This window comes from Schistocerca serialis, chromosome 3 (assembly GCF_023864345.2).
Source record: "Schistocerca serialis cubense isolate TAMUIC-IGC-003099 chromosome 3, iqSchSeri2.2, whole genome shotgun sequence".
Taxonomy (NCBI): domain Eukaryota; kingdom Metazoa; phylum Arthropoda; class Insecta; order Orthoptera; family Acrididae; genus Schistocerca; species Schistocerca serialis.
This window is the reverse complement of record NC_064640.1, coordinates 1,059,541,311-1,059,829,668: the sequence shown is the minus strand read 5'-3', so window position 1 is coordinate 1,059,829,668 and position 288,358 is coordinate 1,059,541,311.

Genomic DNA, 288,358 nt, shown 5'->3' with positions numbered 1-288,358 from the left:
CAAAGGTTTTGGAAAATGAATCTGTATATCACAATCTTCAAAATAGTGCATGGCATCTTCTCTCGCATTTGTGGAACATCATTACTGTGTATTTAAGTTTTTAGTGAGTGTATTTCTTTTACGTGGTTAATTTCTTGGAAAATGTACTTCTGTGTGTTTTCTTCATAATTGCTAGGAAATCGTATCATATTGCTCAAAAGTGTAAGTCTGGGTGGGTGGGTTTAGTGATATCCCTGAACAAAGATGTAAACAACCATGCATGAGCAATGCCTATTACACAGACTGGGTCCGACAGCCGATCAGTTCTAGTCATTCCACCAGGAAGGAGGGACATGCTCGTGTTGTCTGTTGGTCGCTTCCACATTGTTACTTTGTGCCAGGCGTCTCAGAATGAACCGAAGCAATGTTGTTTGGACATGGAGAGAGACAGGAACTGTCGATGACATGCCTCTATCAGGCTGCCCAAGGGCAGAGGATGACCGCTACCTACGGATTATGGCTCGGAGGAACCCTGACAGCAACGCCATGTTGAATAATGCTTTTTGTTCAGCCACAGGACATCGTGTTAAGACTCAAACTGTGCCCAATAGGCTGCATGATGCGCAACGTCGCTCCCAAAGTCCATGGCTAGGTCCATCTATGCAACCACGACACCATGCAGTGCGGTACAGATGGGTCCAACAGCATGCAGATTGGACTGCTCAGGATTGGCATCACGTTCTCTTCACTGATGAATGTCCCATATGCCTTGAGACAATCGTCGGAGATGTGTTTGGAGGCAACCCGGTCATGCTGAACGCCTTAGACGCACCGTGAAGGGAGTGCAGCAAGGTGTAGGCTCCCTGCCGTTTTGGGGTGGCGTTATGTTGGGCCAACGTACGCCTCTGGTGGTCATGGAAGGCACTGTAATGACAGTACGAAATATGAATGCCATCCTCCGACCGATAGTGCAACCATATTGTTGTGGATTGGCCAGAGCTCCAACCCACAATGAGAGGAGACCGAAAGGCACGCGTTTAAGCTCACGCAGGCTGGCGTGAGGTCTGGAACAGGTCAAGTAATGGATACTAGCAAATGAAGTACGTAGCTTCTGGAATACTTAACTTTAATCCAAAATTGGTGAACATCGGTTTGACGGTACATGCATCACAAGATAAATAGCAAATGATAATGGCGCCTTGCTAGGTCGTAGCTAATGACGTAGCTGAAGGCTATGCTAATTATCGTCTCGGCAAATGAGAGCGTAATTTGTCAGTGAACCATCGCTAGCAAAGTCGGCTGTACAACTGGGACGAGTGCTAGGAAGTCTCTCTAGACCTGCCGTGTGGCGGCGCTCGGTCTGCAATCACTGACAGTGGCGACACGCGGGTCCGACGTATACTAACGGACCGCGGCCGATTTAAAGGCTACCACCTAGCAAGTGTGGTGTCTTGCGGTGACACCACACATATCTGCAGCATACTGCCAAGGAGTTAGTCTTCATGGACGACAATTCGCCCCCCCCCCCCCCATCCTTCACGTCTTGTGAATGACATCCTTCAGGATAACGACATCGCTCGACTAGAGTAGCAGCATGTTATCCAGAAATATACTCTATTTAACATGGGTGGGATAGATTGAAAAGGGCTGTTTATGGACGACGTGACCCACCAACCACTCTGAGGGATCTACGACAAATCGCCATTGAGGAATGGGACAATTTGGACCAACAGCGCTCTGATGAACTTAGGGATAGTATGCCACGACGAATGCAGGCATGAATCAGTGCAAGATGACGTGCTACTAGATATTAGAGGTACCAGTGTGTACAGCAATCTGAAGGTCTCGCTGTATGGTGGTACAACATGCTACGTGTAGTTTTCATGAGCAATATAGGGGAGGGGGGGATGATGTTTATGTTGATCTCTCTTCCAATTTTCCGTACATGTTCCAGAACTCTAATAAACAAGAACTACATACACACATTAAAAAAAGATTTGCATCACCTTGGTTCCCAAACAAGTTTTCAATTTTTGGTCTCCCGCCCCTCCACTGAGGCTTGGGGTTCTTTCATGAGTTCATGCATGGGTTACACAGGACCCAGAGTTATTTCAGCACTTTTTTCCTTACCACTCTGCATTTCCTTACCCATTATCCTCCTTTCCTCTCTGTCGTAACTCCTTCCCCTCTGCCCCCTCTTTCCCCTCTTGGTTTTTGTACCTACGGTATGTTGACCTGGCCAGCCATCTGGTTTTCTGTATTCCTTCCAGTTTTGTTGTCATTGCTTGTTCTTTTTGATCCGTCTTTGTTTAGTGTTTCTGGTCCCTCTTTGGAGTTTGACCTCTACTTATAAATTTTCTCTCTGTAGTGTGAGATGAACAATTTGGGGAATAACTATCTCCTAGTACCTATGGCGTTGATACCTCTCCCCCTTCCTTCCCTGGGGTAACTCCACATGGCACTCTCTCCTTCAACTCTCCCATTGGGCTTCTTCCACCCTCTGCCATTTCGTATTGGCCATACTAGGCTGACCAGTAGTTTTTAACCCAGCAGTGAGCGCCGCGCCCAATCCCCCTCACCTTGTAGTTGTGTTGTTCTTTAATCAGCACCCTCCTCCAAAACCGCCGGTTTTTTGTTGAATTTAGTCTAACGAGGTGGGCGTTCTTGATCATATTGCATAATTTTGCATGGAGTAACCGATGATGGACAGTATCATACGCTGCTGTGAGATCCATGAAGACTACGCCCGTTACTCGACGGGTTTCAAAGCCATCCTCTATAAACTGAGTGAAATTAAAAAGTTGCCCTGTGCAGCTTCTGTTTGGTCGAAATCCTCCTTGTTCGGGTATGCGAAGAGGGTCTATTACTGGTAGGATTCTATTCAGAATCATACGTTCGAACAGTTCAGTTCATAAAAGTGACTCAAAAGGCTAACTGATATGAAATTCTTGGGACGATTTGCTTCCTTTCCAGGTTTCAGAAGAGCTATCACCCTGCTCTTTCGCCAGATCTTTGGTATTTGGCACTGGTTCATGCGGTTGTTGAAAAGTTGGAGGATCCACTTTCTTGTTTCTGGGCCGAAATTCTTGATTTGCTCCATACGGATGTCATCTAGACCGGATGCTTTTCCAGTTTTGCTCTCCTTAATACCTTTGTTTAATTCAGATATCTAGAATGGGAGAGTCAGATCCCTCGTTTGTTCTTGGGCCTCTTGCTGTACTTTCAGAACTTTGATTCTGTGGCTTCCTTTCCCATTCATGATCAGTTGGTGTGCTATCTGATCTGCAGTAATGTTGCAGTGTGCTATGGACCTGGTTGAGTCATTATTGAGGTGTGTCAGTCTCGACGCTTTATGACTGTTTCTGATGAGATCAAGTTCTTCCATCGTTTAAACCCAATAATTCCTCTTGGATTCTTTCAGAGATGCAATAAGTTTATTCCCAGCCGATAGCGTTGTCTCGTCGAATGGATCTTCTTCGAATAGTATCTTATACTCTGTAAATTGAGCACTGAGTTCAGAAGTTAGACCAGGAATGTATGATGTTCGACAACCCCGAGGAATTGCAATTCTGGAGCACCTCTTTACAGCCCTCACAAAAATGTCATGAGTCAGGTGAAGGTTCAATATTGGGAACTGCAGCGTCCAGCGTTTCTGTAAACTTCGGCCAGTTGGCTTTCCTGAAGTGAGACCACAGACAGTTCCGTTCAGGTGGTGGTTTAACTGCTGCGTAGATTTCGCACATGATCGGTCTGTGCTGTGTATTTGGAATAGGGTTGCAGACAGTTTTTATGCACTGTTGTGAGATGTTATCGCTGCAAAATATCAGATCGGGGTGGTATCCGCTTTTCCATCTGCCACTGATGAAAAATGCAGGTTGCTTAGGATTATGTATAAGGCTCAAATGGTTGCCTTCCGCCCATTCTTGTAATGCTGTACCATCATCATCATCATCATCATCATCATAGCCCTACGTGGTGCTGTAACAGCTGAAGTCACCAGTCACTATTTGCGTGTGTTGACTATAAAAGCTATGAGATAGATTGATTTTGAGATCAACGTCCGGTGGTTTGTATACAGATGTGACTGTACAGCCTTTGATTTCCAAAGTTAAGATTTCAATATCATTTGCTTCAGTAAAGGCTGATGATATTATCTGTGTATCTGGTTGGACAAATATAGCACTTCCGTATTTTGGGTGGGGTCTTTCCGTAGCCAGTCGCATTCCGTTTATTTTTGGTCTGCGCATTTCACAGCTTCTGTGGGTCTCCTGTATGCAGAGTACACCGCACTTGGTTTGTCTGCACAGCTCTTGTAACAGTTCTTCTTTTGGTGGTGATATACCTTCTATATTCATCGATATGATGGTCAACTGTGGTCCTAAAAAGGACCAAGATGATGATTCTGGTGTGAAAGGATCAGCCGCCAGAGAAACCTGACGCCCAGGGTACGCCCGATTGCAAGTCTTACCTTAGTCGGAAATCATTGCAATCTTCGTGGAGGAAGCTGTGTCCAGCACGAAGGAATGCTGTAACACAGTGGTACTGAGCGCCATTCAAATTAATGGTGCATGATGACAAATAGTGAAATCCAAAAATTTCAGTCAATTGTCACCTCCATGGCAAACAGGGCTTGCTAAGAAAATTAACAGTTAAGATAAAATCTGCATGTACCTGTTAACACAATATTATAAGGACCTGGGTTGACACACAGTTGGGGATGGGAAAATGTGAAGTACAGCGTTTAGGGCACGTTGTTCCTCTGTGCACTAATCAAGTAGCATTACGAAGTCAGATTTATTAGATTTAAGTATTACAATCGAATAATCTCATTTGCAGCTGCGTTGAGAACACTGGATTGGACATCCGTCGCAGAAAGCAGTGACTTGTCCTCAACAGATACTGGAAGTCATTGTCTCCATTGCCGCTGCTTATGTAGCAGTGCATCCCTGTGCAGGACAGTCGGTGGGAGCTCTAACTGCCTCTTACTAGGGCGCTCTAGTGGACATCGAAGGGTGTCTGCCTGAGTGAACTCGAGCAGCTCTGCGTGGAATGTGTCTGCTCACAAATGCAAGTCAGGAACAGCAGACTTGAGCGTGCCTCCTGGATATTCCAAAAGGTTGCCGTTTCACCAAACAACTTCAGTTCGGCCCTTGGAAAGCTGGAGGTAGATTTCTAAATTTTGCGTTTCCCGTGATATCTCCAGGTGGGAGAACAATATTTCACATTTGAATCATATCCATGAACGTAAAGCAATTCTACGTCCAGTTCACAAAACTGAACTGGCAACCGCTCTTCGGTAAGATTGTTCCGTATGAAAACTACTACTGATCAGAACATATGCTGATTCCAGGTAATCGTCCAACAGGAACCATAAAATGGCAAGTGATCTGCTAGCATCCAGTATACTGGTTAATGTTCCTCACAGATACACCAACCTATTTCAGCCCCTGAAGTTTCCTTGGACTGACAAAGAACTGGAATACTATTCAACACTGGATAGTAGTTTAGACTCTAGCCTCTATATGGACACACACTAATTTCCACAGCACTAAAGCTACCCATTAAACTACTGTATTCACTAGCAGTAAAGTTCTCATGTTAACTTAATCAAACTTTTAATTTCAACTCCACTGTGCCCAGAACAAACGGGCACTCATGGCCTGACGTGTGTTTGATGGCATGACAAAAGTCAAACTGCTGTGAAGACCTTATTAAATTTCGTGATCCTTTAAATTTGAAGAAATGAGTAGACAACCGCATTTTTTAAACTGATCATTGTATGTTATGTCAGTGAATTTCTCAGCAGCTAGCTGTGGATCAGTGTAGACTGTTTGCTGCTTATGTTGCTGCATGATTGTATGTTCACTGCATTTGTCATCTGGATATTTCCAGTTTACGGTACGTCAGTTTGACAGCGGTCACCTGTTCTGCTCTGAAGTCGCTTCTGTAGCCTACTGACCAGCGGTTGCACCACCTTGCAGACCAGCGACTCTTTTGTGACTGTGCCAATGGCCTTCCTGAGGCCTCAACAGATCGAAATCATCCTCCCCACATCGTGCAGAAATGTATCTCCCACCCATTCTCTCAAGTCATCTGCCATTTCCCAGTGCACAATGTCCAGTCACAGAGGAGTGTCCCCCTCACAACTACATACCACATGAGATGGAAGCAACATGATGATGTATTATGCTGAAGTTTCGACTACTTCTCATTATGCCTGAAAATGTGAAATATTTCCCACGTCTTCAACAGCAGCATTCCACTTGACACCTGACCTAAGCAGTATCGGTATCCTTCCCTATTTGAACACAACACCTTACTCCTTGCTGCACATCACGTATCAGTAGAACATACGTAGATGTGAGATCTGTCCCATGTGTCCTACCACTGTCACCTATTTTTGTCTCATCGTCGGTATCTCCTGCAGTGTCTGAGGCAGGGCCACCTGTGTACGTGGCCACACAGTCCACTGACTCGGCTCCAACCACTGTGCCACACCCCCCAGTGGGGCTCGCCACATTTTGGTGGGTTCGTGCTCGGCTACCGTGGAGCCCCATCCTTTGCAGCATCTTTTCCCTTCTGTGCTGCATGTATATCCTCTCGCTATTCTTTTTCCCCTCCCTAAGGGAACATGTCTGTGGTATTATTGGGAATGTTCCGCATTATCTGTGGCTGACATAAGAACAGTCTCACCAATGTTTTTTCCTTTCTTTGTTTACCTTCTCCTCTCGTTCACCGCTTAGGTGTTCGAGGGTCCTCATTTTCTTCTTCCTCCCTGTGCACTATCGAGGGCTGGCCCACGCGTCTGACTGGGTAACGCGTAATTTTCAGCCCCAGGTCGGCAGGTAGAGTTGGCACGTACCCCCACGGTACAGGCCAGGCCCAGAGAGGGATGATTGCCTGAGCTGCAACCTTCCCAAATTACCGATTGATTCCTCTGTCAGGTGTTCGGGAGGTGTGAACAGTCACCTAGAGCAGGTGCGCCCACTTGTGAAGGAGTGTGCCATCGGAGATGCTGGCAATCGTGGGGGATTTTCTCGCCGTGAACAAATCGTCTTTACAGCGACGTCTATGAAACGTAAACGATATGAGGCTAACGATTCAAAGTCCCTTCCAGCTGCACCACGGTTCCTCGTGGTCTCACATACTGAAGACAGTCCTTCGCCGTGGTAATTCCGTTTATTATTCAGAAAGGTGTTAATGCAATTTTGAGCCCTGAGAAATCCTGCTGTCGTTCACAGAATGGCACGTTGCTTTTGGAGGCTGCTTCTGATTCTCAAGCGCAACAACCGCTTACCACCTCACTTCTCCACGGCTACCCTGTTTGTGTCGAGGCCCTTGGATCTCTGAATTATTCCCGTGGCGTTAATTACACTAGGCTGCTTGACGGTTTAACTGAGGCTGAAATCCAATCTGATCTCTGATCAGTATGTCGTTTCCATCCATCGGGTTATAAAAATGGTAGATTCCGCCCTAATGCCCACCCGCACTATTTTTCTCACCTGCTTCTGTCCAAGATCAAAGCAGGCTATGAAATTATAACAGTCAGACTGTACATTTCGAACCTGATGTGCTGCTACCAGTGTCGTCGTTTCAATCACACTAGAACGTAATGTCGACACCCAGCCAAATGTGTAATCTGTTGTAGGGATGTGCACGAGGGCAATTGTCTTCCTCCTCCTCTCCGCTGTATCAGTGCAATGGCGGCCATGCCGCCGCCTCTCGGTATTTTCCTGTGTTCCTTGATGCGTGGGCTGCCCGAGAGATCTGGGTAAGAGAAAAAGTACCTTGCCCAGTCACTCGCAAGTTATTGGCTAGTCGCAAATACTGTGTTCTCCCGTCTAGTACCTATAGTTATGTTCTTAGTATGTCTAGATTCAGGAAGGACATGCCCACACAGACATGCGACCTCAAATTACGCTCTGAGGTTGTGAAATAGCCCAGCGTCACGGTAGCATCGCCATCCCCCTGTCCAGATGTGCAACAAGACATCAAACTCTCACCTCAAGGGGCGAAGCCACCAGCTACACAACCGGTAGGCCAGAAAGAGCAGGAGTAGTACTCCCATAGAGACTTCCTACATACCTCCAGCCAAACAACGCCCAACTGTTCGTCTGCTAATCAGAATGGCTCGAAGTAGTCCACCAAAGGCAAACGATCTCCTCCACCAACTCGGCGATCCTCTTCGAAAGTATTGCTATGTGACACCTTAGCCCAGCTGGCCTGAGTGTTGCCAGTGCACACCACCAACTGTTTTTCGGCCGTGACTCCTGTAGGGCCGTGACTCCTGCAGGGCCGTGACTCCTGCAGGGTCGTGACTCCTGCAGGGCCGTGACTCCTGCAGGGCCGTGACTCCTGCAGGGCCGTAACTCCTGCAGGGCCGTGACTCCTGTAGGGCCGTAACTCCTGTAGGGCCGTGACTCCTGCAGGGCCGTGACTCCTGCAGGGCCATGACTCCTGCAGCGCCGTGACTCCTGCAGGGCCGTGACTCCTGCAGGGCCGTGACTCCTGCAGGGCCGTGACTCCTGCAGGGCCGTGACTCCTGCAGGGCCGTGACTCCTGCAGGGCCGTGACTCCTGCAGGGCCGTGACTCCTGCAGGGCCGTGACTCCTGCAGGGCCGTGACTCCTGCAGGGCCTTGACCCCTGTAGGGCCGTGACTCCTGCAAGGCCGTGACTCCTGCAGGGCCGTGACTCCTGCAGGGCCGTGACTCCTGTAGGGCCGTGACTCCTTGAGGGCCGTGACTCCTGCAGGGCCGTGACACCTGCAGGGCCGTGACTCCTGCAGGGCCGTGACTCCTGCAGGGCCGTGACTCCTGCAGGGCCGTGACTCCTGCAGGGCCGTGACTCCTGTAGGGCCGTGACTCCTGCAGGGCCGTGACTCCTGCAGGGCCGTGACTACTGCAGGGCCGTGACTCCTGCAGGGCCGTGACTCCTGCAGGGCCGTGACTCCTGCAGGGCCGTGACTCCTGCAGGGCCGTGACTCCTGCAGGGCCGTGACTCCTGCAGGGCCGTGACTCCTGTAGGGCCGTGACTCCTGCAGGGCCGTGACTCCTGCAGGGCCGTGACTACTGCAGGGCCGTGACTCCTGCAGGGCCGTGACTCCTGCAGGGCCGTGACTACTGCAGGGCCGTGACTCCTGCAGGGCCGTGACTACTGCAGGGCCGTGACTCCTGCAGGGCCGTGACTCCTGCAGGGCCGTGACTCCTGCAGGGCCGTGACTCCTGCAGGGCCGTGACTCCTGCAGGGCCGTGACTCCTGCAGGGCCGTGACTCCTGTAGGGCCGTGACTCCTGGAGGGCCGTGACTCCTGCAGGGCCGTGACTCCTGCAGGGCCGTGACACCTGCAGGGCCGTGACTCCTGCAGGGCCGTGACTCCTGCAGGGCCGTGACTCCTGCAGGGCCGTGACTCCTGCAGGGCCGTGACTCCTGCAGGGCCGTGACTACTGCAGGGCCGTGACTCCTGCAGGGCCGTGACTCCTGTAGGGCCGTGACTCCTGCAGGGCCGTGACTCCTGCAGGGCCGTGACTCCTGCAGGGCCGTGACACCTGCAGGGCCGTGACTCCTGCAGGGCCGTGACTCCTGCAGGGCCGTGACTACTGCAGGGCCGTGACTCCTGCAGGGCCGTGACTACTGCAGGGCCGTGACTCCTGCAGGGCCGTGACTCCTGCAGGGCCGTGACTCCTGCAGGGCCGTGACTCCTGCAGGGCCGTGACTCCTGCAGGGCCGTGACTCCTGCAGGGCCGTGACTCCTGCAGGGCCGTGACTCCTGCAGGGCCGTGACTCCTGTAGGGCCGTGACTCCTGGAGGGCCGTGACTCCTGCAGGGCCGTGACTCCTGCAGGGCCGTGACACCTGCATGGCCGTGACTCCTGCAGGGCCGTGACTCCTGCAAGGCCGTGACTCCTGTAGGGCCGTGACTCCTGCAGGGCCGTGACTCCTGCAGGGCCGTGACTACTGCAGGGCCGTGACTCCTGCAGGGCCGTGACTCCTGCAGGGCCGTGACTCCTGCAGGGCCGTGACTCCTGCAGGGCCGTGACTCCTGCAGGGCCGTGACTCCTGTAGGGCCGTTACTCCTGGAGGGCCGTGACTCCTGCAGGGCCGTGACTCCTGCAGGGCCGTGACACCTGCAGGGCCGTGACTCCTGCAGGGCCGTGACTCCTGCAGGGCCGTGACTCCTGCAGGGCCGTGACTCCTGTAGGGCCGTGACTCCTGGAGGGCCGTGACTCCTGCAGGGCCGTGACTCCTGCAGGGCCGTGACTCCTGCAGGGCCGTGACTCCTGCAGGGCCGTGACTCCTGCAGGGCCGTGACTCCTGCAGGGCCGTGACTCCTGCAGGGCCATGACTCCTGTAGGGCCGTGACTCCTGTAGGGCCGTGACTCCTGCAGGGCCGTGACTCCTGCAGGGCCGTGACACCTGCAGGGCCGTGACTCCTGCAGGGCCGTGACTCCTGCAGGGCCGTGACATCAATTGGAGGCATTTTTCAGAAAATGGCAGAGAAATTTGGGCTGACTAGTGCCACTGTCAGCTGGGATACAACATTCTGTCGTTAGCGTTTTCCATGGTGTAACGGTGAGTTGGACATAAGGTCTGACAATTATGTCTAAAATTGCCTACTTTGCGTGAGAGAGTTGGACTCTGCACTGTCAGCAGCTTGTGATACCGTGCCCAGTCACGTCGAAACCCGTACAGCATGCTGCAAAACTTGCAACCAGCGTCAAAGGAAGTCCTCCGAAGTGGTCTAATTTGATAAGGCAGACAAGCAACTTTCCCAGTAAATGGGAGAAGGGAATTTTGGTACCTCTTCCCAAACCGGGAAGTACCAAACGTTTCCCAGTGGTTACTGGAGCGTCGCCTTAACGAGCTGTATAGGCAAGACCTTGGAGCGAATGGTTAACGGTGCTCTGGTCTGGGTGTTAGATAAAAGGCAGCTCGTAAGTCGCTCTCAGTGTCGATTCAGGAGATAGCTATCCACTGTCGGCAACGAGACCCTGCAAGAGGCCGCTATACAGCAGGGTTTCATGTGCAAATAGCCTCATTCTTTATCAGTAAGATATACGACACGACTTGGAGACACCATATTGTAAGGCAGCCCCACCAATGGGGCTTCTGTGGTGGTCTCCCTTTCTTTATGTGGTCATTTTTATTAAAGCACTTTTTTTTCAGTTCCAAGTCTGTGACATGTTGTCGAATAGTTTCGAGCCGGAGGATGTCGCCCAAGGCAGTGTTGAACATTGCTACTATCTTCGCCATATCCATAAACAGTATCATATGTATGGTAAGGAGTGCCTTACAATGTTCGTTATTTATGAATGATTTTGCAGTGTTCTGTTCCACCTTCGGTATTGCAACAGCAACTCGTCAGTTGCAAGTGAAAGTAGAGAGGCTTAGGATTAGGAGCGGGCTGCAAACACCGCCATTACGTTTTCTGCAGAGAATTGTGTGTGTGTGTGGGGGGGGTGGGGGGGGGGGTTCATGTCGTATTTTTAATTTAATTGAACTCCATATGTGGAACACCATTCTCGCTTTTAAAGCCCGTGCAGTTTCTATGCCTCATTTTCGACTCCACACTATTGTGGTTACCACACCTGAAGGCAAGTTCCCAGAAGACACTAAACATTTTAAAGTTTCTTAGCCACAGGTTTTGGGGAGCGTGTGAGATGTTACATGCAGGCCTGACTTGACTCTCGGTGCACGGTTTACAGGTCAGCGAGGCGTTTGTACCTGAAAATCGGTGACAATCTCCACCATGAGGGGTTCTGGCTGGCTAGGGGCAGTTACAGGAGAAGAACCACACCCATTCTGTGCTGATGAGATGCTGGGGAACTACCATTTACCATCTGGTGGCAACTTCTCGCACTGCTTTAGCAGTGAGGGTTCCTTGCTACACTCGCTTCCCATGCATTCTGTACCAATACTGGCTGGCTATGAAACGCCTCCTTACTAATAGTCTGTGGGCAGCGAGGCCATTTGGGATCTGTGCAAAATGTTTGTTGCAGTCTCTCGGTGTGGGGTTCGTATGGACTCAGATCTGTGGTTTAACTGACTCCCACCCTGGTTACTGCATGGGCTCTGTCATCGAACAGCGTATTAAAACACAAGCTGAAATTAATCTCTCCTGTACTGCACTAAATCTGAAATTACTCATTTTAAATGAGCACTCCAACTATGGGGCTGCATGCACGGATGGGCCTGAACAGAGGGACTCTTTGTTCCTCCGTTTTCCCACAGTTTGGAGACAACCGAATTTAGAGGTCAGACTTCACTGTATTCGATGGCAAATTTCCATGATCCTTAGGGCCTTGGAGGAGACGAGATGTGCCATGCCTGCTAAATTCCTCATGTGTTTCAACCCTCCCCCTCCCCCTGAGTAGCCTTCAGTCTCTACAATGCCTGTATCCAACTGATAATGCAGTCCATGATGGCCAGAAAGCCTTCCTCTGGCCACAAAGCCTGGAAAAGGAAGCGACACTCTGCTGGGCGCCAGGGCACACGGTTAATGTGGGGAACGAAAGAGTGGTTGTAGCAGCCGAGTAGGAGTCGTGTTGTAGTCCTTGGTTAGTTTCGTGTGCCATTCCCCTTGCATGCTATTGTCTCACTGCTGAGGTGAAGAGTCGTGCATCGACGGAAAGAGGAGTGGTAGGAACTGACAGCTGACAAGCTTCTCATAGTGAAGACCACTATGTGGGCACAGTGTACCACCTTCCATCCACATAGGCGGGACGCGGTTCTCCTTACTTGTCGGAGGGTCCTCTCGCCTGAGCAAGAAATCATGCGACAGAGCGGTGCCCTGTGTGTAGACATGAGCTGCTTGTGGCATACAGATCACGGTGCACCACATTTTATTAGACTGTGTTTTACTTTCAGAGGAGAGGGCAGCAGCGGATTTCCTGACAGACGTGCCCTCTATTTCGAGCAACATGCAAACGAATGTGGCAAGAGCTTTAAGGTTCAGAGATCTGTTCGACTTGTCTCCAAAAGATTTAGGGAGTTGTTCTTAACGTGTTATCTGGGCGATTGCCTTACCCACGGTTTTTGTAAGTGGTTAGCCAGACGCATTCCTCGTACCTTTCTTTCAGCTCCTGTAGTTTTACTTCTGTTCCCAGGTGTAGCACCTTTCACCTGCTCTGTTGTATGAAAGGCCTGTGAGATCGAGTGGTTGTGTGTGTCAACGTGAGGTGGGAGTGAGTGAATGGGTGTCATTTTATAATATTTCCTCATGTCTCCCCTCCCCTCCTTCCCCCCCCCCCCTCCCACACACACACACACACACACACACACACACACAGTTAAAGAGAAACAAGGCTATGGATTCCCATAAGGGTTTGGATAAAGTCTCTTACCACAGACACAGGCGTGGTGGTCCAAATCCACCAAAACACTTCGATTTTTCGTTACTTTGCTATGAGAACTGTCATCCTACAGGAAGAACCAATTTGTTGTTTTCTTCATCAGAATGGCTTGGAAATAACTTCGTTGCTCATAGGTTGGTTCCACCTCTTAAGCCTCGAAATACCATTTGTTATAACTGAAGTATCCGTTTAATCAAAGCGTCCGTGTAACTTCACAGAGCCATTCCTAGCGTGCACTGCCCCTCATAAGCGATCTCCCTGAGAGCCTCTCGAGGTTTGTCGTGTTGAGGAGCTGCACGCCGTTTACATACAGACAATTAACGATATGTGTCTGTGTGTTCGGCCAATCCGTTCTGTGTACGATATTTTGGCGACCGACCAGATAATTCTCTTAGGGTTGAGTCTGGGTGGCGAGGACATGAGACGACTAAACTTGTGGCACTAAGAGGGGACGATCATGTCGGTCGTCGAAATACTGTGCACGAATTGGAAATGACTCATCTGAACATGCGGAAGTGCACTGTCGATGGCTTGTGTGGAGGAAACCTGACAAATCGAGCAGAGGACAAATTCACATAAATGGATGACAATGGAAGGCTCGAAACATATGCTGTTTACATCTTTGTTTACTGTAAAGGGGCAGATTTGTGGACTGGAGTAAGCAAGGCTCGCTAGTGTGTAAGCAAGCTGCAAACGTCTGCGCAATCCAAAAATACATTTACGGTGTTTATTCGGAGACTTGACAAGAAAACAAGAGGATGAAAATTTAAGTGCTTGGTTATTTATAGTGAGGCAGTTCTTGGTCCAGAGCGGGAGTCCTATCCATAGTTCCCTTATGTCATGTTCGCCATCCGTCTCAGATTTTTGATTCAGATGGGAACCTTCCCTTGTAAGCTTGCCCGGTAGTGTGTGGTGATAAACACTTCTAAGATTTGCTAATCCATTCAGAGAATGACTTCGTATGACTGACGTCAATTAAGTTTTCACACGCAGCCTCAGTTTTGTACATAATCTCACGTGTGGCGAAAGGAACGAGTAGGCTACAGGATTCTACAAACATTAGTAACACTTAACGAAGGTCCGAGGATGTGCAATAGGTTCCTAGGTATGAGAGTGGCACGAAGGCTTCGTAAGTAAGAGAGACCATTACATTGTTCTTGACGCCGAGTGTTCATCAGAGACAAGGTTAATGTCAGCAGTGCCCCAGGAAAGTAAGATATGGCTGCTGCTGTTGTCTACACACATACACAAATGATATGGCGAACAGGGAGCAGCAATCTGCTGTTCGCTGCTGATGCTTTGGAGTATGGGAGGGTGTTGAGGATGACTGTATGATGATAGATGACTTGGCCAAAATTTCTAGTTGGTATGACGTATGGCAGCTCGTTCTAAAGTAGGAAAGTGTACGTTAATGCAGATGAGTATGAAAAAAAAACTCATAATGTTAAGATATAGTGTGAGTAGTGCTCTGCTTCACACAGTCACGTCATTTAAACATCTCTGCATAACGTTGCAAAGGTACGTGAAATGGAATGAGCACGTGAGGATTGTGGCAGGGAAAGCGAATGGTCAACTTCGGTTTATTGGGAAAATTTTTGGGAAAGTGTGGTTCATCTGTAAATGAGACGACATATAGGGCACTGATGCAACCCGCTCTTGATTACTGTTACTGTCTGCGATCTGCGCCAGGTCATATTAAAGGAAGATATCAAAGCAGTTCAGAAGCGGTTTACTCTTTCGTTGCTGGTAGGTTCGAACAACGCAAGAAAGATTCTTTGGGAACTCCAACAGGAATCACTGGAAAGAAGGCTATGTTCTTTTCGAGGAACTCATGAGAAAAGTTAGCTTCAAATTCCATTTCCCTGACTGCAGAAAGCTTCTAGTCCTGCCAAATATACATGTTGCGTAAGAATCATGTAGTTAAAACACGTGAAATTTGGTCTCATATGCCAGCAAATTGTCGTTTTCACCTCCCTCTCTTTGCAAGTGAAACAGCCTGGAAATGACAAGAAGTGATACAGGGTACCCTCCGCCACGCACTGTACAGTGGCTTGCGGTGTATGTACGTGTGTGTATGTAGTTTGTCGGTAAGGAGGCTATTTATTGCCTTGACAGAAAAAGTGTATTTTCTATTGGAAAACGTAATGTACTTTGTGGATAGCCCTCCTACAATTGGTGCATTTATTTTTTTATATAAAGTATTGGAATTTTTTATTATATACAGACGAAAGCCACACTTAAATTCTGCTTTTCTACATAGCTGCCATTTAAATTAAGGCACTTTCGCAGCGATGGACGAGCGTGGAAATTCCTTCGTCGTAAAATTCGGCCGCCTGCGCCTTCAACCACGTGGTTACCTCTTCTTGAAGCTGTGCGTCGTCATCAAAACGCTGCATAGCCAACCACTTCTTCATTGCTGGGAATAAGTGGAAGTCGCTCGGTGCCAGGTCGGGACTGTACGGCGGATGAGGAAACAACTCCCACTTGAAAGATTCGAGAACTTCACGACTGGCATTTGCCGTGTGGGCCCGGGCGTTGTCGTGAATCAGCAAGATCTTTGAGCCCAACTTTCCCCTGCGCTTGTTTTGTATTGCTCTTTTGAGGTTGTGCAGAGTTTGGCGATATCTTTGAGAGTTTTTTGTGGATTTCCTGGAATGAGGCACTACAATAATCACACCTTTTCTGTCCAAAAAGACAGTCGCCATCACAGATTTTGTTCTTAAAGACTGGTCAACTTTTTCTTTCAGGGGCTGAAACATAATCATGTCTTGCAGGGATGCATCTAGTTGTAATGCCACCAGTGCATGCACAATTGCCTTGTTAAGCAGTGCATGAAATGCACTTGCACATGCACTTGTCATTGATGGGAGTGCTAAGTTTCTTTCCATGTGTTGATGCAAGAGATTGAGGCAAACCATACTAAAGGCCACATTAAAATAAGTGCTAGTCACTAGAAGATGAGCATGTACATTGTGAGCTGCACGTTATTTAACTAAGCAAATTGTAATACTTAGCAGTGCCCTGTAATTCCTCATTATTTACCACAAGAATCAAAATGTCATAAAAACGCCTGAACTGCATTACGTCATGATTAAATGGTGGCAGTTTAGTGATAGGCAACTTGATGGTTTCATTAGATGGTGGATCTGACTTCAGTACATCAAAAGTACCTTGTCACATGCATTTGCACAACACACTGCAGTCTCGGGCAACTGAGACCACTCTCATACCATTACATCCCACCCTGGATTTTCATTGAATGTAGATCTCTAGTAAGACCCCAATGATTCATTGCAATAATAAGAATTATGAAGAAATCCTCAGCAAAAGAAACATATTGTGCTCTGCCTAATTATTGTTTTTGAGACAGCTGACACCTGTGAACACCTCATTAGCAGGTTAAAATGGAGAGACCCATAATATAAACCTTGGAAACAGAACATATCTTTTGGCAGTTTGTTTAGCTTTTGCTAAATGAATAATTTTTAAATAACATTCAAAACAATAAATTAACTAGCTTGCAGGACATGGTTGAGAATGTTTATTTCACTGATATTGCCACAAAGTTGGCACAACTTGTGAATTACATAAAGGATTTCTTGGTAAACACTAAAATATATTTAGTGTGGACAAGGTGGATTGCCACTTGACCCTTTTTCAGAGACAAAAAGATTTCAGACTATTGCTGGTGAGAATGTAACAGTAGTCGAACGTGGAGATGCTGTAATTGCAAGTATGCCACCCATAATTCTGTTCATAGGAAAGCTGTGTGAAAAAAAAACATTAAAAGTTCCATGATGACACCTGTTTCAAAATAACAGAAAAAACTCTATGACAGCCATTATCCTTGCAAAACCGTCCTCATTCTTGATGGAGCTAAATCACATCTGGATGCCTAGTATTGTTGCTGCTGATTAAGAAAACAAAATATTCTATTGCCTATAAAGCAATTAAATATGAATGTATGCCAATTGATAAATGTGTTTTCAAAACATCTGAATATTCTGGGACGTTGCTGACCTAATTCCTGGACATCTGGAAAAATTAAGAGTTACAGATGTGATTTTGTAAGTGCCTGGCTGAGAGAAACAACACAAATGAGGCTCACTGCTGTTTCAAAGAAACAGGAATTTTTCCTTCCAATTTTCAAGCGATTCATAAGTCTAGATTTGCACCTTCAGTTTTTACTGAGCATCCTATTGAAACAGATTTCAGCCATGATGCATCAAACTGATGATGTGATGATTCAGCAGTTGACAGTTCTTTCTAAGGTATTGATCTGATGTAGGGGGTACTGATTAGCATCACGCAGGGAGCACTACGAAAGTAATAGTAGTAGTAGTAGTAGTAGTAGTAGTAGTGTGGTATTCTGCATTACAACAGCTCTTGTCATGGATTAAGCCTCTTCCACTTTTGTCTGTCCATAGCCAGTCTTTTCATTTCTGAATATTTGCCTCCTTTGATATTGTCCAGCATTTGATATCTTTTCCTTTCCCCTTGTTCCCTCCACCATTCCCTCTATTCCTTCCTTCAATAAACAGTCCCTCCTCAAACAATGTCCAATCCAGTTCAGTTTTCTCTTTCAGCTGACTGAGCATGTTTCTTTCTTCTCCAACTCTCCTCAATACTTCTTCATTCCTTACTCGGTCTTCCCAGTTCACTTTTTCCTTTCTTCTCCATATCCACATCTCTAGTGCCTCCAATGTTCTTTCATCTTCCTTCCTCAATGTCCAGGTCTTTGCAGCATATAGTTCAATGCTCCAGATGTGACATTTGTCGAGTCTTTCCCTCAGATCTTTGTTTAGTAGTCCACAAATTAATTTGTTTCCTCTTGAATCCTTCTCTTGCCATTGCAATTTTTTTCCTAATTTCTGTTGAGCAGTACATATCATCCATTATTTCAGTTTCCAAGTAACTGAAGTTATTTACTTGCTCTGTTTCCTCTCCCCCTATTTTCATATGGCGTTTTGTCCCCTATTCACCAATTACCATGCTTCTTGTTTTCTTCTTGTTAATCCTCATTGATATTCCTCTAATTTTGTGTTTCGATTATACAAAATTTGCTCCATCTCTCTTGCACTCTCTGCCATCACAACCATGTCGTCCTCAAATCTTATACACTCCACTCTCCGACCCCCTATATAAACTCCTCCCCTTCAATCAAAACTTTCACTAATAATTTCCTTCAGATATATACTGAACGGTTGTTGTGATAAACAACCACCTAGCCTTACACCTCTTCCTAGTTCAATTTCTTGATTCATCACACCTACTTTTACTCTTGCTCTCTGGTTCAAATATAGATTTTAATTAGCCATCTATCCATCTAGTCAGCTCCATGTTTCCTTAGGATTTCCATCAGTTTGTCCCATCTGACAGTGTCAAAAGGCTTCTCAACATCAATGAACACAACATACTCCTTCCTTTTCTTCTCCATGTACCTTTCCCCTATCACCCTCAGTAGCCCAATGGCATCTGTAGTCCCCACTCCTCACCTGAAACCAAATTGTTCATCTCCTACTACACAATTCAGCAGTCCACATAGCCTTGTGTTGAGCGTCCTCAGCAAGCCGTCAGCTACATGTGATATCAGGCACATTGTTCTATGTTCCTCACTATTTGCTGTACTTTTTTTTCTACAGGTATTAAGATTTCTTTCTGTAAAGGCCATTGGCTATTTTCCTGTTATGAATATTTGAATACACAATTCAATCAACTCCCTTTTCCCTTCTTTCTCCAATGACTATAGATTCTTTAATCTCACTAGTTAGTATTGCATTTCCTTTGCCATCATCTGCAAATTTATCTTCTTCTATCCCAAGGTCTTCAGTTGGTCAGCTGTTTACAGCGTATAGCCATTATATATATTCTTCCCATCTTATTTCTTGGGGTTCTCACCATTTTACCAGCTGCTGCCTCTGCTTCATTTAGTCCATTGTTTCTTTTTTCCCTGAATGCCAAATCGATTGCTTCTTTGTACATGAAATCATTTTAGTTCTTTCTCTAATTTCACTATCTTGTCACACTCTCCTGTCAGCCATTTGTCCTTTGCTTTTTCTGTCCCCCTTCTTAATTTATTATTTAACCTCCTGTAGTTGTGCTTCCCTCCTTCTGTGTTTACAGTTTTCCATTTTCTGCGATCATCGATCTTGGTTATCATTCTTGGTGTTACCCATTCTTTTTATTTTCCTCTCCTTGACTCACAGCGTTTCCTTAGCTGCATTTTTGATGGCATTTTTAAAATGATCCTGCCTTCCTTCTGTGCATTCCATTTCCTGACCCTTCATTATGATTTCACAATATGCATTCTCTAATTTTTCACAATTGCCTTTGTCTTTGTTCCTCAAAGTTAATGTGCTCTCTCTTCTGTCCTTCCCAGGTTCTTTTCAATTAAAGTAGAACCTCAGCTACTACTAATATATGATCTGAATAAATATCTCCTCCTGGATAGGTTTTGACACTCCTTAGGCAATTTTGGTATCTTTGTTGCATCATTATGTAATCAATTTGATATCATTTGTTGTCAAATCGAGATATCTAAGTATACTGCCATCTTTTGTGGTTACCAAATAGAGTATTTCCAACTACCGTGAAATTTTCATTGCAGTATTCCAAAAATCTTTGCCCCCTCTCATTTCTTTCACCCAGTCCAAATTTTTCCAGAGCTTCTCCTTCTGGTCCTTCACCAACTACTGCATTCCAATCACTCATTATAACAATACATGCTCTCTCTCTCTCTCTCTCTCTCTCTCTCTCTCTCTCTCTCTCTCTCTCTCTCTCTCTGCTAAGCCTTCTATCATCTCAACGTTCTTCTACCTCTTCATCTGAATGATTACTTGTTGGCATATAGTCCTGGGTGATAACTGTTTCTTTTTCTCTTTCAGTCTCATCATTATTCTTACACTAACATATTCAACCTTGATAACCTTGTCCTCCAGTCCTTCACCTGTCAAAATATCAACCTGATTCATTCCATTTTTATCTTCACTGAATAGTACAATCAGAAGTCATCACTTTCTAGTTTCCCATAACCACTACATCTCAACTCACACATTCAGAGTATATCCAATTCGTTTATTGTCATTTCACATTTGGCGTGTTCTAATTTCCCTTCCTGGAGAAGGGTTAAAACATTCCAACTACAAATCCCAAATAAGTCTTCCTTCTTTTCCTTCCTTCCTTTTTCCATTTGCCCTAATCTCTGGACGACTCATTGTATTTGCCTCCTGGAGAACTGATTGAGGGAAAGCTTTACCTCTGGAATATTGTACAAAGAGGTCCATCCCATGAACATCTAGGGAAGTAATTCCAGTAGTGGTTTCCCATTGCCTTCCACTGTCCTCCACATCCTGTCAGCTTGCTGACCCAGTTTACCCCTGCAGTTGGATACCCAATCCTCCACTGGGTTGCTCAGCTTAACAGGGCCACTACATGTAGGTAGGGTTGTGGAGAATTGAGGCGAGAGAGGCTAAGAGAACACTTGTTCAGTTCTTGTATTTGCATCTCAACCCCATTTTCAGCCAGAGTCAGAAGATTGTAGCAGTGATACCCCCAGGCAATCTGCCAGGCCTACCAAAGAATGACGTAAGTGTCCACAGTGTCTAGTACACATACTAGAGCATTGCATCGTATTTTATCTACTCCACAACCATAGCTAAAAATGAAAAAAACCACTTCAGTGCACGGCTCAAAATACAGAGGACAAAAGTTATTTTGAAGTCTTGGTTAGTAGAAAAAGGAACATCAGCAAACTCATATGGTTTGCAGCAGTATCCAAAATACGTGCCAAGCACAGAAACAAAACACCTCGACTTTGAGAGAACCTGCTTGGAAAACCAACCAGGACCTAATGGTACTTAAGTGAGAGGAGTAGGAAATTTCAAGATTTATTGCTTTATGTTCTGAAGATACAGCAAGTTCATTTGTCCTGATAATGAAAATGACCTGTAAAATGAAGATGAACATTGCATTATCAAATTAATGTGGAACCTTCATGTTTTTTGGTTGCACCATTATTTTCCTCTGTAAATTCTAACCGAATTTAGTATTCATTAAGTAAGGGCCACGTGATGAATAACTTATTTACGCCAGAAAAGACGATGAAGTTCATAATTCACCTTTTCTTCCCATTAAAGAGAGAGAGAGAAATTGACATGCTAGTACCATAGGAGGATTGCCATGAATTTCTAAATTAAAGGGTCAGAATGTACTGGCCTCTAAGTTCCTTACTTTATAATGTCAACTGTTACAGAAGGAGTGATGACTAACTGAAAACCTCAGCTGCCGACAGGTGGTGTTGAAATACCTCTATGTGGACAGCTGAAAATGTGTGCCCCAACCGGGACTCGAACCCGGGATCTCCTGCTTATATGGTAGACGCTCTATCCATCTGAGCCACCTAAGACACAGATGAATAGCGCGACTGCAGGGACTTATGCAATGCACGCTTCCCGTGACACATTCCCAACTGTCCATAATTCTACATATGTATTGTACCTTATAGACATTTGCCCAACCACTCCTAACTCGCGCATGCTTTGGCGATTCCCGTAAGAGTTTGGGCAACCTGTGCGAATTCGCGCAGACGAAGGTCAACGGCTGGGTAGCCTTTAACGATATATACGAAGACAGTAACTTGTTCTCGAAAGTACAGTTACTGTTGATGACCGTGCAGCTTTTCCCTGGTTCGAGTCCCGGTCGGGGGCACACATTTTCAGCTGTCCACATCGAGGTATTTCAACAACACCTGTCGGCAGCTGATGTTTTCGGTTAGTCATTTATTCCAGGGAAAAGCTGCGCAGTCATCAACAGCAACTGTTCTTTCGAGAACAAGTTACTGTCTTCGTATATATAGTTACAGAAGGGATAGATTGCTGCTCATTGTACACGTGACAAGGCTTACTACATGAATGTTGCACAACATGGAGATAAACATAACATGCCCAATTTCAATGGTTGCTTCACAACCCAGGCAATCTGTGTTGTCCCATACACTACCAGCTTTTCTGAACTCTGAAGACTGAAGTTATCCTTAAAATACAGTCTCTGCTCCTGAAACCATCCCTGCCTCAACCTACATTAACCTACCGTCCCCCTTATACCACCAAACAGCTTCCTCCCAAGCCACATCCCCACTGTGCACAGTTCTCTGCAAGTGCACCAACCAGTCTCCTCTCCTCTCCTCTCCTCTCCTCTCCTCTCCTCTCCTCTCCTCTCCTCTCCTCTCCTCTCCTCTCCTCTCCTCTCCTCTCCTCTCCTCTCCTCTCAGTTTTTTTCCCTCCTTCCTTCCCACCCACCCTATTCTACACCAGATAGCTGAGTGTGTGAGGACTAGAGGTGGCAGATGAGGCTAAGTTGCACTGTTTTCTCCTCTTCAACCTGTGCCAGGCTGTCCCTCTACCTGCCCTGCTCCACCATGGATTGTTAGTTCTGTTTAATATGTTTGTCTGGCCTGAGCAGCCAGAGATATTGTGTGGTGGTGATGTAGCTTCTTTTTCAGTAATTGTAGTGGCAAGTGCCTGTAACACTAGTTTGTTCTTGTAACATCTTTGAATGTGGCCTTGATGTGCTGGTACCACGAACATCTGAAACCATGGGTAAACTACAGCCATTCCTTTTTCTTGTTGCTGTGTAGCTCTGCTGTGTGACTTTACCCATCAACCCCCAATTAATTTTTAGCCAATATATTCTGTATTTTTTGGGCATCTGTGTCCTCGCAAAAAGGCACCAGTAACACTTCTTATCATGATGACCTCACTGTTGGGCACCCAAGAGATTCGCACACACATGAGGGGGCAGGCGTAAGTGTAAACTCAGGAGTGTTTCTTGAGTCACTCGGCAGCAATTCTGGATGTGTGGAGTGCCGCATTTACCTGCTGGAATTGCTCAAGTCTGTTGGAATGCACAATGGACCTGATTGGATGCAAGTGATCGGCCAGGATTCTTTAGTACATGTCACCTGTCGATCGTATCTAGACATATTAGAGGTGTCCGTCCCTTGTAGCTGAGTGGTCAGTTCGACAGACGATCGTACCTAACGACCCAGGTTCGATTCCTGGCTGTGTCGGGGATTTTCTCTGCTCAGGGACTGGATGTTATGTTCATAATTTCATCCCCATTAACACGCAAGACACCAAAGTGGTGTCGACTCGCAAGACTTGCATCAGGCTGTGTACTTGATGGGAGGCCACAGGTAGGTGGCATTTCCATATCAGGGGTCCAATATCACTCAAATTGCACATGCACCACACCATTACAGAGCTTCCACCTCCTGTCATATGGCGTCTATGGATTTCAGTGCGGCACATGGCACGTACTCAGCCATCGACTTTTGATCTGCAATCCTAGCCTATTACCGTCTGTCCAATAAACCGTGCATGACGACTTGTGCAGCAGTGACCACTTTCCAATCTTTCTGTCACTGCCACAGCGTCACCCTTCAGGGCGACCCTGCAGATGAGCTATGAATAAGGCTGACTGACTTGTTCACGTCTGTCACCACTATTGAGCCTCTTTTCAATGACATTTGTGTGATGGTTCACTTTGTCACCACCAGCATCGTTACTGCCGCCAAATCTCCCATTCCCTGTTCTTCTGGGTACCCTCAGCGGAGGACTGTGCCTTGGTGGTCGCCCGACATTGCTGAGGTGATTAAAGATCGCAGGTGGGCACGCCAGTGTCACAAGCGTCATCCCTCATTCGAACACCTCATCGCCTTTTAACGGCTCCGTGCGAGAGCCCACCGCCTTATTCGGCAATGCAAGTAGGAGTGCTGGGAAAGGTATGTCTCCACCATTAGCCTCCATACCTCTCCATCGGAGTTTTGGGCCTGTATTTGGTGACTGGCTATCGGACCCCTGTCAGCGTACCTGTGCTTTAACGGAATGGAGCAGTCTGTTCTGACTCAGTCATAACTGCAAACCGCTTAGCGGAGCATTTTCCTCGGAGTTCTGCTTCTGCAAATTACCCACTGGCCTTCCACTCCCTCAAAAAGCGGTTGGAACGTCGGAGCCTTTCATTTGACACGCGCCACCCTGAATCGTACAATGTTCCACTCAGTGAATGGAAATTCCAAAGTATCCTAACCGCTTACCCTGATATGGCTCCTGGGCCAGATCGCATCTGCTGTCGGATGCTCAAACACCTCTCGGTGGACTGCCAGCGACGCCTCCGAGACCTTTTCTACCGTATCTGGTTTGAGGGTGAGTTCCCGTCGCAATGGCGGGAAAGTGTCGTAATCCTCGTTTTGAGACCAGACAAAAACCCACTGGAGGTGGATAGATTCCGCCCCAGTAGCCTCATTAACATTCTCTGCAAGTTGCTCGAACGCATGGTGAGCTGGAGGCTGAGTTGGGTACTTTAGTCTCGGGGCCTTCTGGCCCCGTGTCAGGGTGGGTTCTGTAAGGGCCACACTGCCGCCGATTTCACGCCTGTCGGAACCTGCTGGAGCCGAGTTAAATATGCCTTCAAATTAGGTGGCAAGAGTATTTTTGTAGTGAAAGGGATTTTCTTGACTTTTTCGTTAAGGGAGGAGATAGTAACCATCCGAGGGCATAACATGAGAAGACTAAATACATGACGAGTGACTAGCCAAATAATTTCTGAATAGTTTTGTTTGTGAAATCAGCTGAGTCCGTTTACGTGTAGCAACAACACGTGTAGTTTTGTCGGTAGTTTCGTCCAACACGACAAAAAGTGTCAAAAGTAGTGGTTAATAAATACCAGCTGAGATGGACACACCCCTGGGGTTGGGGTTTGCAGTACGCAGAACCCAATTTTAGTCGTACGATGCAAAATGCTCTCACGGCCCTCCGCTAGAGTATATCTTTCGTTGGGACTGCTAATTAATTTCTTCTTAAAAAGTTAACACAAAGACGTAACTCGCCACTAGTAACAATATTGCACAGGAATGCTCAGTGAGCTAACGATATTCGAGGAAAAATGCAACAACAGTTACCCCTCCGATTTTTGTTACTTTGAATTAGAGCATGCGGTACTCTACTCCGAGCTCCTGAACTTTGCTTATTCAATGCAAATATCGCTCAACACTTGGTCACAAGTAGTCACGTATCAGTTATGTTCCTGAATGTTGAAAATCATTCGTGCCAGAACGACTCTTTTGTTAAGGAGAAAATGCTTTTTTGATGTACTTTGTACAAAAGCACTCGCCCCGTTCATACAATACAAGTTTAGGCTGCCTCCGCCGTCTTCTGTTGTACCCAATGTGAGTAATGTGTTGCCAACGTTAGACCTTTTTGCGCATGAGACTATTTTACAAGCTTTAACAACATGGAGTTTGTGTTGTAGGAAGGTTCTAGTGAAATATAAATACATGAAATTAATCATTCAGATTAAATGGGACACCCTCACCGAAAAGCAGAAGCGTCGACTTGTCGACAAGCGCACACGAAAGGGGCAAAGCTTGCTAGCTTCAGGACTTTATCGTTTGACGAGCTAGAGCAATACAAGTAAAACAGTAAATAAAATCCGAAAGCTCGCAACTTTTCGGCCTTTAGTGTGTGCCTAGCAACAAGTAAACACTTTCGCTTTTCGGGGAGTGGTCTTCTTTAATCCTAAAGTATTTACATTCGTGAGTTGTAACTACGCAAACTCCAACACGCAACTGGACGACGAATACTCGAACTCTAAATAAGGAGGTGACAGTTGCTAAACACACTCCTCGGAAGGTGAATGACGTCAGCGGCGAGCTGCAGTTGCAGGGCCGCTGCCACAAGCTGTCTCGCCGAACTATTTCTGCACGAATTCGCTGGAAGGTGAAGCGACAGGCGGAAGTATGGAATGGAGTGAACTCCAATAAAATCCAGATTCCGCTCCCATCGCCGGTAGGAAAAAAGTGGTAAGCGTCGCGAAATGTGAGTTTGTTTTTATTTCTAAACCATTTCCATGTTTCGACACTTCCTACTTTTTTTAAACAGGTGGGGACCGAGTCGGCAGGAGGCCTGGCCACAGTGTCCCCTTTGCCTGACAGAATAAGGGAGAGGCACAGGAATGAAACTTTCTAGGTTTATTTAATTTATTTTAATTATACCCCAGAAAAAGGTCAGATACGATAAATAAAGACATTTAGGGCCGAAGTGACCTTGTCACTCTACTGGGTTCATCTAACCACTTGGTCGGTCGTGCAGCATGTTGCCTAGGAAGTACGCAAAGAACATTATGCAGGTAGAGTGTGTCGGGTGATGTCATGTTGTCCTAGTACACAGGGCCTGGAACTACTGCCCAATGTCGCGGTAATAGAAATATCGAGCAGAAACAGATTTTGCTAACTGCGTTTGTCATTTATCCTCTGTGCCCCTTTTACTTTCCCGAAACTCTCAAGGCCTGCAGGAGACCTTACCCGTGTTTCTGTCTGTTTCCACGTGAGTGATGAACGCACAAAGTCGTTAAAACAGTTTGAGGCGTTTGTTCAAGTAGCACCTCACAAACCGTCGCATCCTGTGTTTGCACCGGGCACTATCTCGTGTACTGAAAAGACTATCTTGAAGCATTGTTTCACGTTTGTGCACCCAGCAGAGATATTTGCAGGTTCGGAAATAATACATCAAAAGCTACATAACCCTTGGAACCGCTCGTACTTCTGATTTCGAGATTGTCTTGCCAGTATTTAACAACAGACTTAAGCAAATGTCGAGTGAAAACTCGACCGGATACGTCAGTTAATAAAGAAACTATGTGAAACAACAGAAACCGTTGCAGACTTACGTGAAACATGGACATGTCACTAAGTAGGAGAAAGGGGATTTTAGTTTAAGGATCCCCGACACTTTCAACCGTTAGAAACCATGTATTTCGGCGCTCAAGTGGCTACATCACTGCTTAAATTGAAACTTCCTGAATGTGGCTCACAGATATTCGAATTAAGATGTCTCTTTCTACAACGAGGCCACAGTTCAGATCTGTTACCGTCTTCCTCTCCCTAAAACTGTCGTGAAGAATGTAGGTTTGGTACCTCCGAAAGTAAGAGATATTCAAATAGTAGGACCTTGGGTATCCACGCTGCCCAATGTAGCTGGAGAGAATGAAATCTAACATACATCGAATGGTGATTATTAGAGAACGCAGAGGTTGAAGCACAAAGTAATTCAGTGTAACACCTGGGTTGTGTGTGTAACGGAGTACTCTGATGGAAAGATACTTCCATCCTTGGCACAATTCGTAGTCTGTTTTGTGTCTGCCACATTAAAGTACTGGCGTAGAGCGAATGTTGTCTACCACTAACAGAATGAAAACTAAACAAAGAAGTAGACAGGGCGCTACATTGTGGCTTCCTACATACGAAAAGGATTATGGCACAAGATGACTGCTGTTCATTTCTGATGAATAGGTCCGTAACAGATAGCATGTATCATAGGGAGGACATTAGTGACGCAACGTTGTGCGCGCGGCAGGTCACTAACGTACACTAGCGGGTGTACAAGAGCAACCTACAATTTTACGTTGTTAGATTTGCATATTCTAGCGAAATATTGCACATTGAAATGTTGTGATGGATCAAAGGTGGCGGTTGGGGAGGGGTGTCGCAGGAGGCAATATGTGCCGGGTACTGGGGACATCGAAAGACAAGCTCTTGCTCTGTGGATGAACTGTGGTCAAGAGTTTCGCTTTATTTTCACTGATAAGGGCGAAGGAGGGCCATGGTTCATTTCTGTTGCAGTGACATTCGAAACCTTATTTTCTCTTTACCGGTTCGCATTTACTTCCTTCACAACGGGGTCGGCAACACTACCCAATCAAACCGGGGACTAAGCGTCCCTAGAGCGCTGAACATGCTCCTTTCACTCGTTCACTGTGTGTCTAGCGGAAGTGGGCGACAGAGTTTTAATAGTTGTTTCGTAAAGGAGGGAGGAGGAAAAGGGTTTAACGTCTCGTCGGCATAGAGATCATTAGAGTCGGAATACAAGCACGGATTGTGTCAAGAATGGTGAACGAAATCGGCTGTGCCCTTTCAAAAGAACCGTCCCAGCATTTCCGTGGAGCGATTTAAGGAAATCATGGGAAACCTGAAACTGGATGGCCGGACGCGGCTTTGAACCGTTGTTCTCCTGAATGGAAGAAGAGTGCTGACCACAGCGCCACCTCGCTCGTTTTAGTACTTTCGTAAATTACGTAACAACTTGTTTGGACAACTGTGTGAACCTTGTTTGCATAACGCAGCTTGTTTGGACATGGAAGTATCGAGGTGAGCAGTAATATTATGCTGATGTTAATCATTGCCCTCTTAACCCGAATAATGCAATGATATGAAAACGTCACAATCTTGAGTAGCTAGTGTTCGTTCGTAGTTGAGCACAGAATTCAGCTCAGAATTATGTTGCCCACGAATGCAATCTGATACTCCCCTCCACCACATACACCAACAGCAACATTAGCGCCTCGCTAAACCAATTTTCTTTGAATAAATTAGTGTTTCAAATCACGAAACCTAAATTTTATTGTATTTCATTTTTGTAAATGCTTTATTAAAGTAATAACTACCAGCATCATGTCACCTGGGAGTATTTGGAAAAAGTAAGCGTTGGAATTATTCAGTATTAGAATCATGCTGTATTTATGGTAAGTAATGATAATCTCCCAGAAATATTTCGTGACATTCGTTAGCACCTTTTTGTTTTCTACCCATCAAAAAATTTCATCTTAAGCCTGAGCGGGTAATTGCAACTAGGTATGGGACGTCTTTACTACAACGTAGTTCTAGTATTGTCGTCCGTGATAGGAAATATTATGGCTTTGACAGTGACTAAATGATTCGGATTTTGTTAAGCCTTTCAAGCGCAAACAATGAATCAGTGCTAAACGTCAGTGAAAATTCTGTAATGCCTCTCCCGCGACCGCTCCTCCCGCTTGCGGACGCGTATCGTATTGCGGGGTAACGCAGCAGCTGTTCACAACGTACCAGACTGCTGTAGGGCAAGACGAGACGAACGATTCGATAGAAGACTTCTGGTGCACGTAGCACGTGAATTGCCTCATTACCGGTAAATTTTAGGTATTTCAACCTGTTCCATTTTTCAGTAGGGCGCGGATATAAACATGTGGCTTTGCAACCGGTCAATTCGTTACCAAAACCTGTATTTGCCTTTCACATTCGTTGACTTCGACAACTCTCAACCAAAGTGTGACCTTCGAACCTAACATTGAGCTCGGGATCTGCAACGGATCAATCTGTTACCACACACAACCAAGATAGGGGGAGAGGGGTGTGGCGGCAATGCCACGCTTTATCCTCAGTCAGATCGATCTACACGAAACACCAAAGCTACAGGGCCTCCGTGTCATGCGAGATCTTCAGTATTCTCTAGCTCTCTTCGCGCAGACTGAAACAAAATGAGAGCATTTTTGTAGCGCATTTAATGCGGTCCAATTTTTTAATGGTATGCATTTGTGCTTGTGGTCTCTTCTCGACTTGGTACAGAAAAGCGTACAAAAGTGGTCTCCAACTACACTTCCTCACACTCGATCCGCACCCACCCCTTTCCCTCCTGTCAGAATTATGTTGCTCATGGCACTCCCTTTTACCACTGCTCAAAAACTACACTCCCGGAAATGGAAAAAAGAACACATTGACACCGGTGTGTCAGACCCACCATACTTGCTCCGGACACTGCGAGAGGGCTGTACAAGCAATGATCACACGCACGGCACAGCGGACACACCAGGAACCGCGGTGTTGGCCATCGAATGGCGCTAGCTGCGCAGCGTTTGTGCACCGCCGCCGTCAGTGTCAGCCAGTTTTCCATGGCATACGGTGCTCCATCGCAATCTTTAACACTGGTAGCATGCCGCGACAGCGTGGACGTGAACCGTATGTGCAGTTGACGGACTTTGAGCGAGGGCGTATAGTGGGCATGCGGGAGGCCGGGTGGACGTACCGCCGAATTGCTCAACACGTGGGGCGTGAGGTATCCACTGTACGTCGATGTTGTCGCCAGTGGTCGGCGGAAGGTGCACGTGCCCGTCGACCTGGGACCGGACCGCAGCGACGCACGGATGCACGCCAAGACCGTAGGATCCTACACAGTGCCGTAGGGGACCGCACCGCCACTTCCCAGCAAATTAGGGACACTATTGCTCCTGGGGTATCGGCGAGGACCTTTCGCAACCGTCTCCATGAAGCTGGGCTACGGTCCCGCACACCGTTAGGCCGTCTTCCGCTCACGCCCCAACATCGTGCAGCCCGCCTCCAGTGGTGTCGCGACAGGCGTGAATGGAGGGACGAATGGAGACGTGTCGTCTTCAGCGATGAGAGTCGCTTCTGCCTTGGTGCCAATGATGGTCGTATGCGTGTTTGGCGCCGTGCAGGTGAGCGCCACAATCAGGACTGCATACGACCGAGGCACACAGGGCCAACACCCGGCATCATGGTGTGGGGAGCGATCTCCTACACTGGCCGTACACCACTGGTGATCGTCGAGGGGACACTGAATAGTACACGGTACATCCAAACCGTCATCGAACCCATCGTTCTACCATTCCTAGACCGGCAAGGGAACTTGCTGTTCCAACAGGACAATGCACGTCCGCATGTATCCCGTGCCACCCAACGTGCTCTAGAAGGTGTAAGTCAACTACCCTGGCCAGCAAGATCTCTGGATCTGTCCCCCATTGAGCATGTTTGGGACTGGATGAAGCGTCGTCTCACGCGGTCTGCACGTCCAGCACGAACGCTGGTTCAACTGAGGCGCCAGGTGGAAATGGCATGGCAAGCCGTTCCACAGGACTACATCCAGCATCTCTACGATCGTCTCCATGGGAGAATAGCAGCCTGCATTGCTGCGAAAGGTGGATATACGCTGTACTAGTGCCGACATTGTGCATGCTCTGTTGCCTGTGTCTATGTGCCTGTGGTTCTGTCAGTGTGATCATGTGATGTATCTGACCCCAGGAATGTGTCAATAAAGTTTCCCCTTCCTGGGACAATGAATTCACGGTGTTCTTATTTCAATTTCCAGGAGTGTAGCTCTGAGCACTATGGGACTCAACTTCCGAGGTCATCAGTCCCCTAGACTTCGGTTAGGTTTAAGTAGTTCTAAGGACATCACAGACATCCGTGCCCGAGGCAAGATTCGAACCTGCGGCCATAGCGGTCGCGCGGGTCCAGACTGCTCAAAAATTGAGACTACACGAATTATTTCAATATTCGACAGGCTTCATGGGCTATTTATTATCATTAGTTTACGAACTTCATGTAATCACTTCTACTAAATTTACAAACGCTTATAGAATTTGTCGGTGGTGTTATGAAATCCAATTGTTCAGTAATAACTCAATATGGCGACTAGTAACAGTGGTTGTACAAGGAGTGTCATAATTTATTGTTACGTAAAGGGTCTTTTACTCTGTCTGGTCGATATTTCTTGATTCTTTCCGATGTTTCCTTTCTTCTTACGACGTGACTCTTCCTGTAGTTCTTCCAATGATCTTCGTTTGCGGTCTGGTTTACCTGTGTTCCAATGTTTTTAATTATTCTCTATAATTTGGATTTCTTATGTCTTCCTTAATTTCTGTGACGTATTTAATGTTGACTTACTATTACACAACATTTCCTATTACTTTTGTACTAAATCTATTCTCTGGTGTTCCCATGAGATGTCCAAAAAACGATACGCGATTCTTCCTGATGGTGATCGTTTTTAGTTCTGTTCTCTTGTATATTGTTTACTGTGGAGCTGTTCTCCACTGATTTCATGTATAGTCTATGTATATTCTCCAATGCCCATTTACCTCATACTGTTTGTCTCCTAATAATTCTTTCTGTTTTTGGTCCATTTCTGGTGCAGTAGTTCTGAAGATTTTTCAGCTGCGTATGTTATTTCAGGTTGTGCAAGTGTTTCATAGTTTTTTAATTTAGCATCTATAATACGGTTTTTGTTCAATAATGTAGTTTTCTTTCTTCTATTGTATTTTGCCATTTTCGGTTCTCATTTAGATTGTTAGTTACGATTTCTCCTAAATATTCAAATTTATCAACAGTTTTGGGTAAAAGTTGCGTATTGGACACCCCGCCCCCCCCCCCCCCAATCCGTTTTTCAATATGGCACAGATGTAGACAGTAGAAAATATGGTTGTGGTAACAAATGACGTTATAAGGTCCAGAGCCAACTAATTAAAGTAGACTGAGTGCAGTGCTACGGATCTTTGTCGCCACGGCCACAATTTCAAATGGGTGGACGGGGAGGGGGGGGGGGGGGCGGGGGGAGGTGCCCAATACGTAACTAACTCAGTTTCGATTCCCTGTTATATTTTAATTTTATTTGGAAGTCAGGTTGGACATCCTAATCTTGTTTTTCAAATGATATTTTAAGGCCAACTTGCTGTGCTGTTTCTTGTAGCGATTAAACATGTATGATGTTTTGAGTATTGTTGGCCAGGTGGGAAACAGCATCAGCAGATCCCAAGCAGTTGAAACTTCATTTATCGCACATCCTATTCTTATTTTCGTTTGATTATCTTCGTACCATTCGATCATTACATATTCCAGTGCACAGTTGAAGAGTAATTGTGATAGGCTGTCACTTTGCCTGAAGCCAATTTTTATGTGGAATGCTTCAGATGTCACTCCTGTAAACTACTTTCGATGTGGTGTTGGGGAGAGTAAGTTACGTTAGCGTCATTAAGCTGGACACTTTTCCAAATGTCATGCATTAGTTGAGTGATCAGCTAATATAAACAATACTTATATACAGTAGTGATACACAATACATTCGTCTTTGTATGTTACACATTGCAGTCGAGGGCCTTCAGCGTAGAATTCACTTGGTGGCAACACTTATTTACTTGGAAAGCTAATTTTTAAAGTATGTGGCAGCTTGTTGAACCACATACCTATTAAAATATGGACCACTGTTATATTTAGTTTTGTCCTCTGCATGATCTTGTTACCCTCACTTCTAGTGTCATAGTTGAGTGTATCACACTTGCTAGCTTTGTTTTTACTGTTCACAAAAAACTGTAGTAAGTTCATACAAATAAGGAATATATTGTTAAGTATTTGTCAGACGAGGCCTCTCCGGACCTTAGCCTGTGCATTAACCTCATTGCCCTTATCTACAATACGAATACTGTATTCAGATGTAGGCCTGCCACGCGGCCGCACACTTCGGTACCGTGATTAACAAATTATCCCGCGGTTAAGGCTTGAGCTGGAACTGTTTTTGGCACTTCGCTTATCAGGTGGAACCTACTGCTTATTTTCTCGCACACCGAATAGATGTGGCTTACGTGACGAAGATTTTTGTCCAGAGGGACCTTCACCGACGAGTCAAGCAGTATATTGCCCCCTCCTACGTACATCTCGCGAAGAGACCATGAAGATAAAATCAGAGAGATGAGAGCCCACACAGAGGCCTCCCGCAATCCTCCTTTCCACGAACAATGCGAGACTGGAATAGAAGGGAGAACAGATAACGTACCGTCCGCCACACACCGTCAAGTGGCTTGCGCAGTATGGAAGTAGAAAACTGGCGTTTTTCATTCTGGAATTCACCGTATGGTAACTACTTTATTATCTGCCGATCAACAAAAAGAATTGAATAATGGGTACAATCAGAATATGATTGATTATATGTTCAGTAAGGAAACTTCCCAGAACTGTTCGACGTTGAGCAGCAACCTCTCACTGATAGCAAAGAAGCTAAAAAATTTATTTCTATTCCTTTCTTGAGCAACATCGTATAGGATAAAACTTCTAATGAAAAAATATAACTAACGTCTCCTTCTCTACAGATAATAGTTTAAAGAGAAATCTTGTACATTCAGTTGAGATCGCCGGCGATTGGTTTTTCAATTCAGGGGTTTACAAACTAACCTGTAAGAACTGTTCATATTATATTGGTCAAACAGCCAGAGCTGTGAAAACAAGATATAAAGAAGACCTATTAGGTAAAAAAGGAGCGAATATACACAATTCTTTTGCTGGGCACCACCTGATAGCCAGTCATACGCCAAAACATTTAGAAGACACTTATCCTACACAGAGAAGACAAAGAGCGTAGATTAGATCTGTAGGAAGAGTTACAAATTTTCAAACATCTTGAGCTCAAGGACGGTAATCTACTGAATGACCAGTTGAACCTAGCTTGTAGACAATTTTTCGAAGGCTTTAAACCTGTACTGTTTACGGTATAACAATGCTGGTAACCTTAGTGGTTTATTTCCTCAGGAAGCTATGGTGCACCTTCAGTGGTTTAAGCTCACTACCCCTTACGTAATGGTGGTTTTGTCACGATGTATGTTTGCTACTACATCGGCCCTTATGTGATTTTGCCTGGCTCTAAAATTGTTTTTCCTGTGAATGTGTATTAACAGGATCTTTTACCAGTGTTCGTATTTCTTGACAAGATCCATTGTCAATTTTAAAGTTCTGACATGTATACAGTTTGTGGGTTTCACTAATATAGTAATGTAAAATTTTTTACATTTCGGCTGTATATGCCACTGCACGTAAGTTACTCTGCGTAAGCGCCACCTGCCTTTTGATGTATAACTATTATTTGTACCAATGCTCCCATACTGTTATAACGCGAGTATTAATTTCCTCCCTTTTTTTTAATTGTTACTCTACCTATGGACGTTATTGATACAGATAATTTACAAGTTGCCTTTGTACGCCAATTGGCACCTGTTTCTCGGCACGAAGCCACCTGCCCTGTTTTGAGAGTAACTACGCTCGCCGATTACACTAAGTCGATTGTGAGCCCTGCAAGATCCATGAGCTATTTTATATTGACGTGACAAACCCTAATTCTAGGGCTATATTTTGTTTTTGACACATGGACCTATGCCGACAATTGTAAAAACGGCTATGGCACATTAGTCCTTACTGGTGTAAAATTCTAAGTACCAATCGTCGTCATAATTCTGTAATGCAAGAGTTCTCTAATATGTCTTATAAGCCAAGAATAAATTTTAATTTTCATACTTTTCTAATGTAAGCTATGATGTTCATTGCCCTTAGGTTACCTTATGAAGAAGACAAATTTATATTTATCGAAACCTCGGTCAAGAATTTCTTTATCCATTGCAACTGGTCGACTGTTTATGATTTTATTACGTGAAACCGTTGCTGTTGTACATCTATGTCTAAAATATAGAAGTATGTTACCTATTTCTACCTACGTAAAATCACATTTTATCTCCATGAGAGCAAGTAGTTTTAATGTTAGTAAGCGATTTACTGACTTTAGGATTTAGGCCTCAATGTAGGAAAATACGTGATTTCTTCTGTCACTCCAGTTTCAAATAACTATATAGTCAGCTTTGCTGGTAAAATAAAAGGGTGGTGTCTTCAGCATAGCTTACCAGAGAAGTGGAAGAACTGTTACATTACTGTATTAGTAGTAGTAGTAGTAGTAGTAGTAGTAGTAGTTCAGTGTACTGCTGGCTAAGTATGTTAACTGTGACTGCGTAGGCAAGTGCTTGATGTTCTATGCCTTAAATTTCATGAGCTATCCACGGCTCACTAGATCGGAGGCTTTGGAAAGATTTAATACTATGCCAGTTCTCATTCCTTTATCTAGAAGAGTGCACAGTCTTTTCTAAAGCCATGCAGCATTCATTTATGAAGTCAAATGAGCGGAAAGCCCATAAAGAGTAACCATTTGAAAAACCATGCTAAAGCTAGGAAACAATGTTACTTAGCTGTAGTTTGAAGCCTCTATTGTAGGTTACTTCGCTTCTTAGCACTGTTTTAACTGTGTTTTTAGACTACAAAGACGTTTCCCTTATTACTACAGATTAAGGCAAGTTGTGGTTCCTTCTATACACTTTCTTCAGGGATCGACATAACAGCTGAGTATTTGTTCTTTAATGTTAGGATTACCTTGCTTGTTTTGTTTCCCTTAACCTCTTCAGGTTGAAACTTCACGGTTTTGAGTTGGTATCTCATGGTAGATACCCATAACAATATTCTATTTTCTGCTCGTGATACGAAATTCTTATAAAATAGAATACATACTGCTTTTGATATTTTTACGATATTACCGTACTGTACTACGCATAATGGCTTGCTGACTCCAGGTGCCTCAATCAGTTTCCACAAGGCTTTGCTTACGTTATTAGACTGCAATATTTCGGCACTTAATGTTTTCCAAGGTTAGAAAGTTCTGCTTTAAGCGTTTTGTTCTGTTACACTTTTATTAGAAAATATGCATTCTTGTTTTGTACAGGACACACAGGTCATGCATATTCTTCCTATGTTTAACAAGGTTGGCTGGAAATCTCAGTTTTGTCATTCCTTCTACTCCGTGTGTGTTGGCTATCATCATTTCTGTAATGGGTGATCAGAAGTCTTCGTCATGCCGGTAGAATGGCTAATGCTGATCCCGTTTATCTGACGCTTCCGCGTGGGATACTGTATCCAATCCCTCCTAGCTACCTTATTTTTAAAGAAATTTGATCTTGCTGTTATTCAAAGCTCGTTTCTTTTCAACACTTTGTTGTTTTGTAAGAACTGTTATTTATTGTGTGTGTTGTGGAAGGTAGTTTGAGTAATGGGAAGTCCACGTTACTTAAGCTGTGTCACCAGCAATTTTGAGAATTGTTGCGGGATGTATCCAGGTAGATCTAGAATCTGAGACCCTGGTGTCAAAGGAAAGTATATTTTTACGATTGTGTGATCTTAACATAGCTGAGTTTCATGATAGCTAATTTGCTGAAGCTGACATCAATGTTAGTCTCAAAGTACATTGTCATTGGAACCCGTCTGCTTAATTTCGTCACAAACTGTAGACTCTTCACAAGGTCGGTCTTGCCACAGAATCGGTGGTTTCATGCCAAAGGGACGGGTACTAAAAAATCTTAAAACGCTGGTTTCAGATTAAAATGACTGGTCTTAGTCGCTATGCCAGGCAAAAGCACATTAAAATCCGTTAGCTCGCATTTCAAATAAAATTGCTCATGACAGTATCAACGTTTGACAGTTAAATGACCCGTTTCAGCGAATTTAAGTGCACGAGTGTTTTGCCAGAGATATAAGAAGCTTAAAAGAAACACTTGGTCAATGGCTCATTACTACGTATGCCTGAAGTAAGGCAGAAAATCTAATGAATAAACGTTTACGAGAGAGATGCGAAACTTAAAGACAAAATACTGTCTTTGACTACAGATGGAGGTACGTCCACGTTGTAAAGAAAATTCTGACACGTCTGCAAATTCTGTACTGCATGTGGCAGAAAGATTCATAAATTGCGTCTTATTGTTAGGAGAATCTGAAGCGCGAGTCAACGGATTTTTCTGCGTTTTATGGTGGAACAGCGACAAAGACCCGTGCAAGGGTTGCAATTCATCACTTCACATACAGAGTTGTCATGTGAAAGGTGTAGCATCATTTGACGGTGATACCAAATTTAATTCATATTTTTACATTTCATGTGGAGTGTGCTATCTAGTGATTTATCTGTAGGTTGTGCCAGTTACCACCGCTTTCGTAAGTGACTTCTTGAAGCGGCTGCAACTTTAGTCATGTGACAACCAGGTAGCTTGAATATGAACAATGTCACAAAATTAGCTAATAGCTAAACATGAAGTAAAGTGTTAGTTTCAAAATTAAAAATCGCGTGCGCAGGTCAATGACTTCCCTCAAGAAACTGACATGTTTGGAAGTACTGAGGACAAACATTCAGTAGATTGCCTAAGAATCACGTAAAATTTTTTTATTACGCTATATAGTACGCGGGTAAGTTATGTTATTACGTTACAATTATGTTTTGCTTTAGTTTGCGGTTCTGTTATTGATTCTGCAGAAGGAAGGAAATGAAGCTCAGGGGTAGCTGAAGATGAATTATTTTCCGCAGGGTATTTCAGAGGCAGGTGCACAGTTCGTGAATTATTCGATTCAATTTTAAGAGTATTTAAACTACACTGAAAGCAGGCACGGGATTGGTAGTAATTACGTTTACCCTCATTTTGCTCTCATCTTGAGATTGATGAATTGGGTAATATAAGAAACCGAGAAAGTAGGTACAGACAAGACGAAAATCGCAAGAGTATTTGGCCTTATTTCAGTCTCCCGAAAGCCATTGTTCCCAGAAATCTTGCAGCTCTTGGCTCGCTGGCAATCCGGTTCACTTTCAATAGCTGTAGTCCCTAAACAAGCCCATCTTTTCACGATAATGGCGCGTTTTTATAGTTTCCCTCGTTGCAGTGGAAAATCAATTTTCTTTATTACATCCATCACGGTTGAGATTTGGCACGAGATCCCTGTTTATGGAATCCTCAGTCACGCATCCCATTACTCATGCAAGAGGACACGTTTTGTACCAGTAAGAAGTTATGGACTGCACACACAGTAGTGTTTGATACTGTGTCTGGGTTAAAGTACAATGGCTTTCTAAATACCCTAAAACTGATAACTAAAATGCCGAAATTGGTTTCAGTAGAGCCGGCGGTTAAAAACACGCTCTGGTGCCGGCTGACGTCTAATGGGGCCTGGATTTAGCAAGACTGACTGAATTGCTGACTTGACTATAATTTATGGAACTGGAGTACTCCTACCATGAAGTGGTGAGGCGTTCGACAGGAGAATACTTCCCTGTTCTAGCTTCTTAAAGCACTGTTAGAAACTACATCAGTCATATTTATCCATTGCAACCATAGTCAACGCAAATATATAGTTTGCATCTGCCATTTCCAAAAGAACAGTTCTATGCCGCCGTTTAAATTTATATAAAGGCTCGCACTATTCGTCGAGCTTGTTATCACGTGCTTTCCATGTAGCGCGTCGAGACGATGAGGGGGAAATTTCAGCTTCTCTCGCAATCTGCTGTCGCAATGACAAGGCTACCGCCCTGGCTCACCACAGATTTCGTTCACATACATGATGTGTGCAAAACTTGGCCAGAAATTAAAGTGACTGAAGTGGGAACTCCACATCACCAGACGTTCAGAAAAACAGTATTTTGTTGCGGGTCGGACGATGCATGTAGTGCAGAACGGTAATCAGAGGGTCGTGGGGTTGAGTTCGTAAGTGCAACAATTTTTTTTTCAAATTTGACGTCACTTGCGCTGCATATAAACCGAAGTATAGGTCAATGTATTTTATTTGTTAATATTAATGTTTTCATAAAAGGTGTGTAAAGGGAAAGCAGAGGACAATGTGGCACTGCGAACAAATTTCCAGGAAAGGATTATAAGGCGTACACGAGACCTTAGCATATAAAACTGAATACTTCATTGCTGTACGGTTAGTGATTTACACTTCTGTAGTGATACTGATCGTAAAAACAAGGTAGCACTAATTCTCTAACTTGCACGCGTTATGAACGCGTCATTTTACTGCATAAGGTTACTTTAAAGTTTCTATGGCGAAGCAAACTTTGTGTACATTCACGAAAGGCTCTCTCACCGCACAGTTTGGCGTGTAACGCATTATTTCGCCAAATAGTATAGCTGGTGATGCACAGAGATGCATTCTTCCCGGATTGTGATTCAGTTTTGTGACTCTGTAAGGTAAGAACAGTTTCGTAGCTTTTTGATCAAATTCTTTACCTTGCAATAAAAATAGACGTCAAGGAGTTGCAAAAGCGAAGTGCATATTATTTTTTTCTAAACGCTTCGCCTTTTCAATTCAGGCCAAGCACTACATGCACCATAAATTTGGACGAAATCAGTGATGAGTAGGCGCGGTATCTTTGTGGCCAGTCTTCTGCGCTTTGTTGGATATGTAACAAACCACCATTCTCGATAAGAAAGAGCTGTCAGTAAGATTTGACTATTTGCAGAAATTCTATGTAGTTTAACTGCGTTTTCAGCAATATGTTATTTATGTGCGATGCCGGAATTTCTTTGTATTTTGAGCACAGCTGAAAAAATAATGAATACATGCTACACGACAAAGCAAATATAGAACAGTACCTTCCAAAAATGTCAAAGTTACCGACGTTGGAATTAATTATAAATAATGAGCTTTATTTCTTTTCCTGTCAGACTTTGCTTAGATGCTTACATTCCTACATGCAGATACTTAGCTTTCAGAGCACCGTAGCAGCTTCTTTAATGATCTTGCCGATTGTGTAAACAGGGTCGAGAAAGGGATCCTGTAGGCTGCCGCACGAATCACATAAAAAACGCTAATTGTTATTGGAACGCAGTATATTTAAATGAACGTTTTTTGTTAAATAAAATATTTTAAGGTAAGGTTGTCCCAGCTTTTGCAGTGAAGCGGAAGGCAACAATCACTGTGGTGCAATCTGACTGCTCGTCTCACTTTTGTCTCGTTATGGACGGAGTCTAGAAGAAACCCCACCTCGCCGCTCGTCAATCGGAGAAATGTCCCGGCTTCGTGCTCATCCTCAATCCGTAGTTCCCGAACTGTATGGGCTGCGGCCTGTCCTGTTCATCCAGTTTCACTCACCATCTTTCACGCGTACCGTGATGAGAAATATGAATCATCTATGTACACGTTGGTATCATTTCTAACTCTGACTAAAAAATATATGTATACGTATTCAGTAAATTAACACAGGTCAGGAAACGTTTTGCATCACCCCAGTTCCCAGAAGTCCTTAAGATAGACGTTGACTATGGATACTGTATCACAGACACAGTCTGTTGACTGTTCAGTGGCGTTATTAAACCAGCCCAAAGACGTAAACAACCGTTCAGGAGCAGCGCCTATTAGTGGAGGGGGTCGGACAGTGCATCACTTCCGGTCATTCCACCAGGAAGGAGCTAGAGGGCTAGAGGGCTAGAGTTTTCTGTAGTTCAACCATGCCTACACGGTCAATACTGCGGTTCGATCGTGTCCGCATTGTTACTTTGTGTCAGGAAGGGCTCTCAACAACGGAAGTTTCAGGGCTTCTGAGTGAACCGAAGTGTGGTTCGGACATTGAGGAGATACAGACAACTGCCGATGGCACGCATCGCTCAGGCCGCCCAAGGGCTACAACTGCGGAACCCTGACAGCAACGCCATCATGTTGAATAATGCTTTTCGTGCAGCCATAGGACGTCGTGTTTCCAAGAATATTTTGCCCAATAGGCTGAATGAGGCACAACTTCGCCCCCGACGTCCACGACGAGGTCTATCTTCACAACCACGACACCTTGCAGTGCGGTACAGATGGGCCCAACAACATGCCGAATGGACCGCTCAGGATTGGCATCACGTTCTCTTCACTGATTAGTGTCTCATGTGCCTTGAACCGAACAGTCGTTGAGGTGTTTGGAGGCAACCCGGTCAGGCTGAACGCCTTGGACACGCTGTCCAGACGAGTGCAGCAAGATGGAGGTTCCCGGCTGTTTTGAGATGGCATATGTGGCCGACGTACTCCGCTGGTGGTGAAGGATGTCGCCGCAACGGCTGTACGATACGTGAATGCCGTTCCCCGACCGATAGTGCAACCATATCGGCAGCATATTGCCGAGGCGTTAGTCTTCATGGGGGACTATTCGCGCCCCCATCGCGCCCGTCTTGTGAATGGCTTCCTTCAGGATAACGTCTAAGGAGTAGCCACCATATTTTCCTGACACGAACCCTATCGAATATGCCTGAGATACATTGAAAAGGGCTGTTTATGGACCACGTGACCCACCAACCACTGAGGGATCTACGCCGAATCGCCGTTGAGTGGAACTATCTGGACCAACAGTGGCTTTATGAACTTGTGACTAGTATGCGACGATGAATACAGGCATCCATCAATGCAAGAGGACGTGCAACTGGGTGTTAGAGGTACCGGTGTGTACAGAAATCTGGACCATCGTCTCTTAAGGTCTCGCTGTATGGTGCTACAATATGCAATAATTTGTTTTCATGAGCAAAAGAAAGGGCGGAATTGATGTTTATGTTTATCACTTTCAATTTTCTGTACAGGTACCGGAACTCTCGGATCCGAGGTGAAGCAGAACTTTGACGTGTGCATTTCTCTTGTGCGCAAATAATTTCGCAACGTCGTCGTTGATTTTGTACTTGCCGTTTAGTGGCTGTTACATCCAGTTTCTTGTAACATTTGCCGATTTCTGTGAATGAGCTCGAAGTTGCGGACGTGTGACTGTCGTGATGCGCTGTATCGGGATAATCCCTGGGCAGCGTGTGGTATTCAAAGGACGTTTAAATGGTATTGTGTGTCGGAAATCTTGTTTCCTTTAGGAGTGCAGCAGTGTGGATGCAACGCGCGGCAGTTTTTCGGTATGGCTCCGCAACATTGCTGCCTGAGGGCGATGATGCAGGCCGTTTCCAAGGTGTTACCGCTATCACCCAACAACGGTGGAGAATACCTGTTGTGGCCGGACACACGGAGACAGCGCTGCTATGCCAAGACAGGTAATCGGATCGCTGACACAGGTAGTATCTCGCGTCCGGTAGAAAAAATTGCGCATGTTCTAGACAATTTGTTTACGTACAAGAACGTAGAGGGGAGGGGGGCAAACGAGAGAGATCCACGAATTTCGTAAATGTGGTAAGTACCTTTTTTTGGGGGGGGGGGTTTAAGGCGCGAAACACCTGAAGTCATAAGCTCCCAGTAGAGAACCATAGAATACTGGGACCGCGAGGATAAAAAAACCGCTGCGAGGTCCAATACAGGAAGGAAGAAAAAACAAATGTAAAACTTAAAGATGTTACAGAAGATTATGTAAAAGACGTCGACAAGACACTGGAGTCACCAGGTAAAGATCAGATATCTTTCGTCATAGTACTGCTTTTTTAAAAATCAAAACGGGAGCCACAGCTCGCACGTCATCCTCTAAAATGTCCGGCAAAGTGTGCGGCAGACCGACCCTGAGACGTAAGTGGTCAAAATAGGGGTAGAGGATCGGGAATGTCTGACTTAATGGCTGGCTACAGAAAGGACACTCGGGTGCAGGGTCGACACTCAGTGGCGGTGACTAAAGCGGCAGTGCCCTATTCGCAACCGAGCTAACATTACTTCTTCACGGCGAGACGGCCGGGAGGAAGTGGACCAGGCTGCTGGGAGAGGTTTCACTTCCGAGTTTGTTCCCACGAAGGGAGCACCAATGGTCATGCCAAAGCGACCGCGTAAGAGGCGGGCCGACCGAGATGGACTGCGGCCTCGGCAGCGTCATTCCTTGGCGCCCCAACATGGCCAGGAACCCAGAAGAACATCACTTGGGCTCCCCATCCGGGAACAAATGGAGGCAGTACTGGATCCGTAGAACGATGGGGTGGACCGGATCCAGACTGATGGGCACTGAGGGAGTTAGCAGATGATGCAGCGAGTGGGCTGGTGCCTATGGACGTAGTCAACAGCCTGATACAGGGCAAAAAGCTCTGCTGCACTGATCGAGAAGCCGTTAGTGAAACTGATCAGCCCCGATGGCAAAAGCACAGTCAACACTGTGGGCGCACTTGGAACCATCAGTGTACGTAAATATGCTATCGAAAGTTGTGAGCGAAGTTTGAGAAATTTGCAGCGACAGGTACAGAAAGTATTATACATAAAGACTGCAATCTGAGAAAGGACAGTCCCGCTTATACAATTGCTGCTGATCTGCAGCAGTGAGCCGTAACTATATTTTGCATAGGTTCTTTAGATTTCTGAACTATCTTTAAGCGTCTCCACCTGTTTCGTTCTTCGTATGCACCAGCTTGCCAATTATTCTTTTATTCCGGGGTTTTGATGAATTACATTCCATGTCCCACAAATCTTTTAGACGAATGGCATTTATGAAGTTCTAATTCGCCACTCTGCTTGTGAACCGCAACTAAGTATCTACATGAAGATTTAATTGGTATTTAAAATTAAATTAATGAATTGCGCAAGCCCTTGCACAAGCGTTGCAAACGTTTCTTACCTAGAGGTGTAATTTATCGTTGACTAGAGGTGTGTCAAACTTTTGTATGAATCGTGTGTAGCCAAGTAATGGAAGTGTTAGGCCCGTGAAAGCACATTGCCACTTCATAGCAATAGCACATTGCCACTTCATAGCAATAGCACATTGCCTTATCAGTGGATGTCGGTGAATCAAGTCTGTGAATAGAGCAGGAAGAATAGGAGGCCTACCTATTTTTTTTTTAATTTCTTGGCTTTTGGAACGTGCACATACAGCCAGACAAACACAGGAAATGTTATTACAGTTGGTTTCGACAGTTCATGTAAGACATTATTTGAATTTGTGTCCGGGTACCACGTAACAAAGGATTAACGAAGATCGGATTCGACATTGAACAAGATTTACGATCATTACAAGAAAACGAGTGAACAGGACGAAAATCGAACACAGGATTTCTACTGGTAACAGAACATAACTCTGGCAATATCCCAAATGTGTACCAACGACCGTCAGTCCACAATGACGACTAAATTAACAATGAAATTTTTTGTATGTTCTCTAACAATTGTTTCAAAAGCTTCGGATAGAGAATTGAATGTCTGTACGGGTCTGTAAGTTCCGTCTACAAAGAACAGAACAGAACAGCACAGCAGAAGAGTTCACAAAAACTGAAGTGTTGTATTACAGCCACACGCATAGATACACCAGTACACAGGCAAGTACACACAGAACGTATACAGCGACATAAATTTAGAGACTGAGCATTCCATATTCTGCAGAGTAGCAGATACAGTCAACTGAGCTTTGGTCGTCCTCTGGCATTGTAAGTACATTAAGCATTAATTTGCAACTGGGAGCTATATCCTTATGTTGGCACTGTTGTCTAATTCGTACGGCAGGTTGCATGTTGCTACAGCGTTCGATGTTAACGGACTTTGGAGGCTGACTGGGAACACATGACAAAGAGCCCAAAGATTACTGGTAAGGACGTTGATGTGATACATGCCCAGAGGACATCGTAGAAGTGAGTGGATGGATTACACTTCTCGAGTCAATACAAGTGTGTGTTGAACTTCCAATGGTTAATTTTCAGCCCTACTGTAGTGGTTTTGAAGCTCATTTATGTTTGTTATCATACCCTGGAACACACTGAACTGTTTAACTTATGTGTAGTGATCGCCTTTTATTTTGGATGTGTGCGACCATTCCTCTTACCAGTCCAAAGAGAACCGCTTCGTGAGCATCGGTATCGTATCTTTGATAGGGAGCTTATCATATATATACTAGCTCCATTAGCTGCATGCCTCGGTACTTCCTTTGCACGGCCGTCTACTTATTTAATTCCAGGTATCCAAGAGTGGCCTTTCATCGACACCCTCACGATGTTGCGACAGTTTTCTGCTCCCGAAACAACGTTTGCAACTGCTGCGACTGTGGGGTTGGTACGACAGTTATGATCGTTTCAAATCCGGGATGCAGGCTGCCTGCTGTCTACGTCTGTGTGGAAAGAACGGCTTCCAAAATGTTGGTAAGGAAGCTCCGGTGGGTTCTTTCTTACGTTTTTCGCCTAGGTTAGAAAATGAAGGCACTACCTACAGCTACCCAGTAACTTTATCTACAGATGGTGAATGTTGGTAAGGAAGCTTTCTGCAGTTCCTTTCATACGTTTTTCGACTAGCGTAGAAAATCAAGGTGGTATGTACAGCAACGCGTGAACTACTGGTGCTGTAGTGAATGGCATTGATGACCCTTTGCTAAGCTCCTCCATCCTACGTTTACCTTTGTGCAGGGAATGGATGTGCTAACCTTGGATGAGTTGCCACACGTTATTGAAGTGCTGTGGTTGTTTGTACAGTCTGCAACTTACTCGAATCCGGCAGTAATATCTCATTGTTGCACTACATAATGGATCTTCCTCCTCCGACATTACGTTTATAGACATAATCGATACCATGTATAATCTCGGATCTCTCACAGGTTAAAACTATCAGCTGTTTCATTACAAGAATTCATTTTATTGTGTGTATGATATATGTCAGGCTAAAATATATAAAAAAAATTGTGTCAATCCATTGGTAGTAGCAGTTAAAATGGCTCTTTTAGAAACTATTGTAAATTACAAAATTCGCATTTCTTGCACAATCTAACACTAATGATTGATGTCTGGATTAATTTATGGACTAATGATACTTTAGTGATGAATCATCTTTTGTTTTGCCAACTCTTCTACTTTGTAAAGTCTTTAGCATATTCTGGGTACCGCAGAGAATGTAAGGAGTGGTGGACATGTCTGATGGAAACGCATGTATTTTGTTGACCCTGTCAGCAACAATGTAATTATTGGTTTTTTGAACATTGAAGTATGTGTGATTTAGAAGAATGGTATAACATAAAAGGACGTTCACAGCAAAAGGAAACTTTTCAACAGTTTTCTTTTCACGAACCTAAGAAATCGAAATTTTCAGCTGCAATAAAGTAGTTGTAGACAAGACTAAGCTATCTACAACAACGAAATAATCAACGTAAGTAAAAAATTGCACTTCTGAAGTCTTACTCTCTCAGTTTTCCAAAATTGTGCGAAGAATGAAAACTTTAATGGTAGTGTGTGGGAGGGTGAGCTTACAACTACCAGTCGTATCGTAATCTTTCACATACGTGTTCTCCCTTGGAGCCTACGTTACAAGGACATCATGCTGTCAACGGACAGGTGTTACTGTAGAGTGATGCGTCTACAAGATTTTTCGTTGCTAGTTCAAGTATTAGTAACTAGATATCTTTCAGGCAGTTTGTTATTGGCTGCGTTTGGATCCAGCAAGTTGGCTTAGTTTTAGATAAAGCTGATAAAGCATTTTCCTTAGGTTTTGTACAGACAAATTCAGATCATGTTCATGTCAAGTTGTGACTGGATTTAAGAATGTAGCTGTGGAGAGGTTCGGCGCGAGCCATTTATCCAGAGGGGAGTCTGAGGGCCTGTTTGAAGTTCTCACTCAGTTCCCAGACTTTTTAGTGAATAAATCGTCCGTCACCAATAGCATACTTTACAAGAAAGGGCTGACCAATGATGTTCCAGTTAGGCAACCCCCGTATCTGCTTTCACTGTGCAAGGCAGGCCTTACGACAGATAGGGGACAAAGTGTTTGAGGAATGAGTCATTAGGCCATCTGCATCTCTTTCTGCCTCGTCCGTGTTTCTAGTCCTGAAAGGGTGGTGTGGGTACCGCCTGCTCGTTTTTTTATATGCTGTTGAATGTGAAGGTTATTTTGCAACCTGTTCCGTTACCGACTTACGCCATTGTATCACCAGATTTACGGAGACAATGATTTTTACGGTCTTCCATCTGGACCAGGCATTTTATCAGATTCTTCTCACTGAAAAATCTGAGCCAGTGATGGAGTGATGGAGTGATTGCCGTCTGCAGTGACTATTTTTTTAGGTTTAACAGAGTCCTATTGCGACTGCACACAGGTGGAGCCGTCGTTTCCCGATTATTGGATAATATCTCTCGAGATCTGAAATTAAGTCTATTTACGATTATCTGGACGATGGTGTCGTCTACTGCGCTCTCTTCGAACACCAATATCTGGAGTAGGTCTTACTTCGTTTACGTGATGGAGCCCTCACAATTAAGCTGTCTAAATTAAGTCTACCACATAAGGTAATCTCTTTCCTAGGTCATTTACTGTCAGCTGAAAGGTTCAAATTCGATCAAGGACAGTCTCCATCTCAGAACAAGAACATAATTGCTCGGTTTTATAGGCATGCCCAATTTTTCTTGAGGAAGTTCGTGGCCTATTTTGCTCAATTAGCCATTCCCTTGAACGACCTACGTAAGACAGATGCGGAGCTCAGGTGGGGAGAATCGCAACTGTCTGCCTATGATGCTGTGAAGACCGCTTTGGCTAACCCCATTTCTTACAGTGTGCTTTCCAGAAATCTTTCTTTGTGCAGACGAACGCATCTTATTCAGGTGCGACTGCTGTGCTTCCACGAGAAGAGTATGGATTGAGCGTAAATCCAAGAAAGACGAAGGTAGTCAGAAGTAATAGAAATGAGAACAGCGAGAAACTTAATATCAGGATCGATGGTTACGAAGTAGCTGAAGTTAAGGAATTATGCTACGTAGGCAGCACAGGAACGACTGTCGGACTGAGCAAGGACATCAAAAGCAGACTAGCACAGGCAAAAAGGCATTCCTGGCCAAGATAAATCTAATATCAAATATCGGCCTTAATTTGAAGAAGAAATTTCTGAGAATGTACGTCTGGAGTACAGCACTGTATGGTAGTGAAACATGGACTGGGCGGGAAACCGGAACGGAAGAGAATCTAAGCATTTGAGATGAACTACAGACGAATGTTGAAAATTAGGTTGACTGACAAGGTAAGGAATGAAGTCTCTGAGGAGTCGGAGAGGAAAGGAATATGTGGAAAACATTGATAAGGATAAGGGACAGGATGATAGGACATCTGGTAAGAGGGAATGACTTCCATGGTACTAGTGGTACTATAGCATAGAGGGCGAAAACTGTAGAGGAAGACAGAGATTGGAATACATGCAGCAAATAGTGAACGTGGGTTGCAAGTGCTGCTCTGGATGAAGAGGTTAGCACAGGACAGGAAATCGTGGCGGGCTGCATCAACCCAGTCAGGAGACTGATCAAACACCACCGCAAAAAAAAAAAAAAAAAAAAAAAAAAAAAGCGACGTCTGCTGGCCGTTCTCGCGGAGTGGCGAGGTGTGTCTCAGAGCTGTGGGCAGGTAGGAACGAACAGCAGTTAGCAGCAGACGTGTCTTCCCTACTACGAAGCCTGGACTGTCTTCAGCCCAAGTCTGCAGCGTGTAACAATGAGGACCGGAGTGGTTCTCCTGCAGGGCCGTGTATCGCCGCAACTGAGCTCTGGCCGTGCAGTGCGGCCTGGCCGCGCCTTCCCTGGGCAGCGGCTCCTGCGTTCTGCCGGACGGTGTTTTGTCACCTGGACAGTTGCTGAAGGTCTCTTCTTTCGCAAAGCGATCGTTGGTGTGTGCGACATGTTTCTGATACATTGTCCCGCGTTTTAAAATTTCTTTTTGCTTTTAGTTTACTTTGAGAAAATTTTCCTGTTCTCATTCAGGAAGTGTCAAAAGCATACAAACTGACTACTGTAAAACATGAGATTTTTTCCCCTGAGAGTAACTGACACTCCGTCTTTAAAATAATTGTGCCTAGTTAGACACACAGTCATGCAAAATAATATTAACTCTTTTATACCATATAAGAATTAGGCCTAATTGCCCCTAGGCAGAATAGAAATTGGAAGGAATTTGGCTTACGTATTTTCAAAATGTGTCCATAAGCTATAGGACAAAAGTGACCTCACGAATGACTGGGTTTAAAAATCTAACCCTAAATGAGCAGGGTAATCGCTTTCCAGCTACATCACTTTACTTTCAAAGACCCCGTAACATATCACGAATATGAAAGTTACACGTCACAATGCCCAACAACTTTGTGCAGTAACCACATCCCTCCGAGCTCGATACAGCAGCTAGAATGCGACACCAGCACAGAAGCTCAGAATTCCAGTTAATCACAAGCTGCGAGATGTACAGGCAGAACTGAAGTTAACGACCAAACCTGAACTAGACCTCAAACCGATTACCAGTAACTTTGATGGAATGCTCACTACATTGCAACTGTCTCAACTGCTAAGAATGATACACCTTTATTATTTACTGATAATGGTAACGGTGAGTTTCTTGCCGTAAGGAAATGTCAGTTCGATCAGTATTACAGACTTTGCACAAAAGCTCATTTAAAATTTACCTCGGGTAGCCTTCCGCATATTTTAGGGATGATACACATCAGGGAAAGGAGAATTTGAAGGTTTGTACAGAACGATTTGGAAGCTAAATATGGACGATCACTGAAAGTAAGGAAATACTGGAAATCGCAAAACATCTGAGATGGGGTGCTCAGATGACGAACCCACAGCAGGAAGTGTAAGAGCATTATCTGACGCGTGTTGATTACACAAGATGGCACTGTGGTCCCGGTGTCAGATACACCCCATTGTAGGAAGTGGCATTACAACCTCCTCTCAGGACAAGAGGTTGCTGCTTAGCTACGTCAACAACATTTGTGCTCAACTACACAGTTCGAGTTTTTTACTAGTTGAGAATGGTAAATTAGAGGATTGTTTTAATCCACCTACTGACAGACTTTCCATTCAATATAAATATTACTACAGACCTGGTCGATTGTGCATGAAGAATCTAGCTGCTTCCAAGAGCAACAAATTTGAGTTGCATTACTTCACGTAATTGACTTAATGTATACAATGCTATAATGATCTGCACATTACGAGGCATAATCTCATGTTTGAAGTTTAACAACAAAACTAAGCAAGTATTACAGTTACGTACTGTGTGACCTTAGGCAGCATAACTGACAGCACGGAAGTATCTTGACAATTCATCCAGTATGAGGATGCGAACAGCCAGTGATTTTCTTGCTTATGTACATAAAGTTCTTTTGGAAAGTTTATGAACGATTTGAAATTAAATTTGACATGCAATTATTATAACAGTAGCTAATTTATAAAGTAATCAGACGACTGAAGCTGTTCTGTACATGAGAGTTCGAGTCTTTAAGGCTCAGAGGTTTACTGGTACATTTAGAACGCCTGAATGTTCAGGCACAGCATTTTCTCAAATTAGAGATGTATGGAAAGATCACGTCGATATTTGGAATAGTCATGTTACTGCACTGGTAACAACGCATGCATAATATTAATTTACAATAAACTTCTTTGTTGTTAACAGAATTTCATGGAAATAACGTAACATCAGTGGCCGTCAACTTTCAGTACAGACAGGAAAAAATCCTTAATCATTCACAAGCTTCATTTTCTACTATCCACCCAATGTGTTTCGGAGCTATAGCTCCATCTCAACGACTATGGATACAACGGGCGTTTCATCTGCTTCGGTTTTTTAGCCTACCGACACATTTCTAGATAAACAACACCCTCAAACAGGATACTTCCAGTACACCACTTCTCTCCTCTTTCGACCATTCTAACTTATTACCTACGTCTGACGACAACTTTCGTCTTTTACAATGGTGAGAAACATTTGCACTTAAAAATTTAAACTATTTGAAGTGTTAATGACAGTACTATATTACTCACATTTTGCACATTTAATCATATTACAGTCATGTGATGTAATGCATTAACTTTGATTTTCATTTACATAATTGTAAAACTGAAGTAAAATGTATTACCAAGAGATCTGACAGCTAGTTTCAGTTTACATATATATTGAACATGAAATTTTATTTGCTATTTTATGTAACTTATTTGGGCACAGAAGCAGCAAACAACAGTATGAAGTACGTAAGATAGGGGAGGGGAGTGAGGGGGGGGGGGATGTCCCGAACTTCGGAGCCACTGGCCTTTAAACTATCACTGTCCTTCCAGAGCCAACTCTGGAATGTCTAGCTGAAAGGTTCGTAAATCGTTGGGAACGTATTTCCACTTTTGAGGTGCTGGCCAACAACTTGCATCGTTCACTGTATATCTCGTAAGCTGGGTGCTTTCAGGTCAGGCAGTAGTGACAGTGAAATGGCTGTAAGGACTGCATTCAGCGGAGGCCACGATCTTCTTCGCCAAGTGAACGACAGCAGGTGAAGTTCTGGCTTTACCTCTTCTCTTATTCTTGCTGACTGATCTGCGGAACGATCTTCTTCAATGACAAATTATCAAAATTCTTCCAGTTATAGCCACCAACACAGAAGTGATGAGAATCAGTGCAGACGTCCGTGAGGTCTGAGACACAGAACTTTGAATATGGTGAGATCTGGCGGGATGTGTACTACAGACTACTGTTTTGGGAGGAAGTACACCAGTATCTGATACAGCAATGCTCTACCACAGCGTTCTATCCCCGTCTTCACATCGTCTTTTCTTCGCAACTGGCAACCACAAAATTACTTTGCTTGTGAGCGGTCTACGGCATGGTACATAATATCACAGGAGTTTTGAAACATCAGTTTTCTCTGTCTCACTTTCATTTTTTCACTAGCCATCAAGGTCATTTCAGCGCTGTGGACCTTACCAGGATTGTCCCCGTAGTAATTGCAGGAACTTGGGATTGTGTGATTCCAATATGCTCCAATATTTCTACTGGTGGTCACACCTCCAAGATCAGCAACAATTAACATTTGACATGGTTTACATCCTGAGAAGCATCCTTCGTGATGTGTACGGCTTCTTTTTCGATCCCATTTACTTCATTACTGATGCAGAGTAACGTCTCCATCTGAGGTTCCCATTTTATTCACGAACTAGGGATGTTGTAATGACCATGCTGACATTGCTGTTTGCACATCTAGTATGGCTTGTTCCATCTCTTGGTCTTCACATCCAAAAATTATTTTCAGGCGTGGGACTATGAAGACTTTCACATGGATCGTTTATCAACTTGACCGCTTAACATCCAGCTTGGAGCGTCAGGCTCTCTCTGATGGGATCGCTCCCAGGAACGTTGGCTTCCCCCTCACCGTGTCTGAGGCCGCCGTCCCGCCGTCCTCCCTCCCCCACCCCCTTTTCCCCAATAGAAGGCAAAAATGAAAATGAAAGACACCCTCTGGCCTCGCAACCTAATACCATTGGGGCCGAAAAGACCATTTGCATGAAAGGAACGTTGATGTCCTAAGGTTGTCAATGTTTTTGAAGTAATAATTCTAGTCTGACTGCGCTTCTGTAATACTGCTTACAAAGGAATGGTGATTAATAGAAGGTAACTTAAAAGATGTATCTGCACACTGTATGTTGTAGAAGTTACTTATTTAACAATACTTATCTATTTGACATTGGATGTTTGTGATCGTTACACAACTAAAGCTAAATTGAGGTTACAGCTTCCCTAAAAATAAATTCTTGATTTACAATTTTCTTAATCGCAGTTATAGTTGAAATGAATATGCCAGTGGGTAGATCTGGTCATACAAAGGAAAGTAGTCGTGACTGTTCAATTGTAAACCAGTTTCTGTATCTACTATTTACCAATTCCAGTAAGCGGAGAATTTTTGTAATAGGCTTTATTAAAGTGCTTGTGAGAAATAACACTAATTTAAAAATCTCAGCAAGTTTTCACGTAATATTACAGTTCACTTTCAGAGACAGGAATTTCAATTGACTACTTGTAATACCAATTTCAGTTACGATGAACTCATTGATTGCAAATATTTCAGCGATTTCTGTGTGCTGAGGAACAATTTTTTTCCGCAGAACAAGTGCAATACTTCAAGCACACCACAAACTGTTTTTAAAAACTTTTCAAAATCTAGTACAACACTTTTGCAAGCTATTAAAATGTGAACATGAAAAATTATCGACTGTTACACTGTTTAATATATATCGTGACCGACGATAATATAAACACACAAAAATTCACATAAAGACAATGGTAACATAACATAGGTACCATTGATTACAATTAAGCAAACCATGGATTCTGTAACTAGCAGTTCGTTCCTCAAGTAGAAGAGGCAGGCTGGGAGAGGTTAAAAAGGAAGAGGAAGTGAAAGACTACAATGAGTGGGACCCATATGAGGCATTGGTGAGGTTACATAAAAATGGAAGGTTAGACAAAATTACTTTTATAGCCGTCTAGAAGCAGTAACGTGTTTTATCTTCAAACACCGACATTTGTATATACTGGCGATCAGTACGAAATCAATTGTTGGCTTCCAAAAGTCCATTACAATGCTGTCTTCTAATCATTTATTACTACTAGTTTCATTCACTGATCACACAGTACCATACAAACACCATAAGAGAAGGAAACCCAATATAACAATAGAAAGAATTAAAGATCCAATGGGATTACATTGTCACCTTCAGATACTTATAAAAAATATTTATGACATCAGATATCCTACATTTCTACATATAGGAAGAAAAACTGTCACAAAAATGTATATAAAAAATGTATATGAACATAAGTTTACAGTTCTGAAGTTATACATTGACTGTCAGGACAAACAGTCTACATGCACATAGCAATATGGAACAATTTCTGCCAAGTATTATGTCTTAAGATCGTATTACTGCATGAAAGTAAATTGATTACGTTCAATAAAAAGGATTATGAAACTAGATTTCACTTCACTGCTAAAGTGAACTGTATGTACAAAGTTCACATTCTTTATGAACATAGAAACCATGCACAAACCCAGAGGTAAGTAAATGGCACAAGAATCAAATGTCTTAATGGGCTTGATCATTAAATTGAACATACTAAAAGACAATACAATGAAGTCATGTTAAGGAATATAGTAATATTTTCTGTATCTAATATTTCTGAAGTATCTAAGATGGCTAAGATATTTCAATAAATGAGTATCAAGAAATTCAAGTATCTTAAGTATATGTATGCCAACTAATTGCAAGAAAACGTGAGAGCTTCCAGATGTAATCTTTGACCTATGAGAGTAGTATTCCACTTTAGACAATGAAGGGGGGGACGGGGAGGTCAATAGCAGTAGGCAACCAACACACAGGGTAATGCTGAGACTGCTTGTAATTATTGCTTATGCACAATGACTAAACGAACCTATCCGCAACTGAACAAAAACAGAACGAAACACTGAAGGCCAAAGAAACTGGTACACTTTCCTACTATCGAATAGGGCCCCTGCGAGCACGACAAAGTGCCGCAACAGGACGTGGCGTGGGCTCCACTAATGCCTGAAGTAGTGCTGGAAGGAAGTGACACCATAAATCCTGCAGGGCTGTCCATAAATCCGTGGTAGTACGAAAGGGCGGAGATCTCTTCTGAAAAGCACGTCGCAAGGCATCCCAGATGTGCTCAATAAGGTTCATGTCTGGGAAGTCTTGAGGCCAGCAGCAGTAAGAATTCTTAAGACTGTCCCTGGAGCCACTGTTGCCATTCTGGACGTATGGTTTGTTGTATTTTCCTAGTGGAATTGCTGAAGTCCGTCGGAATGCAAAAGGGACGTGAATGGATGCAGGCGATTATCAGGATGGCTACAAATGTGCCACTTTTCAATCGTATCTAGACGTATCAGAGGTGCCTCGTCACTACAGCTCCATATGCCCCATACCACCACAGAACCTCCACTAGCTGTAACTGTCCCCTGCTGTCGTGCAGGGTCCACGGATTCATGAGGTCGTCTACACACGTCCATCCGCTCTATGCAATTTGAAACGAGGCTCGTCCGACCAGACAACGTGTTTCTCGTCGAACGTCCAGTGTCCAGTGTCGGTTGTTGCGTTGAATTGTTCACACGCTGACACTATGGCCCAGCAGTGATATCTGCAGCAGTTTGCTGAAGGGTTGCATTTCTCTCACGTTGAACCATTTTCTTGCCATTGGTCCCGTTCTTTTAAGATCTTTTTCCGGCCGCATGATGTCAGAGATTTGATGTTTTACCGGATTGCTGATATTCAAGGTACACTCTTGAAAAATGGTCATACGTGAAAATCCGGACTTCATCGCTACCTCAGAGATGCTGTGTCCCATCGCTCGTGCGGCGACTGTAACACCAAGTTCAGACTCAAATCTTGATAACCTGCCATTGTAGCAGCACTGACCGATCCAACAGCCGTGCCAGGAACTTTTTGTTACACAGGCGTTGCCGACCGGAGCGCCGTATTCTGCCTGTTTACATCTCTGTATTTGAATAGGTACCACTTTCTTTGGCACTTCAGCTTATACAAAGTCAATAAATTTATGATTGAAATTCTGGAACACAGTGAGAAATGGGGAGTTCAAATGCACATTACTAGTAACATGCTTGTTTATCTACATATGCAGTTCAGATTACACCTAGAACACAATTACCATTATTATTATCATCAAACTGCTCACTAATGCACTTAACTAAAAACAATTACCTACTATGACAGTCCTGAGATGAGAGGATTGCTTAAAAACACAAGATTTATACAGCACATAATAAAATCGACAGATAAACTGCATAAAAACGAAAGCATTGTTATAGTAAATTTGTTGAGTTCGCCCTTACAAATTTCATATCCGTATGATGTAATTGAAAGATCAGCTATTTGGTAACAAGGACTGCTGCTAATATCTAATTTTATATAATCTACACATTGCTGAATTGCTCACTGAAAAAGTCACTGAATGTAATGAGGCGTTCGTCATCAGACACCTGTTTTAATTAAATCAATTACTCATGAAGTAGAGGAGTTACAGAACCAATATCGGTATACAATAGAAGCAGTGCAAAGCTGAAAAGGACATGTGGCAGGGAACTGCATGCAACTAGTAGACATAGTTATAAGCACAACTGGACGTAATATTCACATGTTTTAATGTTAACGGACATAAAATTGCTGATCTTTACGTGAGGATACAAATTTTTAATACCAGATTTCGTTACAAGCGTGGGTGTTGCGCCTGCAGCACCATAGTATGAAATTACGTACGACTTACAAAAAGCATTAAATCAAAGGAAATACAACGCAATGTACAAGAGCAGTAATAAATGTTTATGCAAATAAAGTGTTAAAAATTAGTAAAACATAGCATTATTGATATTGCTGACTACAGTTGTTTGACGCCAGATGACGTTGCACATGCAAGTATGACGCTACATAGTGAAAATTTTAATTGGTTGTTTGTACTAAAATAGCATGTAGGAAGCCGACAGCGGTCACAATCAAAATAAGCTTGGTTCTAAACCTAAAAAGCAAAACTTAATTCGAGCAGTACATTTCCTTGCCCGTTCGAAATTTCACACTTTGTGCCGACGTAAGTACAAAGTCCACCAGTTCTAAACTACGAAATGCGTATATTAGCGTTGTAATAGCTACATGCATTGTATAGTCTAAGTGGTTACAAGGAATTAAATATTTAGTTCTGACTTATTAGCATGAAAGGAAACGGTATAGTACACTGCCTGTTTAAAACGGAAAGTGGTAAATAACTATTTGCGCCAAACAGTGAGTGCATGAAGTAATTGCAGCACTGAATGAATAAATATGAACTGCCGACCTATTGGTACAACTCAACTAACAGCACAGTTCTCTGCCTGTTGGACGTGAAGCAGGGTACATAAGCGCTAAAGCAGCTACATACACCGAATGGCGTAAGTAGTTACAAAGATCTACATATTTAGTAGCGCCATCACATTAGCACAACGAAACTAAATATAAACCTGTTTATGACAATCAGTACAACCGTAATGAGCAAGTCTCGTTGCTCATCCGGGATAGTGAACAATTACCGTATAGCGTGTTTCACTTCATGTAGTTCTCATGGGAGAACTAGTCTTACATCAAGCATATGTTGAAAATATGAGACCAAATATAGAACATGAAAAACCTCAGTCATCAGAAGCATTGATAGCAATTAGAAATCTAATAGTAAACCTCTGATTCTTTATGCAATCGAACTCCCATGTTTTGAACTCACTTGTAAAGCAATCTGAAGTTTAAGCTGTTCTAGTGTGTTAAATATCTGACATTAGGAGTGTAAGCAAGAAAAAAATTGTAAAGAGTTTTTTTAATCATGCTTAGCAACGGCCAACTAACATTGAATATCCTCACTACGTAACACTGAGTAAGTCTGGCTAATTTGCGCGTCGTGAGCTATGCATCCTGGAGAAACATACATAGGTCGCAGGTTTCATACAATAAAACAAGTATAGTAGACAAAATATTAAGATTCTCCCTCTTAATGAGCAGATTATGAGTCATTTGGTTTCCAAACTTATTATCTTTTAAAACAGAATCTTTAAAATTTCAATGCTCCTAGAAGCCATTATACAGGCAAAATGCACCTGGCACTGCGTGTCAAGAACCGAGTTAATAGTGTAGTAATATCTATGTACTTTCTGTGCTGTATCCTTCAACGTCTTTGATTTATACCTATCTACCAGCAGTAGTGAATGGGGGCAGAGTGATATTTGCCTGTCTGACAGATGTTCTGTTGTAATACTGGTGTCATCCGTCAACAGTCAGTAACAACATTTTATAGACAGTTATTAATTGGTTAGCTGGTACCTCCCTTCCTGCGCGCCTAAGAAACTAATTTAACGCAATTTAGATCACGTAACAGAGCCAAAGAAATTCTCAGTGACAATAACGAGCACCATATTCCTGGGCTTTCACAGACTGAAAACTACATTGGGAACGTGCCAGTCTGAATACAAATTTGGCTCACCAGCTTTCGGATCCAGAATGCCCTCTCGTATTAGATACGAAACAGTCACAAAGGCTGATTTTTGGCTTCTGGGTACTCACTGTCACACGGAATTATCTTCTGAGGGAGTTTCTCTCTTGTTCAAAATATTGTCATTGCTTAGTAGAATGATCGGAGTCATATGTAGGTGTACTCCAAGAATGTCCTATCTCAAATTATTGAGCAAGCTGAGAAAATTTACCAGCGGTTCTCTAAACATTTTTTATCTCTTCTGTCGTCACGGTCACCATACTCTTTGCACGTGACTAGTTCCGTGTGACAAAATTAGAATGACTTAACGTAATCTGTCCCTGCTGTAGAGAGACGTTAAGTATGCTGCTGTAGAATTTTACAAACTTCTTCCCATTAGCCTGTAAAATGCATAATATCAATTCTGTTGAAGTCAAATGCACACCAGTTTCTCTTAAATGACTCATTCCATTCTTGTGAGCAACATTGGAGTAGACAGCTTACCGAAGGTAACCGTCAATTGCTAAACTGTTGAGCTGTATCTTTCTGTAAGTATTTCAGGGATCGATGTACCTTCACATCCGTAGGTGACAACCTATACGTGCCCTACAGATGCTGGGGTGCTGCTAAGAAAGCAACGGAACTGACTGCTAGAGAAACTTTTCAGATACATGAGAGGTAACCAACTTTGATTCCATAAGGAATCACTGTGCACAGTGACATATTAAGGGTAAGGACTCTGAAATCAGAACAGTAATGACTCAGCACATCAGAAGCTCTTTTCCAGGGTCAACCATCTGCAAAAGTGGGATTATATTAAAGTATGTCAATTGAACATTGAGAACATTACCAGAACCAAATGCCAAATCTTACAAGAGATACGTTTTAAACCCATCGTCTACATTCTTGTCCTAAATACTGGGATATGATATAGTCAGTGCAACGTATCACCATGTCTACGGAGCAGTCACGTGTCCCGAGTAAAACTGTGAATGCTCACTTGCTATCCGATTCCATAAACTATATTCGTGAACTCTGAATTGGAATTGGAGAAGTGACCATACATAATATCTACAAACCGCCAAGTTCTCCTTTGCCAATCCATGGTTCTTGAAACATACTGACATCCTGCACCAGATGCAATCGACACACACACTGACGTAAAAGAAACCCAAACACCAAAAACTACAGTAATGAAATTTCAGGAATACATTTGTCTAGGTGACGTATTTAAGTGACACTGCAGAATCACAGGTCAGCGCGAAATAAGCAATTGCAAATGTGAAATGCTGTTACATTAACAACCCGTGTAACTGCCAGAATATTGAATCTAAGTATGCAAACTTGCATGCATTGTGTTTCACACGTGTCTAATGCCAGTGTGTACGACGGAGTTCCACGCCTGTTGCACTTAGTCAGTACAGGGAAGATTAACGCTGGTTGTGGCTGACTAGTTGCCTTCGGATGATGTCCAGTATTTAATCAGCAGTAGACAGTTCTGGTGATTCCCAGGGCAAGGCGATGTATCTATACTCTAGAGCATGTTGGGTTACAACAGCGGCATATGGCCGAGCATTGTCCTGTCTGAAATCACCCTCTGTAATGCTGTTCGTGAATGGTATTCAACAGGTAGTCGTCCTGCTGTCATACCAAGTTTCCCCCTAGACGAAAACTGCAGGTTTGGGTCCAGTGTGTCTAGCGCACAGGCTGGTCGCCGGCCTTGAACTGACCTCTCAACCACGATGACCATCGCTGGCACCAGTGTAGAAACATTTCTTCAGGGAACGTAACTGACCCCCAGCCTGCCCTCCCATGAGCTCTCCCTTGACACCGCTGAAGTTGCAGACGGCGGTGGTTTGGTATGAGTGGAATACGCTACAGGGCGTCTGGCTCAGCTCAGCTCTTTAAGTAATCAATTTGGACCAGCTCCTCGTGTCAGTGTGGTGCCAACAGCTGCTCCAACTGCAGCTGCACATGCACTACCACGCAGCAAAGCTGTACGTCGAATCCGATGGTCTTTCTTCTCGGTAGCGCTACATGGTCGTCCGAAGCGTGGTCTTGTGACCTTAGATCCCATGACCACCTCTACCAGCAATCATGGACAGTGGTCGCATTCCTTTTAAGTTTTTCTGCAATGTCGCATAAGGAATATCCGTTTTCTTGTAACCCTACTACAGGTGTTCCCTCAACCTCAGTGCGTCTTTATCGCCTGAAAGGCATTCTCTACTAACGTCAGCGTATCACATCCAATCTCGTTACAGCGTCTATTTGAAGCAAACCTGATTTGTATCCTTACAGTGGAGCCACTAGTGGCTGTTACGCGAATGGAGCGATATCTGAACAGATATCTTTCAGATGTTGTAATACAATGGGCGAGTTGTGGCGCCCTGAAAATATTCGAAGTTCGGAGTTGGCTTGGCCGCATGGGCCACTCTGCAAGTAGAGGCTCGTCAGCAGCTGCGTGGTGCCCAACACTAGCCAGAGCAACAGTGCGGGGTCCGGGCCGACCGCGTGGCTGGGAATTCCACGTTGAAGCGGTGTCAAAGAATGGGCTTTGTGGCTATGCAGATTTGTATGCTGGGAGTGCCAAAGATGGTGGCCTTTGTGAAACCATAATGGCAGACATTTCACAGTTCATGTAGAAACTAATAGCCGGAGGTGCCTTAAAAAGAAACACGTACATTACCATTATTTTCACGACGATTCTGATGGTGTAATCGGATTTTCAATATCTTTATTACTTTAAAGTTCAGTATCTGACTGCAAATTATACAAGTAACAGCCAGCAACTAACTTCCAAAATCTAAACCGTTCATCCGATTTTTTCGATCGACATGTGTTCAGAAAGCTATTGTGTAAACCTAAATTGGTATCAATTACAGGCATGTAACATGAATAGTATAAGAATTATTGAGGTCAAAGCGGCCCCTTACTATTTATCGCGTTACACGATGATTGGTTTGCGCTGCGCTGAACTGCGCGGTTATCAGCGCCCATACAATTTCCCAACCTTTGCTCAGTCCGATCTCACCAATTTCATGGATGACGATGAAATGATGAGGACAACACAAACACCCAGTCATCTCGAGGCAGGTGAAAATCCCTGACCCTGCCGGGAATCTAAACAAGGACCCTGTGCTTGAGAAGTGAGAACGCGACCGCGAGGCCATGAGCTGCGGGCACGGTTACACGAAAAACCGGAAGCATCCTTGTAAATATATTTATCCATCTAGGTCTTTGTTTATATCCGATATATACTTTACATGAAGAAATTGATCAAAAATTTACTGTGTTTTAGAGAGCACAGACATTAGGCTACTGGCCTACTTTTGTTTCTATTCGTTTCATATGTGTTGTTTGATTTGTTTATCTATTTAATAATGTGTGTTGGAGTGTTTATGGTCGAGCCACAGGAATATTTATTTTTAAGGTATTTAAATGTAAATCCAGTATTTTGTAAGTGTTTCAATATGTTTGAGTATGCGTCGGCTTTGAGACATTGCGGAAGCGCTCTAGCCAATCACAGCGCTCGTTACTACGGTAGGCGACTACCGAGGTCAGTGGAGAGACTGTATGGGGTGGGGCAGGAGCATAGGGCCGCACAGGACACGGAGTGCTGGACAGGGGAGTGCTGGGAATACTTTGAGGGTGTTTAGCATTTTGCGAGTGGTCGCGGAAGATAAAAATATTTCGTAGAGCCAACTTGTGGACTTGAGATTTCCGTGGCTTCTGCAGTGAAGACGTAGTATGCGTTTAATAGTGAATATCTTGCAAGCTTTGTTCATAACTGATTACGTGAAGGAGGAATCTATTGTTTCCCTGTTATTCAACTAATATTTTATTTAATTGCTGGACCATCGACAACGAAAGCCGTTTTGCAGTAATAAATTGCATTCTTCAAGGTATTTCTGCTACCGTACTCATCATTTAAAGTCGTTAAAATAGTACCTACAGATTTTATTTAATTCCACTTTTCACTTTTAAATTTCTATGTTACACTAAAAATTCGGAATTGCCGTGTAATAGGAACCTTCGGCCATTCGATTCGTGTGTATTCATATTGTATACGGTAGACTCAGCAGTATTTGGCCTGTAACGCGGCAAGGAAACAAGCCAGAACTTAGCTACGTACCCTCAGACTCAGAGTTGAAATATTAAGGTCGAATTTTGTTTCTTTTGAAAGACCGCAATGTGGATACACGACTACGAGCTTTTGTTTATCTCTAACAGCCCTTGTTGCTGCCACTATTTTTCCTTTAGTGTAGAAAAACTCAATACGAGGAAATAGATGGAAATAACATCCATTTTACTTTCAATTCTGAATATTCCGATTCCTTCAGTTCAGCAGCTTGGAAAAATGATTTTTTGGCCAGACTTACGTTTTATCACTGCTGATGGAAAGAATAGCTTGGTCGCTGCAACTGAAAATATTTCAGATTTCCCACTTCATACTACCTCGCTTTAGAACAAATCAGCACAAGTATTTCATTTATTAGGTTGCTGTTTAAATTTGTAGCATTTTTGTGTAACTTTAACGAACACAACACACAATTTAGACATTCGTAATACATTATCCTTGGCTATTTAAATCTGTTTGCCAACGCTGGATGTAACTTTTCGATTCCGCAGCTGTACGAATAACGTGGTTTTGAGGCGATTAAGTCTCACGAAATGAAATTTCTTGGACGCAGTTTGATAGAGCGGAAAATCTGAACGATCTGCGATCAAGCAAATAGAGTGAGTGTTCAATGACTTCGCAGCGCAATTCCTGTATAGCGTTTTTTGTCAGTCTAACCATGTGGGCGGGCGTTATCATGGAGTATAATCACTTCAGGCAGTCTATGTTATCGTCGTCGTTGGATTGCGTCTCCACCACGTCTCAGTTTTTGCGAAATATCATGGTTGGTGAGACATCGGGGAAGCAATTCGTAGCACACCACATCGTCCCTGTTCTACCAGATGAATAAATTCTTTTTTGGAAGCGCGCAAGTCCTTGTAAGCGGAGTTGCTTCTTTGTTTGGGCTCAACCATTCACCTCTTTCTCATGTCAGCATGAAGAGACGATTTCCCGTGACCACTGACGATACAGGGTAGGAATCTTCGGTGTCTTTCACGAGCAAATTTATCATGAGCATACAGATGCATATATCCTTACACTGGATGCCCCAACAACAGTTTGTAAGAAATTTGTTTTACCTTGGGCCATACGAAAAACTCACTTTTCGAAACTATGTAGGAGGTCCTGATACGTGATTTGTCTTATGTTTTAGGGCGCAAAGGATAAGGTCATATGCTTCCTTGTCATAATCGTGGAACACTAACACGAAAAACAGTAAAAGTAGCTATACGTTCAGGTGTGTTTCTGAGTATGTTTTGTTGTATAAATCATTTTTGATCACATGTTCAAGGAGAGTGTACGTATTTATCTTGAAACAATGCACATGTACCTCTAACTCTAGGAATGGTTGGACAGCAGGGAAGAACATAACAGTAGTACGACGGATCCATGTAGAACGACTGCGTGTTGGTGAGGGAACCTGTGTTGTTAACTAATAGGGCATTCGCCTAGCTCTGAGCTGTAACGCAGAGTGCGCGCCATTTCCGATCTTGGTGGCAGATTAAAGCTGTTTCCCGTAATGGAACTCAAAACTAGAACCGTGCCTTTCTTAAGAACAGATCGTACTTATTCTGTTCTCTATTCACGACTCACAGCCCAGTCTTCCCTCACAGCTTTACTTTCGACAGTACTTCGGTCTACCTTCCCGACTTTACACGCTACAGACGTTCCCGTGCGTACATTTCTGGATTAACACCCATGACAAAAAGGGTATCACGGGGAAACCATTTCCAAAATTAATCTCCAGTGCAGGATGGACGTTTCATTGGTTAAGTCTTCATCTGGTTTAAAGCTCACGTTAGTGGTAAAATACGAGCATGTGAACGTTAACACTAATCCTAACCTATCCTTATCCCTCCTCCTAAGACGAACAATCGCTATGTTAGGTATTTACGATTACCATCAATCGCATGTGAAGAAATTTCTAATTACCGCAGGACGATTGGTTTAATTTTGAGCCACACTACACTGGTGAAGTGGGTTTAATTTTTCATTGATGTATACTTTTCTTTTACCTTAGAATTACTTTAAAAACAAACTCCTCATTGAAAAAATTGTGGACGATCGTTTCTTGTACATCCAATGTTAAGATTTGACGTTCTTTTCTCAGCGTATTGTGAATTTTAACTGTACGGTTATGCGGACTATTTCTGGGACTATAGCTGACGCGAAAGTTAAATCCTCAGTCGGCCTGCAGGTTTAGGGGACCGGACACAAGAACCTTTAGCATCGCAGCGCGTCAGCAATCGTTGGTTAATATATTAAAAAAGTTAATAGTTTTGAAGATACTGAAGGTTCTTAAATTCGTACCAGCCGAGGTGTCAGATGCAGCGAGTAGATGTTATTCTGAAAAGAGCAAAGGCAAGCATGGCTATTGATTTTATTAAACAGTGTAGAGTGCTCAACCTCTCCAAGTTTTATTGATGGTTTCATAGGTAAATCCTGCCGTAAAATGCCAGTCTTTAGAAAGAAACTGCGTTACCAAGTATTTAATGCTAAAATCTCCGATTTATATACCAAGGAAGATTTTGAATGAAAGAGCATATATGATGTATTTAGAAATTTCGAAGTACTATTCTGTTCGCTTTAACTTTCAAATAAATGCTTTTTGGTGTAGGGCAAATGAGTGGTTCGCTCTACAAAGAGAAGAGTTTGCCAGCAGACACGACAAAAAAAAATTGCTAACTTAGTTAAGAACGTGCTAACAAAATGACACTAATTTTACAGCTGAACCTAAAAAATTCTTGGACAGGGTCATTAAGAGAGAAATTCTATTTTCTGTCTAAGAGGAGTCTCTCCTCTCTAAAGGATTAAAATTTAATTTCGAGCCTAGCACAGCAAATCCGAAAGTTCGAGAAGACAATAGTTGACTCGAAAATCGGTCTAGATTATGCCAAAATGCCTAACGAGAAACAACCTCGATTGGCTTATGAGGCCTACAAAATTATGAGTAAGGCCGCACACCGTGCGCATAAAGAGGATAACACAAATAAGGTTTTAAGGAGTATTAACCGCAAACTAATACAAAAGGATACTGTTGTCACTAAAGCCGATAAGGGAAACTTCGTAGTTACATCCACAAAGCAAGAATACGTAGACAAGACCGAAGGTTTTTTCAATGACAACGGGATAGTTATGCTTAACAAAGATCCACTGTTACTCTCCAAAACGAAATTAGAACTGGGATCCAAAATACTAAAAATTTGATAGAGTTCCGAAAGAAGTGGCTGATAAACATGAATCCCAAGCCTCTAAATTGAGAAGCCAGTTTAAAGTTCATAAGTTAAATCAACCTATTCGCCCTGTCGTTGACAGTACGGGAAATTCCTATCATAAGCTGGCGAAATACTTGCCTACTAAGATTAAAGAAACTTTCGTTTTTAGTAAAAACTATTCCGTTAAAAATTCCATTCAGTTAGCTACCAGTTTACGCGAGGTATCTTGTTCTGAAGATTCTAAACTAGTACCGTTTGATGTAACAAGTTTGTACACTAATGTACCGGTCGACAATACACTACAAATACTAGGGTGCAATTTACGTCACCATAAAGTTTTGGATAAAGAGGTCAATGAGATGATGCTGCTACGGATCGTTTTAAATCACAACTACTTTACATTTAATGGGAGACTACTTACAACCAGCAGGTTTGGCTATGGGAAGCACCCTAGCTGGTATTTTATCAGAAATTTTTATGAACTACCAGTGATAGATTCTCAGGAGAATAAAATTTTACAAAAGATACGTTGACGACATTCTTTTAGTCACTGATGGTTCTCAAAATGATGTAGACCATATTTTTTCGATTTTCAATGAGCTTCACCACAATATCAGTTTTACAATTGATCAAGAATCCGATACTAGGCCCTTAAATTTTTTGGACCTCACTAACTGTGGTTGTCAACCGCATTGAATTTAATATTTTTCGGAAAACACGTTTTCCGACAATATTATACGTGCAGACTCGGCCCATCCGTACGCCCATAAGATGGCCTTTTTCATTCTAATATCCATCGAGTTACAGCTATCCCTGTTACACCAGATGCGGTAGAAACAGAACTGGTCACACTTGAGAATACTGCTATAAATAATGGCTATAGGCCTCAGTTCATAAGACAGATGTATAACAAGAAAATAAATAATAATAATAATAATATTACGTCTTCCAACCCAGGGGATGCGTTAGATGACAAACAGGTGGCAACGATATCTATCCCTTATATAGGCAATATAAGTTACAAATTGAGGCGTTTACTCCGAGCCCATAATTTCAGAGTCGCCTATTCTACTAATAATAGTTTACATAGGACTTCAATTCACTCCTTGCAGAGTAAGAGCGATAAACTTTCCCACGTTTAGTGAAAAAAATACGAGCTTACGGAATATCGGACCAGGTTTGTGATTGGATTCAGGATTTCCTAGAAGAAAGAACACAACATGTCATTCTTAACGGTTCAAAATCTGCAGATGTAGAGGTAATTTCGGGAGTACCGCAGGGAAGCGTGATAGGACCTTTATTGTTTACAATATACATAAATGACTTAGTTGACAACATCGGTAGCTCCGTGAGGCTATTTGCAGATGACACTGTTGTCTACAAGAAAGTAGCAACATCAGAAGACTCGTACGTACTCCAGGAGGACCTGCGGAGGATTAATGCATGGTGCGACAGCTGGCAGCTTTCCCTAAACGTAGATAAATGTAATATAATGCGCATACATAGGGGCAGAAATCCATTCCAGTACGATTATGCCATAGGTGGTAAATCATTGGAAGCGGTAACGACCGTAAAATACTTAGGAGTTACTATCCGGAGTGATCTGAAGTGGAATGATCACATAAAACAAATAGTGGGAAAAGCAGGCGCCAGGTTGAGATTCATAGGAAGAATTCTAAGAAAATGTGACTCATCGACGAAAGAAGTAGCTTACAAAACGCTTGTTCGTCCGATTCTTGAGTATTGCTCATCAGTATGGGACCCTTACCAGGTTGGATTAATAGAAGAGATAGACATGATCCAGCGAAAAGCAGCGCGATTCGTCATGGGGACATTTAGTCAGCACGAGAGCGTTACGGAGATGCTGAACAAGCTCCAGTGGCGGACACTTCAAGAAAGGCGTTACGCAATACGGAGAGGTTTATTATCGAAATTACGAGAGAGCACATTCCGGGAAGAGATGGGCAACATATTACTACCGCCCACATATATCTCGCGTAATGATCACAACGAAAAGATCCGAGAAATTAGAGCAAATACGGAGACTTACAAGCAGTCGTTCTTCCCACGCACAATTCGTGAATGGAACAGGGAAGGGGGGATCAGATAGTGGTACAATAAGTACCCTCCGGCACACACCGTAAGGTGGCTCGCGGAGTATAGATGTAGATGTAGATGTAGATCAGAAGTATATACAATTACGTGCGGGGATTGTCCAAAATTTTACATCGGGCAAACAGGGCGAGCTCTGGGTCTCGGGTATAAAGAGCATACTCCTACTAGAAGCGGTGACGGTACTAAGGGCTCTACTTATGCGGAACACCTTGTGCAAACGACTCATGCGCCGAGCCCACCAGTTACTTGATGCCGAAGTTAAGGGCTTAAAACTGGATGTTTTGGACGACATGCAGATCTTTAAGCATCTGTAACATGTTAAGGACAATATCCTCAATAACCAAAAAAAAATTCTATTTCTTAGTAGGAGTTGAAGGTTTCGCGCCTTTACTTTGTTCTTCATAGTTGTAAATCTGATCTGGGGATTATCATATAATTGGCGAGCGCGGTTGGTCAAGCTGATCATCTTTCATTTTATCCTCATTTTTCTTTAACGATGAAGCTGATTTTAGCCCGTTTAACACCTCACGTTTGATCCCTATGTCTTTATTACCACGTCTTTAGACAACGTCCCTCAGCCCCCCCCCCCCCCCCCCCCCCGCCCTCCACGCCAACTACTGGCTTTAGGTAGAGTTTTTAAGAGTTCCTCCTGTTGTCATAGGTAGCTTCATATCTAAATTTCTTTACTAGCATAAGCAATCGTGTGCTGTTATTTTTAGGTTTCATCTCCTATTTAGCTCGTCTCTTGTTCTATCCATTTAATTTTCTGATATACGTTGATCCACTGCTGGGAATATATGGGCTATTTAGCCCCGACCCATGTATAAACTTTCTCGTATTCGTATGCGCATGCACAGTCAAGTAACTTCCCTCGTCTTACGCATGTGCATACATAGCGGGTCAGGCTTGTGTGCGACCGTTTCTAGCTGCAGTTTATGGCGAGTCATGGCCCATCAAACAGAGGCCGGTGTGAGGTGGAGCGCACACCATTAAGTGGTTGGTGGGTTTTGGGGTTTGATGGAGGCTAAACATAGAGGTCATCAGTCCCCTGTTCCAAACAGACGTACTTGTAAAAGAACTATATAGTAAAAGCGTAACCTCTGCACACAGAGGGAGAGAACACCAAGGGGTACAGAGCTAAAATGAACACCGCAGTAACACAAAATAGAGGACACTTTAAAGGAGCAGAGCAAATAGTTGACTAGAGTAAAACAGACTAAGTGGTTGATGCATCAGGTAAAAGGTCAACCACTCAACTACAAACGAAGAACCTCCAGCTGGAAAGTGTTGATAGAGGTACCAACACAACTTGTTACCATAAAAGACACTATTTTGGTATCCACGTAACAATAAAAATTCTCTGAAATGGGTGTAGCCTGATAAACCATGCGAGAGCGCCCACACTAGAGCGAGTGATAAAACCCAACTGCACAGATAAAACGTAAAACTGAGTCAGCTATAGTGGCATCGTCACCTAGAATTAAAGGAAGTGCAGCTGGTAAATTAAAGGACTTATGCAAGGGGGCTAAATGGGGCAATCCATCAGAAGATGGACCACTGTCAGCCCCGCATCACAGCGACACTTGGGCGGGTTCTCACGACGAAGGAGATAGCTGTGGGTCAACTGCGTATGTCCAATTCAGAGATGGCAGAGAACTGAGTCCCTACGCGTGCTCCTGAAGGTTGAGTTCCATACGACCGTGGATTACGTGGCCATGCGGAGCTTATTTGGCGTGTTCAAGACAGGCCATCCAGAGCTCCAGACATCGCGGACCTTGCGATGTAGGGCTGACCGGAGGTCTGTTTCCACGAGACCAAGTTCCAGGAATGGTGAAGTGGTGGCCTGCTTGGCCAACAGATCGACACGTTCGTTTCCTGGAATGCCGATGTGGCCCGGGGTCCACACAAACGTCGCTGAACGACCACACTCGGCGAGAGCAAAAACAGCATCTGGAATACAGCGCACCAAAGGGTCCCGAGAAAACCACTGGTCGAGTGCTTGCAATCCACTCAGAGAGTCACTGCATTTGTCAAATGACTCCCCACAACAGGAGGAAAGGTGAGGCAGTGCACGATAAAGAGCAACCAGCTCCACAGTGAAAACACTGCTCCCACAAGGCAGGGAATGCTGCTCAACGTAGTCGCCATGCTTGAAAGCAAACCTAGTGCGTCCATCGACCACATAACCATCGGTGTAAACTACATCTGCATCGCGAAACGAGGCAAGAAGAGCCAGGAATTGTTTAAGACTGGGAGGTGGAATGGAGGACTGAGTGGCACGACAAATCCAAGCAAAGCTGCACGTGAGGGAGGGAACAAGTAGGGGTAGAAGAAGAGGGCCAGAAGGATAGAGGAAGGGGAAAGAACTAATGGCAAGAGAAGGGAACGAACGCGGACCGCGATCGGGAGACCCGACCTAGGCCGCCTCCGTCGTGGGGAGGAGGGTGCAGAAGATGGAAAAAGGAGCCTGCAGTTTGGGTGGTCGGGCGAGGCATGGATGCGGGAGACGTATGACGCAAGCAACTGTCGTCGGCGGAATCGTAGGGGAGGGATTCCAGCTTCTAAAAGAAGGCTAGTCACCGAACTAGTACGGAAGGCACCTGTCGCCATTCTGACGCTACAATGGAAAATTGGGTCGAGGATCTACAAAGTTGAAGGTGCTGCTGAGTGGTACACTACAGTTCCGTAGTCGAGACGGGACTGGACTACGGCCTTATAGAGCTTCAGGAGGGTTGTTCCTGCAGCCCCCAAACTGCGTGGCTGAGTCAGCGAATGCTATTGAGGTGCCGCCAGCACCATTGTTTAAGCTCGCGAAGATGAGGTGTCCAAGTGAGATGAGCATACAACAGCAAGCCAAGGAAGTGACACATCTCCTCAATACGAAGGAGTTCATTGGCAAGGTCGAGCTCTGGATTGAGGTGTACCATTCGACGACGACAGAAATGCTTCACTCGGGTCTAAGAGGCTGAGAACTGAAAACCATGGCTGGATGCCCAAAAATGTGCCTTACGGATACCTCCCTGCAGCCGCCGTTCAGCGACACTGATGGTTGGGGAACTGTAATTAAGACAAAAGTCATTGGCATATAGAGAGGACCAGACCGATGAGCCCACCGCAGCCGCAAGACCATTAATCGCCCCAAAAAAGAGGGGAACACTGAGAACTGAGCCCTCTGGGACATCGTTCTGAACATGAGCAGAGCTAAAACAAGTGCCAACTCTAGCCCGAAAGGAGCGATTGGAGGAAAAATTCCGTAGAAAAGCCCCATTAGTGCAGCGCATCAAGGATATGATGACACCAGGTGGTATCTTACACTTTCCGAAGATCAAAGAAAGCAGCAACTAGATGTTCTCGCCGAGTAAAAGCAGTGCGAACAGCCGACTCTAGTGAGACTAAATTGTCGATCGCTGAGCGGCCCTGACGGAAGCCCCCTGTTGCTGGGCTAGGAGGCCCCGAGCTTCGAGGATCCACATGACCTGCCGACTCCCCATCAGTTCCAGGATATTGCACATAACGTTGGTAAGGCTGATAGGGCGATAGCTATCAACCACCAGCGGATCTGCACCAGGTTTCAGCACTGAGATGGTAACGCTATCCTGCCAACGAGTTGGGAAAATGCCCTCCGTCCAGATGCAGTTAAACAGGGCGAGTAATTCACCCTGACAGTGCGCCGAGAGATGGAGAAGAAACTTGTTGTGAATTCGGTCTGGATCTGGAGAGGTATTGGGGGCAAGCTGTAAGGGCACTTTGGAACTCCCATTCACTAAATGGGGCATTGTATCGTTTCCAATGGCGCGTGCGAAACAACTGCGTACACTCAGCCTGCTCTTCAATGGCTCGGAATTCTGTGCTGTAGCCTGCTGTCGTGGAATTACGAGCGAAGAACTCTGCCAGAAGTTTGGCGATGGCGATTGGGTCAGTACAAAGTGTACGCCAATGAGAAAGGCAAGGGACAGACGCATGATGTGCCAAACCCGCGACCACACCTGAGATGGGTAGGTGTGAGAACCTATGGTGGCAACATATTGTTCCCAGCCGGCCTGCTTGTTCCGCCAGATTAACTTCCGAGCACAGGCCAGCAGCCGTTTAAAGGCAACCAGATTCTGTAGGGAAGGATGACGCCGGTGTCGTTGCAGGGCTCGCCGGCGGTCCCGAATAGCTCCTGCAATCTCTGGTGTCCACCAAGGGAATGACTTACGCCGTAGGGTACTTTAAGAGCAGGGGACAGTTGCCTCAGCAGCAGAAACAATGGCCATAGTGACCTTGTCCACTGCCAACTCAATGTCACCAGCTATCAGAGTAATGGCAATAGTAGCTGAGGTGCAGGCTGCCCAATCAGCTCCATGAAGGGATCAGCTCCATGAAGGGACCATCGTGGCAGCTCATCAGCGGGTTGGGATTGAAGAGAAACCAGGAAAGAAGTCGCTACCACAGAGGTCATCGTGGACCCTCCAACTGAGGTATGGAAGAAGACCTGGGCAACTAAGAGGTCAATGGCCGAGTATGTGCCACGAGTTAAGCTAAAATATGTGGTGCCACCGGTGTTAAGGAGGCAAATGTCCTGCTGTGCCAAGAGAGCCTCAACGTTCCTACCCTGGTCCGAGATATGGGCCCCACCCTGTAAAGGGTGGTGGGCATTAAAGTCCCCCAAGAGGAGGAGTGGCAGGGGGAGCTTGGCGAACAAGGCAGCTAGGGCGCTAGGGAGCCTTTAATCCTCCCTGGTGACGTATAATGAACATAATTTCCCCAGTTGTGCTGACCAGGTAGAATACCTTACAAATGTTATCTTTACTGCCACAGAACATTCCATTCGTAACACGTCACCTTTACTGTGCCATGTCCCAGTCCCTTCATGGATGAGATAGCACAATGCAGTTTGTATGCGGAAATGTGCTCTCCACATTTTTAACTGTCATCCTACTATGGCGAACTCTGTTGTAAATAGTTGTGTCTGCAGTGCCATCACATTTTTAGAGATAGCAAAGAAGCTAGCTGGACTTTATAATGTCCTTTAACGGTTCCACTCCCTCTTCCATCATGTGGGCAAACCTCAGATAGCTCTCTCGGACCAAGGTCCACTCCTCTGTTTACAGTCGGACCGTAGTAGATGGTATCATCATTGTGGACTCTCGCTATCTCCAGTACCTGGGGCCACTATTTTGCGCAGATTCCAAGCTACTCCCACTATCACTTCTATCAGAAACAAGTGGAGTAGGCCCTGGTGATTCCCTTCTCTCAGAATTGTGACTGCTATAATGCTGCTTTTATTTATGGAAAGGTAGATTATGCTCTCATCCTGGTTTTTCACATTGGGCCACATTAAGTTCACATTCAGATGTTGCAGAACCTTTCTTTTGTGGGCACTTTCTCCTTCATATGTACAATCGCATGTGGACAGATGGGACATTTACCAGACACTGACGTGAAGCCACTGTCATACCCATATGTAAGCCTGATAAGGAGAGAAACCTTCCTTCTAGCTATTTCCGTTTCTCTCTCTCTCACTAGCTGTGTTCACAAGGTGATGGAAAGTTTGTGCAGTGCAGTGGCATAAATCTAAGTGGGTTTAGACCATGCTGTTCTGCAGTTGACCATCTTGACTTCAATCCATTATGTAAACGATTTTTGTGGAAATGAAAGACTGTGGCGGTGTATTTTGATCTGGAGAAAACCAATGACACTTTCTGGGGGGCTGGTATCCTCTGTACTCGCTACACGTGGAGCTTCTGAGGCCGATTGCCCCGTTTCCTTCAAGAATTTCTTAAATACAGAGTTTTGAAGGTATGTGTGGGTTCTTCCCTGTCAGACAGCTTAATCCAGGAAAACGGTGTGCCTCAGAGTTCCGCCCTGAGCGTCATCTTTGTTATCGCCGTTAACCCTACTACGGCTTGTCTCCTGCTTTGCATCTGAACCTCTTTTTGTAAATGATTCTGCAACCTATTGCAGTTCTCCACAGATTTGTCTCTTTGATCAGCATCTTCAGCATTGTCTCAACTATCTTCACTCATGGAGCATTGACAATGGCTTTTGCTTTTCCACTGATAAAGCTGTATGAATTTCTGGCAGCTCATTGGGTCTCTTCCACAAACAGTCTTCACCTCTTTGGCCTGCTGCTCTTCAGTTTGCTGAAACTACAAAATTACTGGGGCTCATGCTTGACAAGACACTTTCTTAATCTTCCCAAGTGTCTTACTTCGCCGCATGCAGTACCTGGTCACTTAATGTCCTGTGTGTGCTCTGCGATACTTTGTAAGGAGTGGATCACACCCGCAGTATAGTTTCAGACGGACAAGGGATTGATACAAACAGATGAGAGTGGTGTTTTATTTATTCCTCCGCATCTCTCTCCGTTTTATGCCACCTAAATGCACTCCACTATCGTAGTACCTGTACCACTTGTGCATTTTACACTAGCCCAGTCTGTACAGAAGCGGTCAAACTACCCCTGTCATACTGATGTGATGCTCTCCTCAGCAGATGGACATGCCATCTCTCTGCAATGCTTGGACACCCATCCTGTGCCGCCTCCTTTGATGACTCCCTCGACTTCCAGTATGGGGTGTGTTATTCATCTGTTACTTCCTGGAGTTCACTTTACAGTTTCACTGTGTCACTATCTGCCACATTCCTAATGGGTGTGAACCCTTAACCACCTTGGTTTCGTGCGGCAGCCCATGTTCACCTTTGACTTAATTCACTTCCTAAGGATACTATAGATTCTATCTATCGCTGTAAATTTCTCGATCTTCACACCGAACTTAGCGACAGTAACTTTCTGTACACCGGTGGCTCTCACACTGGTGCCAATGACAAAAGCATACCCAACACCGTCATTAATGATTATTGGTATTGTACACTGCTTAGTATTTACAGCACTGCTCTGACCTGTATCAGACCGTGCGGTACATGTAGTGACACAGGCTTTCTAATTGACTCATCGAATCAGTGTCTTTCGAAGCCTCCCTGTGCTACACACCATCCATCCTTTAGTGAAATGTGTCAAAGAAAGCTCCTCTTCCTCACTCTCGATTGAGCCACTATGACGCTTGTGTGTCTCTCATCACATTTGTCTGATCTGAAACAATACTGCTTATGCTGCTGCTATTTTTGCAGTCCTACCACAGCCCACTATGTCTCCCATTGCTTCCAATCTCTGTGTTGCCCTCTGTCAGCAGATTGCATCCCTTTGGCAACACCACTGATCTTCCTTTCATGGGAATTAAGCCTCTCACAGCTGTTTGGCCAGCCTCCTCTCGACGCTTTCACCCTAGGTCGCATATTGGCCACTGTAATTTTAGCCATATCATATGTTAAGTGGTAATCCCTTACCATTTTGTGTTCATTGTCTTCATTTCCTGACCAAACGCCGATTTTTAACCAATTAGTCCAATTTATGTTCGCTAAAATGGCCAGTAACTCACATAGCATACGACCTGCAGATCGTCAACTGCGTTTCTCTTCTTACCCATCGTAGCAATATGGTGACGGACATTTAATCTTCAGTTCAGGACCTCCGTCCTCTGGAGTATTTTATGGAAGTTTCTAAGTGGGGAAGTCCTTATTTTTAGCCGTCTTTGTTTGTCAATTTGGCTTATTGTGTGGTCATTTTGAACTCCTTCGTCTTTCTGTTCTAAGTTTCTTACATGGGCATATATGACAGATTTTGTGCCACAGAACAAAACAATTAGTATTAAGAATATCTTTGGGAGATTTGCCAAAAACAATTCAAATTGAATTTGAAGAACTTTACAGATGTACAGCTCTTCACAACTTTTACTGGACTGCCTTTATGGCTACTGACAAGAAATGGACTATTGGCTTCTGTAGATATCAAGCAGGGATTCGCCATATATAACTAACTATTGAGCTTTAAGTGTGACATAACATGAAAAATATTAAAATGATGTGTGTAATACAATATAGCAGAATCCTTTAATCCGCTAAATTAAATTTTTTTCCATTTAAAGTCAAATGAAGTAATTTAATCACCAACTTTTGGTATGTATTTTTAGGACCTTGTCCGTTTGGGGCCATAATTTGTTGCTAGAAATCCTCTATTTATTGTAACCCACTTTTAGGGGCAAATAAAGGAAAAATACATATGACAAAATGTGCTGTATGACATACTTGATTATTTTAGAAAGCCGTTGATAATTTCTATAAAATATTGGTTGCATTGCATCGTGGAGTTAAAATTTGGTAAACTAGAATACATTCTGCAATAAATATTAATCATACCTTCCCCTTTTAACAGACGATATTGCTGAACTGACTACTTTCACAGCAATTCCTCTCGACATGTGCACTGACAAAAAGGTCATTACCCCCATGCGGGTAGGGTGTTAGAATAGGTCTGAGGTATTTGTGCCTGTCGTACGAGGCGACTAAAAGGAGTTTCACACATTTTGGCCTTTATGTCATGGTCCCCTGTAGGGTTTGACCTCCATTCTTCAAAATTTTCCCGAAGAGCAAGCCAAATGGGGAATGGCGCCTTACAAGGTGCATCGTGTACATCGTGCATTGGTATCTTTAGCCCACTTTCTCGTCGTTGCACTGCAGTCCTCTTTGGCAAGGACACCTTCCTAGGTGCATTTTCCACCAGGAACTACGCAGTATATTTTTGCGCTGTCGATGACTGTGGACTTATTTGCACCTGATACAGAAAGTTGTAGCCAACCCATTGTGGTGGGGCCATGTACCCTGATGGTAGTAGCCCCCTGACCACACAGGAATTGCTCTGCTGATGCCTGCACCGTTTACTCCCCATGTATGCCAAGGGTTAGATGTCCATCCCGCTGGGGCATCGGTACTCCCAGCAATGGCCATCCTGCCAGGTGGCCTTTGCTGCAGCTGGGTGGCGCCTGAAGGGAGGGCCCCTTGTCGGGGTGGGTGGCAACAGGGCGGATGACACAAGATGAAGCGTGGTCATGACAATGAAGCCTCAGTTTTTTCTGAGCATTTAGAGGACAAGTTCAGGGAAGTGGAGGGCTTGTCCAAAATGAGATCTGGGTCAGTCTTAATCAAAACATCATCCTCTGCCCACTCACAGGAGTTACACGCTTCTGACAACATGGGGATGTTCCTGTAACCACCACGCCCCGTAAGAGCTTAAATATGGTCCAGGGTACCGTATTTCATCTCTTCTTCTGCAGTCCGACGTGAGCTGCACGCCAATTTAGAGCGGCGAGGTATACATTTCATACAGTGTCCACTGGGGACTGAGGGATAATCTGGTTGTCACTGGTGCCTTCATCTTGGCTTTTGAGCTTGATACATTGCCCTAGAATGTGAATGTGATGGTTTGCCAGTGTAATGAAAAGCCCTATATCCCTCCCTGATGTGGTGCTTTAAGTGGGTGAAGTCAGCCCGATGTTTTCCCGCTGTACTTCTAGCGTCACATACCGAGATTGTGGACGGCCATCACATTCCAATACTCCACGTGCCCCGCCTCCCATCTGTGTCAACTGCACAGAGCACCATTCGCCTTGCTTGCTTGACTGTAGGATTCTCCAGAAAGTAAGGAAAATTATGGCGTGAAAAACCCTGGGCAGACTGACCTACACTGAGACTAAGAGAAAATTTGAACGCCTGCACCCTGTACATATGACATCGCCTTACGCCGCCTCTACAGTTCTGGCACAATCAGCTCTGCCAACCCATGACACCTCTCCGAGCCAGAAGACGACACCTGCCCCTTTGATGGTTGGGGCTTCTAAGCTGGAGAAGCTTAAGCCTTCCTCAGCTTCTCTCGCTAGGAAGGGGTCCCTTGGTCACTCCCTTTCCTGGTTTCTGCTAGTGGGAAAGATGAAACTCGCCAGAGGCTGAAGAGCCCAAAAGCAGCTGGTCGTAGGGCTTCACTCTCATCCGTTGAGACTGAGCCAAGGAAGCTTCCCAGCCAGGGAAACCCAATGGGCAGTGCGATAAAGCCAGACAGAAAACCCTAAGACCAAGGAAATTGCGTTGGCACCCACCACACCGCTATCTTCAAGCTCTGTAGCTGAGAATCGGGTGGAGATTCTGAAGTCTGCTAAGGACCTGATCTCGCCAGATCCTCAGACAATGGATGAAGACTGCTCAGGAAATAAATCAGTGGCAGCAGGTAACAGGCGTGAACAGCCTCATAGAATGTTCCATGCCTTCCCAATCTCATGTCATCCTCCAGTGGAAGTGCAGTGGTTTCTTCCACAACCTAAGACAAATGTTATCCTTTACACCTGCTATCTGCATTGCCCTCCAGGAAACCTGGTTCCCAGCAATGCTGACCCCTGCCCTCCATAGCTGCAAGTGATTTTACAGGAACCATATATACACTATAATCTAGTGTCAGGTGGAGTTTGCGTTTATGTCCTAAACTAGTCTATAATTGATATGTGCTCCTTCAAACCCCTCTTGAAGCTTTGACTGTCAGTAAGTACAACGCAAGAAATAACTGTCAGCAATGTAAATATTCCACCAGATGGTGCAGTACCCCTTAATGTATTTGCTGCTCCGATTGATCAAATCCCTAAACCTTTCCTACTTCTGGGAGATTTTAATGCCCATAACTCCTTGTGGGGTGGTACCAAACTTACTGGACAAGGCAGATGGCGAAACTTCACTGTCGCAATTCGACCTCTGAAATATGTGGCGGTCCCGGTACTCAAGAGGCAGTGTGGCTCTTGGTAGTTACTCTGCCATTGATTTATCAATTTGCAGCCAAGGACTTCTCCCATCCATCCACTGGAGAGCACATGACCTGTGTGGTAGCGACCACTTCCCCATCTTCCTGTCACTGCCCCAGCGTCAGGCACACGGACGCCTGCCCAGATTGGCTTTGAAGAAGGCGGACTGGGCAACTTTCACCTCTGCTGCCACCGCTGAATTTCCCTCACACTGTAACATCGATGTGGTGGTTGAGCAGGTGACTAGCACAGTTGTTTCTGCGGCAGAAAATGCGATCCCTCGCTCTTTAGGGTGACCGAGGAGTAAGGTAGTCCCTTGGTGGTCGCCTGAAGTCGCTGAAGCAATTAAGGAGCGTCGACGAGCTCTACAGCGACGTAAGTGGCACCCTTCCTTGTAGCACCTCAGCGTTTAAACAGCTCCGTGCCCGCATTTCCCAACTTACCGAACGATGGAAGCAGGAGTTACGGGAGAGATGTTGAGACCAGTTGGTGCCATATGTCGCCTTCGCAAGTCTAGGCAAAGATCAAACGTCTTTTCGGGTACTAGGCCCCAACAGCTATCCACAGTGTTACTACAAACGGCGAGCTATGTACCGACGCGAGCACTTTGCCCGAGCCTCTGCGTCGGAGAATTTCCCCCCTCCCAGGCTTTTGCACACTCACAGTGGCTGGAAGGGAACGTCCTCTCATTCACTACACGCTGCAGTGAATCCTACAACGCCCCATTTACAGAGTGGGAACTCCTCAGTGCTCTAGCATGTTGCCCTGACACAGCTCCTCTGTCTGATCGCATCCACAGCCAGATGATTAAACATCTTTCATCTGACTACAAGCGACATCTTCCCTTCAACTTCAACCAGGTCTGGTGCGAATACGTCTTTCCATTGCAGTGGTGGTAGTGCACCATCATTCTGGTGCTCAAACCCAGTAAATACCTGCTTGATGTGGATAGCTATCGGCCCATCAGCCTCACCAACATTCTTTGTAAGCTGCTGGAACGTATGGTATGTTGGCGGTTGGGTTGGGTTCAGGAGTCACGTGGCTTGCTGGCTCCATGTCAGGGCGGCTTCCGCCAGGGTCGCTGTACAATGGATAATTGTGTCCATCAAGTCTACCATCCAAAAAGCTTTTTCCAGATGGCAACACTTGATTGCCATCTTTTTTGACTTGCGTATAGCATACGACACGACTTGGCAACATCATATCCTTGCCACATTGTATGAGTGTGGTCTCTGGGGACCACTCAGTTTTTATCCAAAACTTCCAGTCGCTCCGTACTTTCCGTGTCGAAGTTGATGTCTCCCATAGTTTCACCCATATCCAGGCGAATGTAGTCCTGCAGGGCTCTGTATTGAGTATTTTTAACTGTCAAACGGTCTAGCAGCAAGTATCAGGCCCTCTGTCTCACCTTTGCATGCAGACCACTTCTGCATTTCGTACTGCTGCTCCAGTATTGTTACTGAGCGGCGCCTCCAGGGAGCTACAGCTTCCAGTTCTCAGCCACAAAGTCGTGTGTCATGCACTTCTGTCTGCGTCATACCATTCATCCGGAATCCACACTTTACCTTATTAAGTCTCCACTACATCATTAACTCCTAGAACTGGTTTTCAACGCTCGATTGACTTTGCTTCCTGCTCTTAGTCAGCTTCAGCAGAAGTGCTGGCAACACCTCAAAGCCCTCCATTGCCTGAGCAACACCAATTGGGGTGTAGATAGCTCTACGCTGCTGCAGCTCTACAGAGCCCTTGTCCAATTCCGAACTGACTATGGGAGTGTGGTTTATGGTTCAGCAGCGCCTTCAGCATTGCATTTACTCGTCTCTTTGCTCCACTGTGGGGTTTCATTAGCGACAGGGCCATTTCGGACGAGTCCGGTTACCAGTGTACTGGTGGAGGCTGGTGTCCCTCCACTGCACATCAGACGTGCACAACTGCTCGCCAGTTACAGCACACATTCGTAGATCCCCTGAGCATCCGAATTACCATATCCTTTTCCAGCCTGCGGCAGTCCGTCTCCCACATCGGTGTCAGAGATCGGGGCTAACGATCGCGGTTCCCGTGTGGTCCCTTCTCTCCAAACTGTAGTCCTTCCCACCTCTACTTGTGGTTCGTTCACATACCCCTCCATGGTGTACGCCTTGGCCGCAGCTTTGTCTGGACCTTTTGCGTGGCCCAAAGAACTCCGTTAATTCCGCCGCTCTCCGCTATCACTTCCTCTCGATTCTTGACGTGTTCCCAGGCTCTCAAGTGATTTACACCAACGGCTTAATGGCTGATAGTCATGTAGGCTTTGCACATGTTCATGGAGGACATATTGAGCAGCACTCCTTGCCAATTGGCTGCAGTGTTTTCACTGCTGGCAGCCATCTCGTGCTCTTGAGTACATCCGCTCATGCCCTGGCAAGTAATTTATCCTGTGTACTGACTCATTAGGCAGCCTACAAGCTATTGACCAGTGTAACCTCACCACCCTCTGGTAGCGTCCATTCAGGAGTCTATGTCCTGGACCAGTCCCGCCATTCCGTGTTTGTGTGGACTCCAGGACACGTCAGAATCCCCGGCAACGAACTTACCGACAGGCTGGCCAAACAGGCGCAGCGGAAACTGCTTCTGGAGATTGGCGTCTCCGAAGCTGAGCTGCGTTCTGTCTTACACCGTAGGGTTTTCCTGCTTTGGGAGACGAAATGGCATAACAGTATGCACAACGAACTGCAAGGAGACAATGTGTGAAGTCTTCTATGCAGGCCTCTCGCAGGGAATCGGTTGTCCTCTGCTGACTCCACATTGGCCATACATGGCTAACATGGTTACCTACTCCGTTGTGAGGATCCACCTCAGTGTCGCTGTGGGTCCCAAATGACAGTCTTCCACCTCTTGCTGGACTTCCCACTTTTAGTCGCTCTACGGCAGGCTTTTAACTTTCCTAGCACCCTGCCTTCGGTGTTTGGCGACAATGCCTCAACAGCAGCTTTACTTTTACGTTTTATCTGCGAGAGTGGGTTTTATACTTATACCTAGGTTTTAGAGCATGTCCTTTGTCTCTCTGTCCTCCACCCTAGAAATTTTAGGGTGGAGGTTTTAATGAATTGCAGAGTGGTTGGCTTTCCCCTTTTTATTCTTGTGGTTGGCCAGCCACTAATCTGCATTCATGGTTTACTCTTCTGTTTCTAGCGTCTCTTCTTGTCCTCTTGTTCCTTTTAGTGTTCGTTGCCTTCCCTTCATTCTTGTGGCTTTTCCTTTCTTTGCGTTTTGTGTTATATGTTTCATCCGTTTTATTCTGACACTTGTGGCATTATTTTATTAGGACCAAGGGACCAATGACCTCTATGTTTGATCCCTTCTCCTGCCTCTAAAACAGCCAACCAACGAACCAAAGGTTATTATGATATCAACATAGTACTGTTATTGTTGAATGGCATTAGATTGGTTGCCGTCTGCCTCCTAGCCACACCACCTACAAATTTATAGTGAAACCAGGCAGATTCATGCTTACAGTCCCTCACCACTTGTATCAATGCAATCCATTTTAATGTAGAATGTTGCATTTTTAATGAACCGTGTAAGATTATTTGATTTACTGCCATGAACCATTAATCCTTACTGCACAAGTGCTTTCAGTGTGTGTAGTTTGTTAAGCTTTAATATATTCATTCAATGGTGTAATTTTTAGAAAACTAGGACTCAATATTTTTTGGAAATTAATTCCAATTTTTTGAGTGGGGAGAGGGGTCAGGAAATGCCCCGTGCTGTGTCACATATGGAGATTTGCATTGGATGGACTGGTGTGGAGAGCTGCATCAATCCAGTGTTCTGACTGAAGAAGACAACATTTGTAATTTGAGTTGCTGTGCACTGAAAGATAGCAAGTGCCATCATATAAAATCGGTATAATTGACAGGGTTTAGGTATTGTTTCCTGTCGGATTGCACATTCTATAGTTTTTCTTTACTACTTCATTTGGCCTCATGTCTGTTTCCTGGCTTCTAGTTCTGATAGTCAATGCCAGTGATGAATTCTGAAAGGTACTACAAAGCTATTTTTAAAGATGGCGCCAGTATTTTATTTAAATATAGTGATTCAGCCTAGCTGGAGAGTGCAGTGTTGTGCTGTTCCCTTACTGACCTCTGAAGTGGGAGGGAGTGCTTTTTTTTTAAAAGGCTGTTCTCACTGTGGTTAGTGTGAGACGATGAACACTATGAACTGAAACACACCTTCCAGAAGCAGGTAAAACTTACTCTTTCCTGCAAGTCATATTGGTGGTTAAGCTAACAGACTGTGCTAAATTGCCATGTGAAATGCGTATAGTTGAATTTTGTCATGCTGAAGAATGAAGCCACCTGGTGCTCCAATGTAACCTTTGAGGAGGACTGTTTCAATCACTCCATTGAAGCTCTGCATTTAGGAACACATAACACGGTAGGATATAAGAGCTCACGTGAAAGAACTGGGTAAGTAGTTCACTATGGCTTTCGATATTTCAATACCGTGTTGCAGATACACCTAAAAAATTACTTCCTTGAAACACCACACATTTTAATGCTGAATATTGGAAGAACTTAGGACAACAGAGACATTTGATTTGGGAAATACCACTACATATATAATGAATCAGTAAGCATGTATTTTTCATACAGGTGTTTAGCTTTTTGCCAAATAGTACCACGTCTATAACTCTCTTGAATCTTCTGGTACTAATTACTTGCTATGTGCTATGTTTCTTCAGTGACTTCTGTAGTTCTAGTCATGCCTGTCAAACATAAATTACACAAATTTTGAGTTTTACAGCTAAATGATCTTGACAGGTGGCAGCACAGGTGCAGACTAGAGTTTAAAATCACATTCATTCTGGTTTAGACTTTAGAGTGGAGGTACTTCCCATGTTAGTATAGATTAACCGATTGCCTTCCCGTTGCCAATGTACATACATTCATTGTAGTCCATTTGGTGAAAGACATAGATGCCATTCGTCAGAGTTGCTATTTGTTCTGTTTGTGTGTACTCTGACAGCAGCAAATCCTACTCTCAATCACACAATTAACTGCTTTAGCTCTGTCTTAAGCAGATGGCATTGTGGCTGGATTTCCCCACTCTAGTAGAAGTACAAACATTTGTATCAGTTGCTTCCTGTTTTCTTAAGTTATTTCTGTTTGTGATCCCCTATAATTTCTGAGAGACTTTGCAGTTGCACATGTTCCAATTAATTCATATTCAAAAATGAAATATTTGTTTTAAAGCTTAATGCAATAGAAACGGAATAAAATCAAAGTTTGGTTCAGCCTACTAAAGTGTGTGTGTTAAAATAAAGATTGAGGAGTTAGAGTGAGTGTTGAAAGTAATGGATGTCAGCCACAAATAGTGTGGGAGAGGTCATTGTATCATATTTTGTACTGCTTCTAACTGGTGGTAATAGTAGTTGTTCCTTCTAGAATATACAGTGTTGTAACCCAGTCTAACGTAAGTGAATATTAATGAGCACTTATTGCAGATATTTATTTGCTCATAGTTGCCTTCGTATGCTTTGTGTGCGGGCAAAGAGCCGGATCCACTGGATAACCCCTGTCGTCCCACACAGAAACGTGCAACATAAAACTGTATAGGAAGTTGGAGACACTTGCAAAGGACATTTTGGACGTAGAGATTAATCACGATGGATTAGTTTGCAATGACTGCTGCTGCACACTCAACACCATTGACAAGCATGAAAATGAAATAAAGAAGTCCAGAAAAAAAATACTGCGGCAACTACTCCATCGTGATGCAGTCTTTCGTCCCCATGTACATGATGGCAAACACCCTGCAGGTGAGTAACATTATCTGATTTTTAGTGTATCAGATCATTTTGTTTGATGTTACTTGCTAACATGAAGTCTTTAAACAAATTTTCTGAGATCTCAGGGCAACACGGGGAATGGGGGGAGGATATGGTGTGATCATTCTAGTGGAGAGCTGTTTATGGCTATTTTAATGAACTTGCCATGTTGTAGTTGGAGAGGGAAACTTCTAATGCTCTCTTTCCTGTACCTTATTTTATTTTGTTACGACAGGGGTCCCAAAACTGCTTCCCTGATAGAGCACTCTGATAATTGCACAACTTTGATGGAACACTTCGCTTATTTTAAAAGTTAATAAATGTAAAAGAATGAGGACCTTATTTTATTCAGTGATTACTTTAGCTTTAAATTGGAACTAATAACACTGAAATAAGAACAATGCAAGAAACCCTTTTGTGATTTTCCAAAGGTTTTATTATTTTGAGACCCTGTTTGGAGACTTGAAGAAAATTATGTAGCATGTCCAGTGAAATGTTTAGAACAAAATTTCTGGATGTTAGGAAGATGGCAGTAAATATTATAAATATCGGAGGTAAGGAATACTGTTTTAAAGAGAACCCTATTCACGAGAGACAGCATGCAGCGTGACATCCAAAATGCTCATTTTTCTATAATGTGTAACTAGACCTATTAATCATTGGTGCAATTCTTTGAAATCTTCACCAGAAATGGCATTACGAGGACTCATCTGTGACACGTTGCAACACATTTCCCTGTTACACTATTGTTTATTATTGCCAATATCCCTGAAACAAATATGTCGCTTTAAGTGTGTGGTTCCTGACAGGAAACAGTAATACAAAGCAGCATATGTACGTAGTACACTTACTGTGTTCATCCACTTGGCATGATATTGATTTCTGTTTCTTAGTAATGGCTTCTGACATTAGAGGCTCAGTTCAGCACTGTATGTTAAAATAAGGTGCGTACCTGTCATTGCAACCATTTGGGAATAGGAGGAGGAGCATGTCAATAAAGCAGTACATAGAGTTATTAAAAGTTTTTTCGTGTGTGTGTGTGTGTGTGTGTGTGTGTGTGTGTGTGTGCGTGCGTGTGTGTGTGTGTGTGTGTGTGTGTGTGTGTGTGTGTGTGTGTGTGTGTGTTTGCATTCCTACTCTACACTAGTGAATCAAATGTACCTGGAGACGTATTAGTGAACATTAAGATGGTGTGTGTGTGTCCACCCTTCCCTTTACAATGGCTTGAACTCCTCAGGATGCTTTTAGTGAGATATCGTAATCTTTTAGAAGGAATGACAGCTCATTTTTCCTTGAGAGCTGAAACCAGAGACGGTACAGATGTCGGGTGCTGGGTTTGGAGTGAAATCACCTTTCTACCCCATCCAAACATTCCATTCAGGATGGAACACGGGGCAGGAAAGCTCACTTCAGGAGTACCATCGTCCATAAACCATCACCTCACAATGCTGTGACATGACAGGTGGCATTGTTCAGCTGATTGCATGAATCATTGCCCCTAAATTGTTCTGTTGAATATAGTACACAGTACTGTCAAATATGTACTTATTACGCTTTAGGAAATGTCAAATGCATAAGAATTAGGGGAGAACAAATTAATGAAGAGAAATTGCAAGCTGTAACAGTGCCTTCTGTGCACTTCAGTGTTGGCACCAGATATGATAGCAGGTAATGTTCACATGGGATTCATTAAACCCAAATTCTTCCATTGGATTGCTGTGGCGTATAGTGTGATTCATCACTCCAAGTTCTTTGTTTCCAAACGTCCACTGTACTGTGGTCATCGCTCTTTACACTACCTGTAGCATGGCTTAATGTTGAGAACAAATGTGTGGTTAGAATGGCTAGCCAGCTTCCCAAAGCCAGTCTTTTGTAACTCCCTGTGCACAGACATTTCCTTAGGGGGACTCCTAGCAGCCCATCAAAACTAAAGGAGAGACCACAGCAGCTGTATTTTACCACTACCCACCACAATGCTAGATGCCCTGTTCATCAGCACATTAGGCCTCGGTGGACTTTATTTAGCTTTGGTTGTTCCTTAATAGTTCAATTTCACTGTCACATCACTGACAGCTGACTTAGGCATTGCTAAAGTATGTTAAATATTCAGGAGACAACAAAGACAAGGCCGTGTTAAATGTGCTGAGCCCTCCTGACCCATTCTGACATTACAGAATGTGGCAGGTAGTACTGCTGTATCAGCAGAGAAGCAGTAATGATAGATGCACTCCTTGCGAAGTTTAGTAGTCAATTCTGTGTTACATAATGGCGTCCAGGTACTTCAATCAGATGGTGTAGTCATTTGACCATACTCAAAATATATTGTAATTTGCGGATTCTCATTCATTTATTACAATTATGTTTGTGAGTATTGAGAGGATTGATGTGGGGCAGGTAGATACAGACTTACAAAAATCAAAAGTTTGCGTAGATAGCAGTGGAGAAATGCATGCTGGAGATAGGGAAACAGTATTTATTTATGGAGATAGGGAAACAGTAAATGGTCAGCGAACAGACTTTAGTTAGAGATACGGGTGGAAGGAAGTGGAGGTAGGTGGGCATGTAGTCAGGGGAATGGGTGGCAGATGGGGTGAGAGAATTACGTTCTATAGAGGTGAAGAGGAGAAAAATGGAGGTGATAATCTGATGAGAAATGGGAAGTGGACATGATTGTAGCTCGAGACTGAAATACTGGAAGTCTGGGGGGAGTCTTTGTTCAACAGTGGGGCTCCAATGACTGATGATGTGAGTAGAAAAGAAATGAGGATGATTTGAATTGGAAAACTGAATGTTTATGCACAACCTAATAGGGTAGTAACAGAAATGAAATATTTGGGTGTGAATCTAGTTTATAACAGGCCATAGCTGATAAATTCAGCTCTACCATATGAAGTAGTAGTGTTAGTAGTGTTTGAAATGTATATTCACTGATGCCTTATTCTTGAAGGCAACTGATATTGCCTTAACTACAGTGTTCAGAAAAATTAACATTTTGATAATTTCTTTACATTCAAAACTATGTTCGTTAAAAAATGAAACAAGTGCCTCATTTCTTGCATCTCTTGTTATACTCCTCGCACGATGTGTCGCAAACACATCTGCAGTCTTTGAATTTCCCTAAAAACTCTGTTCTTAAGGTTCCGTCCGCCTCGGACGTCGAAATGTATATTAAAATAGTATTTAATTCCGAGAGATGTGTCAGAACAGGAGTTATACTCATGCGGTTGGCACGATCGCACTACACACGGCAATTTCTTGGGTCGGTTGTCGACTGGTCGGACGCGCCCGACATCCCGACTATGAAAGTTCGTAGGTCGGTCAAAACACTGACACACAGCCAATTTGAGAGACGGTCGCTTGGTGGGGCGCCACGAGAGGCGCTGCTATCGAGTCACGTGATCTGCCTGACGGCTGCAACGGATGATACGAACAGCTGAGGGTTATTCGTCTCACTTGATTAGCATACTGCAGATCGAAGTATTGCAGCATTGTTTTGTTGTTTGCACAGAGTTGGTGAGAGGAGTTTTGTTGTTCGGAAGAAAGAGTTTTTGTTGGCTGGAAGGAGACTTTTGCATAAAGTTAACAGCCATAGCAAGTGAACTCTGATATTTCTTGTTAATTGTATTTTGCTGGGACGTTCAGTTTTAAGAAAATGACAGTGTTCCTGTTTTAGTTGATGTTCTTGTAAACATGTTATGCATGCAAAAAGAAAATGGCCTATATTTAAATATCTCTTTTATTTAAACATCCCTCTGATAAAACTTGTGTAATAGCTTGCTCATTGCGAATATTTTTTACAGTAAACAGACATTTAACATTATTATTTTGCCTGTTTCAACTCGATAGATGGTTGATTTTTTTGTCAGCAGTGGCTGCGCTGTTTATTTTCGCATTAGAGCTTTTCCTTCCATCATCTGACTTCAGATTTCTATCTGTTGTCGACATAGTTCCACGTAGTGAGCGTGTACAGAACTTTCCCAGTAGAGCGTGCCCCGCTAAGCACAACAGCGCAGGCACAGCGCTCGTCCATCTCCGCATGACGAGATGGCACTGCCTTAGAGATGGGCCAAATTCTGCTTCCGCCGATCTGCGTATTAATATGTAATTCAGCCAATGAGATTGCAGCTAACGTAGAACCTTTTCTCCTCGCGGATCACACTCGCGCAGTGATACCTGAACGCGTGAGGTATTATAACGAGTGTACAGACCTACGATTACTCAGTCTGCATTTGTCTGCACCAGACTGTACCAGTCTACATTAGTCTCTACCAAACTGTAGTCACGTTTCAGTCTGCGCCTAATAAGATTACCATATTCCTGTACATAGCCATGAAGATAAATGAATAGATACTTTGTTAAGTATCAGAGATATGTGAGAATTAGATTAACATACCGAGACCAAAGGAACTTCAGATTGTCAACTGTAAATAGCATCCAGAATCAAGTTATGTAATGTCTATGCTTTTTATTATTTTAATAAATGTGTGTGAAAATTAGTCAACGTCTGTTAAAGTTGGTCACTGTCAATGTGCTACTCTAAGCATGCAAGTGGAATTTCTATCGTCTGACCTAATGGCAGAAGATAAACACGCCACAAGACCAAGAGACATATTGCTGACACTCGTCTACTTCATTAGAGCGGCAAGTCAAATAATCTGTGTGTGTACCGAAGGTCTTACAGTATGCACACCACAGTAGCCATCCAACTCTAAATGCTCTGGTTGAAGGGTGTGAGAAGATAAATTTCGGAACCCACCAAACGTCGCATAATACGTTTTCAGAATTTTCAGGAAGAGGACAGGGAATGCGTATAAAATTAGTTGTCTGTGAGAAGGACATTTATGATCACGTTATTGCTTCCTGCAGTGGGAGAAGTTGTCTGTGAGAAGTTTCCAGCAACGATTTCGACCAATAACGGACGATCCATTCCATTAATTTAGGATGTTTTCTTGTTCGTATTTGGCCGTTGTTAGATAGTGGTTAGTAGGTGTCGTCGACATCGGTTTACCATTGTTGGTCATATATTTTGTACTATGTCTGGAGAGTTTTCGTTTGTTTTACTGTGGCCTTGTTAGCTATGGTAAGTGAAGGTGTACATAACGGGTTTTTGCGATTTCAGTGTTTTTGTCACTATGGTTTTTCTTTCTTCTGCCGCAATGGAAAAAGTGAAATATGCGGCATCAGTTTTCGGAGATGTGTGTGGTTAACTGGTATCTAGGGTTTCGTTCAAGCGAAGTTACAATGCCACTGGTTTTGGTTTTGCGTATTTGGCTTATGCTTACTATGCAGAATTTCGTGTGCTTGATTTTTGGGTTAATATTGGTCTGGAAAGGTGCTATTCCTACAGTCTTTTGTCCCCACCGAAAATTTCTGCTTCTCGTGGTTGGCCCGTTAGTTTGAGTTTTTAGTTGTCATTATTGTTCGTGTTACTCAAGTTTGACATGGATGCAATGAGTGGCACTATGAGCGACATATTCTTTTTTGTGGCGGCGTTCGTAGCGACAAACAATTCGCTGTAGAAACGGCTTACGAAGTCACCGCCACACTTTTAATAGCGGGCCGACCGGTCCGCTGGAACAGTGAACAGAAAGATGAAAACCCAAACACTCTGATTAAATAAAAGTCGGTACTTATCTTTATTAACGAAGATACAGAAACACAGTAGTGAACTACGTGTCTACAGAAATCTGTCTAGTTCGAGTCGGAGCGGCTAGGTCAACGTCGGCTGACGACAAACAACAACTCTGCTGCGATGAACACACAACTGACTAGCAAGTACACAATTCGGTGGCGAGTATACAACTGAGCGGCGAATACAGAACTGTCCTAGCGCTCGCGACTCCAGCGCTTAAGAAACCAGAAGCCAGCGGTGGCGCGCGCAGACTTGCGGCGATTTCCTGTCTCGCTGGCGCTGCTTATGCGGACGGCGTCCGGACTTTGATGCTGCCAATCTTTTGGCAGCGGGCTCGGGTGGCATTACTGGCTAGGATATAACATTCTTTATGCTTGAAACCCGGATTTACTGTCTAAGCCACATCTGGTGAAGACTTAATATTAATGTGGAATGAGTGGAGATTGTCTCTCGGGAAGACGCCAAGTGAATTTCATCTGCTTTTCTTGAATAGGTAAATATTTGTTATTTTTCGGAGATATGGGGATTACAACATCTCACTATGCCAACCCTGTGTTCACTAATCCCTGAATCGGTTTTGATGCTCGTTATTAGATCAGGATCAGTTGTTGCTAAGAGGTCAAGTGTGTTTTCACAACCGTTTACTATTCGCGTGGGCTCATGACGTAATGGCTCGACATTTCCAGAGAATGCGTTTATCACAATTTCAGATGATATTTTATGCGTACCTCGGAATTAAACATGTATTTCCGCCAATATATCGAGGGTAAATTACAGTCTGACAGGAAAGGACAGCAGAACTTAAGGCTAACAATCAAAATTGTCTCATTAGAAACATACCTTCGAAATTCCTGAAAATCAACATAATAGGAAAGTATTATCCCTAGTTTTTTGTCTCCATAATAAAGTATTCTAGACAGCTTCTCCCAAATACACGGGAAATAGATCTCATTCTTTAAGGAAAGGACTGCACACTACTACGCCTCAATTTCTCAGAGATGAACAACTAACAAATGAACCATAGAGTCAAGGGTATGTTTGTCTACACATACAGAGCGCTCATTTATCTTTGTTCCAGTACAATAAAGGTGAATAATTTACAGTAGCAGGAAATATGAGAAGCTATACACATTTATTACTTTTAGTTTGAGGCATCACGCTCTTAATTAGTTTCCAAGTTTCAGCTATGGTCTTCAAAGGGTTGCCAACATTATTAGTGGTTCATGTATCTAATCACTTTGAGTTTTTCATACTGTGTTACGTTTTGGTTACATAAAACCCTAAGTGGGTCCAACAGAAACCTGTCACCGCCGATCTGTGACCTCGACAAGTGTTGCACAGACTGTCTGCTACGTAATCTGATAATGTAACTGATAGCCGGTAGCTGTAGTTCGCCAAGTATCGCCCTACTAAACCGAACTATCGCTGTTCCCTTTCTGACTCGGCTTCAGATGCAACCGTCGTTTACTCCGCACGCGTCCACTGTCCGGCCGCAGTGAGTGACGCGTGCACAGCTCACCTCTTGTGCTGCCACACGGCAGGGAAGGCCTACCTGGTGGTTCCACAGCAACGAGCTCGGAATTTTCGTACCACTTTCTATAGAATCGGTGAGTCGTGTTTTCAGAGGAATTCCATTGAATAATCACGTAGCTTCGTACAGTGTCTGCAAAACTATTAGAGCCGAGTTTTAACCTATTGTGTCATGAGAAGCTATGAAACAAGATAAACTATTTTCTATCGGAAAATTACATGTCCACTCACGCAAGAGGAAAAGTGAAAATGTTAACTGTCCGGCTGAACAAAAATTATTTATAAATCTGAAAATATAGTACCAGTACAAACACAGCAGAAAAATTTATAACTTCTTGATTTAAAAACGGTAATTGTGTGGCAGCACTTCCGTATTTGTATCAAAATTTATTTTTGGTAAAGGTAGTCAACTTATAATCTCCCAGAGTTCCACAGCCAGTAGGTAACGAAAGCTTTATGGGTGTAGTACCGCGTCATATTCAAAATTACTTCCGCTCATGAAACCAACGTTTCAGCCACGGTTTTAGTGGCCGCCGCTTGGGTGTACTTATTGCTGCCCATAACTGACACGGGCTCTGATTAACCGCGTGCTGCGCCGCAGTGTTTCTCAAAACTAATCAGTTTTGAAAGGTGCGAAGGATATTCTCCGATGGTTACAACCCCCTAAACATCTGCACAGCCATAGTAACGAATGAAAGAACCCGAGGTAGGCAGGACAGGGACGAACTGCAGCCAGCAGCGTGCTTACCTTGTGCGGAGAGCGCCAATGACCGGAATGGTGAACACCTTCGCCTCGTTGGTATGCTGTCAGTCTTCTGCAGCACCTTGAAGACGGATGTGCTACGCTGCACCAAGGATGAGATACATGCTCTGCACACTGGTGGTGTATACCACTTTTCAGTGAGTAGACATGTATATTGTTGAAAGCGGTACGCCAGTAGCAAATGGGCATACGGGATGACGAGCGTTACATCCGCATTGGGCAGTACAACAGACCTACAGAGGCAGGAAACCACAAATACTGCGGCAGTGCAATTAAATGTAATGACACCTAAGACGGCGAAATGCAAGATCAGAGAATCCACCAAAATGCTCGGCACTATTCGCCGATGACTACCAATTATGGACTGCAGCGTATCACCACTCCTTCCACCAGCGAACCCATTACAATGAGCTTTCCCACTCTTCCACTAGCAAACAGAACCTGTTAATTGCAGTTTGACGTCATGCTCAGCAGAGCCATCATGGTAATGTGATTCAGTACGAAAAGACAACACCAGAAGACGCATAAGAAGGCCACTGCAACCGTAGCCCAAGAAATGGTTTATCAATGATACTATTTCACTCGCTACCATACGAACGAAACTCCTCTGACGGAAGTTCAAGGCCTTTCACATATTGTCAATTGTCTGACAAAAGTATTCTTAGCTTGTACACAATTTCACACTGTCCGCAGTTGGCTTCAGTGTGTTGCACGTTTTAAGGGCCCTACCCGATCGAGCTATCGGCTGACGGACCGACAAACTGTACATATGTAGGCGTTTTGACCGACCGACAAACACTACTTGTTGGGATGTCGGGCGAGTAGGCCGCACATCACCCAACAAACTATGCCCTGTGTAGCGCTGTCGTGCTAACCTTCCGAGGAAAGCTGGTCTTGTCACTGTGCGCGGGATTAAATACACACGATAGGGTGCGACGCGGTCGAAACCATAAGGACACTTTGTGGGGAAATTAAAAAACTGAAAGTCTTGCGACACGTCAAACGAATATAGCAATATAGATGCACGAAATGCACTACTTTTAACTAATGCGTAAGGGCTTAGCGTGGCTCCGAGAAAGTTCGTCGAATTTCTGTTTTTAAATCTTGTTTTCAATACTTATGGGTAATTTAAAAACTGGACTATCAACGTATAGTGGTCGTTAATTAGTAAGACACACAGCGCTCTTCAAGATGGAACAGACTTTCAACATTTATTGCTTCCATCATACAAAAACAGTTCCAACGTTCCTGGGAAGAGAACAGTTCAGATTTTTATGCGTTCAACGTGAGCCCCATTTGTTACACAACAAATACCAGAACGATGGCTCACTTCGTGCCTAACACGAAGTAGCTGGTGTGTCATTGTCGAACTCACAGGTTCAACAATGCGATGAGTGTGACGCATGGAGGAGGGGAGGGGGAGGGATGAAAATGCGGTCTTTTACATGACCCCACAAGTAAGTCACAATATGTGACCTCTTGAGACCTGGAAGGCCACCGGCGATAAAGCTCCTCCAAAGTGTCCACACTATCCTGCGACTTACTTGTGGGGTCACGTAAAGGACGTCTTTACCACCTCCCTCCCAATGCCTAACACTCTTTGAAGTGTCGGACATCGCGTTGTTCAAACTTCAGTTCGATAATGAGACACCAGCTGCTTCGTGTGTGGCAGGAAATGAGCTGCCATCTTGGGATTTGTCGTGTAACACATTGTGCTCTCCTTTTACGCATAGAAATTTGAATTTCTCTCTTTCCAGGAACACTGGAGCTGGGTTAAAGTCTTTTCCTTCTTTTTGAATAGCCCTATACTTGCTTCATGCTTATGAACGTTCAAAGTCCAGCCTATATCCAAACTACTACGAAGAGCGAAGGATAGAATAATTTTACAGGTTTTACAAATGCCAAGTACTTCATTTCTGATGTATCTGTATTAATAGTTTATGTACACCACCACACGTGTAGTCTTTCGTGTTCGGATTTAAAATAAGTTTCTTAAACTTTAAAGTCATTTTATGCTACGTACATAATGTTTATGTAAACCGTCTTTTTTGCTTTAGCGTGATTTATTACCTCGCAACTATACCTCAGGTTGCGCGTTTCACGAATTATATTAACTGATAACCATGGGATACAACAGCACTGAATTCGAGGTACTTCTGACTTCTGACAGTCGCTAGAAATCATGAAGTTGTTAACAGCCTCTCCTTTTCGTTAAGAATGGTTTGATGTTCAGCAACTCTGAAATGAATAATTCGCCCCTTATCAGGTAATTATGAAAATTTTCAAGGCCAAGCTGCTTAAGTAACAGAACGTGGGTGAATTTCTTTGCTCGCATTAGTCACTTTAGTCCATAGCTCTCAGGTTTTTGGCATCATTACCTCAGTTTATACAAACCCCTGTTTCCGTGTGAAACAAATCGGTATCTCTTAAGACAAAATGAACTTTAGTTAAGGTCGGGACGTGTTTTGGCTGCCACGAAATTCGTCGGTTGGCCGACATATTGATGCGTAAGTAGGAGCCCTTAGTGGAAGTCATATCGTATTGCGAAATCAAAGAGTATGTTGAAAATTTTTTCAGAAAAAGCACATCTATGTCATTTACTTTGTTAGACTGATGTACAGGGTGACTAAAAACAGTGTGAATGGCTTTCAACGGTGTTGCCCGGTAAGTTGTACCGACAATTAACTAAGGAAACAATTCAATACGTTACGGAGTTTCCGAGTTAATTAGCATTAACGTTAGCCTGTCAGTTCAATCCGCTCGGAAATTCAAGCGTCGGAAGGAGACTGTCGCAAACGTGTTCTTCGGTTTTTAATAAAATTAAACAGGAGGTTAAAAAATTTGGAGTGTGACGGTAGTAGGGATCGAACCCGAGCCAAACACTGAGCAACCTGGTGCGACATCATCTACGCTATGAGAACAACTGACAGTTGTATGTGGAGGGCACTAATTTGAGCACGCAACAGCCTGACTTCAATGTTAATTAACACTGAAACAGTGCAAGGTATGTTTTTCCTTGTCTTTTCAACACAACCTACCGTGGCACACCCCCTTACTATCCATTACGATTGTTTCTCACAACCTCTATAGATTAAGTGCATGCCTACCCTACAGATCTACATCGCACCTAAAATTTGGTGATACGTTTCACAGCAAACGAGTTTATGTTAACGAGAGAAACGAGTTGGTGGCTCCATTTCCTCTCACCACTAGACGCGACCAACTGTCCGTTCACGCTGTACGGCACGTTAGTGAACATGGCAGGTAAGTAATGTCAAAGTCGTAAGACGTATGCTGTCGCATTTCCTCCTTTGGCAGAAAACTGAACTACTTCATTTACTACAAGATACTACGCACCAACAGCACCTACTCGTTCGATTTCCGAGTAAATCTATTCTCTAGCATGCGTGAAATTTTCTGGCTGTTATCTGAAACGTTTCGGTTGATTAGAATAATTCTTCGTAAGATATCAGTTCAATAAAATTTCTCATACTTCAGGGGCTAACCTATCATCAAATAAAACCTTAATTTTCTACATGCTACAGATTTAATTGAGGTTTCCGTTAATATACATAATGCGAGACTAAAGGCAAATCATCTCACCTGCGCTACAGTAACTTTTTCGAAGTCGCGATAGTGACAAACTGTACTGTAATGGTAAATACGTAGCTCTGAAGCTGAATCTCACCACTGGAACAGAAAACCCGGAAATACGGAAGCGTCCGATCCCACCCGTCTGGTGTGACCCATGACGTCACAAATATGGCGGAAACAAAAACAAACACACACACTTTCCACAAGAAGCCTAATGACACTAACGGGACAAGCGCGGGAAATGGGGTGTTTTGGGTGGGGGGCAAACTAAATATAAACAAATTTAGACGCCTTGCGTAGCTACAACGTGTAATTGAAGACAGCCATGCATGAATACCCACCCACCCCCCCAGGGGTCGTAACCCCTGCAACCCATAGAAGATAAAGATGCTTCATTAGCTGATTAGTGTTTTTTGTCTTTTTTAAAAAAAAATCTCACGGGATAAAACGAACAGATCAGAAAGATAAATACAATAAACTAAAACAGAAATTCGAGGAAACAGATAATTACGAGGGTCGGTCAAAAAGTAATGCCTCCCATTTTTTTTCTACTTAAAGAAATTAAGTTAAGTGAAAAATTTGAATTTGGCGCCATTCCTCAAACCTTCTTCTGCAATCCACTGCAGTAGTAACTTTCTGTGTCAACAGGTGGCAGCACAGCAGAAGTTTGTAAGATGGCCGACATCGATGTTCGTTTGAGACAGCGTTGTGTGATTGAATTCTTGAATGCAGAAGGTGAAACGCCCATACGCATTCATGAAAGACTGAAGAAGGTGTATGGTGTTGTGACAGTGGATGTCAGCACTGTTAGACGATGGGTTCGTCGTTGTAAGGAAGCTGAAGGGCAAACACCGTTGACTGACGAAAAGCGGAGCGGCAGGCCGGTGAGTGCAGTGACTCCACACAACATTCAGCAAGTTGATGACATCATTCGTGGTGACCGTTGGGTGACTGCAGATGAAGTGTGTCGCATTATTTCTCTTCAGTGTGATCACGATTATTAAACAATTGGGGTACTCAAAAGTTTGTGCACGGTGGGTTCCAAGAATGTTAACCGATCAGAATAAAGAGGCAAGGAAAACAATAGCCTCCCAACACTTGCAGCGCTTCCGTTTGGAGGGAGATGAGTTTCTGAAAAAAATTGTGACCGGGGACGAAACATGGGTGCATTTTTTTGAACCCGAATCAAAGAGGCAGTCAATGGAGTGGCGTCACACAAGCTCGCCGAGGAAGAAAAAATTCAAAACTGTGCGATCGGCAGGGAAAGTTATGGCAACAGTTTTCTGGGATACAGAGGGTGTGATTCTGGTTGATTTTTTGGAGCAGGGATGCACAATAAATTCTGTTCAATACGTCACAACCCTCAACAAACTTAAAGCACGTCTTCAGCGAGTTCGCCCAACAAAATCAATGGCAGATGTTCTTCTTTTGCATGACAATGCAAGACCACACACCAGTCGTCACACCTCTGACGAGATTGTCAAAATTGGATGGGAAGTTTTGCCTCATCCACCATACAGCCCTGACCTGGCACCATCAGACTTCCATCTGTTCGGGCCACTAAAAGAAGCTCATCGTGGGATTCATTTTGAAGATGAGGAGGCCGTCAAAACATCCGTGCGTCAATGGCTTAGGAAGCAGAGCTGTGATTTTTACCGTGCTGGGATACATGCCCTTGTTCAAAGATGGACCAAAACTGTAGAGATGGGCGGAGATTACATTGAAAAATGACAAAATGATCCTCAATGTTGTGGTTTTCAACCTATGTAATTGCATTTAAATTTCCTGACAATTAAACGTAGAAAAAAAAAATAGGAGGCATTACTTTTTGACTGACCCTCGTAAAATAAGTAATAAGTGTTTTTAAATTTTAAAAGATCTCACGAGATAGAACGAACAGATCGGAAAAGTAAATAAAGTAAGATAGAACAGAACTGGAGACAGCCACACTCAAACCAAATTCCACGCCGTCATGACGTCACACACGACAACGCCCTTACGTCACGGGTCAAAGCCGACGCGTGGGATCGGACGCTTCTGTCGACCAGAAAACCCGATACCAATGGCTTTACGCATAGAGCAAATTCTAATGGTAACAGCCTGGAAACGGTGATTGTGGAAACGTTGCCGGCACGCAAGTCAGGTTAAGCAACAGATCTTAGACCGTAAAATCACAGCACCGAGCTACGAACGTTATTTAAGCTATTTGATTCAGTGTGAGGTAAACATTCGCACCGATATGAAATACCACAGTATTTAAGACTGACCCAGTAACAACTTACGTTCTTTTTATTTTGATAAGCTAATGCACAAGCAGTACGTGGAAGGCTTTCATGTCCGGAGTGATTTCCTGTTAAGACTACTATCAAAGAAATGTTTAAATTTCTTAGAATTTCAAGTAATCTAACATAACGGCACGTAAGGTGACAATTTTCCACAAATTTTTTAGTTTCAAGAAAAATCCAAGCACACACTGTCAGCAGCTTATGTCACTGAAACTTCATAAAGTCAGCGCTAAGATCATATTCGGCTCTTCAGTTACCTTCCATGCCATAGCACCTTCCTAGGTTTTACATGAGAAAAGGTAAGTGATTTTTTTACTGTTCTAACAATTTCTAAATGGTTCATTTCGTATGTACCTGTGGCATTTATTACATAGTGTGCGTAACCGTCATGTTTAGACTGCCTTCGAATTTAGCGTTTTTTAAACTTGTCAGTTTTTGTTACATATATCAAATTTTGCATTACCATGATGTATTTCTGTAGTAAACTATAAATCTTGTTGCATGTTTCACGAATCATTGTAATTAATAATTGTGGGATACAACAGCACTGAATTTGAGTTCCTCTAACTCCTGCTATGGGGCAGAAATCAATGTAGGCAATAGCCTTTCATGACTACCCGTTTTCGTTAAGAATGATTTGATTTCAGCAGGTCCTAAACACACTATTGATCCATTTCTAAACAATTACGAAAACCATCGGCTCCCAGCTGCGTAAGTAGCGGAACTTGCGTGAATTTCTTTCCTTGCATTATTCGCTATTTTGCCTACAGCTTTCTCTGATTTTTTGGCTTTGTTACGTCTAACAGCGAACGAAAACCCTCCTTGTTTCTGTGCAAAACCAAGGAGCAACTGTCAGGACAAACTCAATGAAGTTAAGGTTAGCAAATCACAACACACCGGCGCTTTAATCGCCCAGTGCAGTCTGTCGAGACGTGCCTGGAGACTGCCACGAAATAGGGCGGTCGGTTGGCCCAAATCCTGAAGCGTGAGCAGGGGTCTTTAAACTGTTACAAGTTCTAGTGGCCACCAAACAGTTGTTCCTACAGTCTATGTAGAAACCAGTCGTTCCCAGCCTGGGGGTAAAATTAAATGTTCTGAGGGATAAAATCAGAATCATTCCATTCCGTTTCGGTCACGAAACAATTATTTTCAAAAGATCATTATCCTCACTTTAGTAAGACATTCTAATGATGTAAGCTACCAATAATTACTTTTTCTCAACAGCATCAATGCGATGGAGGTTACAGGTTTCTCAATCCACCCACTACACGTATGTTTTTCGTCCCGCACATTACTAATGATAAAAGCTAAATATGTAACAGACACTAAATATCTCAAACAAATGTCTCCAAGTATTAGATAGTATCTGCAGTTCAAGAAATTGCCTCATTGCTTGCTTCGAAGCAAATGAATTAATGAACAACACGATACAGCAGTAACTACGTAAGAGGTACTACAGTGCTTCACACAGCATTCGATTACTATTAAAGTGGTCAGTCAAAGTATTAACAGCTTGAAGTGTTTCAATATCTGGCAGGTCAGAAGGGAGTAGTGCAGCAATCAAGTGATTTAAGAACAGTAAGTATAGTGCACACATTAACTGGTTTGGTTTTAATTGGGGCTGCAGTGTGCATTTCAAGTAAGTGCCGTAATAGAGATGATTAATAGAGGGGAAGAACGCGAAACAAGTGTCTACTCTCTCTGTGGATAGTTAACTTTATCTGAGGAAGTTGTGAGTAGCACTTGCGATGCACCACGAGCTCTGTCATTCATTCTAACAAACACACACACACACACACACACACACACACACACACACACACACACACACACACAGTAAATATTCACGTTCCATTTTTTAAAAATATTTTAAAATATTTCGGTCACGTAGCTCGAGACCTTCATCAGGTGCGACCTGAGACTGCTCCTCGAGTGGACCTGGTCCAGTGTTTATGCCTATGGCCTTCCCCCTCCACCAACGGCTGCAGGCGCTTCCTCTGTGGTCCGCGCCCATTCCCTGTGACCTGCTGGAGCGTTGCTGCTCCGTTTTCCGTCCGCTGCGGTTCTAGGTGTTCCCTCTGCGGTCCGCACCCACCAAACTCGCTCCTGGGGGTTTCATCTACGGTCTGGGGTACCAGGCGTTCCCCCTGCGGTCCGCGCCCGCTCACCACGACCTGTTGGAGCGTTGCCGCTCCGTTTTTCGTCTGCTGCGGCTCTGGATGTTCCCTCTGCGGTCCGCGCCCACCAGTTCCACTTCTGGGTGTTCCATCTTCGGTCTGGTGCTCCTGGCAGTCCGTCAGGGGCTCGTTTACCATCTCCATGTCTCTGGTTCTTCTGTTTGTGTAGTGTTGCAGCTGGCCCCGTTGCTCCTTTAACAGTTCCAGAGCCGGATCCCAGGCTCTGCTTAGCTGGTACTCTGTGTCACGATTCATAAGATCGTCAGCCATTTTAATCTCAATCGATTCTCTTATAACACTGTCCCAAAATCTGGGTGTTTGTGCTAGAATCTTGGTATCCTCATACTTCATGGCATGATCTAGTTCTAGACAGTGTTCAGCAATGGCTGACTTAGTCACCTGTCTTAATCTAGTGTGCCTCTGATGTTCTTTGCACCTGATCTCCACAGTTCTTGTCGTCTGGCCAATGTAGGACATGCCACATGTCCTACATTGGCGGACCACAGAGGAAGCGCCTGCAGCCGTTGGTGGAGGGGGAAGGCCATAGGCATAAATACTGGACCAGGTCCACTCGAGGAGCAGTCTCAGGTCGCACCTGATGAAGGTCTCGATCTACGTGACCGAAATATCGTGCAAGTACGACGCTGATATCCGGCAGAACACCCGACAACCCAAGATGTCATTAGATCGCCGGGAAAGCCTGAAGAGTTAATTAATTACTGATAAACCAGTGGTTTCAAACATTCAGACCATAGCTGGCCACGCGCTAAATAACTAAAATCTTATCTACGTTTTCCAGAGTAAAACTAAGGCGCTTGTCCGTCAGTATTTATTTACAAGCCGGAAAAAAGTTCTTCCTCAACAGATGTGACAGGGGTGAGTTTTACTTTGGTCTGATATTGGACACGAATGCTGCAATCAAAGGACGAGGATTTTCCGTTACTTATGTATGCTGTTGTATAGAAGTAATTCAGCCGTTTTTGATCATACTTTTCCTCCCACTTCATTCGGCACTTCATTAACTTTCTTTTTCACTTCCTTCAGTAAGGATATGCTCTCGTAGGTCGGTCTTCCGAGCCTTCTAATCAGGAAATGGTCCTCGCTATTAATATGTAGTGGGCTCTAATATATGCCAAGTCTCGCTGGATTGAAGAATTTTGGAGTACGTGCTTTGCAAAAGTTACAGAGGCGGCATCGTACAGTAGATTTCCAGTTACCTTCTGGGAGGTTCTTATTGTAGTCCACTGATGCTAACCACCTGCTCCAGCGATTAATAACATGTTCATGTGGCTGGGGAAATAATTTCTTTACTATAGAGATTAATTTATTTACGTCAGGGAATTCTAGCCATACTTGCTCTGCTATACGGTTGGTACCATGTACATGCAGTATCAAAGGGTAGAAAATTTGAAGCAACTGAAACGCTACAATCATATATGCAGCGGCATCTGGAAGGCAGAAGCACCTCGTTTCTATCCACGCCTTTTGGATACAGCACATTCAAAGTGTGCAATTGTTTGCTACTTACTCTTTGGGAGCTGTTTTGAACAAATCAGGTAAGTGCTAGAAGTGGCATCTGGGTCCGACGTGCCAACAATCAGATGCCAGGAAGTTTCATATCAGCGCACACTCCGCTGCAGAGTGAAAATCTCATTCTGGAAACATCCCCCAGGCTGTGGCTAAGCCATGTCTCCGCTATATCCTTTCTTTCAGGAATGCTAGTTCTGCAAGGTTCGCAGGAGAGCTTCTGTAAAGTTTGGAAGGTAGGAGACGAGATACTGGCAGAAGTAAAGCTGTGAGTACCGGACGTGAGTCGTGCTTCGGTAGCCCAGGTGGTAGAGCACTTGCCCGCGAAAGGCGAAGGTTCCGAGTTCGAGTCTTGGTCGGGCACACAGTTTTAATCTGCCAGGAAGTTTCAATCAGATGTACAGTCTACCGGAATAGACTGTCAGAATTTTGATCATCATAAATCCATGTGCAAGATTCCGTAATATTCTCTCGGGTTCTATGCAGTGCGTGAGTGGAAACTGAATCCACGTAATTTTTACGCAACTTTCCCTTTGCCGGAACAGACTGACCGCAGTTCTTTTCAAGAAAACCTTTGAAATTAGGATTTTCTAGATTTCGAAAAGGGATGTTTAGTGCCACAATAGCATGACACAAGTCACCGCTGAAATGGTTCTTTCTGATGGATTCTTCAGATTTCTTTGTTAAAAGCGATTGCTTTAATTTTGATTTATCGTTCAACATTTACCTTATGTAATGCTCCATCTATATGTTGACAACAGAGGGATATTTCATAACGCACTTTTTAAAGAAATGTCGATTTGTAAGAATGGTCTAGTTGCTCAAATCACTTTTTATCACGTTCTTTGCAATATCAACACACTTTCAATAATGTATACTACTGACTTCATGACAACCAAAAAAAAATTGGGAAAATGCAAACTTCGTTCATTGTAGTTAACTTTTATTTTCAAGATACTTTTTAAGAAATACTGGTGTATAAATACGGCCCTGAACCACGAACCACCGAATAACACACTTATTGGGGAAAGTGAAAACTTTTACAGAGACTTAAATTTGTAGGTAGTGTTTAACTGGAAATTTTAAAAGATACATGAAGTCTGGCAGAAGAATTTATTAGAAACAACAAACATTTTTCGTTATTTTAAAATAAAAAATTAACTGACTAAATTACAGCTTTTTCGCAAGGCGGGCGTGAAGTACTTACTCCCCCACCCTGGTATTGCGAGGGGTAAGTGGGACTTTTTATGACTCAGAGCCTACTACAAGAAAGAAACAGGAAAGTGTGTATAGAGGTGCGTATAAAAAGTATTTGGTGTTGTTAGAGTACACTGGTACTTAATTTTAGAAAAATAATAAAAGTCAAACAGAAAACATACAATAAAAGTTGACAATTTTAGTTTTCCATCTGTCCTGCCACTGAACAGATTTTCGTTACAACTCAAAACTTTAATTAAATAAATAGCCGGTCCATTATTTTAAGTACATGAATGCTTTTACTTATAGCTATGCCATTTTCACACTGCTGACTTCCCCTTTGTACAAAGATTGAGCTCAGTAACCAATGTGTTCTGGTGTCTCTTAGCATGATATTAAAGCAATATTTGCAAAATAATATGCTTCAGGAATGCTCTGGCGGTGAAAGATGTAAGGAGAAACTTGCACTTCTGACATGACACGAAAAACTAAGAACATAATTATTCCATCTGTCACATAGTGCGGAAGCTCTAGTAGCCACAGACTAATAGGACTGACTTTGAGTAGAGGGAAAACATGTGTTCTGAGACAATTTTGTAGGGCAGGTTGCAAACATTCAGGGAAAAACTTGATTGATTTATGACCCCTCCACTTGCACTTAACACATTGTTGTGTTAATTGATGTATGACCTCCTGGAGACAATACGTCCTTCTGAGAAAGCCCCCTCAACCCTCCACCTCCCCCTCTCCTGTCGCTCCGGGAAACCCCTCGCTGATACAAGTACTCTTTTGATATCAAATTAATTGACTAATATATTAATTAACCTCTCCCCCTCTGGCAAATCTCCCCGGGCCCTCCCCTCCCACACCTGGAAGTTGATGAGTCCATGCTGGAGAGGAAGGATCTCATAGCAAGAAATTCAATTACAAAGCAGAGGATAAGCTGTTTATTTATAAAATTCAATTTGGAGGGGTTGTATTTCTGTTGCTCATTACTCTCTGCCACATTGGAAGATGCAGGTCTTGTAAAATAAATCGTAAAGACGTGATTGAATAGATCGCTTTTTTTTGCAATCACACAAGGGATACCATAAACATAACTCACCGTAAGTAATTACACTGTTAAATGTCTTTCGCACTGACTGCAAGGCATTGTGCGCCTGTATGCCAACCGATTCGCTGGACTGCACCATGCACTGATGTCCAAGAGATGGCACTATGCTCTCTCAGACCCGTTGGTCATGTGATGCTGGACACGAATTTTGAGCATTGTTATAAAACTTTGACTGCTAGCTTGGCTGTTCGCTTACGTGAAATTTCGAAAGAATGAGCCTGAATAGTTATTCATTTTTATTCTATTAATCAAATGGCCCACCCAATGGTGTAGATATTTCCTGACATCTTCGATGTAGTGTGTGTTTGTGTGTGTATATGCTTAAACCCCACCCTTAAATAGTGCAAGTTGCTGTCTTCTCTGGAGTTGACCTAAGCTGAGCGTCTGTTTGGTTTAACCTTCCGTCTGTTAGCCACCTCTTTGAGTTGTTCTGGGTGTCTGTAACGTCTCTCTTGCGACTTCGTTCAATGTGGCCACGTGGCGTTGCCGGCCTTGATTTCTGTGTATTGCATTTTGCGCCTCTGTTACCTCAGTGCTTCCATATTGACTCTGGTTTCACAAAGGCACTGTTCTATTTTGTACTGGACTTGTATTCCCTTCCGGGGTGTATTTATTAAAACTATTTCTGGACAAGTGGTATGGAACCGACCGTTAACGCATGTCTTAGTGAGTTGTAGTTTGGCAGCGTGAGGGCCTCGCCTTGCGGAAGACGACGCCGGCCTGGTGGGGTGGAAGGACGCTCGGACCTGTGACAACCGACGGACGACAGTTCTGCAAACGGCTCACTGAATCAACAGTTACGTAAGCTGCGTCAAAAGCACATTTTGGGGATGTGTCTCAAATGGTTGTATTTTCTCCTGGAATAGTTGATGGCTTAAGAATTTTACGGAAAGTAATTGTAACATTTTATCATGGTAACGCACAGAGACTTTAACATTTTCAAAGCAAGTTACACAAATTTGGGAAGTTGGTTTGAAAGCTCATTTTGGGATGTGTCTTAATTTTTTTAAATGGTTAAGACTTCTCTTAAGAATTGGAGGATTGCAAATTTTCCTAAAGCACTTGAGTAGGTCTGTAGTTTGCGCTACATGTTTCTTTTATTTATTGATGACGTAATTAAGCAGGTCAGCGAGTCGAGTTTTGTTTCTTCTTGAAATGTGTGTGAATCCCTAGACTTACACACTACTGAAACTAACTTAGGCTAAGGACAATACACACATCCATGGTCGAGAGAGGACTCGAACCTCCGGCCGGCCGCGAAATGTGTGACATGGCGCCTCAAACCGAGCGGCCGCTTAGAGCGGCTTTTGTTTCTTGTTGTTAAAGTGCACAGGCTTAACAGTACTTTCTTTCAATGTTGCTCGTTGCCTCAATTTATACATGATTCCTGTGCGCATGTCGTATTCTTACAAGGACTTCAGTTCACTATTTCTCCTCTCCCTCCTTTTTTCCTCTGCGTTTCACGTGGCTCCCGGATGTTCAACGGCACTGCCTATTTTGTTATGGAGGAGCTTCCCATTGAAGGGGTCGAAGTCCTTGGTAATGATAGAGAAATAGGGTATACCTTTTTTCTGCGCCAGACCTTGATCTATTTGTGCACCGTCCAGTTCCGGACGGACTTTGGAACGTTCCCGATTTTATAAAAAAGATTTGCGTTATCTCTTGTGGAAAATTCCGCAGCATATTTCGCTACGTGCTGATTTTAACTGTATGTTGTGTCTTGTGGATCAGTTTCCCTGTCCTCAATTCTGTCGGAAATTGCTAGATTTAGCTCATTTATTTAAACTGCAAGACGATTAGATCTGTGAATATCTGACTCGTCAAATTTACTTATTTTACTGCTACTTCTAACTGTAGTCTGGACAGATTCTATTCATCTGATTGACTGCGTGATTGGTTCTTGGCTGTCGATGTTATTCCCACCAGTATGTTGTCGGTGCATAGGGACAGTGCAGCTAAGTAAGTGATGATCACATAAAGTATGGGACTTCTGGTCACCCTACCCCGGTCAGTCCGACGAAGAATCAGCAACGCTGGTGCGCGGTCCCTGGACTATAGTGAAGACTTCTGGATCCACCCATGTGCAACAGTGGCAGGTTGTGGTGTTACACTCCGAGGCTGGTAATTACGACGAGGTAGCCGTCTCAACCAATAACGGCTGCCGTTGCTCAGTACCGTGTGCCAGACGTCGCTTTACTGTAAACAGGCAATCGAGTGCGAACGTCATGTACGTCATCGATCCGTCTGACCGCCTGCCTTAGGAGCTACAATGCTGCGGTACTAATGGAGCGAAGTGATGGCCAACGTTTACCTGACGACACACCCCATACGTCTTGCCGCTACGAAGGCATCAGCGGATCTCACTGTGCCGTGCTGGGTTAAAGAGATTTTTCTAGTATGTGACGTGATCCTGTCCTGCGGCTTTGCCGCACTAAATTTCTGCTGAGGTCTGCTGTCTGGCCATCCAGAAGCGCTGGTGTCGTGTTTTCCCCTGACCCGCTCTCGGTGCTGAAATGTTATTCTTCGCGCCTGCCTCGTGTCGACTCTAGCGTAATGCGAGCGAGATGGCTTCGCTCTGGGGCTTTAAAAATTCTAACCGTTTACTGCCTTGTTGCCGTATAGCAGCAGGTGAGGTTGACCAGCTATCTGGCCAGTGCTGGCCAAGTTAAATGCGCCGGTACAGCTGTTTGAACGTATGATTCCTGCCGATGTGCGCGTAACGTACAGAATAAACTTTGTACTATTATTGTACTCGAGACATGTTGGCTTCCGCTCCATGTGAAACGAAATCCAGTGAGATTCCAGTACACGCGGAAGAATACGTGGTGTAATGTTTACATCAGTTTTATTCTTGTCAATAGCACAGTATACTATCTCTGACAGTGGCTCTTGCGGAAGAATGGATTGTCATTTCTTCCGAAATTCACATATCAGACTGACAGTGTTCCCAGCGGAGTTCAATTCGTTATAAAGAGGGATACACACACTCCCGTATTAACGTCCAATAATAATTGTGGAGATATTTCCCATCAGAAAATATATTATTATAATTCCAGTTCATCCAGTTTCCTAGGGTAACTGACATTTAGAGAATGGCTAACGCAGATCGTCGCAGGCGGTAGCTGCCATGGCGGCCATGTCCCACGGACGTGCAGGACTGCGACGGCGGCTTGCTGCTCGTGGTTGGGGCCGGCGTCGTGGCCCTCTGCGTCTCTGAGCTCGCAGTGTGTTGCGTGGCGTGCGGCCGTGTTTGGCGTTTGTGGTGAGAAGAAGTTGTCGGAGTGCAGTGCAAGTTTCCGCGTGGATAACTAAAGGTGTATTTTGTCACGTTAAGCATTAAAGAGTAGTTCTGAGACTGTAGTTCGGCCCTGAGAGGTCTTCTTTTCGTGATAGTGAATGTATTCTTGCGTGCCGTGTGGCGAGTTCCGTTGGCGGAGCGTCAGGCCATTCTCTTCCCTGCCGGCCGCGGCGCGTTACGCTTTCTGCCGACGGCGCGGAGTGCAGCGGGCTGGCTGCGAGAGCCACAGCTGTTCGTTGCGTCAGGAGTCCCGGACAGCAGCGGCCGACTCATTCAACGCCGCCTACGGAAGCTGCCTGCAGGTATCGCCAACTGGCCTGTGGCTCCTGTTTCCTTGCGCTACCGAGTAACAGCGCGGCGAACTGCGGAACAAATTACACGGCATACTGCGCTTCACGGAACTGGTCGCATTCGGTTAAGAGACGAACTACGTGCGCAACGGATCCATAAGTTGGGAATCGACTGCCGTACGGAAAATTTCGTCAGGTGCGCGTTCTGTTTGCCTCACTTTTTTGAAGCATTTTGGACGTGTGCATCGGCTTTTGACTAAGTTAAGCTCCACGTCCGCGAGTATACGCGGACACTGGAGCATACAATCTGTAGACGAAAGAAAGATAATAGAAAAAAACATTACAGCTTAAGGACATTAGGTGTGAAGAACCCAAGAAGTTCAGACCCCTGCTGCCAGTGCACCATGTGTCAACATATTTAACTGACCAGGAATTCTTAGAAGAGCTCTATGAAATAAACCTGAGTGAACACATTACTAAAGACGAGTTCGATATCGAGGTTAAAATAAAATTTAAACAGGACCAAAGGGCAAAAGGACAGTAAACAATATTGTAGAAGTGTCGCTAACAATACGGTTACTGCTGCTTCAAAATGAAAGGGTTTTCATTCAATTTGAATCCTTGTTCATCAATGACTTTGTTGCTGTAAAAAAATATTTTAACTGTTGCGTGATTGTTCGGTCACCGATCGAAGCGTTGCGACAAGGACCAATATGCGGGAGATGTGAAAAACCGGGACACAAAGTGTCGGAATGCAAGCAGGAGAATCCTGTAAGCTGTATACCTATCAAACCCAGAAATAGAACGTGCGATAAGGCAGGGGGCTGGACTGTCCTACATACAAACAGCCCTACGAAAGACAAATAGAGCGCACCGAGTACGATGTTCTGGACAACGTCCATTAACAAGGAGTGCCACCATAACTGTCAGAAACCCACCCCCCTAACACACGCAGAGACACACGTAACTAGTAACATAAACAGGCAAAGGTACAAATCGCCGTCAACTAGAATGAGGGGCTGGCGGCGGGCCGTTGCCTTGCGGCAAAACATGGGCTTTCTACAACACCCAAATGCCAATACTAATAATCATGTAGGACCTCAGTTCTGGGAGAGAATACAATTTAGGTACTTCAGCATTACCGACTACATAGGAGATATTTTCATGCGGGGTACAATTGAATATGAAGTTGCCAGGCACCTGAAACATCATATGTTTGATTGAGCCGTCTTCCAGGCCGGCCTCCTTTTGCGAGTTGACGAACTGGAAGACGAAATGCACACGAGATAGTTAAGAGAAATGCATCGACGTCCCTGAACATCTTTAGGATGAAGATGTCACAGAGTTCACAAGAAATACAATACCACAGGCAAACACACACAAAGACAACCGTACACTCCCCGCACAACAAGGAGAGTGCAATACAACCAAATGTAGACCCTATATTACACTCGTTCGTTTTGCCTATGGGGGTAGCACACACAGTCACTACGAAAAATAAAACACTGAGGTAGCTGAACAGAAAGACACAGCCTTCACCGCACAACACGAGACACAACCACCCCAGAAATGGACATACAAGGGTCACCTTTGACAAACAAGTCGCCGGAAGACATCAGAAACAACAAGTCACTATCAGGAAAAATGCTCAGCAAAAACACATCAAATTCCACACCACTAGAAACCATAAATCAGGAAGAACATGCTGCACTGGAAAATTACTCGAAACCGGAGCAACAAACAAACAGTCAAGAACACCAACCAGACTCAACCAAGAACCCCAAGCTGAATAGTGTTTTCGTGAGAGCACATGGACATGTGTTTCTGGATTTTAAAGAAACCACATCTAAGTGTTTTTCCTTGACTAGACATCCCTTATGAAGGTAATACAACTAAACTGCCACGGCAGTACCCTAGTAAACATGTAACTAGGTAGGCTCTTGGAAGAAACAAAAGCAGACATCGCCTGGGTTCAGGAACCCTTTCTGGGAAGCAGGAATATTTCAGGGCTCCCCTTACATTACAGCACAATAGTAGGTACACCGAACTCGAAAGCCACGATAATAGTAGTTAATAAAAACCTCATAGTAACACACATCACCCACTTTTGCTCTGAACTCATCGCCACAGGATGTATGCCTCATGTCGTCCATTTACGTACAGTACTCGTATGATATTGAACCTTTATTAGACAAAATAAAAGACATTGCACGGCACTCAGAAAGAAAAAGGCTGCTCATTCTAACCGATATCAACGCAAAATCCCCCTTATGGAACTCAGAACTGATGACGGAGGATAAATAGTAGTTGACGTGGTAAATGACTGCAACCTCTTTATACTGTGTAGGGAGGGTCAGCCAACTACCTACTGCGGAGAGGTGGTGTAAGTAACGTAGACCATTCTCTAGGGAACGCAAACTCTCTTCCTCTAGTCAACAAATGGAAGGTATGGGATAGAGCCACACACAGGACCAGAACGCAATCACCGTAAGCACAGATATGTCATTACACATAAAATGGACCACGAACAGCTGCATTTACTCAAGAATAGCCGACTGGCAAAAAGCTAGAGATATTGTTGAGGCGTCGTCACTACACACAGTTCAAGACAGTATAGATTACAAAACGCATATACTGAAAGAGGACCAAGAAAGAGCAAAGAAAGCAGATATACCACGGGAAAAACTGTGTGGGGACAGAAACAACCATGGTCGACTGAACTGGCAAGATTAAGGAAGGATTCACGGGAAAAAAGAAAGTACTACCAACAAGCAAAGACAGCTCCTGACAGAGAGATAAGACTTGACCTGTATTGTGACGCTAAAGAGAAATATCAGAACAACTAAAGACAACAGGGCAAGACTACGGGACCAATTTCGTCAAAACCCAGCAACAGAACGACATTTGGGGACAACCTTTCACGATAGAAACAGAACACCGACAGTTCTGTCAACACTAAAACAAGCTGACGGCACAATGATCAGAGGATGGAGAAGCAAGCTGAATATCTTCTGAACAGGCTACTCCCACATGTCGACCCCACACAAGACGAGCGACACCGCGCTGTCCTATGAGGGAGCATGAGGCAAGCAGACTTAAGAAACCGAAAAGCAACCGGCCCTGACAAAATACTTTCAGAAACGTTAAAACAAACGGTAACACAAATCACACATTTTTTTAGTAACGAGGCACTACTAACAGGCAGAATTCCCAACTTTTAGGAAACTACTAATGTAGTAATAATCAGGAAATCACAAAACAAAAAGCAAGAGACCCCAAAACGTACGGACCGATCTGCCTCTTAAACACTCTCTCCAAGGAACCGGGAAGGCTCCTGTCTGACGGCTTAGATCCTCACAGACACCTCCTCGGGCTAACGCCCCTTCAATTCGGCTTCAAGGAAGCTACATCAATAGAAGACGCCGTGAACCAAGCACTGAGAGTTGCAAATAGCATTAGTGACAAGTACGTGGCCGCCATAAAAATCGACATAGCCGGGGCTCTGACAACCTGTGGTGGCCATCTCTCTTCGCCAGGTTAAGGGAAATGAGGCTATCAGCTTCTCTCGTCAGTGGGCTCCTCGACTACTGCAGAGGCAGAGTGGCGAAGTGGAGGGCTGGTACACACAAGGTTGTCAAGAGAATAACGGAGGGATGTCTACAGGGCTCGATCTGTGGACCAATATTGTAGGATATTGTAATCGAGCCCGTGCTGAACATGCTGGATGGTGACGACAGGGTAAGAGGTGTGGTGGCACATGCAGATGACCTACTCGTAGTGGTGTCAGCCAAGTCGAGAGTAGCAATGGAGACAACAGTCACGCAACTGCTTCAGAAAATTAACACTTGGTGCAAAGAAAATAAATTAAAAGTGGCTCCCATAAAAACTGTACATTTATTGCTCAGAGGGAAATTACAGAGGAATCCAAGTCTATAATTAGGCAATACAAGCAAAAAGAGGAAGCAAGCCACACGTTATCTAGGGCTGCCAATGGGCTAAATACAGAGTTTCAACTATCATATCAAAGGTGCAACTGACAAAGCCTCCAAAATCATCCACAAACTAGTAAGACTCAACACAAGTCAGTACATATTACCTATGAAGCCGGTAAGGACCTACCACATTGCAATATTTGACTCTATCGCACACTTTGCCGCAAGTGTGTGGGCTCACAGGCTGAACGCAGACTAACGAGACAATTGCAAAACAAGAGTAGTAGGGCAACAAGGAGTCACGCCACTCTGCATTGTTACCAAATGTGTCCAAGATGGCGGGTTCAATGTGACAGAGATAGATATGGCAACATCGCGATGATGTCACTCCGGGAAGTTCAAATTTTGGCGGTAAAGTAGGTCAGTTGCGCTATCTGTCCAAACATATGGAGAGAGACAGACACTGTGTCACGGACATGTGAGGGCTTCCCAGCGAAACTTCTGCAACGCAATCGGAACAGCAGGCACGCTAGCTGTGGGAAACTCACGATGACCTTTTCCTTCGACAGCAGGGGCCCGCTGCTCACTGAGTTTGTGGGACACGACGCCACAATTAATGGCCACAGACATGTAGATGTTTTGCAAAAATTGAAGCGTTCCATCAAGTCCAAAAACCCAGGAATGTTGACGCACGACGTAATTCTGTTGCAGAATAATGGCCGACCACAGGTCGCCAATGTTGTTTCGATTACCCTTCAGAAGTGTCACAGGAAGGCCCTACTCATGCTTTGGTGGCTGACTGTGTAACAGCAACCCTAAGGCCTGATCTGGCACCCTATGGTTGCCACCTCTTCAGTAAACTGCTAAACAGTGGGTCAAAGGCGGTGGTCCTGTCTTCAGTCGTGCCTTAGTTTCAAGGTGGCACTAGGTGACTGAAACGGACGGAGACTATGTCACAAAATTACATTATGTCTCTCATGAGTGCGTCAAGATATGTAAAAGTTTTAAAGGTATGGAAAGTGAAATGCATGACCGAAAAATACATTATGCAATCCTTTCGGAGTGATCCTTGTAAAAATACGGCCACCCAAGGCTACACGGTAAGGCAAGCACGAGATATTTGCACAATTTTGTACGAGATGGTTGCCGACGGGCAGTTCGTAGAAGCGTGCACACTGCACAATTGTTTCTACATATGTGCCTGACGTAGCAAGCGAATCCGCATGGAGGTGTGCGGCCAGCTTGTTCGACGCTCGCGGGTCAGCGTGCCGATAAATCCCGCTCTCTCATCGACAGACGCCATCCGTCGCTGAACGAACGTCTTTTCGCCGCCCGATTTCCGTTAAACGCGATCAGCCATCAGTAACAGTCGCCTGCAGCGAGCGCACGCTGGCGGCGACACGGAACGGCAGCCGCTGCAAAGCTGCTGCCCAGAATGACACCAGCGCTGGATGTGTAGCTCGTCATGTTTTTCTGTCTTGTACATAGATAACCGCTGAACTACGCACCAAACACACTGACGTGAATGGAAAGTCTAGCTCCGTGGAGCAACAGTCGATATGAATCACACTTCTTGGAGATGTTCGTCACATAACAGCCATTGAATCAGTAAACTTTCACTCCGTTTGGAGGTGATGTCCGTCATCAGCAACGGTATTATGTGTGGCCATAACAGGTAGAAGAAGACTGAGAAGTGTCGTTAGGTTGTTTGTTTAATAGATATGTTGTATTTTCCATGTGTTGAAATGGTTGAAATGGCTCTGAGCACTATGGGACTCAACTGCTGAGGTCATTAGTCCCCTAGAACTTAGAACTAGTTAAACCTAACTAACCTAAGGACATCACAAACATCCATGCCCGAGGCAGGATTCGAACCTGCGACCGTAGCGGTCTGGCGGTTCCAGACTGCAGCGCCTTTAACCGCACGGCCACTTCGGCCGGCTTTCCATGTGTTTTGCTAATACATAGCAATTTCTCGTTCGTCTTCCACACAACATTTGCTACTTGATAGTTCCCAGTTAAGTTGTTCGTAGCTATAATCCTAGGTATTTAGTTGCACTGACAGTTCCTAGATTTGTGTTGTTTATCAAGTAACCGAAATTTAACGAACTCTTTAGTATGCATGTGGATGACCCCCACACTTTGTATCATTCAGATGGAATTGCTAACTTTAGCGTAATACAGATACCCTGTATAAATAGTTTGGCAATTAGATTTGAAATTCTGATGACGTTACTAGACGGTTATCATCTTCTGTTTTAATTGATGACTTTCCTAATTACTTCGAACTATCACCTCGCTGACAGGAAATTCTCTCCAGCTACAAGTGCTATTTATATTCGTTACTTGTAGGATAGAAATGTGAAAGCAGTAACATAATTATACAGATAATTTGTTTGTTTGTGATATTACATTCGACTATTCCTCATTTACAAACAAACTAGAAATGCGTAACCTCCTGGCATATACCCTGGTCTAATTCCAGCCCCACCCCAACCTGTGCGATATCGGCTATCGTTGTGTAGTCAGAAACCCATCACAAACACAGTTCTCGCAATACCTGACTGAAAGATCTACTACTTCAACCCACGCTCCCAGTCCAGCTGTGCACCTCTGAGAGGAATACAACTTGTACACGATCTTTTCCTATGGATTATTCCCTTTCCATCGGAATTTCTTAGCTCGAGCTTGTCATTGATCTCCAGTCGACGTACAGCAGCTTCAGTGTCAGTAACATCATCAACATCACGCCTCTAAATTACCATCAGCATCACATTCATACATCGTCACACCAACGTATCTCGTTCCAGTTCATCAAACTTGCGCTTTTTATCATCCTTTTTCTTTAAGATTGTTGTAGTCATTACCTTTACGAATGAAGAACAGATACATCAGTACAGCCAGCTCGCCCCAAATTGCAACGAAATTGTGAAAATGAAAAAAGGGTATTTGTGATTTTTAATTGTTGTCATTAAGAATACTCAGTTAAAATGCAAATAAAAAATTTCTGAAGTAAGTGATAGTTAGCATAACCGTATTAAATAATTACATAAAGGCAATTCACATCAAGCCATCAGCAACTATCTGAGGTGAACTTATCATGCACTGTCTGCTTCGTATTTCGTTCGCTGGGCTTCTTTGTCTAAGAATCATGATGTACTTACAAACTGGGAGAATATCAGTTTGTCACATAGTCAACAGTAACTCTGCAGGCATTCATTGGCGGCTTGCGTGTAGGCACTGTGGAAATGTAGCACCTACTATTTTTTTCCACTTCATATTATCAATAGTGTCTAATACAATGAATTCTTTATTTATACTTGTACAATGTACATAGACTGCAAAAATCGTTACAGCAAGAAGGAGTTGTCCGATGTAAACGAAAGTTGGGGGCGTGTTCGTGCATCTACTAACAATCCTATCACAACAAAGGTAAAATTTAATTATGATTGTAGTGTTGCTCACGTTGCTAAATATTGCATTTTCGGGCAACAACAAAGTTACGTTATGTGGCAGGTCTCATTAGAGCACAGTTAATAAAGCCATTTCATGAAACAATGGATAAACTAGGCACTCATCTTGTCGTGTTTCCCACGCTGGTCTCGTTGTGAACTCATGGCTCAATCGTCGAAAATCTAGGTAGTGATGATTCCAAGCTCGGATGCAAAGAGGCCTAGGTGTTATTCTGCAATACTCAGAAGTTTAATACATGTGTTTCATAAACCATTCTTGAAGATTAAACTTTTGCAAGTTAGCACAATGGTGGTGTAAAAAAGTAATCAGCACTCCGAATTTAAGTTACACTTCTTTTTTATTACTTTTGTTGCAATATCACGTAATTCACAAAACATCACTTCGCAGTATACAACATACTTGAAAATATCTTCCTCACTGTTAAAGTTCACATTTTATAAACTGACTACAATTTGCGTCTATTCAACATGACGACCAAGACGTTATAATGAATTCTACTCTGCTTTTGTAAATGATGAAAGTCTATGTGAATGCAGCTTGCCGCTAACTTGGTGTAATGTTTTGTCTGTACAGAAGTGTATCTGTCGCCTTTATCGCTCTTTCCCTCTCACACATAAATCGGTACAATAAAGTCAGGGCTTCGTGTTTTCTAGTTAGGCTGATCCGTGAAAAGACAGAGAAACAATTATGCTAATGGAGGATTCTCTCACTCTCTCTCTCTCTCTCTCTCTCTCTCTCTCTCTCTCTCTCTTTGTCCTTTATCTGTGTACAGTTTAAATATATTATTTACGTGAAATCAGCCTAGTAGAATCTCTGGTGGAGCCCTTTGTCTTAATATTCAGCGGCTGGCTTGCTAGAAACGATCTTTACATTTGTTTTTATTATTAAGCGCTGCATTCAGTTGGGAAAATCGATCGTTTGAACAATTCGTTCAGTTTACGACAGATCTAAAATTTCAGATGTGGACGAAGCCTTTTTGGACGATTTCAAAAAACTCAGAGATTGCAGGCTCTCTTCGTCACAGCTGAAACTTCCCAATTAATTACAGGGCCCAGACAATCATCAATGGTTCAGACAGAGAACTCATTCGTCATTCACTCTAGAATAAAATGGTCACAAACCTTATTTCTGAGGAAAATTGTATATTGAATCCATTTCCGTACATGTTCCGTTTTCTGTTGGTTCCAAGTCTCATGTAATTTTCTTTTACAGGTTTTTCTTTCTCTTTATCTATCACGCTAGCGGCACAAACTTTCCTAGCTCGCTTTAGCGCGAAGAAGAGTAAATAAATCTCCTTTAGCAATCCGACAATCTTCCAACCGATACTTCCGAAGCTGTTCCTCTCTCTCTCTATAATAACCATGGAGCATACATTTCTGTACCTCTGTTGTTCCAAAGAATAAACGTACTAGAAAAATACCTTGGCGTCGACGAGCTGTCGGCGCATATATTACTAGAAAATCTGATCAGATACTTTTCAAACGTAAATACATGTGAATGATTTGGTTGACCATTATTAATTATTGCGTGGTAGAGGGTAATTTTCCGTGGAGAGATTACAACGTGACTCTCTAATAATCGGTTACGCGCCCAAAAATCAGAGTTACAAGTACGTCAAAGATCACAGTGACAAAAGAAAGAATTCACATAAGAATAATATCATTGCAATATAAACATATCGATGTATCAAAGTACCTCTACATTAATGAAATCAAATCTGAATGTTGTCTCACAAATATGTTAACTACTTTACAGAAACAAAGTAGAATATTGTTGGTATCGAGAGGTAGAGGTGAGGTGCCGTAATGGTTACGTATTTGAAGTACCATTACAATTTGGAAGATTGCGTCCGCTCTGACGTCGCGAAGGTCGCAGAAGAGTGCCGCTAGTAGCGCCACTGTGAGGATGCAAATCAGTTTTGCTTTAAATACTCGATGTAACGGCCGTGAGCGTTAATTATCTTTGAGACTGGACGTGGTGAGCTCATGTTAGTCGAGAATGCCTTTAAGGCGACAAAGGCACTGAGTTTGAACGAGGCCCTGTAATACGGCTACGAGAAGCAGGATGTTCCTTCTACAGTACTGCACAAGGACTGCGGCCACTGAAGACGACTGCTGGCAGCGGTGGTCACGAGAATGTACGGACCCCGGACGACCGCGTGGCAGTGCCGAGAGGAGAGACCGTCGTTTCCGGCGTATCGTTCTGGAGCGTTGAACTGCGTCTGCAGCAGCAGACTGAGCAGCAGTTGGCTCCACAGCGACACAGCCAACTGTAACGAGTCAGTTACATCGAGGACAGCAAAGAGCCAAAAGCCCTGCAGCGCCCTTCCTGCTGACCCCAAACCACCGCCATTTGCGACTTCAGTGGTGTCAAGCGAGAGCTCACTGGAGAGCAGCTGGAGGTCTGTTGTGATTTCTAATGAAAGCTGGTTCTGTCTCGGAAGCACTGTCGGTCAACTGTTGGCTGCCGCGCTCGTGGTCGTGCGGTAGCGTTCTCGCTTCCCACGCCCGGGTTCCCGGGTTCGATTCCCTGCGGGGTCAGGGATTTTCTCTGCCTCGTGATGGCTGGGTGTTGTGTGATGTCCGTAGGTTAGGTAGGTTTAAGTAGTTCTAAGTTCTAGGGGACTGATGACCATAGATGTTCAGTCCCATAGTGCTCAGAGCCATTTGAACCATTTTTTGTTGGTTATAGGGAAGCCAGTTGGTGGCCTGCAGCGAACCATTTTGCGTGCTGGACACACCTGACCTACACCTGGAGCTGTGGTCTGGGGCGCGGTTTCGTGTGACAGCAGGATCACTCTTGTGGTGATCCCGTGCGCCCTGACTGCAAATTCATATGTCAGTACTGTGACAACGAGTCGTTGTTGTACCGCCATTCATGTACAGCATTCCAGTGGTGGTTTCCAACAGGATAACGCTAGCCCACAACCGCTGCTGTAACCCAACATGCTGTACAGAGTCTCCACACGTTGCTTTGACCTTCTCGATCACCAGATCTGTCTCCAATCCAGCACACGTGGGACATCATCGGACGACAACTCCAGCGTCATCCACAAACAGTATTAACCGCTCCTGTACTGACCGACCAAGAGCAACAGGCGTGGAACTCCAACCCACAAACTGATATCCGGGACCTGTACAACACAATGCATGCACGTTTGCACGCTTGCATTCTACACTGTGGGGGTTACACCGTTCATTACTGTACCAACATTTCAAAATTACATTAATCTGTGATCTTGCAATGTCGATCACTTAAAAGTCTTCCCTAGACAAAAACATCTCCGAAATTTCATTTCTCTACATTAATTACTTTTTGGTGTTGCGATATTTTCTCCTTCAGATTGTAATCATTATGCTTAATGTCAGAAGACATCCATCAATTTATGAAAAAGATACAAAAAACCTCGCGTGGAATTCCGCTTCACACTTCGAGCAGTGTGGTTTTCGGTTGTTGAGCGCATGCGCGCACAGGAAGCTGTCACAGTGGGTGCCGCGAGGGAGAGGGAGACACAACACTGTCTCTCCCGCAGTGCCGAATCTGACGAGGCGACTGCTGCTGGGAGACGGACAGTCTTCTTTTTTAATCCAGCTGTGTTGTGCTTAAAAACGGTGATTCATTTTATTGAATGTGATAAATTGTTGAATCAGATTATAACTCTGTTTCCAGCTGTTCTTTCCGATTACTTTTCTTTCAATTCTTTTGCGAGAAAGAAAACTTTAACCATGGCCCTGTATCCCCAAGAAATAAAGTCTGTGACCATAAAACACAGGGTTCATGAAAATATGTGACCTTTAAAAAGTCATTCACTCAATAACAAATTCAGATCAAACCACTGTAGAGGCAACAGTAATTTAAAATACCTGAACGATGTTAATTTCAAGTTTTGGTTATTCTAATGAAATTATACCTCATGCTGAAATAATTTGCAACCAAATGCACTCTCAAGAAATTAGTGTATTTAAAGGTAAAGCACATATAACAATTTTCATAAGTGTTTTTTTTTTTTTTTTAGTATTTGCCGACTGCCTTGCCGCAGAGGTAACGCCGGTTCCTGCCACACCACCGAAGTTAAGCGCTGTTGGGCTGGGCTAGCACTTGGATGGGTGACCATCCGATCTGCCTGACGCTGTTGGCAAGCGGGGTGCACTCTGCCATGAGGAGCTACTTGATTGAGAAATAGCGGCTCCGGTCTCGTGAAGTGACATACGTTCGGGAGAGCGGTGTGCTGACCCAGTGCCCCTCCATATCCGCATCCAGTGACGCCTGTGGGCTGAGGATGACACGGCGACTGGTCGGGACGGTTGGACCTTCACGGCCTGCTGGGGCGGAGTTTAGTTTAGTTTCATTTGAGGATTAATAAAGTCGAAGTTCTGTGAGAATCCTTCAAATACACCCATGCCAAAAGCAAGGGAAGTGTGTGATAATGCGCAAATACTCTTCCAATGAGCACACAGTAGATGCTAAATTGTTCAACAAGGAATGCTTCATCAGATTCAAGAATGAACAACGTATAGAAGACGTAGCACTGACCGCTGCAGCTTACTCTAGAATCACAAAGAAAAGCTTGAAATTGAGCAAAAAGTATTCTATTGTGAGTCTGATATTCGCAAATATTGCAGATTAACTGAGCTGCTGATATTTACCTTGAAAAACAATCTGGCAGATGTTGTTTGTGAAATTACGAAACAGTTCCCATAACTACATGAGAGGCAGAATGCTGATTTTCAACGCTGATAAAACAGTAATTTTACGAAAAATCGCTATGAATTCGAAAAGACTAAATGCGCTTAAAGCGCTTTCAATGGAGAAAAACGTTCTCAGCCGTCATCATTCAGAGAATAAGGAACAAATTTTTCATATTTTCGCACAAATTAAAAAAAGAAGAAATGGTTTAATTTTTAAACGCTTAGATCAGGCTCGAACTGTAGCAATTTAGGTTCAAGTGAGTAAAAATGTTTGATTCTGTAATTTTAGGATTCTATCAAGTTTCTGAAAATTCTGTTTTTATACACGTTCGTTTCTGTTTACATCACATCTAAACTGAGGCTAAAAATTTTCTGGAGCAGCTCCCTCACTATTTTAGCTACGAACCGACAGTGCAAACATAGTTCAGCAAACCTGCTCTGCCGTACTCATGTCAGGTGTCCGGTCTTGTCCATAAATACCGTGAAATCTGGACACTGTAACGGATCGGGCGGGTCTGGTCCAGCGGTACAGTGTCACTGAATTGCCTACTGCAGCAGCAAAGCGATATAAATAACAGTAAATGGTGTCACTTCTGTTATATCCTAGCCAGTAATGCCACCCGAGCCCGCTGCCAAAAGGTTGGCAGCATCAAAGTCCGGACGCCGTCCGCATAAGCAGCGCCAGCGATACAGGAAATCGCCGCAAGTCTGCGCGCGCCACCGCTGGCTTCTGGCTTCTTAAGCGCTGGAGTCGCGAGCGCTAGGACAGTTCTGTATTCGCCGCTCAGTTGTATACTCGCCACCGAACTGTGTACTTGCTAGTCAGTTGTGTGTTCATCGCAGCAGAGTTGTTGTTTGTCGTCAGCCGACGCTGACCTAGCCGCTCCGACTCGAACTAGACAGATCTCTGTAGACACGGAGTTCACTACTGTGTTTCTGTATCTTCGTTAATAAAGATAAGTACCGACTTTTATTTAATCAGAGTGTTTGGGTTTTCATCTTTCTGTTCACTGTTCCAGCGGACCGGTCGGCCCGCTATTAAAAGTGTGGCGGTGACTTCGTAAGCCGTTTCTACAGCGAATTGCTTGTCGCTACGAACGCCGCCACAAAACTGGCGAAGAGGACTTCCGAACTCGTGTGCAGGGCTGGTTCAACTTGTTTCTGGTTATACTAATTATAGCGATAAAATTTTGGGGGCTGGTTTAATTTGTGTTCACTATGTCTGCCGACTTACAACAGTTGATCTTGTTACAGAGTCAGCAAATACAAAGTCTGGTGGAAGCAATCGCCAAACAAGCGGCTAATCCTCCAACACAAAAGGAACAAGCACAGGCAGCACCACCTTTCCGTGCTTTTGATGCATCACGAGAAGAATGGCGAGAATATTTCGCGCAGTTGCAGGCGCACATGACAGTCTACAAAATCACAGGTACTGAGCGGCAGCTTTATTTAATTTCCACTGCAGGCGTGGAAGTCTATCGACTACTTTGTAAGTTGTTCCCGGAATCCCAGCCAGAAGCTTTAGACTAAGATGTTGTTGTTAACAAGCTTGCTGAGTATTTCGAGTCGCGAGTTCATGTGGCAGCAGCCAGATTCAAGTTCTTCAGATTAAAGAAACTGCCACATCAATCTAATAAACAGTGGTTAACAGATTTACGGGGCCTCACCCGTCAGTGCCGATTTAATTGTGTGTGTGGAGCTTCCTACAGTGATGTCATGTTACGAGACGCTATTACTCAAAACATTGCAGATTCTCGTATTCGTGCTGCTATCTTAACGTTGCCTGACCCGTCATTAGAGACTGTGATGAGCATCATTGAAGCCCAAGATACTTTTGACTATGCTGAGTGTGAGTTAGATCAGCCATGTATTTCTCAAATTGCCTGTGCTAAGCAAGTTATGTCATGCCCGCGGCCCCACCGGCAGAGTCAGACTGTAAACACTAGCCGGCCGCGTCATGTTAAACACATTCGTGAGCCGTGTGTGCAAAATGATAGAGTTAAGTCTTGCCCTAAGTGTGTTCTTGCTCATCCTCGTGAACGTTGCCCGTTAAGAAACGCGGTTTGTCACTTTTGTCAAAGGAAAGGACACATCCAGACTGTTTGTTTGCGTCAACGCAAGAACAATTCTAGTGCTGCCCAGTCCATGGATATATTGATGTTCTTCAAAGCCAGCCCGCCCAGAAGGTCGCGTTTAAAGACTCTTCCACGGTTCGTGTGGGTAATAAATTTGTTCGCAATAAGCCACCCACCCAGCCCTCTGCTATGCGACCCAAGCGTAATTCAGCCGCTGTAAAACGTAATGTACAGACTGCAAGTGAAGCGGGAGTTGTTGTTCCACCCGCCCAACCCACGAGTTGTCGTAAGCAGCGAACACGCGCTAAACGCGCTGATTTTGTGTCTTCCGCCTCCACTGCACCGATCCAGAGACAGTGTAATAAACTGTTTGTGAAGCTACGCATCCAGGATAAGACCTTCAATTTTCAATTAGACACTGGTGCGTCTGTGACTCTCATAAATAGTGCTGCGTATGCGGCTATCGGCCGCCCTAAACTTTCAGCGGCAAAACATTCTTTGGCTACTTATAGTGGCGAACACATTCCTGTGTTAGGTGTATGTAGCGTGCCAGCCACATTCCGTGGCAATACAAAAACAGTTTCATTCACAGTGCTCCGCGCTACAGACAGTGTAAACATTTTCGGATTAGACTGTTTTGACTTGTTTGGCCTGTCTATCCAAGACAACGTGTTGCAAATTAATTCTGTTGTTGTTCCGCAAGACAGCATAACCGATTTGTGTAAACGATACAGTGACATATTTAAAGACGAACTAGGTTGTGCTGCGAACTTTGCCGCTCATATTACGTTAAAAGATAATGCTCAGCCTCGATTTTTTCGTGCTCGTCCAGTGCCTCACGCCATCCGGGCACCTGTAGCAGATGAACTTCGTCGTTGGCAAAACAACGGTGTTATTCAACCCGTTTCAGCGAGCCAGTGGGCTTCTCCCTTAGTTGTTATAAAGAAACCGTCTGGCAAGTTACGTTTGTGTGCTGATTTTAAGTCGACAGTTAATCCTCAGACTGTCATTGATTCTTTTCCTTTGCATAGACCGGACGAGCTGATGGATAAGTTAGGGGAAGCTCGTTTCTTTTCCAAAATTGATCTCCGTGAAGCATATTTGCAATTGCCCCTCGACGAGCAATCACAACAGTATTTTGTCATAAACACGTCGTTGGGGTTGTTCCGTTTTCTGCGTTTGCCTTTTGGTTGTGCGTCAGCTCCAGCTGTTTTTCAGCGTTTTTTGTCACAACTTCTGGCTAATGTGCCACCGTGTTGCAACTATTTAGACGATATTGTTGTGTCCGGTCGGACGCCTGCTGAACATTTCCGTAATTTGGAGTGTATGTTTACAGTGTTGTCTCAGGCAGGCCTACGTTGCAACATCGATAAATGTTCATTTTTCCTTACGGAGATGGAGTATCTTGGACATGTTATTAATGCTCAAGGCATTCATCCCTCCCAGTCACATTTAGCAGCTATTCGTGATTTGCCCGCCCCTCGCAATCTGCATGAATTGCAAGCAGTTCTTGGCAAATTGACATATTATATTAGGTTTATACCTAATGCATCACAGATTGCTGCACCGTTGCATCGTCTCCGCCGTAAGAATGTTCCGTTTGTGTGGTCAGCTGATTGCCAATCAGCCTTTCAGCAGCTTAAAGAGGCTTTATTGAATGATCGTTGTCTGGTCCATTACTACCCTAACAATCCTCTGGTGTTAGCTTGTGATGCCTCTTCTTTCAGCCTCGGTGCTGTGTTGTCTCACCGAGTCGGTAACACCGAACGTCCTATTGCGTTCGCATCTAAATTGCTAAACAAAGCTCAGTGTAATTATAGCCAATTGGACAAGGAAGCGTTGGCTATTGTGTTCGGTGTGACAAAATTCCATCCCTACCTCTATGGTAGACCATTCTATTTAGTAACAGATCACAAGCCCCTGACGTCACTGTTTCATCCGTCTAAACCAGTTCCTCAGCGGACAGCTCAGAGACTACAACGTTGGGCTCTTTTGTTATCACAATACCAGTATGAGATACTGTATCGCCCTACAGCTCAGCTTGCCGATTGCTGCGGATGATGTCTTCGATTCCTCTGACGACTCTTGCCATCAGATTGACGCCGATGAGCATCAGTCCCTCCGGGATTTTCCGATTGATTATCGTCAGGTGGCACGTGAGACAGCTACGGATCCTCATCTGAGTTTACTATTACGTTTTGTTCAACGTGGTTGGCCGTCCAAGGCAAAGGACATATCGGATCCTGTGGTTCGTCGCTATTATCCGCAACGTCATCTGTTGTCTGTTTCGCACGGAGTTTTGCTGTTACGCACCGAGAATGACCAGCTTCGTGTAGTGGTTCCCCAAGTGCTCCAATCCAAGGTCCTCGACTTGTTGCATCAAGGTCATTGGGGAGTGGTCCGCACCAAGCAGCTTGCCCGCCGTCATTGTACATGGATCGGCATTGATAAGCAGATTACGCAGATGTCTACAGATTGTTCGACGTGTGCCGAACACCAAGCTGCTCCGCCTCAACGCTATTTTGAGTGGGCACGCCCTGCCGGTCCCTGGCAGCGAGTACATATTGATTTCGCTGGTCCATATTGGAATTCTCGTTGGCTCATCGTGATAGATGCATTTAGTGATTTTCCGTTTGTTGTGCCCATGCAGTCGACAACGTCTGCACAAACTATACAGGCGTTGACTTCAATTTTTTGTATTGAGGGTCTTCCAGAAGTTTTAGTGTCTGACAATGGTCCACAATTTACCTCTGCTGAATTTGAAAGTTTTTGTTCTGCCAATGGCATTCGCCATGTTCTCACTCCGCCGTTCCACCCTCAATCGAATGGTGCAGCGGAACGTTTTGTACGCACATTCAAGGATCATATGGACCGCCTTCGTGCTACGCACTCTCGTCAGCAGGCCCTCATCACGTTCCTGTCGTCGTACCGGACCACGCCACGCGACGGCCCTTCGCCGGCGGAGCTTCTCCACGGCCGTCGTCATCGCACCCCACTACGGTTGTTGCACCCCCCGGATCGACCCGCCGCTTCTGAGCATCGCACGCGTTTTCAGCGCAACGACGCCGTTTTTTTCAGAGTTTATCACGGTCGCCGTCGTTGGGAACGTGGTACCGTGATAAGTGTCCAGGGTCGCGGTTTTTATACTGTTCAAGGTGCTACTGGGGTGCACAGGAGGCATCAGAACCAGTTGCGCGGCGCTGGCCGCCCGGATTCTGCCGCTCGTTCTTTGTCCACAGATTTGGTCCGCGGCGGGTTCCAGCCGCGCCTTCCGACTTCGCTGCCGCCCCCAGGGCAGCAGCAGCGGCCGTCGCCGCTACCACGCCGACAGCCCGTCCCGTTGAGGCCTCCCGCGCAGCTTCATCCGGGAGCGCCCCAGGTGGTCGCTCCGGCGCCTGCGGACCCTCTTCAGTCGCCACCGCCTTCGGAGCTGATGGACGTCGACCCCTCAGCCGGGCCGCCTTCCCAAGCGGTGACTGTGCAGCCTGTCCTGCAGCCACTTTCCTTGGGCACCCCCAAGGAGTCTGACACCGCAGCGCCTTGTCCGGTGCCCACTCAGCAGCCGTCGACGCAGCGTTAGGAGACGCTGCCTCTCTTCGTGGGTCCCGACGCCCCGTCGCGTCCTGTACCAGAAGCTGCGCCCGTGGTCACAGGCGTGCACCCTGACCTCGGTTTTCAGTCGGTGTTTCCCGAGGCCCCGCGCAGCCGATGCTGGGGTGCGGACCCGGGACTGCCACCGACAACAGTCTCCGCCCCGGTCTCTTCTGCTACGCCTGCGGCCAGACCCCTCCCCCGCCGTCGACGCTCGCCACGTCATTATTCAACGACGGTGCGGCGATTTGGGGGGGAGGAGTGTTATATCCTAGCCAGTAATGCCACCCGAGCCCGCTGCCAAAAGGTTGGCAGCATCAAAGTCCGGACGCCGTCCGCATAAGCAGCGCCAGCGATACAGGAAGTCGCCGCAAGTCTGCGCGCGCCACCGCTGGCTTCTGGCTTCTTAAGCGCTGGAGTCGCGAGCGCTAGGACAGTTCTGTATTCGCCGCTCAGTTGTATACTCGCCACCGAACTGTGTACTTGCTAGTCAGTTGTGTGTTCATCGCAGCAGAGTTGTTGTTTGTCGTCAGCCGACGCTGACCTAGCCGCTCCGACTCGAACTAGACAGATCTCTGTAGACACGGAGTTCACTACTGTGTTACTGTATCTTCGTTAATAAAGATAAGTACCGACTTTTATTTAATCAGAGTGTTTGGGTTTTCATTTTTCTGTTCACTGTTCCAGCGGACCGGTCGGCCCGCTATTAAAAGTGTGGCGGTGACTTCGTAAGCCGTTTCTACAGCGAACTGCTTGTCGCTACGAACGCCGCCACAAAAACTTCTACAGTATTGGTTACTTTAGCTGGCACAGAACTGAGCGTCAGCGCTGGTCGTTAGGTTATTCATTCCTTGGCGTCAGACTTCTGAAAGCAAATCAACAACGATTATGGGTTGCGAGCAGACCATGTGAAGGAAAAGCGAGTCTAGACGAGCCATTTATAGTAAAATCTTAGTTGACCGAAACCTCTGCAAACTACCGAAAAATTTCAAATAATAAGGAAAAAAGGAACATGTACTGGACGGAGGTTCGAGGCGAGGGTGTGCTGGGCCGTCGCGGTTAGCGGGGAGAGGTGGACGCTGACTTGGAGTTGTCTTCCCACCCACAGACTCACCTGTCTAAGCAAAGCTACAATGCCAAAAATAGTGCATCCGAGTGGCTGTTTCTTTCCATTGAGTATGCATTTCTTTGCTATGGCGACTAAACGGGAGCATGTTGTGATTACTTTCGCTGACCATCTAGCTACTACCCATGAAGCTGAGAAAGGAATTTTACTGAAAACGTTGCAGCTAATTACAGAGTTGGTGCTTCTGTCGATTCAGAATGGGTCAAGTCGTGATCTAAATTTGTAGAGTAAACTGTGGAAAATCCAACAGGAAAAACAGTGAACACTTCCGAGCAAAAGAGAGCCTTTCCCGGCTTGAAACTGCAAAAAGAAGCTAAAATATTGGCTGTTGCTAGGCGAGGAAAGAAAAGATTTTTATTCGAGCGGTGGGTGGTTAATCGGGTTTAGAAACAGATATGGCATTCCGCAATAGAATGTGTGTGGACTAAAGTTATTTGCAGACCCGGACGCGATATGTTTTCAAAACAGAATTTGGAGATTTCACCCAAGGCTATACTAAGCATCGATTTTAGATTTTACAATGGCCTGAAACGGGAGTTAATTTCAAGATGTTGTCTCGAAAACCTTTCAGCTCCCTCAAATGAAACGTCTGCTTCATGATACAAAATGAAAAAAGAAACGCTTCCGGCACACGTAGACTGCCCCTAATGTGTTTCGGGAAGGTATTCTTGATCAACGGTATTTTTGGATAACTTGTGAACTCATTGCTAGATGGTTTAGTGATCAGTTCGTAGCGAAAGTTGAAAAGTTATAACTAAAAAGGTCTGCTTAACAAAGACATCGCATGAATTCTAAATGTGCCTACATGTCGTTGCGAGTTAAAAAGTTGCGATATTGTTTTGCATTTTCTTCCCCCAAGTGTTACGTCTGTATCTGTCACTGGCTCAAGACATAACAGCATTTAAATGGCGCTACCTGGGGCTGTTTGTGAGAACGATCCTACAAAACAGTGACATGCAAAACAACAATGCGAATGATGCGATGGGGGAAGTAAATATGAAATACGTAATATATTGGTGAATGCAGGCCTACTAATGTCAAAGCAGAAATTCTTCATAGGTGCTGTAGAAAGTTGTATGATTGGCATGAAGAAAATGATTCGTAAAATTTTGAGAACTTGACACACATTGTAAGGAGAATTCGCGGGTAAGGAGACATGGATACTTGCGATGTAGATGAATGGATAGTGGCGGACGATTCACAAGAAATAACGGACCAAGAAATTGTGGAAACAGTGTTCCAGTGAAACAACTGACACGATCGAAGAGGCGAAGTAGATAATGTGAAAGACAGAGTGACACTGGCGATGGTTTTCGAGTACTGGTGGTAGGTCTGTATTAATAATTTATCTTTCAAAAACCTGCTTGGTGTAGTATAACACAAAAATCACAGTATATGTTTTGCTTTTATAGTAGGTCTCTCCAAGATTTTTTGAGCAATGCATTCTGTCAACGGCTGCTGTTGTCCTTCTAATGAAACGATGGCGGGACATTGTTTCTTGTGTCTCTGCCACGTTTTCGAGCAGCAAACAAAAATTACCGACTTTTTTGAATGAGTAATTCGCATGCAACAAACTACTGTATTACGAACAGCGCATTCTATACGAATGTAATGTAATCCTTAAAAGGTAATTCTTACTTTCATAAAGAACATCCTACAAAGAGATTTTTGAATTCGTTTGATCTTCTAAGCTTTTTAAAAGTACTTACTGTAATTACAATACAAAGTACTGCAGCACATCTTAGAAATTCATGGGCTAACCAAAGAAACTGTTACCCAAGACGTCTTCCCCTCCTTTAATTCGGTTTTACTGTATAACACCAATCGACAAACCCGGGGCACGGTAAACCGGCACCAGTTGCAAGTATCCTATTTAACGAAACTTCCTGGCAGATTAAAACTGTGTGCCCGACCGAGACTCGCGTACAGGGTCCCGAGTTCGAGTCTCGGTCGGGCACACAGTTTTAATCTGCCAGGAAGTTTCATATCAGCGCACACTCCGCTGCAGAGTGAAAATCTCATTCTGGATCCTATTTAACGGTTTCCATGGCCAACAAAAATTTGATTTTCAATGTTTCATACAATTATTGACGGGAATTAAAATTTTTAAATGTTGTCACAATTTGTCGTTAAGACGGATAATCTTACGTTGCAGGTCAAACACAGTAAGACAAGAACACTCATGCTCATAAATTAAGGATAATTGCAGAATATCGTGACACACAACGTGGCACTCCAAAAAACTGGCGCTAATAGCATAGGCACATAGGCAACACACACGACACAGATTTGTAAGTCCACAATATTGGTGATAAGTTGAGAAAACCGTCCCGGAACACATGTGCTACAAAGCGCCACTGTTTCCTGCGCATGTACCCCGACATCAGTATGGGATATGATTGCCATGCACACGTACACAGGCCGCACAACGGGTTGGCATAAGCTGGATCAGGTGAGCGAGCAGCTGCTGGGTTATAGCCTCCCATTCTTGCACCAGTGCCTGTCGGAGCTCCTCGAGTGTCGTGGGGGTTTGAAGACGTGAAGCGATACATCGACCAGGAGTATCCCAGACGTGCTCGATGGGGTTTAGGTCTGGAGAACAGGCAGACCACTCCATTTGTCTGATACCTTTTGTTTCAAGGTACTCTTCCACGATGGGAGCTAGGTGGGGTCGTGCGTTATCATCCATCAGGAGGAAGGTGGGACCCACTGCACCCCTGAAAAGGCAGACATACTGGTGCAAAATGTCCAGATACACCTGACCTGCTACAGTTCCTGTGTCAAAGACATGCAGGGGTGTATGTGCACCAATCATAATCCCACCCCACACCATAAAATCACGACCTCCATATAGGTCCCTTTCAAGGACATTAATGGGTTGGTATCTGGTTCCTGGTTCACACCAGATGAAAACCTGGTGAGAGTCACTTTTCAGACTATACCTGGACTCGTCCATGAACATAACCTGGGACCACTGTTCCAGTGACCATGTCACTGTGTTCTTGACACCAGGCTTTACGGGCTCTCCTGTGACCAGGGGTCAGTGGAATGCACCTTGCAGGTCTCCAGGTGTCTGTTCAGTCGTCTGTAGACTGTGTGTCTGGAGACAACTGTTCCAGTGCCTGCAGTAAGATCCATAGCAAGGCTAGCTGCAGTACTCGGTCGCCGTCTGCGAGTACTGGTGGTGATATATCGGTCTTCTTGTGGTGTAGTAAACTGTGGACATCCTGTACTGTAGCGCCTGGAAACGTTTCCTGTCTGCTGGAATCGTTGCCATAATCTTGAGATCACACTTTGTGGCACACGGAGGGCCCGTGCTATGACCTGCTGTGTTTGACCAGCCTCCAGTCGCCCTAGTATTCTACCCCTCATAACGTCATCAATATGTGTTCTTTGAGCCATTTTCAACACACAGCCACCATGAGCATGTCTGAAAACTTCTCCACACTTACTCGCTGCACCGTACTCTGACATGCAGCAGCACACCTCAGCGTATGTCGACTGCTGCCAGTGCCACTGTGCGACTGTGCGACGACCTGCAGAGAATCAGTCTACCCATGCCACATAGAACTCATATGCTTTCCATTGTGTGCCAGCCTAGTCCGCTGTAACTAGCTATGATGGCAAAAATGTTGTGCAATACCTTAAAAGTAAAATAAATAATCTGAATAGTTAATAGCATGTCAGAAGTGATGCTAAAATGATGTGTTAAGTTTGTTTAGTAACAGATTTCGAAATTTGGATGTTTTATGTTAAAAACATCAGTGCAACAGGAAGGAGCTAGAAACTTCTAAATTTATATTAGGATTCCTTTTTCAATGTAATTTAATGGAAATACCATACTGGATATCACAGAATAATATTTTGGTTGAAATTCATGATTATCTGTTTTTGTGTCCTAAAAGTACAGAAGCAAGATAGATTAAGTAAGTGATTAGACAAAGCTAGAATGTTTAGATTTAGGTTGGATATAGATACGCTATAATAACAAAGATATGAGAAGTTACGAAAAGGTAGCTATAAAATTATAGCTGTAGCGTCTCTCCAAAGGGAACGCTCAGAGCTCATCTATTGCATGCAGTGCAACTAAAAAAATTCTCTCGCCAAAAGTATTTAACCTAGTCGCATCAGAATTTTATTATAGATACGTACCTGTGTGCTGATTGCACAATTAAATTGAGAGATTCATCGGTCTTCAGCGAATGAGGCAATTGATTATTTAGTAACTTGAAGTGGTGCTCCACTAGCCCCAGCGGCTAGTCAGGAAGGCAAATTTTGTCGGCTATGCCTTCGGCGGTCCGCACCGTGGCTGTATAAATAAGAGCGCTGCGAGCTCGAGTCAGGCCCCAGTTCTCTTCTAGATTCGTACCAACGCGCACTCCATGTTGGAAGCCACGTCGCGTCTGTGCAGTTGCAAGGAACAGCCTTGGATGCTGTATTACGTTAACTCGGTATGCACATAACAATGAGTTCGCATTGTGGTAAAGTGTTAATTGTGGAACGGCCTCGGAACAGTTTCATTACCTAGGAATAATAGGATCCGCGCAATAGACTCTGAACAGCTCTGATACTATAAGAGCTGACAGTAGCATTGCTTGGGTAAACTTCTGTCTGGAACTTTATGCTTTATCGTTTTCTGAATATAGTGAAAATTCTTATAGTAAACTGCATTTTCTATGAATCCCAGACATCATCCTCAATCCTCAGCGTAATAAACTTCAGTGATCAAATAACTCTATTTCTCCATCAGAGTGGGCACAGTGAACTTTAATTATAGTCATCACGTTTTTGCTAATCAATTTTCTCGTTGTTAACATTGTCGTTAGAAAGCCTATGTTGTGAACGGCAACAACAGAAAAATTTCCACCCACCTCCCCGCAGACCGCAGGTCAAATGCACCGCATGGTCATTCTGCGAGGTGATTTAAACCCGCAAACTGCCCACCAGAGTGTTGTTTCAGCATGTATCAGCATTATCCTTAATTTATGAACATGAGTGTATTACTGTTAGAAACTGTGTATTCTTCTTGGGATGGCATAACAGATCGTAAGCAAATACCAAGAATAGATTCATTCAGTATATGAGCATGAACGCACTTGGCACGTTGCAATAAAATTACCACAGCACTTAAAACATTTACGGAATTCTTTTTGGCTGAGCCCACCACAAATAACGGCAGGAGAAAAATTTATCACTCATTGCATTTTTGCTGTTCACGTAGTAAGACTGACACATCAGGCATGACGTTTTAGTTCATTACGTATTTACCACAAACTCTATTCACAGACAGTATCCACATATACGACTGAATGTAGCTCCATAATTATGTCACTGTACGGCGCACAGCTCAGGAGAAATCACGCGAGAAACACTGAGATGTGAGGAAAACTGGTTTATCCTTCAAATGAAGCTCAAATCGCCGAGACTATACTCTTGCAGTGTCTGATAATGAGAGCACTTAGCGACACCCAACCATCTTTAAACATAATTCCAAACATTTCCTAAACTTTCTCTCGCTTTATGCTTAAAGTCTAATAATGAGCACATCAACTCACTTGTAAAGAAATTAAAAACGTTGATGCTCTTTTATACGTGGGAGTTCTACCCTTTAAAAAATCTGTTTTTTACAGATATACAGTAAAAGTAACTAAACCATTGTTTTCGTAAGCAGCTGTCCCGAGACTGCTTTCACGTTACACTGTAACCTAGTCTACGTTCTGCAGTTCATTTCTTATCTACTTCAACATTAATTTGAACAATTTTACTGTACTCAATTCGCGGTGTTGGTCTACTATTTCCAACCTCCATCTCTACGTTCCATTATCAGATGAACTGTTTACCCGATGTCACAGATCTGACGCTGCAGCCCTGTCCTCACAATTAGATTCATAAACACGTTAATAAGTAACTCCTCTAAACTTCTGTAATCTGTACCAGCATGTTACAGGGTCATCTGTTCTCCCAGCTCGCCTACATGGATTGAGTCGCTTATGCACTCCTGTGCGGTCGTGTTCAACCTTGGATGGTAACCATTTATTTATTTACTTACACGTCAAGTTCCGTAGGACCAAATAGAGGAGCAAATCTCCAAGGTCATGAAACGTATCAGTACATGAAATTACAACATAAAAGTAATAACAGACAAAAATAGATCTTTATGAACGCAAAAAAGTCAGACAGTAAGTTTAAGTAAACGCAATCAGCAATACAATAAGGATCAGCTAACTTTTTCAAGAAACTCCTCGACAGAATAGAAGGAGTGACCCATGGCAAACTCTTCAGTTTATATTTGAAAGTGCGTGGATTACTGCTAAGATTTTTTAATTCAAGTGGTAGCTAATTGAAAATGGATGCAGCAGTATTCTGCACACCTTTTTGCACAAGAGCTAAGGAAGGCCGATCGAAATGCAGGTTTGATCTCTGTCGAGTATTAACCGAGTGAAAGCTGCACATTCTTTGAAATAAGCTAATATTGTTAATAAGAAATGACAGTAACGAATATATATATATATATATATATATATATATATATATATATATATATTGAGAGGCCAAAGTCAAAATACCCAGACTAATGAAAGGGTCGACAAGAGGCTCGTGAACTTACGTCACTTATTGCCTGAACTGCCTCTTTCTGAGCCCAAAATATCCTTCTAGAATGGGAAGAGTGTCCCCAAAATATAATACCATACGACATAAGCAAATGGAAATAAGCAACATAGACTAATTTTCGTGTCGAACGATCACTCATTTCTGATACCATTCGAATAGTAAAAATGGTAGTATTAAGTCTTTGCACAAGATCCTGAATTTGGGCTTTTCACGACAGCTGAACACCTAGAAATTTTAACTGTTGAGTTTCACTAATCATATGCACGTTCTGTGAAATTAAAACATCATGTTTTGTTGAATTGTGTGTCAGAAATTGTAAAAACTGAGTCTTACTGTGACTTAGCGCTAGTTTATTTTCTACAAGCCATGAACTTAGGTCATGTACTGCACTATTTGAAACCGAGCTAATGTTGCACACAACATCCTTTACTACCAACCTGGTGTCATCAGCAAACAGAAATATTTTAGAGTTACCTGTAATACTAGAGGTCATATCATTTATATAAATAAGGAACAGGAGTGGCTCCAACACTGATCCCTGGGGTAACCCCAACTTGACAGTATCCCGCTCAGACTCCACATCACAGCTGTTATCAACATTGTGAATAATGACCTTTTGCTGCCTGTTGCTAAAGTAAGAGGTGAACCAATTGTGAGCTACTCCCTGTATTCCATAATGGTCCAACTTCTGGAGCAGTATTTTGTGACAGACAATCAAATGCCTTAGTTAAATCAAAAAATATGCCAAGCATTCGAAACCTTTTGTTTAGTCCATCCAGTACCTCACAGAGAAAAGAGGATATAGAATTTTCGGTTGTTAAACGACTTCTGAAGCCGAACTGAACATCTGATAGCAAATCCTGTGATCTAAAATGATCAATTATCCTTACATACACAGCCTTTTCAATAACTTTTGCAAACACTGGTGGCATAGAAATAGGTCTAAAATTATCTACATTATCTCTTTGTCCCTTTTTATAAAGCAGCTTTACTACTGAATACTTAAATCACTCAGGAAACTGATCCTTCCTAAAGGAAAAATTACAAATATGACTAAATATAGGGCTAACATGTGCAGCACAGTACTTTAATATTCTGCTAGACACCTCACCATAACCATGCGAGTCCTTAGCCTTCAGTGGTTTAATTATTGACTCAATCTCCCTCTTGTGTGTATCGCAGAGGACTATTTCAGACCTCAAACTCGGAAAGGCATTTTCCAAGTAAGTTATATGATTTCCTGTAGAAACAAAATTTTTATTTAATTCACCAACAATTCTCAGAAAACGATTCTTAATACTGTACATATATCTGATTTATCAGTAACAGAAATATTTTTACTGCAAACTGACTTTATATCGTCGACCTTGTGCTGCTGACCAGACACTTCTTTCACAACTGACCATATGGTTTTAATTTTATCCCGTGAATTAGCTAATCTATTTGCATACCACACACTCTTTGCCTTCCTAATAACATTTTTAAGTACCTTACAATACTGTTTGTAATGGGCTACTTTAGCTTGATTGTGAGTCCTTCTAACATTATGATATAATTCCTGCTTTGTTCAAGATATCCTTATTCCACTAGTCAGCCACCCAGGCTTCCTATTACTGCTAGTACCCCACTTAGAACGTTCTAATGGAAAGCAACTCTCAAAAAGCATGAGAAATGTGGTAAGGAAAGCATTGTTTTTACCATCTATGTTATCGGCACTGTAAACATTCTGCCATTCTTGTTCTTTGACAAGGTTTAAAAAACTCTCTATTGCTGTTGGATTAACTTTCCTACATAGTTTGTAATTAAATATGACATTGGTTTAAGTACAAAAGCCTTTTAGTGTTAAAATTTGTGCATCACAGTCTGAAAGGCCATTCACGCTTTTACTAACAAAATGCCCATCTAATAATGAATAATTAATAAAAATATTGTCTATAACTGTGCTATTGTTCCCCTGCACCCCAGCTATAAAAAACACAGTCTGCATCGGATCATATGAATTTAGGAGATCTACCAACATTCTTCTTCTTGCAACCATTATGTACAAAATTTAGGCAGAAGGAGTTTTCAATGGCACAGAGAGGACCGGTGTTGTACAGTTCTTGAGCACCAGGTTTTTCGCCAGCGTTGTGAATTAAATTCCAAACCTCTTTCCAGTGTCTCATGAAGTAAGGGCACGTGACACTCTTCATGGGGATCTGTGTGTCTCATGGGGACATTGTGTGTGTGTGAATTCCTAAGGGACCAAACTGCTGAGGTCATCGGTCCCCAGACTTACACACTACTTAAGCATACTAAGAACAACACACACACCCATGCCCGACGGATGACTCAAACCTCCAGTAGGAGGGGCTGCCCAACCCGTGACATGGCCCCTCAAACCGCGCGGAACCTCCGCGCGTTATAGGGACATAGATGCAGCGTGTATGGTAGGCTTTCTCATGTCGTCGTACAACACAAATATGATCCAATGCTACATAGACACATATTTTAAAACCACACCACCTATATTCGAGAGACACACTTAACACACAAGTTCCACACTTCGCAAAGGAAAGTTGCCAATGCATGTGAAGGAAGCAAAGGCTTCCCAATTAAGCAGCTCAGCCTACCCCACGGTGTCTCCCAGACAGTCATGCTTTACAGTTTTACTCTTGTCTATTCCCTGTTTCTAATGTTTCTCATCCACGTTGTAACACCATGTAAAACGATACTCTGTAAGATTCAATTTATATTCGACGTTAAATAATTCTCTCTTTCTTCTGGAAATTTTTACCGCTATTGCCAGCCTACATTTCATATCCACAAACACCATGCTACGGTAAGAAATGGATGGAGCTGAAAGTCTTGAAACCAGATGTTGGTAGCAAAAGCCGATCAATGGTAAGTAACAGACGGGATTTAAACTCTTGAAACCAAGTTAAAGCTAACTGCACATGGCACTGTTCTACAGCACATAATGGGTGGGATCAAAACTCCTCGCCAGTGACATGTGCAGCAAGCTCAAATCTAGTTTCAAGAGACTGAATCCCATTCGTTACATACCTATGGTGTCTGCGACAAATGATGACATGAGGCTTAGGCCGTGTCCTACATGAGCGACAGGAGCGAGCGACAGTGAGCGACTTCTGGATACGCGACACTCCACCGACATGTAGGAGCATGGGGCGAAAAGCTTGCACGTCCTGCATGCGAACGACCATGTGGTGCTACAAGATGGCTGCTTTGAGCCAACCACTTGTTTCTATAAAACGGCGTCCCTAACCTGTAGAATACTGTAGTTGGAGAGTAAGACGACAAAATTAGGTTTACTTAAGAAAATAAAGCAAAAAGGAATGCAGTGCATGAAATTTACAAAGGGAGGAATCTCCATGGAGAATTTCATAAATATCATCAATTACGAAGATCACCAGACAAATTCTTCGAATACACATGAATGAGCAGAGGAGCATTCGACTATCTCATCAAATTAAATACAAATGTTTTTTAGATGATCAACAACTTTTAACAGCCAATAAATGCAGAGAAATGACTACTACATGGCTAAGAACGCTAAATACAACCGTAAGTACACAGACTGATACCTCTGGGCAAAAGCTAGCTGTGATGTAGGGGTAGCATATGCAGTTGATGATTAAGTATCAGCCAGAGGTCCTTGGTTCGATTTCGAGGCGTTCTCATATTTTTACTGACTCTGTTACAATTCTGTATACTAAGTTTTCGTATACTGTTTACACTGCATGGGTAAGTATATTTTTAAGGTCTCGTCAAAGAACTTGATCTTCACACCTATCCCAGTATGTCACACACAATTGATTCCTAATAAATTAAAATTAATCATGAAATGTTACTGATATTTGAGGTTGCGTACGTAATTCATCAGCAGCCAATGTGAAGGCCAAGCATTTCAATTACTGTAAATGGTTTGTAATACTAAAGCTTAGAAAATTTTTGAAAATAAAGTCAAACGTTTTTTGTAATGATTTGTCTAAAAATATTAGGGAAACGTTTGGTGTACCTCATTTTCTGTTCATGATTTAGAGCCTTTGAAGGCACATAGACCGTTTCTCTGACCTACTTATTTCTTTTACACAAGTCATTTCATAAAATATTTGACTCATTTCTTTCATTTTTTAATTTTAAGCATGATCTTACTGACTCCTCGTTTACCTTCCTAACGTATTTGATTCGAAGGAAGCCTTTTCGACATTTAAATACCGCACCAATGTATCTTTTTAAGTGCAAAATAGGTAGGTCTTGAACAGATGAAAATTTTGACACTTTATTTACAGCAGCTTTCCGTCAAATATTCCAATTTTTCCTCTGCTTCTTTATTAAGTTTTCGTTAATTACCTTGATTACTTTCAAGCAGTTAAATATTTTAATGCAATACTAGACCTCATGCTGGTCACTTTGATACACCGTTTACCTGTTTCCCTCCCTTTGTTTGGCTGTGAAAATTTGGACAAAACCTCATGGTGTCAGATATAGGAAGTCTTGTTTTCGCTCTGCTCACGCGTTTACAAAAACGTATCGAGTGTTAATCATATGATAAAGTAGTCCTTTCTGCGTGCTGACACTTCCGAAATTCGTCGTTTCGTTATCTTGAACCGCTTATGAGATACCACGATTTTTACGACCACTTGATTCCCTAAGCGCAGGAAAGGTTCGGACGCGCCGCGAGCGACCCGTCGGCGGATATAACAACCAATATCTCAAGAATGAAAAGAGATATCATTCCGGTCTCAATTTTAAATACAATTTAGGTATATTGGTTACATTTCATGCGCAATAATGTATGCCCTTAAATGAACTATACGGAAAGCCTAAAGAATGTGATTTGCAAATTCTTAAGAATTTCGTGCAGCCACGTACTCAATTTCGTGCAGCACAGTAACTATGACGAATAACGAAAATAAATCAGACCTTTATCGTTTAAAGATATGAAGCTATAGGTTGCGGAAGAATCAAATTTCTCACGGAATAGATTCCTTAAAATCGGATGTTAACTAATTCATAGCTGCCGTCGCGTCCGCTCCACTGCTTTGCCGAGAAGACACGTGGCTGTCGCTCTGTGTCGCGCGTGCTGCAGCGAAAAGATTCAAACACATTTGAATTCAAACGTCGCCAGTTGCAGCGGGAGACAGGCAGCGGTACAAATGTCGCTCACGTAGGACCCTTCCGTAACTATATCTGCGGTTGTGTTTTGCCACCTGCAGCTGTAGCGCGCTGTCGCTCGCTCGTATCGCTCACGTAGGACAAGGTCTTAAATTCACAGCTTTTCACTCGTTTTATTAATGCTGGCTACTGCTGTGTCTTCAGCACCTTTATCTACTTGAATATAAGATGGAAATTGCAATCGTGGAAAATGAAATAAACAATACAGTGAATATGATGTTATTTAAAAAATTCAATGAGACTGTGTTCTTACAACTGTAACAGCAGAAAATGTCATTCTTCAGTTTGTCAATTGGGAAGCACTGACTGTTTCTGTCCACTTGCATTAGTGGAATACTGCAGCGAGTATTCTGTTTCCTCAAAAAGGAGACGCCTGTTCAGCGATCAAGATACTGAAACGGCAATGTATACAGTTCTACGCAGCTCCTGCTTTCTTTAAAACTGGAGTTCTTACATGCAACTAGAATTCTGAGAATATTCCTCCTGTCTTACAGGTCTTGTAAATCATGTAGAACATTTCTCTTGTGTTTTGTTCTCCGAAGGAGCTTAATAATTCTGGAAGAATTTCGTTTATTCCAGCTGCGTGGTTTATACTTATATACTAAAGTTCTTGCTTAAATTCTTCTTCCGCGCAGGATTAGCCGAGCGGTCTCGAGCGGTGCAGTCATGGACTGTGCGGCTGGTCCCGGTGGAGGTTCGAGTCCTCCCTCGGGCATGGGTGTTTGTGTTTGTCCTTATGATAATTTAGGTTACGTAGTGTGAATGCTTAAGGACTGATGACCTTAGCAGTTAAGTCCCATAAGATTTCACACACTTTTTTTAAAATTCTTATAGCGGTATTGCGCCGACAATCTCAATTTCACCTTCTCACTTTTCTCGTTTCGTAATGTAGTTATATGTCCTTTATAAAACCCTTCTACGTATTCCTTTCACCCTTCAGCCATCGTTTCTTTTGAAACTTCCTGGCAGATTAAAACTGTATGCCCGATCGAGACTCGAACTCGGGACCTTTGCCTTTCGCGGGCAAGTGCTCTACCATCTGAGCTACCGAAGCACGACTCACACCCGGTCTCACAGCTTTACTTCTGCCAGTGTCTCGTCTCCTACCTTCCAAACTTTACAGAAGCTCTCCTGCGAACCTTGCAGAACTAGCACTCCTGAAAGAAAGGATACTGTGGAGACATGGCTTAGCCACAGCCTGGGGGACGTTTCCAGAATGAGATTTTCACTCTGCAGCGGAGTGGGCGCCGATATGAAACTTCCTGGCAGATTAAAACTGTGTGCCCGACCGAGACTCGAACTCGGGACCTTTGCCTTTCGCGGGCAAGTGCTCTACCATCTGAGCTACCGAAGCACGACTCACGCCCGGTCTCACAGCTTTACCTCTGCCAGTGTCTCGTCTCCTACCTTCCAAACTTTACAGAAGGTCTCCTGCGAACCTTGTAGAACTAGCACTCCTGAAAGAAAGGATACTGTGGAGACATGGCCTAGCCACAGCCTGGTCCCGAGTTCGAGTCTCGGTCGGGCACACAGTTTTAATCTGCCAGGAAGTTTCATATCAGCGCACACTCCGCTGCAGAGTGAAAATCTCATTCTGGAAACGTCCCCCAGGTTGTGGCTAAGCCATGTCTCCACAGTATCCTCTCTTTCAGGAGTGCTAGTTCTGCAAGGTTCGCAGGAGAGCTTCTGTAAAGTTTGGAAGGTAGGAGACGAGACACTGCCAGAAGTAAAGCTGTGAGACCGGCCGTGAGTCGTGCTTCGGTAGCTCAGATGGTAGAGCACTTGCCCGCGAAAGGCAAAGGTCCCGAGTTCGAGTCTCGGTCGGGCACACAGTTTTAATCTGCCAGGAAGTTTCATATCAGCGCACACTCCGCTGCAGAGTGAAAATCTCATTCTGGAATCGTTTCTTTTGTTTTACTGCCTTGTCATCTCACTGCGCGATCGGTCTGCAGCTGCTTGTCTTTTGTTCAATGGTTTCTATAATTTCCCCTAAGCGGCAATTATGATTCCTGTTGTCCACTAGCCATAGCAGCTTTATTTTTTCGGTGTTTTTAGGCACTTGCACTTTACTCTCTCTTTCTAAGTTCACGATTTTTTTATTGTCTCCTTCCATCATTCAATTTGGCAACTGTGTTACAAGGATTTTTGACGGGGCTTGTCTAAATGCTTAATTTTTTTCCTCGCAACCTTCACTAATCCATCTTTGAAAGTACCAGTTCTTCACTTATTATAAACGTTTCTGCTCCGGCGTGACGTCAAGCGCCGGCATGTGGGCCAGGAACGTTACAGCAGAAGGGCTGCGAGGCGACGCCAGCCAACAGGACGCTGACCGACCCCTCTGTAGGACTACAGCGAGAGGGTGGCGCCATCTACACCAAGAGGAGACACGCGCAGCGGCCCGAGTCGGAGTCCAGGTGGCCTACGACTTCTACAGCAGTGAGTTGAAAACAGTATTCCTTCTCTTGTGCTACGAATTGTATCTACTGAAGAGAGTGCTTAAGTCTCATGCCGCTCTTTGCTTGCGGCGTCTCACTGAACATTTATGAAAGCTAAGTATTGTCATTTATCTTACTGTAATAAACTTCAGTAATACGATTTGCTTGAATTGTTGTCTAGCGATCCGAGAAGGCAGCCTTCCTAGGCACCGTATAACCGACGAGTGGGCAGGGCACAACACTCTCCACTGTTTCATTTTATTACTTCATAATGCTCCTTTGGAACTCACAAGTAATGATTGTTTGAACTTCTCCATCTCCTGTATTATCTAAATCATTTTAATTTCTTCAACTTTATTGTATATTTGACGACTAATAAACTGTGGTTGAAGACTAAATCTGTTAACTGAAAAATTTTGCGGTTTAAAATCTAGTTTCTTAAAATCTATCCTAAAATTATGTGAGCTACCAATAGATTCGGTGACTCGTGGGATTTTCCTCATGCAAAGTCTTATTTCGTGATGGTTAAATTGATATCAGTGCCAAATTCCATCAGATTCCTCTCGTTTCCTTTCGCCCTAGTCCATGTTTCCCTATTATTTTGTCCGTCCCTTTCGTTTCCTACTATCGAAATAAAGTCCTCCATTGCCGACCGGAGTGGCCGAGCGGTTCTGGGCTCTACAGTCTGGAACCGCGCGACCGCTACGGTCGCAGGTTCGAATCCTGCCTCGGGCATGAATGTGGGTGATGTCCTTAGGTTAGTTAGGTTTAAGTAGTTCTGAGTTCTAGGGGACTGATGACCTCAGAAGTTATGTCCCATAGTTCTCAGAGCCATTTCAACCATTTTGAAAGTCCTCCGTTTCAAATTCTTGTCTCACACTAGATACTGAATAATTTGGTTTCTCAGTCTACGGAGCTACTGGACTAGTATTTCTGTATTGCCGTGGTGAGTAGTGGCTTTGGGTCTATCTTGGCTACTATAATGCGTTCACTGTGCTGTTGGTAATAATTCACACTCATTTCTAGTTTCTTATTCATTGTTAGATATTCTCCTTCATTATCCTACCTTGCCCGATTTTGGTTTTCTTATGGATGTGATAATCATTCCCAAAAAGTGATGAAAACATAAGAGTTTGTCACATAAACTGCAACAAATGAATGCAGCAGTTTCACAGTCGCACAGTTTTCCCTGTGCTCTGTCAAGACATATGTTTTTAACGTTTTCAAATTTTTCCGTGTGTAGATCGTCAAATCCTGCATATGTCCAAGCAAATCTGAACATGTCCTGGAATTTTGGAGAGCGGAGTTGATTATGTGTGAGTGCCTGAACTTCGATAATTATCTGAAAATAAAAAATTAAACTTTTCACTCGAGGGAAGACTTAAACCAAGGGCCTCTCATTCCGCAGCTGCTCACGCTAACCACGGGACCACGGCGCTCCTGAGCTTCCGCCATCCTTGATGGCGCCTATCTTGCGCATAGACTATTCAGTTTGTATATTTTGCTTTTTTTTTTATAGTTCCACACAACTTCTTCCTGTTTTCTCGATTGATCGGTGTTCAGTTTTCCAAGATCTATCCACTGTGCCAACTTATAACTAAATCTGAGGGGGGTGCGATGGGGAGGTTCCCTTGTCAGCAGAATACCGTAACTGAGCGGTGCAGGAGAGCTGCGAGGCCTTGAGAAGTATAACGCCTGCAGTTTAGGACTGCTTTCAGCTCTTCGCAGTACCGGTGTAGCAGGCGAGTTTTAAAATTATATAAAGCTGGATCAGTCAGTTTTTCGTAGTTTTGTCTACATAAGTACTGAAAAGTACTGCTGCCCCTCTTCGGGTATTTTATGTCAGCCTGGCTTATCCACGAATACGCTTAGGAGCTAGTTGCAGAAAAAAATTACATCTTTTAATTTTAAACAAAATGAGAAAATTTGAAGACCGTCGACTAAATTTCAAATTTGTTTGCCTTGGTGGAAAGTTAACTTTTACTTACACCATATGTGCCACTGCATGGAGTTGGGTGGTAAATTATCCTTCGAGCTCCTGAGTGATGAGCAGTCCTTAGTCCAACCTTGTTTACTTTAGACAACTGTCTGATAACTAGCATTTATTATTTCACCAATGCTACCAACACTGCCACTTTACCGACGACAGTTTGCTCTGAAGATTGTTATGCTGTTAAATTCGGTCACCAAAAACAAATAATAATCTTTCTTGACTGTTTCAACTTCATTCTTCGATAGATAGTGAAGCTACGTCCGAAACTCTTGGTCGCGTCGTTTCCTGGATATCTGCGATCTCTTACCTTACCAACATGAGTACGGTTCTTTCAATACTTGCAACGCAGTCGGTGTGAAGCGAGTGTTTAGCAGCTCGGCTCAAGATTTTTCTGAGTGCAAATGATAAATGTTTTCTTCTTTCTTTTCATTCTCTTCTTTTGACGCTATACTTAATACATCTTTGATGGTTTCGAATTATTTTTGTGTTCTGCAGTATGAAATGTAACCGAGTTTTACTTTATTTGTTTTGCTACACGAATCAATTATTAATGGAGAATGCAAACATTTGAACTTCTTTCTGATATTACTTGTAATGCTTCTGTTATATGGAGCATGTAAAACTAAAAACAATATCCAGAGCTGTTATACGAACTGTTATGCATGAGAAATATCGATAGCAGTTGTCAAGCAGAGAGAGTCAAAAAATGGTTCAAATGGCTCTGAGCACTATGGGACTCAACTGCTGAGGTCATTAGTCCCCTAGAACTTAGAACTAGTTAAACCTAACTAACCTAAGGACATCACAAACATCCATGCCCGAGGCAGGATTCGAACCTGCAACCGTAGCGGTCTTGCGGTTCCAGACTGCAGCGCCTTTAACCGCACGGCCACTTCGGCCGGCAAGCAGAGAGAGTCAATGTGTGTGTTCTGTGACGTGTACACACGGGTGTGCTGCGTAACGTGATAGTATCGCTTCAGGTAGAAGCACACGCAAAACTTATGGATGAGTTCTTGTGTTTCAAACACATTTCGGCTGGACATTAATGTGAACATTATGAAAGAAGATGTTAAAGTGTTTGAATACTGCGAGCTTCGTGGGGTGCTATAAAATGCAGTGAGCACGCATACACGAGTGTACAGAGGTCATCGCCATTGGAACCAAATCGTTTACTTCTAATGGAGTTACACAACTTAAATTCCTGTTATACACTACTGGCCATTAAAATTGCTACACCAAGAAGGACTGCAGGTGATAAACGGGTATTCATTGGACAAATATATTATACTAGAACTGACATGCGATTACATTTTCACGCAATTTGGGTGCATAGATCCTGAGAAAACGGTACCCTGAACTACCACCTCTGGCCGTAATAATGACCTTGATACGCCTGGGCACTAAGTCAAGCAGAGGTTGGATGGCGTGTACAGGTACAGCTGCCCATGCAGCTTCAAGACGATACGACAGTTCATCAAGAATAGTCACCGGTACATTGTGACGAGCCAGTTGCTCGGCCACTATTGACCAGACGTTTTCAATTGGTGACAGATCTGGAGAATGTGCTGGCCAGGGCAGCAGTCGAACATTTTCTGTATCCATAAAGGCTCGTACAGGACCTGCAACATGCGGTCGTGCATTATCCTGCTAAAATGTAGGGTTTCGCAGGGATCGAATGAAGGGTAAAGTCACGGGTCGTAACACATCTGAAATGTAACGTCCACTCTTCAAAGTGCCGTCAATGCGAACAAGAGGTGACCGAGACGTGTAACCAATGGCTCCCCATACCATCACGCCAGGTGATACGTCAGCACGGCGATGGCGAATACACTCTTCCAATGTGCGCTCACCGCGATGCCGCCAAACACGGATGCGACCATCATGATGCTGTAAACAGAACCCAGATTCATCCGAAAAAAATGACGTTTTGCCATTCGTGCATCCAGGTTCGTCGTTGAGTATACCATCGCAGGCACTTTTGTCTGTGATGCAGCGTCAAGGGTAACCGCAGCCATGGTCTCCTAGCTGATAGTCCATACTGCTGCATATGTCGTCGAACTGTTCGTGCAGATGGTTGTTGTCTTGCAAACGTCCCCATCTGTTGACTCACGGATCGAGACGTAGCTGCACGATCCGTTACAGCCATGCAGATAAGATGCCTGTCATCTCGACTGCTAGTGATACGAGGCCGTTGGGATCCAGCACGGCGTTCCGTATTACCCTCCTGAACCAACCGATGCCATATTCTGCTAACAGTCATTGGATCGCGGCCAACGCGAGCAGCAATGTCGCAATACGATAAGCCCCAATCGCGACAGGGTACAATCTGACCTTTATCAAAGTCGGAAACGTGATGGTACGCGTTTCTCCTCCTTACACGAGGCATCACAACAACGTTTCACCAGGCAACGCCGGTCAACTTCTGTTTGTGTATGAGAAATCGGTTGGAAACTTTCCTCGTGTCAGCTTGTTGTAGGTGTCGCCACCGGCGCCCACCTTTTGTGAATGCTCTGAAAAGCTAATCATTTGCATATCACAGCATCGTCTTCCTGTCGGTTAAATTTCGCGTCTGTAGCACGTCATCTTTGTGGTGTAGCAATTTTAATGGCCAGTAGTGTATTTACAATTTAATGAAGTCCTGCACATGTTAAAACATTAACGGTCTTTTTGGAAACATTTGAAGTGTTTCATATATGTGAAACTGGCTAGTTAAATTGTGAACTAACAAATATGGTATGCATGTTAGAAACAGACTGACTGTAACTTAGGAAATGGTGAGTTAAAGTGAATTTTACACCACATCAAAACTGTGTACAGAACAATAATAAAAGTAGGATCATGTGTGTAATGAACGTTATGGTCGCACACATTCGATCGTGGATCTATGCAGCAACAATTAGTCCTGGAAGACTGTAAGCAAAGGAATACGGCAGAGGATAACAATACTGTCAGGAGAGTCACATGATAACCAAGAGGATGTAACCACTGCAGTACACAACTGGTGGCAGTGCTTTAACTACACCGCGACAGCCAACGAGCTGCAGTTGATGTAGCAACCCACCGGCCTCGTACAGATAAGCTGCAACAGAAAGCGCCGTCTCTCTCCATGTTATCAAATTGTAATTTTGTATTCTTGTAATGAATTTTCGCCACCTTTGCTCATTCTTTAAATACACGTAGTTTCGGTTAAGATTGTTTGCAATCAGTGGTGACATTTCTGATACCAACATTACTGCTAGTCATTGTCATTTACCAGCTCTAGCTTGCTCTTCTATTTTGTTATAGTTATTATTGCATTTGTTTTGACGTACCTTTTGGAGGGGTGTGTTTACTTATATGTGCTCAGTGGTTCCATTAAACAGATTTACGTATTTGATTGTGGTATGTGATAAAATATGGCCTCCGTCGTTAGCTCCTGGGGTCTGACCAATAGAAGCAAGGCTACTCACTCACTATCGGTGCAACGCACAAACTTTAAGTTCGATAGCTGTCTAACTACACCAAATATGTTTACATTCTGTAGACCATCAAAGCCATGGGTGACGTTACATGTTTTTGCATCAGCAACTGAGCATGTCTACAATTTCTTCGATCATTATTTTAAAAATTATTTATGAGATTTGTAACTTATATTCTAGCTATTCCACTTCTTTTGCTACTAAAATGATACGTCCCGTACGTGCAGTATCGACTGACTAGTATTCATTTTTCACTTTCTCCTTAATAAAATTATCAACAGATAAATCTTTTCCTACGGGTGAAAGGCATTCTTTATGTGGTGTCACCGCCAGACACCACACTTGCTAGATGGTAGCTTAAATCGGCCGCGGTCCATTTAGTACATGTCGGACCCGCGTGTCGCCACTATGTGATCGCAGACCTAGCGCCACCACAAGGCAGGTCTCGAGAGACGATATAGCACTCGCCCCAGTTGTACGAGGAGATTGCTAGCGACCATACGGACGAAGCCTTCCTCTCATTTGCCGAGAGCCAGTTAGAATAGCCTTCTGCTAAGTCCATGGCTACGACCTAGCAAGGCGCCATTAGCCTTACCTACTTTGAGAGTTATAGTATAAATGTCTCAAGAAGAATGCTGTAGTCATCAAATAATAAAGTTAAGTATAAAGCAGCTACGTACTTTTCTTGCTACCATTCAATAGTTATCCTGTTCCAGAATTGACGCCCGTCGGCGTGAGTGTGTACGCGTGCCTTTCTATCGGCTACCCGTCACTGTGGACTGGCTGCCTTGTCAGTCCACTTCACTTTACATATAAACTGTGTAGAAACGATGTGATGTAAAACATTACAACAAGTAGCTAAATACATTAGATTTCATTTACACTTAAATAAAAAATAAAGAACAGAATTAAAGATGTAGTAAATACGTAGACTTATCATTAGACATGTACGTATGCATAAGGAAAGAGCACATTGAAGGTCTCTGTGAAGAAGGGGACTTATCGGTTACTGTGATAGAAGAAGAAACTGGAGTCCATGGGGAAGACTTAGAGGGTCCAGCATCACAGTCAGGATTTGAAATGTCTCTATAAGTGAGATCAAATAAGGCAGAAGGGATATTTAACATTCTACCGGAAACTGTTTCTGTTTGCCTTATTGGGTATTTATTTCAGTTGCCTTAATCACTACACTGTAGCAGTAATATCTACTTATGGTCCAAGTTTCATGGAGGTATGTTTCTTCGCAATGACACATAATGCAAAAGTTATTTCGTCCTCGCGGTTTATACACCAGTGTAATAGGTCTGACAAAAACATTAGAACAGTTGAAGGAAACGGGCCTTCATTTCTAGTATGACGAAGTAGGGTATAGTGTTTTACGGATATGTTAAGCGAGATGGGGTGACAGTAATCGAAACAAAAGCGTTTCTGGTTGTGGCCAGATATTTTCTCAATGTCCCTGAAAAAAACAACATCAACATCTGGACCGTGAGGCATCCGTGCACATCGAACCCGCCGTCAGGGGCTGCGCATCAAAGCCAGTGTTGGTGCCTCATTGCCAGACCTATTTGCTGGGCCGTACAGACCAGAAGCCATGCTAACTCGCTGGACAAAACTTCAGGCCGCGGAAACCCTCTGATATGAGACTCAATTTCCGTTACACACCACTGCTGGGAAATTCCAAATCTCTCCCTCTCTGTCTGCCTGTCTCTCTCTCTTAAGTGAACCTAGTGCACGTATCAACTGTTGCGTGACACATTAAACTCTCTTTTGTCCTGGCAAATGTAGTCGGTGCTAGGGAAACTCTCAGGCCTTCCGAAAATACTGGGCTCTGTATGTCTTGGAAATACGCCCTACACTCTATCACATTGATTCACTAATTAATTAAGTCAATACCCTCAGTGTGCACAGTTACCTCTCACTACAATACAAAATGCACACGTGCTTAAAATACTCTTTATTACAGGAACAAACTGAATACAGAACTTCAATTATATCCAATCTGAAGTTCCGTGGTTCACAGCAATCAAATAACATGTACTAATTCATGGATTTTGTCAGTGTCCGTGACACAACTATATACACTACAGGCCATTAAAATTGCTACACGACGAAGATGACGTGCTACAGACGCGAAATTTAACCGACAGCAAGAAGATGCTGTGATATGCAAATGATTAGCTTTTCAGAGCATTCACACAAGGTTGGCGCCGGGGGCGACACCTACAACGTACTGACATGAGGAAAGTTTCCAACCGATTTCTCATACACAAATAGCAGTTGACCGGCGTTGCCTGGTGAAACGTTGTTGTGATGCCTCGTGTAAGGAGGAGAAATGCGTACCATCACGTTTCCGATTTTGATAAAGATCGAATTGTAGTCTATCGCGATTGCGGTTTATCGTATCGCGATATTGCTACTCGCGTTAGTCGAGATCTAATGACTGTGAGCAGAATATGAAATCGGTGGGTTCAGGAGGGTAATACGGAACGGCGTGCTGGATCCCAACGGCCACGTATCACTAGCAGTCGAGATGACAGGTATCTTATCCGCATGGCTGTAACGGATGGTGCAGCCACGTCTCGATGGGGACGTTTGCAAGACAACAACCGTCTGCACGAACAGTTCGACGACGTTTGCAGCAGCATGGACTATCAGCTCGGAGCCCATGGCTGCGGTTACCCTTGACGGTGCATCACAGACAGGAGCGCCTGCGATGCACGAATGGCAAAACGCCATTTTTTTCGGATGAATCCAGGTTCTGTTTACAGCATCATGATGGTCACATAAATGTGTGACGACACTGCGGTGAACGCACATTGGAAGCGTGTATTCGTCATCGCCATACTGGCGTATCATCAGGAGTGGTGGTATGGGGTGCATTGACGGCACTTTGAACAATGGACGTTACATTTCAGATGTGTTACGACCCGTGGCTCTACCCTTCATTCGTCGACGAGGTGGAGGACGGCATGGCGCCTCTGGTCCGTCCCAGAAGAAGCCGCCGCCCCTGCCGCATATGGTCGTCCAGCGGGACGGCGTGTAGAAGGACTTCCAACACAAGCTAGTGGCCACGTCCACTACTGTCAAGAATGCCGGCCGTGACCTCTACAAGGTCACGGCCGCGACACACGAGGAGTACCGGGCGGTGATGGACCCCGTCTGCAAGGACGGCCTCCATTGCTACACCCACCCCTCCGAGCCGCTCAAACTTCTGAAGGTGGTATTCCGCCACCTTCCCCTCAAGTTTGGCGCGGACTACATCCGTGAGGAACTGGAGGATATGGACTTCGGCGTCAGGTCCACGTGCTCGATGAAGTCGCCCCGTACCCACCGCGACGTGCCGCTGTACCAGATTGTCCTCGTCGACAACATGGAAAATCGGAAGATTTTCCAGGTGCAGCGGGTCAGCCGCGTCAAGGTTGAGGTCGAACCACTCCGAGCCAGAGGCAAAAGGGCTCAGTGTTTCTCCTGCCAGCGGCTGGACCACGTCTCTAGACACTGCTACATGCCTCCCCGCTGCGTCAAGTGCGCGGAGCAGCACGAGAGCAAATCTTGCGGCCTTGCCCGCGAGGACAAGCCGACTTCCTGCAACCGCGGCGAACCGCATGTTGCCTGTTGTAGAGGCTGTTAGGCTTTGAAGACGGGCCGGAACCAGCAGCGAGGCCTTCTCGTTAGGTGCACTCTTCCGCCATCTTCGCTGCCGCCACCGAAAGCTGGTTACTTGCCCCCTCCCAGCGCTCTGACAACCCGTCGGAGAGAGACAGCAGCCGACCGCGCCGTCCACGGCTTCGCCCGAGAGTTCGGCTACCCCAGCGGCCGCGCCTGACGCGCGGGTTGCCCGCCCGCGCAGGCCTCGCCGCTGTGCAACAGACTGCCACCCACACTCCCCCGCGGCAGCGGCAAACAGCTCGCGCTGCGGCGCAGTTGCGGCCGGAAACTGTCGCTCCACGGCAGTCGACACCTCCAGAGCGGCCCCAGTCAGCCGCCCCTGTGGCGGAGGCCGCATCAGCGGCTCCCGCCACCTCCACTGCATCAGAAGCACGGACCAGCAGCTCATCCCTGAGGAGCAGTTCGGGTTCCGGAGCGGCCATTCGACCAGCCAGCAACTGTTGCGCCTAGTGGAGCAGGCGATGCGAGCGCTGGAGACGCGGGAGTACCTATGGGCAGTGCTTCTCGACGTCTCCGAGGCCTTCGACTGCGGGTGGCACGACGGCCTCGTGTATAAACTCTTTGTACACGGGGTACCGCCGTCACACGCAGTACTGCTGCGCTCCTATCTCTCAGTACGAACATTCCACGTCCGAGCAGACGGAGGCATCTCCACCGACCGGCAGATTCGCGCGGGAGTACCACAGGGGTCGGTTCTCGGCCCCCTGTTGTACTCCCTCTACACCGCCGACGCACCGCGGGTGGCACGCGTGGAGTTAGCGCTTTATGCTGACGACACTGCGTTGTTCACCCGTAGCATGAACGCGGGCGAGATGCGCCGCCGCCTCCAGCTGGGATGTGACGTCCCGGGTGCCTGGTCCACTAAACGGCGTTTAAAATTTAACGCTGCGAAGAGCCAGGCCATCGTCTTCAGCAGAAAGAGGCTGCCTCCGGACCTACAGGCGGTCACGATCGTGGGAGGCCCCATCCCACGGTTGCGGACTGACAGATAGCTCGGGGTGGCGCTCGGCGGCACTTGACGTCGCTGCCTCACGTCCGTGACGTCAGGGGGCGAGCAGTGTGGCGCCTTCGTGCGCTGTACCCACTGCTCAACCCTTCCTCCACACACCGTCCACGACACGGCCTCACTCTGTACCTGGCCCTGGTTCGGCCGATACTAGAGTACGCTGCCGTGGTGTGGGGCAACGCTGCCAACAGGCACATCGCGACGCTCCGGCGCGTCCAAAACTGGGCGCTGCGCCTTGCCCTTCACAAGCCGCCTCGCTACCCAACGAGGCTGCTTCACAAGGAAGCAGTCGCCCCGCTACTGCGGGATCGCTTCCGGCACATCGACAGAATGTTCTGCAACACTGCAGAACACTCTGGCAGTCGCCTCATTCGTGGGCTGGGCCGCCAGGTCCACCACAGGCCGACAACACTTTGTTCCGACCTCCTGAGGGAGTAACCAAACTCCCGCGGTGTCGATGACGCTCCATAGTCAGAGGGTAGCTCACAAAGATAGTCAACTCAGCTCAACGCTGAGGTCAGTGCACGAACAGCACACTACGCTGCCTACACTGCCCCCACACATGGCAGATGTCACCAGTGTTTCACAGCAGCAGCCTCGGCCGCTCAGTATTCGGACAGCAACAGCACGGCCCAGTAGAGAGTGCCACGGTAGCAGTGACGTGTGATCCGCATCAATTGCTTTCATTAACACTGTATATAGCAAGGGACACTCATTTGCATTTCGCCCATCGCTTGCGACCACTTATTGTAAATATGAGTTAGGTTTCGTCATTCTTCTTATTTGGAATAAAAACCATTAATGCGATTTTGCTTGAATTGTTGCATAGCATTCCGAAAACGCAGCATCCTTTAGGCACCCTATGCGAGGCGAGTGGACGGAATCCCACGTCTTTCGTTCTCTGACACCCACAGCGCCTAACTGGCTGAAGTCACACGATATTGAATTTGGTCCTAATTTAATTTTTTATTAAAGCCTGCAATGGGAATTCTAACTCAAACTTCAGAACGGCCGATGACGGGATACAATTTAAACATGTCTTCTCATAGATTTTAATTACAAGTCAGTTGGTGTTAATGAGCACAGGAATATTGTATTGTGTGCTGGAATGTACATTAGGGTGAAGTTTGGCTTACTAGTTGATTCCCAGCTATATTTATTCACGAAATGGAATGAAATACTCAACTCCTGTAAACACTTATAATGTACAAAGTCCTTTCACTACGGATCCTTGAGGGGTGTTTGCTTTAACAATTTTAGGCAACAGTATTCTGTAAGGATTACGTTAAGTCAAAAATTCAAAATGGACACTAAAGTGATACAAAAATCCAGACACTTAAAGAGAGCAGAAGACAAAGTTACCAACTCTAGGGCAGACGAGCTGCGAAAACTGACATGCAGTCGACAATGGAAAGACATCAAGAAGCGTAATAAGGATCGCAATGCAAAAAGTAAATCAAGACTGGATGAGGAACAAGGCGTTCCCTAACTGAATTTTGTAAAACGACCAGATATTTATCACTAGCGAAGTGCTCATAAAATGCTTCCGACAAATGAATTAACAATCGTAGATACTTCCTAACACGGAAATACTTACTATCTCACAACTAAAATCTGATTTCAAGTGAGCACGGCAGTGGCAGTCACACTCAACAGACCCCGAACAGCGTTTGCTGACTTTGAACAAGTTTCAGTCTGTAGCAACTCCGAGGACAGAGACAGGCAAAACCTGGGAGGTGGCGAACTGACCAGTCGACGAGACGACTCTGCAGTGGCACCGAGCGTCTCCTGCAATCAGCAGACAGCAGGCACAGCACATGGTTTCTCTTTTCAGTATTTCCTAAGCGTCAAAAATTGAAACAGTCGTTTTTATTGTGCAACGATCTTCAAGGAACCAATTGCGAAGTCACTCTTTAAGAATGAACAAGCAGACAGAGCTCCTCCCCTCTGCTCCCACCCGCTAGACTGCCGCCACAAGGCAGCCTCTGAAAAATTCCCAACGGCCATTCCAAGACCCAAAGGTGGAACCGAAGAGGACCATCTAAATTTATCGATGTGCGTGCGTTCGTATTTACACAGACATACACACAATCTAGCAATCATACACGTTTAGGAAATGTGGGTAAAGGTACGTAATATGTTGAATACCGAGCGTAATTAAAATGAGAATAAAATTCAGATCCGTTCCCACTGTGAACTTTGCCCCTGACGTGATAAAAAAATCCAAGAAAACGCAAGCAGAAATAAGATATTCTCCAGAACATAACAAAGTTACTGCTCCCTTCCAACGTAAAAAATTTGTCTTCCCGAGATACAACAATAATTATAAACGTCAACGTAATTCTCAAATCGTTATTTCTGATTCTCACCTTTCATAAATTAAATTAAGTACAAACATTGTAAGTTAAGTAGAAGCGAACAACGCTGAGAGTAATGAAACAACATATTGTCATTGTAGTATGTACTTAAATACTTTTCGTATAACTGATGCACAAAGGTAACGATTAGCGTCCGGTGTGGCAGAGCGCTTCTAGGCGCTTCAGTCTGGAACCGCGCGACCGCTACGGTCGCAGGTTCGAATCCTGCCTCGGGCATGGATGTGTGTGATGTCCTTAGGTTAGTTAGGTTTAAGTAGTTCTAAGTTCTAGGGGACTGATGACCTCAGCTGTTAAGTCCCGTAGTGCTCAGAGCCATTTGAACCATTCTCTGACAGTGTGGACAATCTTGATTCGTTAATGGTCTCACATACTGAGACTTTGTAATTAATCTTATAATTCTCTAAATATTAGCCCATGAACAATATTTTCTTACGGCATTAGCTAAGTAACTGCATATGCTACTTGCGACAATCTTTTGTGTATGACTAGAACATACTGGAAGCCACTTCACAATCTTTTGCAATAATGTCGCTGGTGCGATAGATAATCGCGTCTCGAGTATTACGATTTGTTCGACCTTTTGTATCTAGATGGTCTCCATCGACATAGTGACTTTACGCATGTAATGTGTCCTTCATGCGACCATGATGAAGTTGCTAAAACAGTAATCTTCTGTTTTTTGGTACGTACAATTCTACGTCAAAGAAGAGCATGAATGAGATATGTGTTCAGATTTACAAAATAGTTAAGGTAGTAAACGCAAATTACATACCTGTAAGATAGTTATTGAGAGTAAACTTAAGCTTGAGCTTTTTAGAATAACTCTAATAACTATGAATGTTTCATTTACATCATATCCACAGCGAGGCCATATTTTGAGTTAACATTTTACACTGTTTAATATCATATTTTTGAATTATTTTTGTATTTTTGTAATTTGAATTACTTTCACGTATTAGTTGTTGCTGTTCTCTTACATCACGACCGCAGTGAGGCCATAGCTTTGGCTAAATCATGTACACTTTCATTTTTGTGAGGATTTACATTTGTCTCTTATGCAAGAGTTTTCTCAATATAAGGAGTTTGCACAACTTCTATTATTAATTGGAAATAGTTTAAATCATATTACAGTCATGTCTTCGATATGAGTAACAGCCTTCAAGTATTATTCCTAGAAACTTCTCACATTTTACTAGATTAGTGTTACATGTGTTAAATTATTACTAATGTTATTACTCAAGAGCATAGAATACAATTATTACTCTCACAGACGTTGTGATAATTTCAGGAGGAACATGTTCAAATTTATCGAGACTATTTAACAAAGAAATTTTCTAATATTTAATGGATACCAAATTTTTAATTCTGTTTGTACTTGCTGAATAAGTACGACTTCCTAGCAGTATACGTTGTGAAAAGCTATCAGCTTGGAATGTGTTCTTCTGTTTACTGCTCTCCAGTTTTAAGAGAGTCTGATGAAAGTTGCTGATTATATTTGGATATTTGACAAATTGTATAGATTCCGTTTGTTTCATCTCAGTTATCTGCAAGGGACTTTTTCTCTCACCTTTGAACCCGCTGATTGACTTTCGTTACGTGGTGTGATGTGATAGTGTACATGATAAGTTTAATATGCGCAATAGTGCCCCAGCCAACGAAGTTATTAGTACCAAAATCATTGGCCATATAAAAGCAGAGCAGTAATGAAGGCTTCTTATTCATCTGTCCATGAGTATGGTATGGATAAGATGTTCGTCTTATAGCGTGAAATAATGTGTTGTTGAAAGTGCCTGCATTTACACGTGCTGAGGAATATTGCTGCTTTCACATGCACACACAAACAGGTGTGTGCTTCTGTTCACACACACACGTGTGCGTGTACGCGCGCGAGCGCTTGTGTGTGTGTGTGTGTGTGTGTGTGTGTGTGTGTGTGTGTGTGTGAGAGAGAGAGAGAGAGAGAGAGAGAGAGAGAGAGAGAGAGGGAGAGAGAGAATCAGCAATAGTTTGTAGGTGTCAGACACTTTATTGAGAACAAACCTCCCCTCGTGCCATGAATCTGGGCAAATCTAACAGTTATGCATTACGAAAAGCTGGCAGTGGGCGAGCCATGTTGGCTAGTGCGAATCTGTCTAGCTCAGGCTAGAGTGACTATTATGAATACTATTCTTTGAAATAGCTTGCGCTCTGTTTATGGAATGGCTTTGTCTTGCAGTCGGCTTTAGCAAGTCGGTATTTCATTCACCGAATAAGCTGTACCTGACACGACCTCCTAATATCCGTTGAAAAACTGATTTTTGAAGGTCTGTGCTAAGGACAACATGTGATTCTTGTTACTTCAGTCGATGTCCTTATGCGGATTTTTTTATATATGAGGCACAATAATAGCCCAAGTAATAAATCCTTTATGTTTTATTTCAAATCCATGCCAATGACGGATTCAGTTAAAGGAAGCACAGTTTTTGTGAGGTAATATCCGTTAGTTACTAAACAAGCCTTTTTCGAAGCATTTATTGGAGGTAACAAGTTAAATACTCTCGTGGCCAATTCAATTTATATTTCATTCAGAATTAGTTGCCCATGATGAACATTCAGAAATACGATACTTTTGTGTTATTAAGCTACTTACTTTGAGAGGGCTGTTCCATCAATGTAATTACACGTTTTGTGGTATTACAAGATCGCCACCGAGAAAAGATCATATTCTGTATTAATGCACAACTACTATCCATATCTTACTAATCAGAAGAAAGCTAGATCCTAGGAACATTCAAACTGATTTCAGTAAAAGGAAAGTTAACTAGCGGTAAATATTTTTAATTGCTCCAGTTGTCAGAAAAGTTCTAGGACAAGGTTTTTTGTTTCTGAGTTTGGAATACGAAAAAGGAACAAATGTTGTTTTATGTTACCCGGTATGTCTGCATTCTAGAAATGACCTCGGCCATGTTTCCGTGCTAACTAACGATGTGACATTGGTGTGCTTAGCAACACACTTGGCACATTACTTAAGCTGACACAATGGATGCTTATCGTGAACAAAGAGTGAATATAAAGCTCTGTATTAAGTTCGGGAAAACCTCTAGTGAAACTTGGGCAATAAATGCAAGCGAGGCACTTTCAAGAACACAAAGGGCTTCGTGAAGACAGAGATTCGGACCAAGACGAACACGACATGGTCGCCCGTCTACAGCACATACCGATGCAAACGTGGAGCGTGTGACGCTTTTATTGCAAGCGACTTGCAACTGTTCGTGTGATATCTGAAGAACTCAATTTGAATCTTGATGTGTGTCTTACGATTTTATGCGAAGATTTAGGCAAACGAAAAATTACTGCAATGCTCGTCCCTCACACACTGACATGCGAACAGAAAGAGGAAAGACGAAGAGTTTCTGCTAAACTATTGGATAGAGTCATTACACATTTCTGTCAAAGATTATTGTTAGTGCTTAGCGTTGGTGCTACCGTTAACATCCTCACATGAAGCGTCAAGTGCTGGATGGAGGAGTTCTGGATCATGAGCCTTCAAAATAGTCAAACGACAATCTTCGAGAACAAAGAGAATGTTGAACGCATTCTTTGATGCTAAAGGATTAGTTCGCCACAAATATGTTCCTCCAGGTCAAACAGCGAACTTAACTGCTTACATCGAAGTCTTGAAAATTTTGCAACAAGCAATTCGACATCGCCGCCCAAATTTGCAGCATTCACAAGACTGCTTCTTACCGCAGGACAAAGCAAGACCGCTTACTGCTTTACCTGTTATCGAGTATCTGGTCAGACATTCTATCATTGACATCCCGCATCCATCATATTCGCCCGATCTCTTGCTTTACGATTTTTTCCTTGTTTCAGCGAGTGAAGAGGTGACTGAATGGAGAGTTGCATCAAGATATCGCAGATATCCAATAGGCTGTGAGAAATAAACTTACAAGAACCACATTTGAAAATTTCCCTGCTTGCTTGTTGTTAAGACCTCCAGCAACAACGTTGGCAACTGTTTGTAGGATTGTAACTGTGAATCGGGGCTAGGATCATGACTTGGTAAGCACAGTTTTCTATTCTTTAAAATACCCTGTCCTGAAGCTTTTCTGACAAATGGACTATTTCAAACATCAATTATAAATTCCATTGCACATTTTTAGTGTCAGGGTCTGAGAATCGTCACTGGGAGTAGCCCGACACATTATAACAACTGAGAATTATCCATTTTCACAGGGAAGGCAAACTTTATGCAGGACTTAACCACCACCAACTGTTGCACTTTAAAGTACAAGAAAAATATTGACTATACAGTGATCATACACTCTCTAATAGTTTGAAAACAACATCTAAGCCGGTCGCGGTGGCCGAGCGGTTCTACGCGCTTCAGTCACGAACCGCGCGAGTGCTACGGTCGCAGGTTCGAATCCGGCCTCGGGCATGGATGTGTGTGATGACCTTAGGTTCGTTAGGTTTAAGTAGTTCTACCTTCTAGGGAACTGATGACCTACGATGTTAAGTCTCATAGTGCTCAGAGCCATTTGATCCATTTGAACAACATATAATTGCAAAACAAATCTTCGTTTCATTGAAAATAAAAATATATCAGCCCGACAATTGTTCTGGATATCATTCATTAATCTTCATTCTAAATGTCTCTAATTATAATTAACGTCTGAACAAAATATGTGTTGAGAAACTCTTTTCAAATAAAGTGTGTCTTGGTACTCATTACAGGTAATTTTTTAATAGACAGTCAATTCTCAGACCAAATTCTACAACCATGGTAGGCCGCTAAACAGTCACTTTTCACAACACCATCCACATTACTGTTGACGTTCATAGTCTTCCCTCAATCAAAGTAAAGCTGATAAGTACTCAGTGAACCCAGCCTCAGCAGTTCACTGTACGCTAGCGTTTTGTGATTACTGCGTTTCTCCTGCACTGATTCACTGTCAAATTTGCAGTCTTCAACCGTCTTTTTTGCTATTTTTTCTTGCCATCTTTCTGCTTGAAATCTTCTTGTCTTGCATCGCTTCTTCTTCGTTGATAATATGAAGATCTGTGTCTATTCTTAAAACTCTGCTTTTCTCTGCATGGTCAAATTGCATTATTCTACACGTTATGATGATTCCAAGCTCTACGTAAAATCTTGTGACTTTCGTCACAAAGAAACTCCCTAACTTTCCCCGAAATTATCACTCTTTCAATGAAACGACTTGCCCTGTCTGTTCGTCATTAGGTTATCGAGCCCCATCATCGATTGACTCCTATCATTTGTCGATTCCTCCTTAACAAAATATTGCACAGATAAAAGTTTTCCTGCTAGACGAAAGCGACCTCTATACGTATAAACGGCATACAATCCAAAGTGCTTGTAACGTTAGAATATCTAAAATATTTCATCTCTCATTTACATTTAAATACACTCCTGGAAATTGAAATAAGAACACCGTGAATTCATTGTCCCAGGAAGGGGAAACTTTATTGACACATTCCTGGGGTCAGATACATCACATGATCACACTGACAGAACCACAGGCACATAGACACAGGCAACAGAGCATGCACAATGTCGGCACTAGTACAGTGTATATCCACCTTTCGCAGCAATGCAGGCTGCTATTCTCCCATGGAGACGATCGTAGAGATGCTGGATGTAGTCCTGTGGAACGGCTTGCCATGCCATTTCCACCTGGCGCCTCAGTTGGACCAGCGTTCGTGCTGGACGTGCAGACCGCGTGAGACGACGCTTCATCCAGTCCCAAACATGCTCAATGGGGGACAGATCCGGAGATCTTGCTGGCCAGGGTAGTTGACTTACAACTTCTAGAGCACGTTGGGTGGCACGGGATACATGCGGACGTGCATTGTCCTGTTGGAACAGCAAGTTCCCTTGCCGGTCTAGGAATGGTAGAACGATGGGTTCGGTGACGGTTTGGATGTACCGTGCACTATTCAGTGTCCCCTCGACGATCACCAGTGGTGTACGGCCAGTGTAGGAGATCGCTCCCCACACCATGATGCCGGGTGTTGGCCCTGTGTGCCTCGGTCGTATGCAGTCCTGATTGTGGCGCTCACCTGCACGGCGCCAAACACGCATACGACCATCATTGGTACCAAGGCAGAAGCGACTCTCATCGCTGAAGACGACACGTCTCCATTCGTCCCTCCATTCACGCCTGTCGCGACACCACTGGAGGCGGGCTGCACGATGTTGGGGCGTGAGCGGAAGACGGCCTAACGGTGTGCGGGACCGTAGCCCAGCTTCATGGAGACGGTTGCGAATGGTCCTCGCCGATACGCCAGAAGCAACAGTGTCCCTAATTTGCTGGGAAGTGGCGGTGCGGTCCCCTACGGCACTGCGTAAGATCCTACGGTCTTGGCGTGCATCCGTGCGCCGCTGCGGTCCGGTCCCAGGTCGACGGGCACGTGCACCTTCCGCCGACCACTGGCGACAACATCGATGTACTGTGGAGACCTCACGCCCCACGTGTTGAGCAATTCGGCGGTACGTCCACCCGGCCTCCCACATGCCCACTATACGCCTTCGCTCAAAGTCCGTCAACTGCACATACGGTTCACGTCCACGCTGTCGCGGCATGCTACCAGTGTTAAAGACTGCGATGGAGCTCCGTATGCCACGGCAAACTGGCTGACACTGTCGGCGGCGGTGCACAAATGCTGCGCAGCTAGCGCCATTCGACGGCCAACACCGCGGTTCCTGGTGTGTCCGCTGTGCCGTGCGTGTGATCATTGCTTGTACAGCCCTCTCGCAGTGTCCGGAGCAAGTATGGTGGGTCTGACACACCGCTGTCAATGTGTTCTTTTTTCCATTTCCAGGAGTGTACAAAATAACAAAAAACTAATGGTAAAACTTATATCACATTATCATTACATATTTAATCAATCACTGAAAGTGCAGGAGAAAGTGTCCATTACAGTATCACCACGGAATAAGGAAAGAAGCAATCAGCGGGCATTTGCAGTTAACAGAGGAGAGATAAAGCAAACAGAAAAAAATACGTTCCCAATTAACGGGCAAATATTTCTTTACGCACTGACTTGCTTCTTGATTGTCTTTTGCAGAATTGATTTCTGTAATGGACGTCTGCCATGATAACTGTTTGCTGCCTTACTATACTCACATTCACTATCAGAGTTTCACGTGAATCTTTCAGTTTGTTCCTGTAAACATCATACGCATCACCAAGTATTGGAATCTACTGATTTTTTGATACTTTACGTCTCATTAAAATTTCGCACATACAACAACCAGGATTTGCTTGTAATGTTTGTAAAATTGTGTCATTCACTTTGCATGGCTGTCTGAACATAAGATGTTTATCTCAGTTTTATTATGATTCAGAACAGAAGGTTTTGTTTTGGTTCGGATATTACGGCTAATTGTAGGCACCTTTTCTTTAGTTGGTTGCTGAAGCACAGTTCACTGTAAGACAGTTCCATGATATACTGCTGCTATTGGGATTTTGTATGAAGTAGGACATTAATATTTACCGTGGGATAGAGACTTCTTTCTTCTGATATTTGTTCTTTTATTTTGTTACTGCGGTTAGTTAAACATTTCGAAGTCTCAGAAGCGCTTGTTATTCGTTGAGTTACTCAAGAATGGCATTCTACTTGAATCGATGAATGACTTACAAAAGCATATGACTACCGTACTTTTTCTTGTGCCTTCAAACACTTGCGGACCGACGAAACGGACGGCTTCTTACAGTGTTATCTTATCTAGCGTATTTATTTCTGTCTTCAATTCGACGTGGAAAATAATTCTTACAGCATGTAGCTATGTAGTCGGTGTTCTTGCTAGCTTAGTAGTATGTCTGATGGATTAGTTTCGCATCAGGAAGATGTTGGTGCTATAATTTTAATTAATATTGTGTTTATACTGGTTGCTGGTGAGGAGGAAAGTTAGTTATTAGTATTTTATTAATGATCTCATTCATAATCAGCCATATTACAGTCGTCACAGTCGCTCAAGAAAGTTATAATTGAGCCCAAATACAGTCTGTTAAAGAATGTAGCTATCTGTACAGAGTACGGTCTAAAACAGATATAACACACATACAACCCGTTAAAGGACGCAGCAATCTATGCAGAGTTCAGTCCCAAACACATATAACACACATACAATCCATTAAAGGATGCAGAAATCTGTGCAGAGTGCGGTCCAAAACAGGTGTGCACACATACATTCCGTTAAAGGATGCAGCAATCTGTGTTGAGAGCGGTCCAAAACAGATATAACACACATAGAATGCGTTAAAGGATGCAGCAGTCTGTGTAGAGAGCGGTCCAAAACAGACGTAACACACATACAATCCGTTAAAGGACTCAGCAGTCTGTGGACTGTGGCTCAAACGGATATTTGAACACTGAAAAAGTACTTACCAGGTAATTGATCTTCATCTCCTCAGAGGCACTTGTCACTGCTGCTGCCGCTGTCGCTGCTGCTGGTGCTGCCCGTACGCTCCATGATGCACACGAAAGTACAGTGATTGAACACTCAACGAAGAGCAGAGGCAGACTGAGGGTGTGTTCGGTTGTGCTTTGGCTTATATAGTTTCTATGACGTCGAGTCACGTCACTAATGCAGTAGCCAATATGAGTGCAGCATTCTAGGGCTGGAGGGTGCTACGTCATGAATGAATGATCAGTGCACTCCTGGTGGGAAAACCTCAGATTTCCCATTTGATCATTGAATTTCCAAGTGGTACATTCAGTTATCGAATATCATTAAAATTCGATTGGAATAAAGGACTTAGGTTATTCCTATGATAGATGCGCCACATGTGTTCAGTTGATAGGGTTTGCATATTTCTCCAAGACGATCTATGGCACCAGTATGAACGTGCGGGCTAGAGGCTATGATGCCAGTATTCGCATCCTCGTGGGCTATACATGTGGCGCATGCCCAGGTATAAACACCTGAGAGAGAAAGCATTGCTGCATCTCTCTTTCTCAGCACCTGACTACAGGTGTGACATGTGTCTCACGTACTGCGAGCAATGATCATGGATTACATAATGGGATCGTGCTGCGGCTATCTCCTAGATCACATGGCGAACACACTGTCTGCCGCCATCTTGGATCATGTCACAGATGAGTGCGCCCTCTGTTGGTGGCGATGTGTACTAAGTCAGTTGGAGTCCTGACCTCGTAGTGAACACACCAGATGGCCCTACTGCATGATAATGATTAAACAAAGACTTATGTCCAAGTCCTTTTCTGATGAATCCTTAGGAGGAGGTGGCAGTGGGATGAATAAGGTTAGTCCAAGTGCCCTTTCTTTAAGGCCATTTCCTTAGCTTAGTAGAGATATGCGAATTGACCTTTGTTTACCACCAAAATTCAAACTTAGCTCCAGTTCGCAGGAAGAAGTGGCAGTTGGGTGACTTAGGTTAGCGGAGTTAGGCCAAGTGAGCTATGTTCCTGCGATTTTCTTAGTTTAGTAGAGATGACTGCGGTGTGATGTATTATCCTGCTGGAATTTGAACTTGCCGCCATTTTTCTGGGGGAAAGGTGCATGGCACTTTTCCGTCAAAATTCAAACCTCCCGCCAAAAGCAGCCATCTTGAATGACGCCATGGCCACCATCTTAGATGATGTCATGCCCTGTTGCTAAGTCTATACGCCGCCATCTTGGATGACGTCATCGCCTCCATCTTGGACACATCTGACAACAATCCAGAGTGGCCCTGTACCTTCTTTGTCCCAATACTCACAGCAAATTAGTGTTATATGCTCTTAGAGGACAAATTCGCATGTACGAAAAGAGGTGATAACAAAAAATAAAGTTAACTATGGGCCAGAGATGACTGGACAGAACACATATAGAAAGACCGTACCTGATGCCTGGAAAACCTTCTAGGAAAAGTATGCTTTCAGAATCACAATGGAAGGTCTTTGAAAAGAATAAAAAATATTGTCGCTCTGTTTCTTTTTTTTTTTGAAACAGGCAACAGGCCATATTGGAAAGAACCGCTGTTGTTAACAAATACTCGCGTGTCACGTGATAAGGGCGTGCAGAACATGAAGTTTCACATGGACAGCTCGTGTAGGGGCGGAGTCTCAGAGTATAGGAGCGAAACATGAATGCATAGGCCAGGAGGAAATAGTTACCACCACAATACGCTTGTCAAGCTTTGTTGGGCCAAGAAACGAAGCAAGTAGTACAACAATCAACATTGGCCGCTACAACTTGTGGTACGGGATGAACACAAGATGCACTGAGGGGAACAAGAAAGATATACAGACCGTGGCCGTGGGTAGAAGGGGGAAAGGTGTCTTCAGACCAGGGCCATGTGTAGACAGATCACTTCCTGTTCTGTCGGCCTAGAACAGCTTTTTAGTGAGCACTTGCGTTCACAGGTTTCGAAAATTTCGTAACATCTCCGGAGTGGACATCAGGGATTTCGAACCGAGTTAGTTACCTTCTGCGGAACAATTTAAAGAGGGCAGAACTGTACACGTCGCTAAGACAAAGAGAGTGGACATTGCCAATAATTTAGCTAGGGAAAAGCATAGTTTTTCGTCTCACGAAAACTCTGTGCAGTTTCCGACTGCTGATTCAGTCAAGGCCTGAATAGTATTGAGGTTTACAGGTGCGCACAGCGTCGACGCGCTGCCTTCATCATACGCCACTGCCGACCACAGCAGCCGCCAACGAAGCACATTAATTATCGCATCTGCTCAGGTTCTCAGTGAGGGAGTCACTAACACGTGTGTGCTCTTCAGTTCAGTTGGATATTAGAATTGTGTTAAGTATCAGCTTCTCATTCTCTCGTATTAATGCTAGCCACGTATCGCGTGTGTGTTGATAGGGGATAAAACTAGGGAAAACTACTAGTAAATATACGTTATTGTTCAGCTAAAATACCCTAGAAAACTAGTCATATTGAAGTGTTGTGAATGTAATATTTTGGACGGTAAATTGTTTTGTGATCATGTTATTGTAAGTTACGCTATGGGTTCTTTTCTCATGTAGAAACGCTTTTGAAAGGTTGTATGTGTTCACGTTTGTCACGATTAATTTCATTTAGTTTGTGATTTCATTGCCAGGATCTTCGTAATTGTAGAGGATTTTCCAACGTTACCAACTACACACTTGAACCCAATATGTATGGTGATTCTGTAATAAAAAGAGTTCGCACAGGTAACAGTTCGTACGGGTTTGTGTGTTTTAGAGTAGAGTCTGCACCTTACATACTGAAATATTTTAGGGTATGACGGCTGCTATTGCGATGTCAAATCGTGACTTCATCTCTGTATAGGCAGGACACAATAATAACGAATTACTGTCCGAAAAAATCGGCCAAATAATCATTCGGATCTTGATAAGATTTTAAAGGACTGCAAAGGTTGCCAACCCCCTTTAAACATCCAGAAATGTAAAACAACCTACCACACAATACGAAAAGGTTCAACATTCTATAACTATAGTATCAACGATTCTCAACTGAAATCGGTCGAAGCATACAAATACCTAGACGCAGCTATTTGTTGGGATGTGACATGGAAGGATCACGTTGGCAGCTGACAGACTCAAGGCAATGTAATCGCTAAAATACAACACTCCACTACATGTTGCTCTTATGGAGGACCCGAGGACAATACTGCTATAAATATAGCGCCCGCATAGAGCTCTAAAACAATTACAGTTCCAGCTCTCCACACGTCAATGGAATGCGAAGAGGTCGTTATAACTGATGCGGTGGGAAGGACTCTTTGCCATGCTCTTCACAGTGGTTTGCATAATATGGATGTAAATGTAGATACGGATGACGTCGAGCATCTGCTGATATCTTTAAAAACTGCCGGGCAGTTAACTTGGCAGGTAATGTTGGTGAATTGCAGATCGGAATAATATATCGAAGAATACAAATATTGAAGATCGACAAGAAGATAATGTCGAAAAGGAAACTTCCAGAGAAGCGATTCTGAAGTTGTGCCGAGTACTGGGAGGCAAACTGAAGAAAATAATATCTTCCTTGCATTTTTTGAACAACAAGAAGTCTTCCACAATGTTCCATAGAGGAACATGTCCTTAACTCTTAGAAGACTGAGTCATAACTACAGAGGGAGAACAAAATTATAAACCACCTATAAAATGTAAGAGACAATGTTAAAAGTGAAAGATAAAGAAGGAGAGGTCGAGTTAAGAAGGGTGGAAAGCAAGTTAGCTGCTTATCAGCTACAATCGTCAGCTTGCACGAAGTATGGAGAATGGAACATCGTGAATATGGACGAAAAGAAATTGCAAGAATTTGGAAGGTGACGGAATCGAAAAATTGTTCAAACTTATTGCGTAGATAAAATACGTACCGAAGAATATGAAATAGAGACATGTGAGGAAAACATTCTGTGGAAGACCTTGAAGATGAGACAGTTTGGTTCAAATGGCTTTGAGGACTATGGGACTTAACATCTATGGTCATCAGTGCCCTAGAACATAGAACTACTTAAACCTAACTAACCTAAGGACAGCACACGACACCCAGCCATCACGAGGCAGAGAAAATCCCTGACCCCGCCGGGAATCGAAGCCGGGATCCCGGGCGTGGGAAGCGAGAACGCTACCGCACGACCACGAGATGCGGGCTGAGACAGTTTACTAACAAGGAAACCTTGAGTACGAGGTCGCAAATGGCCTATGATGTTTACGGCATTCGACGCTCCACATGTTGTCTACCATGCAGCCACAATTTCGGCATCTATTGGCAATAGAATGCGGTAATGGAGGGGGAGTATCTAATGGTGAGCACAGCATGAGGTCACGGGAGCATAGTTGAACTGCTTAGTCGAAGAGTAAATCACAACAGTGCTGCAGTGTTAACGGTGTCAATGCAAAGCGGAGTAATGGCAGCGTGTAGCGAAGCAAACATTGCATTATACACTCCTGGAAATTGAAATAAGAACACCGTGAATTCATTGTCCCAGGAAGGGGAAACTTTATTGACACATTCCCGGGGTCAGATACATCACATGATCACACTGACAGAACCACAGGCACATAGACACAGGCAACAGAGCATGCACAATGTCGGCACTAGTACAGTGTACATCCACCTTTCGCAGCAATGCAGGCTGCTATTCTCCCATGGAGACGATCGTAGAGATGCTGGATGTAGTCCTGTGGAACGGCTTGCCATGCCATTTCCACCTGGCGCCTCAGTTGGACCAGCGTTTGTGCTGGACGTGCAGACCGCGTGAGACGACGCTTCATCCAGTCCCAAACATGCTCAATGGGGGACAGATCCGGAGATCTTGCTGGCCAGGGTAGTTGACTTACACCTTCTAGAGCACGTTGGGTGGCACGGGATACATGCGGACGTGCATTGTCCTGTTGGAACAGCAAGTTCCCTTGCCGGTCTAGGAATGGTAGAACGATGGGTTCGATGACGGTTTGGATGTACCGTGCACTATTCAGTGTCCCCTCGACGATCACCAGTGGTGTACGGCCAGTGTAGGAGATCGCTCCCCACACCATGATGCCGGGTGTTGGCCCTGTGTGCCTCGGTCGTATGCAGTCCTGATTGTGGCGCTCACCTGCACGGCGCCAAACACGCATACGACCATCATTGGCACCAAGGCAGAAGCGACTCTCATCGCTGAAGACGACACGTCTCCATTCGTCCCTCCATTCACGCCTGTCGCGACACCACTGGAGGCGGGCTGCACGATGTTGGGGCGTGAGCGGAAGACGGCCTAACGGTGTGCGGGACCGTAGCCCAGCTTCATGGAGACGGTTGCGAATGGTCCTCGCCGATATCCCAGGAGCAACAGTGTCCCTAATTTGCTGAGAAGTGGCGGTGCGGTCCCCTACGGCACTGCGTAGGATCCTACGGTCTTGGCGTGCATCCGTGCGTCGCTGCGGTCCGGTCCCAGGTCGACGGGCACGTGCACCTTCCGCCGACCACTGGCGACAACATCGATGTACTGTGGAGACCTCACGCCCCACGTGTTGAGCAATTCGGCGGTACGTCCACCCGGCCTCCCGCATGCCCACTATACGCCCTCGCTCAAAGTCCGTCAACTGCACATACGGTTCACGTCCACGCTGTCGCGGCATGCTACCAGTGTTAAAGACTGCGATGGAGCTCCGTATGCCACGGCAAACTGGCTGACACTGACGGCGGCGGTGCACAAATGCTGCGCAGCTAGCGCCATTCGACGGTCAACACCGCGGTTCCTGGTGTGTCCGCTGTGCCGTGCGTGTGATCATTGCTTGTACAGCCCTCTAGCAGTGTCCGGAGCAAGTACGGTGGGTCTGACACACCGGTGTCAATGTGTTCTTTTTTCCATTTCCAGGAGTGTATCTACACCAACATTTGCTGTAGTTGACTTTAGTCACAAAGGAACCCATGGAATTTCGCAGAGTGAGAAAGAAGTGGCAGATGAAATATTAGCGTTTCTGCAAGATGAGTCGTAAAATGCGTGCTGTCGTATATGCTCGAGTGTGGGGACCGTTCACATGATAAGTACAATGATGACGATAAGTGCTTAAAAAGTGAAACACGTTTTGGGCCATGTGCATCATCATCCATGAGGGACAGGGAGCGACAAATCCCGTCTCTAGTGTAACATAGTAAGGGGCAATCGTTGTCCAAAAGGCGGGTACTAAACATAGTTACGTACATGGAAGATAACCAGCAGCAATGAAAAAAAAAAGAAAATAAACATTTATCAACCGATCTCCAGTAAGTTCGCAGCGGTATGACAGTGTAGTGCATAAGAAAAACCACCGATATTAAAGGGAGGACAAGATACACTTGGTACAAAAGCGGGCCTTCGCGCTGTTCAAGGATGTGAGATACTATTTACAGGATGTGCATGGCAGTGACCTACTGCGTTGTGCACGTCAAATTGCGCACGACATTCATTACAATGATATCAAGAGAAGCAGTAGATGGCTGCGTAACATCAAACTAAGCGTCAGATTGACGATGCAGAGCAAACTGCGGAATCGGCACGAAAATTTGTAGAAGACTTTATTCAACTCAGACCAAACGGAATTTGAACAAGAAATACATATGAAAGGAACACTGTAAATTACAGCCACCGAGCGAGATTTATCCAGCTCAACTAACATCGATTACTTAACACATTTATATTCAATTATGCCGACATTTAATCTGGATAGTAGATTGTCTGGAAAGTGTTTTGTTGGGCTGCGAGAAGTTGCTGGTGCTCTGCTCGCTACGGTTCTTTCTCGTGTGCGTATGCTTGCAAGAGCAGTAGGGAATATTTACGTTACAGCAAGCGACGGCGGAGAAATGGGTGTAAGAGAACCAGCTATGGTATGAACATTGCTTTTGGGCAAGGGCTGGTCAAAATAACTTGTTGTTTATTGATTTCTACTTTTCTTATAAAAATCATCCTCCTTTAAAGCGTAATATCACTCCTGAAAAATGTACTACATTGGAGTTCTACCACCTGGAAACATTGGAAAAATTCAGACTCTGTATGTTTGCTTATTCCGTGATGTAAAACAAGAGTGGGTCCTAGCTGAACGTTCCGCACGGCTTTTAACTCCAAAGAGCTCGCCATCGATCTTGATGGTGCAAACCATTGTCATCTCTGTGGTGCGCCATGTTTCACTCTGTGTCCATGATACAAGTTAATTGTTTGTTTTGAACGTTTCTTGAATGTTTATGGCGTCCATTTGGTAAAGTGTAATACATACGTCCAATAGAACGTTGATGTCTACATCTCTGGGACGCTGATTTCCTGTCTCCGTCGTGATGTATATGGTAAGCCATCACCAGCTAATATTTTTCCTGTCACAATTGTTAACACAACACTTTCAAAAGAGTTTTACTAAAGACGGAACTTGCGACCTCGCAACCAGTGGGTTCCTTGGGAGACAACTGCTATGGCGTCCATCAGAACATATCGTGGCACTAAGGAAGCAGTAGAGGAGGACGTCGAGTGTAGTAGATAGGTATAAATGCAAAATATAGGACAATATGAGAAGAAATGGTGGAGAGCTTAAAACCAGTAGAAGTTTGACCACATTTAAAACTGCAAAAGGCTGGTCAGAGATTCAACTGGAAGAGCAGTCGAAAGCATGAGCCAACAGACTAATTGGTAACTCAGAGTGGCGAGGAGTGCATTCTGTCCCATATTCTTCACCTCCGAGAATACGATGCCCGACGAAGAAAGTGAAGGGCCCAGGAGGGGAGGTGGAAGCGAAACGAAAAGTCGCAGGTTGAGGACGTGTGTTTTGTTATTTTAACGATTACAGAACCGAATCAAATTTACGAAGAAGTTGCCAGTACGAGCCAGCTTATAATTATGACGTTGCATCACCTCTAGCCTGGATGCACGAACTGAATCCATGGGGTCGGGTGTCATAAGCCCCTCCTGCCCCCTCCTGAGACTAGCTGGCCCACAACTGTTGCAACTGGCCAGTGATACCCAGGAAACGGCACTGGGACGGACTTGCGTCCGACCTGGTCCATCACGTGCTCTATTGCGCGCCGATCGTGGGATCTCGATCACCACGGGTGTGCCTCAACGTCACTCAGTTTATGTAGGCACATGCCACTTATGGATGAACATTGCCCTGTTGGAAAACGGTGCCACAATCACTGCGCGACAGACGTTACACGTCAGGACGCAGGATGTCCGTGACGTACTGTTAAGCCGACAGAGTTCCCTGCATCACTACCAGCCGTGATTGAAGCCTGACCCGACGGATCCCCACATCACGAAGCCAGGAGTGACACCACTGTGCCCCTACTGAATGAATGGGACTTCTCCCCAGGCCGCCGCCATGCTCGTCGACGATGGTGATACCGGGTAATGTAGACTCGCGTTTCGTCTCTGAACACAGTGCGACGCCGTTCGTCTGATGGTCAGGGCGCGTGCCGAATGCAGCCGTTCGTGCTTTGGTGCCGGCAGCAGCTAGTGGAGGCAACGGTAATTCCCCGGTCTGGCTGCTGTCAGTCTCCTATCAGTGGTGCGGTATGACACAGAGAACTTCTGGGAGTCCATTACTTGCTCTCGGATGGCAGGCCCTAATGTGAAGCGGTTACTCTGTAATTAGTGTACAACACTCCATTCTTGTGGCGTGATGTGGTCGACTGGAACCGTGACGACGAGTACGTCTACCCTCCAGTCCAACACAGGGCACTGTCACATCCAGCTGCCACACAAATCAGGATGTTGCGTGAAATGTAGAGGCGCCGTGAGGATCCCTTCAAAGTTTGTCAGGTGCTGATAACGCTGTCCCAAAAGCGTGCGCCGCCTCTGTGTCCCTCACAGTGATCACCCCCCATCTGACCCTGCTCAGGCCAATCGTATACCCTACCACGACCAGTAATTGCGCCAAACACGAAAGACACTAATGCCTAATGCACTCTGCTGCCGTTTCTACTTGTCACACAAAAGTGCAACAGTAACACGCAACATTTACATATGTTTCTTCAAGTATTCCCGGTGGTTCGAATGTTCCATAAGTTTTCGGGAGTTCACCTCGGAATTTATTGCCTCTTGTAACGATATTTCGGCAGTCAACCTTTAAGCCACTCTCGACGTGAGTCGCCTGCAAGATTCTTAAAGCACTCTGCACTGTGAAATAAACGCGCGTGCGTAAATTCTAACATTCTTTGTTCGGAGAATGTCAGTCACAGATTAATCTTTGCTCGTCTAAGAGCAAAACAAAGCTAGCGCAGAGTCAGCGAATCCACAGTACTTACAAATTATTTGGTTTATTCGATGAAATGATGAAATTACGAGACACTGGTTTCTAGTGGGTGAATAGCCGAAGCAGTGACTTTTACTGGCTGAGAACACATGCTGTAGTAAATAAAAGGTGGATAAAACCTTTGAAAATAACTGAATGTACAGAAAGATGAAAACAATAGTGGAATGGGTACGTAAGTTTCATTTTATTTCGTAATAAATTAAATGAGAAATAAACTGTTTCGCACTGTACAAAACAAAAGACCACCTCCGCCGCACGCAAATGTCCTCGAATTAAACAAAAAGTTTCTAAAATTACATTTCTCGAATGCACGTCCATCTACCCGCTAAACATCAGCCCTTCAATTCGTCGGTTTAATTAATGTTTTCCATTCGAGCGTACAACTTCTTATGTCCACCCATTGTCCGTTCAATTGCCCACATGTGCAGCATACCTAGAAATCATTTTCATTACACGAGCTAAGACATACTCAGCTCCACTCTATTCCTAGACGGTATGTGTGTTCATCTTATGTAACATACGAGTAATTGTACACTGTGAATAACGAGTGAAATGTCAGCAAATAATTGTACCAAGGATACTCAAGTGTCATGTCAAAGGTGAAAGTAATAAAGTTAAATGTCATCAAGAATAACAACCACAAATACTGACACTTGTTGTGTGGCAGTAATGCAATATACAGCGTGGTCCATTGATTGTGACCGGGCCAAATATCTCATGAAATAAGCGTCAATCGAAAAAACTGCAAAGAACGAAATTTGTCTTGCTTGAAGGGGGAAACCAGATGGCGCTATGGTTGGTCCGCTAGATGGTTCTGCCATAGGTCAAACGGATATCAACTGCGTTTTTTAAAATGGGAACCCCCATTTTTTATTACATATTCGTCTAGTACGTAAAGAAATATAAATGTTTTAGTTGGACCACTTTATTCGATTTGTGATAGACGGCGCTGTAATAGTCACAAACATATGGCTCACAATTTTAGGTGAACAATTGGTAACAGGTAGGTTTTTTAAATTAAAATACAGAACGTAGGTACGTTTGAATATTTCATTTCGGTTGTGATACATGTACAATCGTGTTCAAAAGTATCCGAATGACCTGAATTGCATATCGCCTGAATCGCATGCAACCCGCATAACGCAGCTGTCTAGCAGGTCCTCTAATCGTTCCTCTGTATAGTCATTCGACAATTGAATATCGTTCCAACAAGTCACCACTAGAAAACACAGACCTGTATCGCAATAACTCAAGATGTAAAGTAATACTACGATACTACAAATATCTGGGAACACCTTATCACAGATAAGACTGTCCTTAATGCTTGTAATCTCACATTTATTACAATAAATGACATACCTGAAATGTTACCACTCTCATTATTACGTCAGAATGTAAGTTCGTCGCATTCATGATTTTCTCTTCAAAGTAACATACCGTACTTATCACTTAACACAAAATGACATTAAAAATTTAAGTTATTCACGACCAGCTAATTGAGAATAGGTATGAACTTCAAATGACACGACGCATCGTCTAGTTGTGCATATGGATTCAAACCCAGATCAAGCAGACTAAGCAAAGATTTCGTGACTGATGCAAACTAACAGTCATTCCTGAATGGGCATACAGAGAGTGATATACTTCGATTTCAGATAATATCAGTTAGCAGATATCAACTTTAAATTAAAAAAGGTAAACATTTTTAACGTACGTGAATTCCACCCAGCAACTGTTGTCACTGTTAACGAATTACGCGAGATAATAAAAATTACTTCTTCACAAATGACTTACTTGATATGCCGTGAAGTAAAGCTTTGTGTTGGACAGGGATTCGAACCCAGAACCTATTCGGATTGTTATCGAAGCACAATCAACTGTGACATATTGGATTTTCTCGGCAGTAGCGAGATGTTTTAACTGAAATGACGAGATTAAACATTAATGTTTTCCTTCCCAGGACACTAACCCGACATTTATCGCTGTTATATTCTAGAGAAAACGAACGTTAAATACGGGTTTGTTACGCCAGCAATGACAAGTGAGCATGTTTGAACTAGAAATAATATGACGAAGAGTTCTGTGCTTACTGGTAATCGAACCCCACACATATCGTTGTTGACTACACACAAAGAGACGTAGCTACCGAATTTTTCTCCACCAGCAGCTCAGAATCACATCCTTGAACTTACAGTGATCTCGCAAATTGTTCTGTGTCTCACTGGGAGTCAAAAACGTCAGATATCGTTAGTGTTGACAACGAATGAAAATATGTTAAAAATCAAACTTATTGTCCACCAGCAGATAAGTGTTCTCATTTTAGAGCTTGATAATACATAATGAAAACTTTAGTGCCGGCCAGGATTCAAACCCATTCACGACCAATATGTGGAGATGCTGAAGAATCTACAGTTTTGAACAAACAACAAACTGTAGTCGAGCTGTATTGTCACGAAGAAGTCAAATTCCGCGTTAAACGCGGTCTGAGTTGTATCCCCAGTTCAGAACCAATTTTATCGACATACAGAAGCTCAAATAAAAGACGGAATAATCGTCCTGTGACCCTACATAGCGTTTGTTTCGTAACTAGAAACAAATAACTATTATAAGGAAGGATACTGGTGATAAGAGTTTCTACATGTCGCCACTCCTGGCTCTATTGTGGTTCAACCTAACGTCTACTTGGTAGAGAAGGAATATCATGTTTCATGTGAATTTCAGACCACAATGCCATTATACCTTCTTCACTTGGCGTAGCCAGAAGAGGATAGAATCTCTCTCTCCCTGACAAAATTCATCAGCAGAAGCTGGAATCCAACCTGGACCATGAGTACATGAATCAATTAGCAATCCAACAGACCATCCTCGGTGACTCATTTTTCTATTGTAACGCCGTTGCGCGACACTGGATTAGAATTCTGACACACCGGCTCCCTGTAGTGGTTTGCATCATGTTCAGTATATTCATTTACTTGCTTGACCCAATCACCATGAATTAGCTGCCTCGGCTACCGAGTGCATACATTCGACTCTATCGTGTAATCGCCGAAATAAAATCACGTAACTGCCACCTACACAGAACTCCCAACACTGTATTATGCAGAAATTTAAATGGGAAGTGTTCCATTCCACTTGAGCTACTCTATTACGCTACTTGTTTGTCGAAAACGTCGTGCAGTGCAACAGAAAAGGTGTAACCGTCTGTCTCTCAGAAGTCTAGATCCGTCCATATGCATTATCTCACAGCACCGAGGAATGTAGAAGTTCTGGAGGAATTGTTGTTGACTTCTGGAGCTGCTGTAGCTATGTGTCAGCTGGTAGCGTCATGGTAAGTGTCGCGAGTTTGAATACATTCACTACTGCATTTCTTAAAACGCAATTCAGCTGTCTGCTGAGGTTTTCAATCTAATGGAACTTTGAACATAATTCCCTTCACTTCTAAACCCAAAATACCAACATTTGGATAAAGGGCTCACTTCTGCGACATTTTGTTCTTTTCAGGTTTAATAGATGGCCAGGCAGCAAATGCAACTCAAAACTTTTTTATTAAGTATGGGGAGAGCGCATCGTGCCAAAATACGCCAGACAAGTATTTCCTGCATTTGCTGTCGTGTGGTAGTGGAATTATATTCTTGACAGCCTTAACTCAGAACAAGTTTTCTATATGCATGTAATCAATAAACTGCATGTGTATTGTCAGATAGTTATAGATAACATCAGAGAATTCGCATACATCGTTGACGATTAATTTTTCTCTCAGGTTTACTATCGTTTTAACAACACTAAAAGAAACCTTACGAAATCTGCGCACTGTGGCATTTCATAAACAAAGTTATGTAATCCGGGAAACCCAAAATTTGCTTCGCCGTAGCGGAATGAGGCGTTACCTGTTGTGCAGCATTGTATGATTTTCACCATTGCACTATGAGCCGAAAGTATTTTCTTACGATTTCCTTATCGATGTTTGATCTGACTGCTTGTAGATCTTTCACAGGAGCAATAAAAACTTAACTGTCAGTGTGACTAGAACCGTGAAGCATAGCAGAGAGTTTCTCTCAGGTCAGTACATTACCACAGAATTACGAGGTGAATAGTGGATAGAACTCGTAAACCGCTACTTAAAGGACTAGATTAGTTGCGATTTCAGAGTACTATGACTTTCGTGGACTGAAAACCGCAAATTTACAAAGTTTTGTTTCACCTCAAATAATAATAACTCAGTTTATTTAATGGAAATGACCGGAAAACTCAAGTGAACCTTGAGGATTAATTCCGTGCACACCAGTAAGTAACTCGTCGATCACAGAGTTGCCTAACATACCTTGTCTTGTTGCCAAATCTCAGAGTACCAACAGAAAGAGGACGAACAGATGTGTGGCTACAGCTGGCTGGTAAGTGACCATAGCTGGCGTCTCAAAGATACGTAATGCATCTGATTCGCATTTCTGTAACTAGTTTCAGGGACTCGAGTAGAGTTTCTAATAATACTCAGAACTGACAGCAAACTAAGCATCATAAATCAGTAACTCTCATAGTTGTTATTATATTTCTTTCATAAGTGTACTCGAAACTACGAAATTCATTCATGGTCATTTTTGTGCCTGACCGATAGTCGAACACAACAAACAAATAAAATTGTAAAAATAATGTGTGTGTGTTGTGTGTGTGTGTGTGTGTGTGTGTCTGTGTGTGTGTGTGTGTGTGTGTGTGTGTGTGTGTGTGTGTGACAAGAGAGAGAGAGAGAGAGACATAAATATGAAAAAGAATGAGAGAGAGAGTAAAAGGTACTTGTAAAGATATTGAAACATGGAATGTAAAGAAACCTCTCATAAAAACGACACGTTCCACATCATTACGCAATGTCGTATTCATGATCTGTGGAACAAGTATTAATGTAATCAGATCTAATCTAATTTAATCATATCACATTGCTGACTAGCCATGAACAGTCAGGAATTACCGAAATTTTCGCCAATACCAGTAACCAAATCTATGCCTGAAAGTAAAAGACAACTGTTTTTGTAATAAACCGGGGCTACAATCAAGACTCTTTCGTCCCTGTTAACTAACCACGAAAGATATCTAATATACTTCCATTTAGAATTAACAAAGTGTGCATGCTTTTTAAGATGAAACGCATGATGAGAAGTTCTGTGATGCAGATACGAACCCAACTCATAATCTTTTTGTAAATTAAGTAAAATGAAATGTTATGTATCGGTTTTTCTTACCAGCTGCTAGGTTTTTAAATCTAAAATAAGAATACAAATTTTTGTGCCTGAGGGACAATCGAACCGCACACCTACCGTCCTTCTTTATCATCCACGAATATAGCTTAAGAATCAATTGCTTAGTCATCAACAGTAAGAGGTGTGCGTGTTTGACCAGAAATAACGACGCCTATAGCGATTGTTGACAACACATGAACAGACATTAAAAATGCACATTAATTTTCACTAGCCGTCTGGTTTCCACGTGAAAATGAAATTATGAATATTTTTGTACTGGATCAGGATTCGGAGCCACTTATTTACCTTTGGAAGAGACCTAGGGAAGAGTGCAGTCTTGGGAAAAGGAACGAAATTGAACTATGCTGTTCCGAGAGATTCAGATCCTGAAATAAGGAGATACGAATTCGAATCACAGTCCAGTACCAAATTTTTCAACGTCTGTAATTCAATCAAGTACAAATAAAATAAGAGCTCTGTTCCTTTAAACGGCTATCGGTACATGAAACAAAATAAATTTTTCTTATGTAAGTAAGTTTACTGGCGACAGTATTTCAGTTTATCATGACATCCGCCTATGTCATTTCCCAACGTAAACAGCATCTGCCCAGTTGGTAATGAAGGAACGTGATGTTTAGTGCGCATTCTGGATTATATCGTCTTTCTCTTTAAGTTACCAGAGGCAAAGTAAATCTGTCTGTGCGTCTCAAAAGTAAAAGCCTGAACCCACGCGTTGTACCTGTGTTAGTTCGTTCCACCAGACCGTGGCCGTGAGTGGAAGGGGGAAAGGTGTCTTCAGACCAGGGCCATGTGTAGACAGATCACTTCCTGTTCTGTCGGCCTAGAACAGCTTTTTAGTGAGCACTTGCGTTCACAGGTTTCGAAAATTTCGTAACATCTCCGGAGTGGACATCAGGGATTTCGAACCGAGTTAGTTACCTTCTGCGGAACAATTTAAAGAGGGCAGAACTGTACACGTCGCTAAGACAAAGAGAGTGGACATTGCCAATAATTTAGCTAGGGAAAAGCACAGTTTTTCGTCTCACGAAAACTCTGTGCAGTTTCCGACTGCTGATTCAGACAAGGCCTGAATAGTATTGAGGTTTACAGGTGCGCACAGCGTCGACGCGCTGCCTTCATCATATGCCACTGCCGACCACAGCAGCCGCGAACGAAGCACATTAATTATCGCGTCTGCTCAGGCGCTCAGTAAGGGAGTCACTAACACGTGTGTGCTCTTCAGTTCCGTTGGATATTAGAATTGTGTTAAGTATCAGCTTCTCATTCCCTCGTATTAATGCTAGCCACGTATCGCGTGTGTGTTGATAGGGGATAAAACTAGGGAAAACTACTAGTAAATATATGTTATTGTTCAGCTAAAATACCCTAGAAAACTAGTCATATTGAAGTGTTGTGAATGTAATATTTTGGACGGTAAATTGTTTTGTGATCATGTTATTGTAAGTTACGCTATGGGTTCTTTTCTCATGTAGAAACGCTTTTGAAAGGTTGTATGTGTTCACGTTTGTCACGATTAATTTCATTTAGTTTGCGATTTCATTGCCAGGATCTTCGTAATTGTAGAGGATTTTCCAACGTTACCAACTACACACTTGAACCCAATATGTATGGTGATTCTGTAATAAAAAGAGTTCGCACAGGTAACAGTTCGTACAGGTTTGTGTGTTTTAGAGTAGAGTCTGCACCTTACATACTGAAATACTTAGGGTATGACGGCCGCAATTGCGATGTCTAATCGTGACTTCATCCGGGATCTCTGTATCTTGCAGGGCCTGGGTTCACACGTACTTTAGTTCTGCCAAATATCTCCATGCGTGGCAAGTGATAAGGACGGGTCATAACGATCTGGAGAGTACATTAGAAAGTAGTTGTGTATTTACCTCATCATTACTAGACAGTAGTGTATTTCATACATCATTTTCCACTCCCTCATTCAGGACATACAAAGCCACATTGTTTAATCCTTACTAAGCTCAGATAACGTGCGCGTGAGGAAATAGTGTTTATGTAGTGTTTATTTCGTTTGCATACAAAATACTCTAAAATATTCCAAGTAGATCAGCATGTAACTTCCTGTCATACAGCAAAGACTCAACTACAAAATGGTTCAAATGGCTCTAAGCACTATGTGACCCAACTTCTCAGGTCATTAGTCCCCTAGAACTTAGAACTACTAAAACCTAACTAACCTAAGGACATCACACATATCCATGCCCGAGGCAGGATTTGAACCTGCGACCGTAGCGGTCGCGCGGTTCCAGACTGTAGCGCCTAAAACCGCTCGGCCACCATGGCCGGCAGACTCAACTACAGAAAGAGGCAATAATGCAATGTGTTCAATCAAATGTTAGCAAAATACCCACTAAGCAAATGCAAAATCCTTCTATTGTGATACTTGAAGAGGAGCAATCATCGATATCACCACACGGGCTTTCACCGATCGCAAGCTCGCGGCATCTGGTGGAGCCAATGGAGCGCGCCGGCTGCGCCACACCCTCAGCAGCTCAGCACCAGGAGCGCCCTCTGGAGCTGCAGTGCAGGGCGGCCGGCGGCAGCGGCTCGCAGCCACCCCACCTCGACACCGCATTTCCTGCTGTAATGTCGCGATCCTCGTGCTAGTTGACACTGTAATAGCTGGACTCTTTTTCTTACTGCACTAACTGTAGATCTTCATACGTTTGGAAAAACACAAGTCAATTTTGTGCTTATTGAGTTACCTAGTTCGCTAATCATTTGCGGTCCAGTCCAGCTTTCCTACGACAACAGTTGCAGCACCACTCAGCAGCCCACCTCTCCTTATGTGTACAAAGTCGTACAAAACAAAAGCCTCGAGGATAGGTGTGTCTCTAGGCGAAACTACTGACTGCATGGGTTGATATATTGCAAATTTAATAGCTGGAAAATTAAGTGACGACGGATCGCGACAAGCTCATCTGGTGCGCTGCAAAATTCAGCAAACAGAAAACCACTGTACAAAGCATATTTAGTTCACGGGTGGATGTGTGTGAGTAAATGTAAACAGAAAAAAATTGTGTAGTCTATCAACGTTTTCGTAATCTGAGATATGGTTTCGGTCGGTAGAAGTCGGTGGACTTTGTGGCTCCTACATGTCTTTGTTAGGTAGTAATAGTTGTTTATTTCAAAGAGTACATTATTTGAGCGTGGGCTACTTTTAGTATGAGCTTGCACTTCAGCTTGTTAGGTCCGAGTTCAGTGCGACATTTCTGTGCTAATGCGGATCATCGGCACAAAGCTAATACTGTCAGTACTGCACAAAGTGATGGAATGTGATTCTCCCTGCGCAATCTCTCCCCCATCTTTCAAAAGTCATTGTGCTCCTACCCCTGTAACCAATAAGTAAGGAAGTTGTGTTTGCTAAAATTTTGTGTATTAAAATGCAGCAGTAATATGATGCTTCTGTTTTGGTATGTTGTGGCTAATAAGCTTAAACAAAAAAGCGCTATTGTTGTTCAGTGATCTTGCCCTGTATATGATGAAGGCTGAAGAAGCAATTAAAATATTTACAGTAATCTAAAGGTCATTCCATGGTTATCCCATGTGCTGCATCGTGCAACTGAAACAGTACGTCCAAAATATGACATTGTGACTACCCTAATAAAGTCTACAAAGAAAGTAAATACACGCATAAAACACAAACGTTTGATACTTTTGCTAGCACTAAACATATCATATGCTGATTTTTTTCCATTCAACATATTCTTGAACACACCTGCCCACATTGCCTAATTTGGGCTCATACTGTCAATTTAGCTTCGTCACTGAAACCTATTTCAACCAGACAGAGTACCTGAATAAATGGTGTCATCTCCACTGTGGTAATTATGATGTAGGTAAGTCGAAAGAGACTGTAAATTCCCACCAAATTTGTTGAAAATAACGTCTGTTTACCTGATTCTATTCAAAACTTAGGTTTTTGGCCACTTTTTGATTTTTCTTCTTGGATTTAGGCCGAATACTCAACTAAAATCACTGATGCAGCTAAGATCAAAGTCACACGCACTGAAGAAAATAATTTTTACTGATTTACATCAACTCAAAATTTGCACATTTGCCTGTGACAATAGCGAAGTTGGGAACCGCAGGTATGCCACAGGAGGCATCATTGACAGTCATTCAAGCCGCTGGAAAATCTTTGGAATCATCCTGTGGAGAACTGTGCGTCGCAGAAAAACAAGCCGAATGAAGCTATCAGTTGGAATACTTATTATCACTTTATAAAGAAAAATACTTTAAGGCGAAAACACAAAAGAATTTTAATTTGTTCTGCCTTTTTCTGATCTGTCTTCATTTAAGTATACACATGTCACTTCCTGGACATAGAAGTGTCATATTCTATGAACAGAAATGCTCTGTCACGTAACTAAAGAAGGTCAGTGGGAATTGGTTTTTGTATAACGTTTCTTGGAGACAATGTAAATAAATAGAGTACTTAATTTCTGATTGGTTTTTGCTAGCTGTGGGTAGTGCCGATAGCTCGCTAATCACGCCTGAGTGTGTTGCTGCTGCTGCATCGTCGAGAAGCCGCCTGGGCCGAGCCTCCTGCGTCTGGAGCGTCCTGACCGAAGACCGTCCCAGCTGTGCGCGGAACCCAAAGTGTCTGTACCAGGCGCAAGACGTGGAGAGTATCTAGTGCAGACAGAGTCACAGGTGTCCTCTCTGTCAGCAGAGCCACAAGTCGCTCTACTCAGAGGAGAATCGGTAGCAAAGTTCATGATGATGATGATGATGATGCTTGGTTTGTGGGGCGCTCAATTGCGCGGTTTCCAGGCTTTTTCAAATTCCCCATCTTTTCACTGTCCAGTCACGCCATTTCCTCATTGACGATGGAATGAGGAGGACAACACAAAAACCGAGACACCGGGCAAAGAAAATCCGTGACCCAGTCGGGAATCGGACTCGACACCCCGTGATCCAGAGGCAGCACAGCCAGCTGCTGCGGACTAGGACAAAGTTAAGAGCGCAACAGTTCTGCAGATACTTCTCTCGTCTCGAGCAGCAGTTGACAATCAGAAAGCAATACTTTTGTTCTGTCAACGAAAATATAAAGCAGATCTCGCTGTACTATCACGACGGTGCTCCAGCCAATTTACGTGTCTTAAATTTGGGGCATTTTTGCGCTGTTTTCTAGTGTGGGAACATAAAAAGAAAAAAAAAAATTGATAAAAATATTGGGCTGGAGCCGAACAGGTAGGGACTGATTGTGTCTTTCAGAAAATTTACGAGATCACTACCTCCCCTACAAAGCTTTCTCTCTTAAAATGGCTCAAAAAACCGCCCCTGTTATTTACGAAATCCTCTTTCCGCTAGCGAAACGTTTTTCAGATTGTCCCTATCAAAAAATGTTACAGAGTGCGCATCGCTGACAAAGTCTGTCACGAAGTAATGGAGCACAATGAACTTGTGCCTCCAGCACCCGTCTTTCCCCTGCCCTGCCTGCTGCGCCCCCCACCCCCCCGCCCCCCGCCCACGCCACAGGGTCAGGTGCTTCCCCTGCCTGCTGAGCCAGCAGTTCTTAGGGCGATGCTTCTGTTAAACTGCCCTTCTTGCTCTATGGCCGCCACAGTACCCAGAAATCGTCTTACCCCACATCCAGCACATGTAATGGAATACCTACAAGCGTCGAGATGGAAGAAAAAGCGATAAATCATATACGCAAACATTATTGTTCTATAGAAATTAAAAATAAAGTTGCGTTTCCACAGTATCTTCGATTTGCTCTTGACTTAATTTGAAATGTAATTGATTTCCTTATCAGACTGACTCTCATTTGCATACAAATATGTGGCTAGTTCGCATAATGACCTATTGCAGAATGAAAAGTGACGAGGCCTGCTGCCTCGACGCTTTCAATCTGTCATACCCATCAGTTGTGCAATCTTAGAACATTTTCTGAGCTCAGAAGTAAGGACGTAGCTCGAACGGAATGCCAAGCAGCATTGATTCCGGAAACATTGATCACGTGAAACACAACTCTCGTGTACCTTACGTGGCATCCTGCAAGTCTCTCTAAAAAACATGTGACTCAGTAGAAGCTTATGCGTAATACAGGAAATTCGGTCGTACGTAGCATCGAGCTAAAGTTGTGACTGAATTGAGAATTTCTCGATAGGAAGATAACAAGCTTGTTACTTTGGTTTGAGAAGCCTCTGAAGACATAGATTCAACTTCACGTGTGTTCCAGGGAAGTGTGTTGGAAGTCTTGCTGTTCCTCTTGAATATTAATGTTTTTTAGACAGTCTTGTAAGTAACTTCAGACTTTATGTACACGAAGCATTCATCTGTAACTGCTCTGGCGTATCGTCGAGCGCCGGCACGCCGGTAAAGAACGCTAGAGCTGAGAGGGCGTGAAGAAGGCGTGAGCCAATAGTTGCTGACCGACCTCTCTACAGGACGACATCGAGACAGCAGCGGCCTCCAGGAGAAGAGAACATGAGCGCCGCGCCGCCTGGCAACACCGCCACTTGAAGACCAGCCGTTCTGCGAGCTCTACAGCACAGATTTAGGAAGTGTGCAACTTATCTTGTATAACGAATGGTATACACCGAATATACTTCTTATTTGTCTGTTGCCATTTGTTTGCGACCCATCTTTGTCGATTCTCAAAATTAAGTATTGTCCTTTACCTCACTGTAATAAAAATTCGTTAATACGATTTATGTGAATTGTTGTCTAGCGATCCGACAATGCATGTCTCCTAGGCACCCCATATTCGACGAGTAGGCAGGACACAATAATAACGAATTACTGTCCGAAAAAATCGGCCAAATAATCATTCGGATCTTGATAAGATTTTAAAGGACTGCAAAGATTGGCAACCCCCTTTAAACATCCAGAAATGTAAAACAACCTACCACACAATAAGACAAGGTTCAACATTCTATAACTATAGTATCAACGATTCTCAACTGAAATCGGTCGAAGCATACAAATACCTAGATGCAGCTATTTGTTGAGGTGTGACATGGAAGGATCACGTTGGCAGCTGACAGACTTAAGGCAATGTAACCGCTAAAATACAACACTCCACTACATGTTGCTCTTATGGAGGACCCGAGGACAATACTGCTATAAATATAGCGCCCGCATAGAGCTCTAAAACAATTACAGTTCCAGCTCTCCACACGTCAATGGAATGTGAAGAGGTCGTTATAACTGATGCGGTGGGAAGGACTCTTTGCCATGCTCTTCACAGTGGTTTGCATAATATGGATGTAAATGTAGATACGGATGACGCCGAGCATCTGCTGATATCTTTAAAAACTGCCGGGCAGTTAACTTGGCAGGTAATGTTGGTGAATTGCAGATCGGAATAATATATCGAAGAATACAAATATTGAAGATCGACAAGAAGATAATGTCGAAAAGGAAACTTCCAGAGAAGCGATTCTGAAGTTGTGCCGAGTACTGGGAGGCAAACTGAAGAAAATAATACCTTCCTTGCATTTTTTGAACAACAAGAAGTCTTCCACAATGTTCCATAGAGGAACATGTCCTTAACTCTTAGAAGACTGAGTCATAACTACAGAGGGAGAACAAAATTATAAACCACCTATAAAATGTAAGAGACAATGTTAAAAGTGAAAGATAAAGAAGGAGAGGTCTAGTTAAGAAGGGTGGAAAGCAAGTTAGCTGCTTATCAGCTACAATCGTCAGCTTGCACGAAGTATGGAGAATGGAACATCGTGAATATGGACGAAAAGAAATTGCAAGAATTTGGAAGGTGACGGAATCGAAAAATTGTTCAAACTTATTGCGTAGATAAAATACGTACCGAAGAATATGAAATAGAGACATGTGAGGAAAACATTCTGTGGAAGACCTTGAAGATGAGACAGTTTGGTTCAAATGGCTTTGAGGGGGAGTATCTAATGGTGAGCACAGCATGAGGTCACGGGAGCATAGTTGAACTGCTTAGTCGAAGAGTAAATCACAACAGTGCTGCAGTGTTAACGGTGTCAATGCAAAGCGGAGTAATGGCAGCGTGTAGCGAAGCAAACATTGCATTATATCTACACCAACATTTGCTGTAGTTGACTTTAGTCACAAAGGAACCCATGGAATTTCGCAGAGTGAGAAAGAAGTGGCAGATGAAATATTAGCGTTTCTGCAAGATGAGTCGAAAATGCGTGCTGTCGTATATGCTCGAGTGTGGGGACCGTTCACAAGATAAGTACAATGATGACGATAAGTGCTTAAAAAGTGAAACACGTTTTGGGCCATGTGCATCATCATCCATGAGGGACAGGGAGCGACAAATCCCGTCTCTAGTGTAACATAGTAAGGGGCAATCGTTGTCCAAAAGGCGGGTACTAAACATAATTACGTACATGGAAGATAACCAGCAGCAATGAAAAAAAAAGAAAATAAACATTTATCAACCGATCTCCAGTAAGTTCGCAGCGGTATGACAGTGTAGTGCATAAGAAAAACCACCGATATTAAAGGGAGGACAAGATACACTTGGTACAAAAGCGGGCCTTCGCGCTGTTCAAGGATGTGAGATACTATTTACAGGATGTGCATGGCAGTGACCTACTGCGTTGTGCACGTCAAATTGCGCACGACATTCATTACAATGATATCAAGAGAAGCAGTAGATGGCTGCGTAACATCAAACTTAGCGTCAGATTGACGATGCAGAGCAAACTGCGGAATCGGCACGAAAATTTGTAGAAGACTTTATTCAACTCAGACCAAACGGAATTTGAACAAGAAATACATATGAAAGGAACACTGTAAATTACAGCCACCGAGCGAGATTTATCCAGCTCAACTAACATCGATTACTTAACACATTTATATTCAATTATGCCGACATTTAATCTGGATAGTAGATTGTCTGGAAAGTGTTTTGTTGGGCTGCGAGAAGTTGCTGGTGCTCTGCTCGCTACGGTTCTTTCTCGTGAGCGTATGCTTGCAAGAGCAGTAGGGAATATTTACGTTACAGCAAGCGACGGCGGAGAAATGGGTGTAAGAGAACCAGCTATGGTATGAACATTGCTTTTGGGCAAGGGCTGGTCAAAATAACTTGGTGTTTATTGATTTCTGCTTTTCTTATAAAAATCATCCTCCTTTAAAGCGTAATATCACTCCTGAAAAATGTACTACATTGGAGTTCTACCACCTGGAAACATTGGAAAAATTCAGACTCTGTATGTTTGCTTTTTCCGTGATGTAAAACAAGAGTGGGTCCTAGCTGAACGTTCCGTACGGCTTTTAACGCCAAAGAGCTCGCCATCAATCTTTATGGTGCAAACCATTGTCATCTCTGTGGTGCACCATGTTTCATTCTGTGTCCATGATGCAAGTTAATTGTTTGTTTTGAACGTTTCTTGAATGTTTATGACGTCCATTTGGTAAAGTGTAATACATACGTCCCATAGAACGTTGATGTCTACATCTCTGGGACGCTGATTTCCTGTCTCCGTCGTGATGTATATGGTAAGCCATCACCAGCTAATATTTTTCCTGTCACAATTGTTAACACAACACTTTCAAAAGAGTTTTACTAAAGACGGAACTTGCGACCTCGCAACCAGTGGGTTCCTTGGGAGACAACTGCTATGGCGTCCATCAGAACATATCGTGGCACTAAGGAAGCAGTAGAGGAGGACGTCGAGTGTAGTAGATAGGTATAAATGCAAAATATAGGACAATATGAGAAGAAATGGTGGAGAGCTTAAAACCAGTAGAAGTTTGACCACATTTAAAACTGCAAAAGGCTGGTCAGAGATTCAACTGGAAGAGCAGTCGAAAGCATGAGCCAACAGACTAATTGGTAACTCAGAGTGGCGAGGAGTGCATTCTGTCCCATATTCTTCACCTCCGAGAATACGATGCCCGACGAAGAAACTGAGGGGCTCAGGAGGGGAGGTGGAAGCGAAACGAAAAGTCGCAGGTTGAGGACGTGTGTTTTGTTATTTTAACGATTACAGAACCGAATCAAATTTACGAAGAAGTTGCCAGTACGAGCCAGCTTATAATTATGACGTTGCATCACCTCTAGCCTGGATGCACGAACTGAATCCATGGGGTCGGGTGTCATAAGCCCCTCCTGCCCCCTCCTGAGACTAGCTGGCCCACAACTGTTGCAACTGGCCAGTGATACCCAGGAAACGGCACTGGGACGGACTTGCGTCCGACCTGGTCCATCACGTGCTCTATTGCGCGCCGATCGTGGGATCTCGATCACCACGGGTGTGCCTCAACGTCACTCAGTTTATGTAGGCACATGCCACTTATGGATGAACATTGCCCTGTTGGAAAACGGTGCCACAATCACTGCGCGACAGACGTTACACGTCAGGACGCAGGATGTCCGTGACGTACTGTTAAGCCGACAGAGTTCCCTGCATCACTACCAGCCGTTATTGAAGCCTGACCCGACGGATCCCCACATCACGAAGCCAGGAGTGACACCACTGTGCCCCTACTGAATGAATGGGACTTCTCCCCAGGCCGCCGCCATGCTCGTCGACGATGGTGATACCGGGTAATGTAGACTCGCGTTTCGTCTCTGAACACAGTGCGACGCCGTTCGTCTGATGGTCAGGGCGCGTGCCGAATGCAGCCGTTCGTGCTTTGGTGCCGGCAGCAGCTAGTGGAGGCAACGGTAATTCCCCGGTCTGGCTGCTGTCAGTCTCCTATCAGTGGTGCGGTATGACACAGAGAACTTCTGGGAGTCCATTACTTGCTCTCGGATGGCAGGCCCTAATGTGAAGCGGTTACTCTGTGCTTAGTGTACAACACTCCATTCTTGTGGCGTGATGTGGTCGACTGGAACCGTGACGACGAGTACGTCTACCCTCCAGTCCAACACAGGGCACTGTCACATCCAGCTGCCACACAAATCAGGATGTTGCGTGAAATGTAGACGCGCCGTGAGGATCCCTTCAAAGTTTGTCAGGTGCTGATAACGCTGTCCCAAAAGCGTGCGCCGCCTCTGTGTCCCTCACAGTGATCACCCCCCATCTGACCCTGCTCAGGCCAATCGTATACCCTACCACGACCAGTAATTGCGCCAAACACGAAAGACACTAATGCCTAATGCACTCTGCTGCCGTTTCTACTTGTCACACAAAAGTGCAACAGTAACACGCAACATTTACATATGTTTCTTCAAGTTTTCCCGGTGGTTCGAATGTTCCATAAGTTTTCGGGAGTTCACCTCGGAATTTATTGCCTCTTGTAACGATATTTCGGCAGTCAACCTTTAAGCCACTCTCGACGTGAGTCGCCTGCAAGATTCTAAAAGCACTCTGCACTGTGAAATAAACGCGCGTGCGTAAATTCTAACATTCTTTGTTCGGAGAATGTCAGTCACAGATTAATCTTTGCTCGTCTAAGAGCAAAACAAAGCTAGCGCAGAGTCAGCGAATCCACAGTACTTACAAATTATTTGGTTTATTCGATGAAATGATGAAATTACGAGACACTGGTTTCTAGTGGGTGAATAGCCGAAGCAGTGACTTTTACTGGCTGAGAACACATGCTGTAGTAAATAAAAGGTGGATAAAACCTTTGAAAATAACTGAATGTACAGAAAGATGAAAACAATAGTGGAATGGGTACGTAAGTTTCATTTTATTTCGTAATAAATTAAATGAGAAATAAACTGTTTCGCACTGTACAAAACAAAAGACCACCTCCGCCGCACGCAAATGTCCTCGAATTAAACAAAAAGTTTCTAAAATTACATTTCTCGAATGCACGTCCATCTACCCGCTCAACATCAGCCCTTCAATTCGCCGGTTTAATTAATGTTTTCCATTCGAGCGTACAACTTCCTATGTCCACCCATTGTCCGTTCAATTGCCCACATGTGCAGCATACCTAGAAATCATTTTCATTACACGAGCTAAGACATACTCAGCTCCACTCTATTCCTAGACGGTATGTGTGTTCATCTTATGTAACATACGAGTAATTGTACACTGTGAATAACGAGTGAAATGTCAGCAAATAATTGTACCAAGGATACTCAAGTGTCATGTCAACGGTGAAAGTAATAAAGTTAAATGTCATCAAGAATAACAACCACAAATACTGACACTTGTTGTGTGGCAGTAATGCAATATACAGCGTGGTCCATTGATTGTGACCGGGCCAAATATCTCATGAAATAAGCGTCAAACGAAAAAACTGCAAAGAACGAAATTTGTCTTGCTAGAAGGGGGAAACCAGATGGCGCTATGGTTGGTCCGCTAGATGGTTCTACCATAGGTCAAACGGATATCAACTGCGTTTTTTAAAATGGGAACTCCCATTTTTTATTACATATTCGTCTAGTACGTAAAGAAATATGAATGTTTTAGTTGGACCACTTTATTCGATTTGTGATAGACGGCGCTGTAATAGTCACAAACATATGGCTCACAATTTCAGGTGAACAATTGGTAACAGGTAGGTTTTTTAAATTAAAATACAGAACGTAGGTACGTTTGAATTTTTCATTTCGGTTGTGATACATGTACAATCGTGTTCAAAAGTATCCGAACGATCTGAATTGCATATCGCCTGAATCGCATGCAACCCGCATAACGCAGCTGTCTAGCAGGTCCTCTAATCGTTCGTCTGTATAGTCATTGGACAATTGAATATCGTTCCAACAAGTCACCACTAGAAAACACAGACCTGTATCGCAATAACTCAAGATGTAAAGTAATACTACGATACTACAAATATCTGGGAACACCTTATCACAGATAAGACTGTCCTTAAGGCTTGTAATCTCACATTTATTACAATAAATGGCATACCTGAAATGTTACTACTCTCATTATTACGTCAGATAGTAAGTTCGTCGCATTCATGATTTCCTCTTCAAAGTAACATACTTCGATTTCAGATAATATCAGTTAGCAAACATCAACTTTAAATTAAAAAAGGTAAACATTTTTAACGTACGTGAATTCCACCCAGCAACTGTTGTCACTGTTAACGAATTACGAGAGATGTTAAATATTACTTCTTCACAAGTAACTTACTTGATATGCCGTGAAGTAAAGCTTTGTGTTGGACAGGGATTCGAACCCAGAACCTATTCGGTTTGTTATCGAAGCACAATCAATACATATCGGATTTTCTCGGAAATAGCGAGATGTTTTAACTGAAATGACGAGATTAAACATTAATTTTTTCCATCCCAGGACACTAACCCGACATTTATCGCTGTTATATTCTAGAGGAAACGAACGTTAAATACGGCTTTGTTACGCCAGCAATAACACGTGAGCATGTTTGAACTAGAAATAATATGACGACGAGTTCTGTGCTTACTGGTAATCGAACCCTACACATATCGTTGTTGACTACACGCAAAGAGACGTAGCTAAAGAACTTTTCTCCACCAGCAGCTCAGAATCACATCCTTGAACTTACAGTGATCTCGCAAATTGTTCTGTGTCTCACTGGGAGTCAAAAACGTCAGATATCGTTAGTGCTGACAACGAATGAAAATATGTTAAAAATCAAAATTATTGTCCACCAGCAGATAAGTGTTCTCATTTTAGAGCTTGATAATACATAATGAAAACTTTAGTGCCGGGCCAGGATTCAAACCCATTCACGACCAATATGTGGAGATGCTGAAGAATCTACAGTTTTGAACAAACAACAAACTGTAGTCGAGCTGTATTGTCACGAAGAAGTCAAATTCCGCGTTAAACGCGGTCTGAGTTGTATCCCCAGTTCAGAACCAATTTTATCGACATACAGAAGCTCAAATAAAAGACGGAATAATCGTCCTGTGACCCTACATAGCGTTTGTTTCGTAACTAGAAACAAATAACTATTATAAGGAAGGATACTGGTGATAAGAGTTTCTACATGTCGCCACTCCTGGCTCTATTGTGGTTCAACCTAACGTCTACTTGGTAGAGAAGGAATATCATGTTTCATGTGAATTTCAGACCACAATGCCATTATACCTTCTTCACTTGGCGTAGCCAGAAGAGGATAGAATCTCTCTCTCCCTGACAAAATTCATCAGCAGAAGCTGGAATCCAACCTGGACCATGAGTACATGAATCAATTAGCAATCCAACAGACCATCCTCGGTGGCTCATTTTTCTATTGTAACGCCGTTGCGCGACACTGGATTAGAATTCTGACACACCGGCTCCCTGTAGTGGTTTGCATCATGTTCAGTACATTCATTTACTTGCTTGACCCAATCACCATGAATTAGCCGCCTCGGCTACCGAGTGCATACATTCGACTCTATCGTGTAATCGCCGAAATAAAATAATGTAACTGCCACCTGCACAGAACTCCCAACACTGTATTATGCTGAAATTTAAATGGGAAGTGTTCCTTTCCACTTGAGCTACTCTATTACGCTACTTGTTTGTCGAAAACGTCGTGCAGTGCAACAGAAAAGGTGTAACCGTCTGTCTCTCAGAAGTCTAGATCCGTCCATGTGCATTATCTCACAGCACTGAGGAATGTAGAAGTTCTGGAGGAATTGTTGTTGACTTCTGGAGCTGCTGTAGCTATGTGTCAGCTGGTAGCGTCATGGTAAGTGTCGCGAGTTTGAATACATTCACTACTGCATTTCTTAAAACGCAATTCAGCTGTCTGCTGAGGTTTTCAATCTAATGGAACTTTGAACATAATTCCCTTCACTTCTAAACCCAAAACAGCAACATTTGGATAAAGGGCTCACTTCTGCGACATTTTGTTCTTTTCAGGTTTAATAGATGGCCAGGCAGCAGATGCAACTACAAACTTTTGTATTAAGTATGGGAAGAGCGCATCGTGCCAAAATACGCCAGAAAAGTATTTCCTGCATTAGCAGTCGTGTGGTAGTAGAATTTTATTCTTGATAGCTTTAACTCAGAACAAGTTTTCTATATGCATGTAATCAATAAACTGCATGTGTATTGTCAGACAGTTATAGATAACATCAGAGAATTCGCGTATATCGTTGACGATTAAATTGTCTCTCAGGTTTACTATTGTTTTAACAACACTAAAAGAAACCTTACGAAATCTTCGCACTGTGGAATTTCATAAACAAAGTTATGTAATTCTGGAAACCCAAAATTTGCTTCGCAGTAGCGGAATGAGGCGTTACCTGTTGTGCAGCATTGTATGATTTTCACCATTGCACTATGAGCCGAAAGTATTTTCTTACGATTTCCTTATCGATGTTTGATCTGACTGCTTGTAGATCTTTCAAAGGAGGGATAAAAACTTCACTGTCAGTGTGACTAGAACCGGGAAGCATAACAGAGAGTTTTTCTCAGGTCAGTACATTACCACAGAATTACGAGGTGAATAGTGGCTAGAACTCGTAAACCGCTATTTAAAGGACTAGATTAGTTGCGATTTCAGAGTACTATGACTTTCGTGGACTGAAAACCGCAAATTTACAAAGTTTTGTTTCACCTCAAATAATAATAACTCAGTTTATTTAATGGAAATGACCGGAAAACTCAAGTGAACTTTGAGGATTAATTCCGTGCACACCAGTAAGTAACTCGTCGATCACAGAGTTGCCCAACATACCTTGCCTTGTTGCCAAATCTCAGTTAGAGTACCAACAGAAAGAGTACGAACAAATGTGTGGCTACAGCTGGCTGGTAAGTGACCATAGCTGGCGTCTCAAAGATACGTAATGCATCTGATTCGCATTTCTGTAACTAGTTTTAGGGACTGGAGTAGAGTTACTAATAATACTCAGAACTGACAGCAAACTAAGCATCATAAATCAGTAACTCTCATAGTTGTTATTATATTTCTTTCATAAGTGTACTCAATACTAAGAAATTCATTCATGGTCATTTTCGTGCCTGACCGATAGTCGAACACAACAAACAAATAAAAATATAAAAGTAATGTGTGTGTGTGTGTGTGTGTGTGTGTGTGTTGTGTGTGTGTGTGTGTGAGTGTGTGTGTGTGTGTGTGTGTGTGTGACAAGAGAGAGAGAGAGAGACATAAATATAAAAAAGAATGAGACAGAGAGTAAAAAGTACTTGTAAAGAAATTGAAACATGGAATGTAAAGAAACCTCTCATAAAAACGACACGTTCCACATCATTACGCCATGTCGTATTCATGATCTGTGGAGCAAGTATTAATGTAATCAGATCTAATCTAATTTAATCATATCATATTGCTGACTAGCCATGAAGAGTCAGGAATTACCAAAATTTTCGCCAATATCAGTAACCAAATCTAAGCCTGAAAGTAAAAGACAACTGTTTTTGTGATAAACCGGGGCTACAATCAAGACTCTTTCGTCCCTGTTAACTAACCACGAAAGATGTCTAATATACTTCCATTCAGAATTAACAAAGTGTGCATGCTTTTTAAGATGAAACGCATGATGAGAAGTTCTGTGATGCAGATACGAACCCAACTGATAATCGGATTGTTAATTAAGTAAAATGAAATGTTATGTATCGGTTTTTCTTACCAGCTGCTAGGTTTTTAAATCTAAAATAAGGATACAAATTTTTGTGCCTGAGGGACAATCGAACCGCACACCTACCGTCCTTCTTTATCATCCACGAATATAGCTTAAGCATCAATTGCTTAGTCATCAACAGTAAGAGGTGTGAGTGTTTGACCAGAAATAACGACGCCTATAGCGATTGTTGACAACACATGAACAGACAGTAAAAATGCACATTAATTTTCACTAGCAGGCTGGTTTGCACGTGAAAATGAAATTATGAATATTTTTGTACTGGATCAGGATTCGGAGCCACTTATTTACCTTTGGAAGATACCTAGGGAAGAGTGCAGTCTTGGGAAAAGGAACGAAATAATTGAACTATGCTGTTCCGAGAGATTCAGATCCTCAAAAGAGGAGATACGAATTCGAATCACAGTCCAGTACCAAATTTTTCAACGTCTGTAGTTCAATCAAGTACAAATTAAATAAGAGCTCTGTTCCATTACATGGCTATCGGTACATGAAACAAAATAAATTTTTCTAATGTAAGTAAGTTTACTGGCGACAGTATTTCTGTTTATCATGACATCCGCCTATATCATTTCCCAACGGATACAGCCTCTGCCCAGTTGGTAATGAAGGAACGTGATGTTTAGTGCGGATTCTGGATTATAACGTCTTGCTCTTGAGGTTACCACAGGTAAAGTGAATCTGTTTGTGCGTCTCAAAAGTAAAAGCCTGAACCCACGCGTTGTACCTGTGATAGTTCGTTCCACCAGACCATTGTGGCCACATATCCCAGCTCAGGGAGTGTGCTGTAAAGGAATATGTGCGTAGCTTACAAAATTAGTCACGGTGGAAAAAATGCGAGCTATAAAATATTTAAGTAGAAGCAAGCTTCTGACGTGGAAATTATGCTATTCTCATGTCAGCAGGATGTAAATACTTCTATAGGCATCATAGCCTCAATGTGAAGCCATTTTTAAATTTTCACTAATTTAGGAAATGTCTTAGTTCGAGAAAATCCAGTTGAAGTGTGAAGTTACCGGAAAATTCGATTATTACCGTCATTATTACTATCTTTTTCTTCATACCGCTGATGGAACAATTTGCTTGCTGATCATTTAATTCCTTTTGGTGATTATAGAAGCAGTTGCCCAAGAACAGGTTCTTTCCCTGTCTGCGGAATCCTTTTCATGTTAATATCAAACATCAGCAATTACTCGTGGATTACATTAAAACTGAAGTAATTGACGAAGTCGTTCCTTGATAACAAAAACGCTCTGCCCTTCTTCATTTACTTACGCCTAGAAATGGCTGTCGAATACTGCCAAACCAAAAGCGAAAGGATCTTACTGTGACCTTTTTCAGGTTGTGTATGACAGAGAATGTTTTAGATAGTCAATTGTTTTCCTTTGCAATAAACAGAAAGATTTACATTCTAAGCTATGCAAGTTCAAACTTTTCGCAATATGAGTTCAAATTTAATATTCGGTTCTATAATGTAGGAAAGTATTCCACAGTTTCGAAACCCGCATCCGACTCATTGACCTCACACTTAGTCGCTGACCGTTAATTCTAGGTCAAAGTGACGCCAGTTTTAGTAACTTAATGTAGCGACGACTGTTTGCCATTGCTCTTTCTCACCGGAGAATAGGCAGTTCACTCCTTGGGCTTAATAAGTACACTGTAATAGTAATTTCTGTGTGTATAGAATTCGTACGGATTGTAGACTTTGGTGGTGCTCTGTCTTGTACTTCTGTATACAATATGCCTGACGTAAATGGGCCATTTCTCATTACAGGCCCCGGGCAGTACAACATCATACTGACAACAGTAATGTGCTTATACTGACAACCTCACAGTTCGTTTTACCTGATTTTGTAATCATTTAAATAAAACAACACGACCTTCCAGTGCGAGACGTTTCCTCCCCATTTTCCTTCCGTGAAATTTGTCAGTAAGCTTTTTGCCGTTCAACCAGCGAAATGCGGCAGAGGACGGTTGCTGAACGATTCACAAACCACGATTTAGTGCCGTTAAGACGATTTCTTTAAACTTTGTCGTAGCTGAAGGAATTTAATTTCTTCTTAACTCGCCTTATGCAGCAACGTTCACAGACATCTCAAATAGGAAAAGCTCTTTATCTAGGTACGAAGGTTGTAAAAAAAACCTGTCACAGTTTGTGTCAGGTTGATCTTTTCGTCTGACAGCACTGCATTAGTATTTTGTCTAAGAGGTATCACAAGTAGTGTTCCTGTAACTGTAGGAATCATAGGTTGAAAACGAGTTTTAACACCGATGGGTACAGTACTGCTAAATCAATGTAACAGAATTTTTTCTGTAAATTAGCAGCTCCATTACATAAATCAGAAAAAGAGCTTGCACATGCTGACCCCTACCACGGTTATAACTGACGACTAAGTGAGCTGTTGCGACACGAGACACGGGTGGTAGCATGGGGCTACGGACACACTGCTGCCAGCATGCCAATCTCATAATTATATTGGTCGCTCAGCCTAATAACGCATCGTGAAAGATAATAAAATTTGTCACTTACGTGAAGAATAGCATTTCTTTAGCCAAAAAATTGAATTTTCATTCTCAGCGTCTTAGTTTACGTGAGGATTATATAGCACGAATCATTCAAATGGAAAGGGAATATCAACTGAATGTAGCAAGTCAGTTCAGTACCATACACGGAAGTGATTGCACTGTTACAGTGTTGCCAAATGTTTGTGACGATGTTGCCAATTCTCAGCTGTGCTAGGACCAGCACATAGAGGCATTCGACTGAAACATAGCCACGACCAAGATTGTAACTGGGGTCGACAGCATCGTCGTCTACCACCTTGAAAACTCAAACGGTGACAGTGCTCGACCGGTTACTTACGTTTACTGGTATCAAAATTACTACATGAAAACACAAAAATGTTAATATCCCAGAGATCATTAGCTTTGAAACCCATAGTAAAGTAAAGCAGTCATCAGTCGGAAGATTGGTTTGGACACCACAGTGCTTTAATAGGCGCGGTCTTGTTGGAGGTGGTATGCCGTTGCTATCCTCCGACCTTTCAGTTGACTTACCTTACCAGTTAATAGTGGAACCTACAGTTTAACGAGGCTTTCGGACCACAGTGCTACTCGGCATTTTCCCCATCAACAAACACTGCACGAGGTGAAATAAGTGTATAGTGGCACATGAAAATCGCGGTACTGATCAAGGTTGCACCCGAGACCATTGTAGCCTTAGTCTTGCTCTTTACCACTTCGCCACCATGTAACGGCTGGAAGTTCTGACGTACTAATGAAATGTTTTGTTTGTAGACGCTCTTTCGGTGTACAGCAATCAAAATACGATTGTCCGTCCTCAACTTTGTCCTCGATTTTTTCAGATGCTAGGGAGTGTATAGCACAAAGCTAGAACATCCATGCAATATTTGACAAAAATCGGTAGCGCACTTGTCAGACCCTCTCCTTGTGAAACTTATTTGCAAATCGGATGTTTGTGGAGACTGTTTCCCCCTGATCTCCACAACGAGCGTTCTAAGTGACATACAGCAATGTATGCAATACCTCGAATACACTGAACGCCACAGTTTACTTTAGTCTTCCGTATTAAAACATCTTCGTTCCTTCGAAATAATAGTTACGACTAAAACATATTTCTGTTTACCTGAATTTTGTTGGACAGGTATGAATTGTCATCTAACACACCTCATAAAAATTTGAGTCTAGTGATTTTGGCTGATATACCCATAAACCCAACACACCTATCAGTTGTAACTGGATCGTCTGCAATAGCATTGATTTAATGATATTGCTCTAAACGTTCCAGTTAAGTCGTGAATATAATCCGCGTGTCACAGTATTGAAAGCTTGAAATCGGGAACGAATTTGACGTCGGTGCTCGTGCGAGTGCTCTGCGTCCTGTGTGCCACTTCGTTTCCTGTTGCCTTGTGAGTCGGTTCTTACTTCTGTCAGGGCGACATGTCACAGCTCAGTGAGTTTGATAAAGGTCGTATCGTTGCGCTTTATGAAGACGGGTACTGTATCAGTGCCATTTCCCGTGTTCTGGTATACAGCAAATCCACTATTCATCTCTGGGTGAAGAGGATGGAGCATGAAGGCCACGTAAACCTTCGTCGTCACTCTGGACGCCCACGGAGCACCACAGAGAATGAAGACAGGAGTATACTCCGCTGCAGTGTTGAGGACCCTTTCAGGAGTGGCAGAGAAATTAAAAACATCCTACAGCTAACAGTGAGCAGGTCGACGATACGTCATCGGCTCAACGAGGATGGATGATATGAACGGAAAACGGCTGTTAAGGAAATGCTGAACGAGCAACACAGGACTGCCAGGTTAAATTTCGCACTGGCCTGTAGGAGGAAGCCGCTTTCGGGGGTATAATTAGACTTTGATAAATGAAACTATCGTCAAGCTGCATTGAACTGGGTGTCCCAGCTTGCAGGTAAGTACAAAATGACACATTTCCATAGTTTTGTGCTTATCTACACTCTGGGACATCCAGCTCAGTGCAGCTTGACGATAACTTCACTTAACAAAGTCTAATTATAAAAATGTTCAAATGTGAGTGAAATTTTATGGGACTTAACTGCTAAGTCATCAGTCTCTAAGCTTACACACTACGTAACCTAAATTATCCTAAGGACAAACACACACACCCATGCCTGAGGGATGACTCGAACCCCCGCCGGAACCAGCCGCACAGTCCATGACTGCGGCGCCCTAGACCGCTCGGCTAATACCGCGCGGCGTCTAATTATACCCAGCATTTCTGTTCTTGATAATGGACTAAGGCCGAAATCATGATAGTAATACGAAATAAAGAAGTTTTTACAGTCATATGGCGGAAATATCGTTCAAACATTATTACCTGACTGTGGCCCAAAAATATGAGATGATTATCGGAATCTGATGGCTTGCAGGGACGAAAAATTTATTTTATTCACCTAAATTAAATACGCAAAACGCCGTCAAAAATCTGCTCATTAAGAAAGAATATTCTTATTCAAAAATTGATACACAGGTAAGACAAGGATTAAAGTTAGAAACTATATATACGTCTAGACGTAGCGTAACTGATGGCGTGCAAGTCACCCAGGCTCTATTCATCTAGAATTTGAGGAAGAGAGCACTTAGCGACTACGAAAAACTGTACACGTAATGTCTGACCTTCTGGAAATTTTTCTCGCTGACACCGCCCACAAAACAATGAATGCAGAAATGTTTGGCTGTACATTTTCTCTGTTCGTGCAGTATAACTCTAGTATCAGGTATTACGTTTTCATTTATTAGTTCTTTACTACTGACTATTCGCAATATATTTTGATGCCAGTACCCACATATACCAATCTATGTAACAGCAAAATTATATCATTGTACGACACATATTTCACGAGATACGACATTTTCACGTGGAAGTTCGAAGTTTGAAGAATAGTGTTTTGGGGAGGGTATGAGTTACTGGTTATGTACAGTCGTACATATTTGTATTTGCTTCATATAAAAATATGAAGCAAATACCAATATTATTATATTTCATGCATCTTTTCTTACGATCAACTTAACATCACTTTTCAAACGTATCGCTTATAAACGGGACATTAAGCACAGGTAAAATACATACAGTACACTGGAGAGTTTTTTTGGGACAATACGCTACACGTAAATGAGAAAACACTTTCTGGCAATTACGCGTAGTATTACATAAATATGTTCCCTCCCTTCAGATTTTCTGTCTAATAATTTTAATTAATTCGGTATATGGTAAAATACAACTCAAAAGGACCTCACCAAAAAACTTTATGGAAAGCGTCAGGCCGTCCATAGCGTGACGTAGTTGAACCGCCTATGTGCGAACTGGGTGGCGTCTCATTAATTTGGCAAATACACTTAATTTTTATTTCTAGGTTGACTATACTCTCGTCTTAAGGTGATGTCACACACCAGAGATAAAATTTTGGTCCTTGGAAAACGTGCAAATATTTTTTGAGAGTAGAAAACTCGAGGACTTCAGAACAGCTAACTTTAGTTTACTGCAAACATTTTTAAATCAGATAAATGCACGTGATAAGTTACGCAAGGACTTCGAATATTGTGTCGCCTACTCGTGGGTTTCACCGTTCTTCGAACGCTTTTCATAAATGGTCAGAACCGTTTGTTTCAGTGGATTTTCTCATTTGCAGACAATACCGCCTCTATGGTTTCCCGTTCGTCTGTGCTTCGCTTATGCACTTCCTTTAAGGGTGTAGGACGCCAAACGAGCCGACTTGGAGCAGGAGAGGCACCACAGCAGATTTTAATTTCCACTGTCTATACTTTTACAAACAAATTCATAAAAAATTTGTCAGCATGACCAGGAAGGATTCAGGATTCACACTCAAGGCAGTGGAAGTTCAAAAACATAACAAAATAATTTTTTACATGTGAAATTCCATCATTTTTTTCACTTACTATTGCCTGCATTTGTTGCTATAGGTACACTTTTCTTCAATAAGTAAGAGAGATTCTTCGATGAATTTTGCACAGAATACAATCCATACTTACAGGTGTATGAAACTATAGAATTTTCCAAATATATTAAGCGCCTATCCCCGCAATGTTAAAATGTGCCTACTGTAGGGAACATTTTCGCACTAACTACTGGAGACAGAGAGATAAAATTTTTACTGTATGTGCATTGATATGTTGTAACAATACTGAAAACACAGTTCATTGTCGAAGTATTTTTACAGACATATTTTACATTTATTTTTAAGTAAATTTTTTCCAATCATTTTTACTAGGTTATCACCCCTAAGTGTTTTGTATAGAAAATAATTAAAAAATCGTTGTTTCAGTGTGTAAAGGAAACCCATGTGATTGTCATAATAATTTCAGACTTCTAGGTGCACCAGTAGCTGAGATAATGTCCCTAGAAGAAGTAAAAAAGCAAAGTTACGGGAAACGGAGAAAGGTGATAAAAACATTCTTCATCCATAGTCAATACCCCCTTCACAGTCTTTATAATCATCTTCAAGTCTTCTTTTGGCACCCCTCTGCACCTGTCTTGCTTTTCTCACTAATGTCTTGGTTATATTGCCAGCAAGCCTAAGTCTGTGCACGTACTGTACGGGAACCAACACGCAACTCACACTTTTGAAGGACCTGTCATTTTGTTATATTCCCAAGATTGAAGGTTTCCACAGCATCATACACACCAAAATGTAGTGCATTAATTCCGACGAACACTGTTTTTAGGAGACGATGCCATACCACACTACTCAAGCACTCGTTGGGGTTCTGCGTTTTTCCGTGAAGATATTTTTTCAGAAGACTTCTATCAGCCAGATTTCTGAAAATGGGCTTTATTTCTTCCATAATGGCTAATGGTAGACTGTGGTGGTGAATGTATTTCTCTCCAGTAGTTAGTCCCCTATTGTATTTACACCAGCTCTTTTCACCTTTGGGGCACAAACCACGTTCTGGGTGCTCATCTGTGGATGCGGTGTGGAAATACAAAGCCCATATAGCTTTCCTCATTTCTTCAAGATTGCCTGTATTATGCCTGATTTCAAGGCCATACAAATTCTGAATTTTATCAGTTATGTAATTAGTCAATCTTCCTTTGCCATGCAAGTTTTTCCCTTTCATACCTGATTTCAACCTTCTCAGCCTGGCACCCATTCTCTTCTGCACACGTCCGACACATTCAAGTTTGCTTATATTTACTCTGTTCCCATATGGTTTGCTTTCCAAAACTTATTTGAATGCTTTAGAGTCAACATCTCCCAGATACTTGACATAGCGAACATTATACCACTCTGAACAGCGATGAAAATTTTATTTCTCCCCAGAAACCTCCATTCCGCCACTACTACCATAATAATTAGCAACACAGTCATCACTATGTTCATTTTTCAGCCTGTCATCCATCTACAATATTTAGATGGTGGTGGTTAGTGTTTAACGTCCCGTAGACAATATTTAGACATTATTGCAACATCAATAACCTTGCCAGTGTCAACGCTAGTTGCTGTTACAAAACCATTGTTGCAGATGTGACCCCTTTTTTGCCACGTGCCATCAAAAGCTACTGTGAGGTCACGACATGACATTTTTTGCAGCACACACTACATTCAAGAGCTTCGCACAATATACTCGTATCAATGCGTTCAAAAACTTCTTTCCCTTTATTAAGTAAATTATATTTCTCTTCCAAAACTCTTAGTTTTTTATGAGAAGCACTGTTTTCATTTGTAGTAAGTTGGTTCGGCAAATCAATAGTAAGTGGACTCACATTTTCCAACAGTGATGATGAAGAATTGCTTTGCTTTGCTAATGAATCATCATTTCTTTTCGTTTGCCAGTTCACACGCTTTTTAAACACTTTTGCTCTACCTCTAGGCATTTTCACTGCGAAAAAGGAAGAACTAAATACGAAATAACTCGACAACAACAACTTTCATAAAGCACACTGTTTACAAACTATCCTGTCACAAAGTCAAAGAGTAACTTGAGGAAACCAGAAGGAAACATTTTCGAACAAATAGTGTATAAAGAGTCGCTGGAAAGCGGGATATTTGAATTCATGTCACATAAATGTACTGCCAAAAACTAAAGCGCAATACTCAATCTCACAAATCCATAAAAATAAAATAGTTATAAATCTAGTAGAGCTATATACCATACGTCATTTTAAAGAGGAAACTTGGTGGAATACAATGCATCAATAAAACGAAAATCGATTTTTAAACCCAAATTCCGATTCCGTGTACCCTTAATAACTGTGGAAAAATTGAGATAATTAACAATAACATTTGGGCTTTTTCTAAACACGAAGTTCAAAATGTAATAGGTCATTCTTTTTTTTATCATAAATTAAATAAAATCTAGTGTTTCATACATCTGTAAGTATGGTTTGTATGCTGTGCAAAAGTTTATTTTATTATGTTTTTGAACTTCCATTGCTATGAGTGTGAATCCTGATCCCTCCTGGACATGCTGACAAATTTTTATGAATTTGTTTGTAAAAGTATAGACAGTGAAAATTAAAATATGCTGTGTTGCCCCTCCTGCTCCACAACGGCCCATTAGACGTCCAACCTCCCCCCCCCCCCCCCCCAAAGCCGTCGGCGGCACACGGACCGTGCATTCGAACACCAGCGTTGAGCGTGACGAATTCTAATGTCATAGGAAGAAGCACGTTGGCAAGTCTTTCAGAACATGCAGAGCGATATTCTTAGCACGTCTGATATTCTGAACGTGCGTCTGAACGCAGACCGGTGAGATGGAAGAACGCCTCCTACGTCACTCGACGCAATCTCTGTTCAGCACAAGGCCAGGAGGCGCCATATTGGATACCAGTTGAGGCCCATATGTGTATATGCTGTTTATAAGCACGAGCAAATTAAAAATCTTTTGAAAACACATCGATAGCTGTAGTAAGAAAATGAGGGAAACGTGATACTGTTGGTTAAAGAATTTATGTAACCTTCGAATTATGAAAATACACTACGGCTGTTTAAGATAACGGCACATTAAGAATCTACCAAAAACACAACTGTATTGATACAATTTGTTACAAATAAATGTCAGCTAATAACATACAGTATCAACGAATAGAGCCTTCAAGAGATGCTAAGATACTTTTTTTTGGTCATCAGTCTACTGACTGGTTTGATGCGGCCCGCCACGAATTCCTTTCCTGTGCTAACCTCTTCATCTCAGAGTAGCACTTGCAACCTACGTCCTCAATTATTTGCTTGACGTATTCCAATCTCTGTCTTCCTCTACAGTTTTTGCCCTCTACAGCTCCCTCTAGTACCAAGGAAGTCATTCCCTCATGTCTTAGCAGATGTCCTATCATCCTGTCCCTTCTCCTTATCAGTGTTATCCACATATTCCTTTCCTCTCCGATTCAGCATAGAACCTCCTCATTCCTTACCTTATCAGTCCACCTAATTTTCAACATTCGTCTATAGCACCACATCTCAAATGCCTCGATTCTCTTCTGTTCCGATTTTCCCACAGTCCATGTTTCACTACCATACAATGCTGTACTCCAGACGTACATCCTCAGAAATTTCTTCCTCAAATTAAGGCCGGTATTTGATATTAGTAGACTTCTCTTGGCCAGAAATGCCTTTTTTGCCATAGCGAGTCTGCTTTTGATGTCCTCCTTGCTCCGTCCGTCATTGGTTACTTTACTTCCTAGGCAGCAGAATTCCTTAACTTCATTGACTTCGTGACCGTCAATCCTGATGTTAAGTTTCTCGCTGTTCTCATTTCTACTACTTCTCATTACCTTCGTCTTTCTCCGATTTACTCTCAAACCATACTGTGTACTCAGTAGACTGTTCATTCCGTTCAGCATATCACGTGATTCTTATTCACTTTCACTCAGGGTAGCAATATCATCAGCGAATCGTATCACTGATATCCTTTCACCTTGTATTTTAATTCCACTCCTGAACCTTTCTTTTATTTCCATCATTGTTTCCTCGATGTACAGATTGAAGAGTAGGGGCGAGAGTCTACAGCCTTGTCTTACACCCTTCTTAATACGAGCACTTCGTTCTTGATCGTCCACTCTTATTATTCCCTCTTGGTTGTTGTACATATTGTATATGACCCGTCTCTCCCTATAGCTTACCCCTACTTTTTTCAGAATCTCGAACAGCTTGCACCATTTTATATTGTCGAACGCTTTTTCCAGGTCGACAAATCCTATGAAAGTGTCTTGATTTTCCTTTAGTCTTGCTTCCATTATTAGCCGTAACGTCAGAATTGCCTCTCTCGTCCCTTTACTTTTCCTAAAGCCAAACTGATCGTCACCTAGCGCATTCTCAATTTTCTTTTCCATTCTTCTGTATATTATTCTTGTAAGCAGCTTCGATGCATGAGCTGTTAAGCTGCTTGTGCGATAATTCTCGCACTTGTCAGCTCTTGCCATCTTCGGAATTGTGTGGATGATGCTTTTCCGAAAGTCAGATGGTATATCGTCAGACTCATATATTCTACACACCAACGTGAATAGTCGTTTTGTTGCCACTTCCCCCAATGATTTTAGAAATTCTGATGGAATGTTATCCATCCCTTCTGCCTTATTTGACCGTAAGTCCTCCAAAGCTCTTTTAAATTCCGATTCTAATACTGGATCCCCTATCTCTTCTAAATCGACTCCTGTTTCTTCTTCTATCACATCAGACAAATCTTCACCCTCATAGAGGCTTTCAACGTATTCTTTCCACCTATCTGCTCTCTCCTCTGCATTTAACAGTGGAATTCCCGTTGCACTCTTAATGTTACCACCGTTGCTTTTAATGTCACCAAAGGTTGTTTTGACTTTCCTGTATGCTGAGTCTGTCCTTCCGACAATCATATCTTTTTCGATGTCTTCACATTTTTCCTGCAGCCATTTCGTCTTAGCTTCCCTGCACTTCCTATTTATTTCATTCCTCAGCGACTTGTATTTCTGTATTCCTGATTTTCACGGAACATGTTTGTACTTCCTCCTTTCATCAATCAACTGAAGTATTCCTTCTGTTACCCATGGTTTCTTCGCAGCTACCTTCTTTGTACCTATGTTTTCCTTCCCAACTTCTGTGATGGCCCTTTTTAGAGATGTCCATTCCTCTTCAACTGTACTGCCTACTGCGCTATTCCTTATTGCTGTATCTATAGCTTTAGAGAACTTCAAACGTATCTCGTCATTCCTTAGTACTTCCGTATCTCACTTCTTTGCGTATTGATTCTTCCTGACTAATGTCTTGAACTTCAGCCTACTCTTCACCACTACTATATTGTGATCTGAGTCTATATCTGCTCCTGGGTACGCCTTACAATCCAGTATCTGATTTCGGAATCTCTGTCTGACCATGATGTAATCTAATTGAAATCTTCCCGTATCTCCCGACCTTTTCCAAGTATGCCTCCTCCTCTTGTGATTCTTGAACAGGGTATTCACTATTGCTAGATGAAACTTGTTACAGAACTCAATTAGTCTTTCTCCTCTTTCATTCCTTGTCCGAAGCCCATATTCTCCTGTAACCTTTTCTTCTACTCCTTCCCCTACAACTGCATTCCAGTCACCCATGACTATTAGACTTTCGTCCCCCTTTACAAACTGCATTACCCTTTCAATATCCTCATACACTTTCTCTATCTGTTCATGTTCAGCTTGCGGCGTCGGCATGTATACCTGAACTATCGTTGTCGGTGTTGGTCTGCTGTCGATTCTGATTAGAACAACCCTGTCACTGAACTCTTCACAGTAACACACCCTCTGCCCTACCTTCCTATTCATAACGAATCCTACACCTGTTATACCATTTTCTGCTGCTGTTGATATTACCCGATACTCATCTGACCAGAAATCCTTGTCTTCCTTCCACTTCACTTCACTGACCCATACTATATCGAGATTGAGCCTTTGCATTTCCCTTTTCAGATTTTCTAGTTTCCCTACCACGTTCAAGCTTCTGACATTCCACGCCCCGACTCGTAGAACGTTATCCTTTCGTTGATTATTCAATCTTTTTCTCATGGTAACCTCCCCCTTGGCCGTCCCCTCCAGGAGATCCGAATGGGGGACTATTTCGGAATCTTTTGCCAATGGAGAGATCATCATGACACTTCTTCAAATACAGGCCACATGTCCTGTGGATACACGTTACGTGTCTTTAATGCAGTGGTTTCCATTGCTTTCTGCATCCTCATGTCGTTGATCATTGCTGATTCTTCCGCCTTTAGGGGCAATTTCCCACCCCTAGGACAAGAGAGTGCCCTGAACCTCTATCCGCTCCTCCGCCCTCTTTTGACAAGGCCGTTGGCAGAATGAGGCTGACTTCTTATGCCGGAAGTCTTCGGCCGCCAATGCTGATTATTTATCAAAATTTGGGCAGTGGCGGGGATCGAACCCGGGACCGAAGACGTTTTGATTATGAATCAAAGACGCTACCCCCTTTTTTTTCCCTCTCTCGTTCGTTGTATCTGCTCGGGGCGGACGTCGTGGCATCCGTTTTAAGTTCGTTGTTGATCGATTGACTCCGTTTTTTTATTACAGAGGGCAACTAACCCTCTGACCGAACACGCTGAGCTACCGTGCCGGCACCCCTAGACCACGGATACAAGATACAGCCGCGTATTATTCGTGGTTAATGCAACGTAATGAATAGATGCGAGACATTGTAAAATAATAGCTGATGTCTTGATGGTTTGCATCGCACTGAAATACAGTACCTTTTCTTCTACATTTACATCTACATTTATACTCCGCAAACCACCCAATGGTGGTGGAGGGCTTACAAACCTTCCCGTTGCCTAGTAGGTTCTGATACATTCTTAGTAGTTTAATTGAAGTACGTTCTATGAATTTCGATGTTAAGATACCAGTATGTAAATATAAGTGTGCCCTTTCTGATGAGTGCGTTAGTTCGATCGACTTTATCTACAAGTCAGCTCGCACTACTTGCATTGGGACACTTTTGCAGCCGGCCGGAGTGGCCGAGCGGTTCTAGGCGCTACAGTCTGGAACCGGGCGACCGCTACGGTCGCATGTTAGAATCCTGCCTCGGGCATGGATGTGTGTGATGTCCTTAGGTTAGTTAGGTTTAAGTATTTCTGCGTTCTAGGGGACTGATGACCTCAGAAGGTAAGTCTCATAGTGCTCAGGGCCATTTTTGAACACTTTTGCACTTTCCTGTTTCGAGTTTTGAATTTCACACGTTTTTAAGAATGTGCTGCTGAATAGGAGCAATATCAAGTAAGAACGACCTGAGCGATTTACGAATTAATGAGAATGATAATTTTTATCTTAACTGCTGAACTAACGCGAATTTCTATTGTGCCCTTTGTAATACAACTTTTATGAGCCTATGCAACGGTCTACGGGTTGCACGCAGTTGTACGGTACGTAACACGCGCTCTCCAGCCGGCCTATCTGGAATGCTGACCATTTGCTCGGTCAGTAGATGTGCGTCCGGCCGCAGTGCGATGCAGGGAGTGAGCAACCGGCCGCCGTCCGCAGCGCGCCGTTTTAACTGGCGTGGCCTCCGGAACTAATACGTCTCTTTTCTTAGCTCTCCACGGAGCCTTTCGATACGACCGTAATTAGGATGTCAGACACAGTGATGATGGGAATGTGTAGCGTCCGTGTTTTATAATCAGCCTTTGTTAATAAAACTGTTTAAACTGTTTAAACTTACTTTTCGGTGTTCGCGTATTGCCGTTCCTCGAGGACCCACCGCTTACAAATCCTGACAAAATATTCGTGTAATCATCATCCGGGGCAACAACACCAACTACCCCAATATACCTATGTCCTTCAAATAGTTCAAATTGCTCTAAGCACTATGGGACTTAACGTCTGAGGTCATCAGTCCCGTAGCCTTAGAACTACTTAAACATAACTAACCTAAGGACATCACATACATCCATGCCCGAGGCAGGATTCGAACCTGCGACCGTAGCAGCAGCGCGGTTCCGGACTGAAGCGCCTAGAACCGCTCGGCCATAACGGCCGGCACCTATGTCGTTATTGACTGAACACGGTACTTTCCTTCTTGCCTCGACATGTTCACGGTTATTGAAGTTTTTGTTTGTAAACTGAAGCGACAAAAGTAATGAGATAGCGATACGTACATTTACGGATGACGACAGTATCACGTACACAAGTTATAAAAGGGGAGTGCGTTGGCGGAGTTGTCCTTTGTACTCAGGTGATTCATCTGAAAAGATTCCCGACGTGATTACGGCCGCACGACCGGAATAAACAGACGCTGAACGCGGAATGGTAGTTCGAGCTAGAAGGATGGGACATTCCATTTCGCAAATTTATAGGGTATTCAATATGCAAGAACCCGTGGTATAAACACTGTGCCGAGAATACCGCATTTCGAGCATTACGTCTCAGAGTGGACAGCGAAGTGGCCGACGGACTTTACTTAACGACCGAGAGTAGCGGCGTTCACATAGAGTTGTCTGTACTAACAGACAAGCAGCACTGCATGATACAACCGCACCAATCAATGTAGAACGTACGACGAACGTATCCGTTAGGAAAACGCGTCAGAATTTGACGTTAATGGGCTATGACAACAGAAGACCGACGGGGGTGCCCTTGCTAACAGCACGACATCACCTGCAGCGCCTCTGCTGGGCTCGCGAAAATTTCGGTACGATATGAAGACGGCATCTCTTCTTTCGGACATGTCCGAAAGAACAGATCGTTAACGCTAACTTTCTTCAGTGCGGATGCACACGAATTGCCTGAACTCTTACGGGACTCCGTGGATTGTCTGCCGCGAGTAATGGGTATAATGGCAGTGGCACTACGAATGTAGTGTGTGGACTATAAGTTACAAGGGTCTCACGGGGGGCGTGCCGGCGATAAGTCTCTGCAGTCGTACTATCCTCTGTGCCCTCGGTGGCTCAGATGGATAGAGCATCTGCCATGTAAGCAGGAGATCCCGGATTCGAGTCACAGTCGGGGACACATTTTCAATTGTCCCCGTTGATGTATATCAACGCCTATCAGCAGCTAATGGTAGTGATTTAATTTTAATATTAGTATGACGCTAGACGACTGGAAGTCAGAGTCCTGGTCAGATGAATTCCGATTCCAGTTGGTGAGAGCTGACGGTGTGGTTCGAGAGTGGTGCAGACCTCACGAAGCCGTGCACCCAACATGTCAACGAGGCACTGTGCAAGCTGGTGGTGGTTTCGTAATGGTGTGGGTTGCGTCTACAAGGATCACTGACTGGAAACGGCTATGTTCAGCTACTTGTAGACCATTTGCAGCCATTCGTGGCCTTCATGTTTCCAAACGACAGAATTTTTATGGATGACAATGCGCCATGATACCAGGCCACAGTTGTTGATGATCAGTCTGAAGAACATTCTTGACAGTTGAGAGAATGATTTGGCCACCCCGATCGCCTGCCATGAATCCCATCGAGCGCTTATGGGACATAACCGAGAGTTCCTGCTCCGGCAACTCTTTCGCAATTATACAGGGTAACCCATTTATCTTGACCACCCTAAATAACTGTTTGTCCAGATGCAAATTACAAAATGTTTCAAGCAAATGTTCTTTAGTCGTCAGGGGGACATCAAACAGCACAATTTCCTTCGTTTCAGCTTTGTTTTTTACAAAGATGTGAACAGCGATATGGCTTTTTTAAATGGCACCCTGTATTTTTTATTCGGTAATTTATTTCCTCTCCTAAAGACCTATTCAAACATGTATCACAGTGTGCCATTCACTGAAACACAACGTTATTAATTACATAACACAACATTGACTTTGACTCTGCTGTACCACTGCCCAGGAGTAGAACATTTAAAGGTGCTCAAAGTGGTGACCCTGGACACCGATACACTGGTGCACTCGCTGAATGAAACAATTATTTACTCCACTCTACATCTACATACAAACCACCACATGGTGTGTGGTGGAGGGTTGAGAGGCACCCACATGCCTTGCTCATACTGTGGCATCAAGCAATCAGGCCTGCAAGATGAGTGGTCTGCCAAGCGAGTGGATTCATTCTTATTTATCGAGTAACATGAACTCTCGTACTCACAATTAAGTTGAAAATTATCCTCCTGTATGAATAATACGCAACGGAAACGCACATCTGACTATCAGTGATTTACAGAACTCAGACTGTTCACTACGCACTGGCAATACCACATTTTCTTTATGTCTTTTATTTAACGGCTTTTATCGACACGTGGCCACCGCACTGAACATGAATGGCGCACACATTATAAATTCGGGACATCATGACAACATACAATTCGAAGGAAAAGTCCACCAATCTTTTTCTTTTCACTATCTTATTTATTCCGATAAATTCTATAACCTAAACACACAAATTCTATAACCTACAACAATAACACATGAGAAATTCCGCCCAGTGGGTATGGCTTTACATTGGTGAATCTCTATATTATGGTCTCGTAATTATTTAACGCTACAGTGCACTTTCTGGATAGGATGGTGGATCTTTTATTATTTCTCACACTTCGACTCTCACAATCATCATCATGAAACTTTCCTCCAGACCGAGCGGTACAGAAGGAACAAGCATAACCCACTAATCTTTTGAAACTACCTCGCTACTCTCCCATGCAAACCACACATACCCAAATTACATGACATACACCACACTACAATATGAAATACTACGCAAGCAATAGTCACAACATTATCACTTTCAGCTTTCCTGCTTCAATTAATATTTATCCCAGTTTCACACGACACTGCCCCACTTCGTAATACTACTTTCCTACTATGAACTCTGGAGATATATGCACGTCTTCCTGTGCAATGCAAGCCAAGTGGCGTTGCTGGGTAGACGGCCGACTCACCTTGTTTCTCTCTCAGAGTTTGAATCTAGCGTCACACGGAATCATATCACGCAAAGTAATATTAAGAACGTATTCATCACACACGCGAGTCCTCAACTGATACCATGGACGAGTACGTCTCTTTATCCTTTGTCTCATACACAGTTTGAGACTCACACAGTACTCACCACGTGGAAGTACTCGTCTCTAATTTCAAGTGCTGCACACGACATTTCTTAAATATTTCAACTTATGGTACACACGCTATTTCTTAAATATTTCAACTTATTGTACACACGCTAATAATTCAGCTTAACTTAGGCACACGGAAGTATTTCAACTTATTGCTACATGTGGTTTCATAGTGACCGTTGGTCACTTCCGAAGACAATCCCATTAATATTACCTGCCTGACATTTACTTCTCCCCACAAAAGTTCCTGAAATAGAGAAACTATTATTTCAAACTACTCTTAAATATTCCACATGCATACCATGTCCCCACTCTTTCGTCATTACGGAGCACAACTAAAACAGGTCATAACAGCACAAAATCCAGCGGCAGAGTGCTGAAACATGGCCGTTCTCGAGGTCCTCTCGCACCTCTGCTGAAGTGGGGGAGCACCTTGCTACCGTATTGGTCAGCCACATTACAGGCGCTCAAAGCTCAGGTAAATTTCATCTCTTTGGTCCCACCAAAGGTGGCCAAAGGATCGACTCAAAGATGATCATATATTCACATTCACTATATGCGGTTAGCAGACGACCATACATTCATTCATTTCACAGATCTCAACTGGATGTAGGGATTTACTTTGTGGGAGTGCACATGTGATCAATTAAATAAATAGATTGTCATTCTTTCCCACACTGGTATCCGGCTTCGCTGTATTAATTGAAATTGAGTTATTTTACAAAAAAAATGTGTTGTTCTGACAAAAATAATGAAGTATGTTGTACCTATTTTTAATGTCGGACGGTACTGTACCCTTTCAAGGTATCCTGTACCGCTACTAGTCATTTCCTTTTCTGTTCCAATTGCAAATACAGCGAGGGAAAAACGGCCGTCTATATGCCTCATAACGCTCTCTAATTTCTCGTATCTTATCTTCGTGGTCCTTAACGCGACACGTAGGTTGGTGGTCAGCCTACATCATCGGTTCTCTAAATTTTCACAGCAGTGCCACTCCCCATTATCCTTCAGCCGATCTTCAGCATGTTAGTAAGGCCAAGTTTTGAACTGGGAACAGGGAGGGTTATGTATAAAACAAAGGTAAGCCTAAACACTGATTGCGGATTAGGCCTTAGCGCTATTCTGACTGGTTACCTGGTGCCTACAAGGCAGTACGAGAAGCGATGTATGATCGTCGGACATGTGATCAGCACGTTACCAACCCCTTACAATGCGACTGCCTTTTTATTCAAGCAGTTCCTCATTAGGCCTCTTAAGGCCGAATACACACCGTTCAGAAAAATCCGAGAAGGCTTCGGGAATCCAACCTAAGGCCTTGCACACCAAAGGCAGCAACGCTAATCGTTGATTTACAGAGGCTGTCATTATGTACTGTGTAATGCACAGGTTGATGTCGTGACGATATTACGAACTTCCGTGGATGATGGAGAACAGTAAATGTATCACTTTAAGGTAAGGGGTCCTGGTCCAGAATCGACCGACTCGGAAGTTATAAGCGAGAATCGTTTTGATGCACTAATGTACACACTGTTCATCAGAGACACACTATCCAGATTCCTGGAACATATCCCACTTGCTATTCGTCGACACATGTCGTTCCAGTATGACGGAGTTCGGTCTCACTTTGCACTGTGGCTTCGTGAACATCTGGATGAGACATTTCGTGAAACGTGGATAGGCGAAGGAGGTCCTGTTTCGTGGCCAGTACGTTCACTTCACCTCACCACAATTTATTCTTGTGCAGCCATGTGAAACGTCCTGTATACAATACGCCTGTCCAGATTGAAGGCAAACATTCTCGCTGCCTGCGACAGTCTTCAAATGACACCAAGTGTCTTACGACGGGTACAACACAATTTTCTGTGATGGTACCATGCCTGCATTGACTTTGGGAGACGCCATTTTCAACAACTGTCGAAAATGTAGCAGCTAGTGAAACTTGTGCACGCAAATGGAGGTCATAATTACTGTATCACAGAATTAGTATTTCCAACGACCTTGCCACTATGGTAACACAGTTTCCATTCAGATCGCCGAAGTTACGAGCTGTCGGGCTTGTCTAGCACTTCGCTGGTTGACTGTCCAGGTCTGGCAAGCGCTGTTGGCGAGTGGGGTGCACTCAGCCCTCGTGTGGCGAGCTGAGGAGTTAACTGACTGAGAAGTAGCGGCTCCGGTCAGGCAAACTGACAACGGCGGAGAGAGCGGTGTGCCTCTCCACGTGCGCATTCAGTGACGCCTATCGGTTGAGGATGACCCAGCGGTCGGTCGATACCGTTGGGTCTTCCGAGGCCTGTTTCGATGGAGTAGTAGTAGAAGACTTAGGATTTTCATTCTCTCTGACATAAAATCAGATGCGCAGTTTCTAGTTCATCAACAGTGGAGATTATCAAAGGGAGTTCTGGAGGATTCAGAGCGAATTCTGTACTTCACAATGAGGGTTTGGAAGTTTGGGCCCTTAGTTTTAGCGCTGCGCCAGGCTCAAGCGGAACTTAGACCTTTCGATACTGTCGTTTATGCACTAGGGTACTTATCTCAGATTGATGCATTTAGCATTCTCCATCATTCCTGAAATTTGTGACGGCATCATGGAATCACTCTATAGAGAAATGATAGTGATGTGTAAGAAAATCTTAATGTAGAAGCAATATACTCAATTCCACGCTTGTGCAGGCGAAGCGTAGGAATGAAACAATACACTGAGGTGAGGAACGTTATGGGATAATGATAGACACATATATAGATGGCGGTAGCATCGCATAAAGGACTATAAAAGGGCAGAACATTGTCGGAGCCGTCGTTTTTACTAAGGTAATCCACTTGGAAAGGTTTCTGACCTGACGTGATTGTGGCCGCACGAAGCGAATTAACAGACTTTGAACGCAGAATGGTAGTTGGAGCTAGACGCACAGGATATTCCATTTCGAAAATCGTTAGGGAATTTAATATTTGGTGGCTCACAGTGTCAAGAGTGCGCCGAGGATACCAGAGTCCAGGCATCACCTCTCACCACGGACAACGCGGTGGCCGACGGCCTTCACTTAACGACCGAGAGCAACGGCGTTTGTGCAGAGTTGTCTGTGCTGACAGACAAGCAACGCTGAATGAAATAACCGCATAGAGCCCATCGTCAGCGGAGAATATAGGATGACTGTGTGATGATGGATAAAGGAAAATGTAGGAATTTGAGGTAAAGGATACTGGTCTGCAAATGACCAAATAAAAAGTTACAAGAGAAAATCGTTCTGCTACCTCTGACAGTGATACACATATTGGTGCTGTTGTTGCTGGGCAATTTTCAAAGGTGATACTATGGACCACAACAAGAAAAATATGTCCATTAAAGATGGACTTTAAAATGCACACCTTAATAGCTATGAGCACTTGTACAGTAAGCGGATGACGTTTCGCAGTAGCAAAGATGAACAAGCGTTCCTAGCTCCTAAGGTATGAACTTTAGAGCCCATGTTTAATGCAAGGTTTTTTCTTGTTTTGGTCCACATTACCATTTCTCAGAATATGGATAGCAAACAGTTTTCAGTAGAAGTAGTCCACTTTCAGACATATCAGGACGATTCTCGCATTTCTCGCTTCGAACTTCCGGCTCAGTCGTTTCCCCAATAGGGTCGCTTATCTCAAACTGATACATTTACCATTCTCCGTCATCCCCCAGAGGTAATAACATCATCACGGAACCACCCTGCATAAATGTGACCTACTGTCAATTGGACATATTTACTGTATCCGTATACTGCCTACATAAGAACCAGTAGATATGCGAAAAACAGTATAAGACTGAAAATAGGTGGCAAATCACTACTACATATTTGTAAACAGGTGATATAAATGTGCTTCCGGGTGAAGTGTCACCGCCGGACACCACACTTGCTAGGTGGTAGCCTTTAAATCGGCCGTGGTCCGTCAGTATACGTCGGACCCGCGTGTCGGCACTATCAGTCATTGCAGACCGAGCGCCGCCACACGGCAAGTCTAGTCTAGAGAGACTCACTAGCACTCGCCCCAGTTGTACAGTGTACAACCGACTTTGCTAGCGATGGTTCACTGTCTGCATACGCTCTCAATTGCAGAGACGACAGTTTAGCATAGCCTTCAGTTACGTCATTTGCTACGACCTAACAAGGCGCCGTATTCAGTTACTATTGTGAACAGATAATATTGTGAATCATGTACTGTCAAGAGCGACGTTCATCATTAATCGATTAAAGTTAAGTATCAAAGTAATTACTTCCGCTTTCTGAATTGTAATTTCTTGTCATGTTCCAGACCTCACGTCAGTAGAATCCTTCCCTCCTCACGCCAGACTGCGTGAGGTAAAACGCGTGCATTTCGGCCCCCACTAGTAACACGGTGTTGGCTCTTCTGCCAACACAACACCGGGAAACGCTACACACCTCCTAACAGAATACACACATCAAACAAAGTTTTACATCGCCCCATTTCTCAGAACTGCTGAAGATAGGCGTTGACTGTGGATATTGTATCACAGACACAGTCCCTCTGACTCTTCAGATATGTCACTAAACCCGCCCAAAGATCTAAACAACCATGCATGAGCAGCGCCTATTAGACGGAGGGGGTCCGACAACCTATCAGTTCCAGTCATTCCACTAGGAAGGAGGTAAAAGGCTCGTGTTGTCTGTAGTTCAACCATGCTTAGACAGTCAATACCGCTGTTCGATCGCATCCGCATTGTTACTTTGTGCCAGGAAGGGCTCTCAACAAGGAAAGTGTCCAGGCGTCTCGGAGTGAACCAAAGCGACATGGAGGGGATACAGGGAGACAGGAACTGTCGATGACATGCCTCATTCAGGCCGCCGGAGGGCTACTACTGCAGTGGATGACCGATACCTTAGGATTATGGCTCGGAGGAACCCTGACAGCAACGCCACAGTGTTGAATAATGCTTTTCGTGCAGCCACAGGACGTCGTGTTATGACTCAAACTGTGCGTAATAAGCTACATGATGAGCAACTTCACTACCGACGTCCATGGCGATGTCCATCTTTGAAACCACGACACTATGCAGCGCGGTACAGATCGGCCCAACAACATGACGAATAGGCAGCTCAGGACGGGCATCACGTTCTCTTCACCGATCAGTGTCGCATATGCCTTTAACCAGACAATCGTCGGAGACATGTTTGGAGGCAACTCGGTCAGGCTGAATGCCTTAGACACACTGTCCAGCGAGTTCAGCAAGGTGGAGGTTCCCTACTGTTCTGGGGTGGCATTATATGGGGCCGACGTACGTCGCTGGTGGTCACGGAAGGCGCCGTAACGGCTGTACGATACGTAAATGCCATCTTCCGACCGATAGTGCAACCATATCGGCAGCATATTGGCGAGGCATTCGTCTTCATGGACGACAATCCGCGCCCCCATCGTGCACATCTTGTAAATGACTTCCTTCGGGAGAACAACATCGCTCGCCTAGAGGGGCCAGCATGTTCTCCAGACATGAACCCTATCGTACATGCCTAGGATAGATTTAAAGGGCTGTTTATGGACGACGTGACCCCCAAATCACTTTGAGGGATCTACGTCGAATTGCCATTGAGGAGTGGGACGATCTGGACCAACAGTGCCATGATAAACTTGTGCTGCGGCGAATACAGTCATGCATCAATGCAAGAAGATGTGCTACTGGATATTAGACGTACCGGCGTGTACAGCAATGTGGACCACCACCTAGTCTCCCAGAGCGACTGCGCGATTTGAGGCGCCATGTCACGGATTGCACAGTGCTTCCCGCCCGAGGGTCGGCTCCTCCCTGGGGCATGGGTGTGTGTGTTGTCGTTAGCGTAAGCTAGTTTAAGTTAGATTAAGTAGTGTGTAAGTCTAGGGACCGATGGCCTCAACAGTTAGGTCCCCTAGGAATTCACACACACATTTGAACATTTGTGAACCGCCACCTCTGAAGATCTCTCTGTATGGTGGTGCAACATGCAATGTGTGGTTTTCATGAGCAATAAAAAGGCCGGAAATGACGTTTACGTTGATCTCTATTCCAATTTTCTGTATAGGTTCCGGAACTCTCCTTACCGAGGTGATGCAAAAGTTTTTTATGAGTGTACGTACAGTTATATAATTTCGGTCATTTTATATACCATTGATGATAGAAACAAAACAGCTATTCAGTTGTGCACGATGGAATTTTTGTTGCCCACGTGGAAGACGTAATACGGGTATTCTGCAGGAGAAAGGGATTCGCCTGTAGCTGTCCTTCCGCCTTAGCGACTCTGATAACAAATGGTGCTGTCGGCTCGGAGAGGAAAACACTTTATCAGGGGCGCCGCCTTCTCCAGACCGCAGAATTACGTTCCGCAGTTTGCGCCACTGCTGCTCTTTAATGCAATTTCCAGCGACGCGATCCGACTGCATTATCGTACCACTGCCCAACACTTTACTGCAGCTGGGGTGAGCGAAGCGTACGCAAATATCTCCGATCCCACTTAGTAGATACAGGAAAGCTCTACACAAAACTTCCGCTTTTGTGACGCAGTCTTTGCATTGTCAGTGGATTGTAATTCCATTAGGCGATCCATATCTTCAAAACATGTAGCCAAGGCATTTTATCCTCTCAAGAGGCCAGGCAAAGTAATTCAACGTTCAGCGAGCCACAGGAGAGTTGAGTGGTGTACCAAAGATGCAGAAAACGAACTGCCCCCTTACCTAGCCGTCGCATTCCGTGAGGAAAAGAGAGCCAAGGTCACCCGCCTAGCGAGCAATGAAGAGGCACGGTCCTAACATGTACTTGTATTTTCATTAATTATTGATAAGAAAATTGATAAGAGCCATAAGAATAACATATACGGGAAGTTAATTTTCCAGCAGCACGGGTTAAGTAAATATACTGGACGGGTTCAACAATGACCAAAGATAATAAAACAATGTAGGAACAATATATAATTAGAGACTGAGACAGAGAGTATCCCAGAGTGACCCAGAGAGCATGTACTTGTATTTTCATTAATTATTGATAAGAAAATTGATAAGAGCCATAAGAATAAGACGTACGGGAAGTTAATTTTCCAGCAACACGGGTTAAGTAAATATACTGGACGGGTTCAACAATGATCAAAGATAATAAAACAATGTAAGAACAATATAATACGGGTTAAGTAAATATACTGGACGGCTCCAACAATGACCAAAGATAATAAAACAATGTAAGGACAATATATAATTAGAGACGGGTTCAAGAATGACCAAAGATAATAAAACAATGTAAGAACAATATATAATTAGAGACTGAGACAGAGAGCATCCCAGAGTGACCCAGAGAGCATCCCAGAGAGCATCCCAGAGTGCCCCAGAGAGCAACAACAAGAAGAAGAATCGCTTCTCGGCTTTTGGCAAGATGAATGTGTAGTTTTTTTAAAATATAATAAAACGATTAATCAGATTCCACTGAGGTTCTACTTCATTAATGACAAGATTAAAGGACAATTAGTGTCTTTTATCTAAAAAAAAAAATTTCTCGAGCGGTCTGGCGCGACCAATAACCACCACAATCAATATTTTGTTCACACTGCATACGCAGGAACGCTGTGCCACAAGCGACGTCGCCAAGCACGTCGCTGAGGCATTGCTGTGGCACGTTAACACAAGTGAACGTAGCAAGCCAACGTGCCACAGCAATGCCTCGGCGACGTGCTTGGCGACGTCGCCTGCGGCACAGCGTTCCTGTGTATCGTGCTTTGAAGGCCATAGACATTGATCTGGCTGGACAGTTCAATAAGCAACAATTAATTGGAGGCCCGAATGTTTTTCGAGGCCTCCGTTTGCAATTCACTTGTGATGTACAGGCTCTGTTTGAAGGTAGTACGTGGCTCACACTTGCTGTAGTGTGGGGGAATCACTGTGACTACGGTGGCCTTGAAGCCTTCCCAGATGCAAATATTTTGGTCTGGAAAACATGGAGTATAGCAGAGACTACAGGACTCTTGGCTAAAGTTCCTTACGGTACGCTTGTTCTATCTATGCCTTTTGTTTTGAATACTAGAAGAAAGAAGAAATTGAATGCAGACGAGTACCTGTTCATATGGGCTAAAGTTGGCAACGGAAACCGTAAAATTAAAATTACTGGTGACTGTATGTTGTATTATAGACAATAAAGATTGATCCAATTACCCGAGAACCATCCTTATCTATCCCGTGAGATTTTTTTTTTAAAAAAGACTAAAAATACTTTTCATTTGGAAGCAGTAGGCTGGGCCCCTCTTGATTGCTCGCTAGGTGGGTGACCTTGAAGCGGACTTAGTTGCTGCGCTGAGCGCTTGGCGCGCTCTTATTGGCTGGGCGGCCTGTGGCGCGCAGTACGAATCGGGGCGGGAATTCAAATCCCGCCGGAATTATATATTGTTCTTACATTGTTTTATTATCTTTGGTCATTGTTGAACCCGTCCAGTATATTTACTTAACCCGTGATGCTGTGTGAGACAGAGTATAAAAATAAACCAAGACTTCTCCCTTTGAGTATTGCCGCTACGTTCCCAGGTGTTCTGCTCGCGGGAAACAGCCAAAATTCCTCGGGTCATTTGAGATTCTGGGACACCCCAGTCGTGCTGTTGCTATTCTACTCGCCGCTGTGTCCGCGTTACCTAGAATCGTGACAAAACTGTTCTTCGCTCTAAGTTTTTAGTTTCCGCTGCCTCGGGCACACGTGCGAATGTCCACGGCTTCCCTTGACAGCATGTTGATGTGTGCAGCGTCTTCGCCTGTCGCTCATCCTCTGGGGGCCTGCCCTCTGTGAAGCGTGCCGACATGGGCGCGCGGCCGCCGCTCCACCTGGCCGCCGGGCTTCCCAACTAGGAACGCATCAGAAGAATTCCTTTCATGCACAAAGTGCACCAAGTTTGCAAAGAGAAGAATCATAGCCCTTTACCGATGCTCAATGACACAATAATTCACCTCCATCACACTTCATATATTGCCATAAACTAATGACTGATTTTAAAAGCAGTTATCTCCTTTAGTTAAAAAAATGAAAAGCTTTGACACTTTTCAATACACTCCTGTTGCAAAGAATTTTTATAGGGAGTATGGCTTACTTCATTCGCAGTAAGTCATATGTACAAATAAAAATTTTAAACCCTCTATCTCTGGATGTGTAAGACAAATTTCTATCATTGAACAGCTGTTTTTGCGGATTTGGCAAGGATTTACACCTGGCCAACACCAGCATAAATAAATACATTATTAGTTTCCCACTCAAACACAGTATTCATACCTTCACAATGACATCCTATCAAAACCTTATTTCGTGTCTAACTGCCACTATTGAAAGTCTAACAGAAAAACATGTGAAATTTCCCGAAAACTGGCAGAAATGCCTTCAAAAATGTGAGCGTATAAAGCTTATATCCTAACGTCACCAAGACATAAGAAACTTCTACTCCGAATTTTTCTTTTGTGTCCTTTACTGCTTGCTCAATATACAGATTTGCAAGATACCACGTGTGTGAGGGAGAAAGAGGTGTGAATTTTTTACGTAAGTATTAAAAAAAATGAGTTTCTAGGCCAATGCCTTCTGGAAAAAATAAGAAAAGCATGTCTATTATTGACTGAGAAGAAAACTTTACCTTCTGCAAAAACATTAAAACATTAAATTTCAAATTGCGCTCTTCAGAGCTAATAAAACAAAAGTGAAACTGAAGCAAACATATTAAAAATGTCCTACATCTTTCGGCAGAGTACCTGATATTATATTTAACAGATTACAGACATCCTTATTAGTATTTACATACGCTCACATGAGTAACATTTGTTTCATGTCGTACGCTTACAGCATCCATACCAACTCTGTATTCTGTTTGCAGGCATTCATTCATTTTTATTTTTTTTCAGTATAGACATTTCATCACATATATTAAACCAAAACAAAAAAGCTCTTTACCTCACAACTAACGCTAGAAGATATAAGAACATCATAGTTATGAAATAAAGTCTTAACTAAACACAAAAACATATGAAAAACATAGTAGGCATCAGTTCCCTATAAACACATAATCGTCATAAGAGGAACATCTTAACTAACACAAGAACACATAGAACGAGAACACACAAACAAACGAATGCAAAACTTAATGTTGGCAGTCCTATTTGTTGCCTGAAGTGAGGTTCTTTGGGTTGTTTGATTTCTGTGTGTGTAACTGTAGTGCACGTATGAAAAAAAGTGTTCTCATATTTGTTTTACTTTTAACGGTCACCTGCTGCTGCTGTTGCACTAATTAGGGATCACTGTTTATAGGGAGAGAGCCATGAAGCAATTGCAGACTGCTGGGTAAGGTTACAGTTCGTTTTCTGCATCTATGGTACGCCACTCAACTCTCATGTTGCTCGCTGAACGTTGAATTACTTTGCCTGGCCTCTTGATAGACAAGCCACAAACATGGTGACGTTGTGCTGCTGTGATTGGCCTCTTGATAGACAAGCCAAGTCATTGTAACGAGCCAAGGGCGGTAAGCACACTAGCCTGTGCTGTCCGCTGCCGTACTTCATCTATGTGTCACCATCATGCGTGTTTTCCACGCTCTTCTTTTCTTCTTGTTGACGCTCATAGTATGGCGTGATTTGGGCGTTTTCTTGATGCACGAGAGGACAATTTGGTAGGCGCCGTTTGTTGCCACTTGTGCAGTATGGCGCCGGGAAGGTACATGGGATTTCCCGGATGGTTCAATATTTCCGATGGCAGACAGGAATACAGATCGACAGATGGAATATTAGGTGAGGTTTTCGCCTTCCAATTCTTCTGTGATGTTGTTCTGTGCCTTCGCCAAGAATCCCTTGAAGAGTGACGTGTGTCAGCTGTGTTTATGTCTGGAGCGTTGAACTGGCTGCACTTCGGCGTCGCCAATTGTGCTACGCTGTCGCTGTCGGCGGTAACCAGATTACAAGGTGTTTCCTTGCAGCCGCTCGACCGTTCTGCCCAGGTTACAAGGTGTTTCCTTGCAGCCGCTCGACCGTTCTGCCCAGGGGCTGCGAAGCCTGGTCCCTTGTGACCGGTAAGCTCCCCTTTCTCTATGTTCAGCCTCCCAAAGTTCCTTGTCGTTTCTGTGTACAGAACTTTAAAGTACATTTTAGAAACAAATACAAATCTCCCCTACTTGCATTCCTTTAGATGTTATTATAGTAAGGCCCTTCTTGCTGGTCACCTCCCGTGACCTTTCCATACATCACAATTTACTGCAGAACTTCTCAATCGTTCGATCGTTATTTTCATTTAAAAGGACTGAGTTATTTTACTCAATTCAGTTATAAAAGTTACATCCACTTTTATTAAATGGTTCAAATGGCTCTGAGCACTATGGAACTTAACATCTATGGTCATCAGTCCCCTAGAACTTAGAACTACTTAAACCTAACTAACCTAAGGACATCACACAACACCCAGTCATCACGCACTTTTATTGCAATAATAAACAAAACAATATAACTTATACCCACAGTGGTCTACCGATTCTAGGCGCTCAGTCCGGAACCTCGCGACTGCTACGGTCGCAGGTTCGAATTCTGCCTCGGGCATGGATGTGTATGATGTCCTTAGGTTAGTTAGGTTTAAGTAGTTCTAAGTTCTAGGAGACTGATGACCACAGCTGTTAGTGCTCAGAGCAATTTGAACCAATATAACCTATACCAATCTAATTATCTAGGCCTTTGGATTACAAAAAGAAATATCATTTCTATGAAAATATACATTTACACTCTTCTTTCTATCTGTTTACTAATAGTTTTTAACAATAATATTCCAGCTGGAATCTCGTTTTACGTTCTTTTCTATCGTACTTTTATGTTTGGGACATGTGGATGTGCTGAGGAATTTAAGGATGGCCATCTGGAACAGTTATTAAAAGACAATTACAACAATTGGCACTGTTGTTTGGCTGCAGTACTCGTGTGAGTCTGTTACGTGGTCTTCTTCTTTGTCTCCCGTCTGTAACATTAGAATACATTCAATGGTTAGTGTCTCTATGCGTCTTTTTACTTACATCCTTGTGTTTACGCTCTGCAGTTTATGTTACCCTTTTCACTGGATTTAGGCTTTCTTTGTCAGTCCTTCCTTGCGTACCTTTTGGTCCGATTCTGTCTTCCTTTGATCTTCCTTGACGTTCAGTTTTCCTTCTTTCGTTCCCTATCCTACACATAAAAAAACAGAATGTTTAATTATTACAGCTAACTGCTTTAATCTCGCATCGTTTGATTTTCCGTCGCGTAACTCGGATGTTGTTACATTTCCTAGAATTTTTTGTTCGCCATGTTGAAGGCTTGCCCTACAATCCATTTCTCCCCACACCGAAGACAAGACACAAAAATAAGACACTACACAAAACATGATGTACCTGATACACTCTAAATCCTAGTCATTTCAAGAACTTATTACTAACTGTTGTGTACATAGTTCCGCGTAGTCAGCGCGCACACAGCTTTCCCAATAGAGCGCGCCCCGCTAAGCACAACAGCGCTGGCGCAGCGCTCGTCCGTCTCCGCACTACGAGATGGCGCTGCCATAGAGATGGACCAAATTCTGCTTCCGCCGATCCGCGTATTAATATGTAATGCAGCCAATGGGATTGCTGCTAACGTAGAACCTTTTCTCATCGCGGATCACACTTGCGCAGTGATACATGAACGCGCGAGGTATTATAACGAGTGTACAGACCTCCAATCAATCAGTCTGCATTAGTCTGCATTAGTCTATAGTCAAGTTTCAGTCTGCGCCTAATAAGATTTTCATATTCCTGCACATAGCCATGAAGAGAAATGTATAGACACTTTGTCAAGTGTCAGAGGTATGTGAGAATAAGATTAACGTACCAAGACCAAAGGAACTTCAGATTGTCAATTGTAAATAGCATCCAGAATCAAGTTAAGTAATGTTTATGATTGTTAATATTTTAATAAATGTGTGTGAAAATTAATGAAGTTCTGTTTAAAGTTGGTCACGGTCAATCTGTTACTCTAAGCGTGCAAGTGGCGTTTCTATCGTCTGACCTAACGGCAGAAGATAAACACGCCACAATAAGACCACGAGACATATTGCTGATACTGGCCTACTTCGTTAGAGCGACAAGTCAAATAATCTGATGGTGTGTGTACCGAAGGTCTTACAGTACGCACACCACACTAACGCAACACAAGAAACACAAAGGCAAACAAATTACCATTTCTAACCAATAAAAGGTTTCATATGCGTTATACGATGTAAACCTAATGATAGTTGACTCTTAATGTACTCTAACTCGTATGAGTTCGGGTGGGCCGCCCTTCTTACTATGAATGGTGCATCATAAACAGAAAAAAATTTCTGGCAGAGCCCCTTTTGCTTGCATGACAGTCGGTGCGGTTTCAATAGGACTTTCTGTCCGACCTCAAAGTGTCTGACCTTCGCCCCTCTGTCTGTGAACCTTTTGCGTTTTTCTGCCGCCGCCTGTATATTTTCCAGTGCCATGTTTACTACAGCTCTGTGCTGCGTCCGCTCTCGAGAAGGGAAGTCAACCAGCTCCCTGATTCGGTGTGTCGGGTGTCTGTTTCTTAATACCGTAATCGGCCGAAACTTCGTTGTCCCTTGAGGCTAATTCATAACCTGTTGAAAATCAGATAAGAAAACCTCGCAGTTGGCGTGCTGCTTAGCGCAGTACACTCGGCCAAGGTTTCTTAAATCCTTAATCACGCGCTCGGACGGATTCGAAGACGGTGGAATGCTGAAATGAAAATGGGCTTTATACCGCGTCGTCCCAGTGCTTCAACACATTTCCTCGCCCTGAATTGCGGCACACTGTCGGTAATGATGCTCTCAACTTTACCTACTTGCGATAAGAAGTCCCTGCAGATTGCCTTTGATACCGTCGCTGCTGTTGCCTTACGTGACGGGGTGAACGTTGCTGTGGGTTGGCAGGAGAGCCAACACCGGTATGAGAGGAAGCCGAAAGGCACGCGTTTTAGCTCACGCAGGCTGGCGTGAGGTCTGGAACAGGCCAAAAAAATTAGAATTTAGAAAAAACGGACGTAGCTGGTGGAATACTTAAATTTAATCCATTAATGGTGAACGTCGCTCTTGACGGTACATGATTCAGTATCAATAGTAACTGGTAATGGCGCCTTGCTAGGTCGTAGCAAATGACGTCGCTGAAGGCTATGCTAACTATCGTCTCGGCAAATGAGAGCGTATTTTGTCAGTGAACCATGGCTAGCAAAGTCGGTTTTACAACTGGGGCGAGTGCTAGGAAATCTCTCTAGACCTGCCGTGCGGCGGCGCTCGGTCTGCAATCACTGATAGTGGCGACACGCGGGTCCGACGTATACTAACGGACCGCGGCCGATTTAAAGGCTACCACCAAGCAAGTGTGGTGTCTGGCGGTGACACCACAAACGTTACGTATTTTGACATAATCTCGACCGCAACGAGCACATAGCAATAACCACGACTGGTCCCTGGTAATGGACCGAGAAGATCCGCGGCCCCTAACTGTTTCAGTCTTTGTGGGATCATCGGATACAAGGGAGCTCGGGAATTCTGGTTGTTGTGCTTGGACTTTTGGCACAACTAGCAGACGGAGAGCACCTTCCTGATGCGCCTCTCCATATTCCTAAAATGGCACAGCGTTTTTAATTTTAGATAGCACTTCCTGGGACCGAAATGTGCATAGCTCAGGTGCGTGTACCATATTATTTTATTGATCGTCTCTTCGGGGATGCACAAAACCCAAGGCGCACCCTCGATTTCCCTACGGTGGAAAAGGATGTTTTTTCTTACGATATAAAATTGCCGAATTCTGACCTGTTCTTTATCCCTCCATTGTTCCTTAATCTTTCGCAAGACTGGGTCCTTATCCTGTTTCTTGCAATATCTTGCATGGAGGCCGTTACGAAATTCTCGAACGCAACCTTCCTCATGTAGAAGATGCTAAAATTACTTTCCTCGAGATGATCTTGTACAGCGGCGGTTAATCCGATAGGGGATCTGGACAGTGCGTCGGCGATAATATTAGTCGAACCCGGAATGTGTACGATCGAGAATTCGTATTGTTGCACATAAAGTACCCATCTTCCTAATCTCCCGTGGTGTGATTTGGCTGTTAGCAGGAATTGTAGCGCTTTATGGTCAGTGTAGACGCGATATTTTCTCCCAAACAGGAAATACCGGAACTTCTCAACCGCCCACACAACAGCCAATGCCCCTAGTTCTGTTACCGAGTAGTTCCTTTCGCATTTCGACAGGGTTCTGCTGGCGAAACCGATTTTCCGTCTTTCGATGCCCCCCTCGGACTCGAACTCCTGGAACATTACTACACCCAATCCTGTTTTCGCCGAGTCTGTAGCTATACAGAAGTATCTGCTGAGGTCCGGATGCGATAGTATGGGAGCTTCTACTAAGGCAGCCTTTAGCTTATGGAACTCAGTCTCAGCTGTCTCTTCCCACACCCTGGGTGTTTTCTTTCCCGTAAGGGCACAGAGACGAGGGGTAGCCAGACAGTCTAGGTTCATGAATTTTTTGTAAAAATTGCATAAACCTAGAAAGCCTCTAAATTGCTTTCTGGTGGTGGGGGTGGCGAACTGTTCAAATGCCTCTAATTTCTCCGGGTCGGGATAGATCCCTTCGGCCGAGATTATGTGGCCTAAGAACTTTACCTGAGACCTTCCAAAGCATGATTTTTCTAAATTTACCGTGACACCGTATGCTTTGAAAGTACTCAATGGGTTCCCCAGTTCTTCATTAAGTTTCTCCCACGAGGCTTCGGCGATAATGATGTCATCCACGTATGTCGTGATCCGATCCTTTAGGGTGTAATGCAGGATCGTATCTAGGCTTCTGATGAATGCAGCCGAGGATACATTCAACCCGAACGGCAGTCTTTTGTATTGGTAGCTACTTCCGAAGGCCAGGAACGCTGTGTATTGCCGACAGGAAGGTTTTAGTTCGTGCTGCCAAAAACTACTACGCAGTTCGATCGAAGAGAATACGGTGACGCCATAAAATTTCTCTAATAATTCTTCTGATTTTTCTGGCCTATCGGTTTCGGGTTCTATGATCGTGTTGATCTGGCGTGTATCCAGAACCAACTGAATCCAACCGTCCCTCTTTGTCACTATATGTATGGGGCTAGAGTATGACGATGTAGCGCTACAGTCTGGAGCCGCACGACCGCTACGGTCGCGTTCTCGATTACATCGTTGTCTAACATAGTTTGCAGCTCACGAGTGACCTTTTGTTTCATCGCCAATGGAATGGGGTTTGGAGTAACTCTAAACTTTCGATGTTCCTTTGAGAGGCACCCACATGCCTTCTCATACTGTGGCATCAAGCAGTCAGGCCTGCAAGAGGAGTGGTCTGCAAAGCGAGTGGATTCATTTTTATTTATCGAGTAACATGAACTCTAGTACTCACACTTAAGCTACAAGTTATCCTCCTATATGATTAATACGCAACGGAAAAACGCATCTGACTATCAGTAATTTACAGAACTCTGACTGTACACTACGCTCCACATTTTCTTTTTGTCTTTTATTCAAGGGCTTTTGTCAACACGTGGCCACGGCACTGAATATGAATGGCTCACACATTATAAATTCGGGACATTATGACAACATACAATTCGAAGGAAAAGTCCACCAATCTTTTTCTTTTGACTATCTTATTTATTCCAATAAATTCTATAACCTAAACACACAAATTCTATAACCTACAACAATAACACATGAGAAATTCCGCCCAGTGGGCGTGGCTTTACATTGGTGAATCTCTGTATTATGGTCTCGTAATTATTTAACGCTACAGTGCACTTTCTGGATAGGATGGTGGATCTTTTATTATTTCTCACACTTCGACTCTCACAATCATCATCACGAAACTTTCCTCCAGATCGAGCGATACAGAAGGAACAAGCATAACCCACTAATCTTTTGAAACTACCTTGCTACTCTCCCATGCAAACCACACATACCCAAATTACATGACGTACATCACACTGCAATTAGAAATACAAAACACTAAATAGTCACAACACTATCATTTTCAGCTTTCCCACTTCAATTAATATTTATCCCAGTTTCACACGACACTGCCCCACTTCGTAATTCTACTTTCCTACTATGAACTCTGGAGATATATGCACGTCTTCCTGTGCAATGCAAGCCAAGTGGCGTTGCTAGATAGACGGCCGACTCACCTTGCTTCTCTCTCAGAGTTTGAATCTAGCGTCACACGGAATCATATCACGCAAAGTAATATTAAGAACATATTCATCACACACGCGAGTCCTCAACTGATACCATGGACGAGTACTTCTCTTTATCCTTTGTCTCATAAACAGATTGAGACTCACACAGTACTCACCACGTGGAAGTACTCGTCTCTAATTTCAAGTCCTGCACACGCAATTTCTTAAATATTTCATCTTATGGTACACACGCTATTTCTTAAATATTTCAACTTATTGTACACACGCTAATAATTCAGCTTAACTTAAGCACACGGAAGTATTTCAACTTATTGGTACACGTGGTTTCGTTGTGACCGTTGGTCACATCCGAAGATTACTACGATCCCATTAATATTACCTGCCTGACATTTAATTCTCCCCACAAAAGTTCCTGAAATAGAGAAATTATTATTTCAAACTACTCTTAAATATTCCAAATGCATACCATGTCTCCACTCTTTCGTCATTACGGAGCACAACTAAAACAGGTCTTAACAGCACAAGATACAGCGGCAGAGTGCTGAAACATGGCCGTTCTCTAGGTCCTCTCACACCTTTGTCGAAGTGGGGGGAGCACCTTGCTACCGCATTGGTCAGCCACATTTCAGGCGCTCAAAGCTCAGGTAAATTTCATCTCTTTGTTCCCACCAAAGGTGGCCAAAGGATCGTCTCAAAGATGATCATATATTCACATTCACTATCTGCAGTTAGCAGACGACCTTACATTCATTCATTTCACAGATCTCACCAAACTGGATGTAGGGATTTACTTTGTGGAAGTGCACATGTGATCAGTTAAATAAATAAATTGTCATTCTTTCCCACACTGGTATCCGGCTTCGCTGTATTAATTGAGATTGAGTTATTTTACAAAAAAAATGTGTTGTTCTGACAAAAATAATGAAGTATGTTGTACCTATTTTCAATGTCGGGCGGTACTGTACCCTTTCACCTTCACTCTGAACTCGTACTGGAGGTTTCGTATAGCCCCTGGTTTCGGCCAAAAAACTTCTAAGTTGTCCTTTAGAATGTTCATCAGATCTTCTCGTTCAGCCGGCCGGAGTGGCCGAACGGTTCTAGTCGCTACAGTCTGGAACTGCAAGACCGCTACGGTCGCAGGTTCGAATCCTGCCTCGGGCATGGATGTGTGTGATGACCTTAGGTTAGTTAGGTTTAAGTAGTTCCAAGTTCCAGGGGACTCATGACCTCAGATGTTAAGTCCCATAGTGCTCAGATCCATTTGAACCATTTTTGAATCTTCTCGTTCCTTTATCGCTATATTCCCGCATTCGTCGACGTTGCCGTCTATCACCTGTGCTAGTTCATCCTTTACATGAACTGCCTCTTCTAGCCACCTCAGAACGCGTTGTTCGTGTTCTTCTTCCTCACCATTTCTGCCTCCTTGCTCTACAATATGTAGTCGCAGACAGTTAGTAGGGAGCTGCGCCGGAATAGCCTGTTCTTCAAATCTGACCTGCCTTATCTTGCCCTTCTGGAAGGTGACCGTGCCGCTACCTATATCAATTACGGCCTGGTTCTCGTACAAGAAGTCCATGCCTATTACAAATTGATCGCCAACTTTGGGACCACAATGAAATTGCCTTCGAACTGGTAGCTCTGACAGGTAAATTCCAGTCGTACCTGTTGCCCTACTTCCATGCATTTTCCCGCGATTGCCCCCCGTATTTTAATCTTTTTTATTTTTAAAGGTTCAAATGGTCTCAGCACTATGGAAGTTAACTGCTGAGGTCATCAGTCCCCTAGAACTTAGAACTAATTAAACCTAACTAACCTAAGGACATGACACACATCCATGCCCGAGGCAGGATTCGAACCTGCGTCCGTAGCGGTCGCGCAGCTCCAGACTGAAGCGCCTAGAGCCGCTCGGCCACACTAGCCGGCTCATTTTAAGGGTAGGCCATGTTTGATCACCCTTGCACCCTTCGAAGGCTGCCTTGAAATAGCCGAAAGCTGGCTTCCGCTATCTATGATTCCTTGCAAGGTTACTTTTCCAATCGCTATCCTTACTACCGGGTGTAGGTCATTCGTGGTGTTTTGTTCGTTTTCTTTAAGCAAATCTTCAAGAATTCCTTTCATGCACAAAGTACACCAAGTTTGCAAAGAGAAGAATCATAGCTCTTTACCGATGCTTAATGACACAATAATTCACCTCCATCACACTTCATATATTGCCATAAACAAATGATTGATTTTAAAAGCAATCATCTCATTTAATTAAAAACATGAAAAGCTTTGACATTTTTCAGGTTGAATAACATCGGGGAATGTCTACAACCCTGTCGCACTCTCTTCCCAACCATTGCTTCTCGACTGTTATAACTGCCATCTGGTTTCTGTACAAATTGTAAATAGCCTTTCTCTCCCTGTATTTTACCCCAGCCACCTTCAGAATTTGAAAGAGAGTGATCCAGTCAACGTTGTCAAAAGCTTTCTCTAAGTCTACAAATGCTAGAAACGTAGGTTTACCATTCCTTAATCTATTCTCTGAAATAAGTCGTAGGGTCAGTATTGCCTCACGTGTTCCAACATTTCTACGGAATCCAAACAGATCTTCCCCGAGGTCGGCTTTTACCAGTCTTTCCATTCGTCTGTAAAGAATTCATGTTAGTATTTCGCAGCCGTGGCTTATTAAAATGATAGTTCGGTTAATTTTCACATCTGTCAACACCTGCTTTCTTTGGGATTGGAATTATTATATTCTTCTTGAAGTCTTAGGATATTTCGCCTGTCTCGTACATCTTGCTCACCAGATGGTAGAGTTTTGTTAGGCCTGGCTCTCCCAAGGTTGTCAGTAGCTCTAATGGAATGTTGTCTACTCCCGGGACCTTGTTTCGACTTAGGTCTTTCAGTGCTCTGTCAAACTCTCCCGGCAGTATAATATCTCCTATTCATCTTCATCTACATTCTCTTCCATTTCCATAATATTGTCCTCAAGTACATCGCCCTTGTATAAACCCTCTATATACTCCTTCCACCTTTCTGCCTTCCCTTCTTTGCTTAGAACTGAGCGCCTCTACATCCTAACATTTGTCCTCTAGCCATACCTGCTTAGCCATTTTGCTCTTCCTGTCGATCTCATTTTTGACAGGTTTGTATTCCTTTTTGCCTGTTTCATTTACTGCATTTTTGTATTTTCTCCTTTCGTCAATTAAATTCAATATCTCTTCTGTTACCCAAGGATTTCTATTAGCCCTCATCTTTTTACCTACGTGATCCTCTGCTGTCTTCACTATTTCATCTCTCAAAACTACCCATTCTTCTTCTACTGTATTTCTTTCCCCCATTCTTGTCAATCGTTCCCTAATGCTCTCCCTGAAGCTCTCTGCAACCTCTGGTTCTTTCAGTTTATCCAGGTCCCATCTCCTCAAATTCCCACCTTTTTGCCGTTTCTTCAATTTTAATCTACAGAGCCGGCCGCGGTAGTTGAGCGGTTCTCGGCGCTACAGTCCGGAACCACGCGATTGCTACGGTTGCAGGTTCGAATCCTGCCTCGGGCATGGATGTGTTCAGATGTTAAGTCCCATAGTGCTCAGAGCCATTTGAAGCATTTTTTTATTCTACAGATGATAATCAATAGATGCTGCAGATAGGAGGCTAAAATACGGAGAGCGAAAAGCTATTTACAACTGGTGCAGAAACCAGACGAAAGTTATAATGGGCATGAAAGAGAAGCAATGGTTGAGAAGGGAGTGAGACAGGGTTGTAGCTTGTCCTCGATGTTATTCAACCTATGGATAGAGCCAGTAGTAAAAGAAACCAGAGAAACATTTGGAGTAGTAATTAAAGTTCAGGAGGAAGAAATAAAAACCTTGAGATTTGCAAATGAGATTCTCATTCTGCCAGAGACAGCTAAGGACTTGGAAGAACAGCTGAACGGAATTGACAGTGTCCTGATAGAAGCATATAAGATGCATATCAACAAAAGCAAAACAAGTGTAATGGAAAGACAAATTAAGTGAGGTGATACTGAGGGAATTACATTAAGAAACGAGACACTACATGAGTTTTGTTACTTGGGTGGCAAAATAACAGATGATCGCTGAAGTAGAAAGTATATAAAACGTAGACTGGCAATGGGAAGGAAATGTTTTCTGAAGAAGAGAAATTTATTAACAAAGAATGTATCTTTACTGTTAGGAAGTCTTTTCTGAAAGTATTTGTATTTAGTGCAGCCATGCATGGAAGTGAAACATGGACGATAGTTTACACAAGAAGAGAATAGAGGCTTTTTAAATGCGCTGCTACTGAATAATGCTGAAGAATGGATGGACAGATCATGTAACTAATGAGAAAGTGCTGAAGAGAACTTGGGAACGAAAGAAATTTGTGGCAAACCTAGCTAGAAGAAGGGATCGGGTGAGAGGACACATTCTGAAATATGAGGGGAGCATCAATTTTGTGTTGGAGGGAAGCGTGCAGGGTAAAAATCGTAGAGGGTTACCAAGAGATGAACACAGTAGTCAGATTCAGAGGTATGTAGGTTACACCAGAGATGAAGAGGTTTGCAAGGGATAGAGTAGCATGGGGAGCCGCGTCAAACCAATTTTCGGCCTGAAGATTGCAACATCATCCTAGAAAGCGTTGTCTTCGCAGGGGTGCACATGAGACTGCACGGCTGTAGCAGATGGCGTTTGCAGACCGAGAACAGCCCAGTCATCCAACCTCTGTGTTGTGGATCGTCGCGATGTCCAGAGAGGATCCGCAGCAGCGCAGACCATTACTCGATGAAACCCAGATGTTGCTCGTATGCGACTCCAAGAAGAGCACATGCCACGGGCTGTCGAACAAGAGCGAACTACCAGCGCAAGACAAGTCTCCCAGGCATGTTGTGACATCTCCAAGTTTAGCATGGTGGATACTTGAACACGAACTCGTGTATCTGTATCATCTTCAATGTGTACAGAGCCTTACACCTTCTGGTCATCCGCCACAGAACTTGTGCCGATGGTTTGTTGGACAAAGTGCCAATGCGTCGTATTTCTCTTCAGTTTTGATTAAAGACGAGGCAGCACTTGGAAGAGAAGCAATAAAAACTTCACACAACCAACACATATGGCCCTTCACAATACCGAGGATACAGTACAGATTAGGCATCACTATCAGTTTAATTTCATATGTGAGCTGGAATTGTAGGTGACCATCCGATAGATCATACATTCTCCGAGCAAGTCTTACAGGTGTTATGGGGACTTCATCCAGAACAGCCTCTAAGACTTAGTGGAAGATGTAAAAATATATGCCCCTCCGAGAACTGAATTGGAACCTGCGTTGTTCTTAGCCCGAGTTACATGCGCTACCCGCTGGGCCACAGAGCCCATGCTTGTTGTCATACCTCTGCTGAGTATCTTGCAAAGAGGAAATGAGCACTAAGATTTGCCAATAATTATTTTACTGTGCTTTGAGTCGTATTCCATGACAGATAGTCGCAGCCTATTTGTAATATACGGATCCATTTGCAAAATTTCGGCAGTTCTTTAGCTTTGAACATTTTTAATGACGTTGCAGGGAGCAGGCAAAAGAATGTCCGTCTTGCACATATCGCCGATCTAAACGAGTAGAGCATAAACACGTCAATTTTCATAAGCTTTGCACTATCAGCGTTCACGAAATTTCGTTCTATTGTTACTTAAAATTTGTAAATGCATTTTACTTCACTTGATAGCTAAATTATTTGCAGAAAAAGTACGCAAAAAGCGGGCAACTACGGCTAACATTCCTGTAACACACCCATAGCTTCATCTTAGTTCTGGTCCGTGACGTCACTAGAGCGTCAGCCAATAACAGTGTGTTTTCGATCACGTAACGGAATCTTGATATTTAGTTATTTTTAAGCTTTGATTACATAAAAAAGAGATGTTTTGTGGGAATATTGACTGTAAATGCGACTTGAATGTTATAACAACTCCGAATAACAACAACGCGAACCATATTTTTAACATAGGAATACAGCCTGTTGTAAGGTTTTATTAATAACTCGAAAACGAAGGCTTTTCAGAAACACGTTTATATAATCTTTTTTGCTTGCTTTACTGTGAGGAACCTGTCCCCTAATTTTGTGAAATCATTTTTGAAACACGCTATATTGTGATACTTCGTAGTAGATTAAAAAGTTTCATAGGTAGGATATGAGGTACTGCTGTAAGTACAGCTGTGAGGACCAGTCGAGAGTCGTGCTTGAGCAGCTCACTCGGTTTGCCTGCACGGGAGCTCAGCGTGTTGCGCCAGAGGGCTGGCTACACGCGGTAATAAAAAATGAAGTGTTCAACAATCAATTTGGACAGCCGTAATCTGACATACGCCCTGACCAACTGTTGTGGGGAAAAAAAACGAGAGAAAAACAGAACAAAAAAAATGGGAGACGCACTTGCCCGGAAACGGCAAAGGTCCGCAGTTCGAGTGTCGATCCTGCACACAGTGTTAATCTGCCAGGAAGTTTCATATCAGCTCACATTCCTCTGCAGAGTGAAAATTTCATTCGGGGCTATGTATTGTGTTTCATCACACATTTGCATCTATACATACGACGTGCTACAATTGCAGTTTTGCTATAATGATAGATATTGTTTCAAATACTACTTTACGGAGAAAAGTAACAGCATCTACAGCTATAAGAGCTGCATATTTCTCTCCTGTATTCTGCCAGTTGGTCGATGATGTGACCTGAGCGAAGGTAGAATGGAGCCATAAGGTTTCTATGAATCGACAGAGTTCACAGGAGATAGCATCGACAAGTACAGAGTCAGCTCGATGGAGAGAAGCTTGTACAACGCAGCGCCTTCTGTACCAAGTGAAGGCTCTAACGTTGCACCGACATCCGATACGCCATTTTTAATACTTTTCGTTTGAAGTATTGGAGAAGTCGAGAGACGCCTTCCTTTGGATACGGTGGAAAGAAATTTGTCGTGGGCTTATAAAAATTTATCTGATACGAGGCAACATAACCTCAGCACAAAAAGGCTGCACTGGGAGTAATGTGGAGGTTCTGTTAACTCCTAGCATTTATGTCGATAAGATGTACGGTTCGTTTGAGTAATTCTCTCGGGCTGTCAAGTAGGATGACGCAGGACTCATGGAACGGAAAACTCTCCCGCTATCCTGGGTTCTCCTTGTTCCCTCAATCAATTACCAATAGACAGAACAGACGGTAGGAGTCCACACTGTCTATACAATCAGTTAATGAACTTATCAAGAGGCTCTAATTTTACATCCAGTAGAGAGCATGAAATCTGCGACCAAAGAAATACGTGGAAAACATAGCAAGAAGAAGGAACAGGATGGCGGGACACGTGTTAAGACATAATGGATTATCGTCCATTGCACTCGATATAAAGGGTAAAGTTAAAGGGGAAGATGCAGACTGGAATACATCAAGTGACTGGCGACGTAGCTAGCAAGTGCTACTCTGATATGAGGAGTTTGGCGCCGAAGAGGATTTCATGGTGGGCCGCATCAAACCAGCCAGAAGACAGATAACTGAGGAAAAAAGTAACTAACAATGGTAGGGGAAGGGCGGCCATAACGGCCATTTGAATCTGAAAGTCCGTACGGAGCTTGTGTCGTACGGAAACTGCATAAATTTGTGACGCGAAACTCCACTTTTAGTTCCACACAGTCATTTGAAGGCGAAGACGCTAAACGTTCAACATGCATTCGCTCCAGACGTAAATGACTCGACGTGGCAGACGCCATATTTCTTTGGCACACTTATCTGTTTTATACTGCAACTTAGAGTAACGGCACATTGAAGATTTGTCACAAACACGTCACCCCTGTCATCAGCAATAAAAGCCTTCAAGAGACACTGTGATACCCAAGACTTCTTTCTGTCTTTCTTTCGCTTGTGTCTCATCCCGCAGTTTCCTCAGGGTCGGCATGGTTACAATCTGATGTGGCCTGGCTAATTTGAAGGGGTTGCTGACCTCACCCTGTACCACAGACGAAAGAATCAGTGTACCCCAGCTGTCTGCATCTAGTGTAAATCATGAAATAGTGCGAATGTGTTTCAAATGTCTGTGGGTCGTGTAACTGAGGCGGGACCAGCTCGGTATTCAACTAGTGGGATGTGGAAAACGGCCTAAAAACCACATCCAGGCTGACCAGCACACTGTGTAATGCTAATGTAAATATAATACTGCCATTAATCTGTATATTTTAAAATTTTTTGTTCCATAATAATTTTGCAAAATGAATAAAATACTGTAACGAGAGTAAGCTCTTTTAAGTGTAGTTTATCTGTTTAAAATAACCTCTTTGACGTAGGTGGAATAAATGTATTAAAACATATTTTGTAAATAATTACGTAATATTTCAAGTACAACTGTAATTAATTATGTTAATTTTGTATGTATATGCTGTCATGCAATTGTAGATGGTTCATACGTAGGTTTTTTGTAAGCAGAAGTGTAGGGATCATAGGTAGAACGGAACTCCGTTCTGTGGTGGAATGGAAAAGCTGGTGGGGCGCGCGAGTGAGAATTGGCGCGCGAGTAGCATAGAGTCGGTAGCTGCAATGCAAGTGGTGAACACGCATTTCGTTGGTCAAGCACTAGAGGCCCCTAATTTACCTGCAAGACTGGGTTTTGGCCTCTGACATGTTCTACATGATTGGCGCAGCACGACAATAAATTAATAGCTCAAAAATTTGCAATTTCATCGTCGCCACCAAGAGGAAGACAGAGATAAGTAAATCAAGAGCCGTACCTGCGCAATGTTACTACGCAGCACCGCCTCACGCCACCTTCGACATCAGTAACAGGCAAAGTACTTTATTTAGAAGTGTATCACAGTATGAACCATCCTTCTTCAATCAGTGGAATATAAGTGTTCAATGTACCTTTGTGTTTAACCGTAATTTTCCTATTCCATTTACCTCAGTAGGGTCCTTACCTAAACGAATTTATTCCGAATATCCTGATGCTTATTGAAACTTGAATAATAGTAAATTACTGGCAATAGTAATGTTTTGGTAGCAAATTCTGAATCTCATTATTAAATACTAAAGTTTGCACGTATCAGTTTAAGAGCCACCGCTTTGCGTGACCATGAGGATAAGTTTTCAATAGTATTTCTCAAAGTAAAGTAACATAAATGTTTAACTGCAACAGTCTTAACAGTAATTGTTCGTGTTGCTTCTCCATGTCAAAGAAAGCCAGATAAATATTGGTGTTAGTAAAACGTTAATAGTCCTAAAGAAATGAAATTTAGTCGTACAGAAAGTAGGATTAATAGCATTTACTGCCAAGTGACCGTAGTAAGTGAAAGTAGTTATTTATTCAGTGTCGAAAATTGACTTCTTCTTTTTGTGTGGACACTGTGCCCGATTTGGGCTGGTGGCCGTTTTATTAAGCGAAACAGTTTAATGTTATAACAGGCTTTGACTGATAAAAGGTTTCCAAAAGTAATTATTCTCACTGCTTTTCCCCAAACTGTATGATTCGGAGAAAAATAGTTCGATACGTTACCACTGGGTTGAACACGGTTAAAATCTCTATCCGAGAGTGGATAGTTTGGAGAGTTAGTGCTGGGTAATTTTGTGGTGGTGCTCCGGCCGCTACTTACTACACAGTTCTGACATTCCGAATCGCGGATCTTCCGTCTCTACGGTGGTAGAACTTAAACGTTCTGGTTCCGTACTGACGAGAACGCGAAAGTAGCAACCGGCCCTCGTCGTTAATCCGCCGGGCGGATTCGATCCTGGGACTATGCGCCTACCCGAGTCCAGGAAGCAGCGCATTAGTGCTCTCGGCTAACCTGCCGGGTCCCTGTGATACCCAAGACAAAAGGCCAAAATTACATAACTATAGTGTAGCGTAAGGGCTGAAGGAAGTAGGCCCTCCTGTGCGCTAAATTTTTCCTCTTTTGTTTGTTTTTTCTTTCATGTTAGCACTGATAATACATTCTGGGATTTTCCTATGTATGTAACACATCTACATCAACATTGATACTCTGCAAATTACCTTCAGTGCCTGGCAGAGGTATCACGTTATCTCACGGCAGTTGCGACACATCACCTTTCATTACGTTCTGCTTCGCAGGAAGCATGGTTCCAAAAATACAATTTCCATCTTATTCTTTATGGTATCACGTTATCTCAATAAAAACCATGACTATTTTACAACTTTATTATATGCCATTGATACATTTCACAAAAATAAAATTAAATGAATGAATCAGTCCTAACACTTTAGCAACCCAAATGAGCCAGCTTCATCACTTTTTTATTTCTTCTCTTGCTCCTACAGACTAGTTCTTGATTCATGAATTTAATAATGTAAAAGAGCCTCACTTTCACAAACAGTCTTATTAACAGCAGCTTGGTTCAGCACAGCACCCAGGTGGGTGTTCACAAAGGAAGCACCACAATTACTTATGTGAGCATATTCATCAAAAGTAGAAGTCATCTTAGTCTCACAATGAGTTGCAAATTCTTTGACATCTTCTGCACAAATCAATAGGCTTCCAAAGTTGCCTTCATAGCTTTTAAAATGACAATAAACTTTGTCATTTGCGTCTAAGTCTTGGCTGCCATCTACAAGTACTGTCCTACATTTATAACAGTCATGAATTGTAAGCAGTTTCTTTAATACATAACCAAACACGTATCTCATGCTGTTTACCTCTCCGAGGTCTGTTTGAACTTCCACATTTGGTAGTCTGATCACTGAACTCGTGTCACTGATGTCCAACAGTGGTGAAACAAGTAATTTGGGCGCTGCTTTCATATCCACTATTGTCTGAACCCAGTTGATCCCCTCACAGTTGGAGGTAGCTACACTGTGTGTGTTCATTAATTTGCTTAAAGCACAATTACTGAATGCAGCACAAAACTTTCGTGGTGATGGGTTGCTACAAAAACCGCCTCTATGCCTTATCACTGAGAAAAAGTTTTCCAGTGGATCTTGATTAATTTTGCGTGTTAATAAATATAACTTGGTTCCATCCACAACATCATCAAAAAACATGTTCAAAGCGCTTATGTTACCCAGAAGTCCTTTAACACACTTAATCCTAGGTGAAAATATTTCCCCATCAGCATCTACAAATTTCCGTTACTGTATCTATGGCTTCCCCCCCCCCCCCAAGAACCATGGACCTTGCCGTTGGTGGGGAGGCTTGCGTGCCTCAGCGATACAGATAGCTGTACCGTAGTACAACCACAACGGAGGGGTATCTGTTGAGAGGCCAGACAAACGTGTGGTTCCTGAAGAGGGGCAGCAGCCTTTTCAGTAGTGCAAGGGCAACAGTCTGGATGATTGACTGATCTGGCCTTGTAATAATAACCAAAACGGCCTTGCTGTGCTGGTACTGCGAACGGCTGAAAGCAAGGGGAAACTACGGCCGTAATTTTTCCCGAGGGCATGCAGCTTTACTGTATGATTAAATGATGATGGCGTCCTCTTGGGTAAAATAATCCGGAGGCAAAATAGTCCCCCATTCGGATCTCCGGGCGGGGACTACTCTAGAGGATGTCGTTATCAGGAGAAAGAAAACTGGCGTTCTACGGATCGGAGCGTGGAATGTCAGATCCCTTAATCTGGCAGGTAGGTTAGAAAATTTGAAAAGGGAAATGGATAGGTTAAAGTTAGATATTGTGCGAATTAGTGAAGTTCGGTGGCAGGAGGAACAAGACTTCTGGTCAGGTGACTACAGGGTTATAAACACAAAGTCAAATAGGGGTAATGCAGGAGTAGGTTTAATAATGAATAGGAAAATAGGAATGCGGGTAAGCTACTACAAACAGCATAGTGAACGCATTATTGTGGCCAAGATAGATATGAAGCCCACACCTACTACAGTAGTACAAGTTTATATGCCAACTAGATCTGCAGATGACAAAGAAATTGAAGAAATATATGATGAAATAAAAGAAATTATTCAGATAGTGAAGGGAGACGAAAATTTAATAGTCATGGGTGACTGGAATTCGAGTGTAGGAAAAGGGAGAGAAGGAAACGTAGTAGGTGAATATGGATTGGGGCTAAGAAATGAAAGAGGAAGCCGCCTGGTAGAATTTTGCACAGAGCACAACTTAATCATAGCTAACACTTGGTTTAAGAATCATGATAGAAGGTTGTATACATGGAAGAACCCTGGAGATACTAAAAGGTATCACATAGATTATATAATGGTAAGACAGAGATTTAGGAACCAGGTTTTAAATTGTAAGACATTTCCAGGGGCAGATGTGGAATCTGACCACAATCTATTGGTTATGACCTGTAGATTAAAACTGAAGAAACTGCAAAAAGGTGGGAATTTAAGGAGATGGGACCTGGATAAACTGAAAGAACCAGAGGTTGTACAGAGTTTCAGGGAGAGCATAGGGGAACAATTGACAGGAATGGGGGAAAGAAATACAGTAGAAGAAGAATGGGTAGCTTTGAGGGATGAAGTATTGAAGGCAGCAGAGGATCAAGTAGGTAAAAAGACGAGGGCTAGTAGAAATCCTTTGGTATCAGAAGAAATATTGAATTTAATTGATGAAAGGAGAAAATATAAAAATTCAGTAAATGAAGCAGGCAAAAAGGAATACAAACGTCTCAAAAATGAGATCAACAGGAAGTGCAAAATGGCTAAGCAGGGATGGCTAGAGGACAAATGTAAGGATGTAGAGGCTTATCTCACTACGGGTAAGATAGATACTGCCTACAGGAAAATTAAAGAGACCTTTAAAAATAAGAGAACCACTTGTATGAATATCAAGAGCTCAGATGTAAACCCAGTTCTAAACAACGAAGGGAAAGCAGAAAGGTGGAAGGAGTATATAGAGAGTCTATACAAGGGCGATGTACTTGAGGACAATATTATGGAAATGGAAGAGGATGTAGATGAAGATGAAATGGGAGATACGATACTGCGTGAAGAGTTTGACAGAGCACTGAAAGACCTGAGTCGAAACAAGGCCCCTGGAGTAGACAACATTCCATTGGAACTTCTGACGGCCTTGGGAGAGCCAGTCCTGACAAAACTCTACCATCTGGTGAGCAAGATGTATGAAACAGGCGAAATACCCTCAGACTTCAAGAAGAATATAATAATTCCAATCCCAAAGAAAACAGGCGTTGACACATGTGAAAATTGCCGAACAATCAGTTTAATAAGCCACAGCTGCAAAATACTAACACGAATTCTTTACAGACGAATGGAAAGACTAGTAAAAGCCGACCTCGGGGAAGATCAGTTTGGATTCCGTAGAAATACTGGAACACGTGAGGCAATACTGACCTTACGACTTATCTTAGAAGAAAGATTAAGGAAAGGCAAACCTACGTTTCTAGCATTTGTAGACTTAGAGAAAGCTTTTGACAACGTTGACTGGATCACTCTCTTTCAAATTCTGAAGGTGGCAAGGGTAAAATACAGGGAGCGAAAGGCTATTTACAATTTGTACAGAAAGCAGATGGCACTTATAAGTGTCGAGGGACATGAAAGGGAAGCAGTGGTTGGGAAGGGAGTAAGACAGGGTTGTAGCCTCTCCCTGATGTTATTCGATCTGTATATTGAGCAAGCAGTAAAGGAAACAAAAGAAAAATTCGGAGCAGGTATTAAAATCCATGGAGAAGAAATAAAAACTTCGAGGTTCGCCGATGACATTGTAATTCTGTCAGAGACAGCAAAGGACTTGGAAGAGCAGTTGAACGGAATGGATGGTGTCTTGAAAGGAGGATATAAGATGAACATCAACAAAAGCAAAACGAGGATAATGGAATGTAGTCGAATTAAGTCGGGTGATGTTGAGGGTATTAGATTAGGAAATGAGACACTTAAAGTAGTAAATGAGTTTTGCTATTTGGGGAGCAAAACAACTGATGATGGTCGAAGTAGAGAGGATATAAAATGTAGACTGGCAATGGCAAGGAAAGCGTTTCTGAAGAAGAGAAATTTGTTAACATCGAGTATAGATTTAAGTGTCAGGAAGTCATTTCTGAAAGTATTTGTATGGAGTGTAGCCATGTATGGAAGTGAAACATACACGATAAATAGTTTGGACAAGAAGAGAATAGAAGCTTTCGAAATGTGGTGCTACAGAAGAATGCTGAAGATTAGATGGGTAGATTGCATAACTAATGAGGAGGTACTGAATAGGATTGGGGAGAAGAGGAGTTTGTGGCACAACTTGACCAGAAGAAGGGATCGTTTGGTAGGACATGTTCTGAGGCATCAAGGGATCACCAATTTAGTATTGGAGGGCAGCGTGGAGGGTAAAAATCGTAGGGGGAGACCAAGAGATGAATAAACTAAGCAGATTCAGAAGGATGTAGGTTGCAGTAGGTACTGGGAGATGAAGAAGCTTGCACAGGATAGAGTAGCATGGAGAGCTGCATCAAACCAGTCTCGGGACTGAAGACCACAACAACAAACAACAACAACATCTATGGCTTCAGTGTATTTAAAATTTCCAAATGTCTTGAGGCACTTGTAATGCAGTTCCTTAAGGATACAGGCCCTTTAACACTATATGCATTAAATATGTCAAAAATATCGTTTACTTTTTGGCAAAAATCTGCAGTAGCAATAGCAGATGATGATATGGTGCCACAAGTAACAAGTGTCTAAATGCGTGCTGCTACTGTATGACTCAACACACGAACTGCAGTGTTTACCTTCATTTTTGAAAATGCTAGCAGTTGGACAACTCTTTTAGTGAGCTTGGGGGCCAACTTGTACTTCGTTTCATAATCACTTGAGTATAAATGACGAATGTCCTTCCTTGAAGCAGTGCCAATCCCTCCTTCATCTGTTGTGTGGATAATGTTATACCTGAATAAATTATTACGTATGCTTTTTATCAAGTGTGAGGTGTCATAAAAAAAATCTTACTCCCTTCGTGTACTAAGCATGGATTAACTGGTGTGATACCCAGTCTGTGCCTCCACTCCACAAAATTCGAGCCTTGGTCTGTCACACATGTTTTTACAACCAAACCAATCTCTGTGAGTTTTCTGACAACTTCAAAAAATATGCGCGTCAAATGGGTGGCTCCTACTGGTCCTTTGGAGAAATAATATACTAATGGCTGTTTAAAATTTGAGAAGATGCCGTTAATCATTATAACTAATGCAGTATTGGCAACCACAGATGTACGTATGAAACCCATGTCTTCAAATCCAATAACACGATCCCTAGAGCTGTCATATATCAAATTTTCCATTAGTGACATCTCATCCATAGACAAATTAACAATTATATCAGTTTATGGTAACTGCTGCACTTTCTGCTTTAAAAGATGAAATATGTTATTATTTATCCCACAATTTAACTGTATATCTTCCACATACCTTGAAACGTCCCCTTAGAAAAATCTATACAAGACTGTGCTTAAACTGACACACAATATTTTTAGCGCAACGCAATCTGACTTTCAAAAATCCCTACAAAAGAATGGCCCTGACTAACATTAACCTATACGTTTCACAAATCACTTACCTCACAAAAATCTTCATTACTCGAACTACTGCAATATAGCGAGCGCCACTACTGCCAGCTAAATAAAAGATTCAAACTACGGAAGGCACTAACTACTGATAGGCATAGTTAGCAAATGTAAGATTTTTGTAGAGAACAAACAATGTATTTACCTTAATAGTCATAATATATATAGCAGTTCATGACATCCAGTCTAACAAATTTCAAACCTCCGTCATCTCTCTCCCCACATCCACCACTGCAGGCGGCTCGCCTCCAACTGCGCAACGCTACGCGCTGTTCACATCCAGCTGCCGATTTTCATACAGAGCGCTACGTAACGTTGCCAATAAGAAAACATAAACAGCCTACTTACAACCTTTGTAAGGTACGTACTGATGGAAGGCTAAAACAGCGTGATAAAAACCTGTATGCCTGAATACTACAATACAACAAATTAAGTGCAAATTACTTAGTTTCATCTTCCCATCTCGCACCACGTTTTCCATTCAGTGGTATACTGATTTGGCTTATCAATAAATCGAGAGCATCTTTTTTCAAGTACTTGGAACCAACACTTTTTAAAATGAGCTTATCCTTTTGTACTTGTGTCCTGTGACGTGGTTGCAGTTTATTCTTACAATGGGCACTTTCCTTGTCACGTAGTAATTTTGTACTAAGTCTAATGATTTGCACGTTTTTACATTTCACACGATTTTCCAACACGCGAATAATTTCACGTAATCTAAGCATTTCATCTTCAAAAGATGTCTGTGTTGCAGATTCCGTTGTTAGTGATTTTATATGTCTCTCGTGTAGTAACACTTGTGGTAGTTGTTTCTTCTGTGTCAGGAGACAGTTTTATTGTTTTTGCAGTAACACTTTCACGTTTGTATGGCAATTTTCTCTTCATCGTCACTAGTTGTGGCTTATTCGGCACGACAAATAACGTAGGAACAGCATTGCATATCGATGTCTTCTTTTCCGTGCTCATGAACTGGTTTGACTCGAAATGTAACGCACAAAACTTCACGTTATTGCGCAAATAAAGGGCATCTTTTTGCAGCAGGTCCTGTCTTCTACTGTTTATTCACCATTTCTTCCTCCTAAAAAAGAAAAACAAATTCAGTAATTCAATAAAGTTTAGAAAAAAATCGTAAATAAAGAGCGCTCTAATATGATGTTTCATACCTCTCAGGGTCCTTAGGAAACCTGAAGAATGACAAATTTGGTGTCTTCTTCCTATTATTACTGCAATTTCTTGCACTACATACGCTGCCTTTCGTAATAAACATCTTAAAAATGAATATAAACGATACTGTTTACATTTAATGAATACCGTATTCAGCAGCGTAGCTTCTCCACCGCTTGAGGCGCTGTTGTCGCTGTGTATAACAATGTAACCCCAGGATAGCTACTCCAGTCAGTCAGATTGCAGGCCGAAGACGCGTCTGGAAACGAGGAAATGTCTCGCATTCTCGTCTTTCGATAAAGCTTTCACGATCTGATTCGATGAGCTCAACATAATGTGTAGAGATCTCAATACAATTTTTTCGTATACAAGATACAGCACGAGAAGCTTTAGGTACGAAAACAGCAAGTGTAATGGGAGGCGGTGCTACACACGAAACACCGTAGTTTAACCGAGATGTTCAAGAATTACTTGTTAAGTCAGTGACAGGCGGGAAGACTGCATGGGGTGTAAAATTAACAGTAATAGGTCTAAATCGAATACACGAAAAATAAAACAGGATTATTGCAAGTGATAGACAAAACGCATGAAACGAGACCTTTATGGAACACAATGTGTGGTGAATGCCCCTGGAGATAATGAACGATGCTATTGAACACATTCAGATATAGAATATGCAAAAAATTCAGTGGGAAAATTATTTTCGACCTTTCTTTGCCTGCGTTGATTGGGGTATCACGCCACCAGCACAGTCGGTTATACCCTTAACATTACTACCCTGTCCGCGAGGGTAATGAAAGAAAAACGACTTTTGTAGATGTTACGCTTAAACTTAACCCTCGCAAGCAGAGTACATTCGTAGTCTGAAAGCCACACGAATTCAACGATGTAACAGTTTTGTTTATTTTGTACTGTTAGAATTCACTAAATTGTTAGGTAAAATTTACACAGTTCTTAAGTGCTCAACTAATCCAGTGGTGGAATATAGGAATAAACTTTATTAGGCTTGTAAGCCCATTTTCGAGTACAGAACTGTTTCCCAAGATGGAAACCACGTGAAGGAAAGTGGGAAATAATTCGTGCAGTCACAAATCTTTGTCGAATAGTAGGAGCGAGTGCCGTGAACAACGTACTAGAAATCCCGACTGGTAGGGGCTGAGTGTGGGAGTAAGGATGCATTTGAAGGTCACTTTTGTACGATTTTCTTGAGTAACTCGAAAACTACGGCCTCTAGCGAAAACGGACCCCAGTGTAAAATTATTCCTACAAAAATGTCCTGTTAATTGTTTCTCAAGGATTTGTAGTTTGCGCGTGGCGAACGAGAGAATGAAAATCTCTCGCATGGTCTTTGAAGGCCAGTTATAACACGGCGGGCTGCATAAAACAAGATCCGTAGGGGCAGCTGAGTCACCTTGTATATTATACACCAATTGAAATGTGTACAATGCGAAATATTTAAGAATGCTTCACGAAACATAACCTTCTATCAGTGCTAAAAACTAAAGAAAATGGCGTAAACTGCTTATGGCGGTCTCCAACGAGAATTTCTTCATGTGAGTCTAAGATTTGTCATGTGACTGAAGTAACGACCAAAAGTAAACACGTGTTCCTAGCTACACTATCCGCTAGGTACAACACTCTCCCTACCTAAAACTAGCGTAATGGCATTTCAGGGAATATTCCCATTCTGTTCAAAGACTATTATCAACTCAAAAGCTACAGAACAAATCCCTTATTTCTCCTATCTGGCTGCTGAAATAAGTGACAATAAAGGCTGATATACTGAAACTACGTTTCAACGTTTTTGAACACATTTGTGGTGACGGTGAGTAACAAGACAGGAAAGGGCATGAGAATAAAAGTAAATAAAGGCATCACCAGGTTTAATGAATGGGAGTGAGACAGACGGACGTCAGTAACACCGAAAGGTCGGAAATGAGGACTTCAAGAAATGTTAGAGGGTGTACAAAATATTAGACCCAATACGTAATGAACACGGAAGATCAGAACTTAACGTTTAGAATATTAGAGAGTGGACGGTAACAGAAGAAGATCGAAAGAAGGTATTAACCGGATAAATGAAGACAGATTGCCAAAACGCATTGGGCTAATAAGCCATAACCAAGAAGAGATTCGGGAAGGCCCAGGAAATGAGGGGAACAACTCTGAGTGTGAAGTCAGAAGACGTATTTTTCCTTCCTAAATCGTGGAGTGCAGAAGATCAAACAGACTTTTACTCATGTCGTTATTTTATAGCAGGTATCTTATCCAGTGATTCCAGTAATGATTTATTACATTTTTATTGTGTGTCTAAAGTTTTTCCGCATGTCTCAGTTGCAACATACTCAACAAGGAATGCAGGAGTATCAACTGGCCAACAATTGTACGGGCCGTGCATTGGGAGGCAGGGAGGGTGTTCGAGGTCAGTTGCGGCGCTTCGCCAATCTTCACAACGTATCGTTCGCGGTCATTCAGTTGGAATTCACTTTTTCCCAGCATTCGACTTACTTCAGTTATTCACTGATTTTAGAAAATGTTGCAACTAGAAGGGGAACCTTTGTGCTATCGTTTATAAATAAGTAATCACAGAAATACTCATTCCTCTGCACACAGATCTACACCAGTCCGCTTATTCGTAGCTGGAGTAAACACTGTCCTATTAAATGTCATAAAGTTGTTCGATGAAAATATAAACGTCAAAATAGGCAACATTTATAGTTTAAGGCGAGATTTCGTAGATTAAGAAGTTGACATGCATTTACCTGCACGTGGTTTCCATCTTCGGAAATAGTTCTGTATTCGAAAATGGGCTTAAAGTCCTAATAAAGTTTCACGAAGCAAGGCAAAAAGAATCCCGTTTAATCAACACAATACGAAATGTTTCTCCAAGATCCTACAGTTAAATCAGTCTCTTGCAGCCAGAAGTGTGGAGTATAATATGGTGTACTGAAACCCAAAATAAAACCAACCTCCTTTCAGAGAAAAATGTTTTTGCATTTCTTTCTGAACGCCCCTCGTAATTCTTGATCAGCTTCGAATGTGAAAAGCTTCTCCCACTGGAAGCGACAGTCACTGGCATGGTTAGCAGTAATTGTTGGGTCATGGATTTCCAATTTCATTTAAGTATTTCAATATTAGCACTGAAGTTCTCATATTCTTGTTCACTTTTTCTCTGAACACTTTGATTTCTGTCAAAAGTTCTGACGCAACAATGTCTTTTCATTATTCACCATTTACCTTTTATACTTAGCTCTCTGACACGTTTATTTCATAGCGTTTTCAGTTCTTTATCCTATAAGTGTCTCAAGTTTTTTGATGAAAAAAACTGAATATTTCGGAATACTTAGTCAGCTGCCCAAACTTTTGTTGCAAACTTATTAATACTGTGTCAACGACAGGGTAGAAAAAATCAGTTTCGTCTTCTCCTCTGGAAGCTGTGCTCTGCAAAGCACATCGTCATTTTTACAACCAAATTGGTTTCTTTTGGTGCCAGTTCTCTTTTGTTCAAATTTTGCCCAATCTGTAAAGTTTCAGCTATCACTTTCGTAGTGAAAAAAAATCTTCCTCACGGAAATTCTCACTTAAATTTTATTTAACTTTCGAGCGATTTGGTTGTTAATTTCAAATTCATGTTTTCTGCCTGGAGGGCCTTACTTGCTACTATAAGGGCAAAGAGAAGCTCATACCGTATGACAACACCGTCAATAAACTAGAAGTTATCTAATTCGTTCACAGCAAGTAAGTGTTCTTCGCTTTTTGTTTTCAATTCATCAATGCTATTGCTCACCCCAAGAAGGGCATCTGTGACTTCTCTTGATTGGTACGTCATAGTTTCGACACTCTCCACCCAGCTTTCCCATCGAGGTTCTGAAAGCTTCTTCACTGTTAATTTTGGTACTCTGTTCAATATGATTTCCGCTCTCTGGGAGGATGCACCGAAAACAAAGTATAGTCTTTGAATTACACGAAAAAATGTGACTGCTTTTGCTGTAGGTTTTGCCGCATCTGATAGCACAAGATTAATATTCCAGCTAGCACATGTCAAATAAAATGCTCTTGGATTACATCGGGATTCTGGTTTGAACACGACTTCAATTACCTTCTATATTTGTACCATTTTCGTAACTTTGGCCTCCGCAGCCACGAATATTGAGACCTAGTTGGTCTACTTTCGATGCACGGGTTTTAGGCAAACTTTCTCCTGTTGTTGAAGAGACATCCATAAAGTCTACAGTCATTGTGTGTTCTTATAGGTTTACAAACTTAACAAGCAATGTCATTTGTTCATTGTTGGTTGTATCAGGAGTACAATGAGGGATGACTGAAAAATATGTACTTTCTTCTAGAAAATTAACGTTTTGTACTTTGAGTGCAAGCAAATTTATGAGTTAATGTTGAATGTTTTTGTAGACAAGAACGGTCAAGAATTTCTTAAGTTTTTAACCGCGATTAAAATTTTCTGCAAAACAGGGTCAAATTCTGCAATTATTTCGATTAAACCAAGAAAATTGCCATAATTATATTGACAGAGCTTTTAGCTGGCTCCTATGAAGGCCATATTATGCTCAGCCAGATACCTGGTGGCGCGTATAATTCTGTTTAGAGCCGAAAACAAGTGTTCCTTTTCTCTTTCTAGTAGTTCACTTCCATAGCTACCACTTTTTTGTTTCAACTGTATGCATCTTTTTGCAGAGTGTATGTGGGCAACTAATTGTTCATGGCCTGTAAGCCGATCTCCTAAATGAACCCAGTCACAGAGTCTGTCACTTGACAGCTTGTTTGTAGGAGATCGAAAAATTTTACAACAGTAACAAAGAACGTTTTTGGTGCATTTCGAATACACAATCCATTTTCGATCCCTTTTTTCTCCATTGGGTAAAGTTGGTACGTAAAAATGAATTGAAAATTTTCCTCCCCTCTCGTATTAAAGATAATAAAAATATACAATTTTAATAGAGCCTTTCTGTACAATTTCATTTATCATGGAGGATGTTAACGTATTAGGTCAAGTGCCTGGGTCTGGATTTGTGATTATTTCACGGTCGCTATCAGTAGACCTAGCTGAATGTGGGATACCAGTTGGTTCACATAACAATACGTTTTCAGTTTTTTATAAAGCACCACATTATGAGAGGGTAGTGTTAATGACATCACCATTTGAGCATAAATTGGTTTTAATGTGTGAAGATAAGATGCTTGTCGTAGAACCTTTTCGAAAGCGTCTTTCTTTTTGCAGTTGAAAATTGTTCGTGATGAAGCTTTTTATTGTATAACCTTATTCTTTTTTTATTTTATTTTATTTTTTATTTTTTAGCACACGGGAGGAACACTATATCGTAACACAGAACGCACATACAGCACAAGAAACGGTTTGAACTGGAAACGTACATTTAAACTCATGACAACTAACAAATTATTTTGTGAGATACCGATGAAAATAATGCTTAATTGTTAGCCACAGAAGTGAGCTGCAAGAGTGCAGAGAAAGAGAAGAGCTAAGAGACAATGAATAACGTTTCTCTTAAATTACGGATGAGCAGATGTTAACAGAAGACACTGCTGCCGCATGGTGGTTATCGTTGAAACAACTGGTTTTCCGTTATATCGGTTTATTACAACGTCAGTGCCACGGACACCTGACCGCTCAAATTTTGAAATAACCGATTTAAGTTTTTATTTCTGTTATTTCGTGTAATAAATGTAGAAAAAAGTTGACTTCCTCAGTTTCAAGATAAATAGAATCAAAATTATGAATAGGCAATAAAAGAAATCTTAGTCCGACCATTGTTCACTCATTTTCTCGACAAGTGTTAAGTGGTTGAATACTACGAAAAATTACTAGTATTATCCTATTGATTCTAATTTTATGAAACTCAGCTCAAAAATCATGTTGTAATCGAGGATCACACCATTATTTGGGCATTATAAAAAGCCAGCGCTAAAGGATGAAAACTGAGGTTGAGGAGCTCGTATTTTGCGTGGTGGTTTGTCCTTTTTCAAGGGCTACAAGCGGATAAACGCATATTATGTAGACACAGATAGCAGCTGAGCTACTTTCTATTCTATTTGTATACGATGAACAAATTATTGTTAAGCTTAAGATTTATTACGGTTACCATAATGTTGTTGTTGTGGTCTTCAGTCTGCAGACTGGTTTGATGCAGCTCTCCATGCTACCCTATCCTGTGCAAGTTTCTTCATTTCCCAGTACGTACTGCAACCTACAGCCTTCTGAATCTGTTTAGTGTATCCATCTCTTGGTCTCCCTCTTCGATTTTTACCATCCGCGCTGCTCTCCAATACTAAACTGGTGATCCCTTGACGCCTCAGAATATGTCCTATCAACCGATCTCTTCTTCCAGTCAAGTTGTGCCACAAATTTCTCTTCTCCCCAGCTCTATTCAATACCTCCTCATCAATTATGTGGTCTACCCGTCTAATATCCAGCATTTTTCTGTAGCACCACATTTCGAAAGCTTCCATTCTCTTTTTGTCTAAACTATTTATTGTCCACGTTTCACTTCCATACATGGCTACTCTCCAGAAAAGACTTCCTGACACTTAAATCTTTACTCGATGTTAACAAATTTCTCTTCTTCAGAAACGCTTTCCTTGCCATTGACAGTCTACATTTTATATCCTCTCTACATCGACCATCATCAGTTATTTTGCTCCCCAAATGGCAAAACTCATTTACTACTTTAAGCGTTTCATTTCCTAATCTACTTCCCACAGCATCACCCGATTTAATACGACTGCATTACATTATCCTCGTTTTGCTTTTGTTGATGTTCATCTTACATCCTCCTTTCAAGACAGTGTCCATTCCGTTCAGCTGCTCTTCCAGGTCCTTTGCTGTCTCTGACAGAATTACAATATCATCGGCGAACATCAAAGTTTTAATTTCTTCTCTATGGATTTTAATTCCTACTCCGATCATTTCCTTTGCTTCCTTTACTGCTTGCTCAATATACAGATTGAATAACATCGGGGAGATGCTACAACCCTGTCTCACTTCCTTCCCAACCACTCGTTCCCTTTCATGCCCCTCGACTCTTATAACTGCCATCTGGTTTCTGTACAAACTGCAAATAGCCTTTCGCTTCAGGGTATTTTACCCCTGTCACCTTCAGAATTTGAAAGAGATTAATCCTGTCAACGTTGTCAAAATCTTTCTCTAAGTCTGCAAATGCTAGAAACGTAGGTTTGCCTTTCCTTAATCTATTCTCTAAGATAAGTCGTAGGGTCAGTATTGCCTCACGTGTTCCAACATTTCTACGGAATCCAAACTGGTCTTCCCTGAGGTTGGCTTCTACCAGATTTTCCATTCGTCTGTAAATAATTCGTGTTAGTATTTTGCACCATGGCTTATAGTTCGGTAATTTTCGCATCTGTCCACCCCTGCTTTCTTTGGGTTTGGAATTATTGTAATTCTTCTTGAAGTCTGAGGGTATTTCACCTGTCTCATACATCTTGCGCACCAGATGGTAGAGGTTTGCCAGCGCTGGCTCTCCCAAGGCTATCAGTACTTCTAATGGAATGTGTTTCCAGACTATAGATGTAATCACGAACAATGGCTTTCGAATTTAGGCTCGTTCTGTGCACCTACGTCGCGCGTTCTTCGGTAGCCAATGAGTCTTCAGCAGTGTTCTGAGAGCTGTGCTGTGACTGTTAGCGCAATGCGACCATCATACGCGATCGTAGCGAGTTCTTTGTCGAATTTTTATTCCATTTGTTTCGAGTTGTCATGGTTGATGGTGGTGGTAGGAGACTAATTCTGCACTAGCAAGCGAGAGATATAATCTGCAGGATACACGCTTTCATCTGGTGTATGCGAGTACGGCAACTGCCACTTGTAACCGGCAACAATGCAATCCCCGTCCTTGCCTGCGCGAACCGCCATCGCTCGTGGATGGGACTCTAGGATTGGTGCCATTCTCCAATGGGATTGATGTCCGGTGACGACAGGGAGAAACTACCATATAGACCAGGTGGGGGTAAGTCTTCTACACTGCACGCACACACGTTTACGTTAAGCCACGACACATGGCAACAGGGACATAACTGTCACAGCAATGCTGTACCATTTCTTATGCCATGTATTTGTTGGTCGTTTCTGTCGGCAGTATTATTAAAATAGCGCTGATCACTTTTCTCTTTTTCTACAATAATGCAGTATTTCAAAACAATGGAAAATGTCTGAATAAAACTGCTGTTTTTCCAAAAAAAAAAAAGATCTATTTAAAAACAAACCATGGGAAATTCCAAGTAGGAACACCAACAATGCAGGAAAGATAGGTTGCTACTTCCCGTCAAGAAGACATGTTAAGTTGCAGACAGGCATTCTGACCGCAGATGCTGGAGTTGGCGGTCGTGTTTGCATGAGGTGTGCTTGCTTGTGTGTGTGAGTGGTGTGTGTTTCATTTTGCTGATGAAGGCTGTGGCCGAGAGCTAGCTTTTAATTGTGCCTGTCTGAAAATAAACGCGTCTTTATTAAAAAACAAAAATTTTGCACTGCTGCTATGGCTAACTGATACTTCAGTACTTTTCCCAGCTATTAGTGACAAATAAAAACACCTGTTATTACCTAGGCCAAAAAATACGGAAAAATACCGGTTATGAAGAACTAAAATACCGGTATCGGTTTTAACCGGTCAGTTTTTTCCATCCTAATCCTTATCATAGACCTTGGTTCCCTCGACTCCGATGCTGCGATAGTTTTCTACGATGTACACTAGTAGCATGTGGTAATGAAACAATGGGTATATACCTAAACACTTAAATACTTGATTCATGCCTAGGATTGTCATATCTATCTGGGGCCTCGTCGGGGCGCTCTGAGATGGGGGTGTAGAAATGAAGTAAAAATTTCATTTAATATAATCACTTTTTATTTAGAAACGAAATACGTGGAATTTGTTGCGACCGAAGTAGTTGGTACACAATAATGTCCGGAAGATTTCACCTTTTCCTGCAAGTCTTTTTTTCCCTTTTAAGTATTTATAAAAATCCGTGCAAGTTAGTTTGCAGTTAAATGGCAGTGTAGGATTGATTCCACAGTCTTTGGCAGCAGTCAGTTTCTTTCATCAATCCACTGGGCCGACATCAGCGAAAGTACTCTTTCCACAGTGGCGTTGAATGTGGGAATAGAAAACAAATACTCGCATGATTTTAGCCGTTGGCATTTGCGTTCATGGTTTTCGATTTGCTTAAGAAAATATGTACACTTTTCTTCCAGTCACGCTTAGTTTCTAAAAAGCCCTTCATGTACACATATTCCTGAAAATAATTGTCGCCTGAAGTATTCACATTTTTAGTCAGGTATATAATAATGTTTTCAATCTTCACCCGATCTGGGGTTTCAGGCCCAATCAAAAACTTGATATTTATTAAAACAGAAAGCTAATCTCTCACACTAATCAAATGCTATGGTATAGAGAACCATTGTGTCTACGTCAAACTTCTAAATAAAATTAATTATTTCTTGATTATGGTTCCCATTCTTTAATTTGTTCTAATTCATCTTGACTTTGCATGCCAATAACATTTCCAGTCTTCCTTTCATTCAGACATCTTTGTGTGTCGATTAATGCTTGTATTTCTTATTTCAGTTATCGAGGCTTTATCATTCTCCACGATTTTTATATTTTTTTCAAAGAGCCGAGTTTGACTGCAGAAACATGAAGTTAATTTCACTGATCGGACTACTCAAAAAATTTGAAATTATTATAGGTGACCTGTCTTCACCGTCAAAATCTGTATTAATGGAATCCACGGCTTAAGAATCTCTCAGTTGTGGGCATTAACGACAGCCATCTTGCTTTTGAGTGAGACAGAGGAACCTGATGATTGACACCATCGTGTAAGCAGAACTCTTTCTACTTCTCTGTCCTAATCGTGTATATTGAAAAGTTATTAAATATTTTCATGACGATTATTTCCGTCAGTTAAGACTGCAGCAACACTTGATATACACTGAAGCGCGAAAGAAACTGGCATAGGCATGCGTGTTCAGATACAGAGATATGTAAACAGCCAGAATACTGCGCTGCCTGTATAAGACATGTGTCTGGCGCAATTGTTAGATCGGTTACTGCTGCTACAATGGCAGGTTATCAAGATTTAAGTGAGTTTGAACGTGGTGTTATAGTCGGTGCACGAGCGATGGGACACAGCATCTCCGAGGTAGGGATGAAGTGGAGATTTTCCCGTATGACCATTTCACGAATGTGTCGTGAATATCAGGAATCCGGTAAAACATCAAACTTCCGACACCGCTGCCGCCGGAAAAAGATTGTGCAAGAACGGGACCAACGACGACTGGAGAGAGTCGTTCAACGTGACGAAAGTGCAAACCTTCCGCAGCTGAAGATTTCAATGCTGGGCCATCAACAAGTGTGATCGTGCGAACAATTCAACGAAACATCATCTATATGTGCTTTCGGAGCCAAAGCTCCACTCGTATACCCTTGATGACTGCACGACACAAAGCTTTACGCCTCGCTTGGGCCTGTCAGTACCGACATTGGACTGTTGATGACGGGAAACATGTTGCCTGGTCGAATTAGTCTCGTCTTGAATTGTATCGAGCGGATGGATGTATACGGATGTGGATACAACCTCATGAATCCATGGACCCTGCATGTTAGCAGAGGACTGTTCAAGCTGGTGGAGGCTCAGTAATGGTGTGGGACGTGTGCAGTTGGAATGATATGGGACCCCTGATACGTCTAGATACTACTCTGACAGGTAACATATACCTAAGCATCCTGTATGATCACCTACGTCCATTTATGTTCATTGTGAATTCCGACGGACTTGGACAATTCCAGCAGGACAATGTGACACCCCACACGTCCAGAATTCCTACAGAATGGCTCCAGAAACACTCTTATGAGTTTAAACACTTCCGCTGATCACTAAACTCCCCAGACCTGAATATTATTGAGCATATCGGGATGCCTTACAACGTGCTGTACAGAAAAGATCTCCAACCCATCCTACTCTTACAGATTTATGGGCAGCCCTGCAGGGTTCACGATGTCGGTTCCCTCCAGCACTACTTCAGACATTATTCGGGTCCATGCCACGCTATGTCCCTACACTTCTGCGTGCTCGCGGGGATCCTACACTAGATTAGGTAGGTGTATCCGATTTTTGGCTCTTCTGAGTAGTAATGTCGAGAACATGAGCAGAGCATCCAATTCCTTGTTTTTTTCCTAGTTCCTTAATTTTCAGGAACGAATTCCGGTGACCATGTTAATGAAGCGCTCCGAAGTTGGTATTGATACTGCTTCCACAAAAAGGGATTAATTTGTCTAATGGAATTGGCATTTGTCTTTAAAGGTCAGGATAAAACTTTGCACTTGTCTCCGATGTTTCGTATTCAGCGAATCAAACTTCAGTAACTTCTGTTGGATTCCACCAGTTTCAGTAAAATATTGAACAAGTAAAGGAAAAAGAAGAAACATCTTTTCAACGTTGTGGCTCAATGCGTCACTGCCTGCGTCGTAGAATGAAACTTATTTCAGTTGTTTTATGCATTCGGACACAGAGTGCGGTGAGAGGATTTTAACAATCGCTGTAGCTTTGGTCCTGTCTGTAGACTGCTGCCGGCCGGGTTGGCCGAGCGGTTCTAGGCGCTACAGTCTGGAACTACGCGACCGCTACGTTCGGAGGTTAGAATCCTGCCTCGGGCATGGGTGTGTGTGATGTCCTTAGGTTGGTTAGGTTTAAGTAGTTGTAAGTTCTAGGGGACTGATGAACTCAGAAGTTAAGTCCCATAGTGCTCAGAGCCATTTGAACCTTTTTTTTGTTGTTGTTTTGTTTATGCGGCGACTTTGGAGTCAAGATACATTGCGGAAATCAGTTTTGCGGTACAGTCGAGAGAGCTGAAGGATTGATGCTTGACAACGTTATAAGCCGTTTTTTAGTTCTGCAGCAGCAATGAGAAATTCTTCCTGGGTATCTCCTTTAATCATGAATGTAGACATATACCTTGATGTCGAATCTATTTGTATGATTCTTGGTAGAATTGTGATGCCTCACATCTACCTTACCTCCACGAGTTACTGAAGCGAAACAGCTACATAACACTCACAACGTTTCCTGATCCGTACGTCCTTTGTTTTTTGGCAATGTTCCGCAGAGTTTCACGTGCCCCAAGATTGCAAAATAAATCTACGGCACGAAAAACAGAATAATTTCCCATTAACAAAGTGACAACCAAACGCTGCGGTGATTTGCTACAGCCAGAGTAAAATGGCTCTGAGCACTATGGGACTTAAGATCTGTGGTCATCAGTCCCCTAGAACTTAGAACTACTTAAACCTAACCAACCTAAGGACATCACACACATCCATGCCCGAGGCAGGATTCAAACCTGCGACCGTAGCGGTCGCGCAGTTCCACACTGAAGCGCCTAGAACCGCACGGGCACCAGCCAGATTACTTCCTCTTGGATTCAGCAACGCTACAATCAGTGACAGTCATTTCTAGAAATTCGTGAGAATTCTGAAAATAATAAAAAGTCTACATTCCATTCTAGGAGGGGGTAAGAACTCCCCTTGCTGAGCCTATGAAGACAGTGATTAAAGGTACATGATTTGTGAGGAACTTACGTTTCAACTCATAGGAGAAAGCCAGTTTGGTTAGTGCACCACATAGTGGTTCTCTACTCGCAGTTGAAACGACGTGTGTAGCGAATTAATAAGAACAGCCTGTACTATGTAACTAATAATTTGTAACTAGATATCGCAGAGATGTGTTTTAAATAGCAGGAGTAAGCGATGCACAGAAAGCAATATGTTTTCTCAGTAGAGCGCATGACGTCACGGGGGAAGCAGCTGTGCGAAACAGTACACAGTTCGAATTGTGTTGTGTTTGAAGGAGTATGTTGATTGAGTTCTTCCTTCTGAGGTACTCAAGTCAATAGCGGAAACATTCGGAATTCGGGAGTGTTACGGTTTTTGCTCTAGTTGATATTTCATTCGGAACTGAAATAGTCAGCAATAATGGACAGCGGGATCAACATTGTGTTCGCCAGCTCTGTAGTTTATTGTTCGTCCTGTGAAATTCTTATTGGAGAATCTACAAGAGAGTGAGAAAATTAATTTTTACAAAGCCAGGCTGTGCTGTTACGGGCTGTTTTTCGTACAACCGGAACACAAAGGGAACTGACGTAATGTATCACAGTTCCCGCGTAATGAAACATTACAAAAACTATGGTTGTCGAAATGTTGTAGGAAAGACAGTGTAAATGTTGCGCATACACGAATATGCTCTCACCATTTCGCAGAAACAGATTACTTAAGGCATTTACAGTCTGAATTACTTAATTTGCACCGAAAAAGAATGCTCAAGCCAGATGCAGTTCCTTCGTGCAATTTGCCGTGCAGTAGTGCGACTGTCAATGTGTCACCTGCAACAGAAGACAGAACCAAACGGTATAAGAAACGAGAACTACATAAGAGATCTCTGGAAACTCGGGAAAAGCTGTCACCAAATAAGAAACATCATAATAAGAACACATGTACAGATGACAGTTTTTTTTCAGACACAGATAAAGTTACTTTGATGAATACTATAGCGGCATTAGAAAGAAGGAATGCTGTTCTTACAGACAAGTGTGTGCAACTTCGATCGAGAAATAAATACCTTCCGAATCAGCTGTCTAGAACGGGACGACTTACGCGCGAGGAAGAAATTAATAAGGAGGTTCTTGTGTCTAAGGAAATTACTCGTGTGCTGGGAAAAATATTTTCACTCAATCAAATAAAAAGTTTATTAAGTGACTCAAAAAGGGTTAGATGGAGTAACGAAGACATTTGTAAATCAATTACTCTCCGTGCTATATCTCGGAAGTGTTATAATTTTCCGAGGAAAAAAATCGGGTATCCTCTACCAGCTGTGTCGACGTTGAGGGCCTGGATAAACCGCTGTTTTAGTTGCAGTCGTGGCATTTTGAAAGATGTTTTGATTATGATAAAAATGCAGGCTAAAACATTCACTGACAGGCAACGTGTTTGCGTTTCGTCCTTCGACGAAATGAACATCGACAGTAGGATTTACTATGATCAACAAGAGGACAGAGTGTCAGGACCCCACAGTAATGTTTTAGTTGTTATGGTGCGTGGACTATTTGCAAGTTCGAAACAACCTGTTTATTTTGATTTTGATGTTCGCATGACAGCTGCCCTCTTGAATGAAATTATTGTCGCCTTAGACAGTAATTCGTATAAGGTTGTAGCTTGTGTAGCAGACATGGGAACAAAAAACTTATAATTTCAAACGGACGTGAAACTTATTCTCACTATGGCTCTTCATAAAGTAGGAAAAAAAGTTTCTCATGTATTAAAGTTTTAGGATCCGGTTTTTTGTTGTTGCAGTCTTCTGTCCGAAGACAGGTTTGGTACAGCTCTCCATGCTACTCTCCTCTATGCGAGCTTCTTCATTTCCGAATAACTACTGCAACCTACATCTTTCTGAATCTGCTTAGTTTATTCATCTGTTGGTCTCCCTCTACGATTTCTACCCTCCACTGTTCGCTTCCAGTACTAAATTGGTGATCCCTTGATGTCCCAGAAAGTGTCTTATCAATGGATCCCTTCTTTTAGTCAAATTATGCCACAAATTTCTTTTCTCCCCAATTCTGTTCGGTACCTTCTCTCTAGCTACGTGATCTACCCATCTAATCTTCAGCATCCTTCCGTAGCACCACATTTCAAAAGCTTTTATTCTCTTCTTGTTTAAACTGTTTATAATCCGTGTTTCACATCCATACTTTGTTACACTCCAGACAAATAACTTCAGGAAACACTTCCTAACTCTTAAGTCTATATTCGATGTTAGCAAATTTCTCTGCTTCACTAATGCTTTTTTGCCATTGCCAGTATACATTTTATATCTTCTCTACTTCGACCATAATCAGTTATTTTGCTGTCTAGATAACAAAACTGATCCACTACTTTCAGTCTCGTTTTCCTAATCTAATTCCATCAGTATCACCTCATTTAATTCCTCTAAGTGTCCGCCCGTTGCCCTCTGTAATAAAAAAAACTGAGTTAATTAAACAACAACGAACTCAAACGGGTGTCTTTCGACGTCCGCCCAGAACGGATACAACGAACGAAAACGAACTAAATTAGATTAAAAACAAAACAAAAATAAATAAAAAAAGTGGTCAGAGCGACGGAATGTCATACCTAACGGCCCGGGTTCGATTCCCGGCTGGGCCGGAGATTTTTCTCCGCTCATGGAGTGGGTGTTGTGTTGCCCTTACCATCATCATTTCATCCCCATCGACACGTAAGTCGCTGTGTTGGCGTCACCTCGAAAGACTTCCACCAGGCGAACGGTCTACCCGACGGGAGGCCCTACTCACACGGCATTTCCATTTTCCTTTCATCTAAATTCCATTATCCTTCTTTTTGGTTTTCGTTAATGTTCATCTTATATCTTCCTTTCAAGATACTATCCATTCGATTCAACTGATCTTCCAACCCTTTTCTGTCTCTGACAGAATTACAATGTTATCGGAAAACCTTGAAGTTTTTATTTCGTCTCCCTGGACTTTAACACCTTCTCCATATTTTTCTTTGGTTTCATTCACTGCTTGCTCAATGTACAGATTGAGTAACATATGGGACAGGCTACAATCTTCGTGACAAAAAATAAAAACGTTTACAGCTGTCTTCGTGATTTAAATTTATTTAGTCGCTACCAGTTTCAACGCTTCATTGCGTCATCTTCAGGCTGTCTTTGATGCGGTACAAAATAAGTTAAAATCATAAGGACAGCTGTAGGTGTGTGGTTTTTTTTTTTTTTTTTTGTCACGATAGTAAACGGCCGTCGTCCCAGAGACCTCCTGCTAAAAGGATGAACATACAAAAGGCTACAATCTTGTCTCACTCCCTTCTCAACCACTCTTCCCTTTCATGCCCCTCAACTATTAAAACTGCAGTCTGGTTTCTATACAAGTTGTAAATAGCCCTCCACTGACTGTATTTTATCCCTGCTACTTTCAGAATTTCTAAGAGAATATTCCAGTCGTCATTGTCAAAAGCTTTCCCTAAGTATATAGTTGCTATAAACGTAGGTTTGTCTTTCCTTGAATTATGTTCTAAAATACGTCATAGGGTCAGTATCGCCTCATGTGTACCTACATTTCTTTGAAATCGATACTGATCTTTCCCGAGGTGGTCTTCTACCAGGATTTTCATTTTTCTGTAAAAATTCCTGTTAGTATTTTGTAGCCATGATCAGTTATGACATTTTAATTCATTATTTATTTACTACTGACTCAATTCGCAACATATTTTGCAGGCACTATCCACATATATACCACTACACAGACCTGCTACAGCATATCGTTGTATGACGCATAGTTCAAGTGATATGACGTATGACGTCATATACATTGAGATGGGTGAAAAACTAGCTTAACATATTAACTGATTTGTAAAGCAATCAGACGTTTCAAGCTCTTATACATAAGGGAGTTCGATCCTGTGGCGAATCTGGAGTTGGATTTTGAGGGAGGGGGGGGGGGGGGGGTTTACTGATAACTTTAAAACAACCACGAATTGGGTCAAACGGAGCACTAAAAGCATCGTTTGCACTTTTACGCCGCGCGTAAGTATGAACACAACTAAGTAACTGCCTTTTACCACTCATGCAGACTCTTCCACTTCACCACTCGTTCTGCAAGGGAAGCAGGTTGGGTGAAATAGGCGGTGAAGTGTTTTATGCACATATTTCATTGTGAAAGCATTTTTAAAGCTAAATCTATGAAAATTGGTATGTGGCGTCTTGTTTGGAAATGAAAGAAAAAACGTGTTTCACTGTTTTTGGAAAACCAACCTCTAAGGGGGTCAAATAAGGCCAGGCTGAGATTTTCACTCTGCAGCGGAGTGTGTGCTGCTATGAAACATCCTGGGAGATTAAAACTGTGTGCTGGACCGATACTCGAATCCGTTACCTTTCGCGGGCAAGTGCTCCACAAGTTCTGCAAGGTTCGCAGGAGAGCTTCTGTGAAGTTCGGAATGAAGGAGACGAGGTATTGGCGGAATTAAGGCTGTCGGGACGGATCGTGTGTCGTGCTTGGATAGCTCAGTTGGTAGAGCACTTGCCCGCGAAAGCAAAGATGCCGAGATCGAATCTCGGTCCGGCACAGAGTTTTAATCTGCCAGGAAGGTTCAGGGCCAGACTGTTTCACTGACTCATCATCGCCCAGCCGAAACCGCTATGGATAGAAACTTGAAATTTGGAGAGGGTGTGAATCTTATACTGTAGATATCGTTTAAGTAGGGATCATTCGAAATTGAAGACGAAAAAGAGGGTGAAATAGGGGACGGAAGGCTTTCTCAAAATATGTCGCAATTAAGGCAGTTCTGAAGCTAGAACTACTAAAATTAGTATTTGGTTTCTCGGTTGGAAGTAAAAAAATACACGTTTCAGCAATTTTGGAAATTCAACCACTAAGTGGGGAAAATAGTGAACGTTTTCTGGAAATAATTCATTATCACTATTTAAAAACAGTCGTAGGTTGCACAATATTCATTATTACAGAACAACTAATCTATTTTAAAGCTAAATCTATGAAAATGGATGTTAATTAAAAAAAGTTTCACTTTTTTGGAAATTCAGTGCCTTAAGGGAGTGAAAGAGGGGATAAAAGGTTTTATAAAATTATTTCATTATAGAAACGTTTTCAAAGCTAAATCTTTGGAAATTAGTATTTGAATTCTCTGTTAGAAATTAAAAAAATATGTATTTGTTTACTCTTTACAGAAATTCAATCCTTTAGGGCGTAAAATTGTTAGGAAAATATTTCGTTACATTAAAAAAATTGTAAAGCTTAGCCTACGAAATGGGTACGAGTATTTCACTTCTAGGTTAGCTATAAAGAAGTATGTGTTTCAATGGAAATATGATCACAAGAATGCAAACGGCAAGATTAACAGAATCCTTGAATTACAGCTCCTGGAATTGCTTTTTGGTCAGAATTACATTCGGAAAAGATCATGCATATATGGCCTCCATTAGCGTGAAACGTTTAGAAGGTGTTGCAATTTGTGAACAATATAAAAATTTGATTAAAGAAAAACAAAAAAAAAATCTGTGCAGAGGATACAGACTACGCGTGAAAAGTATCGGGTGCTAAGCTAGTATGTGATATAGATGGAACTAGGTTCGTGATACAAACACGTGGGGTCGCAGAGATTAAAATCTGCTAAACCCGAACGTTGAGGGGATTTCCTCAATTTTACAACAGAATAAATACCGTTCGCACACTTGCGTTGATCGAAACGTTGAACTAACTTTACCGAATTGTCTGTGCAGTCGAGGATATGGCTCTTGGGGTAATATTGTATAAGATTCTTGTAAATTCCTGTAGTGGACTATATTAGAGGTCATATCAGCTCAAGTGGGAAGTAATGAGGAGGTACATTAACAGTCACAACCATGAACGGACTGACAAATAAATCGAAATCAGTTTTCGACGTGCAAAGTCTTGACTTTTGTCTGAGAACTGGTGACGAAATTTTTCAATTACTGAAACGGAGGTAATCATGTCTGGTCGAGAAATGACTGCCTTGAGCTGTGAGAAATGTTCTATGTCATGAACTAGAAGCTGATTTTTCCACAGGATTAACTTTTGTTTTATAGCATCAATATAGTCGGCCATATATGTAAATCATCCTCCCCTTGGATTAAGAGACTTGATGAAATCAAATAACTGGTGACGTCGACCATAAAAGATTTTGTCACTCCCCTATTTTTCTTTTAACTCTTCTTTGCCTAATGAAGTCGTCTTTGTGCCTGGTGGTGTAACGACGTTCCAATGAACGTTTTTCACAGCTCATGATAGTGCGATGGTGTATAAGCAATTTGCATGGCGTTCGAAGAGCAATTTCCATTTAGCACTGAATGATGTGACTTCTCCACTTTTTCTTTCAAGTGCGTAGACGCAGTGATGTTCCTCATTCAGAACGTAAATCTAATTTAGCACAGTCGGTGTTGTCGGAAAAATGTGACAAGGCGACTGGCTCTCTCTAGCGGCGTCCGGCTGCTGACTCGCTTTTCATTTCCTGTTCTCCACCGCTCTCCCCTCAGCGCCATTTGTCCAGACCGGCTCTAAATATAACCAACTCACTTTTCTTAAAATATATAGAATTCAATCAGTAACTTTCTTCAGTTTGGTGCAAAAATGGCTTATTAAAATAATGTTAACGTTTCCTTTGTCTTACAAGAAATTATGAAAAAGATGTAAGAAATGTTTTCAAATGTAGTTTTAGACATGAGCTGTTAGCATATATACTAGGTGTCGAAGACTTTCTCACACCTAACGCTGACTGGAAATATCTTGTATGATGAGGGGCCCCATAATCTGCAGGTTGACAGAAACTGTTCCGTCAGTGGAGGCGCGCCTATTTGGTAAAACATCCACACCTTCACCTCCGTGCGACTCATCGCCTGCCCCGGGTGGGTCCTGCACCTGTCCTAGAGAGAGGAGACGTGTTTCAGCCCGAATCAATGGAGCGCTCTGCTAGTTCAGAGGCAAGTCTCCGTGCCGGCGATGACGCACGGCGTGGTAAGAGGCCCACAAAACCTCAGGTGTTGGTGGGGATGTTTTGCACTTTTCCAGAGAATGGGTGGTAGGAGGAGGAGGAGGAGGCGGGCGTGCGTCGGTTACTCCTACCCGCACGACATCCCGACAAGGAAATTCATCACTCGGTCCGTCTAAACGCCAAACGCATCCAGTTTGTCGCTCGGCCAGTTGGTACGTGTGTAGAGCGCTTTGAAAAGTTGCGAGCTGCGGCCATATTGGCTGGCCAGCTCTTGTGACGTCACATCCCCGAACCACGGGTTCGTGGCGCCTCAGTTAGCGGGTTGTATCCAGCGATTGCGGTTCGAAACTTCTAATCTGCACAATTCCGGGTTCCTCACTTCCAATTTATCCAGCCGGGTTGCTGTTTAGACTTCCAGAGAAAGGTAAACCTCCCTACGACGTAACAGTTACGTGTTGTATACGTTTCTTACGATATCTCTTACAGAAATCGAATTATTCTTGTTTCCGTGGCGGTTCAGTAAGTCGCGACTTGTAAGACGACCTCTGGAATTGATAGGCCGACTAGAAAGATTGCTTTCGTTAACGAAGTGGGTCAACGGAAGCGTCCGATTCCACCCGTCGGCTTTTGTGGTGTGTGACGTCACGAAGGCGTGGAATTTAGTTTGTGAGAATGGCGTGCTTGTAGGTGTCGTTTTGATGTGATCTATGGTGCTCTCTGGTGGTGTGTTTATGTGTTGTGTGACAGGTGATGTATTTGGTTTAGTTTGCTTGTGTGGCGTGTTTATAGGTAGCGTGTTGTTGCGGTCGGTGGTTCTCTCTGGTGGTGTGTTTATGGGTAGCGTGTTATGTGGCGTATGGGGTTCATTTGCGCGGTATCATTGCACGTGTGTGGTGTCGATAGTGCCTGTGCTTTCAGCGGAATATTTTTCAGTGGGTTAACGGTTTTGGTTTTGTTATGTCGACGTTATTGTAGTTTCTTTCTGTTCGTCGTGTGTGAATTTTGGTAAATTGCATTGTTCATGTCTTTGATAGATGTGGATATGACTGACAACGTCAATAGTTCTCGGTTGTTGGCGATGATGGGGGACACTGCATTGTCTCTAACAAAGTTCCTTAAACTATTCGGATTTGTGGAAGAAGTCGTGAAGAAATGAGGCTTACTAATGTTCCAGGATCTCGGACCAGGGACGGCTATATGTGGTGATGTCTTAAGAATACCTTGTCAAGGGAAGTGTTCGATTCCATTTTGATTCTTTTTTTATGGTAGTAATAAGTGTGGTGGTGGCGAAAGTTCTGAGATTTATAGTGTGGTATCGGTAGTTTCTGTTGACCTATATAACTCGAGGGAAATGTTCCAGTGGATATTGTTTTTAGTTGATTTCGGGAAGGTTGTTGTCGTTTTATTTTATCGTTTTTGTCGTTTGGTTTAGTGGCGTGTGTTTATTTTTAGTTTGTCTCCACCCAAAAACCCCCAATTTCCCCCGCTTGTCCCGTTAGTTTCACTATATTTTTGGAGTAATATTGTGTCTGACTGTTTTTCGATCTATTTTTATGTTTGTTGTCATGTTTTCGTAACGACGTCATAGTCGCGATATGGGAGTTGTGAATGGTCGTTTCCGCCATATTGGTGACGTTATTGGTCAAACAAGACGGGTGGAGTCGGACGTTTCCGATAACCCATGTTTGCTTTGTGGGCTCTATGGAAGACGGTGAATGACCGACAGTATATGGTACACTTGCGAGAATTTGCGACGTACACACACTGAATACAAGGGGGTGTTAAAACATAGGACCTTGTGTATTTAGTTATTTCGACAACATACATTATTTTCAGGGTATATGTAGAACTGCTTTGGCTCGTAATAGTCATGCTGCCTCGAAATAGCGGCATGCTCTTGCTAACTGAATAACATATTTGCATCATATCGTACACTGCAGATTGGTACTGTATGACACTAATCTGCCTTGTACGTAATGCAACCAATTCTATTCAATACCGCCTCATTAGTTATGTGATATACCCATCTAATCTTCAGCATTATTCTGTAGCACCACGTTACGAAGGCTTCTATTCTCTTCTTGTCCAAACTATTTATCATCCATGTTTCACTTTCATACATGGCTACACTCCATACAAATACTTTCAGAAACGACTCCCTGACACTTAAATCTATACTCGATGTTAACAAATTTCTCTTCTTCAGAAACACTTTCCTTGCCATTGCCAGTCTACATTTTATATCTTCTCTACTTCGACCATCATCAGTTATTTTGCTCCTCAAATTGCAAAACTACTTAAGTACTTTAAGTGACTCATTACCTAATCTAATTCCCTCAGCATCACCCGATTTAATTCCACTACATTCCATTATCCTCGTTTTGCTTTTGTTGATGTTCATCTTATATCCTCCTTTCAAGACACTGTCCATTCCGTTCAGCTGCTCTTACAGGTCCTTCACTGTCTCTGGCAGAATTACAATGTCATCGGTGAACCTCAAAGTTTTTATGTCTTCTCCCTGGATTTTAATACCTACTCCGAATTTTTCTTTTGTTTCCTTTACTCCTTGCTCAATATACAGATTGAATAACATCGGGGAGAGGCTGCAATCCTGTCTCACTCCCTTCCCAACCACTGCTTCCCTTTCATGCCCCTCAACTCTTATAACTGCCATCTGCTTTCTGTACAAATTGTAAATAGCCTTTTGCTCCCTGTATTTTACCGCTACCACCGTCAAAATTTGAAAGAGTATTCCAGTCAACATTGTCAAAAACTTTCTCCAAATCTACAAGTGCTAGAAACATAGGTTTGCCTTTTCTTAATGTAGCTTCTAAGATAAGTTGTAGGGTCAGTTTTGCCTCACGTGTTCCAATATTTCTACAGAGTCCAAACTGATCTTCCCTGAGGTCAACTTCTACCAGTTTTTTCATTCTTCTGTAAAGAAATTGTATTAGTATTTTTCAACCATGACTTATTAAACTGATTGTTTGGTAATTTTCACATCTGTCAACACCTGCTTTCTTTGGGATTGGAATTATTATATTCTTCTTGAAGTCTGATGGTATTTCGCCTGTCCCATACATTTTGCCCACCAGATGGTAGAGTTTTTTCAGGACTGGCTCTCCTAAGGCTGTCAGTAGTTTTAATGGAATGTTGTCTACTCCCGGGTCTTTGTTTCGACTTAAGTCTTTCAATGGTCTGTCAAACTCTTCACACAGTATCATATCTTGCATTTCATCTTCATATACATCCTCTTCCATTTCTGTAACATTGAACTCAAGTACATCACCCTTGTATAGACCCTCTATATACTCCTTCCACCTATCTGCTTTCCCTTCTTTGCTCAGAAATGGGTTTCCATCTGAGCTCTTGATATTCATACAAGTGGTTCTCTTTTCTCCAAAGGTCTCTTTAATTTTCCTGTAGGCAGTATCTCTCTTACCTCTATTGAGATAAGACTCTACATCCTTAAATTTGCCTTCTAGCCATCCCTGCTTAACCATTTTGCACTTCCTGTTGATCTCATTTTTGAGACGTTTGTATTCCTTTTTGCCTGCTCCATTTACTGCATTTTTATATTTTCTCCTTTCATCAATGAAATTCAATATTTCTTCTGTTACTCAAGGATTTCTGCTAGCCCTTGTCTTTTACCTACTTGATTCTCTGCTGCCTTCACTACTTCATGCCTCAAAGCTACCCATTCTTCTTCTACTGTATTTCTTTCCCCCATTCCTGTCCATTGTTCCCTTATGCTCTCCCTGAAAATCTGTACAACCTCTGGTTTAGTCAGTTTATCCAGGTCCCATCTCCTTATATTCCCACCTTTTTGCAGTTTCTTCAATTTTAACCTACCATTCATAACCAACAGATTGTGGTCAGAGTCCACATCTGCCCCTGGAAATGTCTTACAATTTAAAACCTAGTTCCTAAATATTTGTCTTTCCATTATATAATCTATCTGAAACCTATCAGTATCTTCAGGTTTCTTCCATGTAGGCAACCTTCTTTTATGATTCTTGAACCAAGTGTTAGCTATGATTCAGTTATGCTGTCTTAGGCATAATAAACCGCTTTCAATTACAAACACATATGGAAAATTTTATTGCCTGTTTTAGACCCTGTCAAGGGGAGATCTAAATGAGGGGATGGGATGGAAGTGGCCCATAAGAAATGAAAGAAAGAATTGCAGATAGTGAGAAATTACTAATTTTAGTAAAGGAAAGTAGTATTTCTAATTTGTCTGCTGTTGTGCAGGCAGGGAGTGTATAATACAGTTGTGGTGTGTCCTAGTAACTATGTAGATCCTACCCTGAGGCAATCACATCAAGCACCTACTGCACAAACCTTTGGCCAATGGCCAACGATGCTACATTATGTGCAAAGGGTGCTGTGATAGAGGCAGAGATACATTTGTGTCTAGCTGCTGTGAACCACCTGTCTTCTTGGAACATTGGCAGCTTGTTTATCTCTTACCAATTGTGTTCCCAGAGAGTAACATTGCCTCTGAAATGCAGCTTTAAGCCAAAAGTAAATTACAGTATTGTGTTCAGACTGAGCCATTTTTAACCAAACAACTGTAGGATACTGTTGCCGCCTGTGACATGGTAGTGACTGAGTTTGATCTATTTGTACATTTTTGGATTAGTGTTGGGCCAGATTCAGAGCAGCTGCCTCACTTCAGGGTTTTTTGGGACAAAGAAGTGCAGTAAAAGAATGTTGGATTTGAGACAGGTGACTGCTAGTCTAAGGTAAAAGTGGAAAGACGAGTTGTTAGGTGTCTGTGGATGACCCTGATGGCATTTCCAAGAGAGAGAGAGTTAAAGAGCTCAAAGTCTAGGGTAATCCAGAGGGTCCTGCATTTATAGACTTTGGGATATGAGGCTTACATATAGTGCTGGCTGACTTAGATGGGTTGTACTAACGTGTAAGAGCTTTACATGGTTTATTTAAAACCATTCTGTCCCGCCTTGTTGATTTCAACAATATTACAATCACATCTGTTTTCCCACAGATGTTTTTCACTATTTGGTGAATGGAAAATAAAATGGTGAGAGTCTGGGCTCAGAAAATATTAAGGGCTGTTTAATAATGTGTGAAGGAAGTAGGAACACAAGTAGGTAAAATCAGACCCTAAGGTAACTATCAAAATTCCTAAGAGTCTTAGCTGCCTCTTGCTGACAGCTCATTTAAAATGTTTTTAAGACTGGATGCACAGACTGAGTCATTTCTGACTAAATTTGAGTCATATACTCCCTTATCTCAGTTTACCTATACTGCCTTCCAGTCTATGGCCAGAATTTATTAGAAAATTTGTCAAACAAGGAGACTGGCTGCAAAATAGATCTGAATGACGAGATTAATTAGTTGCAACTTCCATGAAAGTGGAAATCAGGCACAGAACCAAACAGGCTTGTTCTACTTGGTTGGAAGGAGCTTGCCATTAGAGACCCTGGCAGTCACTGGCAATTCTTTCACAATGGGCCACTTACCTTCATCTGAGTCTCATTCAACGAAACGCAAAAGGTATGAGGCTGAAGAATCAGGCACTCAGAGTTGCAATTTGGTATCTCATGATATCATGTACTACATATGGTCATTCTTTTGCTATAGTTAATCCACTCCTTATTCAGAAAGGTGTTGATGTAATTGCTGACCGAGTGAAATCTTGATTTTTGTCTACATAATGATATTTTGTTTTTTGAAACCAATAATTATTTTAAAGCCCAACAACTACATAAACCTTTTCCCCACCATAGCTATACTGTTCATGTTGAGGACCATCAAACACAAAATTCTTCTTGTGTTGTTAGTTACACTTGGATGCTTGATTGTCTGACCGAGGGAGAAATCCATAATACCTCTCTGATCAGGTCATCACTGTAGTGCATCAAGTAATGTAAATGGTTAATGCCACCTTACTCCTATACACTTTTGATCAAGTTGTGCTTCCATCAAAGATCAAAGCAGGTTATGAAGTTATTAGTCAGACCATACATTTTAAATGTGATACTTTGCTACTAGTGTCAACATTAAAAACACACTCTAATGTCCTGTAAAAACACTGTAAAATGTGTTACTCACTGTATCAATTGTAATGGAGACCATGACACCTGATCACGAGAATGTCCTGCGCCTCTTGATGAGCAGACTGTCCAGGAAATCCACATGAAGGAAAAAGTACCTTCCCATGTTGCTCTCAGGTTGTTGGCTGGTCAAAAGCCCTGTGATTTACCATATGGCACTTACAGTGCCATTCTTGCCATGTCTCGTACCACAAATGACATGGTCATTCAGACTTGTGACCTTACACCATCGAAATATAATCCACCATCACGGAATCCGTTTAGTAGCTGGCAAGTTTTAAACTAGCCTGGTTGAAAGTACCCATGCAGAAGCTGCCAAACTACTGCTGTCATACTGGCATGATCTTCTAGTCAGCAGATACACATGCCATTTGTCTGCCATGCTCGGCCGCTCTTCCTATGCTTTCTTCAATGACTCCTTTGACTGGCAGTTTGGGGAGTGTCTCTCTTCTGTTACCTCCTGTAATTAACTTTCAGCTATTGCTCTGGCAGCTTAACTTCATGCTACCCCCCACTTTCCTCATTGGTGTGAACCATTCACCACCTTCACTTCGTGTGGCAGCCCATGTTCCCCTTGGACCTCATTGGCCTCCTAAAGAACCTAATCCAAATTCTGTCTATTGATGTAAGTTTCTCGAACATCACTGGGAACTTTGTGAGAGTACATTTGTGTACACAATGGCACTCAGACTGACTGTGGTTTAGGTGTGCCTTCATCATTGTCACTGAAGATTTTTAGTATTGACTTCCAGAGCACTGCTTAGTGTTTACACCAGAGCTCTTTGCACTGTATTGGGACACACTGTACATCTGGCGACACAGGCTTTTCAATTGTCATCTGTTCAGATTCTCTCTGTGCCCTTCCAAGTCTGTGTGTGTTGTAAACAGTTCAGCCTTTAGCGCAACTGGTCCAAGAAAGATTCCAGTTCCTCAGTCTCAAGGGAGCCACTCTGACAATTAGTAGATCCTCAGTCACGTCATCTGACTGGAAACGAGGCTCCTGATGCTGCTGCTGAGGCTGCAGTACGCCTACCTTGGCCCACTAGTTCTTCCAAACTGACGATCTCCATGTTGCCGTCTGTCAGCAGGTGGTGTCACTTTGGCACCACCTCTCATCTTCCCTTTATGGCAACAAGGTCCAGGGAAAACAACCTCTCCCAGCCCCCCCAGGGGGTCCACAACTCTTTTGTGGACACGTGCATAGCGAGCACGGGACCCCGAGCTAATGTGGCCCTCCTTCCTTTCCGGGCTGCATACCTTACCTTCCCTTCCCTTTCCGCATCCTTCCCGTCCCCCATCTTCGTCCCCCCCCCCCCTCACCTCTGGCTCTTTCCTTCCCTTTCTCCCCCTCTGTGAGTATGGTTTGTGCCTACGTCCGGAGACGGACGCTCGAAACTGTTCCAAATTCCTTGCTTTCTACACTTGCAAGTCCTCGTCCTTCCTCTGTCCTTCTCTTTTCCTTCCCTCCTCTCTTTGCCCTTTTCTCCGCTGCGGCGTTTGAGACCCCCCTCTTCTTTCCTTTCCCTTTCTCTTTTTTCCTCCCTGTGCGTGTCTGAAGGCCGACCCATGCACTTCCATGCGTAGCCGGTGACGGGGTAACGCGTAATTCCCCGCCCCGGGTAGACAGGTAGGACACGTACGTACCCCCTGGTAACGGCCAGGCCCAGGGAGGGGTGATTACCCGAGCTGATACCTTCCGAAAGTGCCGATTGGTCCCTCCGTCCGTTTGTCGGGAGGTGTGACCTGAGGTGTGAACAATCACCTAAGGCGGGTGTGCCCTCAGTGAGGGCCCCCACAAGGGAGGAGCGCGCCATCGGAGACGCCGGTAACCATGGGGGATTCTTCCGCAATGGTTTCCTCACCTTCCACTATGTTTGCTCACAAACGTAAGTTCACTGAGTCTCAGCCACAGACGGTTCTTCCATCGTTGCCACAATTCCTTGTTGTTTCTCGGTCTGACAAAGGTCACGACTTCTCCACGGTCAACCCTTTCATTATTCAGAAAGGTGTCGACGCAATTGCAGGTCCTGTAAAGTCTTGTTCCAGATTACGGAATGGCACCCTGTTGTTAGAAACACACAGTGCCCTCCAGGCACAAAAATTGCTGCGTACTTCTCTGCTCCACACCTTCCCTGTCCGGGTTGAAGTGCACCACACTTTATCCCTTGATGGATTGTCTGACGAAGAAATTCAGCACTACCTGTCTGACCAGGGCGTAACGGCTGTTCATAGGGTTATGAAAAGGGTTGACACGAACATCATTCCAACCCGCACTGTCTTCTTGACGTTTGACAAAGTTCAACTCCCATCGAAAATCAAAGCAGGCTATGAGATAATTTCCGTTCGCCCTTATGTCCCAAACCCTACGCGTTGCTATCGATGTCAGCGGTTCAATCACACCAGCCAGTCCTGTTCCAATCCGGCCAAATGTGTTACGTGTGGCAAGGATGCCCATGAGGGTGCTTGTCCACCTCCTTCCCCTCGCTGCATCAACTGTATGGGTGACCACGCTGGTTCCTCTCGAGATTGTCCCGTTTTTAAGGACGAAAAGCTCATCCAGGAAATCAGAGTAAAGGAAAAGGTGTCGACCTTTGCTGCTCGAAAATTATTCGCCAGTCGACAGCCCACCGTGCCTCAGAAAGGAACATACAGCACTGTCCTTGCTTCTCCTCGGCCAACAAAGGAGGTGGCCACGCAGACTTGCGACCTCACCTTTAGTACCACGGTCGTCAGATCGGCCAGCGCAAAGATCGCCCGTTCAACCTCACCACTTGCGCCTGCCCACTCTATGGCTCACCCTTCGTCGGGTTCTGCTAAATCTCGAGCCCAAAAGTCAGACGCCAAGTCTTCGAAAAAAGAGCATACTCGTGAAGAGTTTTTACGTACCGCAACTTCACAACCATCGGTTCCTCATTCATCGAAACGTCATACTTCCAAGAAGGCTACAAAGAAACACAGTTCCTCTCCTTCTCCGCCAAGGCGTGTCCCATCTACAGCACCACCTGGCGGAAATCGCCCTCGGCCGTCTTCTGTGTCGCCGAGGCGCACTGCTGGTGGCCGGTCAACCGGCCGATCGCTGGTGGCAGGAGCTGCTCCTGACCAACCTATGGATCAGGATCTTCTGCCTTCGACTGAATGCCATTCCATGCTGTCGGTCGCAAGCTCTGAGCAGTCGTTGACAGCGACCTTGGTCACATTCCTCCATTTTCTGTTCACCCTATGTCCATTATCCACTGGAATATCCGCGGCATTCGAGCCAATCGGGATGAATTGTCGATCCTCTTACGATCCTACTCGCCGGTCATCTTCTGTCTTCAGGAAACAAAGCTGCGTCCCCATGACCACTTTGTTCTCCCTCATTTTCAGTCCGTTCAATATGACCTCCCCTCTGTTGAAGGCACTCCAGCCCATGGAGGACTCATGATTCTTCTCCATGATACTCTCCATTATCACCCAATCCCCTTAAACAGTTCCTTCCAAGCTGTCGCCGTCCGTCTTTCCCTTTCTGGATACACGTTCTCTCTTTGTACGGTATACATTCCATCGTCCACACCAATGGCACGAGCTGATCTCCTTCATCTTCTTGGTCAGCTTCCACCCCCCTATTTGCTGGTTGGGGACTTCAATGCCCATCACCCGCTTTGGGGATCTCCACATCCTTGTCCACTTGGCTCACTATTGCTAGACGTTTTCCACCAAGCGGATCTAGTTTGCCTCAACACTGGGGTCCCCACATTTTTGTCTGCCTCCACGACAAATTTTTCTCATTTGGACCTTGCGGTCGGTACTGTTCCGCTAGCTCGGCGCTTCGAGTGGTTCGCCCTTGATGATACACACTCGAGTGACGACTTTCCATGTGTCCTTAGACTGCAGCCTCAACTGCCATATATGCGCTCGCGACGCTGGAAGTTTGCCCAAGCCGATTGGACACTTTTTTCGTCTCTAGCGACATTCGATGACCGTCGCTTTCCCAGCGTCGACGATGAGGTCACACATATTACCGACGTTATTCTTACAGCTGCGGAACGTTCAATACCACGCACCTCCGAATTGCCCCGGCGCTCCCCAGTTCCTTGGTGGAACGAGGCATGCCGTGACGCAATACGTGAGCGGCGACGTGCTGTCCGCATTTTCTGTCAGCATCCAACTTTGGCCAACTGTATCCGATATAAGCAGCTTCGTGCGCGATGCCGTCGTGTCATCCGCGATAGCAAGAAGGCAAGCTGGAAATTCTTTATTAGCTCATTTAACACCTTCACTCCCTCCTCGGCAGTTTGGAGTCGGCTTCGACGGTTCTCTGGCGCGCCTAGTTTCTCACCGGTCTCTGGGCTCACTGTCGCGCATGATACCTTAGTGGACCCCGTCGCAATTTCTAACTCATTGGGTCAGCACTTTGCTGAGATTTCGAGCTCTTCAAATTACCCGCCAGCGTTTCTCCCGAAGAAACGTGCAGCGGAAGTGCGACATCTTGCTTTCTCCTCTCAAAATCACGAAAGGTACAATACTGTTTTCTCCATGCGGGAACTCCAACATGCCCTCTCTTCTTCTAGATCCTCCGCCCCAGGACCGGATGGAATCCATGTCCAAATGTTGCTGAATTTATCAACCCATAGTCTGCGTTACCTCCTTCGCCTTTATAATCGAATTTGGACCGACAGTACCTTTCTCAGACGATGGCGGGAAGGTATTGTCGTTCCCGTTCCGAAACCTGGAAAGGATAAACATCTCCCCTCTAGCTATCGCCCCATTTCTCTCACAAGTAGTGTCTGTAAAGTTTTGGAGCGTATGGTGAATTACCGTTTAGCTTGGTGGCTGGAATCCCGCAGTCTTTTAACACCAGCCCAATGCGGATTCCGAAAGCATCGTTCTGCAGTTGACCATCTTGTTGCTGTCTTCACTTATATCATGAACAATTTTCTCCGGAAACGCCAAACGGTAGCAATATTTTTTGATCTGGAGAGAGCATACGATACCTGTTGGAGGACAGGCATCCTCCGCACACTGTTCTCTTGGCGCTTTCGAGGCCGGCTGCCCCTTTTTCTTCGCGAATTTATGGCAGAGCGCACATTTAGGGTGCGGGTGAACACTACTCTCTCCCGTACTTTCTCCCAAGAAAACGAGGTACCCCAGGGCTCCGTGCTGAGTGTTGTACTGTTTGCCATCGCCATAAATCCAATTATGGATTGTCTACTTCCTGATGTCTTGGGCTCCCTCTTTGTGGACGATTTTGCGATCTACTACAGCTCTCAACGGACCAGCCTTCTTGAATGACGTCTTCAAGGATGTCTCGATCGCCTCCACTCGTGGAGCATCGAAACCGGCTTCCGTTTCTCACCCTGTAAGACCGTTTGTGTTAATTTTTGGCGACGTAAGGAGTTTCTTCCGCCCTCCTTACATCTAGGTCCTGTCAACCTTCCGTTTTCAGACGTCGCTAAATTCTTGGGTCTTATGTTTGACAGAAAACTGTGCTGGTCCTCCCACGTTTCCTATCTTTCGGCTCGCTGTCTGCGATCCCTTAACACCCTCCGTGCCCTGAATGGTACCCCCTGGGGAGCAGACCGAGTGGTCCTTCTCCGCCTCTATCGCGCCTTAGTGCGCTCGAAATTGGATTATGGAAGCATAGTCTACTCCTCTGCTCGGCCGTCTATTCTTCGGCGTCTCGACTCTATCCACCACCGTGGATTACGTTTAGTATCTGGAGCTTTTTACACCAGCCCTGTGGAAAGCCTTTATGCCGAGACTGCTGAACCTCCGCTGTCCAATCGGCGAGCAGTACTTCTGAGTCGTTATGCTAGCCATCTGTCTTCCATGCCTGCTAATCCAGCCCATGACCTTTTTTTCGACGCCTCCTTTGATGTAGGGTATGCAGGCCGCTCCTCCTCCCTACTACCCCCGGGAGTCCGCTTCCGTCAACTGCTCCATTCTCTTTCCTTCCGCTTTCCTAAAACCTTCTTGACAACTTGGGGTACAGCGCCGCCTTGGCTCCGTCCCCGGATCTGCTTGCTCCGTGACCTTTGTCAATTTCCCAAGGATGGTACCCCTACACTTGTTTATCGTCGGGCATTTGCTGCTCTATGTGCACAAATGACGGACACCACATTTATTTACACAGACGGCTCGAAAACATCGTTAGGTGTAGGGAGTACCTATATTGTTGGCGACACCCCAAATCACTTTCGGCTTCCCGACCAGTGTTCGGTTTATACTGCGGAGCTTTACGCTGTTCTCCAGGCTGTCCACTACATCCGCCGCCATCAGTGGATACAGTATGTAATCTGCTCAGATTCTCTCAGCTCTCTCCTCAGTCTCCAAGCTCTTTACCCTGTGCACCCTCTGGTCCACCGGATTCAGGACTGTCTGCGCTTGCTCCACCTGGGGGGCGTCTCGGTGGCGTTCCTCTGACTCCCGGGACACGCTGGTATCTGTGGGAATGAGGCGGCTGATATAGCGGCCAAGGCTGCAGTCTCTCTTCCTCGGCCAGCTATTCAGTCGCTTCCCTTCACCGATTTACGGAGCGGTTTATGTCGCAAAGTTGCTCATTTATGGCATGCGCATTGGTCAACACTTCCCCATAATAAATTGCGGGAAGTGAAAGCCCTTCGTTGCGCTTGGACGTCTTCCTCCCGAACGCGTCGTCGGTAGGAGGTAATTTTAGCTAGACTCCGGATAGGGCACTGTCTTTTTAGCCATCGACATCTTTTCAGCGGCGATCCTTCCCCACTCTGTCCCCACTGCTCTCAGCTGTGGACGGTAAGACACCTTTTAATTGAATGCCCCTACTTTAATCCGTTACGCTCCCGTCTACAGCTATCGCCTGATCTATCGTCGATTTTAGCAGATGACACGCGCTCAGCCGACCGCGTTCTCCAGTTTATTAGCGACAGTGAAATGACGTCAGTCATTTGAAGCTTTTTTTGGGGACAACCAACCCCTTTCCGCAGTAGATTTTTAAGCATTCCTTCTGCTTTTAGTTTCTTCAATTTTATGACTTTGTTCCCATTGCTGCTGGTTTTCAATTTCGGTTTTTTACTGTTTCCTAAGTCACGGGCTGGGCGCTAAACCTCTCCCAGTGGCTTGGCTGATCTCCTCTTGGCCCTTTCTGAGAGATCATTTTAGCTATCACCTTTTTTAGCCATCACTTTTTGTTAATTGGAGAACCCTCACCAAATTGTGTTCATTGTCATCAACCATTGACAGTTTGGCATTTTAGAACCGAATCCCCTTCCTTTTAACCACTTCAATTCTAATGTATGTTTTCCATCTGAGTTATCAGCCATTTTAGCAAATGACACATGAGCTGTTGACTGCGTTTTACATTTATCCATCCCAGATGGCTGGCCGCTTGTTGATGGGTTCGTGCTTGGCTGCCACAGGGCCCCAGCTGTTGCAGCATCTTTTACCTTGCATGCATCATGTCTATCCTCTAGCACTTCTTATTTCTGTCTCATGGGTAACATGTATGGGCTGTTTTGGAAATGTATTCTGCAGTTTCAGCAGTCATAATAAGAATACTCTGCACTGTTTTTTGTTCTTTTGTTTTTCTTTGTTAACCACCACCTATCCGGCCCCCACTTTGGTGTTTGAGGATCTTATTCTTCTTCTTCTTCCCTGTGTGCTCCTGAAGGCTGGCCCATGTGTCTGATGCATAACAGGTGATGGGGTAACATGTAATTCACAGCCCCAGGTCGACAGGTAGGATTCGCACGTAACCCTGAAACAGGCCAAGCCTGGGGAGGGGTGACTGCCTGAGCTGCTACCTTCCCAAATTGCTGATTTGTCCCTCTGTGAGGTGTTTGGGAGGTGTGACCTGAGGTATGAACCCCTTCTCAAGGGGCTCCCAGTAGGAAGAGTGCACCATCGGAGATGCTGGCAATCGCAGGGGATTTTCTGGCAGTGAGCCAATCATCTTCACAGTCAGTGGCTATGAAACATAAATGGAAGTTGGCTAACGTTTCAAAGACCCTCTCAACTGCACTATGGTTCCTTGTGGATTCGTGTACTGAAGATGGTCAGTCCTTCGCTACGTTAAATATGATTGTTATTCAGAAAGGTGTTAATGCAGTTGCGGTGCTGTGAAATGCTGCTCTCATTTATGCAGTGGCACTTTGCTTTTGGAAACTACTTCTGATACTCAAGCACACGAACTGCTTGCAGCTTCGCTTGATGGCTATCCTATTCGTGTTGAGGCCCATTGAACACAGAATTCCTCCCATGTTGTTATTTACACTTGGTTGCTCGATGGTCTGACTGAGGCAGAAATCCAAATGCACTTCTCTGATAAGGGTGTCATTGCAGTCCATTGGGTGACGAGAAAAGTAGATGTCTCTTTAGTGCCCACATGCACTCATTTTCTCACCTTGGGTAGAGTGGTGCTTCCATCGGAGATCAAAGAAGGTTATGAAGTTATCACAGTCAAACTGTATATTCTGATAACTTGTTATCGAATCAATGTGTTGGTGTGCAGCATGGAAATAAGAAAAAATTCAGAAAAGGTACTTAGGGATTACAATTACTAACAATTGGAACTGTTACACATGAAATTTTGTGGGAAGGTGAAGCAGTCTGTGTTTCACTGGCTGAACACTGAGAAGAATCAACAGGTTGACTAAACACACTGCCTACACTGCACTTGTCGATTCTGTACTGGAATATTGCTTTGTAATAAGGGATCCTTGTTGGACAGAAATGACAGAGGCTAGTGAAAAGGTGGCTGGCAGGTGTAGTGCCTGGAAAATTGTCATCCCTTACATAGCTGTTACCACACAGCCTAATTTGTGTGTGCTGAGAGATAGGGATAGACATCAATCATTCCATGACCAGTGGGATGAATTTTCAATTTTTTATGCATGTGGTTCATAAAAAACTTATTTTGAGGTAATTGCTCCCTTTCAGCATTAATACCATTTGTTCTTGAACTCCACTGATCACAATTTCATAGTCCATCAATTTTAAAGTGAAACTGAGAAAAAAATTTTACCAGCCAATGTAAAAATTTTAAAAAATCTGATGAGTTGTGAGTAAACTGTGGGTTTACCTGAAAGACTCCATCCACAAAAGATAATACAAGACGATGTATTATATAACAATGCTGAAAAATACACACTCTCCTTTGATTTTTCGTTATACATACATTAGGTGTGGTCTAAGACAAGTGCCTGGGTCTAATGTCCGTAACAGCAGAAATCACAAAGCACAGAGATGTTGACATCGAAGCCAGTGTCATGCGCCTACTCTGTTGACACTGACAGCATCAATAACAGTAGTAAGTGTGTAAACTGTTTGCACCTAAGTCTTTATACTGTACTTCAGGAACTTCATCTTGCAGTGGTGTACTGGAATTAAAGGGAAGTTTACCACTCTTCTCACTTTGTCGCCTTTTTTAACATTATCACCATTTGTAATATTTTTAAATTTGCAAACTTGTTAATTTGCATTCTTCCAAAAAGAGTGAAAAAAAACTATTCACTTTTGTTTCCAAGTTTGTGTTAGTGTATATTCATTTAACTTTTTGGAATATATAAATATGTATCTACACCCGTAGTCTTCAAAGCTTTGTGATTTGCACAGCAGAGGGTATGTCCCATTGTACCAGTTACTAGGGTTTTTTCTCCATTCCACCCACATATGTAGTACAAAAACAATGCTCATTCCCTGTTATTCCTACGGCAGCAATACGAAGAGGGTTGTAGTACACTTCTGGAGCCATCGTTTGAAGTAACTTACAGAAACTTTGTTAGTGGACCCTCTTGGGATTGTTCATGTTTTAGTGTCTGCCAGTTGCCTTTCTTCAGTGTCTTTTTGATTCTCTCCCTTGAGTCAACCTTGTGACAATTTGTGCCACCCTGTTCTGTATGCATTTCACATTTCCTGTTAGTCCTGTTTGATATGTCTCTTGTACACCTTGTATATGGATTGTATTTCCCCAGTATTGTATAAATAAACAGAAGTCTACTGCATGATTTACTGAAGACTCGATGTGGTTTTCATTCCTCACCGTATGAACTTTTGCACGCAGGTAGTCCTATTGGTTGATCTATTACTCCTGTAACTCGTCGCTATTACAGTCATAAGATAGTGTAAAATTTAACTCGGGGGAGTTCTGAAAATTCAGATAGTTCCTTCCCAATTTTTTTGTATTTTTTTAAATTTAGTGTGCTACTGTTAGTAGTGTCAAATATTCCTGTGATAATAATTTTAATGTAGTAACAGAACTGCTGCCGTGATTCTCTGTTCCATTTCAAAAATAAACTTTACGAGATGGGGAAATGCCAAAATTTTTAGTGACTGTCTTGAGAACACAGCTTTAAAAGTTAAATCCCTGCATGTGGAAAATGTTGGTGAAAGTTAACTACTGTGCAGTGTTTGTTCCTGCTCCATTAATTATGAGGCAAAAGTTTTTCAGGAAGTGTGTAACCAATCACTTTCAATAAAATGTAAGTGTAGTTTTGAAGTTAATTGTGGACCTTCGCAGTTACATTTACAGCATTCAGATCAAATAAAATCATCGAATTCAGTGTGTAGGCCAATAAGTGGACATTACAAATGATGGATTGTGCACCATCACTGAGTTAATTTCGATAATGAAATTGTTTACTCCATGGATTTTTCAAATATGTTATAAATCGCATGTTAATCATATTAGACATGAAGTTTTGGTCAAACTATCGGTGTTAAAGATGAAAATGAATTATAGACAACCATTTTGTCATGGCCTAAGTGGAATCATTGCATATTAAACTAGCATCTTCATCTGCAAAGCTGATGGAAAAATATCACATCATAAATTTCTGAAGCCGACTTGATCCTAAATAAATGCCTTATGCCGGGATCATATGAAAACATTTTCTCCCTCCTCTCCAGGGAGCACACATTCTTCTGTGGGTTCGTGCATGGTGCCCATGGGCCCCTGGGCTGTTGTTACCCCTTCCTCCTCTCTGGGCTGCATTTCCTTCACAGTGCCCCTCTCTCCCTGTCCTTGCTTCTTCCCCCACACCTTTGCCTGTTCTCTCTGCGTTCTTACTTATGTTGATCTGCCTGTTCACCTTGATTCTTGTATTCATTGTTTTATTTAAATTGCCCCTTAATTTTCATCGTTCCTTTTTGGCATTTTTGGTCCCTCTTTGGGAATTCGACCTTGAATTCTGAATTTTCTGTCTGTAGTGTGAAACATGTGGGAAAGAACTCCCTCCCTTGAGTCTATAGTCTGAATTCCTCCCCACCCTTCCTTCTCCACTTCCTTCCTCGTCACAGCCCATCTCCGCTCCACAGGTCACCAGTATGTGCAGCCAGTCTGTGTGGTAGGGCTGTTATGTACACATCTGGCTGAGCCTCCTGACAACACAGGGATCATACTTCTGGCACCAGAGCTTTTGCCTCTACATGTATGCATAGGAGTGGTTGCTTGTCATTCTGGAGCATCAAAACTCCCAGCAAAGGCCACTGTGTGCCTGGCTGGTGCCCATGGGGAGGGCACCTGATCAGAGGGTGGTATCAGGGCGGATGATTTCCATATGAAACACATCAAGCTCCAAAATTCTGGGCATTCTCCTGTGGCTGTCTCTTCAAGAGGTAAAAGATCATTGACCACTGCTTCATAACACTCTGTGGCATTCACTTCCCTGGCTACACCCTGGAGGGGGGCAGGTTCACTGAGTTGTGGTGAAACACTTTCCCCACTACCTGATCTGTATTAGGATGGACAAGGATACATCCACCACCACAAAGCCATTATCTTTTGAGGAAATACTGGAGACAAGATCGGCAAACGAATTTCTCAGTACAGTGCAGTTGAGTTCCCTGTAGATCAAAACTACTACTGCCGCTCAGTCTGCAGCTCTTCCTGCTTGTGATAATCTTCGTGATGCCCCAGTGTCCAATACAACTTCGCAGTCTCTGAATATGGTACAGAAAGTTGTTTCTCATATGGACATTATCCTTCAGACTGATAAGGAACTCGGAGGCAATTTGGAATGACAGGGCGTTCATTTTGTGCAGGAAGGTCATAAGGACAAATACACCAATAACCACCTTTCTTCTGGCATTTGAGAGAGATACCCTCCCAGAGCAGGTCAAATTTGTGTGTTACTGGTGTGATATGAAGCCGTACATTCCCCACCCTTGAAGTCCTTTGCATGCTTGCATTCTGGGCAATCCCCCTATGTACAGCAGATAATCCATGTGGTGACTGAGGGCACCCACCTCAAGAGGGGAGCCTGTGTTCCACCAGCTACGCATGTTATCATGACCATCAGTCTGCATGCCCACCCAATTACCCACCTTACATGAAAGAAATGGAGATAAGAGTATAAGTTGCTGGATTGTTTCTTACACTGAGGTTTGATAGAAATTTGACCACCTTCATTCTGTGTCAGTGACATCAACTTTTGACTCTGTTATATCCTTTCCTCTCCTCCCTCTTCCTTAGCCCCACTTGTCATCCCCTCCTCTCTCATCTCCCCAAACCCATCTGAAGTAGTGGCCCTCTTCTTCAGCAACTGCTGGTAACGAGGCTCCCTCCCAGAACCCTTCCCCTGTGGTGTGTCTCAGGCAAGAGGCCTGCCGCCACGACCATGTGACACACAGTCTGTGTGCCTCAAAGTCCTCCCACTGTCTTTCAATTATGGATCTTGTTGAATGCTGCTCTACCTCAGTGCCCGGACATCCTCATCCTGAGGAGGAGGAGGAGGAGGAGGAGGAGGAGGAGGAGGAGGAGGAGGAGTCTCAGGACAAAAGCCTCCAGTGCTGCTGGGGGTGTTATCTTCCCACTCGCAATGTGAATCTGGCCTCTTATTTATGGATCTCACCCAGATGCCTTTGGTGATGGATGGTGACCCACTGATGTGATGGGCTCCACATCATTTGCTCCCATTTGGATACACACGTTATGCTTATTCAATAGAAATGTAATGGGTACTACCGTCACTTCCTAGAGTTAATCCAGGGGGATCGCAGCTCTTTGGTGAGTTCATGCTTGGCTACCATAAGGCCCAAGCCTTACATGCTGCATGTATATCCTCTTGCCATACTTCTTCCCCTGCCTTTGGCAACATGTCTGGGATGTTTCTGGAAAAAATGTTCTGCATATTTCGTGGCAGATATTCAGAGAGTCTCTCCATTGCTTTATGTTCTTTTTTTGTTTCCCCATTCCCCTTCCACTATCCTTCCTCCACTTCGGTGTTTGAGGATCTTCTTCCCTTCCTTCCTTCCTTCCTTCCTTCCTTCCTTCCTTTCTTTCTTTCTTTCTTTCTTTCTTTCTTTCTTTTTTCCTCCCTCACTCCCTCTTACACACACACACACGCACACACACACACACACACACACACACACACACACACACACACACACACACACACACACACACACACACACACAAACACACACACACACACACACACACACACACACACACACCTAAATACTTAAATACATACAAAATAACGGGTGAGAAAAAGTTTCCATTAGAAGGACATACAGTCCAGCTTCAGAATGCCAATTGGGCAAACTCACCACGAGCATTGAAACAATCATCCCTCCAATGCACTAGGTTCAAGATACCTATTTTGTAAAAAAACATGTCCTGTAATGTAAGGTAGTTCATAACTGTTGCCACACATCCATATCCAACAGGAACTGTCAACACTTTGAGGCTCTGAAACTTCCTGGCAAATTAAAACTGTGTGCCGGACCGAGACTCTAACTCGGGACCTTTGGAGGAAGTAGTTGTGATACTATTTTGCATCTCCACAATGTGTCTAGAGAAACCTTTAGCAATGCTTGTATCAGAATGGAGTGATGACCATGCTGTGGAGGAACATTATTAAATTTCTGTTAAATTGTGCAAAAGGCTGGATATTCCTGACGGACAGAAAAGTAATTTGGAGGTGCCAGATGTTCGGAGAAGACTGAAATGAAAATGAGGACAGGACTTTGTGGTTGAGCATTGTTGAAAGTATATGAGGTACTGCTGTACCTCCTCACAAAAGAGTACCTCCTCAGCAAACAGTTTCCCAGATACTACCATGATTTCAGAATTACATGGATAAAAGAAATGATAAAGTCACTATTTTGGTCATTTATTTATGTAGTCATAAATACCATATGCCCTTGGGATATTTTCATTGGTATTACATACATTTAATGTAAACAATGCAATCTGGTGTAAAATTACTACAGTTTTCTCTTGCTGTACCAAGGGCATGTCAGAATTCCTATTACAGGTGTGTAAGGGTTGTAGAAGGGACTTTGTACATTTCCAGACATGGGTTTATTAATGAAACCTGGTGGATAAAGTTTTCTCTGGAACCTCTCTGTAATAGGAATTGTGCAACACTCTGGATTTTTAGTGAGCAGATGGATGGCATGTGTTGAGTGTAGACTAACTGATGCTCAATAGTCAATTTCCTTTATATCTATTACAGACATCATTCCACTTGATACAAGTGTTATAAATATTACTACACAGATAGAAATTTTATATTAATTTTGTGTGAGAGTTCATTTCTTGTCATGTTGCCAATTGGTCAATTGTTTTCTTTAGAAGCTTGTTGTTTGAAGTAAAGCTCATTTTGTTGCCAATGTAGTGAAGACACTAACCCATATATCTGTCATAATGCTCCCTATTTGCTCAGGATTATTTGTTGCTAGGTAGTCAATTATGCTTTTGCAACAATTTACACTTAAAGTGGGCATCTGAACTAATAATTATTGATGTAAATACTACTTTGAGAAACCTTTGGGTATAATCTCAGATGACATACCTACAGTCAACTTCCGACATGTATTTTAGCCAAAATATGGAAGGTAGATTTAAGTTGACACCATCTGTAATTGTGTGACTTGGGGTACCTATTTGTAATGAATGAACACTTCTTTGAGCTGTTCAGCATCTCATTCAGGTGGTTGGTAAAATGAGCTATGTAATTATTAATTTTCTTTGAGTTGTCAAACACAACCTATCCATACTAATTCACAAGAACTGTCTACATAAATTTCTCTTCAAGGTAAATTACTACTGACAGTAATAAACATTCTACAACTGACTGTATTTAATCTATTCTTAATTAACACAGTTCAGTAAGAGTTTTGCTGAAATTACTTGTGGTTTAGCCATGTTTGCATACCTAAAATAATTGGAGCCTCAGTGCTTTCTATTAGTGATTGGAGCTCTGAATCTTTCCTAACACAGCAGCAACAATTTACAATTACAATACAAACTGCATCTAAAACTACCTTCATCCTGTTTTTGCCCTGAACTCTTTTAAACTGTCACCCTTTCTATAGCTTACTGAGACCCTTTAATGTAAGAAGCCGGCCAGTCACCTACTCACGGCCCCCACTATCCGAGTAGTCATCTTCTGTGTGTAGTGGTCCCCTGACATATTAAACATAACCCAGGAAACACACCACCATAAGGTGCAAGCCAGGGAGTCTGCAGACTGGGTGCAGGACTTTTGTAGCCCCTGATACAGAGCTGAATTGATGGTATGTTTCGAAGGACCATGGTTAATTCTGTCATGATGCTATTGATAGTGAGCTCCACATTCAAATAACAAGACTGGCAATCTCTATCACATCAGCTAGCTGCCCAAAAGCACACACACTCTGTGTGTCACTTTGGATCAGTTCAGTGTTAGTACCGACATAAGACACCATTTGTAATTGGCTGAAACCTCTGGTCATCACGGCATCCAGAAGCACCTGTTCCACATCCTGAACTTTCATATTCTGCATTTCTGCAACATTAGTTAGTGCTAGTGGTAAACTGTGCGCTCAAAGTCATTGCCAGATTTCTGCAGTCACATAAACGTTTTATTGAGTGGCTGCATCTTACAGGTGCAGTGAGAAGGGAGTCCAACTAAATGAACATGATGAATCCTTCTTATAGAAAAGAGCCTCCATGCTTAGGTGGAGATTCATTGGTAACACAGTTCTACATCCCCCCTGCAGGTCAGGGGGTTAGAATAGGCCCGAGGTATTCCTGCCTGTCGTAAGAGGCGATTAAAAGGAGTCCCTCCCCCTCAAGGGGGTAGTTAGCGTCTGCGTCCGGAGACGGACGGTTCCATGACCTATATTTGCGGTCATTTTGGTTTTTCACTTCTTCTGGTTTCTTCCTTCCTTTGGTTTGCTCCTTTCATTGTTCTTCTCCATCTCGCTGTCTTACTTACTCTTTCCCTTGCCTTCTTCTCCTTGCCTTCTTCTCCTTGCCTTCTTCTCCTTGCCTTCTTCTCCTTGCCTTCTTCTCCTTGCCTTCTTCTCCTTGCCTTCTTCTCCTTGCCTTCTCTGGTCTCCGCCTCGGCGTTAGAGACAGTCTGTCCTTTCTCTCCCTCTGTTCCTTCTTTTTCCTCTTCTTCCTTCCTCCCTGTGTATGCCTGAAGGCCGACCCATGCATTCACACGCGTATCCGGTGACGGAGTAACGCGTAATTCCCTGCCTTGGGTAGACAAGTAAGGCACACACGTATCCCCTGGTAAAGGCCAGGCCTAGGGAGGGGTGATTGCCTGAGCTGACACCTTCCGACCATGCCGATTGGTCCCTCCGTCCGTTTCTCAGGAGGTGTGACCTGAGGTGTAAACATTCACCTAAGGCGGGAGTGCCCTCTGAGAGGGTCCCCACAAGGAAGGAGCGCGCCATCGGAGACGCTGGCAATCATGGGGGGATTTCTCTGCAATGGATTTCTCTTCTTGTTCCCTCTTGACTTCTGCCTAAAAACGGAAACTTGACCAGCCACCAGTGACAAAAGTATTACCGCCTGCCCCACAGTTCCTCGTAGTTTCTCGATCTGAGGACGGAAAGGATTTTTCCTCTGTCAACCCTTTCATTATCCAGAAGGGCGTAGATGCCATAGCCGGATCTGTCAAGTCTTGTACCAGGTTGCATAACGGTACATTTTTACTAGACACTGAGAGCGCCTTTCAGGCGCAAAAACTGCTTCAGGCCACACTCCTGTACACGTTCCCTAGTATTCAGTTGCCGTCGCACATCAAAACGGGCTACGAGGTTATTTCTGTTCGCCCCTATGTCCCGACACCTACGCGTTGCTACCAGTGTCATTGTTTTAATCACACTCACCAGTCTTGTTCCAATGCGGTTTAATGTGTCACTTGTGGCAGGGATGCCCATGAGGGTGACTGTTCACCTCCGTCTCCTCGTTGTGTGAACTGTCAGGGTGACCATGCAGCGTCCTCCCGCGACTGCCCCATCTACAAGGAAGAACGCTGTATACAGGAAATTCAGGTCAAAGAGAAAGTGTCCACCTCGGCTGCTCGCAAGCTATTTTCTAGTAGGAAGCCCACGCTGCTCCCAGCAGCAATATACAGTACTGTCCTCACCTCTCCTCGGACTACCAGGGAGGTGGCGACGCAGACATGCGATCTGACCTTCAGCACTATGGTCGTCCGTTCGGCCAGTGCTAAGATCGCCCGGTCGACGTCTCCTCTTCCTCCCGTCACCCCTCAGACACAAGCACCTTCATCAGCTTCTGCCAAGACGAAGACCCAGAAGTCAGATGCACGGGCCTTCAAGAAGGAACCATCCCGTGCAGACTTCCTACGTACCTTGAACTCCCAGCCATCGGCCAGTACTTCCACTAAATGACCTTCCAAGAAGGCTCATAGGAAGCTCAGTTCTCCTTCTCCGCCACGTCGCATATCTTCTCCTGCGCCACCCAGCGGTTGTGCCCCAGGCCGTCATCTGTTTTGCCTGGTCGCACCGCTGGTAGCTGAACATCTGGCCGTTCACTTGCAGAGCAAGCTCCCCCTCCTGGCCATCTTAACAAGATGGCCGATGAACCTATAGAACCAATGGACGATGACTGTCCGCCTACTGATAGCTGCGGCAGTGCTCGCTCGAAGCCAGGCCCTCAGTGGCCTTTGAGGTGACCCTTTCTTTCATCTTCCTTTTCTTCTCACGATGGCACTTATTCACTGGAATATTCACAGCATTTGCTCCAACCGAGAGGACTTAAAGTTGCTGCTCTGCTTGCACCGTCCGCTCGTCGCAGCCCTCCAGGAAACGAAGCTACGCCAATGCGATCAAATTGCCTTGGCACACTACACCTCTGTGCGTTTTGACCTACCCCCTGTGGCAAGTATTCCAGCTGATGGAGGGGCTATGTTGCTGGTCCAGGATGATATTTACTACGATCCCATCACATTGCACACCGGCCTGCAGGCAGTTGCCGTCCGAATTACTCTCCCCACTTTTACATTTTCCATTTGTACTGTTTACACTCCATCGTCATCTGCCGTTACCAGGCCAGACAAGATGCAAATTATTGCTCAGCTTCTTGCACCATTTTTGTTAACTGGAGACTTCAATGCCCACCATCCCCTTTGGGGCTCTCCAGCATCCTGCCCGAGGGGCTCACTGTTGGCAGACCTTTTCAACCAGCTCAATCTTGTCTGCCTCAACACTGGCACCCCTACTTTTCTTTCGGACACATCTCACACCTATTCCCATTTAGACTTCTCTATATGTACTACCCAACTTGCTCACCGGTTTGAGTGGTATGCATTTTCTGATACATATTCGAGTGACCACTTCCCGTGTGTTATCCATCTCCTGCATCATACCCCCTCTCCGTGCTCAACTAGTTGGAACGTATCCAATGCAGACTGCAGGCTCTTCTCTTCAAGGGCGACCTTTCAGGACCAAACCTTCACAAGCTGCGATAGTCACGTCGCACACCTCACGGAAGTCATTCTCACTGCTGCTGAATATTCCATCCCTCACACTAC